The sequence below is a fragment of the Scardinius erythrophthalmus genome (genome assembly GCF_964197995.2).
Source record: "Scardinius erythrophthalmus genome assembly, chromosome: 15".
Lineage (NCBI taxonomy): Eukaryota > Metazoa > Chordata > Actinopteri > Cypriniformes > Leuciscidae > Scardinius > Scardinius erythrophthalmus.
In genome coordinates this window covers 35,649,222-35,870,527 of record NC_138235.1, presented here as the reverse complement: position 1 = coordinate 35,870,527, position 221,306 = coordinate 35,649,222, and the positions used below count along the sequence as shown (strand labels likewise).

Genomic DNA, 221,306 nt, shown 5'->3' with positions numbered 1-221,306 from the left:
GGCAGTTGCTAGGGTTTTTTGGGTGGTTGCTATGGTGTTGCTAGGGTATTCTGGATGGTTGCTAGGGTGTTGCTAGGGTGGTTGCTATGGTGTTGCTAGGCAGTTGCTAAGGTGTTCTGGGTGGTTGCTAGGCGGTTGCTAGGGTATTCTTGGTGGTTGCTAGGGCATTACTAGGTGGTTGCTAGGGTGTTGTGGGTGGTTGCTATGGTGTTGCTAGGTGGTTGCTAGGGTGTTCTGGGTGGTTGCTATGCAGTTGCTATGGTATTCTTGGTGGTTGCTAGGGAGTTGTAGGCGGTTGCTAGGGTATTCTGGGTGGTTGCTAGGGCATTGCTAGTCAGTTGCTAGGGTGTTCTGGGTGGTTACTATGGTGTTAGGCGGTTGCTAGGGTATTCTGGGTGGTTGCTAAGGTGTTGCTAGGCGGTTGCTAGGGTGTTCTGGGTGGTTGCTAAGGTGTTGCTAGGCGGTTGCTAGGGTATTTTTGGGTGGTTACTATGGTGTTGCTAGGTGGTTGCTAGGGTATTCTGGATGGTTGCTAGGATGGTTGCTATGGTGTTGCTAGGCAGTTGCTAAGGTGTTCTGGGTGGTTGCTAGGCAGTTGCTAGGTGGTTGCTAGGGTGTTCTGGGTGGTTGCTATGGTGTTGCTAGGCAGTTGCTATGGTATTCTGGGTGGATGCTAGGGCGTTGCTAGGCAGTTGCTAGGGTGTTCTGGGTGGTTGCTAGGCAGTTGCTAGGTGTTCTGGGTGGTTGCTAGGCAGTTGCTAGGTGTTCTGGGTGGTTGCTAGGGTGTTCTGGGTGGTTGCTAGGCAGTTGCTAGGTGTTCTGGGTGGTTGCTAGGGTGTTCTGGGTGGTTGCTAGAGTTTTTTGGTGGTTACTAGAGCATTTCTAGACGTTGCTAGGGTGTTCAGGGTGGTTGCTAAGGTATTTTTGGTAGTTGCTATGGTGTTACTAGGTGGTTGGTAGTTGTCAAATATGGTTACTATGGAGTTTTTATAGAGTTCTTAAAATCTTTAATAACGAGTGCCTTCAGTACGGCACTCGGCCTGCGGCCTCGTGCCTATGGCCGAATAGGCACAAGCATGGAGCGATATCGCAAGGCCACGAGAGTAAAATTGCTTTAAAAAATAAAAATAAATAAAATAAATGTTTTTTTTGGTTTAGGGTGGTTGCTATGGAGCTCTAGTGGTTGCTAGGGTGCTGTAACTGGTTGCTAGGGTGTGGCTATGAAGATTTTAGGCCATTACTTATTGGTTGCTTGATAATATAAATCCTCTGCGGAGAGAGAGAGAGAGAGAGAGAGAGAGAGAGAGAGAGAGAGAGAGAGAGAGAGAGAGAGAGAGGAGAGGAGAGAGAGAGAGAGAGAGAGAGAGAGAGAGAGAGAGGAGAGAGAGAAGAGTGTTTCAAACAGCGCTTGAACACCGAATTGATTCCTCTTTCACGTTTCTTGCGCTAGAACGGCCACTACTCACACAATTATATCAAAATACCAGTCTAGACAAGTATTCTCTCGGTTATGTCATTAGTGAACAGTTGAGAAAGAAATGTGAGAGAAATGTGAAGAGATGTGTCAGTATATCGGTCTGTGCATTTGGCAGTCTAATATTCTCTGTTGTCTGTCATCATTAATGTTAATAAAATAAAAAACACATCAGCATCATCATCTACCATGTTGGAGAGAGAAGAAGATAGTGAGGAGAGCAGCCAGGAGCAAAGTGATGACGACCGCTTGTAGATAAGTGCTGTCTGTGTGAAGTGTATGAGAGCTCAATCCCATAAAAGCACAGATGGGAGTGTAAAGTTCTGCGTGTGATCTACTGACAACGCCCAAATTAAAGAACAGATGCAGCCGGATCATTTCCATATGACTGACGTAATCTATCAAGAGCTGCGCAAGTTAGCATCTGGTTAACACATGCTTTTTTTGGGCGATAAATAATGGCGGAAACACCAGAAAATTGACTAGCGCAAACCTTAGTAAATCACCTTACACCGTGTCCTACAGCGACGCGCGCTAAAGCGCGTCTTTTCCATGTTAATCAGAGTTTTTGTCCTAACCAGCCGCGACGGCGACACGCGATGATACTATTTTAGAAACGGTTTCTATTTTTCTGCGACGTCACACTGGAACAACAAACACAAAGTGTGGCAATGATAATCTCAGGTACTGTTTATGTGCTTTATTTAATGTTAAAAGCGTGTAATGTGACTTTGAATATCATTTAATGCTCCAGCTTTGGAGCTGTAAAAGCAACAATGGATAATTCACCTCAGATCTTGAAATTAAACAAATGGAAACAAGAACGTTCAAACTGTTAACAAAGTGTATTCTTTGACAAAGATTGCTTTAGTAACTCAGTAGCCTATGTATTTGAATGTTTGAAAGATGTAATATTTGTGAATTTGATTATATAGGTACTTATACATTTTCTTGCGATTGCCGTCAAGATTACTCTCTGGTGCTGTGCGTGCACTCGCCGCGAGACTCCGCCCACACGCTGTTCTGATTGGCTGTGGGTTTTGATTGATTTTGGTGCATCTAGTGTGGACAGACAAATTATTTGTCTCTGGAATCTCATCACATCGCGTCTGGTTAGGACACGGTTTCACATGACCGATTTAAATACTATCCTCCCATAAACTTTGCATTTAAAAGGGAAACTCCTACATATGCATATGCAATAAAGTCAGCCGCAAAAATAACCTTGTCCACGCCTTTTCAGCGCTAATTTTTCACTGCGTGTCTTTAGTAAATCCTGACAGTAGTTTTTAACACCAAAAGAGGGTTTGAGTGTTTTTTACAGTGAACAAATTACTTCAATGTCACATCTTACATTGACTTATTAATTTGCAAAGGGTTTTAGGTTGTTCTTCTCTCTAAAAAAATAAAATAAAATAATTACCTGATAGATTAAAAAAAACAACGAACCAAAACAGTTTAATGATTAAAAAAAGCAAGCTCTGATTGGAAAAGTGTTAAATATCTGAAAAAACGGCATGCTTTTAGATCAATTATCAGCTGAAAGATATTCCAGCTTGCATAACAGTCTGTAAACACTCGCTCGCCTCCCTACAATCCTGGAAAACAACCCCCACTTTTCCCAAAGGAGTCTGACTCTGAATCGCACACAAAAATGGTAAGTTTTAAATGTTGCGAAATCTGATGGTGTGTTATAATGGATTTCTCACATTTAGCCTAGTTCTGTTGTCCCGTTAGTTTTCGCATAAACACTGACTTTCTGCTCAGCTCCGTGACTGTATGTTGATCAACACAACATGGGTGTCGGTGAACAGAGACAGAGAACACACTGTACCATATATTACAGCTGCTCTGCACTCAATGACCCGCTTATATAATGACCATAATCACAGAGACGACACGACCACAATCACCCTAACATGATAATACGCTCTTACATCTGCAAAAGATCTGAGCACAGAGAGAGTTGTGCCTGAGAACATCAGTCAAAATAGTAGTAGGCTATAAGTAATTATATTTATAAAAGGTAACAAATACAACTTGCAAACTGGCCTAAGACAACAGACTTGATAAAATGCTTTACTATTTTTACAATACTGACTACCATTCAACGATTTACTTGTATGTATTTGTACGCTTTTCTCAGCAAATATTGATTAATAGACAATTAATTTGGAATAATCATATTAATTGGCACTAGCAGTGATTATTCAATTGGTCAATTGGGTCAAACTAACCCATAATAATAATAATAATAAAACAAATAGTATTAATTAATACAATTTAAATATAAATGAATGCAAATATTAAAAACAAAAAGCATTACAAATAAATAAATTATTGATTTATTTTTGAAATTATTGAATATTATTATTGATATGAGTGAATATAATTTACATATTGGTACACATTACATGTACTGTGGTGTGAATTTTGCTATTAAATAGTAGGCTATTTAAAAAAAGAATAAAATTTTAAATAAATAAATAAATAATAATAAAAGATAAATATAAAAAAAGTATTAGACATAACAAAATATACAATAAATAAACAGTAATGTTAAAATAATAAATGTGTTGAAATAATACAATAAATAATAAACATCATTGATATGAATGAATATAATTTACATACTGTTACACATCACATGTTCATTACATTTTTGTGATGTGAATTACTGAAAGTGTGAATGTCTTGAATTAAAAAAGAGGAGCAATATCACCATTGCTATATTTCATTTGAGAATAATAATGTACCTGACAGTGACAGTGTATACACAGTAGCAATGGAGACTCACACAGGCTGGCAGGCAAAGAACAAAATGTTCTGAACGCGAGAGCGAGACCATAGACCCCCTCAGTGTCTCAGGGCCTGAAATGTGCGTGTGTGCTTCGGGACGGGAGGGTGGAGGGCTTGAAGAGCACGTCTGAAGGCGCTCCGGGTGTAAATACGCAAAAGTACCCCCTCTTACCCCACTAAGACACACAGGCCGACTCCCAGGCCTGCTTGTTTTGACGGATGGCTGCATCCATTCAGGCCATCGGGGAGAGGAGGAGTGTTGCATAACTGCTCTATATGCTCACTGAGGCCATAAACCCCTGACGCACGAGTCACGTACACGTTCACATCCTCGCAAACACAGGCCCTCCGATTTTACATCAAACAAGCCGCCATCTTCATTGCATTTCACTTTTCTCCTGGTTAAATAAAGGTTATACAGATGCGTGCTAGTCTGAATGAAGTCATTGTTTTAGAACAAACCGGCTGTCGTATGTTCTAGCCTCCGGACAACAATGAAGCCAGTTTTGATTAAATCGTGCTATAAAATGGCTTCAAAATGCATTTAATTTCCGCTGGCCTTTTCAGTTGAACCTCATCCAATGCAAAATCCATAAAAGAATGCAATAAACTCTGCGGGAACGACATTCCGGTGTTACTGATGTTGTATAACAATTGGTTCCAGCCCAAAACACTGAAGCACCTGGTTGGGAGTATACAGCAGACTTAAAGTGTGAATTTTAAGTTAGTAAAATACTTTACTGACTTTAATTACAATATGTTGACTTGTAATGACATGTGACAATGGAATATATTTAAATGATAATTTTCTTTCAAAAATATGAATATATAAACAATTAATTAGATTATTCAGCATTTTATTTTATTTGATTAAAATATATATATTTTTTATTGACAGCCCTATATATTATAAAATGGAAGTTAGAGGAAAAACATAATAGATATAGCCTAATTATTACTGAAATATTATTATTACTGTTTCAGCAAATTTGTAATCTTCCAACATTAACAGCAAACTCAAAAATAAATAAATAAATAACTTTAGATCAAATTACATATAAATAATTAATTAAATATAAATGAATAAGTTATTAATAATTAACAATAATAAACATTATAATATAAACATACATTGATATTAAATATTATTGATACATTTTATTAATATTATTGCCGTGAATAACTGAAAGTGTGAATATTTGTATTAATCAGATTATTCAGCATATTATTTCATTTAATTAAAATGACAGCCCTAGATTTTAATAAAAAGGAAATTAGAGGAAAAACATGATAGCTATAATTATTATTGATTCAGCAAATTTAATAATCTTCCAAAATGAACAACAAACCAATAAATAAATACATTTAGATCAAATTAAATAAATAACATTAATAATTGTTATTAATAATAAGTTAATGAAACATTATTAATAAAAGTAATACACATTAAGAAAACATTGATAATAAACTTTAGTGATTTTAATGAATAAAATTCACGCTGTTATTCACTGAATTTCTGAAAGTGTAAATATTTTTAATTTAAAAAAGCAGCAATAGTATAATTCCTCAAATTAAAAAGCCTAAATATAGCTACAGTAAAAAAATAAAAAATAAAAAAATGCTATAGAGTGACTTGCATTCAGGAAATGCATTCAATTTCCTCTGGCCTTTTCAGCTGAACCTCATCCAATGCAAAATCCATAAAAAAAAAGTGCAATAAACTCTGCGGGAACGACATTTCGGTATTACTGACGTTGTATAATAATTGGACCCTACCCAAAAACAGAACGCACCTGGTTGGGTGTATGCCGTGTATCACACAGTCACGCTATCGCCCCTGGCCAAATGCATTCTGCTGTTAAAAAGGTGTCAGATCTTGTTAGTTAAAATGTTGGTAGGAACTCGGGGCGTGGCGTCGGTAAAACCAAACAGGCCTGCGAGACGTGCGAAGGGTAGAGCGTAGCAGCCTCGCAGGGTACATGTTACCCCTGAGGCCATTTACTGTACGTGGGTTTGATTAGAGAAACACAAAGCAGCTGGAAGGACGAGAAATTCTAGAATAGGCAAAGAACTCAGGGAAGCAAACTCAAGATCGGCCTAGCTTCGTTTATAATCAATTTGGCACCTGAGAGCACTTTAACACGTAGATAAATGTATGTATTTACATCATAGACTGTAAAAAAGGACAACGCACCATCACTCTCTTCCATTGGTCCTAATATGCTGATTTGGGACCTGATTCTGCCCAGTAGTGAACGTGAAGAAGAGCCGTGATATCAAGGTCCCGGCCTCACTCACTTTACTCATTATGTCGGTGTTGAAGCTCCAATCTCCTCCCGAAAATCCCCAAAAAAGTCTGTTGGTGCCCCAGTGACTACTTCGTTTAGAGAAGCTGTCAATCACAGCTGTCAATCATGACGTCACATTCCCATTTTTATAGCATCAAATAACCAACTAAGACCAACTAAAAACTACCTAAAATTAAATAAAACATCTTTGGAAACAATGTATTTGAAGTGTAATTTGATTGTTTAGTTTCCATTGCGTCCTATTAGACTACATGGGGAGGCGGGGTTTATGACCTATACTGGGACCAGCCCACTTGGGGGGGCGATCGAGGCGCTTAGGCTTCACTTTTCAGGACTTGTGCGGCACGCTTGATTTACATATTGGTAAATTTAGAACAACCTAAGAGGCTTGTTTTCGTGCATTATGGGATTTTTAAACTGGTCTGAGGTAAACAAAAATGGTGAATACAACATTTCTGTCAGGACCACTATCGTCAAATACGATTGGCAATTCGCATACAGCTTGGATTGGCGGTATGGTTCTGTTCTGGGTGAAAACTCCCTGCGCATCCATGCAGCCTAGCATGAATAGGAGCAGCAATAACCCCCCTTAGGGTAACAGACCAGAACCAACATGAATGTATGCAGATATCATTAATTAATAAAGATTTTAATGTACAACATAATTGAGAATTTAGTCTGATTCAAAGGGAATCAGAATGTCAAATCCTGAAGGAGCTTATATATGTATATAGTGATAGGCGTTGTATTCCTATAGGTAGACGTGGATCAGCTGATGCGAGCTTGACTAGCGTAACCTGCCAGAACTGACGCTACGCTTGATGTTTAGAAATTGCAACTCACCTGAAAGAGCAAGCATGCTCGTTTTGGCCAATCAGGTCGGCTTATCCCGCACACGTGACCTGGTCCATTCTAACTTCCAGCTGAAATGCGTCGGGCCGGTCCTGCGGGTTGACCGCCAACATGTCCTGCAGAAGCCTCTTGACGCCCTCCGACATGATACTGCGTGTCCTTTGCGGGATATGCAGGATCATCTTCGGGTTCTCCAGCAAGGCCTCGCCCACCGGGACGATCTCAGTTCCCTGACGAATGTACGTGCCGAGGAGCTCTCGCTTGGATTCGGCGTCGATAAACGTGATGCGCTCTACCATGGCCCAAATGATGATGCCGAGCGCGAAAATGTCCGCCTTGGCGGTGTAATGGCCCTCCCACACCTCCGGTGCCATGTAGAAGTCAGAACCGCATGCTGACGACAGCCAGAACTTATTAATGTTCACCATGTTCTTGTTAACATGGTTGTCGCCGTCGTTCTCAATGTAGCTGAGTCCCGCGCACACCTTGCTGAGGCCGAAGTCGGCGACCTTGATCACGGGACCATCCGATTTCTGTGAGATGAGAATGTTGTCTGGTTTGAGGTCCCGGTGGACAATGTTGTTCTTATGTAGGAAGGCCACAGCGCTGGTCAGCTGCTTCATGAAACTGCGGTTGGTCCGCGGATCAGGTCGTCGGGAGAGGATGTACTGGTTGAGGTCGCCGCCATCGCAGAACTCCATTACAAACCAAAGATAACACGGTTCCTCTGGGTGACCCAAGATACGCTCACCTGGAATGATAGTAGAATGTGGGAATTACGTGATGAAAATGCACAGGTGGACATTCAGTGCTGAAATTTGCAGGTAATTGTTGTGCATAACTACAGTAGTCAACATTTGAAGTGGATCAAAACAGTTCATGAACTGTTGAACAAAGTTAACTTGTGTATGACTTTGATGAAAGGTTTTGATCCACTTCAAATGTTGACTACTGTAGTTAAGAAGCAGGACCCGCTGTTTAAGGCCCTGAAACACCATGCCGACAGTCGGCCGGCCCAGTTTTAGTGTGTTCTGCACCGTTGACACTAGTTGGACCCTGTAAGGGGCCTTTTTACCAATTCAAGTCAAGTCATCTTCATTTATATAGCGCTTTTAACAATGTAGATTGTTCCAAAGCGGCTTTACAGAGATACAAGGATAGTTTAAAGTAACAGAGATTGTTTTGGCTTCATAGCAGTTCTTGAATAAAGTTATTTTCCAGCTAAAGTTAATTTGATTGATTCACTTCCGTCGCAACGATCATTAGTTATTCAGCATGTTGAATTCTAAATATTAAAAAGAAAATGTTTCTTTAAAATAAGGTGCACTGATTAAACATTCACAGTAAGACCAGAAATGTTTATTAAAGGGATAGTTCACCCAAAAATGACAAATGAAGATCTTTTTAATTTAATCTGAGAGCTTTCTGTCCCTCTGTTGACAGTTACGCAACTACCACTTTGACGCTTCAAAAAGTTTATAAAGAGATTGTAAAACTAATCATGAGTTGGGCAGTTTAGTCCACATTTTCTGATGAGACTCGATCTCTTTATATGATGAACAGATTTAATTTCGGCTTTCATTCACATATAACTTTGTTCAGCGAATATAAATCGAAGCTCAACTGAACCTGCTTGACACGCGAGAATGAACCTCATTGGTTTCTTCGCACATCAAGCAAACATGCTTGAGATTCTGTTTACCACAACTGATGTGTGATGAATGCTTATATGTAAATAAAAGCCAAAATTAAATCTATTTAATGTATAAAGCGATTTTGTCTCTTCAGAAAATTTGGACTAAACCACTCAACTCATTTGGATTAGTTTAAGATCTCTTCATGAACTTTTTGAAGCGTCAATTTGTAGTTGCGTAGGCTGTCAATGGAGGGACAGAAATCTCTCAGATTTCATCAAAAAGATCTTCATTTGTGTTCCGAAGAAGAACGAAAGTCTTACGGGTTTGGAACGACACGAGTGTGAGTAAGTAATGACAGAATTTTTGGGTGAACTAACCCTTTTAAGAAAGTAAACGGGGTCAATTTTAATTTCATGTTGCGAAACTAACAATTTCTTTTGCCTTTTTAGTAGCTCCTTGCTTTCAAAGCATAAAGTCCCAATTTAAAGATTCAAAGAAAACAACGGTGGACAACAACGTGCTCCAAGTGGCCTCCTTTTTAGGTCAGAACTGGCCTTTATTGTAAACCACTTCAGGATGATGGCAAATCAAACCCACTCCAGTCCATAATCTACTTATGTGCCTCAATAGAGCTGTTTCTGCTGAGTTAGGCCAAACATCTCTTCATTGAACGTTTCTGGTCTCTAACTGACACTGATAAGCCGCTGTGTCAGACTCATTAGCAAACAGAGACGGTTGTGTTTGATTAAACCGAGTTCTGTTCAAACTACAGCGGCTTTACTGTCCGAAGAACCAAAGCCTTCAACAAAGAGTGTTACGCCAGCCAGAACTAAAGTGCTGCTTTAGCTAATGCTGATAGACTAGCAAAACACCAATCAGACTTTAGCTGAGCACAGATTTCCTCTGAGCGACACGTTTGGAGCCCTTCCAAAGAGACTGTATGAGGCTAAGCATTGATAATCTGTCTGCGTTCTGTAATAACTAACATAGCTTTACTTCAGGAAACAAGGGTTGGGAAATGCATGGAAAACAGGTGGACTGTGACCTGTGGAAGTATATAGCAACTTATAAACACTTAGGGAAAGGAAACACTTGGGAACACGTTTCTCCTATAATCCTAAAAAACAAATGTTAGGTCTCATGAAGCAGGATTTCCCAAACTGGGGTTATCAAACTTTAATAAACAGCAAAAGATCTACCAAAATACTTAATTTTTTACTTATTTTGTTTGCTTACCTGCATTTCAAGTAACAATTAAAGTGCCCCATTATGCTTTTTTTATATATATATATTATCTTTGTTTCATGCCGTGTGTAATACAGCTGTTTGTGAAGGTAAAATGTCTGCAAAGTTGTAAAAATTTAAGTGCACGACAAATAAAGTTATTGTCTCCTATAAAAGAATCGATTCTGAAGAGCCGAAACAAGAGACTGAATCTTCGAACAAACCGTTTTCAGACTCTTTGAGAAATTAAGTGATGATGTGCAATATATATTATTATGAAATATAATAATGAAAGTGTTTTTGACCTTTGATGCATGTAAACCTATTGTAGGAGAAAATCAGGAACCTTTAAAATATCACAATGGGGCACTTGTACTGACATCAGAGAAGCATGAGCACGCAAATGTGTTGTTAAATTATTGAAATATTAACTTCAAATAACTGAGGGTATTTACTTTGGGTTAAAAAAGGAGAAAGAAAAGTTTGGGAATCTCTGATATAAAGTATCTATAAATGTGTTCACTTTGACCGAACTGACTGATTACAGGCCACAAACACAATATTCTGGCCTAGTCGATACAGACATGATGGACACATATGACGTATTTGTCAAAAAGCATTACATAACCCAAAAATCCATCAGAAAAAACATTTATATCAGGATCATTTCTAAAGAAGGCTGTAACATCAGGATTAGTTTTTCCGCTGTAGACGAGGCCACTAAATGGTGGCACTTGCATAACAACACCAGTCAGCACAAAATAGATCCTGCCACTGCTGAGCACAACCACAAATATAGCACTCACACGCAACTCAGTCACCTCCACACGCCACACGCCACACAAACACCAACCTCACATTCATATTGTGCCATTTTGAAAATGTATCAAATAATTCACAAAATCCCCTTTAAAATTGTTTTAAACCAATGGGACGTGTAAAATATTTCAAAATTTCAACTAGCCTATATGATCAACTATAATCAGGGTTCCTATAATCATGGAAATATCAGGGCATTAAAAATATATATATATTCCCAAGCCCCAAAAAGTCAAATAAAATCATAAAATTTTATAAATGCATGAAAAAAAAATGGAAATTTCAATAGCCAATTTATATTTTTCATGTTATGAACCACTCTAAAACATATAAGGAGCTAGAAATTGTTGTCTGTGATTGCAATGGCTTAAAAATATATTTTTTTTTCCTGTAAATGTTTTTAAAAGTACTTGCACTCTGCACCTTGACAGCAGAGTTTAATCTGATTTTGGTCATACAAATGACATGAAAATAACAATATTATTAAATAACTCGAGTTTTGAAAATTGCATACAATGACCAGAGGTGTACATATATATGGCCTGTATGGGAGTGAAGGGGTTAATGCATTGAGTGCTGGAACATGATGTTCCCTCACGCACAGATGAGCTTCTCTTCCTACTTTTTGCATTCATGATATGCATTTCAGATGCACAATAAAATCATAAAGGGTTTTAATGCTAATGCATGCATATTATTAAAAGTGCAGTTGCTTTTATGCAACTTTCATTTGTATTACAAAGCAAAAACCTACTTGTGTTGACAAGATAAATAAATAAATCAGATATCAAGCATTTAGTCCACCTTATGTACAGTGCAAATGCTTTCAAGAAGCTCCAGCTACAGTACAGTACTGGTCTGTGAAACTTTATTTACCTTTCAGTGAAGTTTCCACTAATCTCAAATACTGCTTGTTTCGCTTGTTCCCGTGGCTCATTTTCTGTGCCATCCCGTTTCTTTGCAACACACACTCCTCCAGCTGCACCACATTCTCGTGCTTCTTCTCCAGGCTCGCCAGGGCCCAGAACTCAGCCAGTGCAAGCTCCACTTTCTCTGGCGCGTCGCAGCGGAGCTTCTTCACGGCCACCCGGGCTCCGGTCCTGCGGGCGACCGCTTCATACACCACGCCGTAGCTCCCCCGACCCACCTCCCGAATCAGACTGTACCGGGGCGCCGAGAACAGCGTCGCGAGCTCCCGGTTGGCACTCTTAAGGAAGCCCGTGGAGAAGCAGTCCTCTTCTTCCATGGGCTCATCATCATCGTTGGTCTCCACGGGAAGCGGGCGCAAAACTTTACTGACATCCCGCCTCATGTTCGCGATGGGCGGCTCGACTCTCTTGCAGCCCCGCCGGAGGCTCGTTACTCTCCCCTGTGTGCCGTTGCGCAGCTCCATGAGTTTATTACCCCCTGTGTTGACATATGTTTCGGGGCAATAATCCTACTTGTCATAACGTCCCTATCTAGCTGACTGTGCTCGTTTTTGGGGGGGAAACTCGACAGGTTTGTGTGTAGATTTTTGTTTTGTTTTTGTCACTTCTTCTATCAAACGTCCAACTGACATAAACAATAACAACATTAACAGGAGAGCGCAAAGGGGGCGTGGCCTCGGCGGACTGTTCCATTTCATTCAAAAGACGGGTGGGGTTTGATTTAAATGCACAGAATAAAAAATAATAATAAACATTTAAGGGTGTTTTTATTAATATATTGAAAAGAAGTAAAATTCTTTAAGAATTTAATCATTCCATTAAAGATTGTATACTTACAAACAGTGTTGGGAAAGTTACTCTAAAAAGTAGTTAATTATACATCCTCAACAGTGTATTTAGATAACTGTACTAATTGCTCGCTCTCTTTAAAAAGTATTGGATTACTTACTAATTACTTTCTATCGCATATCAACCTCGAGTAGTAGATCAACACAAGGATAGACATGAAACTGCTCTTTTAATTCTTTCCAAAAAAAAAATATATATATATATATATCATATAAAATAGCAAACATTATACTTGAACTGACCTAAGTGTGTAAAGGGTGAAGGTTACATTAAAAACATACATTTTAACATTGGATTTTGATGTTAAATCCACTATTGTTTTATATAATTGTTTATAGTCTGTACAGTATTTAATGCAATTACATCAGACGTAACTGTAATTAAATTAGACTACATAAAAAATTAAAAGTAATCCCTTTTTTTGAACAAAAATGTGAACTTGATATCATATATCAGTTTTTATTAATAGAATTGTACAGCATTTTTGTAAGTGATTGTAAGTGGACTACCTGGAGACAAAATAATAAAATGAAATTAAATATTGTGTCCACTAAAATCTACAATATATATAAAATATGTAATAGAAAGAGATAGAATAAGAAAAGTTACTTATTTTGTCAATGTGTTAAGAATAATCCCAGTAATGTAACATGGTAAAAGTAATTTTTAATTAAGAATTATTTCACATTATATTCACATTCATAATGGGACACAAAAGGCAAAAGGATATTCACAAATTTTTCATAGATCTGTGTTATTATATTCACATATACATTCATGTGGTTAAACAGCGTCCTTCTTTAATATGCAAAGTAGGTTGATCCCACTTCTCCATGATAGGGGGAGGAATTGACGGAGCATAATTGCGCTGAATTTGAAATTGATGACACTGAAATTCATCAAACATCAACTTATAAAACAAAACCAAGATGTTGCCCTTATGAAATGACAGGGTAGTGTATCGGCGTGAGTTGATGATGTGCGGTGGCACGTGAGGGGGGAGGGGAGGGGCACGTGCGGTACAGCATGTTCCCTCAGACACGCACAGCCTGTCCCTGACGTCATCGAAGACATGTGTTCATATATACCTATGTGTCAGAAGCGTTTCATTGTGCCTGCATGTCGCTTTGTTTTTTTTTTTTTTGTTTTTTTTCTCCTTTGTTTTAATGATACACGTTTCTCTTAACCAATGATGTGCAGATTAATATTCACATCTGTCCATGTATGTAATCATTGATTTATTCAGCTATACTCTGGCTTATTTTTCCTTTTCATCCTAGGCCTATATGGATATTAAATAATTGCATATTTTGCATGCAAGGCATCAAGTGACTGCACCTTGTAAAGTGATGAATTATTTTCCTTTTTATTTCACTGCATATTCCCCCAGGAGATCAACAATGAACTACTATAAATACAAAAATATTTTTATTTAAAAAAGTAAATAAAAATGTTTCACTTTCTCACAATATTTTGGATTTTTTTTTTAATAAAGCACAAGCTTTTTAATGTTTTTGTAAATGAAATGTTAATTCATTGCTTCATAATTAATAACATTCACAGACATATATAGCAATTGTCTTTTGCAACAGGAGAAAAGTCTTTACATATCAGTCAAATAATCATTATAAGTCTAAGTCAGTCTTAAGCCATTATATAAACACAGTGTTCCTACATCAGATGCACATAATATTTAAAAAAAAATATTTTAAGTGGATTTTTTTATATTTTTTTTTCCAAAGCGCTAAAAAAGCTACAACAGCATTATCTTGTCTCAAATGTAAATCGCACCAATTTCATGATGTTTTCCTATCATATATATAATATACATAGGCTACACACATATATTAAATAGCCTAAACACAAACTTTTATGTTAGATGTGATTAAATCGTGATTAATCGATTTTTTTTCTTTCTTTCTTTATTTGCTTTTTCTTTCTTCTTTGTTGTTATGCTTTGTACCAAGAGGCTACACTGTAAAAAATTATTCTGTGGCTTAGTAAATATTACAGAAATTTTTAACTTTATTAACTTAATAAAATCTCTGTATATCGTTTACTTGATTGTTTGAGTTAAACATACCAAAATAATTGAGTAAAAATCCAACAGTTAATTTTATCTAAAATTTACAGATATATTTAAGTTTTTTTCAATAAAATAATTTAGTATTTGACTAACCAATTATTTCTTTATAATATACTTAATATATATGTGAAATTTCTATCAAAATATTTGAGAATGTTTAATTAAACTGATCTGTTTCAAGAAACAAAAAAATTACTTAATTCAAATCAATATTATTAATATATTTAACACGCTCTTAAAATTGAGTAAGTTTACTCAATTAAAACAATGCCCCCCCTCCCCCACCCTCTGACGTGACGAAAACTCGACGGTTGGAGTGAGCGTGGCTGTTTGAACTCTCCAGTCTCCAGAACAACAGCTCTCTTCTCAGCGTCGCAGATTTGGTGCATTTTCACTGTGAAATTCAGGTTGGTGTATGTTTTATTTTATCTATAAAATCATTACTGTGCTTTAAATCATATTTAATGCAAAACAACATAGCCTACAGAGGCGTAATTCGACACCTAAACGAGACGAGAGCCGCGTTTGTCTTTTTGCGTGATTGAAACGCTTTGCATAAACACATGACTGACTTTCATAATGATAATGAATATAATTATTATCATTTGGATGATAAAATGTCCTCAGAACTATCACTTTTTGTTTATTGGCAGGTTATGTCAGTCGCTCGCAGTATCTTTCGGCTGTGCCTCAGACAGTGACTGTGAGTGAAACGCAGGACGGCGGTATGAAGTTCAAAGTTCACCCGCAGAGCGCGAGTCTGTCTCCGGCACGAGGACCAGCGCAGATTCGGTGGATATTGGATAACAGAGTGGTTGATTACACTTGAATTTGGCTACCTGAATGTTTAAATATTTCATTTTTACTTGTTAAATAAGTTTAAATGCAGGCAATATTGTATACATGAAAAAACAGTCTAAAATGTGCTGTATTGCTGTACTCATTGAAAATAAAGGCCAATGTAATGTATAATGGTGGTTGTCTGGAGTACTATTTTTACAAAGGTTTAGAGAAAATAAAAAAGTTAATATTACTCATTAATAAAAACAGTTAATATTACTCATAAATATTGTTTTTTTAATGTTTAAATGTTAAATTATTTCTACTCAATTTTATTTGTTAATGTACCAGATGCAGTTACTCAGATTTACTTAATTTTTTTACTTGCATTTACTCAATTCATACAGTATATTTCATTGATTTCACAGCTTTAAAATTTACTCAATTTTTTTGAGTGTAAAAATGTTTCACCAATAAAATTGAGTAAATAATAGTTAAACTTTTTACAGTGTAGTCTCAGCCACACACACATATCAACAGCTGTCCTTGATGATCCACTATTTGTGTGTGTGTGTGTGTGTGTGTGTGTGTGTGTGTGTGTGTGTCTGTTTTTCTATCCCGGTGGGGACTTCAACCTTAATGCACACGACTCATGGGGACTCGTGTCACAGTGGGGACCTAAATTGAGGTCCCCATGGGTACACAAGCTTATAAATCATGCAGAATTGTTTTTTTTTGGAAATGTAAAAATGCAGAATGTCTCCTGTGATGGGTAGGTTTAGGGGTAGGGTTAGTGTAAGGAGATAGAATATACAGTTTGTACAGTATAAAAACCATTACGTCTATGGAGTGTCCCCACAAAGATAGTAAACCAGACTTGTGTGTGTGTGTGTGTGTGTGTGTGTGTGTGTGTGTGTGTGTGTGTGTGTGTGTGTGTGTGTGTGTGTGTGTGTGTGTGTGTGATTAATGATGCCAAATGGGTGTCTCAACAAATGAGAAAGACTGAAATATGATTTTAGGTTCCCTTCTCTCTGTAATTTGGTGTGAAATGTCAAATCGCACCATTATTTAGGTGATCATGTCATGACTGTAACCCTTTTGCATCAGTTCCATTGATTTCCCCATTACTCCACTAGACACGAACGCTACAGAAAGAATATAATGCCTTTCACAACTATATAAATGACTAGAGAAGAGCCCGGGGGCCGAGCTCAGGATGAGCTCACAGCTCAAAGTGATAGAAGGAGCTCGCTGAAGATCAGATCTGGCTGATTCTCATCATTACATCTCCTCACGTTCAGAAATCTCACTGGTGTAACTCTCCTCTGTTTCTCTTCAGGCACTTCAGTGGTTTGATAACATTTCTCTGGCGATATACTGTATGTGTGACTCACCAATAACCATGAAGCCTCTCAAAAGAGATGAGTTGATGCAGGTTTTTTTCTTTTTAGGTCATTTCCAATGCAATATTCATATAATTCTCTCACCCTTCCATATCATTCATTAAATGTAACCATAGGCAGATTTTGTTGCTCAAGTTTCAAGGTCACAGTATGACTCACATATGCCTCTCTCTTTCTCTTCTTCTTCTTTGTCTGTCACTCTCTTACTTTTACACCCTGCATCATGTCACTTGCGTTGCCACAGCAACTTGAAGGCCAGCATTTTTTTTTTCAACAAAGATAAATGAAAAAGCATGTAAACAGCTTCACAATAACATGCTTGTGTTTATCATCTGCGGAGAGGAATAAAAAACAGGATGTGATATTAATTAGTGGAGACTCGACCTTATGCGGCAGGGAAACAAGGGCGGAGCCATCTTTAGAATATTGTCTTTGTACTTCCGTTTTTGCGGTCGCTCTGTATATTTCTATGGCATTGCTGTCCAGGAGTAATTAGCTTTTGAAGTGGATTTACTTAATGTAAAGTTAACGAAAGTTATCATGAGGAGGATTGTAATGTTTAAAGCAGATGTCTTAACAAATGTCAGTCGACCGGGAAGATTTTAAAACGAGCCGTTCATTCATAAATAGAAGATCGCTGTGAAAATACAAACCGGAAGTCAAAAGACAACGAGCGCGGCGCTGAGAAGGGGCGGGGCTACATACGGTCTATAAGGCAAACAAAGATATTTACACTTAAAAATTGTATTAAAAATCTGAAATCACTTTGAAACGTGCATGAATAGAAACACTTTTTAGATGCCTGTAATTAAAAAAGGTAATTTAAAACTAACATGTTTTTGTTGTTTGCTCAGCTAAACATATTTAAGTATGTAAATCACAACAATGAATGACATTTAAATTCACGGTGCAGGTGAGAGAAAAGGAGAAGAGGATCTAAACTTTATATACAAAAACAAAGGTGTCAGTCCAGAAGACATGAATCAACATTACCGCTTTACCAATGTAAAGACAATACAGGACAACGAGAAGAACCAAACAGAGGGGCTGTTTACAGCATTTGAGTAAAAGTACAGATACCTTACAACGAAAATTACTTCACTATAAGTTCTCCAATTCCAACAGGACTTGAGTAAAAGTATCTGATTTTAACAGTGCTCACATACTTTACTCGTATACTAAATGTAGGCTCAAATATGCACTATTTCTCAACACCTGAGAGACGTGCAAGTGAAGAACAAGAAAAAGTCAAAGCTTATACTTGCGCTGTTCTGGTTTCGACTGCAGTCATGTCCTCATCTCATATATGAAACACCTGCGATTCACAACTATAATGAACTCACATTCGCTTACAGTAGCCATTCTGACAAGTTTGGGAGAATAAGAGCAAAACACACAAGATAAAGTACCTTCAGTGTCCTGTACAGTAGATGGTGATATCGCTTCTTTTTTAGCAGAAATAAACTGCTGCAGAAAAAGTTAGGTGCCATGCAAAATGTAAAGATTAAGTGCATTACTCATCATTACAAATGTATTCAAGTACATATACTTCAAAAATTTGGTCAAGTAGAGAGTAAAAGTTGCTAATATCTTTGATACTTTAGTAAAACTACAAAGTAAAAAAGATGCTTAAAGTCCCCCTGTAGTCAATCATTTTATCTCTCAAAACTCACCTTTGATCAACAAAATTACACATGTAAACAATTTTTATTTTCTCATTTAGTTTATGTGGTTCTATGAATATGCAAATTAGCCCCGCCTCCACTCACTCACACCATCGCAGAGATCCACTCACTCAACTTTACTCAAGTTACTATAGTAAACACTGCACAAAGGTATCGCTATTTACCATGTCGGACACATTACAGTAATTAGCCTTTGGCTTGACTAGATTATAAAAACAGCTATTAATGTGTTGCTAATGTTACACAAACCATGTTCCTGTTTGCATCTCAGTCTACCTTCTGACAGTCATCAGAACGCCTGTGGAGTGGACAAAGGCATACAGTTCATCGTAATATCCATCATATACATAATTCACCCGGTATATTGCTAAATGTACCAGATTTATCATATCAACAGAAAAATATACTGGGATAATCTGGCTTCTCTTGAGACTCCAATGCTTCAGAGAAAAGCCTGCCCACACGTTGATCTGATTGGTTACAAGGCAGTTTGTGACATCAGAAACACCAGCGATTTCAAACTGTGTTTATGAGACTGTCTTTGGTTCACTGCAGTTTTAAGGAGAAAATACTCAGCAATGGTGCTGACTCATGAATTTGCACATGGTTTGTCTTTGTATTTAAAACACCACATAGACATATGAACAACATTAACTTGATTCCTATTTTTTTCAACTCAAATATTTTACACCACTGGTTTACACAACAATGAAAATGGGAATGAAAATGGGGTTCAAAGTGCAATTTTTTTAAAACAATGTTCTCATCTCCATGTAAACCACAAAAACAGTGGCGTTATGTGTATTACGTTTACAGTCTATAGTGTTTCTTTACACAGTGACATCGCCATCTACTGGCCTGGCAGCAGAATACAGCGCTTTAAGTCATTTTCAGGGATCCGTGGGTGCGAAAAATGCCAAAGATAAACATTTCCATTTTCAGTACATCGTTGTCGTGTAAAAGTACCCTGAGGGCTTAAAAACATGGCTAAGTGAGGAATCAAACAAGACACAGGTGCACATAATCAATTAATCAATGAGTAGCCATAGAAACAAACAGCAACATGGACAATAGGAACAGGAACACTGGAAACAACATAAGAGTCCACAAACCGAACATAACCCTTACAAACTAGTAGTGAGCAAAATGAGGTAGATATACATTTATAGATTAAAGATTAAAGATTTACATCCCCCTCAGCTGGAGCTGGTCAGGCTCATGAATGTGTGACGTAACATAAATGTTGTTTGAGCAGAGCCTCTTGTAAGGAAGTGTGTGAGAGTGTTGAAGGACTAAGTACAGATGGAAAACCCTTGAGATGAGGCTCGAGGAGAGCAAAGAGCAGAGACCTTCAAATGAACACTAATAAAGAGGCAGCTCTTCTTCTTCAAGCTCTAGCTCACTGGATTCAAAAGAGAGAAGAGGACAAATCTCCCAAAATCTTTCTCCTTTTTTAAACACCAAATCACTCTCTCAGTATCCATACACACTCTGAAATACATTAAGATCATTAATATAATATAACCGCTTGCTCAAATCATGCTTTCACAACCAGTCACTCATTTCTTTTTCACAAGTGACTCACATTCTGAAGGTTTTTTAAGACTCCAAGGGCACATTTATGTCAACGATTTACTAAAAATGGATACGTTTTTCTTTTGTGTTTTTCAAGTAACGTTGTCAAATTGATCCCCGTTCACAAGGATCCGCAAAAACGACTAAAATCGCTGTATTCTGCTGCCAAGCCAGTAGGTGGCGATGTGACATTGTAAAGAAACACTATAGACTGAACACGTAATACACATACGCATGACGGCACCGTTTTCACAAATTTGTGTTTTTGTAGTTTACACAGAGACGATAATGCTATCGTTTTCAAAAATGTTGCACTTTGAAAACCATTTTCAAAGGTTTGCATTTTCAGGGCCGCAAAACGCTGATGAATGGCCAAAGCGAATAAAAAAGTTTCTGTTTTTAGTTGAAAATGGTGTCGTGTAAACGGCCCCTATAAGTAACCTGTAACCTGCTACCACTAATAAACCCAAATCCCATCAGTTACCCAATTAATGGGTTCTTATACAGTATGCTAATTTAGTAATTGTTTTGTATTATGAGAGTATTTGCACTCTTTTATTTTGTACTACTTTGAGGACCTTGTTCTGAACAGCAGAAGTGGATGAAAAGAGAAAGAGATAAATAAATGTGCATTTGTAGTTTTGCACGAAATGTATTTATTTATATTTTAGAGTAACCATTTTTATTTAAAAAGCTATTAGAATTTGTTTTTTAAATTAGGAGTGTCTATTTGCACCACTTTATTTGTATAGGTCTCTTTGTTCTGAACAGCACTAAGTGAATGAAGAGAAAGAAGAAGTGGAAAGTGTCATTAAATACAAAAATACAAATTAGTCAGGGATGTAACTCCTGTATGTAAATTATGTTTTATTCTTATTAAAATGCAAAAAAAAAAAAAATAATACAGTCAGGACCGCCCACACAGCCGGATAATCATATCAAATATGTCAATTAACTTAGAATTTAATCTGGAATTGTATTATTAGTTACAGCCTGTTAGTTTTGTAATTGCTTTTATTAATGTAGGCCTACAGATTTTTGTTTACAATTACAGATTAAATTCCAAGTTAATTTACATATTTGATATGATTATACGACTGTGTGGGCGGTCCTGACTGTTTAGTTTCTGTTTTGTTTTTTGATTGCATTTTAACAAGAATAAAACATAATTTACATACATGAGTACATATAACCATACTGTATGTGTCCTGACTATAGTTTTGGGAGGCAGAACACCTGTCGGCCTGTGAGTGACAGTGACTGGTTTCTGGCGCCCCCTTCTGTCTGAACTAAGATCAACAACAGCTTCCACATGCGATGATGTGCAGCCCGTGTGGAAAGACAAATCTATAGAAAAGCGCTGACGTCAAATCTTTATTTTTTCACACAGTGTCTGTGTCCAGAGCTTCTCTTTCTAGTTGAAAAAGAAAAACAACTAGAGTAGGCTATGTGTTCAAGGTTGCACTGCACAACTGTTTTTTAAGACTCTGCAAGACTTGTTTTTTTCAGCTCTGATGTTTAATAGGCCTATAAGATGCGTGTTCACGCAGGATCTTTTAATAAAGTGTCCATAATGCCTGACAGATAGATAGGACACAGTTTAAAATCCCGCTGTTTTTACAAAACAATCCTGGCAGCTGTGGTTGATATTCTGTAAAAAAAAAAAAAAAATGCAGTAAACATATTTAAAAAACAACCTTTTACATTTACAGTATAAAACTGTAATTTACAACCATGAAAACTGCTATTTAAACCGGTAAAACCAACAACTCACTGCTACTAAAATGTATTTTGTACCTTTAACATTTACTGACAACCACCATAATAATGCAGATGGTAAAAGAGGAAGCCACATGAAGAATCATTAGGAAGTTCATCTAGCCTTCCCATAAGCTGAATTATAGAACAAGTCATTCACGCAAACAGTGAATAATGCAAACACACATGAAAATAATGCACTAAACATTCATTTAATAAGATGTTACTTAAACTCAAATATGCATAATTGATAACAAAATCTATTAAGAAACATAATTAGCCTATTTAAACAAAACACTTTCAAATGTGAACTATCACAAGGGAATTCTGGGAATGTCCGTTTTTTAAGTGTATAAAATTGAACAGTCCTATCTGTAAACAACAAAAATGAATCCGAAAAGCAATCCACACTTTATTAGCCAATCAGAAACGCTTTTCGACAGTCAGTCGTTGAGTGCCATGCCTTTTGAAGAGGCGGTCAAATCTAAAATAAAACATTTATAACATAATTGATCATTTATCAAACGTTTGTGATATGAACAACAATGGCATCATAAAATAGGCTATAGGCTTATTTTTGCAGGTCAAAATTGATCCAGATTTGTAAAAGCCTTGGCAGACAAACATTCTCTAATGTTTCACACACACACAAAGTTTTTTTCATGAACTATTCCTCTAATTGCTGCAGTAATTTACAGCTTTTCTTTGCATTTATGGGTTTTTCTCACCATTAATCATCAGATTAAAAGCAATATGATAAGGACACAATCATACACTCTTAAAAATAAAGGTTATTTATTGAGATCGATGGTTCCATGAAGAACCTTTAACATTCATGGAACCTTTCCATTCCACAAAAGGTTCTTTAGTGAAACAAATCAAAAATAATTCTTTAGATTTTTAGAAAGTTCATCACACAAAGGAAAAAATGGTTCATTGAATAACTGTTGACTGAAATGTTCTTTGAGGAACCAAAAAAAAAAAAAGGTTATTCTATGGCATTTGATGTTAAAACACCCATTTGGAACCTTTATTTTTAGCAGATTCAATCAGCGATATCGATACAATCAGGCCCAATAACTGAGTTCGTGTTTCAAAGCCTCACGGGACTGGATTTACACCTGGGTAATTTCATTTCCAATTCTCAGAAATATAAACCAACAGATGTGTGCTAGTCATTGTCCCCTGTCCTGTTCTCCTTGAACCGCGGCGCGAACACACACACACACACACACACACACACACACACACACACACACACACACACACACACAGTCCTGCTGTGTCTGAGCGGAAGGCTTTTGTCCAGCATCCGGAAACGCCGGAAAGCTTTCATCCTCCGCGCGCGTACAAGAGCTTCACGCTGCTCACGAGACACACGGTGCTCTGCCCGTTATAAACCCTGTTCTGAGATCACAACCGCTGTGTGTAGCATGTCAATGAGCATCTCAGAAACTGATCTCAGATCAGAACTGCAGGAAGAGAAGAAGTGGACTCTGATCTGAATTATTAATCAGCAATCAAACAAACAGAAAGGAAAGAGCTGCTGTTTCGATGTAAAGTCGCTATGAAACCAACATTGACAACTCTTGTTTTTTATGGCATATTTCAGTATTTACTATAAATTATTTATCCGTGCACATCATTAATATATATATATATTTAAAAAAAAAAATCATGTGCCTTTGTTATCTTTAAAACGTGACTGAACGCCCAAAGGAGAGAAGACATGGGCTACAAAACGGAACTATTATTTGCATGACATTAAAAAGGATTTAGCCAAATCACAAAGATTGAGCACCTGGAATTAATTAATGCATCCTTTATCAAGGACGGCTTGAACAACAATGGTAAAAACACATAATGCACAAAAAATAAAAGATTCACAGATGATTCATCCCCATTTTACCTTAAAATTCTGCTGTTTATCAATGTTTCTACGCATAGGCTACATGCACATCTTTTACATGTGTTGTGATAAAATGTTCAACAACTGAGTTTCTTAATTAAGTAGCCTAGGCTATTGAATAAGAAGCCATTTTCCCATATTTTCTCCTGTGCTGAATGATACAGTATAGCAAGCAGATCAGAAGCAGAGGCTTTGAATCTGTTTAAACTTCTGATTAGATGACTCGGAAGTCAATCCGTCTTAGTCACCAACACGCTTATTTTTTTTTTCTGCCGTATCTTTGGAGACCAAGGTCATTTCATATTAATTCCAAGTGTGAAAATAAGAGCTATTCAGACTCGCGCTCACAGAAACACGTCATACAACTGCATGGACACGCTCACTGATAAAGGACAAGCCGATAAAGCTGTCAGCACGTTTGTCAGGAGCTGAAGTGTGCCTTTTGCTTCTTTTACCTCATTACACACCCAAAGCTTTCTATTAATGTATTGGAATCAGCTGTGATAATGTCTGCATGTTTTATTTTGCAAATATCAGCCCCTTGTTTCCAGCATCTCTATTGTGCTGCCTGCAAGAGAGGAATGAAATGAAAGTTGTGATAGTCTTTTCTGTTGTGACGTACATCCGAGTGAAACGGCTTCCCGAACAAGATCAAAAGTAGGGCGGGGCTTGATTTTATTCATAGGGAATTGATTGGATGGTTGTGGTTTGCTATTGGTGGATCTCACGTGAGTGACAGGTTGCCCTGCCCTCACGCCAGTAAACACATCATCACAGAAGAGAAGAGATGTCACTGCAAGAGACATCTGTATATGTTTCAAATTAATCTGATTCACTGACTCATTTGAACTCAGAAGCCTTTTCTCCCTTGGTCGAACATTATTAAAGTTAGAGCTTATGTAGAGATATCAGCCGAATGACTTAGTGCAGGCGCTAATGGATCCAATGATGTATCTCGTACATTACCCCACTAATAATGCCCAGAATGGACCAAACTTCTACAGTAGTACAAATAGGTTCTGTACTCATAAAACGAGGCATTGGAAAGTTTGTAAGTATCAGGAGTTTATTTAAATAACACTTGCCTGATGGCTTGCCCGCATGTCGAGGTCACTTCAGTAATTTGGGAAAAGCCTGTAAAAGTCCTGGCAGAAAGTGATGCTTAAGGATGTAGTGTAACGACGCCCAGTTCCAGGAATACACTAATATTTTGTTGGTAGTACCAGTTTATCACAATTATTAGTTAACACTAAGTTGTCAACACTTCGGAAAAAATAATAATTGGTTGTTACACTACATCCTTATGCATCGCTTTCTGCCAGGACTTTTACCGGCTTTTCCCAAACCACGGAAGTGAAGTCGACGTGCGGGTTAGCGGTAGCATTAGCCATCAGGCTAGTGTTATTTAAATAAACTCCTGATGTACTTACAAACTTTCCAATGCCTCGTTTTATGAGTACAGAACCTATTTGTACTACTGTAGAAGTTTGGTCCATTCTGGGCATTATTAGTGGGGTAATGTACGAGATACATCATTGGATCCATTAGCGCCTGCACTAAGCCATTCGGGCTGATATCTCTAAATAAGCTCTAACTTTAATAATGTTTGACCAAGGGAGAAAAGGCTTCAAGGGGGGTGTTTGGCTCGAGGTCATGGTGCAAAGGACCCTATAGGTTGATTTTACTCCGAACCATCCCTTTAAGCTATTTACAGTAAATAATAGTTACACTCTATTTTAAAATGTCCGTGTTACAGTGTACTTTTAAGTACTGAATATTCACTAACTACATGTACTTAGGGCTTGGTTTTAGGGGTGAAGTATGAAATAGGACTAAAATAGCTCCATTTATCTGCACATCCAAAAGCAGAGCACAACTGTTGTTTGAAGCAGCTGTTATGTTTCAAGTCCTTATCTGAGATGTATTTTTATCAAAATGAATCATTGCAAACATTGTCATCACATCTCTGAGCTCGTGAAAAACACTGATTGCACCTAATGCAGTACGTCACACAATGCCATCTTTCCATTGACCAAGCTGTGAAGTGCGTCTTCTCATTTCACCTGTTACCGCTTCTCCAGGCCTGTCGATTTGGGCGTTATGGGATGTAATGAGAAGTTAAAAGTTGCAACTCCCACAGTAATTATTTATGGCAACAACACAATTGTCTCTGCTGCTATGGTTACGTTCACACCACACGCAGCTGCAATTCAATTTAAATGAGATAAAGGTTTCTCCCTCACTGTCTTTACGTCATCCACTTGCTGCTTTTCAAAACTCATTACAGACTCACTGCCTGATCGGCTGAGGAGTTTGCATGCAGTCACAATAACCACATGTGGAATCATGTTTTATTAGTTGTATTCAGTGAAAATTCATGTTTAAAAAGTTCAGTGCTTTTACCTTAAATGTTTTTGTGACAAATAAATCATAGTTATACATTTAGAAACATATTAGGTCAACTTTATTTTACAGTGTCCTTGTTACACATCACATGCAACTAACCCTAAACCAAGCCCTAAGTACATATAGTTAGTATTACTCAGTACTTCAATGTATAATTACACTGTAACACTGACACATTAAAATAGTGTAACCATTATTAACTGTAAATAGCTTAAGTATAATGTTTCAAATGATCTAACTTTAAAGAACTGACTTCAAATGAGTCAGTGAATCCGATTCATTCATTCAGATTGAGTTGAATGGGATTCAAATAAATTCAAATGAATCATGTACGTCAAACCGATTTACTAATATGAATCATGGATTCATGAATTCATTTGAAGCCTTTTGAGGCAGTTTGTGCACTCTAATGGAGATCTTCATTTTCTTGTGATTTGATCTAATAAATATATATATTTTTTAAATCTCGAGTAGCTTTAATGTACTTAGCTCTACCTTGCTTAAGTAGCTTATTTGCAAAAGTATAGTTTTAAAATTGACTTGTTTTAAAATTGCAATTGAACTGTAATTTAATCACTTTCAATGACAAGATGCATCTGCCAAATTAAATGCAATAATTGTTACGAAATCTTGTGAGCTGCTCTGTTGTCTGCTGTCTAACAGGGAATGTTCTTAAAACGTTATGGCAAGGTTCTCTCAAAGTTATGAACAATCATTCTTCCAGTAACGTTAATAGGATGTTAATTAAAAGTTATCTGGTCTTTAATAATGTTTCACAAAGTTAGCACAAAAACATTATTTATACATTGTTTTTTTTTCTAATGTTTTCTAATTTGTCTAATGTTTTTTTTTAATGTTTAACTGGTTTCAGAATGTTTACAGAACACGCTATTCCATATGATGAAACAAATGGAATGTTCCTTCAACTTTTGCACTACCGGGACAAAGCTTTTAAAAGAACTGGACATTTTGAATGTTCAGGCAACATTCAGAAATAACATATTCATAACTCAATGGAAACATTAGCAAAACATTTTTAGGAAGATAGCTTCCTGAACATCGGCGAACCCTGGATTTGAAACAGGCCCATTAACATACTGTTTTTAAAATGTATTTCACATTGAGGCTAATTTGTGACCACTGTTCAAATCTCAAATACACAACGTTTAAAAGCATTTCCATAAGTCAGATTTAGCCGTGAAAGAGGATGTTTCCGTTTGTAATGACTCAGGATTGACATGCTTTTGTATCCAGGTTACTGGGAAGGATAAACACTGACAGTAGAACAGTAGAGTATATAAAAACTGTGTTCGCTGATGGGCCCACATGGATAATTGAGTATTGTGTTTGAACAGGACCCAGCATTAGATTAATGATTTATTCAGGACTTACAACAGAGCTGGTGCACGACACACTTCTGTCCGGACCGCTTCCTCCAGGATTGTGTGGAAGAATGTTCCAGCTTTCAGTCTCAGGAATCACTTGTTAAAATAAGTGCAATATATAAATAAAAGAAACAGCAGGTTTCCAGTGTGACAACCATAGGGGCATGTTGTCACACTGTCTTTGTAAACTGCATCTTTTCTTCAGTGCTTTCATCATGTTACACCTCCAGTTCCACAAGTCACTGTTTTTATTATTATTATTATTATTATTAAAACCTCATGTGTAGTGTTTGTGAAGACATATGGATTTCATTTCTTTTGGCTCATACACGCCACTGATCTTCTCCTGGGAGGAAAGAAGATCAATCTGTGCGTCCTCCGTGACAACCTAAATTATTTTTTTTCCCCTTTGGTTCTTTGGCAACAAGCAGGAAGATCAACATGTCCAAACGAGCTCAGGAGACTAACACACATTATACTGTTAGGTGAGGTTGCTTAGAAACTGCCATTTACTTATTGAGCATCACTGACAACAGTGTCTCTCACTGTACTACGACACATCACATCACATAGCTCTAGTTCTTACAGAGGTCTAAAGATCTGGGCTGGCAACTGAGCGTTTGAACGCAAGATTAATTAAGATTTACACATTGCATACATTTAGTTTTTATTTTTAGCCTTAGGTGTGTCAACTTTTTTTTGTGCCACGGATGCTAAAGCTGCTAGAGGGTGTCAATGGAGGAGAGGCTTCACTACGCTGAATAAACTGCTTTTGTGGGAAAACGGCTTATGGTTTAATGAAACGACAGCCCGTCGGCTAATCTTCAGTACGTTTCATTCATTTCTATGGTATCCGCAAAATCACGGGCACAATTTGAGGGGACAGCCATTTGTAGTGGTGTCTGAAACCATAGACCCCTTTTGCGCCGACGTCACAGTTACGTCACGGCGCTAGCTGGAGGCAAAACAAAGGGAAAACTGGAGGCGGCCAATACAAACCAGCACAGATTCGGCTACATAATAAGGAGCTTAAATTATTATTTTTATTATTAAATGTCATCTTGTTGTGTTGTTGGGTGCAAGAATCGATGAAAAATGAGTATGCTGTATCTGGAATTTTTATTTCTAGAAAATATTCATATCATTAAAATTGCACTGTAATGTCACTCTTTACATTGCCGTCTTCTTGGCGCTGGCTAGGCAGAACTGCGGATCGTAGGCTACCACACAAGTCTTTACATGACCATTCAGCACATAGTTATAGGCATCTAAATATATTTATATGTCCTCAGGACATTATCCAGTGCACTCATTTAATCCCATAATGCACCACAAAAACAAGTGTACTGCTAGAGAATACCCATAATGCATTGCGAGAGTCGCGCCAAATGAATTCAAGCTTCTGAGCTGAAGATGGCGCCCGCATCTTAAATGTATGATGGCGTAATATCATACATTAATTTTTAATTGATTATTAACTTCATAGATGCTATAGCGTCCATGACAATGTTCAACATAAATCTTTTCATTACTAGGCCTACTGGAGCTGCCAGTTTGCTAAGTGTCAAATGATTATTAAACAGCAAACATAAAGCGGCAGCCCTTCCAGCGCACTCAGTGTCTGAATTCGTTCACTGGTTTTCACTCACTCTTTAGTTAATTATTAATAGACTAATGTAGGGAATAGTGAATGAGGGTATAGGTGGTGATTTTGGACACAGCCAGTAATTTTTGAATAGAGATTGGTCTTTTCTTTTCTTTTTTATGCAAACACCAAAACCTGCTTAAAACTTTAACACAATAATTGTACTTTTACTATCATTTATTTGTTCGCAAACACAACCACAAACGTTATCTTACAATAATTTACCACACAGACGGCTTACTCATGAGCGGGACGAGGTAACGAACAGTAGGCTGATATTGATATTACAAAAATAATCGTTTTAGTAATTTGTTTGAAAAGTCTGTAAGATAACTAGCGTTGGCAAGCGGCAATGTTTGTTGCGCGGGAACCTCCGCAGATTGTGTCCAGATCCCCCTAAAAGTCTTAATTTCTCGCTAGCACTTGTAGAAACTTGATGTTTCTTTCGGGAAACATCAACTAATTAGTCAGAGCGTGTTTTTTCACCTGTTTTTCAATAGGTGGTTTGCAGTCACGTGATTGTGATGACGCGCGAAATTCAGATGGAGGGCAGGAAGTGAAGAGCGGAATGGAGGAAAGTCCACACTGTACTACTTTAGACGCTATTACAAAAGAAAGATATAACAAAAAAATCGAAATATATGTTGGACGCGATCTTTACGTTATGAAGAGGAGCGATTTTTCAACTGAATTGAAAGATTTGCCTGTAACGTTACGTTTGTCTTCAGGTACAAACTTACTAGAAAAGAAGAAACAATTAGGCTACTTTGACTTTACAAAGTTCAGAAACTGGTACGTTACACAAACATACTAGCCACATAAGTTGTATTAACTCACCTTGACGAAGTGATCACTGCACACACGGGCATTTTCCGATTCGGCTCCACCCATACCGCAGACCTAGGTTTGCAAGCAGAGTAGGCGGCCAGCCGATTTTGCCGGGGCTTATTCAGTCCCGAATGTATGTTGAAATTTTGACTGACAAATATGAAACCGGACAATAGCCTATTCTAAACCTCCGAAATCATAAGTTGCCTTATTTCATTGTGCTATGGCTTTGCTGCTGTTTTTGACTGGTGATCTGTCTCACACAGAGACGCACCACGTGTTTCAGCCTATTCTAGATTTCTCCAGGATTTGCGCGCAAAAGCAAAAAATCTCACAGCAATTATTTTTTTTATAAATAACGCAGTCAGCAGCACCGCACAGTCCTCTGTCAGATGAGATGTTGTCACGGTATATTTCAGAATATAAAACTCAGAAACACGAACTTTCCTGTTGTGTCAGCCGTGCGCTCGAGGCGCACACTCTTCAATATAACGCACTAATGCAATCAATACATCTATAGCCTAATCGTTCATGACATTCTTTTAACTATAAAGCAACCCAATTTGTCTAGATGTTATTTCCTTTGTATAATGAGCTTGTCTTTGTTTAAATTATATTGTATTTTTATTGTGAGTGCATGTGAACTGCTGCACAGTCGTGTGATTTAGTCTGGTTGATTAACATTATTACAATGTATTCCTATTTAACACAAATGCTTTTTGCTAATTATAGAAATTATAAGCAAAATTGAAAAGCTTGATAAACGACGCAAAACATAGGCATTTTGAGTTTGTTATAGTGCTTCCTAAATGTAGCACAACACTTCCTGCCCCCCATCTGCATTTCGCGCCATGGCAACGCAGTGACGTGACGTCATATGCAAACAAGCTATAGACGATATATAGACCTTATGAGCCAGAGAAACAAGCACGCAGCCATCTGTAAAATTTTGTGTTTGAACTTCTGTTTTTGTTGCTGAGTAATTAGCTAGTGAACGTGGATTTACTTATTGTAGAGTTAACGAACGTTACTATGAGTGTTGTAATGTTTGAAGCGGATCATAACAAAGGTCAATAGACTGGGAAGAATTTAAAAGCAGCGCTTCATTCATAAATCCCTAAGATTTTACCGTCATGCTGTGAAAATACAAACCGGAAGACACAACGAGCGGCGCTGAAAAGGGGCGGAGCTACATAAGCTCGCAACAGGCCATACAGCAAAAACATTAATGCATGCCATTATTTATCAAGATATTATAGACTTGCATATCACAAGCGTATTAAAAAAACGTTAGTGTTTTAGAAGGTTTGACACTATCGCGATGCAGATTCATTAGAAATGAGTCATAGCCTATAGGCTACAAGATTTCATTGAATCGCACAATTTTGAAGTTCCAGAAACTGAGAGTGGTTTATAGCATCGTTAAGTAGGAATGACGTCAGGTTAATAGAGGACAAATGCTGATATCTGGGCCTTGATCTTGTGATATTATATAGCCAAGCCAAAAGTGTGTTTCTGGCACTAAATGTTTAGCAAAGGACTTGCAAGGACATTCAAATGAGGAGCTGCAGTCTTTGAGAAGAGAACACAAGCCTGCAGCCTTGAGCTAACACAACTCAACAAGTTACCCGTGGCACATCCTTCTCCTCAAAGTGGGTGTTTATAATTCTATGAAAGACTATGTATTTTGCCCTTAAAATACTGTGAAGTGAATAGCCTAATTAAAAACCATTAGGAATATCCATTATGTTAAATAACAGTTTTGCATTTCATAGTAATTTCATTATCAGAGCCTAATATTTTTATTAGCCAAGCTATTGCTGATGCGACCTCATCACTGTGTGGGTGGGACCTGTCAATCAACTGGCCCGTTGTTCCCATTGGTCAGATAGACGTTCATTCGGAGGGGTGTGTGGGCTGCGTGAATAAAAGTATGGAGGCTGGGTTGAGTCCAAATAAGAGCCGTGGATGGATAAAGAGTGACTATTGAAGGACAGAACAAAGAAGTTTCAACCAGCTTCACCAAGTGATCGCCTTGACGCTTGGACAACAAGAAGCTCTGTAGGCATTCAAGGTAACGGGAGTAGATTTAGTGTTGGCACACGTGCCTGTATACAAAAGGTTTTGGATATGAAACTGGTAATAAAAAGACAACATAGACTAAATAACCTCAAACATCAGTGAATTATCCCTGAAGAGAAGATAAAGTGGATCCTGTGAGGAAGATAGTGTCACTTGTTTTATGTTTTCTTCTCTCGCACCACAGGAATCCCAGTGAATGATGGAGTGGTATGTTTTGGTGTTGATGCTGAGCTTGCCAACCTTGAGTCAGGCAGATTGTTCAGCGCAATGCCTGAGATGCGCGCAACAGATCTCCGACCTGGACACTGTAGTGAACCGCTTGGTAAGATCACCCTCAGTTCTCCTCATTTTAAACCACTTATGACCAGATATAGTTTGCATGCGCTTAATTTTGTTATAAATGTGATGCACGATCAGGAGCAAAACCGACTGAAATGGATTAAACTTTGTCGTTATTTGCTCTGTACTTGTACTGTACAGAAAAATAAAGTTAGCATCTAATCAGAAGTGCAAATAGTATGTAGCATTAAATAAATTTTGGTCGAGTAGCAAATGAAGCAAAAATGGCAGTATTATGGTAAAACGAATGAAAAATTAGATGCAATGAGTTTTAAACAAAATCAAATAAATAATAAGCATTTGTAAATTAACAAATAGAAATGTCTATCTGTAATGGAAAAAATTCAAAACTGAAAATGGATTTCTTTTGTCATTTTTTGCAATTAAACTCTCTCTGGGGCGCGCGCATTCAGCACCATGGAGAGCGCGACGTACGCGCGCTCCTTTAGATATAACGATCTTGGGAAAACCTTCTTCATATACTGAGGAAAAAATGATAGATTTTGCAAGTACATAAAGGATAGTTTGCATATAGTTTCGGTGAAAAAAAGATATAGCCTAAATCCCTTACGAAAATGAACCATGGTTTTTACTCAAATAAACCCCAAAAAAACATGGTCATTGTATTTAAACCATGGTAACCACAAATTAAAAATGGGTTTGCTACACTAACCATAGTTTAACCATTGTATTTGTAGTAGGTTATACAAATTGTAATCAATCCGCAAAAAAACGTGGTAAATAAATAAAATGTTCTTCATACTTGAAAAGTTTCCGAATCAAACCCAAATTGTTTCTAATCTGATATGGTTCTGTTTCTGTAAGGTTCTTTTTGAGATTAAAAAACACGTTAAATATATGGTCCTACAGACCGTGTAGCCTATTAGTTTCTGAGTTATGTGATGTTTTTAAAGAAAAGAAAAGAAATAAAACGTTCTTTTTGGAACTTTAGGCATCCGACTGTAAAACCCTTTAGGTTCTATAACGGAACTTTTATTTTCAAGAGTGCACAGAGTCAAGTTTGTCCCACTTTTCTTTTTGCAGACTTGTACTTTAGAATGTGAAGGAGCAGTCCCATCTTCTGGTACACTAGACAGATGTGAGAAAGCGTTACAGGAGCTTTCAGATGAATTAGCGGACCTCGACCCAGACGACGACGGCGACCGAAGCGCGCTAAACGCAGAGGATCTCCAAGACAAGCCATACAACCTGGTCAAACGATACGGGGGATTCATCAAGAGGATCGATAAGAATAAAAAGAAATTTTTCGCCTCACCCTGGAAGGAGAACGCCATTCTAAAAGGATTGTTCGCGAAGAAATACGGAGAATCCCTCTCGAAACTGAGCGAGCGAGACGTCCCGTCGTTCACGGAAGACGACGAGGGCGACGATATTACGGCGGAAAACGAAACGGGACTTTACAACAACGAAGTTCCTTTGAATGAAGTCAAACGTTACGGTGGTTTTCTTCGCAAATTCGGTCCTAAAAGAAGCGACTTGGTGGACAACACCAGCCGGCAGGTGTTACAGAAGCGATACGGTGGTTTTATGCGAAGAATTCGCCCGAAGTTGAGATGGGACAACCAAAAGCGATATGGCGGTTTTTTACGGCGCCATTTTAAAATCTCCGTGCGCTCTGACGAAGAGCCCTCATCGCACGAGGACTATGCTTTATAGGCTGTTGTATCATAACTCAATCAGAACTCATTTTGCCTACGCATTGCCCGCCCACCCACCCCCCCAAAATGGCAAACCGAAATTGCTGCTGACCTCTGGACGCTATCAATCATCCACTATCAACTTGTCAATCATGCCCTCAGGACGTTTCAGTGACCGACCACTTGTTGTTTCCAGTGAACTTTACCCCATGTAAGCAATCAATACATAGCTACTGCAAATAATGCTTGTTTAAGATGACCAATAAAGGGCAAGACCATTAGGTTACCTGCTAACATTGTTCGGGTAATGTTTTGTGTGACTTTTTTCCCCTCCACTTTAATTATTTTTTCGAGCACATTACAATTTCTAATAAATTAAACATGAAATTGCATTGCTATGTTACTATACGATTTACTAAGGTTAAACCCCTTTTTAGTCTAATCCAAAAAAGATTCCTTATCTTTCAGGAATTGTCCATCTTAAAGGGATAGTTCACTCATAAATGAAAATTATGTCATTTACTCACCCTCAGGTTGTTTAAAACTGATACGAGTTTCTTTCTTCTGTTGAACACAAAAGAAGATATTTTGAAGAATGTTGATAACCAGACAGTTGATGGACCCCATTGACTTCCATAGTATTTTCTTTCCTATGGAAGTCAATGGATGCCATAAACTGTTTAGTTACCAACATTCTACAAAATTTGTTCTTTTGTGTTCAACAGAAGAAAGAAACTCATACAGGGTTGGAACATTTTAGGGTAAGTAATGAGAAAATTTTCATTTTTGGATGAACTATCCCTTTAAAGTCAAATCTCACGTGCAGAATGTTTAGATAAACAGCACCACCTGTTGGTCAAAATTACAAGTTAAATACAACACTTGAAGAACTGTGATGAAGAAACACTCAGTGATACACAAAAATGCACCAGAGAGCTTATGACTCTACACATTGTTTTACTATGGTAAGTGGTTAAAAGACTGCAAAACAGTCCATTTCGAGGAAGATTCAGCCTATTTTATATTGACTGCCTGTGCAGAATTGGACACCCCCCCCCCCAATCCCTGATATCACGTTGTTGATTTTGAGGTCAATTTGCTGTATTGTACAATCAATGTATATTTATTTTGAAAGACAGGATGGTTAATCAATTTTAAATAATCAATGACGAGTCAGGAACAGATTCCACTGTAATGAAGTACTCAGAAATACTAATATGAAACATCAGTATGGAAAAAATAATGTGCACAGGATAAATATCAAAGTGAGCGTTACATCAAAAACACATAACTACAAATTATACACACTGGTCAAACAGAATTTTAAGGATTAGCATTTAAAATATCCTTAAACAGTTTATCCTGTATTTCACCACATTGTAATCAGTTTACAATAAAATCAAAATGAATTGCAAACAAAAGACTTTCATTAGCAAACCATGGCTGTTTTTGCAAAAAAAAAGTTGCAAATTCCTCATTAAAAAGCAAAAAAGTTCATCCTCCCTATACAAAATTTGTGATACATTGACGTTACGCAAAAAAAAACAAAAAAAAACACGCAACTTTTTCCTGGCTTTCAGGAGATTTTCACTCCTTCTGGTCATCTCTCTGTTCTGTCGCAGCGTCTGCTTGCGGCCCGACGGTCTCAACGACGGCAGTGTTTATGCTACTGACAGTACTAACGGGCACAGCGACTACAGTGTTGCCTGCAGCGCCCCCTACTGGTGCTCCCAGGTTCTGCAGCGTGGCTCCTCCTGCCATTGTGGGCAAGGTGACCAGCTGAAACGGACTGACCACTTTCACAAACGTGTGTCCCGCGGAGCCCTGTGGGACGCCGGCAGCGCTCAGCACGGTCAGATTGGAGCCGTCGGGATGCAGTTCGCCCCCCCCGGGTGACGTCAGCACCGTGTATCCGCCAATCAGCGGAGACTGAGTCTGAGCCGACAGAGGGATACCGGTGAGCTGGGTGATGGGCAGGGTGAAGTGCGTGGACTGGGCGGGGGTCGGGGCCACGGTGGCGGGGCCCGAAACGGCACGGGTCAGACGGGGGCGTTTGGCAGTGGGAGGCGAGGTCACGGGGGTCAAGGTCATCAGGACATTGTTGAGGTGCTGAGATTTGCTCTTCAGCTCTTTGGCGCGTTTGCGATGCTCGTCACACTGTTGCTCTAGGGCTAGAAATGCAAAGAGTTAAAAAAAGTCACTTCTTAAAAACTTGTTGATTTTTGTGATGAAAATTGCGGAAAAAAATAATAATTTGCTGCACTTGTTTATAAGGCTCCACACAAAATGTGTTGTTTTGTGTAGCTATTTAATAATAATAATCATTATTTTAATTATTATTACTAAATAAAACTAAATAAGAAATATTACCATAGTGGTGTAACTTTTCACTATAAAAAAAAAATCAAGCATTTAAGAAAATAATATAATAATTTTATTTTACATTACAACTGTAAAATTACAATAAAAATACTTATGGCTGTCAATTTTTTTTACTTTTAAATAAATTAACTTTTATTTTGACAACACCTTAGGGAGCACTTGAAGCTTCTCATTACTAGTTTAGGAAAATTCACAAAACACAGTGCATGCATTTATTTAATTTATAATGACTGCCCTGATGAAGACCATTTTGTTGGTCGAAACATGTTGGTGCATATATATATATTTTTAAAATGACTTAAGCCACATTCATTAAAGGCTTTTTAACCTGATCCTTCTTCTGTTATTTTGACTGAGTGCCTGGGACCTGCTTTTGTTTTCCTTTGGATTTTTTTTCCCTACCCCAAGAGCACCTATCTTAAACTCCTCTGACTCTACCTGAGCGCCTGGTTGAACCTCTCACAGTTTATTTAATTTATATTTATGTTTTTTTAAGTTCCCTTTTCTCAAATGGGTTGAGTATTATGTTGAGTATACATTTCCTTTTTCTACTCGTTTGTATATTTTATTTGTTTCTTTCTTTTAACAGTTCGAAATAAATATTTTCATTCATTCATTCATTAATTCATTCATTCAATTAAGTTGCAGCTGTCACGATTTGATAATCATATTCGATTCGATTTCATATCATTCATGCAGCCCTAGTGCTTAGTTTTCCTCTTTAAAAACCTGATGCAGCCACAACAATGCTAGTATGCACAAAATCAACCCAAAATGTGTGGTTGGATATGGAGAAACACACACATGCACGCACACACACACGTACTGACCCACTAAGCTGCGTGTGTACTGCTCCCTACAGCGGTCCATCTGGCTTTTGTGACTGGAAAGAACTTTCTTCACCAGGTCCAACATCCCAAAGTTCTGGACTATATTGTTGAGCAGAGCGGCATCTATTGACAGATTCATATAATGAACAATATATCGAATCAGTCTGAAGTTTAATAGAACATTTGTGTCCATTTGCAGCATACTGAATCACAAAAAAACAGACATGGAATATATTTACATAAATGTCTTGCTTCAGTTAAAGCATTATATTAAAATATATATTCATATATGTAATTGTTTTTTTTTTTTTTACCTACTACAAACAGAACATTAAACAACAAGAATATAATATATATATATATATATATATATATATATATATATATATATATATATATATATATATATATATATAAAATTCTACATAATCTATATGAATATAAATATAAATATACAATGTTATAAATGACTAAAAATATTAAAGTTAACGATAATAACCCTGGCATATATACATATATATATATAAACATTTATATTTATATTACACTTATCTTATTTCAGCTAGTTTCTCATTTTAAATAATAAACTAAAACTTAATAAAAGCTATTTAGACATTAAAAAAATATTAAAAATTACAAAAACGCACAACAAAATGCCAAAATACTAGAATTAAAATGCAAACAGAAAATAATAAAAATCAAATCAAATCTAAAATAGCATTTCAATTATATAAACTCATTTACCACAAATTGAACATTAAACAACAAGACTACAATCTGATGCAATATATTCTGAAATATTGAGAATACATACAAATATTATATTAAAATAGTTCTATATTTTATTACACTAATAATAATTATTATATAGATTATTTAATTTTAACATCATATAATTATTAATGTGACATATTTCATATTATTATTATTGTAATTAATTATATGTATGTATGAATATATATATATATATATATATATATATACAGTATATGCATCTATAATAAAAGTGTTATAATTTTTTAAAAATGTAATAATTTATGTAAGCAGGCTCAAACTGATTGCAGCATCAGATTGTGTAGTATGAACAGGTTTTGTGGCATAACTCTGACCTTTGACCTGCAGTGGCGGGTCTTGGATTCGCTCCTCGAGGCCCTTGAGAATCTCCTGGATCTGTCTCTCCAGATCCTCCATGACTTCCTCCAACAGCCCAGCATCCCTCAGTCCTCTCCAGAAGGTCATGGTGTCCTCTGACATGGAAAAGAATGTCCGGTGAAAGAGTTAAACCAATTAACTACACAGATCGTTTAAAATGTCAGAGACATTAGCAGCGCCTCTCACCTCCTATAGCCGTGACCCATTCAGTGCTGTCGTCCCCATCTGTGGAAAACGAAGCTGAACATCCATTCACTGAAACAGCAATAGAAACTAGGACTGTCAAGCAATTAACATTATTAATCTAATTAATCACATGATGATATGCCAATTTATTATTTAAATCAATCACAAATTAATCACACCTCAATTTTTGCGAGAAATTACCCCAAAAGTTAATTTAGTGTTTGATGAGAAATACATTGAATAGACATTACAAAAAGTAGTGTTAGAAAGAAATATTTTGATTCAGCATAGAATTTATTACACATAAACGTTTAAGGCTACCATGTGGCTATAGCATTTTTTTTTTCAGAAGCAGCATCTGAAGTGGCATTTAGGTATATTTATACAGACTGTTTAATGTAGCTCGGCATGAATATGAAGGAAAAATGAAATGATACTCTAAATATTAAACAAAAACCGCCAGTATGTGGCAACAAGTCACTAATTGAGTGAGTCATTGAGTCGTTCACTCAACCGATTCATTCTAACGGCTGATTCGTTCGGGAACAAAGCAAGTGAACATCTTTCTGAATGAGTCACTGAATCATTGGCTCTCTTGTTTTGTTAAAAACCACAGATTCATTCAGTAATGAAACACCGCTGTGTGTTGCACGGAGAAGCACAACACTTCTGCTCTGGCTTTCATTAGAACTGTTTTCATTGCCAAAATTGGGCAAAAACAGATAATGTTGACATTATTGTGTCTAACATGTAACACGATATTACCATATTGGTATTGGCCGATATATGTTCATTTTTAATGTTATCGGCCCGATATTTGGCCAATATATTAAAGCCGATAAATAATGTATTATTTCCTTCAGTTGAGACACTTCAGATGCGCACTGTTCAACATGATGGTTTTGAATTGCTTGAAATATGACTGGAATCACTTCAAAAAAGGAAGATACAGTAAAGTGCAACATGTGCAGCACAAGTCTGTCATATGGGCTACATCAAATTATAATGAGAACATCATAACTGTGTGCTTGGGACATGGATTTTAATGGTGAGACTTTTGTTTTTGTAATCAGGCTCTAAAAAAATATATAAAAATTTGGATTTATCAACCAATATATCGGTTATCGGCAATTATCGGTATCAGCCATAATGTTCATAACTAAACTGCATGCAGTGTAAGATGAAGTACAGGTCTGAGCTGGGCGCGTTAAAAGCATTAATCATTTTAACGGGTTATTTTTTTCTATAAATAATCATACCAAATTAACGTGTTAAACATTAGCCCTGTTCAAACAATTAATGGCACTACCATGACAATCATTCTGAAGTGCAAACATATGTGAAAGTCTACACATAAACTACTGAAATTGACTGTGTGTCGGTACCGTCCACTGAGGCGGGGGTCGCAGGAGCCGTTTCTGTGGACTGCTGGCTGCTGAGAGACACTCGGGACCCCACCAGGTCAATCTTGGTACTGCGGCAGGTGTTTGAACACAGTCTGGAGTGCTGATAAAAGTCCAGCTCTCCTGAATCCATGATCTTCCTGTAGGAAGAACCAGGGCCCGGTTTTTCAAAAGGTTTAATCCAGATAAAATTGATCCGGATTTAATAATCCTTTTTTTTGCGATCCGTGATCACGTAATCCAGCTTACTTTTGAGCCAGTTTTTCAAAGCAACATCGGATTGGATCAATCTGATCTGGATAGGAACTTTTCAGGATCACCAAATCCTGTTTACTAGAGCCTTAAAAGGAACCAACAGTGTCGCCTACTGGCTTAGCAAAGAACAACAGTTGGCAAAATACCGGTGGCCACAAATAACATTTGTTTATTTTAATTTTAAGACACAGAAACACTGTAATAAACAGAAACATTTTACTTTCCTTATTTTTTTATAATGTTAAATTGTAGATTTTGTTGTTTTACCATATCTCATTAGATGTGACATGCTTCATATATGCTTCAAATATGAAGAAATGTATATATCATCAGTAAACATTGATTTTGTGATCATTCACTTTAAAAAAAAACCTCTCTGGTTTTATTTGGTTCGAAAAATCACAACTGAATCCACCCTTCTGATGGGATCAGGATAATCCTGTTTTTTTGGATCAAATAGATCCCAAACCGAGTTCAAAGTTCTGAAAAACCCAAAGGGCAGGTTTGATCCAGATCAAATTTAAGATCAGATAACATGATCTGATCTTAGTTCAGAATCCCTCTTTTGCTTTTGAAAAACCCATTTCCAAGATTTGATCCAATCCGTGATCCGAAATCCCACTGGATTACTTTTGAAAAACTGGGCCCAGGAGCTACAGCTGAACAATAGTTCCTTCATCTTCAACAATATAAGGAGGACTGGAACTTAAAGGACAAATCCAGTGAAAAATGAACCTAGGGGTAATTAACACATGGGTACCGAGTCGATCGTTCTCTGGGATGCGTTTTCATGATAATCGAATGTAAAGAGTTTTATCGCTAAAAACAGATTAGCTTATAACGTTAGTATATGGGGCACAGAATAAGTAAAAGTAAATCGCTAGTTAATACCACTAACAAGGCTCAAAATAGGCCTATATCACGAAAAAATTGAAGACCGGAAGTACGTCTGTTAGTAGGGATACGGCTCTTCCGGTTAGCTTTTTACAATGGCGGAGTCCGATAGAGACCGCTGGACCAAATCTCTCCGCAACCTGCCTGAAGTCACATATGACGATGTGGTTCGGATGGTAAATAAAAACTCTCAAGTGGAAAAGCGTGAAAGCTGAGTTATGGCTGTCTACGTCCTGACGCAGAGCAACCCGGTACACTACAACAACAGCGGCGGGCCGTTCGCCAGTTAGGTAAACGTTTCTATGGTAACAGCGAGTTGGACCAATCAGCAGACGTTGCTGCTACGCTTAGGATTGTGGGTAGTGTAGTTTTTTTTCATAAGATCGCGGATAAAACATGTTTTTCTTAAAACAGGGTTGATTTCATACGAACTTATAGCTTCTACAGGAGCAAAAACCTTTGTTTCACAACATCATAGCTCCTGGTCAGTCTACCTCGGATGGTTTAGACATTATGGCTGATAATCTAAATCCTTATGGAGAAATACTGTTGACCGGAAGTTCTGAATCCCTACCCCGCGTTCCGGAAGCAGGAAGTGTGACAAAGGCCTATAGCCTCATACTAACACGGTAGCATAATGAGGGTCCCTACATGCAAACCGAAGCATTGAGAACTTTGTAAGTGTACAGACAGTTTAATAAGAAGATACTTTATAAAGACAGTACATTACGCGTATACAGGCAGGAGCCATCTTGGAAAACAGTCTCGACTAGTCGAGTCACGAACGCCGTGCTAAGTGAGCTGGTCGATAGGAATTACGTTTTTTTAAATTATTTTTATTTATTTATTTTCTCTGTTGCGTCCAGTGCTTTCTTCCGGAAACAACGGACCATATGAGATTCCAAGTCACAGTTCATCTCACTTAGCACGGCGTTCGTGGCTCGACTAGTCGAGACTGTTTTCCAAGATGGCTCCTGCCTGTATACGCGTAATGTACTGTCTTATAAAGTATCTTCTTATTAAACTGTCTGTACACTTACAAAGTTCTCAATGCTTCGGTTTGCATGTAGGGACCCTCATTATGCTACCGTGTTAGTGTGAGGCTATTTTGAGCCTTGTTAGTGGTATTAACTAGATTGTACTAGATTAAGTGGATTTACTTTTACTTACTCTGTGCCCCATATACTACTGCTATGAGCTAATCTGTTTTTAGAGATAAAACTCTTTACATTCGATTATCATGAAAACGCATCCCAGGGAACGATCGACTCGGTAACCATGTGTTAATTACCCCTAGGTTCATTTTTCACCGGAATTGTCCTTTAAAGTCAACATAAAAACACAATGTCTCCATTTACTGCTTTAATAAGCATACCTGATCTTATTGTGAACAATTCCTCAATGCACAGTATTCCAAAGAAAAAATAGCCATCTTTTATTAATTTCACTTTTGTAGGAGTTGAATGATTTGAATTTATGGTATACACACCATGCTCAAAAGTTTGGGGTCTTAAGATTTGTTAAAGTCCCCCTGTGCTGAAAATCAAGCTTTTAATGTTGTTTATATGTCTATGTGGTGTTTTTAATGTGCTTTAAGACAAACATGTGTAAAATCTCCTTAAAACTGCATTGAAACAAAGACAGTCTCAAAAACACGGTTTGAAATCGCTGGTGTTTCTGACGTCACAAACTACCTTGTAACCAATCAGATCAACATGTGATCATCAACGAGTGGATCTCTGAGTGAGTGAGTGGAGGTGGGGCTCATTTGCATATTTATAGAACTGTGTATACTAAATGAGGCAAGGGTGTAGAGTTACATTCAAGCTATTTTAAGGAACGAAGAGCTTTTTTACTAAGGAAAAAAACGTTTATCTATGTAATTTTGGTGATCAAAGATGAGTTTAAAGGGATACAATTATTGACTACAGGGGGGCTTGTTTTTGAAAGTAGTCTCTTCTGTTAATCAAGGCTGCATTTATTTAATCAAAAATACAGTAAAATATAGTTAAACATTACTACAATTTAAAATAACAGTTTTCTATTTGAATATATAGTAAAATGTAATGTATTCCTGTGATCAAAGCTGAATTTTCAGCATCATTACTCTAGTCTTCAGAGTCACATGATCCTCCAGAAATCATGCGCTGATTTGCTGTTCAAGAAACATTTCTGATTATTAACAATGTTGAGAACAGGTGTGTTTAAAATTTGAGGAGATGAAAAGAACATTAAAAAGAGCATTTATTTGAAACAAGTAACAATGTAAAAAGTCTTTACTGTCACTTTTGATTAATTTAACACATCCTTACGGCAGAAAAGATTAGCGAGACAAGTGTTTGTGCTTTATATTCCACCATATACTAATATAAAAACGTCCAGAGCTGGGATGTATTTCTAGTTGATATTCTTTTTCTGCCCAGTGCCACAAACCTTAACATGGTCCCATTGAGGCGAATGGCTCTCTTCCAGTCCTTCAGCGTGGATTTTCCCGCTATATACACGAACTCCTTCGGACTGATGAGATGCTCGTTCAGCTGGAACACAGCAAGCCGTCCAGCACAGACAGTTATATATCAAATCAAGCGCATGTGAAATGGTCTATGTGGCGAGGATATTCCTGTCAGGACAGTCCATTACTCAAAATTTTTTATGATGATTATTTTCTTAATTTGTATTGCAAGATGAAGTTTCTATACGATCATAAAACATTATCATTCACATCTGCTCCTTCTTTAATAATGCTGCTTTCCCACATTCTATAATAATAGGAAAGCCATCAAATCTAGGAAAGAACACTAATGAAAGTGTGGGAATTATGCAGTGACTACAACTAAATCTTATTAAGACATTAAAATATTATCTAATCAAGACATTAAGATGTTCATGCAGTTTGATAAATAGAAAATCTGTTGTTCTTATGCGAGATGGTTAATCAGCAATCATGATAATTGACCTTAATACATTTTTTTTAAGTTTTTTTTTTTTTTGCATATTCATGTGTTTTGATGCAGTTTGAATTAATATGTTGTTTAATGTGAGATGAGTAATTTGCACCAGTGTTTTTATTAATATTTTGAATCAGTTTATATTTTCCCATTTCATTTTAATTTTAGTTAAAGTTTTAGCAATTTTTGTTGTGTGTTTTTGACTTTCTTATTATTTAAAATATGTCTATATAGTTCTTAGTCATTTTTATTTCAGTTTTAGTTTTAGTTGTTTTAGTACATGAAGATAAGCGAAATGAAAATAAGAAATCTTGCCTTGGCAACTAGATGAAATAAAATACGTTTTTGTATATTTTATTTTATTTCAACTATGATAGCCCTGACTAGCACTGCAAACATAATAATAATAATACTTTAAACATAATAAAAGCATTATTTTCTTTTCTTGTTTTATTATTTCTGAAGGAAATGAATGCATTGGCTAAAAACAGAAAAATATATATGACTAATTGCGATAATTATCTAAATCAATAGACATCCCTAGTTAAGTACAACCTCTTAAACAAAAAAGATCATGAGAAATGTAAGTTTGAAGTGTTTTAAAATAGACTGCATCATGTATTTACCTGCACACATTTGATGTTGATCCCGGGACACACAAACTTCTTCCACACGAGGTTGGCTTTGCTGTCGCCACAGGTTATGGGGTAGAGAATATCACCCTCAACATCCGTATCGTCGGATATTTTCACTGTGTAAACATGAACATGGCATGTCTCTTGTTAAAATCGGAATTATGATATATTATGCAGGGTTATTTTATTGTTAACTAAAACTAAAACCATTCAAAAAAAATGTATTACTTGAAAAAAAATTTACATGAACTGACAAAATAAAACTAGCTAGTTGCAGCTAGGAAACATTTCTCATTTTCGTTTTAAGTTAAAACAAAATCTTAAAGGGCCCCTGTTATGCTTTTTCAGATTTTACCTTTCATGCAGTGTGTAATATAGCTGTTTGTGAATGTAAAAGTTTTACAAAATAAAATTGTCTCCTAAAAGACATAATCCATTCTGAACTGCTGAAACGAGTCGTCAGTAATTCCAGTCTCACTTCCTGTTACAAACCTACATAACAATGTAACAAATTTCCATAATGCCAACATATGGTCTTCATTGGCTGCCGGCGAAAAATGTCTACTTTGACCCTCAAACACTAGTTGTAGCGGAGAATTGAAGAGTTTGTTTCCGACATGCACTTTAAGCGGTCGACCAATCACAACAGACTGAGCCATCTGACCAATCAGAGCAGAGAAGACCAATCACAACAGACTGAACCATCTGACAATCAGAGCAGAGTAGATCAATCACAACAGACTGGGCCATCTGACCAATCAGAGCAGAGAAGACCAATCACAACAGACTGGGCCATCTGACCAATCAGAGCAGAGAAGACCAATCACAACAGACTGGGCCATCTGACTAATCAGAGCAGAGAAGACCCATCACAACAGACTGAACCATCTGACCAATCAGAGCAGAGTAGATCAATCACAACAGACTGGGCCATCTGACCAATCAGAGCAGAGAAGACCCATCACAACAGACTGAACCATCTGACCAATCAGAGCAGAGAAGACCCATCACAACAGACTGAACCATCTGACCAATCAGAGCAGAGTAGATCAATCACAACAGACTGGGCCATCTGACCAATCAGAGCAGAGAAGACCAATCACAACAGACTGAACCATCTGACCAATCAGAACAGAGTAGACCAATCACAACAGACTGGGCCATCTGACCAATCAGAGCAGAGAAGACCCATCACAACAGACTGAACCATCTGACCAATCAGAGCAGAGTAGATCAATCACAACAGACTGGGCCATCTGACCAATCAGAGCAGAGTAGACCAATCACAACAGACTGAACCATCTGACCAATCAGAACAGAGTAGACCAATCACAACAGACTGAACCATCTGACCAATCAGAGCAGAGTAGACCAATCACAACAGACTGAACCATCTGACCAATCAGAGCAGAGTAGACCAATCACAACAGACTGAACCATCTGACCAATCAGAGCAGAGTAGACCAATCACAACAGACTGAACCATCTGACCAATCAGAACAGAGTAGACCAATCACAACAGACTGAACCATCTGACCAATCAGAGCAGAGTAGACCAATCACAACAGACTGAACCATCTGACCAATCAGAACAGAGTAGACCAATCACAACAGACTGAACCATCTGACCAATCAGAGCAGAGAAGACCCATCACAACAGACTGAACCATCTGACCAATCAGAGCAGAGAAGACCAATCACAACAGACTGGGCTGTCGGACCAATCAGAGCAGAGTAGTCTTGTGGAAAGGCGGGGTTTAGAGAGACTAAATCTTCGAACAAACTGTTCAGACTCTTTGAGAAATGAGACGATGCGCAATGTATATTATGAGAAGTATTTTTGACCTTTGATACATGCAAACCTGTTGTAGGAGAAAATTAGGAACCTTTAAAATAGCATAATAGGGGCACTTCAATAAAAACTACATTTAAAAATAAAACTAATTTCATACCCAGCACAGTGTCCTTGGGCAGAGAGAGAGTGGTGCTAGACTCGGCCTCGGACTCCATGGATTGCTCCATAATGTTTTCCCTGCGCAGGAAAAGACAAAACCTGCTGTGAGAGTCTGAAAGAGGTGCATGATGGGAGTCACAACAGAATGAAATGCTCACTCAGACTGTTCCAGGTCAGAAGCCACCAGTATATTCTTCTCCTCATCACCGGATGAAGTCTGACCCGCGGTGTCAGGGGTCGTAACCACCACCACCTCCTCCATGTGGACGTTCACCTCAGAGGACGAGGCCATGAGGTCATCAGCATCTGACAGCTGTCAATCAGCATCTGAAGGGTGTGGAAAGGAAAATGCCCATTTTAATTAGTATTGTGGAGAAATTATGGTTTAACCATAGTACTTTAATACATAGCATATAACAACTCATTTGAATACCAAGGTATAGTAATGTAGTAATCATTCAGTAATGATTTCTACATTACTATACCTTTGTATTCAAATGAGTAGTAAAAACACCATGGTAAATGGTAATACCATGGTATAGTTTGTTAGTGTCATCAGTAATTACATTTATTAACAATGATTAATTATAATAACCATGTTCATAAGCTTGAACTAACAGATTAAATATGTTTTGAGGTTTACCGCTCAATGTTTACGCTTCGCCCAAATTGACCTAATTAAATACGAAAAAAAAGAGCGATAAATACGTGTGTAGGTAGAGAAAAATGCCCAATTCAAATAATACTGTATAAATCGAAACGTTACCCGCAAGAGTTTGAATCCGTTCGTGTTTAGGAAGCGCCGGACAGACAGACTCTACTGCGCATGCGCTCTGATGACGTCACGGGGCGTGGAAAACAATAGAAATCAAAGTGGGTAGATGGAAGTTTGAGTGAAACCGGAGTGATAAAATGGGCGGGGTTAGTTTAAACACAATTCCTTTAGTTAAAATAGCTACTTTGTATTTAATCTAATAGCTATTAAACCCTATCAGTATCATTATTCGCTTTTAATTCATTGTCCAGCGCCAAAGAAGCACAGTTAGTTTCTGAGGATTCGTCTTTATGGGCCTCCATGCGCCGCCTTGTGGAAAGTTCATAGTAAGCTGGTCTCATAGTAAACAAGTATCTGTAAGGAACATTTGAAAAAAATAAAAGATAACAAAAGCTGAATTCTAATTTGCATACAACTCTAGCTGTTTTACTGACTTCAGCTTTATTTATTTTACTTTTTCCATTTACATTTATGCATTTCACAGATGCTTTTATCCAAAGCGACTTACATTGCATTCATTTTCATCACTATAAAATGCTCTCCCTGCTGGGAATCGAGCCCATGTCCTTTGTGTTGGATGGGCTAAAGGAATGCTTTTTCACCTTTTTGCTCCTTTAAATATGGATTATTTTATGCATGACTGAATGCTTTGTGTATCCGATAGCTAAGCTGGTTGTGCATCCATAGAACAGTTAGCTGTATATTTTTTGCATATATGTTCTGGGTCACAGAGAACATAAATCAACATGGTTTATTATCATTTATTTCTGAATAAATATATATCTATATAATACTGGTAATGAAACTTGTTCAAACATGTTTGAATTAAAAGAACAGACAATCCAGTTGAGTATTAGACAGACTGAATGCTCTTCAATCATCACTGATTATTGGGAGGCAACATAAATGGGCCAAAATATTATATTTATTTGTTGAGTAGCATTGGGCAGTTTCAGGATTTGTCACATGCAGTGTTGGAAATTTGATAAGGATTGTAGGTGCTGCATGTCAGTGGATAATAGGAGAAAATACATGATGTTTCTTCTCTGCTTTCTGTAAGCTGCATTTGTAATGGGCATAGTAAGAGCTGTGTGTGTAAACCTCACTCCCATCCGGGTCACGGCACCACATGCAACCGGTCATACTCAGCATGAAGAGACAAAAAATCATTAATAAGCATAAGAAAACATTTCTTAATATTTTTTAAAAGGCAAAACCATATAACCACTTTAAATGGATTAATACAGTGCAAAACTAGCTTATCTGACTGTGTCATGTACTGGCGGTGTCGATGTTTTTAATGATTTTATTGCATGTTATTAATATGACATGTAAGACATACAGTACAGTTTGACCTTTAAACACTTCATAAATTGCAAATTACACTAATGGCTCACTCTATTCCTAAAGGTGTAGATTAAGGCCAGATAAAGGCCATTTCTTTACCTTTTTATCTCCACATGTGGACACTTAACCAATGAAATAACAACTAATTCTGAGGATTAATCTGGATTCTCACACTGAAGAAGAGATGGATAACAAATTAACGGATAAATAAGTTATTTATAAATTAATAATTTCTAAATGATAATAATAACAACAACAACAACAACACACACACACACACACACACACACACACACACACACACACACACACACACAAAAACATCCCGCAATCAGTGTTGGGTGAATTAATTAATTAATTATAGCTATTTACATCTTCAGCAGTGTACCGATTACTCTCTCCAAAAAGTATTGGATTACTTATTACTTTCTAATCCCATATCAACCTCGCTCGGTTGATCAATACAAGGATAGACACAAAACTGCTCTTTTAATTCTTTCAAATAAACAATATACAATTGCATAAATTATTCTTGAACTGACCAAAGGGAACAGTAAAAACAAACATTGAATTTTTATGTTAAATCTACAATTATTTTATACAGAATAGTTCTAGAAGTTGGCTATTTAATACAATTGCATCAGAAGTAACTGTTATTAAATTACAGAAAAATTAAGTATGAGTAAGTTAAGAGTAATCCCTTATTACTTTACTATTTTCAAGGCAAATGTAATTAAATTACAGTAATTAGATTACTTAGTAATTAATTTGGCACTACAACACTGCCAGTAATGCCAACATAGGGTAACTAGGCCTATTTATTGTGCATATAAACAAATAACTAAATAACAATGGATATAAATGAAATGCAGTAGAGTAGTTTATTCGGCGTGTTGGACGCATATTGCCTGGAAATTACTGAAATCACTGAATTAGACATTTTAACTATCGATTTAAAACGCCAAACAACACCGAAAACGGACGTCACGTGTGCGTAAATAACGGTTCCTCTGAGGCGCAGAGGAGTTTAGGCCTGCAGGGGGCGCGTGATGGCTCAAAATCATAACCCGCCATTAAAACGTATTTATTTAATACAATATTTATTTTCGTATTTATTTATTAAATATAATTTCGTTTTTGTTCTGTTGGAACAAATACTTATGGAGTGTAATCGAAATTATTAAATACGTGCAAAGGGATGATATCTGACCAATTATCGGCCTCTTCCAAACAAACGGTGAGAAAACCATCACGTGACAGGTCGCTGTGCCCGTTTTAAATTATTTACATTTATACTCTGCTATTCTAACGTCTTATTCAACTTTTATTGTAAACGCAGGACTCAGGAGGTAGAAGTAACATCGATATTATTACCATAATATGATATTCATTTCCGGTTTGTTCACAATTTTAATTTTTATTTTCATATTAAAATTCGAATAAAATAACAATCCTGAAAATCGACCCTCATGTTCAAGACCAGTAGCTATTCGTTTTTCCACTGTCATGTGAAGTTTGACGAGGAAATTAATTCTACATTTAATTTAAATATCATATAGGCCTAGCATTAATTCAGCATTTAATTTTATAACATAGAAACCATGAACGCGAGTCACGTAATTGTACGCACAGAAAGGCATTCTCGTGGAAAAGCAAGTGTTTATGATTTAATCACATATATTGAGAAGGAAAACACAACTGCCCGGCAGAAGGCAGCAAAGGCCATCTTCTGTTTCCCGCAGACTGAGGGAGAATTCCAATCTGAACTGAGCATCCCTGTGCCCTACTCTCTCTCTCTCTCTGTGTGTGCGTGTGTGTGTGTGTGTGTGTGTGTGTGTGAGAGAGAGAGAGAGATAGAGAGAGAGAGGTGTGTTTCTCTCTTTCTGTGTGTGTGTGTGTGTGTGTGAGAGAGAGAGAGAGAGAGAGAGAGAGAGAGAGAGGTGTGTGTGTGTGTGTGTGTGTGTGTGTGTGTGTGTGTGTGTGTGTGTGTGTGTGTGTGTGAGTGAGTTGCATTCACTTTCCGCTGTTTATAAAACTAAATAAACCCTGCCTTCTCTTCTTTGAACCTTAAAGGTCGTCACATTTACCGTATCACCTAAAGCCAATACCCACAAAACTTATTTTAACTTCATATGAAATACATGACGAAAATGTGTGCAATAAACCGAATAACAACCAAACAAAACAAAACAACATGATTTATTCTGTTAAATCAAACTCTCCAGCCAGCTGGCTTTAAAATAAGATCAATTTCTATAATCTGGAATATGCTACACTCTTTTTGTGAGGATTTAAAATGATGAATTATGCCCTTTTATACTTTTGAGTTAATTTATCATTATTATCATTGAAATACTTATTTTTCAGGTATAAATGCTAATCATGATACAGAACATTTTCTAAATTTCATTGCTTTGCATCATAAATCTTTACTTCATAAGAACTAATTTCTTGCTCAGATTTGAAGTCTCTCTAATTAAAATTATAAATATTCTAAAACCCCTTCTAAAAAAATATTCTAAAAAAGGAAATTGTGATCTTGTTTTTCTCTCTAATTGATGTTTTTTTTTTACAGTAAATGTTCTTTCTTTGTGAATTATGCAAATAAATAATAATAAAATAGTAATAAATAAATAAAATAAAAGGTATGCTGCTAAACGAACATGCCATCCCAAATCCAGCCGATCGGTGTCTGTCTCTTCTGTGAGAGACACTGCGTATGCTACAGAGTTAAAGGGTGACATTTCACTCTGTCCATTAGTCTAATGAGATCTTGATGCTAGAATAGAGGATGAAACACTGTAATGTGTGCAGTTTATTGCTGCACATCTGTAACTATACAGATCTTGGAGATTATAGGGGAGCGTTCTATTACTTAGGCCTATATTTATTTATAATGATTTGTAAAGCTTTTTTTGTCATGCGTTTTGACTTTTTCAAAACCAGAGAGCTTAAAGGCACGTCTTTTTCTCCTTGTATGCATACTTTGCTTCAGTGAATGAATAATATTGCCAGACCTGAATAATCAGTGTTTGATTATTCAGGTCTGGCTCGTGGCCACAGAACACGGAAGTAGCGTTCAGAAATACAAATGTATCGCCGATTGTTGGATTGTCAGCGGCCTTCTGATCACCTGTCTGTCTGCTGTTCATATTCACCAACAACAATGCGTGTCTCACAGGTGTCAAGGTGAGGATGATGATGATCTAACCTATGTTTATAGTGTGCTTATAATCACAGTATGTGTGTGTATGATGATGATTCTGCAGAGCTGATAGAGTGTGACAGCATCCTATGGAGGTCATTTACTTCTCTCTCTGTGTGTGTGGATTTGATTCGCTAATATGAAACATTAAGGTTTTATATGATGACAGTGGATTTATCCAATGGTTGAAAGGGATTCCTGGTTTATTAGAGCTCAAATTTGTTTAAATTCCTAGGAATGAGACATATTCAAGCACTTAAAATACCAAATGCATTGTAATTGTGCAAAGGTATTATGTATATAATGTGTTCATTTACATTATTTTCATTTAAAATAGATTTGTGTGTGTGTGTGTGTGTGTGTGTGTGTGTGTGTGTGTGTGTGTGTTTCACCCATGAGAAAACAATGGTTGTGCAATTGTTCTTGAAATGTTCTTGATAAAAAAAAAAGTGTGTATCTTGTTTTTATCTTGCTGTCCCAGCATGTTTATGTGAGGAAAGTCTGAGTAACTCCACATGTGTGTTGTGTGATCAGTTCGTCCAGAGATCTGTGTCTGGATGTCTTCCTGTGTTTAAATATTTGTACTGAACTTAATACAGCAGCCACATTATTCTTTTTTTCAGATTGAATATATGAAGTTTTAATATGTTTATGACAGGATGAGGAGAGAGAGAGAGAGAGAGAGAGAGAGAGAGAGAGAGAGAGAGAGAAAAGTATTGTGAAGAGATCAGGATGCTTGTAAGCCATGTTACTTCTTAAAGGGATAGTTATAGTTTACCCAAATATCACTTAGCCTACTAGGGATGCACCGACATGAAACTTTTGTCCGATACCGATAATTCTTTATATTTGAAAGCCTATAAATGATATATTGGTCAAAAAATATTGCTTTTGAGAGCCTGATTACAAAAAACAAAAGTATCATCATTAATATGTCCCAAGCACACAATTATGATGTTCTCATTATAATTTTACGTAGCATATATGACAGACTTGTGCTGCGCATGTTGCACTTTACTGTATCTTCCTTTTTTGAAGTGATTCCAGTCATAGTTCAAGCAATTCAAAAGCATCATGTTGAACAGTGAAGCGTCTCAGCTGAAGGAAATAATCCATTATTTATTGGTTTTAATATATCGGCCAAGTTTTCTTATTGGGCCGATAAAGATAACATTAAAAATGAACATATATCGGCCGATACCGATATGGTGGCCGATATATGGTGCATCTCTAGGGCTGAACGATATTCTGTTTTAATATCGACATCGCGTTGTGTGAATGAGCGATAGTCACATCGCCGGAAAATGCGATGTGAAGGGTAGTAGCACCCACAGTGTATTAAGAGAACGGTAGCACACAGTAAACACGAGTCAAAATCAGTCAGCTATTTGGGACTATTTCGTCTACAAAAAGGAGGATGTTGACCAAAAAGAGGTACTTTTCTGGAGTGTTATAAAGTTGTGGATGGTTCTCTTTTTTAAAAAGTCTTTTGTTTTTCGTGTTTGCATTTATGAGGAAATAAATGCGACCCTCATGAAAGCGGCACAGACTGCTTTAAAACTTTCACATAGACCTCAAACAGAAAGCACAAAGCCTTTCTTTAAAGCAAATTTTGTTTTGTATTAATTGTATCTTAATTTTAATCAGTGTTTCATTATCCAATTTCCTGGAACTACAATATTGCAGGACCAGCACGCGCTATAGTGCGAGAGAGAGAGAGATTTTGGAATTCTAATTTTGGAATAAAATATTAAGTGGCCTTTTTGTCACTTGTAATGAAGCTTGCTTATTAGTGAAATTATTAATATCATGGAATGGTAATTATTGACTTTAGCCTGGATTGATGGCTCGCAAATTAATATCGCAATATATATCGTTGGGGAAAAAATATCGCAATGTAATTTTTTTTCCAATATCGTGCAGCCCTAATCTCTATCATTTACTTATCCTCATGTTAGTTCCATATCTGTCCAGCTTTCCTTTTTCTGTGGATCACACAGAAGAACTCTTTGAATTGTTCCTTGAGCCATATGTTGAGTATGTATCTCTTTCATTCCCAGCTCTCCACAGATCCGGGCGCTGTTGACCAGTGCATCCTCAGGTCTAGAAGGCTTCAAAGCTCACGCTGTCTTCCAGGAGATCAATAAAAAGTTGCTTGAGGTACGGGAAAGCCTGCTTGGGTTAATTCATCTGAATTGGTTGGCTGTCGAAGGTAAAGCCTCATTACACCTCGGCGTCTCTGCCCGAGGCTGCATCAAGATGGATCTGAATTGGAGTTATTACCCAGCTTTAATCATGTCAGCAGTGATCCGCTGTCAGGCCTGCTTTTCCCTCGCTGGCTGATGGCAAAGCTTTTTATCCAGACTACAAAGTTATTGGGTGCTGAAAGGATCGTCATTTCATTAAACCCAAATCCCTTGGTTTTATCTAGACGATCCTTTTCATGTCATTTCATGTGCAACACATACTTTGATGAATCTGCAACATATGTGTCCATCCCCTCCACAAACTGCTGTTTCAAGACCTGCTTTATACCTCAAATCGAGGCCTTTACCCGCTCAGCCTCGTCACCTGGGTTTACTATGTATTGTTTCGAAATCAGACAAAAGGAGATTTTTGTAGAATGTCCAAGCCAAGCCCAAGTTGTATATATGTGACCCTGGATCACAATATCAGTCACAAGTCGCACAGATAGATTTGTGGCAATAGCCAACAATACGTTGTACGGGTCAAAATTATCGATTTTTCTTTTATGCCAAAAATCATTAGGATATTAAGTAAAGATCATGTTCCATGAAGATATTTTGTACATTTCCTACCGTAAATATATAAAACATTTATTTTTGTGATTGAATGCAGCACAATCGCCAACGTAAATGGACAACTTTAAAGGCGATTTTCTCAATGTTTTGATTTTTTTTGCACCCTCAGATTCTATATGTTCAAATAGTTGTATACTGGCCAAATATTGCCCCATCCTAACAAACCATACATCAATGGAAAGCTTATTTATTCATGATAAATTCAGATGATGTATACATCTCATTTTCAAAATTGTGGTTGTTTTGTGGTCCAGGGTCACATATGCTGAAGGTATATATATATATATATAAATTAATATAAATAAGTAAATCTAAATTATTATTAAAACAAGCAAAATTATCTGCCAATGGGGTAAGAAAAATAATCTTAATTCAAACGGAAACAAGATTATTTTTCTTACCCATTTTGCAGATCATTTTGCTTGCTTTAAGCGAAAACTCGCTTAATTTTGGCTTTTTTTTTCAGGAAACAAGATATATCTTATGTAATTTTATTACTTTAGTAAATGCATCATATTTAAATATTTGCACTGGAAACAAGACAATAATACTGAGTAAGAAAAGCAGTTTTTGCAGTGTGTAATCAATAAATAAACCTAGGTATTTATACAAAGTAACTTGTCTAATGGGGTTATTGTTGATCCGTGACCCTCTCACCCTCTTGAGAGGCGAGACACTGATAATCTCTTATTATCAGCCACGCTTCAGCTTCTTCCAACAAAAAAAAGTTTACTCAAATAACGGCCTGTTACACAACAGAAGTAAAACCGCTGCATTTTCCGATCAGTTTTGCTCCATTACTCTCTTCAATGCAGTGTGTAATTTCACGAGTAAATTAAATGTCTCAGGCTGGAAGGTTTATGTTAGGAGCGCCACATTTCGCTGTTGTTTTTCAGCTATTTATGACTCATAAGCAAGCAAGTGTAAAAAATAGGATGGAAATTTTGTTTATATGCAAAGCAAGTGTTTGGTAGCTTTTCATTACCTCTTTTTAAGTTTAAAATCAAGTATTTCAACCTATTTTTATTTTTCTCGATCCTGCTGCCCCTTTTTGATGATCTTTTTGTGTTATATTCTAAATATAACGGTTAACACTTAAGTTAAAGGGATATTTCACCGCTGGAAAGATGAATGTGTATTTAAATTGGGTCATTTATGTAGTAGAAATGTGAAATTATTTTAGAAGTTGGTGCCTTCTAGACTGAGAAAAGCCAGAAAATGTATTTTTGGCTCATTTGGATGAAAGACAACGACTCCCAGAATGCATTTGCTTTGCTGCCCTACAAGGCCACGCCCAAGCCACGGCGTTGCAATTTTTGCAGCCCTTCATAAGTTAATGGATTAACTAACATAAACAATGAGCAATATATTTTTACAGCATTATTATCGTTTGCCAATGTTAGTTAAATGTGTTCATGTAACATGTTCATGTTAGTTCACAGTGCATTAACTAATGTCAACAGATAGAGCTGGGTCTTAAAAATGTAGTAGTAAATGTTGAGATTAACCAGAGAATGTCTGGATTAACTAAGATTAATAAATGCTGTAGAAGTTTTGTTCTTATTTGGTACATGCTAAATAATGTAGTTAAACGAAACCTTATATTGTAAAGTGTTACCATATAACGTATGCAGCTTAAAATAAAACTTACACATTCGTTTCTGTTTGAGGGAAAAGTTATCTCTTCATCGTTTAAGTTTAGCTGTGGTTCACACAGTTTATGGCGGGTGTGCAACTGACGGGCTCTCTGGTGTGTGTGTGTGTGTGTAGGACGGAGAGCAGTTTGTGAAGAAGATTGGAGGTGTGTTTGCCTTCAAGGTGAAGGACGGGCCGGACGGAAAGGAAGCCATCTGGATCGTTGATGTTAAGAATGGAAAAGGCTCTGTTCACAATGATGCCGGTGAGTGTGTTCTGTTATTAACTCTGGGTGAGGATGCAGGTGCTACGAACATCTGTGAACAGCTGACCTTTCCTAGTCCATCAATGTCACGGGCTAGACGCACCTGGATCAGGTGGAGTTATTTTACATGGAAATAGCTGGAGGTTGAAGGAGAGGTTTGATATTTTCCCCAGTAGAAGTTTGACATTTTCATGTGTTTTTCTGAAAACCATGATTATCAGAACACACACACCAAAACCCACTTAAAATGAATAAATAAAACTTAAAGGTGCACTGTGTAATTTTTAGCGGCATCTAGTGGTGAGGTTGCGAATTGCACCCAACAGAAGTTACGGTGGCCGACAGGAAGTGATGTCGTCGTCTGAGTCAGCAGAGAGTAGCCAGAAGGAGGTTTCTTTACAAAGATAAATTAAGAAATAAGGTTTACTTAATTATTCAATAAAACAATATGCTATTGCGAATATTATTGTTACGTGTTCATCATTGTGTCAGTGTTTTATTCTCTGACTTTAGTTATCTTCTTTGCACGAAGAACAACATAGTGAAGAAACGCGTTTGTCCATTCAAGGCCACTGTAGAAACATGTCGGCGCATTTCAATGTAAGAGACCCGCGGTGTGTGTAGATAGAAATGGCTCATTCTAAGGTAATAAAAACATAACGGTTCATTATGTAAGGTCTTTATACTCTGAAAACATAGTAATACAAATGATATTGCATTTCTGTCTACAGATCCTCCTAAATATTACACAATGCACCTTTTAAATAAAAAAACTTAATTGAACACAAACACACACAATGTAATTTTAATAAATTATGAATTATTTTATAAATTTATTTGATATTTGAAAATGACGTCACAGTATGCGGAGTCACTGCGAGTTACTCCCATTGAGTGGCAACATTGGTGTTCAGTTCAAATGCTATAATGCTATAAAGCAGGGTTTCTCAAACTCTGTCCTGGAGAGCCACTGTCCTGCACAGTTTAGCTCCAACCCTGATCAAACACACCTGAGCAAGCTAATCAATGTCTTCAGGATCACTAGAGGTGTGTTTGATCAGGGTTGGAGCTAAACTGTGCAGTGCCCCTTTCACACAGCGCTTTGAACCCGGGAAATTGCCGGCAAATTGCCAGAGTGCCTTCTGTGTGAACGCAAACACGACCCGGGATTGATGCCGTGATCGATTCCGTGTTGTGGACCTAGTAACATTGCCGTGTTCAGTCCTGGAACGTTCAGCGCTGTGTGAACAAAAGCCGTAATAATGCCGTGTCGTAGTGATGACGCTGAAGTCGGTATCGTTAGCCAGCTGTGAAACGGTACTTAATGCACTAGTTTATGATCGAATCAGAGAAAAAAATGCACAAGCGTGGTTTCTCGATAGGGAAATCACAGCTCATAAGCAAATTTAAGACGCTGCTGAGACATTACAAGTCACATCGATGTCACGTGTCTTTACGGGATTTTTACGGGTTGTGTGTGAACGCACTCTCTGATTCCGGAAAATCACTGGCAGTGTGAATGAGCCAAAATCAAACGAACCCGTGTCAAATCCCGTGTCACTTTGTCCGTGTATTTTCCGAAATCTCTGTGTGAAAGGGGCTCAGGACAGTTAGCCCTCCAGGACCGAGTTTGAGAAACCCTGCTATAAAGGGTTAGTTCACCCAAAAATGAAAATACTGTCAGTGTTGTTCCAACCCCGTAAAACTTTCGTACATCTTCAGATATTTTTGATGAAATCTGAGTTTTAGGCTTCTCTCAGTTCTTGTGCATGCGTCGTGTCTCTCGTGAACTCAGACCCACACAGAAGAAAATCAATAGTTGAATAAAGTCGTTATTTTAGTTTTTTTTTGCGCACAAAAAGTATTCTCGTCACTTGATAAACTTAAGGTTGAGCCACTGTAGTCACTTGGACTATTTTAACGATGTCTTTACTAACTTTTCTGGGCCGGCAGAATGAAATTACCTAGAAGCCTGGAGTGAGACAGCTCTCAGATTTAATAAAAAATATCTTAATGGTATTCTTGGGTCTTACGGAGTTGGAACAACACGAGGGCGAGTAATTACTGATAGAACTTTCATTTTTGGGTGAACTAACCCTTTAATGCTTTAACAAGTTTTAGGGCTGGTGGATATGGGGAGATATGACGAATGATATAAGTGATCATCCAGATTTATATCTACCTATATTGTATTTATAGTGTTGTCTAGCACAGTGCTTCTCAAACCTGTCCTGGCGACTCCATATCACTGCACATTTTGTATGTCTCATTTAACACACCGTATTCAACTCATCAGCTCATTAGTACAGACTGCAGGACTTGAATTGTGTGTGTGTGTGTGTGTGTGTGTGTGTGTGTGTGTGTGTGTGTGTGTGTGTCTGATGAGGGAGACACCCAAAATGTGCAATGGTGGAGAAGCACAGGTCTTCACACAGCGTCAAAATCACACATATAAATGTCAGGAAACCCGATTACTGGCCATATGGACTGCTGGTTATTTGGTGAGTATTAAGGATCCCTGTCAAGTTCAACTGCCTTTAATTTAAGAAGATAATCTTCTTTTTTACTTGCAGTATTCTATTAAATCCTGTCATGTTGCAGGATGTTTTGCCACTCAGTTCGGCTGAGCATACTGAGCATCGGGCTGACGTCAATGCATACCCTATATTCACAGATGTGTGTGTCTGTCCACAGCCACGAGATTGGTGTGAAGGCTGAGAGGAAATGAAAGCAAGTGAGAGTGTGTGTTTGGTCTAATGACCAGGATCAAACCAGCTCACACATGCCAGATTCTGATTCGTAGTGTGTCAAGAGCTAAAGACAGCGAAACAGCAAGTGCTGAGCTGTATTTTTCACTGCTCACTCCGGCTAGTTTCACCCCATAAATGCCCCAAAATGCTCATAGCGACGATCTTTTTTTTTTTTTTTTTACTTCACTGGGGTAAAAAGATTAGAAAAAGTTATACTGTTAGCAAACATCCCAATGCTGTCGGGAGCGAAATGTAAATATGTGCTGCGCGTTTTCCTCTCAATAACAAAATAAACACACAACAGCGGTTAAGAAAGCATCTGATCGCTGATGTGGATATTTTTGCACCAGCTCTGCAATTCGACACTCCTGTCAAATCACGTCAGGTTTATTTATATAGCATTTTATACAGTAGATTGTTTAAAATCAAGCAGCTTTACAGTATTGAACTTCAAAAAGCTTTCATTCAGAATCACAGCTCTCCAGTGGGTTCATGTTTTTACTCGTGGACATCTGACCTCGACGGACTGAACAGAAGAAATAAAACAGAGTAGGTTTCCACGTCAAAGAAGGCGGAGCCTCAGAGCCACACCCATTTATCACATAATGGTATTCAAAGGTGCTTACATCAATCAAAACTAACTTTAGCTGGACAACAACTTTATTCTAGAGCTGCTGTAAAGCCAAAACAATCTCTGTTACTGTAATTTCCTATTATCAATGTAAAGCTGCTTTGAAACGATCTATATTGTTAAAAACGCTACATAAATGAAGGTGACTTTACCAGCCGGAGCCAACTTTCAACTTCTTTTTGGCCTGATTTTGAAATAACTTCACTCCAGTTTGTTCTTCGATCTCATTTTAAGTATATTGTGATCTTCAATAATGTTCTCTTGTGTTTCTCAGAAAAGAAAGCAGACTGCACTATTGCCATGTCCGACTCCGACCTGCTGGACCTCATGACTGGAAGGATGAATCCACAGACCGTAAGTAGTGATGAAGCAGACAGACAAATCACTAAAACAACCCTCTGTCTGTCTGTCTGTTTCAAATAAAATTAACCATCTATCCTACTTTTCAGTTGCAAACTGGACTAAAAAAACTGTATTTATCCCCCCATTAAAAATACATTAAATCTACACAACACGCTAAATTTATTTGAGGAACTGGCTCTCATTTTAAGCAAAAATCTTTTGAGTATCAGTTTACCTTTTTATTGATGCGTTTCAATCAGAGAGTTCCTAGATAATACAGTATTTGTTTCAACATAATAACCAAGAAATTAAACCAAAGCATTCCTTACTCTCTGTGTCAAATCTTTCGAGTATTGAGCAAGAATTCAATATATATTCTCTTAAAACTATCCTTCATATGTTGTGCAGTTTTGCTAATCTAGTAAATTTGTCTTGTTTATGAATGTTTCGATATTTTTAATGAAAACAAGACGCGATTCACAGTTTTTCATTAATTTTAAGGGTTTTTTTTTCTCTCAAAAGTCAAAAGTTTGGTTTATTAAAATAAATGAATTCCTCTATTCTGTAAGGATGCATTAAATTGATCAAAGGCAACAGTTAAGACATTTATAATGTTACAAAAAATATGTTTCAAATAATTTCTTCTCTTTTTAACTTTCTATTCATCAAAGAATCCTGTTTTTTTTTATCGCAGTTTCCACAAAAATATGAAGTAGCACAACTGTTTTTCTACATTGATGATAATAATAGTAATGTTCCTTGAGCATCAAATCATCATAGTAGAATGATTTCTGAAGGATCATGTGACACTGAAGCTGAATGCTGAAAATTCATTTTACACTACATTCACATAGAAAAGTTATTTTAAATGGTAATAATATTACTGTTTCTGTAATCTGACTGACCCCACATTATTGAATGCTAGTGCATGTCAAATAATGCAAGTTAAATAGTTTGCGAATGTCATTGTATCCTAACTTTTAAGCATACGTTGCATAACATATCCTGGAAAATAATGTTTTGGAAAGAGTGGGAAGCCTAGAATGGCTGCAAAGGCAGATCTCTGGCATTTCCAATTGATTTGTATGGTTATAATTATGATTTTGGCTGAACTCGGTCTCAGTTTTCCCATTTGGATTTACCACAGAGACTCATCCCACATAAGCCCGATGTTTTTCTTTCTTTGACTCTGTCTTGCGTAGGTCTGCATAAGTGCATGTGCCGATGAATTCAAAGCAGTATTGTCTTTTAGCTACACGTGTGCTGTTGTTATGTTTTTTTCTTCTTTTTCTGTTTCTTTTTTTCAAACTGCAATTCACAAATGAATGAAAGAAATGTGGAGATATTTTGTTTTCAAGGCCTCTCCTTTCAGGGACATCAATTTTGAGCATTTAAAAGCATGGTCTGTGTAGCCTCCCACCCTCCTTTTGTGCATTGTCTCAAACCCGCCAACTTTTTTCCACGAACAATTTCTCCACACACGCTTTCCTTTTCTAATACTAATGGCCTATGTTGAGAGAGATATTGTGCGGCCTCCCGTCTGGATCAGAATGAGTTTCTTTCAATGCCTCCAAGTTTCCACGCTTCCTCTAATCGAAGCTCTTCGCCCTTCGTGGAAAAGCCACAGATGGAGCGAAAGACATTTTTGACCCAATACAAATCAACAAGCTCAAGTGACACCATTTAACCTGCCGATGCTCAACTGGTTCAGTATCCAAGTTCACTGTTTTTTTTTTTTTTTTTAGCAGGAGACACATTTTAAATGTTCAATATTTGGATCTTTTTTAATATATATATTTTATAATTTATAGATATTTATATTTGTGATTTTTAAATATTGTAGTATTTTAAATCACTGCATTCGTGATTATCAACCTGCTACCTATAGGCTATTGTAAGAGAAAAAAATAAAAATCTCTACTTTTTGGGAAATATAGGTCAACAACTATACACAATGAAAAGTAAACTATGAAAAGTGCCATTATTCTCATATTCAAGTCTCAGCCTTTATTCTTCTTCAGTTTTTCATTTAAATTTGAAAGTTTCCCGCAGAATTCCATTGATAGAATGTTCAGCATTCAAACTCTAACAGACAGTGATGACATTATTGTAATGTTTGTATGATTTATTTTGAAGGCTGAATAGTAACTTGTCTTTTTTCTTGCATTTGTCTGCATAATGTTTTTTTTATGCAATTGAAAAACCAAAATCAGGGCCTTTATTGTAAAAGAAAATCACATTCTGCTTTGAAAGCTTACTGACATTTTTCTGAGATGGTTTTACAAGTAGCAATTTGAATAGCAACAGATCCAAATGTTAATTTCACTGTTCACTGTTAATTTCAATGTTTTTCTATAAACAACCTCCCATTTTGTATCTCTAAAAAAAAAACCTGGATGTTGTTTTTAAGAGACAAAACTTTTGTATGTAAAGTCACAGGAAAATACTTTTTTTTTTACAAAAAAAAAGGTCCTCTACAGGACCACAAATGAATTGCTGTGTCTCAGGAGGTTAAGATCTTCAAAATCAATGTTAATCACGGTTTCATGTCCTCTCGTTCATGCAGGCGTTCTTTCAGGGCAAACTGAAGATCACTGGAAACATGGGAATGGCCATGAAGCTTCAAACCCTGCAGTTGCAGCCAGGCAAAGCCAAGCTGTAGGAGGCGGAGCCAAGCGTGGAGAGGGCGGGGCATTGAGTTGCTCCTCCCACAGAGTTCACTCTATTAGAGTAGCAGCACAGGAGTCCGAGACCAGATGTGTTTCTGTGCTGTAGTGATCAGTCTCTTTCTAACCAGGGAAAGCGATAGTTCACCCAGAAGTGAAATGGTCATCGTTTACTTGCCGTCGCTTTCCAGAACTTTCCCATAAAAGTAGTTCATAATACTCGTGCACTATATTCTCACGTTGCAAAAAATGATTTTCTTCTTCAGTATTTTTTTGTTTTGTTTTTCCAGTACAAATATCTAAACATTTTAAAATCAGGAAACATTTACTTGAAAAGCATTATTACTTCTAGTCTAAAGTCTAAAACAAGACTTTAAAATAATGGGGTCAGAAAAAGTAACTGAATTTAAAGTAAAAAAAGATCTAAGATAAAATCACTTAGTTTTGATAAGTTTTTCAGAAAATAAAACATATAATTTGGCTTCTCAAGTTATTGTATCTTTGTTAGCTATTTGTACTGGAAAACAAGACTAAAAAAGGAAAAAAAAATGCTGTGTAGTCTTCTGGAGACAAGTGAAAGATGTTATGAACTTTATACAGTCATATGGGTTTGGAACAACATAAAGGTGAGTGAATGATGCCAGAAATCTTATTTTTGGGTGAATTATTTAATGATGAATCACTGATAGATACTGATAAGTACTATGGAATTAATACTGTTCTTAATAAGATCGATTTGATAACTTTGATAAGGTTTTCCTTTGATTGGCACCCATAACTGTTTCAATTATATGTGTGTGTGGATCGATTTCCCCAATGCCTATCTGTGGTGTTAAATATGGTGTGTTTATGGATTTTAATGGAAGTGAGGCCTGGTAAAGTGTGTGTGTGTGTGTGTGTGTGTGTGTGTGTGTGTGTGTGTGTGTGTGTGTGTGTGTGTGTGTTTGTGTGAGAACTATCAACACACTCTGCATGGTGTTGGGCTTTGATGGATGGATGTCTTGTCAAAATGTACGACAACATTGAAATTCATTCTCTTTCATCCTTATAGTTATCCTAGGTTTATTCTATTTCACTGCTTTGATAAAACAGACCAATTATAAACATGTCCATCAAATCAGTGAAATGGATATATTTTATTGTATCCTTCAGCTATTATTGGAGCATCATTTCATGTGTCTCTCTCATGCACATCAATGAATTCTGCCCATCAGATGCTAAAATACTTTTGTACTAAATAAACTTAATCTTTCTCATGAAAATGGGAAGTGTCTGTTTTCACTCTCTCTGTAGATGAATGATGTTCTGTATGATGATAAGAGGAGAAAAACCTTCAGTTTGTGAAATATTCATCATCACTGCAGCTCTCTATATTACTTGTGTCAGTGAGAACCTCAATAACCAGGTTATTGCAAGAGGATTTAGTCTGTAATATGTAATTTGAGTCACTTTGCATACAGGTGTAACAAGGTTGATAAGGGAAGGGGGAGGAGGGAACCGGCCAATGTTAAATGTAACTGTAATAATAAAATTAACATAAACAACAAAACGAAAGTAAAGTGGCAGCCCCTCACGGACGACTGCCGCACATAAACATAAAATAACAACAACATGAAGTCCAGTCCTGGTCCTCTCTCATCCTTCACTGTCGTCACTCCTCCTTTTATCCTTCAGGAGTTCCTCCGTGGGACTCGGGACTGGTGTGGATCGTTAACACATTTGCTCCGTTCCCACAGCTCTCGGCCCCCGTCCTGCTTGCCACAACAGGTCTGCTAAACCAGTTCCTTCCCTCGGGTCATTTACAAAACACATCGAGTGGATTCGAGGAGTTTTGTGGTTGAAATTTAAAAAGGTAACAAATTCTTCCCTCATGGGTCAATATGAATGGAATGTGAGGAGTGCTTCAGTACACAAAGAAAAACCTAAAAATGCTCAAAAGTCAATCTGAAAATGATTAATTATTTTATAATGTCTTCATGTTTATCTGAATGCCTACTGAAGAGAAATGACTTTAGGACCCAGCGGAACAGCTCATTTCCTGGTTAGAGTCATCAGTTATGTTTTTTTTTTTTTTTTTTTTTCACAAGAGGTCGGCAAAGACACCCAATGTAAGATATTTTACATTATACATTTGGCAGACACTTTTATCCAAAGTGACATTTACATTCTTATCAGTTCTTGCTTCCCCTGTTAATCAAACCCATGACCTTGGTGTTGCACGCACCAATGCTCTACTGTTAGAGCTACAGGAAAGCTTTTGAGCTGAATTAAAAGGTTTAGGTGTGGAATTGTGAGTACATTTGAATTTAAGTTGAAAGAATTTGAGGATTGTGCTTAAATTGCTAAATTACTATTTATTATTTATTGGTTAAATCTGCTTCAGAATGCCCACTTGATTTAGCAAGAAAAAAACTCAAACATAAACCACCGCTTTTTCTTTTTGTTATGTGCTCTGATCATGTTGAAGCTTGTTGCCTGTATATCATTCTCTTACTGTTCTTGTGAGATGATCCAGTGTAAGTGTGTGTTCCAGCTCTCAGAAGTTTCCACTGGCCGGTGTCCAGTCTGCCACGCTTTTGTTTTTCCTTTGAAAACTTCAGCTGAAACACTAAATCCCTGAAACTGTTAATGAGCTCTGACCTACATTCCACAGCTGAGACCTTCTCTCTTTCCTTCGTTCCAAACCTTTATACAGATCACATGCATTACTAGTATAGTGTACTGTATTTTGAAATTAAATTTGAATTGTAGCTGAAAGGACCCTTTTCACACTTCCAGGGTTCCCAGAAGCGGAAGTCATCATGGTTGGGTAAACTTCTATAGCGGTGAATGGAAACGACAGCTAATAAACGGCAATAGCAAAAGAAAAAGAATCCCTGATAGAATCTCCACAACTTTCAAAAGAGGAAAAAAAATCTAGAGAAATTGATGACGTTGGTCAGAAGAGACGGAAAGATGTCACATTTGCTGTCACTCCCTCAGCTGTTGATTTAGCTGCGTTAATTTGTGTTTTTGTAAATGTGTATAAAATGTTTTAAAAAAATGAAACCTTTAATTTGCAATGTTGATAAATGTGGAAACACGTCGTCACAGTCCGTGAAAGGGTCCATTGTGTGTTTCTGTGCCACTAGTGTTCCAAGTGAATTTGCATTTTGCAGAAATTCAAACAAGTTTCCTGAATATTTCCCCCTGTGCTATTGATCAGGCAAACAATGGACAAAACAAAGCTGATGCTGTCAATCATAAACATATGCACAACAGGCACAGAACGTTCACCTAATGTTAGAGTTTGATTGTATTTTTGTGATCTAATTCCTGATGTTTTAGGAACATTCTTTTTTATTATTTTGTTATATTATTATTGTTTTATATATATATATATATATATTTATATATATATATATTTATATATATATATTTATATATATATATTTATATATATATATATATATATTTATATATATATATTTATATATATATATTTATATATATATATATATATATATATATATATATATATATATATATATATATATATATATATATATATATATATATATATATATATATATATATAATATTATTATTATTATTATTATTATTATTATTATAACCATAAACTATTATTCCCAGAATGTTCCAAGAACCAAAGATTGTCTGGGACTGCTTACTGGTAAGCTAATGAAATATTTTACTCTGCAGATTTTGTATTATTATTTGCAGAGAAATTAATACATTTATTTATTATTAATAATATAGTATTAATTTTATTGTTAATTTATTATTGTTAGTATAATAATTCATTATTAGTGGTAATAATTTAATAATAAGTATTATTATTTTAATGTTAGTATTGTTATTTTAACATTATTAACATTATTATTTTGTTATTAATAATACTTTTATTTAGGCCTATTATTATTAATAATAATATTTTGATAATACATGCCATTATAAATGCTGAATATTAACATTTATGTCATTTATTATAATTTTCTGCTGTTTAAATGCTCTAAGACCCTGAAGGTGATTTTTTTTTAAGTGTTTTTTTTCTCTTTATTTTTACCGCTTTTAAGTAGGTTTTGGTGGGAAAAATCACTGTGAAACACAACCTCATTGTCTCATTACTTTAAAGGCATACAATGCAGTTTTCGTTTTTGTCAAACAGTGAATCCTAGAGTCGCTGTAGAGTAGGCTACTTGTATTTAACATTACTGTCGTAAATACCATTCACGCAGAGCCATCTTTGCACTCTTCTGAGTCTGACCACGCTTTCTTCGTTTTCTTCGTCGACTCTGCCATGATTCACGTCTGAAATGCGTGCTAGTATCTTCCATAGAGCTGGTAAGTCCCGCCCATCCGTAAAACCCCAAGTGGACCTCCTGGTTGAAAAATCGTCAATGCAAGTGAATGGGAGAAAATAATTATTTTCTGGTCCCGTTTGAATTGTGCCATGAATGTGAACATATGTTGTCTGTGAATTTTTTATGTAACTTTTCGTGTTACGAGTTTGACAGTATATGGTATGATTCTTCGTCTAGCAGTTGTGGAAAAGACATAACGAGAAAGACTACATGTCGCCTATGTGACGTCACCCCATAAAGTTGACTTACCCGTGGTTTTCGCCAACCTCAACGATTTTGTCCTCTCCCTGAAAGAAGGCGGTGAAGTGCACCAAAGACACAGCCATGTTTAGCGGGATCCGTGAGCTAGTGTCAGTGTGCTAGTGGTGTTGACGTTTCAAACGCGTCGAAAGCAGCGAAGAGTTGTAGTCCACAAAGTGCTCTCACACAAAGTCTAACCGTATCAAACTTCTACCCACTAAATTCTAGCATTCTTTACACGAAAAATTATATAAAAAATTCACAGGCAACATATGTTCACATTCATGGCACAATTCAAACAAATAATTATTTTCTCCCATTCACTTGCATTGACGATTTTTCAACCTAGATGTCCAGTGGGGATTAGCAGAAGGGGCGGGACTTACTTACCAGCTCTACAGAGGCTGCTTCATATGTTGTTGATGTATGTGACGTGGTGCCGTAAAGCAAGTCGTGATTCTCGCAACATTTGTCAGGGCGCCACCTCTCAAACTTGATTTGCTTGTTTTGCCAGCGGCGGGATGCTGTCTGGATGATTCGCCCTACTACAAGTTGGTTTACCATCGAAATGACTTCGAAGCTGTTATATTAAGGTACAAATCTTGCATAGTGTCTATACTCTAAAATCTGATTAGATGAGCTGCTAGAAATAGGCAATATATGCACACCTGTTATTGCACATATCAAGATGCCAGGTATTACTGTATAGAGACAGAGCGCAACGCGTCATAATCTGAAGGCCACGCCCACCGGGGGGGAAAACAGTCCAACGGTCTCCATTGACTTTGCATTGCGAGAGGCTGCCTCCTTGTCATTTCTTGCTTCTAACAAAAGACAGAATAATGCCTAAAAGCTGATGTGTGACAAGGTGTACAGCAAACAAGCTAAGAAACCCAGAAATAAGTTTTTATTAGCTCTCTACCCCAAAAAACGAGCGTCTGAGGACATAAAAGTGGATACAGGCTGGAACGAATGGGTAAATTGTGGGATCCTGACACTCAGTATGCACTAAAAAGTGTGCAGTAAGTTAAACATTTGGTCACTGGTGAGTCAAATATCCAAATGTCAGTTTTATATATTATATTTCTGTAAGATAAACTATCCTGTGTTGCCGATTACCGTCTCCTCCAGCGGGCGTACGTTAGTTCTCAGAGTAATGAGACACGTGACGCTCTGTCTCAACTGCCTGTATCCACTTTTATGTCCTAAACACTCGTTTTTTGTGATCGAGAGCTAATAAAAACGTATTTCTGTTTTTTTTAGCTTGTTTGCTGTACACCTTGTCACACAGCAGCTTTTAGGCATTCTTCTGTCTTTTGTTAGAAGCAATAAATGACAAGGAGGCAGCCTTTTGCAATGCAAAGTCAATGGAGATGGTTGGATTGTTTTCCCCCCGGGAGTGGGCGTGGCCTAAATACGCTCTGTCTCTATGCTAAAGAGGAAGGATTGATTATAGGGATTTTTATTAGTTCAATTATTTTTTGAAAGTATTCCAGTTGCATTTTATCAGGTCACCATTTATACAATAGCCTACAGATTGTTTCAAGCCACTTTATCGTAATAAACACAGGAAAATAATGATTCAATGATGCAGACAGAGTTTAATTCTACTGTAAAGCAGCGACAGTGTCATTGTTCAGCTCGAGTCAGTTCAGTGTTGATCCAGTTCCGTTCAATAACTGTGTAAAGATCATCAAATATGAAATTAGTTATATATTCATCTTTAAAGCAGCTCTGTAGAAAACCGTGATTTTTATAAAAGCAAAACATGACTTGAGGCTCCACTACACTGATTTTCATGGTTAAGAGTGTTTCCTCTTTGCTTCATGCTTAACACTGCTTACCATGGTAAAATCACTGTAACACAGTTTATATAATTTGTTGCTCATAAGTGCTCTTGCATTGATTTAACTCCAAGTCATTGACATTAGGTTCACTGGAGTGGAGTGAGTTTAAAACACATTAAGTAGTGAACGGGTGAAACTTTGAAACTTCTTAAGCCTGCATACATGAAAACACGCGTGGAATGTAGAGCTTCAGAATTGATTGAGATTCTTTCATTTACAGATAGATGTTGTTTTTCTCTGGTTTTAAAGAAACACTGAGAAAGCAATGCATTGTTGATGCTTTTACTCACAAAGTGTCTTGGAGCTTTCGCCGTGAATTGCCTGTTGAGAGCCCTGCGTTTCTCTGTAGGCGGTTTTTATATCCCACGTTTCTCAGCGTCCTTCACTGTATAATTGTTTCCTCTTTTTTTTTATTTTCCTGAGAGCTGAACTCAAAGCATCAAATGCACATTTGAAGAACTCAACGCATATACTGGTGCTTAAATAATCTAAAGAAAAGAGCTAAAAAGAAGTGAAATCGCGCTTCCGTTTGTGTTATTAATGTGTGCTGTAGGTCTGACCTCAGGGAGTGTTTCCCGGTCAGGCTGACTTCTCCAGGAAGAGTTTTTTCAGGAATTACATTTCTAGGCCTTCAGTTTTATTGTCTGTTTCCGTAGATCAGCCACCAGACACAGAGGAGTAAAAAGAGGATTTTATTAAACTGCGAAACTGACCAGATGTTTGGCCACACAAAACGCTTAAAGCATTTTCTCTCTGTGTTTAAATACTTTCTTCTATCTTAGTTTCATATACAGAGACTATAAGTGAGTCATACTGAAATTCTGAGGCATTATTTATGCAATTTCGTTTTTATAGCCTTGCGGCACAGAATCATTGACTATGATGAGATTTTTACACATTAAGCTAATTTATTTTCTGCATTGTAGAGAAACTTTCAGATAGATGACGTTTTTTTTTTGTTTTTTTTTGTAAACCAACCCGTAAGTTACCATCACTCTGTTTCCGTCAACAAAAACCCAGTGATTCTTACATGTTTTGTGCATCATGATAATAATTTTCACAAATGAACAACATTTATGAATTTTGAAGCCTAAACACAAGTAGTATAAAGCTAAACAAATGAACTACTCTACAGTCACATGACTTCAATGTCACCACCAATACGCTTCAACAACTCTTTCAGTCTTTATTTTAAAACATTTTCCCTTAACGTTTGAGTTATAATTATTTGCAAGTGTGCGATTATAAACATAAAGAGTCTGTGAAAGTGAGTAGATGATGTTTAGTCCCGTTTAGAAACTTGTTATTGCTGATGTATTTTATGTCGTAGAATAAGACATGAAAATATCTTGCGGTGAACTTTGGGTGAACTGTCACTTTAACAAACAACAGGCTTCGGGTTTTGTATTTATGCGTCATATCTGACTATAAATCTTTTAAATAGTGTCATATTTCATGTTTATAGTCAAAATCTTTAGATTGTAAATTCATCTTTAATGTGTGAGTGATCTGCAGGATGAATAAAACTGTGTTCATTCCAGTTTATTTGGCTGAAAGACAAATGTGTCTAAACTGGATGGAGAGGGTTAAGCGAGTATGTTTGCAGGTTTCATCATTGAATTCATAAGAGATTTCATGTGTTCAGGGTGTTGAAGGTCAGGCTGACTCACTTTAACAGGCACTGATGAATGTGTCAATTATTTGGAAATGCAATGTGATGAATTAATGATGTCTGGATTGCAATACCTGTGTAATGTGTGAGGAAGCTTATTCCAATTCTTCTCATGCGACTCTCAGACATTCACAAAACAGGAAATCATAACGAGGTTATCATATTTTCATCAATGCAATTTTTTTGTTGGTGTATGTTAGAAAAAGGGTGTATTTGCATCAGGTATATTCATTATTGGTACTAGCATATGATGTGACTGAAAATTAACCATCCCAGAAATAAAGGAATATGGTTATGTATTTCCAAACCGAATCATGCAAGTTGACCCAGAAGTGTCTTGAAGGCTCGTTACTTATTTGACTTGTTTGTGCCAAAACATGTTTGGAGAATTAGTGTTAATGAGATGATTCATTCATTTGTCTGTTGTGAATTTGATATTTGGCGACTAGAAAAGAATCCTAAGTTTATTTGTCAAAAGCTGAGCCAAGAAATAATGTAATACAAAATAAATGAGGAACATGAGAAATTCAATATTTATACAATGCCAGTTGTTTTACTTATAAAAGTTAGAGCAGAGGTGAGATGTGGAAGTGTGTTTAGTTTTTTGTCTCTGTGTAAGTGCCTTAGTTTTTCCGGTTGTGGTTAAGTGCTTGTAGAAGATATTTTTGCCTTCTCATCCAGCAAAAATCAGAACATTAGACTTAAAGAAAGCAGTGGCCCTACTGACCCTAATCCCCATTGTCTAGTTTTATAGCAATTAAGAAATGTCAGTGCATTCTAGGGCTGTCAAAACTGCTCAAAAATGACGTTCGAATATTCCCTCTAAAAAACACACGAATATTCGAACTATTCGAACATCTGGTTGTGCATTTTGTCAATGAAGCGCGTTACGTCAATAACAGGACAAATTAATACAAAGAGACATAACTACTTGTATAGGTAGTTTATTTAAGTTTAAACATATTTGATAACGTATTACCTACACAAAAACAAGTAAATCACCTAATGGCCAAGACCGCAGACCTCACTCTCGCTCGCTCGCTCATTCGGACTCTCTCTCTCTCTCTCGCCCTCACGCTCATGCTGCGTTCACACCAAACGGAGCGTCAAATAGAGCGTCTGGCGCGAGTGATTTCAATGTTAAGTCAATGTAAAGACGCGTTTACGCGCGTCTGGGGGTCTTGCGGCGCGAATGAGGCGTCACGCTCTCCGCGCGTCAATTTCGCTTCAAACTTTTGCTTTTGACGCGCGAATGGATTCAAAATGTTCAAGAGTCCAACTAGACGCTGTAGACGCGAATCCGACATTGAACGCTCCGAGCGAGCTGTGTTGTGGTAAACATATAACATTTCCTTGACATGAAACGGTAAATAATCAAACCAGTGGAAGCCTGCAGTGCATGAAACTGCTGTATCTAACCTACCTTATTCATGCAGTATCTGTTCATTCAGTACAGTAGCCTACACTTTAGTAATGTTTCTGTTTAACGTTAACGCCTTATTCCTGTGACCTGTCCCCACTCGCAAAGCAGACAGCCGCACCTCTGCTACTCCGGGCGTTTTTCCACATTATTCGAATATTAATTTTCACATTCGAAATTCGTTTTTTTAAAACTATTCGAATATATATTCGAATTTAGAATATTCGTTGACAGCCCTAGTGCATTCAAAAGGTCTGCAAGCGCTTCAGTCTTTGAGTTAATGACTGTGAAATGTGTTGACCTCGTTTTTTTATCATCGGAGTTTGTCCTTGGTGTGCTTGTGGATTCTGCATCCGCTCACTTTGTCCCTGCGTTTCTGCCTAAAAACAAGTCCAGTTTTCCAAGGATGAAAAAGTGCTTTCTTCCTGTTAAAAACTTGCAGAATTCTAATGCCTGCATCTGCATATGATGCCGCTTTTGTACATTAATTCATTGGATGCATGGTACACTTAGGTCAACGTGAAATTAAAATGAGCCCTGTAAAAAAAAAAAAAAATGTACACCTATTTCAGCTTAAAAAAGTTCAGTTGCTGCCTTAATTTTTAAAATATAATCAAATTGGCTGTACTGTCCTTCTTCCAAAATGTGTTTTTGTCTTGCTCTGATTCACTATGGTAAAGCATATTATAAGTGTTTACATTTGAGTCCTGTCGGGATTGTTTTCGTGGTAAATGGCGTACATACGTCACTCTCCCGTGTGTGTCTCGTCAGATCCGTAAAAACAGAGAAAAATCGCTCAGGCTGCTTTGCTATGTGTCCGGTGTGTACATGTGTGTGGCTAAGGTTAGTGAAAGGTTGATCTCAGTTAAATCTCCAACCTCCGGAGAATCCCCCGTTTTAAACAAACACCGAACAGAGGAGAGTCTGCTGGCAGAAAGAGAACGAGACAGACCTCGTAATAAAACAAGAATCAACATCGGCTCAGCTTTTCAATGATGACGAGAACTGAGGGATTTGAAATGTTGTAAAAGCGTCGCGGAGATGATGGTGTTTTTATTACTCAACATGTGAGGAAGGTGTTTTATTGAACAGATAAATTGTCAGCTCTTTACAGGGCCGCGGGAAGTAATTTTGAACAGGGGGTGCTGTGATTTTTTTTTTTTTTTTTTTTTTTTTGACAAAAAACCTATGAGCCTATAGGCCTATTTAAAATACATTTTAAAAATAAATACATTGAGATTTACTACTTTATTGTCATATACACTTCAGTGCACACAGCCAGGGTCTGAAACAAACAGACATCAGTTCTCAGATGAATTTATGCGCTATTAATCTGAAGCAGAAGCAGAAGCAGAAATAATACTTTAATAATCGAAAGAAATAATCAAAATAATCGAAAGAAAACGAAATAATTACTTTCGTTACAACTCCAGATAGCCTATACATACATGGCATGCAACATATTTAGATACAACAAATAATATTACAACAACATATAATATTAATCAAACTTCACAATAACGCTATAACAATGCAATCGATTTGGTCAGCTGGCGTTGCACGTTTATTTCACACGCAACTCTATTAACTCCAAAATCCTTTTACGCACACCACAAGGAAATAATCTCTGACTATTTAAGCAATTTATTTATTGAACAGTTCTCCACATCCATTACGCAATATAAAGCTTTCTGTCACCATCTCCGACCTTTTTACACAAACCACAAGGAAATAATCTCCGACTCAGACTATTTAAACGTTATTTAACAGTTCTCCACTACCATTACGCAAAGAACACACGATCGAAATAATACTCTCCATCTCCATCCCCACCACCTTACAAAAATACTATAGTGTACTACTTGTTGCCAAAAAAATAAATGTTATAAGCGCGGCGGCACCATGTCTTACCTGAGCTACAGGCCCTGGTTACAGGTGTCCAAATGTCGAGGTGCGCTCTGGGGTCGTGGAGATAAAGTCTCTCATGAGGGGACGAATGTCCAGGGAGTTCAGAATGTCTGTGTTGGTATGCATCAGCGAAAGGTGTGTGAGTCTTTTCTGGGTCATGGTGCTGCGTACCCATGTCTTCAAAAGACGCAAGGCGGAGAAAGTGCGTTCGGATGAGGCCACGGAGATGGGTAGGCACAGACATAACTCGATCAGATTTTCTATCTCTGAAAACATGGCTCTTGTTTGTGGCTGGAGCTTTATCAAACATGATGCTACATCTTGGACTGTGACACACTTAAACCCTCTGTCTTTTGTGACATCGGCAAGCTGCTTGGCGATGCTTGGCCTAAGCATTTTGAGCTGGAGTTCAAGGCGGTCTGTATCAAGCTCCTCCGGGAGCTGAAGGGCCTCCAGATTGACGCTTCTTCCCTCTGCTGCTTTGATAACAGCCCTCTCTCGCTTTGCGGCAAGCTTCATACTGGACTGATCAAATCTTCTGTCCAGCTCCGCCGATATCACATCAATAGCCTCGAAAAAGCTACGTCGCCAATCCACTGTTTGTGCGCCATGTGCGACTGCCTCCGGCTCTCTAGTTTGGCGAAGGCGAGCTGGGGTTTTGCTCACTCTAGGGGTGGTGGTGTCTGGCATTTTCAGGGAGGTTTGTGATGCGCAGGTTTCAACCTTGCGGATCAGCTCGTCCACAACTGCATCATCCCGGAGTGTGGCTATTTGTTCTCTCAGCACACCTGTGCATTCCAGTGCACCTTGCGCACTTGCTGTGGCACTCTGTAGGCTTGTGGCAACTGCTTCACAGGGTTCGAACAGGGCATGGCAGCATAAAAGACCAAAATATGTTCTCCCTTTTAAAGCCTGTTTGTAGAGTCCCCCGATCTTTGCTCTGCTGTCCCCCCTGACACTCTTGTCATCCTTCAGCTCGTGCAGTGTAGTCAGGAGAGCGGGGTAAGCTGCAGTGACGCGGTTAATGGACATGTCACGGATACACCACCTTGTCGGGCAAAGGCCTAAGATGTTGACAGAAACCTCATCACAGCCAAAAAACGACTGGTAGAGCTGTTTTCGCTTTGATGACTCTCTAATCACAGATGAGACACCCTGAACAAAGTTTAAAGTATCGGCTACAAGACTCACTTCACGCGCAGCTTCTTGAAGAATCAAATCCAGTGAGTGGTTGCTGCAATGCACATAAAGTGAGTGCGGGTTTAACTCTTTAAGCCGAGCCTGCACGCCTGAAAAACACCCTGACATATTAGCTGCTCCATCAAAACAAAATCCTGCGATGCGTTCAATGGGGATGTTTAGTCTTAAAAAAATATCCTTGATGCAACTGAAAAGAGTTTCTCCAGTGCTGTCCCGGGCGTTATAAAATCCTAAAAAAACAGTGTGAGGCTCCAAGCTGCTGTCAACATATTTCAGACAGCAGGAGAACTGCTCAGTGGTGCTAATGTCAGTTGTACCGTCAGCTGTGAGGCCATAAAATCGGCAGTGCGATGAGCGGGCAACAATTTCCCTCTGGATTGCATGAGCAAACTTTTCAATTATTTCATTTTGTATAGTGTCCGACATCCAGTTGTCTCTTCCTTCTATCCACTTTCTTTCTTCAGGGAGATCATAGATGCGCTCCAGCATCAATTCATACAGTATTCCTTCGCGTGCGGTGTCGCCCCTGAAGGCAATTCCCTTACTGCCAAGGAATCGGATGGTCCTGAAGAGAAGCTCCAAACAGTGTCGGGCAGTAGCCTGCTTTCTGGCATGAGCGCTGGATAAGCGAGCATCGATGGGGACGTCATCCAAAGCGGCCAACTTTTGTATTGACTCGCTGTGCAACTCTGATCTCTCATGCTCGTTAAATTTTTCAGTGGTTTTACGCCAATTTGAAAAGCCGGCATTCACGAAGGGGTTGTCTTTCTTAAATTTGTCTCTAGGTATGACTTTTTTTTCGACTGCTTTCAGGCAAACAAAACACAAAATATGATCAGTCTCTTCCACATAATGCAGCCACTGCCATCTAGCAAACCAAGCCGGTGCCACAGAACGTGAGAACGTTTCATTACCACAACGCCGTGCGGGAAATTTGAAACTGGATGTTGGCTGGAAGGGCTTGTCTAATCCAATCACGCTAGGTTGGGTTGCGGGTGCTGGGGCTGGGCCTGCCGGTTCAACTGCAGGCAGAGGCGGGCGGACAGACTCCGTTGTCATGGTTGCGGTATTAGATTTCTTCACTGGTGGTTTTCCAAAAAAATCCAAAATCCGTTTCTGTGCCATATTTCCTTCTCGTTTCTGTCATTAAACTATGTAAATTTACTAGTCAGCTGCTGCCAAAGATGGATGTATTCTGCATGGAACGAGCGCGAAACCTCTTTACTCGGCGACCAATAACCTGCCTGCCTGTGACGTTGACAACGTAACTTCCGAACCTGTGTTGATTAGGCCTCAAAATAATGAAATTAAAATCCAAAATATACGTAATAGCCTACGTGTCAAAATCATTTCCTAAAATATTCATAAGGAATTTATAAATTGTGCAAAATATTTTTAATAGGCCTACATTTTAAAAAAATCTCCCTCTCGCCACTAGGGGGTGCTGCAGCACCCCCAGCACCCCCACTTCCCGCGGCCCTGGCTCTTTAACAGTGTTCATTGTAAAGCATTATCTATTGTGAAGATCAGTTGTTGTAGCGCTGTGCTGGAATTTATTGTCTGTTATTGGGTAAAGCTGCAGTAATGTTTTCAGCTAGTCACCTTGAAATCCTTTCCATCTAAACTGGTCATATCTGTTATGAATGTTTTATGAGCAGTAGGAGAATCTCTCTCTCTTCAGCGCTTTTTACAATACAGATTAATATTACGCTTTCTCAAGAAATCACGGCAAGATGAGCGAGACGGAGAAAAAGAGCCTACTTCACCTTTCCTCGAGGAGACAGAGACTTGAGGCTTCTTATTTCCAGGACTGGAAAGTGAGACACAAATCGTCTCAATGCCAAATGATTTCTTCTCATAATAGCAGAAACAACTTAAAATACTCCATCATTTATGGTCATACAGATAAGAGTGAGACATCATTTGATACTCCCAATAAAAACAAAACATTGTGCTTTTGTGAAATAAAGAAAAGGACAGGATGCCGCTTTCTGCCGCTCCAGTTTCCTTTCCGGGAAGTTTGTGGAGCACGTCACAATATATTAAAACTCAGCGTATAGGCTAGCAAGCTCTTGCATGCTATCTGAACGCTTGTTTTGGGTTGGTTCGTAGATCGTCTCTTCTTCTTCTGCTCTTTTTCCTGTTGTGGTGGTTAGCAAACAGTGTTGCATTACCGCGTGCACCTCTACTGGATTGGAGTGTGGATCGACTGTGACTGACTATTCATCGTCTGACTGTCGGTTCGGGACGAATGCATGTACTGTTACACCACTAGTATGTGAAAAACAAACTGAAATTTAATGTATTAATAAAAAGAAAACCCTGACCTTAGCCGCTGGTCTTCTGTGGAGAGTCTTACGAATTGGCAGCCATTAAGTACCTTTTAGAAAAAACCCTCCTTTTGTGGGAAAGAAGGGCATATGGTATAAGAACAACACCAGGGTGAGTAAATAATAACTTAATTTTCACTTTAGAGTGAACTATCCCTTTAAGAGGTGGGACTTTCTCATTCACACAAGCATTTGATTGGACAAAAATCTACGAAGTGCAACATGACTCATCAATTTTTTACTTATTTTCCAGAATAGATTTTTTTAAAAATGCATACATCTGCTGAAAGTGAATGTTCACAGATGAAATTTTAAACTTTAAAGCTACACTGTGTAGGATTTACTCCCATCTAGCGGTGAAATTGTATATGACTACACTGATAAAAGATTTTCATTCATCCAATTAAAAAAATTTAGGGTAATGGTTCACATCTATATTTTATAACTTGAGCCAATGAAAAATAAATAACTTGCCCTTACCAATATTTTCTATGTCAATGAAAACTATTTTATAACACTTGGCACAAAGCATATTTTTCTTGTTGAAAAAAATCAATTAATTTAAATTCTATTTTTGATCTAAACAAAAATATACAGATTTAATCAAAACAAAAATTCTCATTTAATAAATATGTATTAGAAATTATTTGTTTTCTCCAATTAAATAGATATTGATTTAATAATACAATTATTTCTCATTTTTAAAAATACAAGTTAATAGAAATTATTTATTTTAAACAAACAAAAAGATATGGATCCAATAAACATATTTCCCATTAAGGAACATTAATTAATCTTGTCCAAAATCAAATAAAAAAGACACATAATTTTCATTAAATTGATATTTATTGAATTATTATACACATTACTTCCACACATCCACAATTTCGTGTCAGATTTTCAACATTTGCGACAGACGGCAAGTCCCTCAGAATCTCTTGACCCTCACGTATGATTCCAATGTTTGTGGGTATACGCTTGTGCATCTCTGATGACAAAGATTTCCATGGTTTCTGCTGAAGAGTTTTTTCAGCCTCTTCCTTCTCCAACACCTGGAAAAGAATTTAGGAAGGAGAAAAGAAAAAGAAAAAAAGAATAAGGAATCAATACAGCTTGGGTTTCCCCCCAAATTAGTTTACATAATACTAATACTTAACTAATTATAAAATTTACTCCAATTTGTTGTTGACATAAATGTAAGTTGCACAAACTTTCCAGCACATGGGACTCTGATTTTAGCTGAAAGTAATTGTTTCTATATTTGAAATTAGCCAGACTGTTTTCAGACATATATCTGAACATAGTCTGATGGCTAATTTTGAAGTGGACAGCCATATCTAGCCTTTTTTACATCTCTAAAGTAATCTGGCCTTACCAGGAAATCTTTGATGAGGTCCTCCACTGTTTCTCCCATGTAAAGGATGAGATATTTAAGTGCTCTTTGTAGTGGTGTCAGTATCCTGCAACAAGATAGTACAAATTTGGCATGAGGGTACATTATGGTCAACAAACTTTAGCACAATATACGTTGTCAGTTGATATAATAATCATTACAATACATGATTCAATAGTGTGTCAATCCTATTACTAACGCCACGAAAAAATGCCTGCCCCCCCAGTGTCCTCTGGCTAGTACTACACTTTTTTGAAAACCAACTGACATCAACCGATTGGCGCCAATGGAGCAATACTTCCATAAAAAAAAAGCATATATAATCCATAAATAAATGACCATTGTGAGTGTCGACAGTCATAAGTGTTAGTTAACATTACCATTAATCACAAGTGAACGGCAGTCCTTTTACATGTAAGTTAACGTTAGCTCCTTAGCTGCTAGTTGTTGATCAGGTTTCTAACGTTACGGTTTTAACCAGAGAACGTCATTCTTATGACGCTGCATCGAGATAACGTCATGTTCAATGATTAAACGTTCACTTTAATTACCATTGTAAAATCAAAATAAGCCAGGGGTAAACCGTAAACGTATTATGTTCCCTTTTGCAATCGGTCAGGAATTAACGTCGACACATTAACGTTAACTTGCCTAGTGTAAACTAAGCTAGCTAACACATTTTTAAACTAATTTAAGTTACATAACGATATCTAACTTACCAGATAAATTCGGCAGAGCAACATGTCTTGTACAGGCTACTAAATATACAGCAGCACATTTAAATGGTTGTTTGTTTCACTTACTTCAGTTTATCCGCGATGAAATCTGATTCTCTCTGGAGCAGCAAAGTGATCCACGAAACGTAGAAGAGCGGTTACATCGGTCTGCTGACTGGTCGTGGTCGTCGAGAAGATTTGTGTTTAATGCCCATGCGCAATCCTGTGTGTAACCTTGAAATTGTACATTCGTCGAAACAAATATTTCTTATTTGAGCTCTTAATGAAAAATATTTATATTTAACTATGTTTTGAACGAAAAAAATATTATTTGAAAAATAAAACAAATAATGGTAAACTGAATTGAAAGACAAATTATTAATTGGATGAAATACTGCTTGAAAACCTTTTTACAGTGTACCAACTGAATATTACTTTCTAGCCCCTCCCATTCCAAGCACGTTTTAACTCCTACGGTGGCCGTATTATTTCAAATCTGCCGGCAGTCGCAAGTAATCTCCCCCTCGCATTCGTCACGGTGCCACTGAGTGTAAAAACGCGAAAGGCGAAGCTTGAATTTCCAGGTATGTCCCTCTTTGGCTAATGTATTTTCAAGATGGATGCGCAACATGGCTGCCGCCATTCGAGTGACTTGCTCGTATGTATTCTAAATGGCTGATTATTCACTTACGAGAATACTTAATTAGTTGGTTGAAGTGATTACACATTAATGAGAGCGTATAATTTTGAAAGAACAAAGTGTTTTTTGCTAAAAATCAACTTAAAATATTACACAGTGTAGCTTTAAGACTGCATACAAATAGACATGGACGAAATGGCACACAAGTTTAGTTTTGTTCAATGCACATATTACAGTGAATAAACAGTCAGAAGTGAATTAAAACATGCAATTGGATTTACCGAGATCTGCATGTGCATAAATGATGCAGTTTAAACCCAAGAGACAAATAAAAAACACATGTTCTTCTGGGCTGACCTATTTGTCTCCTAACGGTTCAGGAACTTTCATGATGTGAATGACAAACTTATAATACTGTTTGTATCTTAAAGTGAGAACATTTCTACTCACTGTATGCGCAAATATGTTTCCAAGAAGATGAAATCCACACCAGCCTCATATATCAACTACAATCACGGAAGAGTTGTTTTCAAGAGGAACAGAAGACGTTAATTTTTGGCAACACCACTTATTCCTCTTTCCTCTTTAGCGTTCTCTCCCTTTCTGGCTCTTCACACATCTGGAAGGTACAACGGGTGACCGCGTCTCTCCAGTGCTGCTGATCTTATGTGTTTGGGCTGTGTTAGGAAGCTTTGACACGCTGGACTTTTGCTTTAACTTTGTTTGGAGACTTTCAGGGAACTGAGGTATGAATCTATACTTTCTGAATATGCATATATGCTTGCTTTTTCTCCCGATCCATTGAGTTTTCCCAGAGCATGTGAACTGGTTCCAGCTGTTTTTGATGTCGAACAGGTGTTATCTTGGTGTCATGTGTTTTTCATAATACTGTGTGCTAAATAGTATCTCACCCGTGAGTTACAGTTAGTGTTACGTAACAGTGAACTTTATGGAAAGTGTGAACAGAATGTCTGTTTTTCTTTCTGCATTAATATGAGGCTTTTTATTGTTTGAGAAAGGAGTTGAGCATTGAGGTCAAAAAGTTTAAGAATGCTTCCTTTTTGCCTTCTTTTTTAATTTAATACAAGCTTTTCTTTAAGTACATTATCAGCATATTTGAGTGAATTTGAGAACGTTTTAGTATTTGGTGTCTCTTTGGCTTTATTAACAGAAAACCTGATGGTCATGTTCTCCACACTCTTGGAAAAAAAGGATCAATGGGATTCCAAATAGAATCCGATTTTTAATTCAATTTTAAAGAACCCTTTATGCCATAAATGTTCTATATAAGGAGAAATGTTTTAAATACTGTCATGTTTTAATAACAACATTTAGATTTTTTGCTGTTTAAGTCATACAATTTAATTTAAAACGAAATAAATGAAAACTAAATCCAAAAAATGGATGGGAACCTGTCGTTCTGTTTACAAGACAACGATGTACTAAACACAGAAAAGCTTTTCCTGTGCGTTTTTTGTGTACAGACGACAACGTTGTTAAAACGATCCCTGTTCACACATTAGAAAGCGCCTAAAAACGCTGTATTCTGCTGCCAGGCCAGTAGGTGGCGATGTCACATGGTAAAGAAACACTGTATAGACTGAACACGTAATACGTATGGGCTCATCACGTTTTCACAAATTTGCATTTTTGTGGTTTACACGGAAACAAAAACGTGCACTTTGAAACCAATCTTCAAAAATTTGCGTTTTCAGGCCCCCAAAACGCTTATGTCGTGTAAATGAACGGGCACAAAAAGCTTTCCGTTTTTAGTTGAAACGATCTGATGTGATCCAGAGCCCGTCTACGGAGAGCCTTGGCACTTCCTATTAGCCCCATTGTATCGATCTTGGTTGCAGTTCCACCAGAGTTCCACTGGAGGTGATCGCGGGCGAGTGCAGAATGAATGGGAGTCTATGGAGCTAGACGGCTAAATTTGTCTCTTTCACCCGATTGCCGTTGAGAAATCTCAGATTTTATTGTAGGTTTTGCAAGTTCAACATGGGTTATAGGGCGAAAGTTGAATGAACGAGTACTTATGTCCTTTCGATTTCTTACAAGTTGAGTTGTTGTTGCCCATAACACGCTAGCATTCTGCTAATGAACGGCGATTGGTCAGTGAAGGACTGATTACGACCAGAGATACCGCTTGATGGCATCGTGGCATCCGAAGCGGGACCAGAAACAAACAAAACAAAAACTCTTCTAGCACGTGTATTTACGTGTGTTAGTTGTGTTGTCGATGCCTCGAGAGAAAAGAAAGTACAGAGCGTGAAAGCACCAGAGTGACTGAAGGATTGCCGTAAAGCAGTATCTCTGGTCGTACGATGTGTATGACCTCATTGACACTTTAAAAGACTTTTTAAAGCAAATAAGTGACTCTAAAAAATCTAACACCCAGCAATGTGTCATTTCTTTGCATCTCCTTTTGAATACAACATTCAAATTACTAGAAAAAAAATTATATCCCGAGAAAAGTTGATTTTGTGGCGTATAGCGCCATAGACCTCCATTCATTCTGCACTCGCGAGCGCCCCCGCATGGACAGAGACGTGCTACTGCAGCCAGTCCAGAAACCGGAAGTAACAAGAGAGTGCCAATTCTCTTCCTATTAGACATTCTCTGGCTGCGTTCGAAACCGCATACTTCCCTACTATTTAGTATGGGAAAAAGAGTAGGCGAGCGAAAAAGTATGTACGAATCCAAAAGAGTAGGCGAGAATTACCTGGGTGACGTACTAATTATCGCGAGATTCGGACTTAAGTGCGTTCGAATATGCCTACTTTCCTACTATATAGTAGGCGAAAACAGTACGTGAAGGAAGCAGTACGTTCGAAACATCAGTATTCATAAAAGAGTAGGCGAGAAGTTCCCGGATGGCTTACTGCTTCCAGCCAGATTTTTGAGTGCTCGACCGATGGATACTCTTCTATCCCAGGAGGCCACGCGAGAGGATACGTCACAAAAAAGAAGAAGAAGGATAGGTCATACTCGAACGTGACGGAAAGGATGACGGACGAGACTCAAATGTGAGTATTACAAATCAAATGATCGCATGTGTTGAACTACTGTACAGTAAACTGTTGAATTGTTTAAGGTGTAAAGACGGCTATTTGTGATTTTGCTGTAAATCACATTTTATTATGTATAGCTAACAGAGAAGCTCCAGTAAGGACACATACGTCTCCAAAGTGGATTTGCATACATTTTAAACCGTATACATCTTAAATACAATTACTAAATGTCTATTTAATATCTGGCAAGAAACTCTTCTATAAGAATTGCAGATTACTATATGAAATAGGCATCTGAGTGATGTATGTGTGCTATTATGTAGAACAAATCTATAAAGTAACTAAACATAAGTTATCTATTTTATTTGTCCATTAGTTGATAAATTGAGGAACATTTATATTGGATAAAAACTAAAAGTTAAAACAACCTCAACATGTAAATGTAGTGTTGAGCTCATAAATCACAGAGGTAACGTGAGTCTGGTCTGGATGTTAGAGTGGCTCATGAAGCTGAATGCTGCCATCAAAGACTTTGTGACATTACAGAAATGGATAACAACAACTATTTAAATATTAAGTTGTAGTTTATTTTAATTATTGTAATTTCAAACAGAGCTATTACAGCACTTTTCTGATTCTTGATTTCTGTGCATTTGCTGCACAGCTTTTGTGGTGGAGCAGGACCTGCAAAGAAAGATGATGGCGGCATTTGTGGAAAAAAGCATTTTTGTCATCTAAATAATACTGAAATCAAATGACATTGTGATGTTAAAATTACTGCTTTTGTGTTATGTTTGTGCATTTTGTAGGATCTGAAATGTCAGCAGACTGGTGTGAGCACTGAGGATGAGGAGCACAGAGCTGAATCCTGGAGATGGTGCCATGGATGAGACCCTCCATCACTCCACCTGCCCTCATGAGACCCACCATCACTCCACCTGCCTTTATTGCCTCAGATTGTGAAGCACAACACATCACGCAACAACCTCAGGCACGAGGGAACGGCTCACCTCTGGCGGTCAGCTGATTCATCAGAATAAATCTGCAGAATGGGCACCGCTGTGTTGAGATGGCAGAAGGATGTGGGGTTCAGCGCCTGTAGCCTACATACATGATTGTAATAAAGCTTTGTTTCATGTGTTGACTTGTATATGCATTTGTTTATTGTGTGATGGTGACTTTGATTCATTCTTTTACTAATTTATTAATATTTCTCATTGTTGTCAGTAAATAAAATACAATTAATTAATGCTTTATTTATTGTTTGAAGGAAAATGTAGATGTTCACTATATACACATCTAGAGTGTATTCATGCATAGCTATGTCATATGATATACATTACATTTTGTTTGTTTTATTGAATTATATAATTTACAGTAAAAAGTAATATAATTAATTGATCAGCATTTATCGTTATTGTATGTTTTGGGCTGGGAGCAATGCAATTCATTCTGGGGTAATATTAATTTTTAATAATGATACTTATATTTTTCGAGTATAAAATCAACAGTTTTCTCCAAAGGTGAATCTCCCTTTGTGCAGACATTACAAACGCTGAGGAAAACCGTTCTAGGTAGGGCTGTCGAGTAAATGTGAGGTAAATGTATGTATGTATATGTATGTATGTATTTATACATGCATATATATATATAATATAATATATATATATATATATATATATATATCATGGGTTTGCAAACATATTATGAGATTTTATACACAGGAAAAAACCTATAAGGTTGAATATCAATATATATTTTCTTAAATAATTATATAATACATTTAAAAAAATGCATTTTCTGTTATTTATAGGCCTGAGGGATGAAACGATAGTTAAATTTAACAAGAAAAAGAGGAAAACAAAGCAGTAAGCCACTTTTGCTTATGGATGAAAATGTTTGGATATAAAATAAAGAAATTAACAACATATTCAAGAGATGACAATTTTGGGATTTCGTAATAAAAATAAATATCGTTAAGGATAAAACGGTGGGTCACATTAGTAGGGTTAAATATAAGAACTTAAATCAACCCTAAATGTACTCACAAAATAAATGGGCAGCAGTTTCTTCAAAAAGACCACAAAATGAGCAAGTTTAATCAATATCATGATATTTACAGATAGATGAATTAAACGTGTCGTTCAAATCTTTTAAGTTGTTGCGCGTGTGATAACGCGTCGTAGGTCACATGATATCGTCAACATGGCAGATGTCCGGTTCTCATTCATACTCAACGAGATCTGGCTATAAAGTACCTACTCTTTTAGCGCTCATTAAGTAAGTACTCATTGAAATTAAGTACCTACTCATTGAGTATGCGGTTTCGAACGCAGCCTCTGTGTGATCTAAAGAGTGTCAATGGAAGTAGGAAGTCATGTGATCAATGTCAGTGCTGAATGAGAAGTATTTGTTAGTCTTTGGTTTAGATTATTATGGTCTCGAACTTTTGGACCTCACTGTGTGTAAATTAGCCGATGAAAAGGATATTTGAAATTGGGATGCTGAGATTTTACCAAGTAGGACATGTTCCTGGATCAACGTCCTTGTTGATACTGGAGTAAGATTCCTGTCAGATTATAAATTCATGGGTAGGGCTTGACCAATGTTCATTTCCCTTGATTTTAGTTAATGTTGCGGTTGGGGTTACAACTATGTTTGTTTGACTGGGATGTTGTAAACACAATATGACCTACTTAGCAAACTGAGATTCATGATGGGTTTAGAGCAGTGTTATTGCTGACTAAAACATCAAAATCATTTTCATTAATTTAAATAAAGCTGAAATAAAATATAAATATTGCACAAAAAACTCAGAACTTACAAGAAAATAGTATAGTATAAAAGAAAATACAAGAAAATACAATTTCAGTCTTTATACTTTAAAATTGACTTGCCGCTACTTTGTAGCCTATTTAATTGGGAAATTTACAAGCAATATCTGAGTGAAAATGGTATCAAAGTAAATCCTACACCAGTTTTTTTTTTTGTGCAAAATAAAATAAGTTAAAGTTGAAGAACGAAAATTATTAAGACTAAAATCTTAAAAAAGCTAAATAGAAATATATAAAAAAATTCAATAGCACATAAAACTTAAATTAAAATGAGTGAAAACTGAATATATAAAAATAAAAGCTAAATGCAAATATTATAAATCATTTATTTATAGTTTTTATTCATATTTTGAATTAGTTTGCATTTTTATATTTAAAATGTTAGTGTTTGTTATTCTTATCATTTGTCTCTCACAAATATGTCTATATTTTCTTTATTAATTTTTATTTCAGTTTTAGTTATTTTACATTAAGTTAAACTAAATGAAAATGAAAAGTTTATTATATTTCAAGTAACTAATTTTTATGTTTTCAATTTTAGTCAACTATCCTTGTAATAAATGCTACAGTAAAAGATAACACAGTTTCTCAGTGCACTGGATATTAGACTGAAATTTCTCTAGAAAGTCTTCCCTCCAGCTCCTCCAACTCTCACAGCGATGTGAACCGTGTTTATGTTAGACACCTGTTTGAGATTGTTGGAACTCATTCCAGAATTTTTTTCCCAGTGCACTTTCCTTCCAGTTCTTTAAACGAGACTTCAGATGTGGAATGTCGGCGTTTGTATGAACACGTTGGAGGAAACTGCTCTCAGATCAGGGCTTTGGTTGTGTTTTCACACGGTCAATGAATCCAGACCTGTATTTATTGTGGCAAAATAAACCACATTATCATTTGAGGTGCCACAATAATTGCTGTTGTATCTGGCTGTTTGCTATAATCAAAATACTTAATATAGAATAAATATATGAATAATAAATAGAAATCATAAATCACATAATAACTAAATACTATCAAAACTGTAGATATACAAATAAATATGGTTCTCTGAGAACTGAAATAAAGATTTAATAGGATTAACAAGGAAAAAAATAACAAAAAAATCATGCTATACTATTTTGCTACAAATTCTTCACTTACAAAAAGAGTATAATCGCTAATTTATGCTATACCAGCATTCAATTTATATTTGGTCTTGGATGAATTTGCTGTGAAATGTTTGACTTTTGATCATAGACGTTGGTTTCTTGGCAAACCCTGAATGCAGTTTGAGACATTGATTACATTTGAAACTTCAATAGCTTTTTCTCAGCATGAAACATCTGAAATGCAGGAGACTTCAGCAAAAGTCCATTCATCTGTGAGAAATGACAAAAGATCTTATTTGTGATTTTTTTCCTTTCTTTTGAGAACTTTTTTTATTTTATATATTTTATTTATGTGATTCTTTTATAATTTTTATTCGGAAAATATCATTTCACTGCTAGTGTGTGACAAATTCAATTGGAAATATAAACGCAAGGGTTCGGTTCAAAATATTGATTTCTTAATGTTAATTGATTCTTATTTTGAAGTTAAGAAAAACTCCCTTTTCCCATCGCATATCAGATTGCAAAGGCTTTTATTTTCAACAAACATGAAGAAAATATGTGAAAAGTGGTATTCAAGTGCCTTTCAGTTATTTAAAAATAAAGTTATTTAATAATAAAGTTTTTATCTGGTAGGGTTAGGGGGGCTTTCAGTGTCCCAATAAGGCAGCATTTATTTAATAAATATAATCATTCACACTCAATATGTTATTATTGCATCCTGTTTTTATAATGTACTAAAATACTGAGATGCAAATAGTATCTAACTACTATTTACACTTATTGCAAAGAAAATAGGCACTTTTTGTAACACTTAGGTCCTGTTTACACCCGGTATTAAGATGTGATTTGGTTGATCGGATCACAAGTGGACGATGTTATATACAGGTGTAAACGGGGTCTAAAATGTTTTGAGCTTGTCCACTTTTCGACCACTTCCAGAGGTAGTTTAAAACGCATTCGACCGGATTGCTTTCATAGTGTAAACGCTCGTGTGGTCGAATGTGTTCAAACAGCCACAAAACACCATCTGCTCTCCGTCTGAACTAATCTTATGGGAAGCGCACTAGCCAGACGGGATTCAAACTTTGACTGGAAACTGGAGTTTGGTTTGAAGACGAAAAATGTACCAAGCTCAATGTTCTCTCACCATTCCTGATTTCTAACACACACACAGCGTTCGGCGTGATCTTACGGCTGTCAGAGCAGAAACTAAAGCTGTTACTCTCCGTGTGTTTCTCCACCGTCTCTGGGCTCGTTCACATGTAAATTGCGTGAGCTTATTTCGTCCATTAGATCGAAAGATCTGGAAAAAAAAAACATACATTTACATAGACCCTCCCCTTGAATAAATCAGGACAGAAGTGGTTGAAAGGGGACAAAAGAGACGATTAAAACACCAGGTGTAAACGGGAATGTGTCTCCCTCGTTTACTTGTGATCCGATCGACCAAAACACAAGGTGTAAACAGGGGCTTTGTGTAAATAGCATATCACTAGAAAATAATGCTTTCACTTAGTAAAACTAGCCGGTACCTATTTTTTCCTTGAGAAAATTTCCCATGTTCTGCACTGACTGATGGATACACTAATTAATCGAAATCTAGAGATGCACCGATATGAATATTTTGGAAGATACCGATAGCCGATAAATCTTTATATTTGTAAGCCGATAAGCGATATATTGGCCGATAAATCTAAATCCAAATTATTGTATTTTTGAGAGCCTGATTAAAACAACAAAAGTCTCACCATTAAAAGCCATGTCTCAAGCACAACAATATATTATATCTCATTATAATTTCATGTAGCCTGTATGATAGCATGTTGCACTTTACTGTATTTTCCTTTTTTGAAGTGATTCCAATGATATTTCAAGCTATTCAAAACCATAATGTTGAACAGTGCGCATCTGAAGTGTCTCAGCTGAAGGAAATAATTCATTATTTATCAGCTTTAATATAAAGGCCAAATTTGATTATCAGGCCGATAACGTTAACGTTAACATTAAAAATGAATGTCGATATATCGTGCATCCGCATCCCTAATGGAATCGAGTGGAATCTGAATCGAATCACAAGCTGGTGAATCGGAATCGAATCGTGACATTCGTGTCAAAGTTCAGCCCTAATAAACACTCTAACGAGAAGGAAATCTCCCTACTAAAAGCCATCAATCCTCTTCAATCTCAGGTTTCTTTTGATGCCCCGAGGTCCAGATCTGGTTTGGTTCTGGCTGGATCGGTAAACAGCGTTCAGAGTCGGGTTCAGCGAGGGTCCAGGTGTTGTGAGGCCCGGCAGTGATGGATCAGCGGCGCGGGCTGCTGGAGCTGCTGTGTTTGGTTCTGCTGGGCTGGACTCTTCTTCGAGCTCAGGTGGAACCAGAAGGAGACCCGGACAACGCCCACGGAACAGTGGAGAATGTGAAGCAAAAGATGTCCTGTCCGGAGAACTGCAGCTGCACCGAGGAGGGGGCGGTGGACTGCAGCGGAGCGAGTCTTAATGAATTCCCACTCGAGTTATTATCCGAACAGACCCGCCAGCTCTCGTTGCAGGTGCGTGGGTCTGTTTACTGATCGTTTCCCCAGCACACTTTCCCTGAGTAGGCCTATTGTGTTTCTTGTTCGTTTGCTGATAAAATTAGGCTGAAATAATCCAATTTAAGCATCTGAAATGTTAAAGGGATAGTTCACTCAAAAATGAAAATCAGCCCATGATTTACTCACCCTGAAGCCATCCTAGGTGTATATGACTTTCTTCTTTCAGACTTTTAGTTATTTTAGTCGATAAAGTATTAAATATGGATATTTTTCTTACACGAGCGCATTGCTTCACTTCAGAAGGCCTTTATTAACCCCTGGAGAGCCGCGTGGAGCACTTTTATGATGGATAGATGCGCTTTGATGGACTTCCAAAAAAATACAGCCGTTCACTCTCATTATCAATACACCTAGGATGGCTTCAGGGTGAGTAAATCATGGGCTAATTTTCATTTTTGGGTGACCTATCCCTTTAAGTAGGCTATAGAAGTTTTAGTGGGGGGTCTAGTGTTCTCAAGTGGACTCATTTATTCATAAATCAAAATAATTAAGTTTTTTTTTTTGAAAGAAGTCTCTTTTTTTGTTCACCAAGGCTGCATTTATTTGATCAAAATAACAGTAATATTGTGAAATATTATTCAAAATAACAGTAACATTGTGAAATATTATTCAAATTCAACATAACTGTTTTCTATGTGAATATATAGTAAAGTGTAATTTATTCCAGTGATCAAAGCTGAATTTTCAGCATCATTACTCCAGTCTTCAGTGTCACATGATCCTTCAGAAATCATTGCTGATTTGCTGCTCAAGAAACATTTCTATATTATCAGTGTTGAAAATCAGTTGAAAATGATCAGTTGTGCTGCTTCATATTTCTTTGTGGAAACGGTGATATTTTGGGGTTTTCGGGATTCTTTGATAGAATAGAATGTTCAAAAGAACCACATTTATTTAACTTTTGTAGCATAACATAACAACATAAATGTCTTTACTGTAACTTTTGACAAATTTCATGCATCCTTGCTGAATAAATGTATCATTCTCAAATCAATTCACATTTATTTGTTTAGCGCTTTTCACAAAACACATGGTTTCAAAGCAGCTTTACAGAAAATGCATGTTCTACATTACAATTTAGAGTGATCTGTTGTCAGAGAGTGTCCAAGTTATGTATCACAATTATTATGCATCACATTATCACAGCAAAATGACGAGTCACGACCTGAAGGGGGATGTTTTTTTAGTTAAAAGTAAAAAGTATCAGTCAGATCATAGAAGGCATGTAGAAGCAAAGTTTTGATTCAGAGGTTAAATGCCATTTATTTTTCTGCTCTGTCCCAGAATAACCAAATCACTGAGGTCACGCTGGAGCATCTGTCTCGACTTCAGCTGTTGGAGACACTAAACTTACAGAACAACCGGCTCACGACTCAAGGTACAGGGGGATGAGGGGGTCAGCGGAGGACAGCAGCTGAAAACAGCACACAGTAATCTATAACAGAGAGAGAGAGAGCAGGATGGAGGGATGAAGGAGGGAAGGGTGGTGCCGTGTTTGGAGTCCTGCATGTGGGGTCAACATGACTGTTTGAAGTGGAACATGTTTTTATTTAAATAAATCAGCAGAAACATCAGATTACTTTGTTTAAAGGAATAGTTTGGCCAAAATCATGCTATTATTTAGGCCTATTTGTCTTCAAGTCGTTCAAACACACACATGCTGTTTCATACAAGCATACGAGCTAAAAAAGGACAAAAAACACCACAGACGTTGCCAACATGACTTAAATTCACTGTATTTTGAAGCCATACTGCTCTGTGTGAATAACAGACTGAACTTGTTCAAGGTGTCGTTGATGTCAAACACCATTTTTCATAGTTCTGAATTTCTCACAGGTTTGGAACGACTAATACCGTAATGTCACAAATGTTTTCTATTTTTAGTAAATGCTATACTTTTGAACTTTCTGTTCATCAAATGATCTTGAAAGAAAGGATGAATCATGGTTTTCACAAAAAATATGAAACTGTTTTCAACATCGATTATTGTAAGAATTGTTTCTTTAGCATCAAATCAGTATATTAGAAAGATTTCTGAAGGATCATGTGACACTGAAGACTGGAGTAATGATGCTGAAAATTCAGCTTTGATCACAGGAATAAATTACATTTGACTATATACAGTATGCACAAAGAAAACATATTTTAAATTGTAATCATATTTCACAATATTGCTGATTGTACTGTGTTTTTGATCAAATAAATGCAGCCTTGGTGAGCAGAAAAGACTTTTAAAAATCTTAATATTAAAAACATTAAACATTTAACTTAACATACGATAGATTGTGTGTGTGCGTGTGTGTGTGTGTACACTCACCTAAAGGATTATTAGGAACACCTGTTCAATTTCTCATTAATGCAATTATCTAATCAACCAATCACATGGCAGTTGCTTCAATGCATTTAGGGTTGTGGTCCTGGTCAAGACAATCTCCTGAACTCCAAACTGAATGTCAGAATGGGAAAGAAAGGTGATTTAAGCAATTTTGAGCGTCGTATGGTTGTTGGTGCCAAACGGGCCGGTCTGAGTATTTCACAATCTGCTCAGTTACTGGGATATTCACGCACAACCATTTCTAGGGTAAACAAAGAATGGTGTGAAAAGGGAAAAACATCCAGTATGCGGCAGTCCTGTGGGCGAAAATGCCTTGTTGATGTTAGAGGTCAGAGGAGAATGGGCCGACTGATTCAAGCTGATAGAAGAGCAACTTCGACTGAAATAACCACTCGTTACAACCGAGGTATGCAGCAAAGCATTTGTGAAGCCACAACACGCACAACCTTGAGGCGGATGGGCTACAACAGCAGAAGACCCCACCGGGTACCACTCATCTCCACTACAAATAGGAAAAAGAGGCTACAATTTACACGAGCTCACCAAAATTGGACAGTTGAAGACTGGAAAAATGTTGCCTGGTTTGATGAGTCTCGATTGCTGTTGAGACATTCAGATGGTAGAGTCAGAATTTGGCGTAAACAGAATGAGAACATGGATCCATCATGCCTTGTTACCACTGTGCAGCCTGGTGGTGGTGGTGTAATGGTGTGGGGGATGTTTTCTTGGCACACTTTAGGCCCCTTAGTGCCAATTGGGCATCGTTTAAATGCCACGGCCTACCTGAGCATTGTTTCTGACCATGTCCATCCCTTTATGACCACCATGTACCCATCCTCTGATGGCTACTTCCAGCAGGATAATGCACCATGTCACAAAGCTCGAATCATTTCAAAATAGTTTCTTGAACATGACAATGAGTTCACTGTACTAAAATGGCCCCCACAGTCACCAGATCTCAACCCAATAGAGCATCTTTGGGATGTGGTGGAACGGGAGCTTCGTGCCCTGGATGTGCATCCCACAAATCTCCATCAACTGCAAGATGCTATCCTATCAATATGGGCCAACATTTCTAAAGAATGCTTTCAGCACCTTGTTGAATCAATGCCACGTAGAATTAAGGCAGTTCTGAAGGCGAAAGGGGGTCAAACACAGTATTAGTATGGTGTTCCTAATAATCCTTTAGGTGAGTGTGTATATATATATATATATTCATACAAACATAATTAAAGAAATTAAATATGAAATGAAGGTCAAGAATAACGTGTGTGTGTGTGTGTGTGTGTGTGTGTGTGTGTGTGTGTGTGTGTGTGTGTGTGTGTGTGTGTGTGTGTGTGTGTGTGTGCAGGCCTTGACGATGAAGGTTTTCATACTCTGGAAAAGCTGAGATATTTATACTTGGCAAATAATAAGGTGAGTCATCAATGTTCATTCTCAATCTCTCTCTCTCTCTCTCTCTCTCTCTCTCTCTCTCTCTCTCTCTCTCTCTCTCTCTCTCTCTCTCTCTCTCTCTCTCTCTCTCTCTCTCTCTCTCTCTCTCTCTCTCTCTCTCTCTCTCTCTCTCTCTCTCTCTCTCTCTCTCTCTCTCTCTCTCTCTCTCGCAGTGAGTGAGTGAGTGAGGAAAGGGCATAAAAAGTTACTTAAAGGAATAGTTCACCAAAAATAAAATTGTTGTCATCATTTACTCACCATCATGTTGTTCCAAGGTCACCATGATTTTGCCAAGTAAGACATGTTCCTGGATCAACATATTTTGTTGATCCTGGAATAACATTCCTGTCCCAAAATGTAGTCCTTACCCTATCCCCACCCCTAAACCTAACCCTACCCATAACTTTTCCCGAAAATCAGAGGGAAATGATAGGTGAATAACACTGATGTTGAAGCACCTCACCCTGGGTCTAAGCCTAAACTTGACATAAACTGTAAACTTGTCCCTCAAATCTGATTGGTTGATTGGAAAGTTGTTCCAGGATCAACAAAGATGTTGATCCAGGAACATGTGGTACTTGGTGAAATCACGTTCACCGTTGTTCCAAACCTGTATGAGTTTCTTTCTTCTGTTGAACACAAAAGAAGATATTTTGAAGAATGTCAGTAACCACACAGTTGACGCTATAGCCATTGACTTCCATAGTATTTCTTGAAGTCAATGGATGCCGTAAACCGTTTGATTAACAACATTCTTTAAAATATCTTCTTCTGTGTTCAAGAGAAGAAAGAAAATCATACACCAAAAAATATATATATTGTAAAAAAAAAGAAAAAAAAAAGAGGTGTGGCTGCACCTCTTTTATGGTCCAGCAGGTGAAAATTGTGCGTCTGGTCATTTATGATTTGAGGTCTCACATCTGGAGCACATTTGCAAGTCAAGTTACGCCTTAATTCTCAAGGTTTTAGCATGTTGTGCTGAAAACCAAACCTGTGTTTCTGTTTTGCACTGTTTATCATGTACTCAGATTTGCTGTGGCGTGATTTTAATTGCAACATTTTTGTTGGCAAGTGCACATGCTCTTCATAACAATCTCCAGTTAGTCATGTTTCGACATATAAAACCAGACCGAGTTTCGTTTAAAGGCCAGGGTTTTCAGCCACGGCCCCTGAGAGTGACTCACTTTTGAGTTTTAACGTTTGTTTTCCAACACTGAAGCCTTTCCCAGGTCTGTTTAACGCTGGCTGGTGGGAACTGGAGTTTGATGTTTATGTTGGTCATGAGACAGTCCGTTGTCGTGTTATCGGGAGCCAGTTTGGTCACTGCTGTTTAGCTCCCACAATCCCTCGCTCCGTCAGTGGATTGTTCTTCTGCCAGCTGGTAACAGCATGGTCTCTGGACGTCCCGTGCCAGCTTTCCCTGTTAATCACCCAGCTGTGGGAGCTAAAGCGGTCCTGACGACCTCCAGAGCGGGTGCTGGACAGATTTGTAGCTGATGGACTTAAAAAAGGATAACAGGAAGAGAAAGAGATCCTACTGAGATTTTAGTGTAATCTCACCGTCGCGCTCGAAAAGTAAGACAAAGACGCACCAATGAAAGCCAAAGCAAATGCTAGAAACATACGGCATTGTGAATGTTTGCCGTTGATCCCATCGGATCTGTTACATGCATTCTTGCGGCACTGAGTCAGTGTTTTGAGTGATTGTGAAGAACAGATAATCAGTGAGTTTGGCAGAGCTTTGTGGCTTAAAAACAGGGATTTTCAAACTGGGGTCCGGGGACCTCCGGGGGGCCGCGAGGGACTGCCAAATAAATCAATGCAATAATATTAAAGTAAATAGATTTAAAATAAATGAATAAAAATCCGATTAAAATATATCAGATCTATTAAATAGATTAAATTAGGTTAAAATAAGTTAAAAAATAAATAATTCATATACATAAACATTGTATTAAAATTAAACAGATAAATAAATAGTACAGAACAGTACATATAGTGAGTAGAAAAATATATAATAGTGTAATTTAACAACTGATTTTAGATTTATAATATACATTTTTTCTATGTATAAACTGAATGTTTATAAAAATGTTTATAAATTTTAGGGTGGAGGTCCCTCACATGAGGATGATCATATTTGAGGATTCGTGGCATCTAATATATTGAAAACCCATGGCTTAAAATATATGCATTATGCCAGATATTCAGTCTTTTGTTGGAGACGTTAGGCAAACTAGTGTGTTTGCTATGCATGAAATAATCAGCACTTTTTACTTGTATGTATACACAGATTCTGACTATGATGTCCTCACATATTTTAACCAGTTTCTTTGTTGGTTTTTGCACAACCATTCACGGAAATTGCCACCTCGGTCTATTAATGTGCAGCCGTTTTTTTTTTTTTTTTTTGCAAATGCATTGAGGCAACACTAGAGGTCCAGCATGATCTTTACTTGCATTGCATATATTGCATATTTTTCCTAGCTAGAGGTGTCATTCACACACTTGCGTAGAGTCAGTTTTGGACCTCAGATATCTGAAAAGTCTGTGAAGTCGAAGTACTGTGCGCATAATTTAAATCTGGATATAAAAATAATGAAACACATCATTAAAGCTCATTGCCTATTTTTAATGCCAATATATGGCAAATAACACCAAGAATGGTGTGACCTTTGCAGTCTCTGAAGCTCGTGAAGTTGGTCGTATGTCTTCTGTCAGCTCTCAGCTCATATCATCACTCTTTTCGTGTGTTGGCTTCACGCTGTTGCGCTCAGAAGGATCTCTGGATGCCATCTCTCTCTCAGTCCTTTTCAATCTCCGGTCACATGCTGGAGGCCTTGATCGCAATGCTTAGACACTTCAGCTCTTTTAGCGGCTCATGGTCCGTGACCTTAGCACACATAACTGTCCTTGTTCATTGAACCTAAAGTATTTCTCCTTGAGCATGTTAGATTTGAATCGCAGCTGGCGTGACCAAATGACAATGGAGATGTATTGTTGTGTGTGCTTTTGCTTTGCGATGCACGATTCTGGTTACTGGAGGATGAGGATGGGAAATGTGTATTTCAGCGTATTGCAATATTTAACCTCACCATGCTGTATTGACATCCTTAGAATTAATATTTTTTTGTGATATGATTTTAATATTTTTGGGGAAGAAATACCAATGAAGATGAAGTTTTGCATTAAAATCACTATATTATGACCTAGATATTGATATAATATATGAACAGGCTTTCTTTCTTTCTTTAACATGTACATTATATATATATATATATATATATATATATATATATATATATATATATATATATATATATATATATATATATATATATATATATGGCATACTGGAAGACTTTAATTGAATGTGATTGGTCAACATCAGCATTCTGCAGTCAGATATTTTTATATATTGATTGCTCTTTGTGTAATTTACATATTGCCTCAGGCAAACAATTACCAACATACACTACTGTTCAAAAGTTTTGGATCAATATGATTTTTTTTTTAAATAATTTAATTAAGCGAGGATGCATTATATTGATCAAATTCGACCGTAAAGACATTTAAAATGTTATTTTAAATAAATGCTGTCTTTTTAAAACTTTTTTATTCATGATAGAATCATGAAAAAAAAATCATGTCACATGGTTTCCACAAAAATATATAGCAGCACAACTGTTTTTAATATTGGGAATAATCAGAAATGTTTCTTAAGCATCAGATCATCATATTAGAATGATTTCTGCAGGATCATGTGACACTGAAGACTGGAGTAATGATGCTGAACATTCAGCTTTGATCACAGGAATAAATGACATTTTAACATACAGGTGCTGGTCATAAAATTAGAATATCATCAAAAAGTTGATTTATTTCAAGAATTCACAGGTGAACAGGTAACAGGTAACACCTTAACAGGTGAAACTAATATATTATATAGACTCATTACATGCAAAGTGAGATATTTCAAGCCTTTATTTGTTATAATTTTGATGATTATGGCTTACAGCTTATGAAACCCACGAAATCAAAATCCCAGAAAATTTGAATATTACATGAAATCACACAGTAATTACACAGTGATACCATGGTCATTGAACTGGGTTTTGGTTATTTTGGTAGAGTGGGCAGGTGCAAATCCTGCTGGGAAATGAAGTCATCATCTCCATAAAGCTTGTCTGCTGAAGGAAGCATGAAGTGCTCTGGAAATGTCCTGGTAGACGGCTGCGTTGAGTGGACAGCACAGTGGACCAACACCAGCCGATGGCATGGCTCCCCAAACCAACACAGACTGTGGAAACTTCACACTGGACTTCAAGCATCTTGGATTGTGTGCCTCTCCATTCTTCCTCCAGACTCTGGGACCTTGGTTTCCAAATGAGATGCAAAATTTGCTCTCATCAGAAAAGAGGACTTTGGTCCACTGTGCTTTATTAAATCCAGAGTCAACGCAGCCGTCTACCAGGACATTTTCAGAGCACTTCATGCTTCCTTCATTTCCCAGCAGGATTTGCACCTGCCCACACTGCCAAAATAACCAAAACCTGCTTCAATGACCATGGTATTACTGTATAATTACTGTGTGATTTCATGTAATATTCTAATTTTCTGATTTTGTGGGTTTCATAAGCTGTAATCATCAAAATTATAACAAATAAAGGCTTGAAATATCTCACTTTGCATGTAATGAGTCTATATAATATATTAGTTTCACATGTTAAGTTGAATTCTTGAAATAAATCAACTTTTTCATGATATTCTAATTTTATGACCAGCACCTGTATAGTAACATAGAAAACGGTTATTTCAAATTGTAATAATATTTCACAATTTGACTGTTTTTACTGTATTTTTGATCAAATAAATGCATCATTGAACGTTAATGTACTGCAGAGTGTTACTTTAATGTCTTTGGTATCACTTTCTGCTCTTTCTTCTGACATAATAAAAAAAAATCCATTTATTGTTTACTTATTTGCTAACTTGCCCCTTCTGCTTCATGACTGTGTCTGTCAGTGTTCATTTTGCCGTAAGGACCGACTTGTCTTGACATGATGCTTTTAAACGTGTTCACAGCTCACAGCAGCTCCCAGACACCTCCCTGCCTCTTTGGTCAGCGCTGACTTCGCTGCAAACCAGCTCACTAAAATCTACCCCAACACATTTGGCCAGAAGCCTGCTCTGAAGTAAGCCCAAAATGCTCTTTTCACTTGCTTTACGTGTTGCTTTTTGATTGTTAACGGTCTGTGTGCTGTGCTTCAGGTCAGTGTATCTCCATAACAACAAGCTAACGGATGCCGGCCTGCCAGAGAGCATGTTTAATGGATCAGACAACCTCGAGATCCTCATTATGTCCAGTAATTTCCTTCGTTATGTCCCTAAAAGTCTGCCTACCGCCCTCTACCGCCTACACCTGAAGGTAAGACCCGTGCGTAGCTCATTAAATGAAGAGATTACACAAAAACAAGTGCTCAGCAATCGTTTACACGCACTCAGGTTGTTCTGAACCACTTGGCATAATTGGCACAATGGCATAATTGCCCCAGTACACATCTCTGAATCAAAAACAATGATTGTTTATATAATTGTTTGTCTATTTTTATGCAGAACAACAAGCTGGAGAAGATTCCCGCTGGTGCATTCGATAATTTGTCTCATCTTCGAGAACTTTACCTGCAAAACAACTTCTTGAGTAATGATGGCGTGGACAACGAGACCTTCAGGTCAGCATGACTGAATAAACCAAGAAAAACCCTAATTTACCTCCCACTCTTTCTTCTGCACGGCTCTCTTCTTCTTCATCTTGTAAAAACTCTACCCTGAGCTGTAACTGATGGAAAATATCCTGCCTTCTCTCATCAGTCACTTGAACAGTATGGAATATCTGGATTTGTCCAATAACAACTTGACCATGGTTCCTCTCGGGCTGCCCCGCAATATCGTCCTGCTTCACCTGGAGAAGAATTACATCCAGAGCATCGCAGTCAACGCTCTGACGCCCATCCGAAACTTGGAGTACCTGCTCCTCCACAACAACCACCTCCGCTCTCGCTCCATCCATCCGGCCGCCTTCCAGGGCCTCAAACGTCTCCACACCGTCCACATGTACAACAACCTCCTAGAGCGAGTTCCCCGCGGCCTTCCTCGCCGCGCGAAAACCCTCATGCTTCTCCACAACCACATCAGCGAGATCGGACGCAACGATCTGATCACGCTTTACACCCTCACCGAGCTCAACCTCAGTTACAACCGCCTCACCAGTGCCAAGCTCCACAGAGAGGCCTTCAGGAAGCTCAGGATCCTGGAGACGTTGGATCTGTCGGGAAACAAGCTCCAGGCGCTGCCGTTGGGCCTTCCCAAGAGCCTCCAGATTCTGAAGGTGAAGGACAACCAGATGACTGAGGTACCAGAAGGAGCTCTGCTGGGAATGAACTCGCTGAGGGAGCTCTACCTGGCCAACAACCAACTGAAGCTCAACTCCATCTACCAGGGAGCGTGGCAGGAGCTGAGCGCACTCACGGTGAGAGATAGTGTGGAAGAAATGTAATATGTTGTGTATCCATATGTTTGATTTTCCTTTATAAATGGAATTGCTTAGGAAGGCAGTAATTTGAATATAATTTGCATGAGGACTGATCTGATAGAAACAAAGACCAGTTATTGATCTTATGAATGTATATGACCATTTTATAAAACGGTTTGTTCCGATCCTTGATTCTGATTGGTCAATAGCTGTGTTTTATTCACGATAAAATTAAAATTAGGTAGGTAAAGTCTTATCAAGTTATCAGCTAGATTACAACGGTTTTGTGCAAGTAATTAAGGTCCTTGCACACCGAGTCCGAAATTTTCAAATGCGTTTTTTCGTATCCGTCATTTGGTGGCTCTTAATTGTCAAAACACCATTTACGGATGTGAAAAACGCAGAAAATCTTTTTTTTTTATGACGGACGAAAGTTTCGGAGGCAGTGTGTAAGCGTGATTGACATAACGTGAGGTCGTATTTATTTTTTTAACGTGCGAAAATTTCGGACGCGAATTTCGGACTCAGTTTGCAAGGGCCTTAACTTATAACTGATGTTATAGGTTGACCTCAGGAAATGCATTTTATTAGTTATTTATTTTATTTCGGAACTATACGGTTATCCGGACCACAGCTATTTGGGTAGGGTTAGGGTTAGGGTTAGGTTAACCGTATAGTACATTTACGTGTGGTCACGTGTGGTCCGGATAACCGTATAGTACCTTTATTTCATTTTACTTTACATCCTGTTTTTTTATTTATTTTTTATTCCTGTGGAGAAGCAATCTCAGAGAGAGCTTGTTTTTCTCCCTTCAGCTGGATAAGAAAAGCAGACTCTTACATAAAAGACAAGATATAAAAGGATGAAATATCTGTCATTGCATGCTCTCATAAGTGCTGTTTGTAGCCAAGGAAAGATTCTTCTGATCTGTTTCCTGATCCATAAAGTCCAATTTCACATTTCAAGGTTTGGGGTTTGTCCATCTCCCTTTATTGGGTGATATATGGAGAAAGAGGATGCTTGAGCATGTTTTATGTGTGTTTCAGACGCTGGATCTCTCCGGTAACATGTTGTCTCACATTCCTTCTGACCTGCCCGAGTCTCTGGAGTTCCTTCACCTGCAGAACAACAGGATCAGCTCGGTTTCCGCCACTGCCTTCCTCAACACACCCAACATTAAAGGCATCTTCCTCAGGTGACTCCTGCTCTTTCTCTCTTTCACTCATGATTATGAGTAGTGTTTGTACTTTCACTCGTCTTGAGGCCTGCGTCCCACTAGAAGATCGTTCAGTCGAAAGCATATTTTGAAAGAAATCTTTTTACATTAACCAAGGCTGCATTTAATTGATCAAAACACAGTGAAATTTGGAAATATTATTGCAAATTAAAATAACTGGTTTCTATTTGAATATACTTTAAAATGTAATTTATTCCTGTGATCAAAGCTGAATTTTCAGCATCATTGCTCCAGTCTTCAGTGTCACATGATCCTTCAGAAATTATTCTAATATGATGGTTTGCTGCTCAAGAAACATTTATGATTAAAATCAATGTTGAAATCTGAAACTGTGATACAATTTTTTTCAGGACTCTGTCTCTTTGATGAATAGAGAGTCCAAAAGAACATTTATTATGCATTTATTTTAAATAGAAATATTTGTAATATATCCTTGCTGGATAAACTTTCTGCACTTTCTAATCATTATGGAATAGATGTCTCCTATAAGTATAAATGAGCAGTTAATAAAACAAAAACATGTCATATAAAGGTCTTAAATGGGGTTGTTTAATCAGTCAAAAGTCATAAACTGTTTTAGCAAAACTGATCGGCACAGGGATTTTTGTTCATTATCCTGACTTTGCATGTAAACACATTTTACCGCCGTTCTGATGGCTTATTAATTGTCTGCAGGGGTTTTTGCATGTCTTTTTATGTTTTGGTATCAAAACCAGATAAAACCCAGATGACTTCAAAATCTCATGTAAACGTGGCTTGTTTGCATTGTTGGCTTTTATACTGAGCTAATGTGTTTTGTTTATACATGCAAACACATTTGGATCAGATCATTCTTTTTCTGAAACTCTGCGATTCATTTGTGTGGTCTGTTGGATCTGCTCTGCTATAATGAACTTATTTCAGAGCTCTCACAGCTGTACTAACTCCCACATAACGCGAGGCGAGAACATTTCCCATAAAATCATACAGTATCATAACAAGCGTTCAGAGTGTAATCTGAGTCGGGGAGCATGTGGAGTGAATGACATGGTGCATTTTAAGAACATTTCTCAAAATAGTTTTCCCATCTTGATCTGGTTATTGGTTTCAGAAATATGAGAAGCACTGGGATTTGGACTAGTTTAGGTGCTGGTGTGATGATGATGATGATGATGATGATGATGATGATGATGGTGCAACATGAAAATACGCTGACTCAGGTTTAATGATGGTGTTTATACAAAAGAAGAAGAGATGTTCCTTCTGCAGTGAGATTACTTTGTTTTGTTGTTATTCCATCCGGTGTTTTTGTTTTTTTTGTTTGAGTAGATGAGGAGATTTTGTTTTTGTAGAATCCTATATCTATAGAATTTTAACATTCTAAACAACTTTTTATGTCACACATTTAACAATTTTTTTTAACAAATATGCCACTCACTGAACAATCTTTTTTATCTAACACAGATATTTAAAAAATATGTGTATTTCAGACCCCAGTTTGTTGTGCACTGCACTGCTAAACTGATTTTCTTCCTCAGTACTTTTATCTTGTTTTTCAGTACAAATATCAAAATATTTTTAAATCAGGATACATTTATTTGAGAAGCAAAATTATTACAGATAAGTATTGTGTCACGTTCAGTTTTGTTTTGTTCATGGACTTTGAGTGCGTTTTCATCTGTCACATGCTTCTTTGTTCAGTTTCCCGCTACTCATCCGTCTCCTTGGTTACTGTCATTATTAGTTCATGTGCGTCAGCTGTGTTGAGTAATTATGTTCACTACTTAAGTTGTTCCTTCTCCTGCACTCCTTGTCCGGGCACCGTAATACCTACGTCATGGTACATGATTCTTGAGAGTTGCTATTAAAGTGTTTGGATTTTATCTTCAGCCTGTTTCTCACTACACCACACCATTACATATGACCGGACCTCCAAAATGGATATAAGAGCTCAGTTTATTTCAGTGCACTTACCCGCCCGCTCGACGACGAGACCCTAAAGACCCTGTTCTGGATCAGGGCGAACTTCCACAACCCCATCTGGAAGGTTCCAGAGCATACAGCCCCAATCCAGAACCCAGCCAGACCCAGAGCCCAGCCCGTCACCGCCCCGATCGACTGGAGACTTCCGGCTACAGCGACGATTGAGCCCGTGCCCGAGAATGGGAGGGCAGAGCACACCATCGGCCCGGAGTTGAAGTACCACGGAGAGTCTGACCAGGGGTGGGAGCCAGCGAACACGCCCATCGCCGTGGGAATCCTCATCAAGTTCGAAGGGATGGAAGCGAGCCACGCCCACCCTCCCGGCACTGAGAGCGAGCACCGGCTGGACTTGTTGGACAGTTTAAGTGTGGAGAGTCTAATTCCCTGTGTCCCTTGAACTCATCTGAATCTGAATTTTCTTCATCAGTCCTGTTATCCTCACCCAGCCTCCCTCTCTTACCACCTCTACATACTGCCATCAGGAATGCTCTATTTTTTTTGTCGGTTTTTGTGAAACTCTCCATTTTCAGTCCTCAGCCAAGCCTGCCACCCAGTCATCAGTCCCTCTGTGTCTCCCCATCCTCCTCTCAGTGGCGTGGTTACACCGTGGACCTGCTGGGAGCCTACTCGTCCTGGGTGTGATGAGCCCGTGGCTCCGCCTCTGTCCCACCTCGACCCGTCGACCCGGCTCCTACGCCTGCGCTCCTTCCCTCCTCGACTCCAGCGTTGACCATCAGCCATTCACCCTCACCGGGTTCCCTTGGACCCTCAGCTCCACCTGGGTCGGACATCGCCACACCTCCGCTGTGGACTTGCGGGCCGTCCGCTGCTCTCTGGCACTCCACCCCTTCGACTTCGGCAAGCTCTGCCCTACCTCGGGCTCCACCTCCGCCCTCGGTCACACCAGCTTGTCCTTAGCCTTCCGGATCCCCACTTCCATCTCTGGGGGTCGTCGCGGAGGCTCCGTCACAGCCGTCTAGATCATCGGCGTCCCATCACTTCTTCGGACTCCCGTCTGCGTGGTGGGCTCCACCTGCCAAGGCTCCTTCGCCACCGGTCGTTCCCCAGATGTCATCACCATCATGGCTCCTCCCGCCGTCGACTCCGCCTTGGGCTCCGGCATGGCTGCACTCTTGGTCGCATCCACCTGGCCACTCCTCCCGTCTTCACCACGGATGCTACCTCCTGCTCCTCCCTGGTCGTCGCCATCTGTCTGTCTGCCTGCTCCTTTCACCAGCCCTTCGCCACGTCCTAAACCTCCGCCATCTCTCCATCTGTCAACAATCTTCTACGGCGAGGACGTGCCTTGCCGGGAGGGGCGTTATGTCATGTTCAGTTTCGTTTTGTTCATGGACTTTGAGTTTGTTTTCATCTGTCACATGCTTCTTTGTTCAGTTTCCCGCTACTCATCCGTCTCCTTGTTTACCGTCATTATTAGTTCATGTGCGTCAGCTGTGTTTAGTAATTACCTCGTTATGTTCACTACTTAAGTTGTTCCTTCTCCTGCACTCCTTGTCCGGTCACCGTAATACCTACATTCTGTTAATGTGAGTTTCACTGTCTGTTACACGATTCTTGAGTGTTGCTATTAAAGCGTTTGGAGTGTCTTCAGCCTGTTCCTGACTACACCACACCGTTACATCTTGTTTTTTCTAAAAAATCTAAATTGTATTAAAATGCTTAAAGCAAGAAATTTGCCAGTGGAGTCAGAAAAATAAACTTAATTCAAAGAGAAAACAAGTTTATTTTTCTGAACCCACTTTAAGCTTGAAGTAGCTTTATTGATTAGTCATCATTGTCATTTTCCTTCTCGGGTAATTTTTCTTGATTTAAGAATATTTAGATATTTGTACTGTGGAAAACAAGACAAATATACTGAGAAAGTGTAAAAATGATAATGAAAAGCAAATTTTAAATTTGTACCTTAGTGAAACTAAATATTTATTATGAAGTATTGTTATTAAGAAAAAAAAATCATAATTTATACTGGGAAGCACTTTGATCAAATGTAATAAACGCTCATCTTTTGAAATTACCCATGTTGCACTTTACAATGTTGACTACTATATTCACTCTTAGAAATAAAGGTTCAACAGGGTTCTATATAAAACACAAGCGTTCTTATTAATGCTTATTAACAAATAATTTTAATGAACGCTTTTTGCCAAAAAGTTTCTATATAAGGAAAAATGTCTTAAATCAGTTTTCAAAGTGTGAGGCGAACCAGAGCATGTCAATGGTAAAAAAATGAATGAACAAATTAATATTTTTTTGCAATCAATACATTATAGTGGTAACAATACTTTAAAAAGCAAAAAGAAGCATGGTTTTGGACGATGTAATGTTTCTGCTCCTCTGTTTTGGTGGAATCAAATAAAAAGACCTTTATGTCACTAGACCTACATTGCTGTTATTTTCTGTAAAATTTCACCAAAAATGAAAATGGTCATTCACGTTGGCAGAAGAACAGAAGCATTCAAGAAGCGAACTGAAGTGGAAATGAAAATTGTTCAGTATACATATATATTGAGTTGATTCCCCAAACCCGATGCTCATGTTGGAGAGGCAGATTCCAGGTCTCTTGTACATAATTTCCTGTCCGCTCTCTGCAGTATCTATTAATAAAAACACGAAAGAAAATGAAAATGATGGATTCATGTGCATCAATAAAGCACTCAGTCTCAAGTGCGTAGGTGAACAACATCATGGACTTGATGGAAGTTGACATGCCTGAGCCATTACAAGCCATGCCAGTGTAATGTTTTTGCAATTTAGCTGGTCTATTAAAAAAAATATGGGCTGGAGCGCTGAATTCCTGCTTTGATTTGAGAACATCCAACAGTCCAGGATTGAACGACTCATCTTTTCTGAGAATTCACTCACCATCTGGAATGAGATGGCATGTTCGAAAATCAACTAGTGAAAAAAAAACTCTTTCTTAAAGCAACATATCAACTTGACCTAAATGGTTCCTAGGGAGTTATACTCTATCAGTGTCAGTGTTTCTGAATTCCCCGAAACGCCTCCATTGTAGTTTTGAGTTTTCTTCCAGGAACGAACACGTCACAATATTCCTCATTTTAATAATTCATATGCAGAATAAAGGGGCGGGGCCTGGTTGAGTTAGTTAGTAGTGTGTTGAAACCATAGACTGTAAAAAATATGGACAAAGCGTCTGTGACGTCACTCATAGACTTTCTGAAGAACGGGTTTGAAGCCGTTTATGGGGGGTATGGGCGGCGCCATCTTGGAAAATCTCGGGAAATCCTAACCCCGCCCACCTTCTGGCCAATCCATATATGGGTAAAAGGGCGGGCTTTGTGTGAGACTGGAACGATGTCATTTCGCGTGAAGAAAGCAACATAAACAACAATGGATGACATACGGCAGATCTTGTTCTTGCTTCTCGGCGTGTTTGTCACAAGAAGCCAAGCGCCGACATTAGACGTTTCTCGATAGCAAGTACGGAAAGTTCGGACTTAATTGCATGTCCGACTCAGGAGAATGACTCCCGAGGACGCGAGTCCGGTTATTCTGCGTCACTCCGCTCGCTCTGCTACTTAGGTTATCTCTGTATGTATCAGGGTGGTAATCGAGCGCTCGATTTCCGTACCACCCCCGGGAGCCGCCATTGGCTAACAAGCCTTCACCTGCTGTTAGCATCCCATTGACTCCCATTCATTTTGGCGTCACTTTGACAGCAAATAACTTTACATCTGAGGCGTTTAAAGACTCCATTTGTCCATTGTTTATTTCTAAAGAAACACGACAATGTATAAAAGGCTCCATTACCTTGTATCTTACGTTATGGCCCCATAGAAGCAGTTTTTGTAAAAGTAGGCTAACGATTGCGTCATAACCACGCGACTCTCTGGAAATTACCGTAGAGACAGGAAGAGAGGCAATCAGGGGGACGTGGAGGCATAAAGTCCGATAAAGTCAAGGGAGAAGCCCATAAAGAGTCATGACGTTGCTCCTGCTCCTAGCTCATGGACAGCTCCTACTCACACTCTCTGTTTCTGCGAGATTCGGAAGGGAATGGTTCAGATTTCGCTTGGCACAGCTACTAGAAAACTTACAACTGTCAGGCAGGCTGCTCACGTCACATCCACGTCGTCAAGCTCAGTTTGAGTCTGCGCAGTACACTCAGCCAACAGGAAGTTAGGGCTTCTAGTTTGCTTCACTTCTCTCCGTTGAAACCTATGGGGTCGCTGTGTCCTGTTTATATACTGTCTATGGTATGTATATTTTAGGCAACAATAAAACAAAATATGTTATAAAACACCACACTGCCTCTTTTCGTTTTAATTTAAAGAAATCCTAAACATTATAGCCACACAAATGTGGTTCAGAAAACGCATATTGATTATATTCACTGCATATAAATTAGCCTATTTATAACAAAACGAAATATAAAACACAACCCTGCCTCTTTTCGATTTATATAATATAAAAATATTAAACATTTTAATATGGTCCAGGCAATTGTACTAAACAACAGATGTTGCAGTAAACAACATTACAGATCATCTTCGTTGTATTAAAATTTAAAATGACAAAACTCAACCCAGTCTCTTTTTGTTAAATTTCAGTTTTATCAATATTAGCCATTATAAAAGTATAATAAGTAAAAGGTACAAGACGCTATACAAATAAAGCAAACAATTCAGTCAAACATACAAAGTCAGCGCTCGATCTAGTCTAACCATACAACGGTAAAGTTAAATAGCTTATAAAGTTACGAAACTTCACTTAGCCCTCAGCCAAAACGATTGGCCAGGGAACAAATTATAGATTCACAAGACCAAAAATCGCCCGTTAGATCTACACAAGACGAATTATATCTCATGTTTAACCACTACAGAGACGCCAGAGTCAGCGGCAAACCTCAGACCAACTAGCCGAGGAAAGGCTGTTCCAGGCGGGGTACATGAGCGCTGAGCGCCCGGTGATCGCCTGCACCTCACAAACTGGATAAACTTTTCATAAATCTTTATAAATAAACCACAGATTTGAGCTTTAAACAACTACATTCTCGCCTGAAAAACTCTTAAAACTACATTTCATGATACAAAAACAGTAGTATTATATTTCAACTGTAAATTAAAAAATGACGCTTCTTATGTTGTCATTCTCCTTGGCGCAGCCTATGCTCGTTATTAGCTGTCAATCAAGCTGTCAATCAAAGTTAACCACGCCCTTATTTGTCATACATTTTATATCCAAATACGATCTAAACTAACGAGTTAGAAAAAAATTCACCCCCTCACAGTTGTCAGGCACTCGGAACCTATCGAAAAATACAATAAAAGTCCATGGGACCAACCTGTAAAAACATGAATTTATGCTGTGAAAACCGACAATTTAACATGGGGTCTTTGGAGATTTGCTCCCTTTTGGGACCTCCCTCTAGCGGATTTTCAATGTATTGCAGTTTTTCGCACTTCCGGGTAGGCTTCATTTGTCAGATTAGAATGTTGCCCCTTGGTTGAAACTCTTGACCAATCACAACACACCGGTCCAGCCGACCAATCAGAGCACAGTGTGCTTTTCAGAAGGAGGGGCTTCATAGAGACAGGACCTAAACAGAGCGTTACTGACAGACTGGGAAGAGACGAGCTGCAACAATGGAGAATATGAGAAAAATAATGTGTTTTGAACAGTCAAGAATGAGGCCAAAAACAAAATCAAGACTTTGTAAAGGGGCATAATGGGTCCTCTTTAAGATATTAAAAATATGTATCAGAAAGAAGTCTTATAAAATACTTCTTTTTTAAAAACAAGAAAATAGGCCTTCCAGTGGGGTCAGAAAAATAAAGTAGTTTTACCCTAGAATAAAGTTTATTTTGTATTCTGAGCCCATTGGAAGGCCTACTTACTTGTTTTAAGGTTAAACACTTCTTTTTGATAGATTTTTCAGAAACAAGATTTAACATTTTAAGTCATTTTGCTTCTCAAGTAAATGTATCCTGATTTAAGAATGTTTAGATATTTGTACTGGAAAACTAGACAACAATACTGAGGAAGAATTTTTTTTTCTTTTAAATTCAGAGCATTAACTATTTCTCTGTCTCTCTCATTCTCTTTCTCCCTCAGATTTAATCGTCTCTCAGTTCATTCGGTATCCGAAGAGTCTTTTTCTCACCTGTCCAAGCTTCAGGTGTTGGACATTGGCCACGGTAACATCTCGCCCAACCGAGGCCGAGGAGGAGGAGAAGAGGAGGAAGAGGAGGAGGAGGACTTACCATTTGATGAAGAGGAGGAGAAACATTCATGAGTCAGGAAGGAATGGAAAACAGTAAAATTCATGCCCTGAACTTTCCCTTACTCAAAAATAAATAAAAATGACAACCAATTAGTTTGAAATTATACATGCATTTTGGCTGCTGACAGAGTGTGATTTCATTTCTAAATTACATCCGAGTGCATGGGAAGATATTATAGACATGAAAAAGGCTTTATTTTAATTTGGCTTTATGTTGTAATCAGATGCAATAGTAAGAAAATAAGTGTCTCATAAACAGTATGTAAATATCTGGTGCAGGATACCGGAAAGTTTTATTGGTTGTCTTTTATTTTTTTGTTTTTGTGGTGTTTGCTAATTCATGACTCATTGCTCACTGTGTTTACATGTATTAATACATTTTGTGCTATGAAATTATAATTTCTTTCTCAAGAGAAAAGGCTCATCTGAATATTTCTTTTTTTCTGTAAAGGAAGACTGACTGAAAAAGTGTATACCAGGTTTCTGAAGTCATGTGGAAACTGACTGAATTTAAGTAGAAATCTCATTTAGATTCAAAAGTGGTGCGTCAGTGTGCAACACTAAATTTTATATCATTGATAGTTTGATGTTTAGACAGTTTTCCCAAGAACAACTTAAATTTTGGGGTGCTAATCACACAAATCTATTGATTTAAAAAAAGATTTGATGATTTTGAAAGATTTGTAACATAACGTAACGTAACGGGATATATTTATTTGTTTGTTTGTTTGGTGTGCACCATTCAGAATCAGTTAAGAATGTTTTTTTTTAAACTCCCATCAATTCCTGAATTTGAATTGAATTGGAACTCAGGAAGCACAATGGAACCGGAATTGAATTAAAATTTTAATAAGGAAGCAGAATTTAAAGGGATGGTTCGGAGTAAAATCAACCTAGGCTCCTTTGCACCATGACCTCGAGCCAAACACCCCCAGAAGCCTTTTCTCCCTTGGTCGAACATTATTAAAGTTAGAGCTTATTTAGAGATATCAGCCGGATTGCTTAGTGCAGGTGCTAATGGATCCAAGGTTGTATCTCATAAATTACCCCACTAATAATGCCCAGAATGGACCAAACTTCTACAGTAGTACAAATAGGTTCTGTACTCATAAAACGAGGCATTGGAAAGTTTGTAAGTACATCAGGAGTTTATTTAAATAACACTTGCCTGATGGATAATGCTACCGCTAACCCGGGCGTCGACGTCACTTCAGTGGTTTGGGAAAAGCACGTAAAAGTCCTGGCAGAAAGCGATGCATAAGGATGTATAGTGTAACGACGCCCAGTTCCAGGAATGCACTAATATTTTGTTGGTAGTACCAGTTTATAACAATTATTAGTTAACACTAAGTTGTCAACACTTCGGAAAAAAATGTATAAAAAATGTTGGATATACTGGCTTTGTGCCAGGACTTTTACATGCTTTTCTCTAATCACTGAAGTGACCTCGACGTGCGGGTTAGCGGTAGTGATCTATTAGCGCACTTAGCCAAACGGCTGATATCTCTAAATAAGCTCTAACTTTAATAATGTTCGACCAAGAGAGAAAAGGCTTCTGGGGGGGGGGGGGTGTTTGGCTCGAGGTCATGGTGCAAAGGACCCTAGGTTGGCTTAAAGGTGCAGTAAGTAATATTGAGAGCTTTGAAATGGATACTGCAGTCCAAAATCAAAATATTGGAGAGAGTTGCTTCCCCTGCCTCCTCCTCTTCAGACTGGACGCTCACGCGGGTTGCCAGATTGAGGACACGCAACAGGACCGAGCGCAACTGACAACGGAAGGCAACGAGTCTTACACTGTAAGTTTATTCATCCACATTTTAATATTCCTCTAGATTTTTAGATAGATGCCGATACTTTTTTTTTGTTGGGAATCTGCGATCTCTGACCTAGATTGTTTGCTGTGTTATCCCCCAACTGGCAACCCGGGTTGTCAAAATACGATTGGTTAAATCGGCAGTGGGCGGGATCACACAGATCAAAACAAAAACAGACATTCCGACACTGAACTCACATTTTAAAGTAAGAATAACTGGCTTATTGAATATGAATACATTCTTGAATATGAACTTAGCATGTTTTCTAAATATCTGCAAACATATGGTGTTTAGATGCTTTAGTACAGTCAAAAAAAGAATAAAAAAAAACATACAGCAACATTAAAGTTTGAAGGTTTTATAGGCCTTACAGATAGATTTACAAACATGAACACTTAATTTCCCAAGAATGCACCCAAAATTCCAATTTCCTGTTAAATTTATTTTGAATTTACAATTAGAATTCCAAATCCATAAATTCCATATCATTTCAAGTCATATTAATTCAACTTCCTGTCAGTTTAGACCAATTCTATTCAAACTGAACACTCATGAATTAAAAGAGAGTTTTGAATTTTGCAAATTTCTGCTTGGCAGATGTGGGCCCTCGACCTGCATGAAGATTCTTTAAAAAATTCTCATTTTCAGAAGACAGGTTTGGAAGGATACAAGGGTGAGTAAATTATGACAGAATTCTCAGTTTACTTATCATGACAGCCTTTTGAGTCTTTTATGTACAGAAAGTTTTGATAACTATATGTACTTTTTGTGCAGACAGATTTGTGTTATGCTTTAGAGTTCATCTTTCATCATGCAGAATGTGGTGATTTTCTGGGAAAATCGCTTTCAGAGTTTAATGATCGGAAAGGTCTTCTGTAGAAGATAGGGTGTTTAAACTGCCATACAGTTCCTAGAAGAAAAAAATAATGTTTATTACCTGTCTAACTAATGAATGTGTTGCGACGGGTATCTGCACAACATGCAACACAAATATGAAGATGTTTGTTCTAATTCTCCAACTAAAAGCTCGAGATAGTCAGCTTGTCATCTTCGCAGGTCATTACATTTAACATTTTGAACATTCTCTTTGACAGCATACATTTTGCACTCGCACAGAATGCAATTGCAGTTTTTTTTTTTCATTCCATTGAGCTACTTTTCCATTATTTTTCAAGGTAAATGCGCGCTAGACGAACGCCCTTTGCACTCTCATGAAACAACAATAATAGGCATTAAAAAGCAAACGTGAAACCTATTATAGTTGATTGGACAAAAGCAAAAAGGTCCTTAACCCTTGTGCTGTGGTGAAAATCCCTGACCTGTCTTTTTATTTAAAGAAATAAAATAATTAAAGGATTAAATGGGATTTAAGGGAGTAAAGAAGAAGAACGGTAAAATAAGTTCTAGGTCATAGCCTAGTTGTGAAGTAATCCATTTAAACTCTGCAAATAATATTTTATTTTATAATATGCACACATTCACTCTTGTCAGTATGTCTAATATGTTTTTTTGTCTCGTTTCTTGTCTCGTCACATTCAGTTATGAATGAGTTTAAAGGAACACTCCGACTTTTTGGGACTTTAGCTTATTCACAGTATCCCCCAGAGTTAGATAAGTCCATACATACCTTTTTCATTTCTGTGCGTTCTGTAAGTGTTATTTGACGCACCCACCGCTAGCCTAGCTTAGCACAAAGACTGGATGTAAATGGATAAGGTAGCATACTAATCCCAATAAGTGACAAAATAATGCAAACATTTTCCTATTTACATGTTGTGATCTGTATAGTCACAGCGTGTACAAATAACAAGGCTATATGAGACAGAGACCATTTTTAATCGTATAAATACTGGGAACTATATTCTCACTTGGCGTAGGAGCACAGCTACTTGGGCGGAGTGGCTACTTGTGACGAGACGCCCTGTGGTGAGGAGCAGAGAGTTCGCTCAGAGTTGGAGTAATAGAGTGTGAATGAATTTTAATTAATCAACTAACATTTGTTTTTCTTGCAGGAATGACATTCATATGCTTTTAATGTGTCCAAACTCTTTGGGGAAAAACTTGTGACTTTGAGTATGTGTCTATGGGTAAAAATAACAGTTTTGGGAAGTTAAACTAGACAGTCTGTTAGAACAAATGAAGTCATCATTAAAACCTTGTGATAAGTAATCACAAGATCAGAGTTTGCTCTACCTAGTAACAGAGGGGTTTGCATATGAAGAACCAATCAAATAGTGGGGGAAATTATGTAATGCAGCCTGAAATTTATGCCATACCTCTATACTATAAAAACTGTGGTATATGTCTTTTACGGTGGGATTCTCAATGGAATTTGTCTGAGATCCTCCGGCCTTGCTTCTTGGCAGAGATTCCTCAAAGTCAGCCATGATCACGAGTCACGTTCGCTACTAGCTAGTTAGTCACGTTTGTTTTGTTTACCGAACCATCAACAAGGCGTCTCGTGTGCTGCGCTTATCACTCTGCCCAAGTAGCCACTCCGCCCAAGTAGCTGTGCTCCTACGCCTAGTGAGAATATAGTTCCCAGTATTTATACGATTAAAAATGGTCTCTGTCTCATATAGCCTTGTTATTTGTACACGCTGTGACTATACAGATCACAACATGTAAAAAGGAAAATGTTTGCATTATTTTGTCACTTATTGGGATTAGTATGCTACCATTATCCATTTACATCCAGTCTTTGTGCTAAGCTAGGCTAGCGGTGGGAGCGTCAAAGAACACTTACAGAACGCACAGAAATGAAAAAGGTATGTATGGACTTATCTAACTCTGGGGGATACTGTGAATAAGCTAAAGTCCCAAAAAGTCGGAGTGTTCCTTTAAAGTGCATATTTTCAATTGAAAATGGCGAAATTACTTTAAAAGGTTGTATAGTTAGCATCACTGTATGTAACTGTGGGTCTTAAACATATCCATTGTAAAACAGTTGTCAAATGTTAAATGTTTAGTTCTCTTGCGCTGTTAAAGGTGGTTGTGAGGTTTTCGCCTGCAGCCGCCAGGCAGCCGTGCACGAGCGCAAAACCTACAACACCCACCCCTGTCGGTGATTGGTTGGAACACTATTTATTTTGGTTTTGAGTGATGTTGATACCAACTGTTTTTGTGTGCAGATCTCAGAGCCTAGGCTGCCTAGAGAGACGCTTTTTTTTGACAGCATGCTTATGGGGCGGGCAGTTAGCGGATCGTTATTGAAATATTAGATGAATGTGATCATTTATGTTTGGGCCTGAAATCGCTGATACCACCTTTAAAACTAAAAGCGCTGCCTTAGAATTCACACTCGTCTTCGGCGAACATTAAGCCCCGCCTTCTTTGATCTGATTGGCCATCATCTTGACATTGATGAGCGCTGTTGGACCGCTGAAGCAAAATTTGTTAAAAAGTTATTTTTGATCGGGAACACCCCACACGTGTAACACAAATTATCAAAACGTTTTTTGGGAATTTGTTATGACCTGTGTGAGTAAATTCAGTGTGTTTTAGTCCAATGCGATAACATTAACTAGCAAATCCTCTCAGGGTCAAAGTGACTGGAACACAACATGGTTAAAATCACAAGCTAAAATATAGCCTATTAGGCTAATTGGTTTCCAAATTTCATCCTCTCTGCTAATAATTCACCACACAAAATATTTATCCTTTCCCCGAGCAAACCTTTATTTAATGTAGCCTATCTATCATTTTCTTTTACGTCGTGTGCTTTTTGAGGAAAAGAGCATGTCATACACATAGCATCTGTCTAATTTCGCTAGCTGTAAACAAGTGACAGATAAATGTGTGAAAAATGCCCTCAGGTTTTGATATTACTCTCACAACCTTGGACACGACCAACAAAGTAAAGTGAACCCTTGATATTTATTTTTCAACTGTGCACGATTGTGTTTGGTTGCATTTTTATACTCGTATTTAGAATAGCAACCCTGCTATTTTTCCTTTTGTTGGTAACAGTGTTTGTTTAATTCTTGTTCATTTAGCGCAAATGGTTTGTGTACGAGTCCTGTGCTTTCCAGATTGTGCAAACACACTTGTAATCTCATCATGTTGTGTTAAGTGAGGTTTGGGTGTTGAAGCATATTTATCAGTGATGCTTATTAAACAAGGATAAATTATTTGAAAGGAAATAACTCTTGATTGTATAAATGCTTTATTGATGCATTCCCCCCCACAGTATTAACAAAATATTGGCCCATGAATTCTATCATTAATTATCTTCAGAACAGACGTAATCTGAGGAAGTGGGGATCACAGATGTTCATCAATGTGTCTTGCGTCACGGTCCAAATAATAACACTCGCTAATCAGCAGAATGAGAGTAAAATGGGATTAGGTGAGTAAATTATAAATGCATTTCCTTCCTTTTGTAGAAACTGCAACTCAACATAATGCAATGCAACACGAGTGTGAAATGTCCACAACAATTTAAAAGGAAAACGGCTATTCATTTGACAACAATATTTCAAGCAAATGAGAGGAAAATAAAGCAAGATACAGTTTGATAGCTGGTTGAAATATTAATGGGCAGTCAATCTTTTATAATTAGCTAAGTTAATTTTTGGTAATTCCTGTGAGAAAGTCAATTATAAGTGCAAATGTGACATGTTTTTACTCTTTTAAAAAAAGGAGTTCACCTTAGAATACTGAAATGAGATCTCTCCTATTGAACAGAATAGCTAAAATGTCATGCATTATTGTTTTGTCTTGCTTTGTCAAGGTCACTATTAAACTTGATTTAAACTTTATTTCCTTATGAAAAAGTTGAGATTACAAGAAAACAAGTGGCATTGCAATGAAGCTGCTGTCATTCAAATATCCGCACGTCTTCTCTCCACATAGGTGGAGCAGAACCTAACGCATTTCTCCTGGAAATCCCGTCCGCGTTTATCCACGGAGAACAGATTCTGTGCATCAATGTCAAAGGCTGAGAGAGGAATTTCATCCTAATTCAGTTAATCACAAAGACCACATGGAACACTCTATAAATTTCAATGAGAAAAGCTGAGCGCTTTAATCAGCTCTGAGAGACGACAGCAGCCGGCCATGAACCGGCCCGCGTGCCACGGCTTTACTGGCCTTCGTAATCAGCGCAAATGAGTTTCATCAGAGATTAGAGACTGCGACATACACGTTTGACTGCAGAGTGAGACCTGAAATATACTCTACGCAAGTTACGAAACGTGCAATACAGTTGGATACTCAGTATTGCCGTAAGAGGTGATATAGCTGGTATTGGCACAAACTGTCTTCAGGTCAACTACTGTCAGATTCTCAGTGTTGCTTCAAAACTCTTACAAATATTGGTTTCGAAAGAGGGTTTTCACAGCAATGTAATAGAAGAATCATTTTAGGTTCCCTGAAGAACCTTTTAGGGTGTGTTCACACTTGTAGTTTGGTTAGTTTGGTCCTGACCCCAAAAAACAAAACATTTAGTCCTGGACCGCTTAGCGTTCACATTGGCTTTAGGGATATATTCATAACCTGATTGGTCTGCTTTTATTACATTTATCTTGTGACGGAACTTACTGAACATCAAAAACAATGCTGTGTTCTGGGTTAAATGCGCTCGTTGTATGTGTGATTGTGCGTAGCTACATATGATGGTATTTTGACCAGCTGAACTCGTGAAGAGCTTATAAAATGAGCAAAGGAGTCAAAACAGCGTCAGGAATCCCTCCGTCACACACACAAATGAAGATCTGCTGCGAGGAGACCCGGTTCTGACTCCTGTACCAAACTGTGATGGGCAACATCACGACTATGACGAGAAAAAAACGTTTTGTCGTTTTTAGGGTCGCATCTTGTGACATCACGTCCTGTTTTTGGTTCGTTTAGATGTCTTCGTTCCCTTCATATTTCATTCGAACCGCACCAGAGTTTGTTTGGAAGTGGACCGAGACGTATCTTTTCAGCGGTGTCGGTCCGCTTGTTTGGTGGCACCAGGGTTCAGATGGCAGCGTTCACACTTATTCAAATGAACCGCACTAACAGAGCAATCGCACCAGAGTTCGATTTAATCGAACCAATCATGCCAAGTGTGAACACAGCCTAAAAAGTTTAAAAATAACTTAAAACTTAAAAATAAAGTTTTTTTGTTGGCATCAATGGTTCATGAAGAACCTTTAAATCCATGGAAACATTCTATTTTACAAAAGGTTCTTTATAGTGGAAAAAGATTAGATTTGGAAAAGGGTTCTTTAGAACACACTGTGTACATTATGTTCTTCACACTCAGAAAAGAATGGTTCTCTTAAAGGGGTCATATAATGGTACATGCACTTTTACAAGTTGATTGCACTGAAATGTCTGTTGGCAGTGCCTGTACACAACCATCCTATCATGATAAAAATCCATCCAGTGGTTTTGTTTTAATCTCCTTATATGTTTGACCCTCTCTGAAATCAAGCCGTTCGATATTGTGACGTCATAAGATCGTACGCCCCTCCCGCTATTGTGATTGACAGCTGTGTTGCAACACAAGACCCGCCCTGAGTGAGCTGTGACAGCCGTCATAGTAGTCCGCCATTGTGGATATGCTGGAGCAGAATGGCGTCTAAGCGATTGTGGTGTTCTGTTCTTAGATGAAATAAGGAACACAGCAGTAATTTGGATGTTCCTAAATCCGAGCCGTTGAAGAGTTTTGTTTTTGAAGCGATATGCCCAAAGGATTGACGCGGGGATTCCCTCACGGGGATTCCCCACGATCGTCCATGCTTTCATGTTTGCGCGAATCATTTCACACCAGACAGCTTTACAAACGAGAAAAAAACGGATCGGTACCAACGTGTTCCTGCTGAACCTCCAGAAAATGTGAGTGTAATGTTTTATTAACCTATTAGTATTTATAATAATCTATGCGAAATTTGCAAACCTTGCTGCAGGCTTCACAATGAATGCATCTAAGGTTTACACTCAGGGTACATTACGGCATGTTTTCTATGTACGACCTTCTCAATATAATTCATAATCCCACGTTTATAATGAACAACGCGTGGTTATTGTGTTAGAAACGGTGTACGCACAGAACAGAGGGGCGGGGTGAGCAAAGCTCATTATCATTTAAAGACATATGCACTGAAACGGCGTGCTGAAAACAGAGCTGTTTTTGACCAGGTAAAATTAGTGTTTTCTTACAATACTAATGAGAATTTTTAATTAAAGTATATTACAAACTTTTAATTTAGACCCTAAAGAATCATATTAGCTTGTACAAAAATGGCATTATATGACCCCTTTAAAAACGGTTCATTGAAAGGTTCTTTGGGGAACAAAAAACGGTTCTTCTTATGGCATCACTCCTTTTGGAACATTTCTTTTAAAGAGTGTAGTCTACTGTAAATAACATTTTTCATTATAAAGAATCTTGTGCAATGCAAAGATTCCACACTCTTAAAAAAATAAAGGTCCTTTAGTGGGCATTGATGGTTCCATTAAGAACCTTTAACACCCATGGAACCTTTCCATTCTACAAAAGGTTATTTATAATGGAAAAGGTTCTTTGGGGAACCAAAAATGGTTCTTCTATGGCATCACTGTGAAAACCCCCTTTTGGAACCTTTATTTTTTAAGGGAAAGAACATTTAATAACCTAAAGATTCTTTAACCATTATAAAGAATCCACACTCTTAAAAAGAAAGGTTCTACATTGGTATCAATGGTTCCATGAACATCCTTTAACATGTTCTTCACACTGAGGAAAAAAATTGGTTCTTTTAAAAAACTGTTCACTGAAAGTCTTTTTTTCAATGATATTGCAGCGAAAAACATTCTTTTGGAACCTTTATTTTTGGATATTAAAGGTTCTTCACGGAACCGCAGATGCCAATAAGGAGCACTCTATAACCATTAGCATAAAATATCTAGAAGAATAGAAGAAAAGTGTCTGGCTCAGTAAATGAGTTTTGATAAGCTGCCAATAGTTATTTTTCAGGTAGCTGGCTATAAACATTCAGTTTATTGGCACAGACATATGAAGGTAACTTGAGTAGGTTTGTAACCAGTGCACATGAACACAAACATGCATGATTTTACACATTGCTTTTTGAAATGTGACACAAACTATTCATAATGCAGTGCAACTATTCTCAGTATTGCTTACATATGAGAACTTTGAAAAAAAAATATGAACATTTATTGTGCATTTGGGCCAGACTGATGCCATCTGTTGTTGTTGTTTTAAAGAAAAATAACATGACTCGTCATGTTTGTTCAGATTCAAAACATCACCAAGATTTAAAGCACTCAGATTGAGTTAACCATTTTTATAAAAATGATATGAAATCGTTCAAAAATTACGGAAAAGCTTATAAAGGTTAATGTACAGACAGTTTCATGTAAGATCAGTAAGATAATATTCCTCACAAAGGATTCTCTGGGTTTTCATACTTACGTAAAGTGTATCTGGACTAATTTAGCACACTTTCTGAGATGTGCATGGCATATTACATACCAATATTTATTTTTGAATAATCATACAGCAATTTCACAGCTCATATATGACTGGGATCACACTTTTATTTATTAGCACTGCTTACCTAAAGTGGCTTCCTCAGTGCTTTTTGAATTAGTCGTTGCAATAATTCGCTGAACGCTTAACAGTAGGACCGACCCAGATGTGTTTCGCACAAGAACGGGAGAGGAGAATGTCCAATGAAAAACTGATTTTCTTCCTCTTGTTTTCCATTACAAATATTGAAACATTCTTAAATCAAGATACATTTACTTGAGAAGCAAAATACTTATTACAAGTCTTGTTTTCTTAAAAAATAATCAAAATTAAGTAATAAAAAAAAAAAAAAAAACGGCTTTCTGCTTTTTAATTGAAAGGCAAAACAAGTTTATTTTTCTGACCCCACTGGCAGATATTTGTTCTTTTCAGAAAACAAGTCTAATTATCTTATGCCGTTTTGCTTCTCAAGTAAATGTATCCTGATTTAAGAATGTTTGGATATTGTACTTGGAAAACAAGACAAAAATACTGAGCAAGAAAATTATTTTTCACAGTGCATCCGATAACATAAAACATTCAACATCACAGTCAATGTCGATTTTCACACGCAACTGCGATCTTTACAATATTTTACAAGGCTTGCTTGAAGAGACGAAAATCAAATATAAGATATAAAATTATATATAAACTCGAGAAATAAAAAAACAACACCGCATAGAGTACATAGCTATGTTGTATTTACAATTCACTCGTGCTTTTTTGACAGTCTTGAATCACGTTTCTGTTGAACTACAGGAAAAGTTTTGCTCTGAACCCAAAAAAACAGGCTGGCTTGGTGACCTGGTTTCTCTTTCCATCCTGGCATTATCTAATGCTCTGAATGGGTCAACTGGGATGTGCTGCCAACAGTGGCATTACTGCGGCATTGGCCCATATGTGCTGGATCATACCATGTGTTGCCTCATGACTGTCAGAGAAAAACGGAAAGGAAATAATACATGTCGTCCGTTCCCGTGTACGTGGATTCTTTTTCAGTCTGCGCCCTGAAAGGTTTCGATGGTCGCTATACGTTAGTCTCGAGACCGTTCATATCGATGGCACAATGTTCCTTGTCTCTGTGTTTCAGGTGGCGCGGCGGTATGGGTGGTTTTTTCCGATCTGGAGGCGGAGGACGAACCCCTTCCTCCAGCTGCATGAGACGGGCCACATCTGGAGGAATGTGCTCAGGTTTGCCCTCGGGTGGCGGGGGCTGGAAACTACCATTGTTCTGCTGACAGTTTGGCAAACCCGGGTTAGTCACGGGCTTTGTTTCGCAGATGAGAGGGACCTATGGAGAAACAGGGAAAGGCAAATGAAACAATTCTTTTATTTGCTTTGCTCGAATGAAATCTATGTAACAGTTTACAATAAGGTCTTACATTGGTTAAAAGCTATGTTTCTATCCAAAGTTGTGAATTTAAAGGGTTACTTCAGCCAAAAATGCCATAATCCCATAATCCTCAAGTGTATATGACTTTCTTCTTTCCACCGAACACAATCTGAGTTATAAATTAAAAAAATACCCCGGCTCTTCCAAGCGTTACAATGGGTGTAAATGGTAACTGAGTTTTTGAAGCCCTAAAAGTGCATCCATCCATCATAAAAGTAATCCATACGACTCCAGGGGGTTAATAAACGCCTTCTGAAGCAAAGCCACGCATTTCTGTAAGCAAAATATCCATATTTATAACTTTATAAAGTATAATTACTGGCGCACGCTTGTCGAGTTCCAGCGGAAGAGTTGACCTCTGACCCGATGTATGACGTATTGACGAATGCGGAGGCACAGACGATAGAGCAAAACAAAACACGGTCATGAATTAGAAGTCTAAAACGAGAATATTTAAAGAGAAATGTCAGAGGAGCTTGAGTTTGTTGCCCATTAGCCCTATTAGTTTGAACCGCGAGAGGCGTCGACTCTCACCTAAGCTTACGCTACTCTTACATCCTACGTTATTCGTCGGGTCAGAGGTCACTCTTCTGCTGGAACTCGCCATTACCGGTGATTATAGTTTATAAAGTTATAATTATAGACATTTTTCTTAGAAAAGCACATCGCTTCTTTTCAGAAGGCCTTTATTAACCTCCTGGAGTCTTACTTTTATGATGGATGGATGCGCTTTTTTGGGCTTCAAAAAACAAGGTACCATTCACATCCATTATAAAGCTGGGAACTCTGATTGTGATTGGCTGAAAGAAGAAAGTCATATACACCTAGGATGGCTTGAGAGTGAGTAAATCATGGGCTAATTTTCAGATAAAACATTCGCAAATAAAGCAGCGTTTCAATCCCATGTGTTCAACAGAACAAAATTGTCACTTCCTGGGAAATTGGCACAAATGATCTGTGATAAAAATGGATGTTGCTGCAACTGGTGAAACCAGTCACTTTTTTTTCTTGCATCATAAACTCTGTCATGTTCTCTTGTGTAGCATCTGGACGAAATCACGATGACTTATTCATTCTAAGCTTCAGAAAGCTTTTAACCTAATGGACTCATTCATGTAAATCACAGGCCTAGCGCCAATGAGTCTGCATCAAATTGCCCCATTGTCACTTTAGTGGCATGGCAGAGGTTAAACAGAAACACTTATAAACTCCGTCATGAGCTTACAAAGATCTTTATCAACTCAACTGGCATGGATAGACATCTGAGAGAAGCACCAATATACATACACAAACATTCTTTCCATTTAACTCATAATATAAGTAATTCCAAAATGTATATGATATATTCCTGTGTGTATGTATGTTTCCCACCTCATATTACCCTAGTTATGACTTTCTAGTTGTGTTAGTTGAACTCTAAACGCTTATATTCAAGTGTAAGAATGTATCTCTACTTTTTTAACTTCCAGACATATCTTTCTTGGTACCGAATTAAACCTCTCGGTTTGCCTTAGCTATATATATATATATAGTAGGTTACGATAAAAATGTATTATACTATGTGTACCATCCTTTGGATAAGGATGATGGCTCATCGCTATCTTAATTCTTACATCTTACGTCCTACATTTTAGTCTTTCTTCCGTGCTCATTAATTTCTATCTCCGGGTGAAATGGACTTAACCTGAATTTCCGGCAACTTTTCTTTCAAGTAAACCCTTTAAACTTCCCACGAATGACATGCTCTCTGGAAGAACTGAAAGAACGCTTCAAACTCAGGACCCAGCAAGGATCATCACACACACACACGCATTCTTGCTCAGCACCAAAGATCCATGCAAGTATTATTTCTATCGAGATTTAGATTCTGATTCTGTCCTAGCTCTCAAAGGTTAACTGTTTGTGATATGTGCCATTCTGTGATCTGCTTTCTCTTTCTTTCTTTACTTTTCGTTATTCTGTTTATATGTATTCTTTGTTTAAGTATAGTCGTATGTATTTGTAGTTTCATTTATTAAAACCCATTATACGCCTGATTGTCTCTGTCTCCTGCTCACCTAACAAAGTCTTTTAAATGTGAAATCTTAATTTTCACCGTCGTTTCGGTGGACAAACAGATTATTCGATGTGAAATAAATTCTGTGACAGAATTTAATAACATTAATTCAATAACAGTGCATAAATCAGACCTTTCAGGCTATAGCCTAATGCTAATAAGCCTTATGCCAAAATTATTATTACAACTAAATTGTCGGTCATTAAATAAGAAAACTAAATAATTGTGTAGATGATTTGCTTTGTGTAACCCGACATCAGACATTAGGCTGAAGTATTTTTTTGCACACAGTGCCGCGACCAATCAATCACTCCTTTATGATTGGCTGCACGTTTACGGTCCTCGCGGCTGCAGCAACTTGCGCTCGCTTATCAATGCATATAAATTCACGCCTGGTATCTTTGAGGAACTTAAAAAAAAGAAAAAAGATGCTGCAGCCAATGAGCAGCCGGCGGGGGCTGGCTGCAGGACGACTCAACCACCACGGACAGTTTTTAATGTTTTATCAGACAATAACTACTCAAGATTTTGCTTTAGTATAATTTTCGGGACAATTAGGGCCGGATTCGGGATTCGGGACAACAGCTTATATTTTTTCGGGACTTCTGGTCACCCTAATACAAATACATGGGCTATGTATTCCATTTTTGGGGCGATTTCAAATATGTAGGTAATAATTGATCGTAACCAGTATGATTATATAATTATAATTAATTATTAATTATATATTACCTTTTTCGTGCTAATTCGCTATACTTGCGTTCGGATGCTAATGTTCAGGAACACAATCGTGTGAGACGCTTCTGGGGGGGAATTAAACCAAATCATTCTGATGATAGACTCTCAGGCATTTTAGAACGACAAAATCAACATTTGAGATGCTGTGATGTGATTGGTCCGCTCGTTAGTCCAGCTATCCAATCACAGCCTCTGTTGAGGCAAAGTCACATGAGCTTTTTGTTGCGCATCAAGGGATTTATTCGGCAAATTGTGTTTCCATCGTAGTTTATTGCGCATTTCCATTCAGTGTTTTTTATGCGATATCCCAAAATGCACATCAATTAAGGTGGATGGAAACATGGCTAATGAACAATATATATTTCAATGCATTTAATGCATATTTGCTTTTATAAGAATATATTAATTTCTCAAAGTGAACATTTACTCAAGTTTTTAAGCAATATTTTATGAACACATGCTGTTTAGCGAATATCAGCATGGCTATGATTCGGGGCTGTGTGTTTCACATCAGTTATAGATGCAAGTTTTGATTTGACTACAATGGTTTTTTTGTCATGAAATCCTAGCAAATACCATGTAGTGAGGGCACTTTTTGGTGGTGTGGCATATGCTATCATCATTTTGCTCTTGAACTAATCAGTTAAATAGTCCTTGAACTACAAGTGGCTCTTGGATAAAAGCGTCTGCTAAATCACTTCCTAATTACTAAGAGTGGAAAAATGAGATCATCACGGTCACAGAAGCACTCAAATGTCCTGAAGGATAATTAGAAACGGCCCCCAACACACGGTGTACATATGCCGTCAGTCAGGTTTTAGCAAAAAATAAAGACGAATGGTATTTTTCTCTAACCATTTGCAATAAAAACTACTAAAACATATGTGTTGCATTCCCATTGGCTCCAATAGCAAAAGAAAAAATCCACGATAGGGTTCTATGAAAAAATATTGAGAGATTGATTACAGTGGTCAGAAGAAAGAAAGATGTCAAATTTGCCTTTAAAGGCCCACTGAAGTGCCTTGAAACACACAGCATTATTCAATGTGTTGATGTAATTTCCACTGAAACAGGAAGACAGGGTGGGGCATATCGAACAGCTCCTCTCCTTTTTTATAAATAGCCAATAGTGTTTAGTTTATTTCACAACTCGGCCAGAGCCGTTGAGCTTGATAAAGCTGCAGTTTTCTCCTAATCTCTAACTGTTTCTCCTCCTAATCTCCTCCATATCGCTTTAAAATACAGCATTCTGTGCAGAATTCAAATGGTCCGATACCTATTCTGGTCTGCGAGACTTGATCATATGATCCGCTCTGTGCTGTCATGTCTCTGGACCGGATCTGCGGCTGATCAAGTGACACTAACGTGAAACCAGACTTCATTCACCCCAATGGAAAGCATATTTACACTCTCTGAATCGTTCCCTATCTCCTTTATAGTGCACTATGTGCCATTCACCATGTAGAAAATAGTAAAGGTGTGATCAAGTGACTGATTTCAGCCACAGCTTCAGATTCTCACCTCAACCTTGTAAACCACCTTTTTCACTGATGCCTGGACTCTACCCTTAATCATGCACCTGAATGATGAGCTACACTAACCACTCAGTTGGAGTTAAAAGAATTTAAACCCTTTTTGACTGCCAAGGTAGCCTGGGAAAACCCAGACAACTTCCGGCAAATTTAGATTTGCTCTGCAAGTAGTCTGGCAAAGAGCTCATTCAAGCCCATTGCTAATCCATCGAAATCGCGGCACCAATCAGAAGCGTTGGGGCGGGCTTTACACGATGACGATGGTTCTGATTGGTTTTAGGTCTATCCAATTGCGCCCATTGAGCGACGTCCGTTGGTGAAGCGCAGCAACTTTTTCAAATGCATTATTATATTCAAATTGCAAACACATGAGGACAGTCTCCATGAAAGACCCACTGGCAGATGAACGTGCTACAACATTTCTCTCCGAAACGGTAGGAAATTAAATTAGATTGAATGGAGGATTTTAACTGTGACAAGATGATTGACAGGGCAGTTTACGTGACAGGATGCACAGATCCGTCCGATAAAGATGATGAAGTAGTATGTCCCAAAGCTTGCCTACTTTTTTGCTACACATTCAAAATTAAATACCTTTTCTTCACTAAAATAGTACATACTTTTATGGCGTAGTGTAACTTAGGCGAATGGACGCAGCATTATGGCTTTACACGATGACGATCGCTCTGATTGCTTTTAGGTCTATCCAATTGCGCCCAGAGGCATTTGAGCGACGTCCGTTGGTGACGCCCCTTTGGAAATGAGTTATTAATGAAGCTTTGCCAGACCATAACTCAGTTACTACTGAGAATGGTCTGGTTTTAACCAGGCTACTGCCAAGGGTGCCTTCACTAAAGAAGGACGTGATCGTAAATAAATTCACAGTTTTCACCATTGTTATTGGACCTGGACGAGCGGAGCGCTTGGACCCGGAAGAGGATAAACGTCAGACTTAACAAACCGGATTTATAATGTAGGGGGCGGAGCCTGGGATTCTACTGAGCATTTGATTGGACAGAAAATCTGAGGAGAAGCTGATGTCATCAAAATCATTTATCATATTGGCGGAAATGATAGACTTCTTTTTTAAATGCTTATATTTAGAAGAATGCATGAAGCTAGATTTTGTGTTTGTGTGTTTAACAAAATATTCTAGGGTCCATGAAAGTTTTGTGAAAATCATAGTGGTATCATGTCATATTTACATAGTTCCTATGAAACCCTGTTTTTCTATCTTGTCGTGACTATCTACACATGCAATTATCATGAACTCTCCTCACACTACTTAGTTTGTTCTGATTTTCAATACAGTATCCTTGAGATGTGTTTGTGATTATGGCACGCATCCTTAGAATTATGAATCAGGTGATCTTTCCTATTGTCAAGGAAATAACTTTGAAACCCTGTGTTCCTGTGTCATTGAGAACCATGTTCATCAGTTACAAAACATGCTTATTTTCTATTCACATCTCCCTCACTATCGTTATCACGTTGTGGCTGTAAAATTAAGATTATATTATATCTGTCTTCATGAAACACTGACAAAGACATGAACTTGTGTAAAATATCATTCAGTGAGGACTGTGTCCATGCAACTTGTAATTTTGAGAAATTGTTGAAAGAAAGTGCTTTTTACAATTTATATTCTTTCCAAAGAAGCTCAACCTTGGGAGGATCAAACTCAGTCTTTGTGTTTGTGTAAATATATTTATATATGTTGTATTGAGTAGTTCGATCCTCCCAAGGTTTTTTTTTCTTCGATTGTGTAAGAATGGTTGAGGAGAATGAAGAATCATTTTCACACATGAATTTACTCATCTGAGCCCAGAGCTTAAATTCATTGAAAGTCTTTGGGATGTCCTGGAGGAAACTTTACAGAGTGCTGGACTCTTGCATTGGCAATACAAGATCTTGTGTGTGATTTATCTTGATTTGGATGGAATTTAAAAAATGTCATTGCTATTTGTCAACTACAGATATTATATGATGTTTTTAGGGAACTCACCCCATCTCCCTCTTTGATGAAATCCTTTCTGCAGATATGGGCCATGATTCCTGTGGCCAGAGCGTCTCCCATCACATTGACCATGGTGCGAAATCTGTCTCTGGAGAGGTGAGGACAAACAGACATGATGTTAAAATTCACTTAAATCTTTCTTTAGTGTGTAATGTTGCAGTTTGAGCACAAAAAAGTCCCTCCAGCATTAGTTATTCTCTAAATCAGTAACACTATTTCTGAACTCCCTGAAACGCCTCCGTTGTAGTTTTGAGTTTTCTTCCGGGAACAAACACGTCACAATATTCCTCATTTAAATAATTAATACGCAGAATAAAGGGGCGGGGCCTGGTTTACTTAGTTAGTTAGTCGTGTGTTGAAACTGGCGGTTATGGTAAGGGGCGGGACATTTCCCAAAAACACACTCGTGCTCGACCAATCACAACACATCGGTCCAGCTGACCAATCAGAGCACAGTGTGGGGCTTATAGAGACAGGAACTAAACAAGGCTGTGTTTCCCGTGCAATGACAACTCAATGCTTAACCACCATAGTACAATGCATTGTTGGAGAAACTCACTAGCTAGCCACGGCTGTTTCCCGAAAACTTACTAACTGTCGCACATCTGTCATTCGAACCACGTTGGATCAACAGTAGTTAATGATGTCACACAGGTGGTAGAGTAATTACATCAATTAATTAATCAGATTATTGCTGTAAATAATGAACATGGCATCTGAAGACTACTTTGCTATTTTGTTCTCCATGTTTTTGCTTCATTTCCAGATGTTTCATTAAAATCGCAAGTTCCCTCTTACGTCACTTCGGGGTTCGCAGAGTGTACTAGAGCAGGTACGCACAACAGTCAAATACACACAAAATAATGGCAAAATGGCAAGTATTCACATAAACACAATCAGTTATGTTTTAAGTGAATGTAAACAGTTGAGTAAGAAACACATGTGTAACAGTATAATGGATCAGTGCGTCAGGTCTTAAAGTGACAGCAGCCTAATATACCTGCTGCCAAATTATGAGATAATATAAAAAATATCTATATGTCAGTTTTTCTCATAGTATCGATGTCAAAATTGTGGCCAGTGAAAATGCTGAGTTGCTAGTAACTTTGGAAAACCATTAGCCACAGTGGCTGGGGAGAAAAAAAGTTGAAAGTTGAAAAATGTCAAGCCCTCCTGGTAAAGATGGAACTTGCGACCATAGTTGGCTAACAATGCTCTCTGGAAACGTACCCGATACGGGGAAGAGACAAGGTCATATATGAGAAAATTTGTTTTTTTGAACATTAAAGCATAAAAACATATTCTAGTACAGCCCAAAAACAAAATCAAGACTTTGGAAAACGACATAATAGGTCCCCTTTATGAATGAATTTTACAAACACTGATGGATAAAACAAATAGATAGACACAAATGATGGATAAAAATAGAGCATGATGAGAAAATTACAACCAAGTGCTCAAATATGTTTGCCTAGCTAGCACATGTTTATGTAGAAAAAGAATGGAAAAGCAGCGCAGTAGAATGCTAAAACATCTGTGAACTGCCTAACAGTGCTCTGATAAAAAAAAGTGGTTTCTACGTGAAAGCCTAAAAATATACAGCACATGTCGATACTTACAAGGCCCAATCAACAGCGATAATGAGAGTGATGTCATCGGTGGGCAGTCCTACGGATGTCAACACTATTACCATGGTGACCAGGCCGGCCTGTGGGATCCCGGCTGCACCGATGCTCGCTGCTGTCGCTGTAATACTGAAAAACATGGTAAACAAATCATTACACAACAAAAAAGAGACCATTGAGAGTAAATGCATGAGGTCCTTTTCAATTTGGAGAGAACTATCTCGTTATATTAGCAACAACTGCTTGCAACTGTTTTGAATGACAGATAACCAGCCTTCATTTATTACAGGATGAAAGCAAACAAAACATACACATAAAATCAAACACAGAATGCAAGCATATACAACTCTTCCCTCGCAGGCTTAGAAGAACGTTAGTCAACTCGAGTGACACACACTCAAGGTTTAACACGTTTTTCAACACCCAGTGATATAATGTGCATTGCTTCATTGAGGAATAACATATATCAATGTCACACTTCGATCTACACACTATTTTTTAATGCAACAGGATGAATAATAAACGCTCTGGCCTTTTCTTGTGAAGTAATGAGGTTCTGATGAGTCCCGGCTTGAGGTACCTGTCATTACCTAAAATGACCTCTTACCTAAAATGACCATTTTTGTCATGTAATTTGGAATCAGTAATGGACTACAATTTGTAAGTAATAGAAGTTATAGTATAGAATGAGTTCTGTCACTTGCTAATATGTGGACTGCAGTAAGTATACGCTGCTATTGCCTTAATTACAGTGTGAAGGCTTTAACCTGATAATATAAAAGCTGCATTACATGCATGCTGCTATTGCACTGTATACGTGTGCAGAGTGAATTCTGTAACCTGGTAATATAGGCATCAAAATAAATGCATTGTGCTATTGCCCTACATATGCGTGCAGAGAGAATTCGATAACATGTTATTATGGGCACCGCAATAAATGTTTGTCATTGTTGCACTGCTTATGTGTACAGAGAAAATATACACATATAGGCACTTTAGTACATAGTATGTGCTATTGCACTGCTTACACTTGGAAAATGAATGCAGTAACCTGTTAATACAGGGGCCACAATAAATGCATAGTGGTACTGCACTGCTTACGTTTGCTGAGTAAATGCAGTAACCTGTTAATATGGCCACCACTTTAAATATGCCACTATTGTGCTGCTTACAGAGTAAATGTGACCTGTTAATATGGGCATTTCAAAACATATATGCAACTATTGCGCTGCTTACACATGCAAAATGAAAGCAGTAACCTGTTAATACAGGCACTGCAATAATGTTTGCTGCTGTTGCATTGCTTATGTGTGTAGAATGAGTGCTGTCACTTGTTTAAATTGTATGTGCGCCACTAAATATACACTGCTATTGCACTGATTACAGTGTGAAATGGTGTAACCTGTTTATGCAATGTAGAGTGAATTCTGTGACCTGTAAACATAGGCATCGCAAGAAATGAATTGTGCTATTGCCCTGCTTATGCATGAAACAGGCTCGCTCAACCCCCAACACTGGCAACAGAGCATTTGAAAGCAAGGGATGAGAGAGAGAGAGAGAGAGAGAGAGAGAGAGAGAGAGAGAGAGAGAGAGAGAGAGAGAGAGAGAGAGAGAGAGAAAGAGAGAGAGACAGTTGATGGATTTTGGGAAGGGTGGGGGGGGGGGAACAATTGAAAACTGCACAATAATCCTGTGGTAAGACAACCATGTGACAGCGGAGTTTATCCCTGTAACAGCGCAGCCCAAAATGCTCTCTGGCTCTCTATCCCTATATCTCCTCACCCTCCACTTCATCATCTGACCTCACGTTCGCAAGATTGTGACGTGTGTTCTCCATGTCACTCTATGATGTAGTGTACTCTGAAGTATGCACTTCGATTTATGTGCTTGGTGTTCCTTTTAGTCCAGACTGGATGATGGAGGGATAATGCTGCATGCCAAAAGATCTAACCAATGGTGGTTTTATCAAGCACGCCTGTGAAGCTAACAGAGTAAATTATGTGCAAAACATTTGAATGCCAAGTGAAAATTTCAGAATGTTCCAGAACCTAATTCTATTCTATTATATTTCCACCATTTACATGATATTTCTTGGTCAGGTTTAGTAAATGCATATTTGAGCCTGTGTAACTCCTCCAGCCCTCCTCGCTCCGAGTGGGATTCAAACCAGCGTTTCTGGCATGCGAGGCGGGCGCACTTTTACTGATTTCAGCAAAAATAGTCACTGAAACTGCTATGCATTTGTAACCTGTTTATTTGGGCACCAAAATAAATACACTGCATGCAACTACTCTACGTAGTTCAAACTGAGCACAGCATGAAACTGGTATGGTGATATTGGGGAATATTTATATATTATAGGTATATATATTATATATATATATATATATATATATATATATATATATATATATATATATATATATATATATTATATTATATTTGTATAATTTCATTCCTATTGAGACAGAAATGCAACTTGAAATTGCATTTAAATTCTTTAAACTGAAGCACTTCAAACTTCTATGAATTCGTTTAACTGGTATAAATTGAAGGGCCACTTCAACATGTGGAAAGAGCTTTGAAATGGCAAAATCTTTGCATTGTTATTCTATTACTCCTCTAAAATTGTATTTTGTGCATAAATAATGGACTGCTCTTACATAACGCTCTTTTGTGCATCACGCAGCTGGATTAAAGTGTCTCTTCGGCTTCATTCAGTCTCTGGATCATGAAGATCTGCATGTGCGAAATACTGTAAATCCAGAGCTAGCCAGTTAGCTAGATTGGTGAACAGATTAATGGGTGGATGGGTCAAATAGTGATACATTTCTCATCTATCTATCTATCTATCTATCTATCTATCTATCTATCTATCTATCTATCTATCTATCTATCTATCTATCTATCTATCTATCTATCTATCTATCTATCTATCTATCTATCTATCTATCTATCTATCTATCTATCTATCGTAATAATGTATGATTTGCAAAAATGAAAACTGCTGCTTCTGTGTAGATGAGAGAATCAAAGTGTATGCGCGTTGTGCACACGCTACATTGATTATGGCCAAGCATGCGCCCTTAAAATAGCATATGAATAACAAGCGCAACGCGCCACTGACTTTAAACTATTTTTTCCTGGTTAGTGGCGCAATTGTTTTCTAAACCTGCAAAATAGCATGAAGGAACGTTTGCGCCGGAACACGCCTCCTTTTTTGCGCTGAACCGCCCAGGGAGCGCAAGTTCATTCCCTAGTTTACCGACGTGCTTCTGTGGAAGGAAAAGCGCGCTTTGCGTGGGTGCAAAATAGGAATGATACATGCGTCGGTGTACAAAGTCAATTGCGCTGGGTGCAAGATATGGCCCTCAGAGTCTTTGTCATGGTAATGGATGTGACAATATTGATATGTTTGGTCTTGGTGGAATATATCTGCTACACTGCTTCTACTTCTGTTATTTCTGCTACTATTGCTGTTGGTTATTACTGTTGCTGTAGAAAAAGTACGGGACTTGCTACTGTTAATACACACACGACACACTGCTGTGAGCAAGTAAGGCATGCTGCAGCTGTACAATATAGCATACATGAATTACCCATAGCAGATCTGTACAGGTGGAGCTGGGGAAGGAGGAGGCTTTCTGAAAGCGCACTGCAACTGCTACAGCAAATGCTGACCAGTATTTGAGGGCTGAGCTGCGAGCTCATTGGCTACTAATACAGCAGGAACCAATCAGCTGTGCCCTATAGAGAATGATGTGATTGCAAGCAGATTGAGTTAAAGACCAATCAGCCGCCGCCATCTAGAGTTTCATTACAGAACTTTATAAAACCCTTTTATGAGGGGAAAAATCAAAGAGAAAAATGTTTTTACAAACTTAAATTTGCAAACAAACCTGATAGTGATGATTTGGCCAAAGTCTAGTTCGTAGTTGTTGACTTGGGCGATAAAAATGGCTGCCACCGCCTCATACAGCGCAGTGCCGTCCATGTTGATGGTGGCTCCCACGGGAAGCACGAAGCGAATGATCCGCCGGTCTATATGATTGTTCTCCAGCAGGCACTTGAAGGTGATAGGCAGAGTGGCAGAACTGCAAATAAAAAAGGATCTCATGTTAAAACTCATGTCTCATTCAGGGTTACTATTGTTAACTAAAACTAAAACATTTCTGGTAATAAAAATACACCTGGTATAAAATAATGTAAAATATTAGTTGAAAAACTTAAACTAAATGAAAATCAGATGTATTGCCTTGGCAATAAATTGAAATTTGAAGCACTAAAAATATTACCAGGAAATAAATAAAAATCTAAATTTAACTAAAACTACAAATTCAAATAAATTAAGCCCAAAAAGCTATATATATATATATATATATATATATATAACAGTAAACTAATAAAATGACAAAAGCACAGAATGAAATGACTCAATATTAAACTAAAATCTTCATGAAATCTAAAACTAAAACTAAAAGCTAATTTAAAATATCAATAAAACTAAAATAACACTCCATCCAGAAGAGATTTCAACAACTTAGTTTTTACCAAAATACCAAAGTCTGCAATCAAAAGATCTCAATATGAACTCAAACATATTCCTATAATTCAACACTTCAAGATTTGTTCTAACACTTGCATGTTTGTTTATTAGATTTATAGTTTTAGTATTGTGGCTAATCTATTCATATATACAGCTACCATCAGAAACATAATTTGCCATTCTGAGAAAATCCACATATTTATCTCCATAATCCAGGTAGAAAATGCTAATAAAGATGTTGTGCAAATTCCGTGTGACCCAAAATATTTCACCACCTGTTGCAACAGATTCTCTTCATATTGTATAACCGGTTGACCTCACACAAAAATATATTCATGTGCAAACACTCAAATGATGCAACTACTGCTAGAAAGACTGAGGTTATGAATAAATTACAGATGAGTGTTGAGTGATGGAGCTATGTTTTTAAGTGTATAATATTTCACAACAGAGCGAAAAATCACAACCATTATACTTATTTTTTATTAATTTTTATTTTGGACACAACATGTGAACTACAGCCACTGGCAAAGTGTGTTGACAAAAGGCTACATTTATTGATGAAATATCTCATGTGTATGAGTGCTTGTGCAATATTTAAAATGTTTTCTCTCTCTCTATCCTGGACGCAGGGTCACAACCTCCTCCTGATGGTGTGTAGGTTGAAATTACAGCTTTAGGCCTGTGCTGAAATCTGTAAGCACTCCAAACACACACAAAACCTCTCAAGATACACACACTTTCCTGGGACACAAACTGTAGAATGGCAGAAACATGTTGTTCATTGAGTGGAAAATTAATGGGATCGTTACTGTAACTTTTAAAATGAATATGTTTGTAATTTATGGGTATATTGCAATGAAATTGTACTCCAGACTTTCAGAAACATGCTCTTGTTTCTGGTGCTCTTCGGTAATTTTTGAGGGAAAAATTACAGTTTTTTTTATTTTTTACTTAATCGGAATGGTATGAAACTGGGTAAAGGTTTTGACACACACAGACAACACACACACACACACACACACACACACACACACACACACACACACGATTTGAAAAGGTTAAATGGTCCTAAAAAAAACAACTGTACTGCTGGCGGTCAAAAATGGGAATGAATGGGAAGCGAATTTCATCTAGAGCAGGGGTAGGCAACCTAAGGCACGCGTGCCAACACTGGCACGCGGAGGGTTAATCGCTGGCACGCGCGCAAATGCGAGAGAAGTGTATGTATTTCATTCAGATAAAGTAGTCTACCTGCACACATATCTACATTTTGATGTAATAATTCCTCATAGTAAAAAAACACGGAACGCACATGTCGGAAACCTCGTGAATTACGGCCGTTTCACGCATATTTTTTTCGGCGTGCATGTTAATCAATGAGTGCATTCACGTGTGAGCAGCAGTGAAGCGCGGGTTTCGCCGCCGAGTCTATTTTGTCTGCGCTGCTCATTCTCAATGAAAGTGAAAGCCCACTTTTGATGGACAAAATAAATATGATTTCAAACAAAAGTGCCCAAAATGCACAGAATGTGCATGTCTAGTGTGTTTTAACATGAACTGTATTAGGTTATGTCAGAAAAGAAAATGAAGACTCAAAAATATTTATAAAAAATGTACCCATTTAAACTTGTTTTTATTATTCAGTTTGGGTAAAAGGATATGGTATTTTATTTTTAAAAAAGATATATATATATATATATAGAAAATAAATATTTGTGTGTGCTGTAAAGTGTAAAATGAAATAGGAATCGGCTGAAATTGGTATCGGCAGGTCAAACTCAATGGGAAATCGGAATCGGCCTAGAAAATTGTAATCGGTGCATCTCTAGTTAGGAGTTATAAATACTATAATTTGTCTATCTAAATCTAAAACAAATTTCAAGAGAATATTTAAATTTTTTGTACTATTTCTGTGTTAGCTATGAAAATGTAAAATGTGTGTGTGTATATATATATATATATATATATATATATATGTATGTATGTATATATATATATAGGCTAAATGTGTGTTGTGGCACAGCGATGAACTTGGAAATTTAAAAATGGCACTTTATGACAAAAAGGTTGCCAACCCCTGATCTAGAGGAAAAGTTTGGTACTGAGCCCAAACAAAATCTTACAAAAAAATAATTTTTGGAGATATCAACCTTAAATTTGGAACACAACTTGTTTAGATTTATGCCTTTGATTATCTCAGTTTTAGAGTAAAACATGTTTTTGGAAAATATATATTTCATGTAAATTTAAAAATAGAATTATGCCTTTTTCATGATAATAAACTTAAACTTCTCTATTTTTTTTTTAGTGTCACTTTTTTAACTTTTTTTTTCACTTCAGCAATAATTTGCCAAGTGTCTTCTTAAAAAATAAGTCTGTGCTCCAAGGCATTCTAGATTTATGACAGTTAAGTTGGAAATTTCATTTTCAGGTCTATACTCAAAAGATGATTAACAGGTAATAAATGGATCATAACTATTCCATAAATATAATTTAGTACCATGAAATCCCCAAATCTAATTCTAATACATTTTTCTTGAGCATCAAATCAGTGACACTGAAGACTGGAGTAATGATGCTGAAAATTCAGCTTTGATCACAGGAATTAATTATATTAAAATAGAAAACAGTTATTTTAAATATATAAAAATATTTCACAGTATTACTGTTTTTACTGGTGAACATTAGATACTTCCTTCATAAACAATACAAATTTTTACTGACACCACATTTTGAACAGTATGTCTCCTAAAATGTTGTATTATCCATTAAAGCAGCTAATACCACAAAACATCACAGAATTCATCAAATGTGTTGCTAATACTGACATTTGCGCTGTTTTACGGCCAAAAATGGTCACTTCTTGGAGCATGGTGTCATTAAGGAACTGGCTTTTGTTAATTAAAGGGATTTTGCCAAAGAAGACTAACAGGATGAATGTGATGTTTGTTTTTGTCCTTCGCTGGTGTCAGTGTGTGTTGTACCTGGAGGACGTGGCCAGTGAGATGAGCAGCGCCTGCAGGATTCCTCGGATGTAGACGATGGGGCTCTTCTTGGTGATGAAGAAGTACATGCTGGGCAGGATGAAGAGGCCGTGCAGAATGAGGCCCATCACCACAGTTATAGCGTAAAAGCCAAGCTTCTTCCCCATCGCTGACGGGTCGCTCATCTCCAGAATCTTACCGGCCACCAGAAACACGATGCCAAAAGGGAAGTACCTGCACAGAAACAGTATGTTCAAAATTTATCCTCTTACACTTTATTGCTTAACCATATAAAGCCTACTGTATCATATTTGAAACAAAAGTTTATAAAGCCTCTGAATAATGATATGATCAATATGATCATATATATGATCATATCACAATATGATCAAAACCTGTTGCACATGAATGATCAACAAATGCCTTGTTTTTGCTTTGCATTCTTTACAGATTTTTATAAAGTAAACTTAATTTTTATATTGTTAGAGACATTTCAAGATGAACACTTACTGGACTGAAACAACTTAGTTTTATTTGATTATTCATACATTTTCTTTTTAAAACATTCAAATGTATCAAATATGATCCATCAGGCTTTTGAGGAAGGTTTATTTTTTAATCTTTCAATAATTATTGTATTGCATTGCATTATATGTTTTAAAACTACAGAGCTTTGCTCATAAAATTGCATATTTTTGCTCAGTTTGTTTTGCTGTTATTCATCCTCGAGTTTGAGCTCCATATTCTCACTATATCATACTCTATGAGCCATAAGAGCCTAAAAACATAAAAACTCTTTCCTAATTTGTCTAAATGTTCAATAAACTAGACTATCACTTCATATGTTAGGCTTTACAAGTTTAAGTAGGTAATGTTTTAACATTCTTAACATTAAAATCAAAACAAAATAAATAAATAAATTCATTTATATATTTATAAAAAAAAAAAAAAAAAATCTTACCAGATGACAATCGCAACAATTTTCAGCACCGCTTCATTTAGACTTTGGCAAAAGTTAACCAGTGCACTGCCGTTTGGACCCATTCTGCCCAACATTATGCCTGCGCAAAAATGACCAGCGATATGCAAATGTGAGATATATTATTAATTAGAAATATTAACACATATGTCATTTGTTGCAGTATTCTCACCCATGGTGGCAGAGAAAATGACAATCCCCAAGACGTTCATGCCGTCACTGGTGCCAGGAAGCGTTCGCATCACCACGTCAGGAGGCGGGGTCAGATCCAGCTGAAAGTTCTGGATGTCCGTCCCGTTGTCGTCCTGAATCCCGTAGATGAGCGTGCGGCGAGTGGTGCTCTCCATCGGACTGGTGGCCACTGTCGTCTTGGGCGTCTTCATTATGGGCACACTGTTGGTACGATACTAAAGAGAATTTTTTTTTTAATGAATCTCTTTTTATTTTATTTCAGTTTGTCAAGCACTTTGTTAACAAAGCAAAATTTGTTGTCCTCAAATGCAAATGCAAAAATCTTTCCATTACGTTTTTTTTGTGTACAGACTACAACGTTGTCAAATCGTTCCCCGTTCACACTGATCTGCGTAAACGACTAAACACGCTGTATTCTGCTGCCAGGCCAGTAGGTGGCGATGTGACATTGTCAAGAAACACTATAGACTAAACACGTAATATGCATGACGGCACCGCTTTCGCAAATTGACATTTTTGTAGTTTACACAGAGACGATAACGCTGTCCTTTTCAAAAATGTGCACTTTGAAACCTGTTTTCAAACGTTTGCATGTTCAGGCCTTCAAAATGCCATTGTCGTGTAATCGAATGGCTAAAACGCATACAACGATTTCTGTTTTTAGTTGAAAACACCGTCATGTAAACGGCCCCTTAGTCAGCAATCCTAATTGCAGAGCATCTAACCTGCTTCCTCAGTATTTTTGTCTTGTTTTCCACTACAAATGTTTAAACATTCCTAAATCAAAACGCATTTACTTGAGAAGCAAAATGCACAAGATAAGTGTCTATACACTCAAGACATGAGAAAAATGTTTTCTCTTTAAATTAAGTTTATTTTTTTATATAGTAAAGTTTAAATCACTTAATTTTGATCAAAATTATATTATGTCTTAAGTCATTTTGGTTTTCCAGTAAGTGTATCTTGAATGTTTAGATATTTGTATTGGAAAACAAGACAAAAATACCGAAAAAGAAAATCACTGTTGCAGTGCATGATTATTCACATCTAGGTGCTCATGAGAGTGTTAACAAAAGCAGTGGCTGCATCTGAATCGCAGATTCTCAAGTGTGCATTCATAATTTGCATGTATTAATTTGACGGTTCATTGTCATATTTTCCCTATACATTATATGGAGAGTGACTAATAATTAATGGCTAACTGTGGATTCTTACCTGTTGAAATGTGGCTTGAACGAGGTTGGCTGGAAACATGTTTCTGTTCAGGGACATACAATGTATTACAGTTAGATGAGTACTTGAGTTTCTTTGAACTATTGAATGCTTTTAAGACATTTCTAAAAAGCATAACATGCACACATTATCCTTCATAGAAATTGTGAACGAAAACACAAAGCACAATGAATGAAGGCCAACTTCATAGTCACAAAAAAAAAATTCTGCTGTTGACAGATGTTGACATTTTTAGAGATAGAAAAATATTTTTACATTATCCATTATGGGGTGAATTCATGAATTCAAGAATTTATGTTCTCATTTTGGAATTTTATATATAAAATGTTAATACTCAGATTCCATTTAGGGATAGTTCACCCAAAAATGAAAATTCTGTCATTACTTACTCTCCGTCATTTAATTCCAAACCCGTAAGACTTTCATTCATCTTCAGAACACAAATGAAGATATTTTTAATGAAATCTGAGAGATTTCTGTCCCTCCATTGACAGCCTACGCAACTACCACTTTGACGCTTCAAAATGTTTATAAAGAGATCGTAAAACTAATCCATATAAATTGAGTGGTTAAGTCCAAATTTTATGAAGAGAATCGATCGCTTTACATGATGAACAGATTGAATTTAAGCTTTTATTCACATATAAACATTGATCAACAAACATAAACAGAAGCTCAACCGAACCTGCTTGACGCGTGAGAACAAATATCTTGCTGAAGCTCAAACGTTCTGCGTAACATGAGAATGAACCTCATTGGTTCTTGCAGAAGCTCAAACGTGCTGCGTAACATGAGAATAAACCTCATTGGTTCTTGCTGAAGCTCAAACGTGCTGCGTAACATGAGAATGGACCTCATTGGTTCTTGCAGAAGCTCAAACGTGCTGCGTAACACACGAGAATGAACCTCATTGGTTCTCGCAGAAGCTCAAACGTGATGCGTAACATGAGAATGAACCTCATTGGTTCTTGCAGAAGCTCAAACGTGATGCGTAACATGAGAATGAACCTCATTGGTTCTTGCTTAAGCTCAAACGTGATGCGTAACATGAGAATGAACCTCATTGGTTCTTGCTGAAGCTCAAACGTTCTGCGTAACATGAGAATGAACCTCATTGGTTCTTGCAGAAGCTCAAACGTGATGCGTAACATGAGAATGAACCTCATTGGTTCTTGCAGAAGCTCAAACGTGATGCGTAACATGAGAATGAACCTCATTGGTTCTTGCTGAAGCTCAAACGTGATGCGTAACATGAGAATGAACCTCATTGGTTCTAGCTGAAGCTCAAACGTTCTGCGTAACATGAGAATGAACCTCATTGGTTCTTGCAGAAGCTCAAACGTGCTGCGTAACATGAGAATGAACCTCATTGGTTCTTGCAGAAGCTCAAACGTGATGCGTAACATGAGAATGAACCTCATTGGTTCTTGCAGAAGCTCAAACGTGATGCGTAACATGAGAATGAACCTCATTGGTTCTTGCTGAAGCTCAAACGTGATGCGTAACATGAGAATGAACCTCATTGGTTCTTGCTGAAGCTCAAACGTTCTGCGTAACATGAGAATGAACCTCATTGGTTCTTGCAGAAGCTCAAACGTGATGCGTAACACGAGAATGAACCTCATTGGTTCTTGCTGAAGCTCAAACGTGATGCGTAACATGAGAATGAACCTCATTGGTTCTTGCAGAAGCTCAAACGTTCTGCGTAACATGAGAATGAACCTCATTGGTTCTTGCAGAAGCTCAAACGTGATGCGTAACACGAGAATGAACCTCATTGGTTCTTGCGGAAGCTCAAACGTGATGCGTAACATGAGAATGAACCTCATTGGTTCTTGCAGAAGCTCAAACGTGATGCGTAACACGAGAATGAACCTCATTGGTTCTTGCTGAAGCTCAAACGTTCTGCGTAACATGAGAATGAACCTCATTGGTTCTTGCTGAAGCTCAAACGTTCTGCGTAACATGAGAATGAACCTCATTGGTTCTTGCAGAAGCTCAAACGTGATGCGTAACATGAGAATGAACCTCATTGGTTCTTGCTGAAGCTCAAACGTGATGCGTAACATGAGAATGAACCTCATTGGTTCTTGCAGAAGCTCAAACGTTCTGCGTAACATGAGAATGAACCTCATTGGTTCTTGCAGAAGCTCAAACGTGATGCGTAACACGAGAATGAACCTCATTGGTTCTTGCGGAAGCTCAAACGTGATGCGTAACATGAGAATGAACCTCATTGGTTCTTGCAGAAGCTCAAACGTGATGCGTAACACGAGAATGAACCTCATTGGTTCTTGCAGAAGCTCAAACGTGCTGCGTAACATGAGAATGAACCTCATTGGTTCTTGCAGAAGCTCAAACGTGATGCGTAACATGAGAATGAACCTCATTGGTTCTAAAATTCTAAAAACAGAACCTAGAATGTTCACTTTTTCAGTGAAAAATAACCGAACAGCTCCAGAGTGTTAAGTGACAATTCTTTTGGGAAATTATTCTTATGTGGGCAGGAATGAACTATGACATTGCAAACCATTTTTATCTGTCATTTTAATTAAATAAATGATTAAACCAAATAATCCTGCCAGCAGTCCATGTGAAGGTTCTGAATGTATTGAGAGCCTTTTAAATGGCTTTGTCTACATAAACAGCTGTTTTACAGTATGTTTCTAATAAAATGACCTTCAGCTGATGAAGTGTGTGTAACGATGGAGTGTAATTTATTTTAGTTACGTGGATTCCTGGAGGCAGAAACAATGGCAGCATTTGCTTCAAGCAGGGTCAGTAATTCACTTTCTGTGTACAGCTTGTCTATATATAAATACTGTATATATATATATATTAGTTTATTTGAGCTACAAACACAGGCATTAGTATAAATGACACAAATATTGAAAAGTTGGTTGATGCTGAGCTCATACAAACAGCGGCACAAAGATGCATTTGGACACTTTAAATCATTGAATTAGATAACAAAATATGAAACCAAGGGTCATTTATCATAAGCACACTTTTCAAGTAAAAACACACAAACCTAAAACAATAGATCTAGTGTTGAAGACAGTCAAAATTGTGTGACTTTGTGTTTTGTGTTTGTTTATAGTTCATTTTATTATCTAATGCATTTATTTGCAATGTGTCTTAAGTGTCCAAGTACGTTTAAGGGTCACTGTGCATTTATAAAAACACTCAAATCTACAATAGTTTCCCAATCCTTCTAGACGTGTGTTTGTGACTCATTTAGACACTCGAGTGCTCTCAAACAGGTCATGCGAGATTAGGACAGCTACACATTCAATCGAAACACAATCAGGTTGCTGGAGATTGTATCTGTGATTGCAGTTCATTGTAAAATATTACTGACCAAGTTGCTAGTAATTCATAAATCAAATTGACCGTTTGCAAAAGCCACGCCCCCTTGTTATTGTTACTACGCCCGTCAAACAATTGAGAACCAGACACATGGCTGGGTTGAGCTCCATACCGGTATAAGTGATTGGTTTTGGAGTAATGCAGCAGACACGATCAGCCGTAAAAAAAGCAAGAAGAAGAATGCAGCAAGACATATCCTCCAGGGCACGACAGAAAGGGCTGCAATATGCAGTGGAGGGATAATGTTCAAAATGTTAAAATAAGCAAAGGGAATATTACAACAATCGAGGCCAGTGCTTGAAGTGGGGGAAAAAGGTGCCGGTAGGCTAACTGTTACTCTCTTGCATTGGCAAATCATGACATTTGAGATTAATACAGTGAAAAACACAACTTGAAGATATTGCTGGTACAACAACAATTTATTGTTATTTATTAACAATATAAATGTATTTAAACAAGTCGTGTGTGTGTGCCTGTGTGTGTGCTTGTGTGCAAACGGAACTCCTCCAAGTCTGCAAGTCCAAAAATACATTTAGGCTATGGTGAGTTTACTACATTTTATTTTATTAAATGCATTTTTGGTGAGATTATTATATTTTCATGTCAATCTGTGTTCATTTTGACCAAGAACCATGCGCTGTCACTTTAATTCAGCGCGTGCAGCACAGCAAAAATAGACTCGGTGCAGAAACGATTGCAGCATCCGCGTGCAGTGTGAAAGCTTTACCTGTTAACATGGGTGCGGGAAAAGAAAATACGTACTGCAAACGCACTGTAAACGGACTACGGAGTATATGTGAAACGGGCGTGACTGACGCTTATATAGGCCTATGTTATATACGCTGACATATGTATGCTTATTAATCTTCGAGGCATTTAGCTGTGAGTGAGGTCTCCCACACTGCTTAATCCATTGTCGGCATCTTTTCGTTTGGGTCTTGGGTTTTGGAAAGGCGAAAAAAAAAAGACCCCTCCCTCTAAACTTTTGGGGTACCTAGTGTAAGACTTGCAGGTGCCATAGGCGCATCGTTTCACCATGTTGCTGAAATCGCAATGTTTGACGGAGGTCCTTCTCCTTAGTTACAGTTGCTGAGCTAGGATTGGACGAGGACCGTTCGAGGGCGGGGTTTTGCGAACGGTCAATTGTGTTTTTATTTGCCAGGTATTGTTGATAACGAAAATGGCAATTTCCCAGCTATCAAAAATAAAAACTTTTGCTAACGTTTCAATTAAGTTATCCATTTTTTTTATATTTTAAAAATGTGTTTTTCTTAGTAATTAGAATGTTAAGGGATCATTCCGTTATAATTTTTCAAATATTATGGGAATGTTACTTTTAAATGTTCTCTGAACATTATGAAACAAGTAGAAACATTTAACAAATGTAAGATGAACATCCAAATAAAATGTTCCATGAACGATCTAGTAATATTTTTGTGCTAACATTTTGAGAACGTTATTAAAGACCAGATAACTTTGAATAAACATTCTATTAATGTTACTAGAAGAATGTTTCTCATAACTTTGAGAGAACCTTGCCAGAACGTTCTGAGAACATTCCCTGTTAGCTGGGTTAATATCATGAGTCATGTTTCTGGATCAAAGACTTTCTTTTCTTTTGTGTTCCATAGAACATGTGTTCCATGGAATGATATGAGGGAGAAACATGAGGGCTTTCTCACCTTATGAGATCCAGGAGAGCATCAGCGGAGCTCATGATGGGTTTCCCGCTGTCCTCTGAATCTTCTTTCTGTGCCATTCCACCTGGATGGATGATCAACACCATGACGATTCCCACCACCACAGCGAGGAAGGTGGTCCACAGGTAGTAGGAGACCGTGATGAGGCCCAGCCGACTGGAGCACTTCGCATCCAACGCCGCCAGACCGGACATCAAACTGACGGAGAGCAGACAGAGATATATTTAACAGACGTGAGCTGGATAATGACACCCTTGTATTCCGTAGAGCTGCTTTATTGCTGATTTGACTTTTTCATAATTGACTAATTTTGCTACATTGGCACTGCAATTGAACTGAATTTAATCAACATTGAACCTGACTCAAAGTGAATGAATAATGGCACTATTGCCTTCTGTAGAGCTGCAGCTGAAATTAACTCTGTTATTAAACAATCTGCATTAAAGGCAGGGTAGGCGATTTGTTCCAGATTTTTTTTTTTTTTTTGCTATGCTGGTTGAAAGTCTCTTCTCAGTTTGTTTACATGTATATATCTCATATGTGGAAGGCGTACCATGAAATGTTCGTCCAATCATTGCATTCGGTCCTATCTGCCTATCAACACGTTCATGCAATGAGTTAGACAGACGTCAGTCAACGAGCAGCACAAACGAAACAGCAGCTGCCTTTTACAGTTCCTCCTGAACCAAGACAATGAACTTATGCTGCCATCACCATAACTAATGTAATTTGGATGAGATGAAAACACATGACGATATCGGAGAGGTTCGTGACTCGAATTTATACATTACAGTGTCAACACTATCAATGGCGAAATGAATCTGCAGAAGTAAGGTGGTACAGGTCAGTACTCTTTAAGTTATGTTCATTATTATTGTAATGTTATGTGTTTTGAGACATGAGGTAGTTTAACGCCGTCTCTCGTCTCGTGATGCTTTGCAGAGTGCTGTGTTTGTTCATGTGTTTTGAAGGAGCCGTGGGTTTGGAGACTTACTGAAGGGATGACGGAAGCTTATGATTTCAAAGCTAGCTTACTATTGCGAGCCTCTGCGAAAATTGCCTACCCTACCTTTAAAGTCCTATAGAAATAAAGGTGACTTGATGTATATAACTCTACCGTTCAAAAGTTTGCAGTCAGATAGATTTTTTTTATGTTTTTAAAAAACACATTTAATTGATCAAACCTATTAAAACAGTAATTTTGGGAAATATTAAAGGTGGTATCAGTGATTTCAGGCCCAAAAATATTTTTATCACATTCATCTAATCTTTCCTAACGATCTGCTAGCTGCCCGCCCCATAAGCATGCCGTCAAAAAACCGCGTCTCTGTAGGCAGCCTAGGCTCTGAGATCTGCACACAAAAACAAATGGTTTAGCCAAACACTCAAAACCAAAACAAATAGTGTTCCAACCAATCACAGACAGGAGGAGGGTGTTGTGAGGTTTTGTGCTTGTGCACGGCTGCACGCGAAGTCAGAGCTGAAGAAAAAGCTGGCTCAAAACCTCACAACACCTTCCCCCTGTCGGTGATTGGTTGGAACACTATTTGTTTTGGTTTTGAGTGTTTGGCTAAACCATTTGTTTTTGTGTGCAGATCTCAGAGCCTAGGCTGCCTACAGAGACGCGTTTTTTTGACAGCATGCTTGTGGGGCGGGCAGCTAGCGGATCGTTAGGAAAGATTAGAAGAATGTGATAAAAATATTTTTGGGCCTGAAATCACTGTTACCACCTTTAATACAAATGAAAGGGGTCATGACATGATATTTTGACATATAGGCTAAGTGGTCTTTTAAATAATCTTGTAATTTTCATAGCTTAAAACATCCTCATAAACAAAGCATTTATTTTATCAAGCTCCAAAAATGGCTACTTTGGATATTATTGTTCCAGACACATAGGCTCCGCCCACTGGTGTTCAGTTAACGGTTGACACCTGTCTGCACCAGAGGCGAGTGTTGCGTCAAAAGCAAACAGAAGCCATTATAGGCCCCGTTTACACGTACATGGTTATTTTGAAAAAAAAAAAAAACAAAGACATTTCCCTTCGTTTGTGTCCTTCGTTTACACGCAAACGGAGAATTCGCCTCTGAAAATGATTCGTTCTAAAAACTCCGGCCAGAGTGGAGATTTTGGAAAACTCCATTTGCATGTAAACTGAGAAAAACAGTTTTAGGCAACCAACGTCACAGTATTCATTGCTGTTGTTGCTATTTTCGGGATTCTGGTTGGCTAACGTGGGCTTGAGCTTCTCGTTACACTGCCACCTACAGGTTTGGCATGCTCTTGACGGCATATATACACGGGTTCGTGTAAACGAATACTTTTCTAAAAACTGACAGGTGTGCACAATGTTATTTTTAAAAACGGAGAGGGTGAAATGTCAATTTATGAAAATAGCCAGCCACGTGTAAACGTAACCACAATCACTGACAATGTCTACACTGGATATACAGATGCTTGAGGAAGTGTGAAAGAACGTTCGCTTTGAGTCCATATAAACAGCTCATTTGTGTCTCTACAGACTTCAGAAGTATCCCAGCATCAGGAACAAGTGGATGGTTTATTTTTAATTGCGTCTGAGGATTATATGTTTGTTCGGAGCATTTCACTTTTGCTTTGAATTTTAATCGAGGCAAAGTGTAACAGAGAGTTCGTAAAGAAACTTTAGTTGAAAGATGAAGCAGCCGAATGTATTGGATCTGACAGCACCTGCATCACAAACGGTGAGTAAACTATTTCATTAATCTTTGGTTTTATATGGATAATATTTTCAAAACACTAAGGTGCAATAGTGAGGGGACGTTGATACTTTTGCTGTTAAGGAACTGCCCGTTAAAATCATTTCAGACAGATGTCAGAATGAGGGTCGAAATGTGCCTCCGAGACTCTTCTTTATGTGTACAGATGTGGCGTAATGACGCAAAGACATGCTCAAATTTCCCGCAGAAATCCACCAGTACCACTGGAATTAAAAACATTACTACAAGCTTACAGTTTAGAATTGAGCTGAGGCAAGCAGCGAGTTTTGAACACTGGCTGGTTATGTGCTTGCTCAAAAATTTATTTTGGATCATTTTTAAACCAAAAAAGCAGCTTTCATAGAAAGTTCAAAAGAACATCATTCATTTGAAATAGAAATCTTTTGTAATATTATAAATGTCTTAACTGTCACTTATGGTCAGGGAAAAAAATGTGTCATAGGTGTAGAATATGGCCTTGAATTGTTTTATTCTGCAGCACATCTTGTCGCATCCTGATGGAATTTTAGCAGACCACATTTTGACCTTTCAAGGCCTTTTAACAGGATTTTTTTTAGGTGCCTATAAAAAGCACATCATTGTCATCATGTCCACACGCGCTCATCCCTCTGGGAATACAGCTAAATCTCACTACAACGCGAGCAGTCAGTCATCCACACAAAAGCTGCGAGATTATCGCTGGAGAAGGTGCCCTCTAAACAGCCTCTGTTGTGCAGATGAACAGCTGGCTCCATCAGCCAGAGATTACATATTAATGACCGCAGGGCATCGTGCAATGAGAGGTTCAAGCTAAAATATTGCTTTTTCACATTCACATCGTTTCCTTTTCCTGCATAGGATGGATTCAGATTTTTTTTTCAAATCAGAGATGATTTCAAGCACAGTACGGTTATGATATACAGTCAAAGATGTAGGCGAACAAGAAAATGCAATTGATATTTAGGTTCCTCCTTGAAAATATATTTTATTGTTTCAGAGACTTAAGGGTGAACTGTTTAGACTCTAGCAACTGCTTATTAATATGCTCAAAAGCACTCAGAACATCTTGCATTTTGCATGGCCAATGGCCAGAGGATTTTTTTTCCCCTCTTTCATAGCTTAGGAAACTTCATTTAGTTCATCCCAGTTATGTTTCATCTAAGTATGAAGTTTATCTTGGATTTCTTTCAAATGCTAAAAATATGCCTAGTCACGCACGATTCAATAGAGTGCATTAGTGCTCGCCCACTTTTTCAGCAGCGCTGGTTCCAGAAGTTTTTTTCCCTATTCATTCCTTTAAAAAGTATTTAAAAAAAGTTAATTTAAGTGTTAAAAGCTTCTTTTTTTTTTTTTTTTAAATTGGACAAAAATACTAAAGATATAAGGTATTTAATGGCTTTAGTGAGGTAAAGAACTACAATCCCATGAAGCATTGCAAACAGCATAATCAAATTAAAATGGAGAAATATAAAACTACTAATTGAAAAATGTTGATTATTGTAACAAACTTAAAATATATTGTTTTATATAAAGTATAAATATACAGTATGTACATATACACAAATATTTTGAGAGGCTAACTTGAGATTTGCAGTGCTTCATGGGAGTGGGTGACTCTGACTGGTGGAATTTTCTGTACAGCATCATGGGTAATGTAGTTTTTCCACTTCGAATTCGGCTGTTAAACACGATTATTTTAAAACTAGGCTGATGGAAGCAAATATCATCAATTAACAACCTAAGTTATTAGCCGCGTTTCCATTACCCTTCAAATTGCGCAAATTGAAATTGCGAATTGAAAATATGCCCAATGAAAACACGTCAATTTCGCAAAAACTCCCATTTATCGCAAACAAGTTTTTACGCTTGAGGTGGTTTTTCAGGCAATTCGAAAAAGAAATATTTCGCAAAACTGCAATGGAAACAGTTTTTGCGCATTTACAGTCACCTGATGTTTGGACAGAATACGAAACAGAGTTCTTCATTAAATTCATAAAAGACAAAAGAATTACAGGAATACTGGATTCTTAACCTCAAACAAATGCCACAATCAAGAGCTTGAAGCAGATATGAGGGAGAAACACCCAGAAACACCTCATATGTGCCGCTCTCAAGTATAGGCTAAGGGTCTTTCCTTGCCATTAATGATTGGATAACACACGTTTCCTTTGATTAATAATAATGGCCAGTGCAGTGGCTGAGATATACATAAACCTACCAACGTCCATTGCTATGATTTTTGGAATGACTTATCGGCAGAGGAAAAAATGAAGTTTTAGAAACGCAGTCATTTTGCAATAGTTTTTTTGTTGGCATTTAGAAAAAAAATCACTAGAGTTTTGCGCAAATCTGTAATGGAAACGTGCCTACTGTTAAAAATAAATTTTCTATGGAGAAAATTTTGGTTTTTACTTCCAGAACGTGACTGTTGCACTCCATAGTCATACAGTAATAGCATGAAAAGGTATAAATGAATGTGGACAGAAGCTCAGATCATTTAATCTCAGAAGAATTTGATAAGAAATGTTTGGGTTCATTTTGAGATCTGCACGCTCTCATTTGTCATGACCGTCACAGTGCATTATGGGTATTCTCTAGCCATTGAGTGTACACCGGTTGCACATTCGTCGTTGTGGTGCATTATGGGATTGAATGAGTGCACTCGATAACATCCACTGTGGTTTTGGACACCACTACAAATGTCTGTCCCCTCAATAGTGCCCTATTGAAGAGTATAGGGGGCGATTTCAGACACAGCCCATGAGCTTCTCATTCTGATGCTATGATGGCACAGCTGGTGTCGGGTCAGTGTAAATGGCCATATTTGTATGCATCGCTTCCTCTCTTTCAACGCTGTGACCCCTGGTGAGCATTGTGGGTAATCCGTATCCAGTCGCAGTGACGTTTCAATCTGGGCTTGCGTGCTGATGGATTTATTAAGGAAATGTCAAATCTATTTCTCTCTACTTTATCCCCTCCCGTTAACAGTGCGTTTTCACCCTCGCTGATCTTTCTCAGTGGAGAGGAAACAATCATCATTAGAAACTCATAACAGAAATATGAAGCATATGTCCAGTTTATTCTTATCATTGAAAAGAGCATCATAATCTCCTTGTATACACAAAAAACTGTTGTGCAAACAATATGATTTGGGCACTTAAGTCACAATTCAAAATCTCTGAATGTAAGAGATGTAGATGATAACGTATCAAAATGAGTGACATTTATTTTAATGGAACATTGCACAAGCAAGACACTTCTCAAAAAATACATTTGTTGGCATTTAAATAAATAAAACAAGAGATGACCTGTATAAAATACAATACAATGACATTTGCAATATGGAGAATGTCATGCATATTGCTGTTTACATTTCTGAACTAAACAATGTCTGAATTAAAGCTTGCAAAGCTAAAAAGGTTTGTGCACTTTTATAGTGTTGTATAAATTCCACTTTATATCTCAATCAGAAATAAGGAGAAAGAAGTATTGAGGTGAGAAATTTACGAGAACACTGGCCTTTAAATAAAACAATAGATTTTCTGTACAAAATCAATGCAGTGTTTCTTCAAATGATTGCTGCGCCATTACATTAGCAGGAGGTGAACCTTGCAGCGATGTGGAGAATGTCACGCAAATTGGCGTGTACATTTCTGATCAAAACAAGCTACAATTAAAGCTTGCATAACAACGTTTAATAGAATACAACATGCCGCTTTCAACGCCTACAGAAAATAAAGTTATAAGCCAATTAAATTGTGTTGGGTTCAAATGCTGTACTTCCTTGCACAGGTCTAGTGTTTGCAAACACCTTGCATCTTTGCATGGCGTAAATTACATAATTTCTTATATCATCATTCTGATGGATAAAAGGTTCTAAGGGAAGATAAAGGACATTATATAAGTGAGCCGACGTGGCGGGAAACAGCCACACGCACAGGAGAGCTGCCTTTATAACCTCTCTACAACAAGTGTTATGAACCATGATCAAGCTATTCCACTATTTTTGGCCAAAATTATAAAGTTTACTGGACATTTCTCGGTTCAAATAACCCTCAATATAATTTTTCTCATTATACCCACTATTTATATAAAATAAATACAATTAAATTCTAAAATTATACATACACAATTAAATAAAATAATGAAAAAAAAAGATCAAATTCATTTGGTGATTTAACACATTAAAGCATGTCTCAATTAAAAAATATTATTAGTATTAAGTTATTAAACTCATTGGAGCTATTGAGGTGATAACATTAACAAAAACATTGACCTCAAACTGATTTTGTGTGGAAATAGTTTAACCACATAATAAATGAAACACTGCTCTATAACATGTTGTGTATAACATGTTTCTCATTAAGACATTTATATTTGGAGTCTGCCATGAAGAAAAAAAAAGCTGTTTTATAAGAGAAGTTTTTATATTTTTTATTACTTAAAGTCCCCATGAAATCAAAATTGACCCTATTTACTTTGTTAGCGCATATTACTAGTCTTGTGGTGAACAATTAATCCGTGCAAGAAAATATTTAAAAAAAAAATTTTTTACCATGGTAATCTTTAATCAAAATCTGAAAATGCCCCTCCCCTCTGCATTGGAGGACCTTCTCCGATGACGTAGGTTTGAGGAATTGGTTTGGGCAACGCGTAACCACTCCCCTCAAACCGTTAGTCTGCTATGAGCAGAGATGGAGAGGAGGAGCGCTAGAGTAAAACCCTGCCCTCTGTTCAATATTCCGTTTCACTGGGAAATACGTCATAACACTGGAGAAAAGTCGTTTGCAACTTCCGGTTCACGGGGACTTTAAGTAACCAGAGTGAACTATTCCTTTAAATCCGTCTAAAATGAGCACAACTGATGGCCACTCGTGCATTTTCAATAACATGTCCCTGTAAAAGCTAAAACAGCTTTTTTTTCTTTTTTTTTAAAACAATATTTTTTTCACATGGTGATATTTCAAAGTAACACCACAGGACTGTCTATTGATGAATGATTTCAAAATAATCATAAAAGGTAAGCTGTTGAAATGCTGTCAAATGTAAAACCATTAGAAAGAACTCAAAGACATTTTCTCAGCTGGTTTGCAACTGTTATTAGTAGAATCAACTGTGTGTGTGTGTGTGTGTGTGTGTGTGTGTGTGTGTGTGTGTGTGTGTGTGTGTGTGTGTGTGTGTGTGTGTGCGTGTGTGTGTGTGCGTGTGTGTCTGTTTGTGTTTTGAGAGGAGAGTGATTGACGAGGTGATTTTTTAAATTTGATTATGAGGATTTTTCCTGAAGGATCTCTTGAGGAAATCATGGTGAAATGACATGATAAATGTACCTTCACAACAGTGCTAGAAAAACACATACAATTATTGAGAGAGCTGCTCTCCATTTCAATTGGCTCTTGTTTATATATATACTGTATATAGGCCTATGTTTCATTATTATCATAAATATTCAATATTGTCCAGTCCTATGCATAAGCACAGCCATGGTTTCAAATGGATGAAACTTTGAACCATATATTCATGCTAACACACTTAATTTTGAGCTTATACATCTTAAGTTGGACAATAATAAATGAATATTCCACATAAGGCCACTACTTTAATGAATTTGTAAAGGATAAAAAAAAAATTATAATATTTTAAAATATAAAATTTTATAAAATTTTAAAATATTTCCCGAGGTTTTGCGCAGTCCGCCGGATCCAGGCCGTATCCAGATCTGATGAAGGACCTGCGCCTGAACATGACGACAACGCAGTCCTGAAGTGTCAACTAGTCTCTCCCCTGTGAAGGCCTCCCTCCCTTTACCTCTGTAAAAAGCGTTGTCAGGATAATTCCGGTTCGCATGGCTACGCGGAAGCGCTACAAATTCTGTATTATAAATTTTAAGGCCAGACAAGTGGTTTGTTGAGGGTTGGTTTGTAGGGAAGGACTACACACCTGCGCACATATATTAGAATGTGCATACCTATAGACTAAACTCGTAATACGCATGTGCACAACATCAGCGTTCTCACAGGTTCGTGTTTTTGAAGTTTGCGCTGAAAGAACTTAAGAGTTTTCTGTTAAAACGGTGTCGTGTTAGCGGCCCCTAAGTTAATAACTAATGATCGCTGCGACGGAAGTGAATCTATCAAAACTAACTTTAGCTGGACAATAACTTTATTGTAGAGCTGCTGTAAAGCCAAAACAATCTCTGTTACTTTATTTTCCTACTATCAATGTAAAGCCGCCTTGGAACAATCTACATTGTTAAAAGCGCTATATAAAAGAAGATGACTTGACTAAACGTCCATGCAACATTTGCATGTCTAGTGTTATTTATATTGTCACATATGAGAGTTTTGTCTGAAGAACTCACCAAAATTGACATCTTTACATTCATCCTGCTCTCCTTGGCTACGTTATTAGAGTTCAAGAGAGAATCAGCCGATTCATGAATGAGTCATTCTTTTGAGTCGGATGTTTTCAATGAATCCATTGGTGCAGTTACATCGAGTTCATCTCACTGACTCAACAACCAATTATTTTAATTGAATAATGACATCAATTTCAGTCTGTTTCTCACACAAAGCCATCATATGACATAAGTTTGGTTGTGTGAATCACAATTATGATGCTTTTATGGTGCTTCCGGGTCTTTTTTGAAGCTCGAAAGCGTCAGTCCCCATTACTTGTAATTGCATGGGAAAAATTGCATGGAAAAAAATTAACCAACATGGTCTTCAGAATTTTTGTGTGTGTGTGTGTGTGTGTGTGTGTGTGTGTGTGTGTGTGTGTGTGTGTGTGTTGCACAGATGAAAGAAGGTTTGGATCGACATGGGGATGAAAAACATTTATAGATTTAATTTTTTGTGTGAAATGACACCAACCGAAAAGCTCTTTACCTGCAGCCTGTGTTATTTTATATTTTACAATTGTAGTATGAAATGGCCAGTGCAAACGGGGGGTTTCGTCACACTTTCACTACAATTAAACCAATTAACCTCAGGACATTTATAAGGTTAATCATATCTGCTTCTATCATATGGCTTTGTGCATTTAATGGTTGACATCAGGGGACAAAGAAAAATTTGAAATATTGAAAGAAATATCGATTTGACAGCTCTGACTTGAACTGAATTAATCTGGATAGTGACACTATTGTCTTCAAATTTGTTTCATAAATGATGAACTTTGCATCATCAACACTATTATTGAGCTAAATTGAATCAACATAAAACTAAAATGAGCTTATTAATGAGAATATTGTCTTTATAGAGCTGCTTAACAGAAATCAAAGTCGTTCCGGTACTGATGAATTTGACAACATTAAAAATATTAATTTCCTGTTTATTTCTGTGAAGCTGCCTGACAGAAATCTTTGTTTTATAAAGCACTATATAAGTAAATGTGTCTTTTTTCTACATTAGATGGATACAAATGCTTAATCATAGACAACTGCATAGACAATTTTTTATTTGCATTACAATAATCATAATCTAAAACGCCATAATTGTAAGCATGAAACAACTGATTGCACTAGCATCTGAAATCTACTGAATGGAGTCAGATTGCCTGTTAAACAGTTCCCAAGGCCATAAGCTACTAGATTATGGAAATGCGTCATATCTGCATGTTTTGATTAAACGTGCTTAACTGCCAAGAACTTGAAATCAGATTTACTGACATCAGTTACTGGCTCTCACAATGTTCTGGGAGATATTCATCAACACCAGGGGCCGTATTCACGAAACATTTTATCTCACTAAGAGTTCTCAGAAACAGATACATTTCTAGTTTCAACTTCAGACATTCCTCTTTAAAAGAAAAATGATCAGCTGCATGCAAAGTTAACCACATTTGGTTTTCGACCATTGAAAATGTGTACAATTGAACAATTTATACTTGGAGCCATATTGAGATCCCCAATACTGTGGTATTAAACCAGATAGGGTTTGTTACGAACCAAAGTATGAAAGGAAATTAAGATATCTTTAATACTTCTTGAGTTACAGGTATGCAAACTTAATGCAACAATGATTGCTAAAGTCAACGGATTTTACTAATAGACCTACCAATCTCTGTGTAACAACATCAATTCAGTGAGAAACATCAAGATATCATCTTGTTAATCATGGTTGTTTAAAATCTAATTTTGTGTAACAATGTCTTACCTTTTGACACTATTACCAAATAATAAGTCAAGGTGATTCAAAACCATGACTGACATTATTTCTGGTTCACCAATGGCCTTGGAAAGTGCATAGCATTATAAAAAAACATGATTGAACTCTGCCTGTGTCTTTTTGCTCTTTCCAGTTTTCTTAGTATGCACTGCTTCCCTTCACATTTATTTATATAGTGCTTTACCCAATAGATCGTTTAAAAGCAGCTTCACATCAATAGACAAGCAAATAACGATGTTAATGTGGCAAAATTCATTATGAAACTAATTCAGTTCCAACTGTAAAGCAGCTCTACAGTGCTATTATTCAGCTCAATTTAGCTTCAATTCAGTTCTCATCCGATAGTTTCAATGCAGTTAAATCAATAATATTACTGAATATTAATTGTCTTTAAAAACCCCAAGAAAGAACCATGACTTGCACACAGAAATAAACTGCAATCTGAAGGCTTGTAATGCATCTCATCAATGAAAACCCTCTCTATTTCCCACTCATTAATCTCAATGCAATTAAAGCCCTCAGAGCATTCAGTATTCCTTTCAGATTACAGCTGCAGTCAAGACCTTGCCTCGTCGCTGAGGTCAGATTGCTGGTAAATGGCCTATTTTAGCCAAACGATCCATCCTCGGTTGTCAATTAGTCGCCAAATCCAAAGCTGAAAGTTCATCATGCAGCCATGCACAGATTATAACCGAAGGCAATTATGCTCTACAAGACATGTTTTTACACAAATTATGGCCATTTCAGTCCTAAGAGATCAAGTGAGCATGTGGACTATTAAGAAGACTTGCAACATATCAGAAGTTCACAATGTAAGAGAACATTTCAGCCATTTGTGCAAGAGGGTCATTTAAGAAGCAGTAACCCCTCCAAACTGCATCAAGCTACCTGTAATTTTCGAGTCTTCACATCGATTTTATAATTCATCTGACAACACTCAAATGGACATAACCTAGTGGTTTATCCCTCAAGAAGTAATCAAACTAGACAAAAATCATGGGATATGCAAACTGATGCAAGATTAACGTGAACACAGATGCTAATGGAAGCCTCGCTACCATTTAAATCACTGCATATTTTAGGGTCATTAAATTGTGAATTCTGTGACTATGATAGAAAAACAAGCAGCTCAAACACAGGGTTACCAGTGTACTAAAATAACTTAACTAACTAAATAAAAAAATGAATAAAAATTATATAGACGTTTAAAAAAAGTACAACTTTTATTATTAAATTACTAAAAGTTTAACTAAAATGAAAATGGAAAATAAAATAATCCAAAATATGAATAAAAACTATAGTAGTATATAGGCCACGTGTCCACCAAAGCGTTTTTATTTTCTAAGTCCAGCGTATTTTTTCAGTTGTGTGCAATGGGAGCGGTGTGTGTTAAAAAAAAACGGCGCTGAGCGTCTATTTCACGCAGAGTGATTGCCTTTTTCTTCCAGATGCCGAGAGTTGAAAAATGTTCAACTTTGGGTAAAACGCAGCACTCATCACTGTCACTTTTTAACCAGCCGTCCAATCACAGTGGAGGAGGGGCGGGGCAAATGGTGCATTCAAATCCTCTTGGGAGGTCTGGTGTGTTTACGAGGTCTGGTGTGTTTACGAGGTCTGGTGTGTTCAAGTCACTTCGTTGGAGCAAGATGGCGGTGCACATTCTCTTAATTAACCTCACAAAAATACAGCAAGGTTTTTAAACTCTACTTCTAGAAAATGCATAACAGTGAATGTGCAGCAGGTGTGTTTTGTTCTTTTATTTTTTTAAATTAGTTTATGAAGCCACTGTAAACTTTGTAACATATTATTTTGTTAGATTACAATGCTTTCATATTTTGTGCAGGCAATTATCTTATTTTGTTGTAACAACCTATGATGGAGTGTCAAAGGTCAAAGTGTTCTCACGTTTGGTTGCACCTTACTAATTTTGGAAGTCTGATTCAATTTGGTGGATCTGGACAAATCACGTTATACAATCAATATAGTGATGCCTTGAGGTATCTTTAGCGTCTTAAGTGACTCCCATTAGAACCTTGGGAGTGAGAACAGGTTGCATTAAAAGTCGTCAAGTCACCTTTATTTATATAGCGCTTTATACAATACAGATTGTTTCAAAGCAGCTTTATATTGATAACAGGAAAAGGGCTGTTGTTCAGCTGTTGTTCAATTATTAAATGAGTTAATTTCATCTAATAAAGCAGTTCTGAAAATAGTCAGAGTCGCCGCAGTATAACGAGCACACTTGGGCCCTCAAGAAAGCAGCCCAAAAAATGGAGCGCAGCTTAAAAAAAAAAACTTCGCATTTCGCATCGATATTTCGCATTTCGTGGAAGGAACGTATTATTGCATACAGAAAGGCCTTAAAAACTACTAGATCTGCTTACATTTCGACTCTCTTAGAAGACAACAAACACATCCTTAGATATTTATTTGATACAGTGGCTAAATTAACAAGAAATAAAACATGAAAAAAATCTGACAGAATACTTGTTATTTTGTAATAAATTGAAAATAAATAAATAAATAAATAAAACAATAGATGTACTGTACAAAATGCAATGCAGTAACATTCTTAAGTCTCAGAGAGAGCTCTCGCATATAAGCAAGACACTCAAAGGAAATAGGCATATATCAAGGGTTCTGCGCTTCCAGGAACTGAATGGGGTTTTCTCAGAAATCAGCTCCTGTTTTCCATTGATGACGGACACTCCTAACCCACTTTCAACTTGCTGCTGAGCAATTCACAATCCTCTCTGCATCAAATGGACCCTTTAAGTTCCTGGCTGTGCTAAAATCATATGACATTCTCAACCTTTCCTTTTACATCTTTTTTTCCCAAAGATTATTTGCATTCAGAGCTTCCTAAAATGGTTAGCCGTATTGCATCAGCATTGACTGAAACCATTTATGAAAACCAGGGCTGATATTTTGGATTCTGGTGGTCGCTTATTTTGTGCTAGTTTTGCCAGATCAGGTTGCTTCTTTATAATTGCACTGCGTTTATGAGCATGATGCATATGGATAAATCAAGAATGGCTCTTAATTTAGTACAGCTGGGCTGATTTGTTAATAATTAAGAAAATAGGTTTATTAAAACGAGCTGATGATAGGCATGTGAGATGGAAGCCAGGATTGCTGGGTTTAATATTCATAATGATGAAAGCTGCAGTCTATAACTTCTGAAAATCCAGCTAAAACTAGCTTAAGAAAATGAACGTTTGGAACATGGTTTCTAGCTAGGTGGTTGAACTCGGCACCAGCGGCAATGTCTTAAACCACCAATTAACTACCAAATTTGAAGAAAAAAAAAAAAACCCAGCTTGACCATATTAAAGTGTCTCTATTATGGTTTTTCGAATTTTCCCTTTCACGCAGCTGTTTGTGAATGTAAGCGTTCTGCAAAGTTGTAAAGTCGAAAGTGCACAATACATAAAGTTATTGTCTCCCACAAGAAAGAATTGACTCTGAACCGCCTTAACGAGTCGTTTGTTATTCCAATCCCACTGTGTGATGGTTCTAGGTCACTAGAAAATACATTTGCATAATGCCTGCGTATGTTGTACGTTGTCCACCCGTGAACAACTTTACCAGCCCTCAAACGTCATTTTACGTTACATTTTACGAGTTCAATGGGAAATTCGCAAAACGCTTGCTCTTGAAAGATGGGTCGGTACCCAGTTTATTTGGACCAGCTTACTCCTAAGAATCACAACCTGTAAATATGAATAATTATTGATGTATATATTTTCTACCAGGTACGTTGTCAAAATACGTTGTTTTTTGTTTTATATTATGTAAGTTTCCCACTAACCGGCTAACTCACGTTATTACTGTCTTACTGAAATACTTCTGCTAATCAGCTGTGGCTCACCGTTACCTAAAACTGTGTCTATTAATGTAGATTGTCTGTTGTTCTTACTACTTTGAGTAAAGATAAAGGATGGAGCAAGATTTGTTTTACAAACGTTTATGTTACATCAATCATTCGCGAACATATGCACCTTTATTGATATAGTTCCCACATCTAACGCGCAATAAATTCGAAATATACACATTGGATTGTTGATAGACATACTCTTGTTAATGCTGATGGGGAGGAATTACAGTTGCAACATCTCATAATGTACCTCAAACTGAGTAGCGTATCTCTGAGAAACGTTCTGTTCAAGTCGTCCTTGCGATGGAGGTTCGGGTTGAATAACTAGTTCTTCCAATGTTTCATCATCAGACTCGTACTCGGATTGATATGGTAAAATCGACGCAATCATTACTGTCATTGTACAGTGTGTACAATCACTGAGATTAAGGAAGCGCAGTGACATAATGTTAAGGAAACTAAACAGCCGAGAGATGTCTACTACCTCAGATTTAACGTTTGATCTGTACGTTAGCATCATGGAATAACGCTATAATCTTGTTCACGGTAGAGAATGCTGCTTACATGTACAAAAGTAACCGTGAAGACTTAAAAGTAAACACAGCTTTTGTGTCTTTATCAGTTTTTCCATATATTGCAACTACTGGCCCTGATAATCATCACAAATACTGATCGCTTGCTCCATTTCTGTAAATCAGTTTCTATGAATGAATGCAACGTTGCTATAGTCTTCGTGAACAGCCGCTTGCACCCCCTGCAGGTGAGATCGACTAACAGCAGATGGAGATTATTAAATTGGTAATCTACTACTATTCCTGCAGTTCCAAGATGTCAGATGTATTCCTGCAGTTCCAAGATGACAGAATTTGCTGTCGAATTTGAATCACTGAATTTGTGGAAACGAATTGTAAAGTGAAATGAAATGGACTGAAAATTTTACTGTCGAATATTATAGGTTGTATTTTTAAACAGAATGAACATTTTGGAAGTGAAATCTGAAAGGTGACTATGGGTTATTGAATTTTTAATAATGAAAATGTGTGTGAAATCAATGTGAATTTGTGAAATCAATGTGAATTTGTGAATTCAATGTGAATTTGTGAATTTCAAAAACATTTGTCACTATTTTACTTCCATAGTTTAGCTTCCGAAATACGTTATAAGAGGTAGACCAACAGACTGGGCCATCTGGCCAATCAGAGCAGAGTAGCTCTTGGAAAGGAGGGATTTACAGAGACTGATTAATCTGATGAGAATCATTTAAAAATATGGTGATGTACAATGTATATTATGAGAAAATTAAGCTGTTTTTTTATTATTATTTTTTACCTTTGATGCATGTAAACCTGTTGTAGGAGACTCCAAAACAAAATTGGGAACCTTTAAAATGGCATTATAGGGCCAGCAGATGAACCCACCTAAGCCAGCTTGGACAGTAAAGACTTTTATAGCATCACAAAAAAATTATATTTAAAATTAATGCTGTTCTTTCGAACTTTTGAACTTGTTTCTATAAAATATGAAACTGTTTTCAGAAATGTTTCTTGAACTGCAAATCAGCATATTAGAATGATTTCTGAAGGATCATGTGAGACTGAACCCTGGAGTAATGATGCTTGAAAATTCAGCTTTGCATCACAGGAATAAATGACATTTTAAAATATATTCAGATAGCAAACCAATATTAGAAATTCTAATAATATTTCAGAATATTAGTGTTTTTACAGTATTTTTGATCAAATAAATGCAGCCTTGGTGAGCAGAAGAGAATTTTTACAAAAACATAAAAAAATAATACCAAACCCAAACTTTTGAACAGTTTGAACCCGATCTCACGGCAGTTCATACGAATTTTACAAGGTGGCTATTTCGTACAAATTCATATGACCTCACTCGTATGAATTCATACGAATTGGTCGTGAGATAGCGTTTGATTAAAACACATTAAGATGGTTTTTAAAACGGGAACTGGAGCTCTACAGACATAAAATCAGCTTGTTATCCATAGTGATCATTATGAAGTCTTACCTGGACACGACCAGAGGCAAAATCAACATCTTCAACATCCTCATCAGCAGCTCTCCAGGGAACTGGAAGTATTTCACTTCCTGGAGGAGAAAAATTAAAACAAAACAAAAAACAGACCTGTTACAACCAGTTCAAAAAGGCAGAAAACGCTGAGAATCAACATGTGAGAGAATTATTGATATGCTATGGTGGAATTGGCCTTTGTGCTTTTTTCCCAGTGTTCAGCTTTAAAGTTGCATGCAAGTGCTGTTCAGTGATCAGGGCTTGTTTCAAGATTATCAGGTTTTGCTTTCATACTGTAGGAATGAAATGGCCATCAGACATCATGTTTAAGTTTTGACATTTAATATTTCCAAAAAAACCTCCAAAGACAATGAGGTTCTGACCCACAATTATGCCTCTATTGTTTAACTTCAGGCAGAAAACAGCTGGAATCAGCAGATCTTACTGAGTTGCCTAAACGCTTCTCTTTATTGGCACTCGGCAGTGACCGCAGTCCAAAACTGAAGAAACTGCCCAGTGATAATGCCCAAATCTCTCTCTCGCTCTCTCTTTGGTTGGATGTTTGGCCTGTGGTCAGGGCTCTGAGAAAGCCTCTTTGCTGTAAGCTATGTCTGTTTTGTGGTCTGCTATGAGAGCAGAGGACTGCCAGAGCGGAGAAATTAATCCATCTTAAAACGGCAGAGCGGCTCTCTGCTCACAAACACACAAATATGAAAGTAAGATAGCTATACTGTTCAAAAGTTTGGGGTTGGTAAGGTTTTTGTTTTGCTTTTGAAAGAAGTCTCTTCTGCTCAGCAAGGCTGCTTTATTTGATCAAAAATACAGAAAAACAGTAATATTGTAAAAATGTAAAATAACAATTTGAAAATATTTTAAAGTGTAATTGTGGCGAGGGGGGCATGGTTCAGCGAGGTCTGCGATGGGAGAGAGAGTTGGGAGATGAGCGGTAAGTAAGAAGGTCAAGTGCAAATGACAAACACCTGTGTCTTGTTGCAGCAATTGGCATGGAGAGACCGGATATAAGCTGCTGGGAAACAGTGAGCAAGGAGAGAGCTCGTGCTGTGACCGCCAATGAGAGCTGGAAAGCAACAACTATTGATGACTATCACTGAGCACTTCTATTTACAGTGGACGGGAGTTTGGTTGTGTTCCTTTTCGTTTCAAATAAACAGCACAAGTCTTAGTCTCCTTCCTTCCTTCCTTCCTTCCTCTGAACATTGTTACACTGGTGCCGAAACCAAGGACACACAACCATCTGGTCCTCTGCCAGTTTAATACTAGTTGGATGGCCAGGTCCAGCTACTGAGCCATCACGGTCCCCCTCCCCAATGTCTAGTAACCTGAAGCGCTGCTGCTCTGGCCTGAGGCCGACGCGCTGAAGAATGGCTCGTTTTAGGTCTTCGTAGACCAGGAGGTTCTGGACCGGTAGTTGCTGTGCTGCTATTTGCGCCTCCCCCGACAGCAGGGGATGAAGCGTACCGGCCAGTGGGTTTACTTTGGGGCCACTCACATGCCCCTGCAGCAGTCCTCTCGAAGAGGTCCAGAAACGCCAACGGGTCGTCCTGGGGACCAATCTTCATGAGGCGTAGAGGGATTAACTGCAGTGCGTCTGGACAAGGGCCTGGAAATGGCGTGCCTGATCCTCCCTCATGTCCACCAGCGCCTGCTGTTGCTCTTGATAGAGTCTCGCAAGCGAACGGATGACATACGTAAATGGCAAACCTGACGGGGTTTGCATGACAGTGGCGACGTTCTTCTTCCTTCCCGGCTTTCGGCACCAATGTAACAATGTTCAGAGGAAAAAAGGAAGAAGACAGGGTCGGCTTACTGAGACTCGTAGGGCCCTTTCATACACCCGGCGCAAGCGCGACGCAAGTGTCTTTTGCTCATTTCAACCCAACGCAGTTATTATTTGCATGTCCTGCGCCACGTTGTTTAAATAGCAAATGCATTTGCATCCATTTGTGCGCCCATGGTCGTGCTGGTCTGAAAACGAGGTGTGTTCAGGCGTATTGTTGGACCAATGCTATTTTGAGGCAACTGAAATGCACCATTGACCAACTGAAACCTGGTCTAAAGTCAATGGCGCAATACATATTTTTTTGTTATTTAAAGAGCACATTAGTAATGTGCACCTATAGGCGGGTCCACAACGCGCATACACTCTGCTGCAGCAACACACAAATATTAAAAGTAAAAGGATTACAATATAAAAGATTATTATTGTGTACATAAAGATATGGTGGAATCCGGCTTGTCCCGTAGATGGTCTGCTTGCTCGCTTTAAATTGCAGAAGTGAATTCGGACAAGCCCTAAATGCACTTGTGCCCTGCGTTTCAAATAGAGCCCACGCTTTTAATTTTAAACTGAAAGCAACACAACCAAACTCGCGATCTCTGCGCTCTCAACAGAAGTTCTCATTGACAGTCATTAAATAGTTCATGCTTTCCAGCTCTCATCAGCGGTCACAGCACAAGCTCTCAGATTGGTCTCTCTCCCCGCTCACCGTTTCCCAGCAGCTTATATCCGGTCTCTCCACACCAATTATTAAAACAAGACACAGGTGTTTGTCATTTTCACTTGACCTTCTTACTCGCTCGTCTCCCAACTCTCTCTCCCGTTGCAGACCTCGCTGAACCACGCCCCAGTAATTTATTCCTGTGATCAAAGCTGAATTTTAGCATCATCACTCTAGTCTTCAGTCACATGATCATTCAGAAATCATTCTTATATGCTGATTTGCTGCTAAAGAAACATTTGTTTATTATCAATGTTGAAAACAGTTGTGCTGCTTAATATCTTTGTGGGAACAGTGATAAAGAGCAGCATTTATTTGAAATAGACATCTTTATTCTGACTTTTGATCACAAACAAAAAGTGTGCTTTAGTGTTGTTTAAAATAAATGTATTGCTCTGACATTTTGATCTAATGCAATTACATTCAAATACTTTACGTTTTTCAATTTAAAAAAAAGATGTTCTCTTTCTACCTGCATGGATTGGATCACTTTAATTATAGTGGGAGCCACTTCCATCCGCAAGTCTTGATGAAGGACGAGGATGAACATGTATTTTCTCCTCATATCGCAAGATACACAGATCCATAATTTACAATGGAGCAATGATTGCCAATCCATTATTTCTTTAAGAACATCCAATGCTTTGTTTTTGAATGCTCAGTTTTTGTGGCGGAATTATAGCATGCCTTTGTTCCTACACTCTGAGAGGAACTCCAAAGCAGTTTTTTTTAAATTACCCATTGATTTGTGCATAAGTGGCTCATCTGTGTACGATTGCAGAGGCCATATGGCACGCTTGTTCTCCTAAAGCGTGACAAGGTACATCATGCATCTTTTTAATGGTTAAACAATGAAGGGGCGATATACAACAGTACAAAAGATTTTAAAATTGTGTTTAAATGGTACAAACTGCCTTGAGTTATTTACACATTGGAGAGACTGAAAACAAGAAAACAAGAACATTGAATTATATATTGAAAATGCAGAGTGGGATATTTTCCAAACAAGTCAAGATGAGGAGTTAGTTACAGTCCCCGGAAACTCTTTACAAAAAGGTTTCATTTGTTAACTTTAGATAACTAACAGTGAAAAGCACTTCTAACGCATTTATTATTCTTAGTTAAAGGTGCAGTGGGCGAATTCTGAGAAATGCTGTTGAAAATTGATCAGACCGAGCACCAGAACACACTTGTAGCCAATCAGCAGTAAGGGGTGTGTCCACTCATGAGGGGGGAGGTGCCTGCGTTGCATGGTGTATTGGTTAATTTGGGGGTGGGGCTATGAAGATTGGGATGTGATCTTTTTGGGTAGGGGCGTGTTTGTTTTGGCGATATCAACAGATATCAACAATATTTCTCAGAAATTGCTTTAATGTTAATCTCGATTATTAGAATCAAAAGTTGTATCTGTTAATATTATTTAATGAACCTGAGCTATGAGCTAACAAATGAGCAGTTACATTTTTAATTTACATTAATAAATGCTAAATAAAATACCATTTCTTTACAACATTTAAAATTGATTACATTAAAAGATTAATAGTAAATACTGTAACAAATGTATTGCTCATTGTTACTTAGTATTAGTTAATGCATAAAAGTTTATTTGGACAGTTTTCACTTTAGAAATGAAAGGTAATAACAAAGAGTTCCCATTAACCTTATTGTTATTACCTTTCATTTCTAAAATGAAAAAAGTCCAAATAAACTTTTAGGAGTAATTCAAAACATAACAAGAATAGTATTTACATCATCTTGCACTTACATGCAGATGTTTGTCCAATCAAATGCTCTCTGGAAAGATTATGCTTCTCCACCTAATGCTGTTAAGCAAACTAAAAGATTATGACTATTTTAAAAAGAGGGACAAGTACTTAAAGATATTATCTGGTTTCAAAATAAGAATAAAAAATGCACTGATTTTATTTGTTATTATGGATATTCTTATCGTTTGGCTTCTCCATCTAGAACGGGATGTTTACAAGCAAAACAAGAACAAGTCCTTCTAGCAGTCTGCTGTGCTCTAAAAGCCACTCCATAGTATTAGAGTACAAGGTTTCTTTGTTTGACTCTAAAAAGCAATTTAAGTGCTTTAGTGACCTTGCTGAGCGGAACATATTAGTATATTAGTTTTTTAAGAGCAAAAACTCAAGAGGCTGTACACTGAACACCTAAACCCTCACTGAAGAGCTTTCCGAGATCTCAGAATAAGAACCCTTTGGGGCACTTTGTATATTTTTAATGAAACTGTTTATATATTGTTGTATATATAACTGATATGTTAAATATTTTTAATGTGTTAATCTATACTGTTTTCTGAGTTAAAGACAAATTTCCCTACCTGGGACTATAAAGTATAACCTAATCTAACCTAACTAACCTTGTGAGATAGCCTTCACAATGTCCAATTTATGGAAAGTAATGTGTTACGTTACGTTTGTGTAACTTTTTCTTATCTGGGCTGGGCTTGCTTGTTTGTTTTTCAATAACAAAAAAGCTATTCAAATGTAAAGGCCCTTTTACACCATAAGTGAAATGAATAAGCCTCAGGCTGAAGGAAAGGCAAATTCACATCTGTACAGTAGAGGCAATTCACATCTGTACAACTCAGACAAGAAAGTTCAGCGCTCTTCAACAATAAAAACAAAAAATAAAACACGAATGGGATATTTATCTACAGTCATTTTTGCTTATTAGTGTGGTCGAATTGGATCATCGAAGGTCAGCAGCAAAGAGATTGCTTACTAAAGTGAGATTAAATGCATACATTTTATTTGTGCTATTTAGCATATTTAATTTGAGCAGGTTTGTGTAATATTCTGAGTTTGCATTTCACTGTTTTTATTTATTTTGAGGAATACTGAATCTGTTTTTGTGCAAGTGAGATGAGTAAATGCATGCTCACATTTAGTCTAGAACTAAGTAACTTGCATTGCTTATTTGAAAAATGCGTTACTTTATTAGTTACTAGGGAAAAAAGCATTTTTACTTGTAATGTGTTACCCCCAATACTGACTCCCAGTAGGGAATCATAAAGTAGGCCTGTTTCACTGTTCTGGTTCCTGCACCTCTTAACAATTCTGGTGCATCAATGAAACAAATGTATTAAATAAAATTAATTAGACTTTTTTAGAAGTCATAAATGCAATCCAATAATTAGCCTTATAGCTATATATTATTAACAACGACATGTGCAAACTGATTCTATTCATTTATTTTTATTGAAAAAAAAAATACTTACGAAACTCATTATGTGCATCTTTAGCTACACATTGTGATACAAACAAACAGTGATCAACTACACTGATTTAAGTGTCACAGTTTGACTCATTTAAAGAACTGCAGTTGCTGCGCGCTGTAAGCTCTGTGATCCATTAACCTGCTCGTAAGAGTCGTACTACACTCATCACAAGAAGAGGCATTCGTTTTGGAATCGCACACTGGTCACGCTGTGTAGATTCAGTGGCAGTTTTGCGACACTGCATCATTTGGAGAATGCACATACATTATGAGAAGAGAATTGATGTCAAACGAACTTGTCAACACCAAAAGCTCTGGTATGAAAGCATCCAATTACAACAAAATTCTTTGTAACATCTGACACTGTCATTTATTGCAGTATTCGAAGCATTTCATTAACTCAAAACATTTTGTCAGGCAAATCAAATTCCATCCATTTATCCATCCATCTATCCATCCATCCATCCATCCATCCATCCATCCGGTATTTCAAATCCATCCCCTGTGTCTATCTATCCATCCCTCCATCCAGCATTTCAAATCCATCCATTCACTGTATCCTTCCACTCCATCCATCCATCCATCCATCCATCCATCCATCCATCCATCCATCCATCCATCCATCCATCCATCCATCCATCCATCCAATCCATCCAACCAGCATTTCAAATCCATCCATCTAATCTATCTATCTATCTATCTATCTATCTATCTATCTATCTATCTATCTATCTATCTATCTATCTATCTATCTATCTATCTATCTATCTATCTATCTATCTATCTATCTATCTATCTATCTATCTGTCCGTCCGTCCGTCCGTCCGTCCATCCATCCATCCATCCATCCATCCATCCATCCATCCACCAAGCATTTCAAATCCATCCATCCACTGTATCCATCCATTCACTGTATCCTTCCACTATATCCATCCATCCACTGCATCCATCCATCCATCCATCCATCCATCCATCCATCCATCCATCCAGCCAGCCAGCCAGCCAGCATTTCAAATTCATCCATCCACTGCATCCATCCATCATCCATCCATCCATCCAGGGCTGCAAGATTAATCATGATGACAATCTGCTTCTTTCAATTAATTGAAAATAATCGTCTCGATATTGTCTCACTGGTTATTTGCCGGGACCGGGCAGCAGTTCTCTTGCCAAGAAAAGTCTTTATTCTTATATGTCAGGAGAGAAACTAGAAAAGGTGTTGTATTCATGCCAGGCTTCTGTTTCCGTGTTTCTCTGAGTCAGTACAGTAACATTGAGCTTATATACATCACCGAATGACTTTCAACTTCCTTGTAAGGTAGAAAAACATGTTGCTTAGGCTTTAAAAATGGAATGTATATGTCATGCAAACACATGGCACAGTCTTCTTTCTATATTAATAATCTATCCTTGGTGTATACATTCATGGGACATTTGCATTTTGCATCAGTGGAAACATCTCTGCTCAGTGAACATGTTACACACACCTCTAAGCAAAATATAGCTTTCCCCCTGTCTGACATGTGATCCTCACATGGATTCATGCTATCTATAGTATGCACATGCATTCAAATACATGCGTTTAAAACTCCATAAGATATTACAACTGATTATGAATATTAATGCAGAATAATAATACAGATACATATATTATATTAAAAGATGAAATTTTAGTCTTCAATGACAATATAACCGGAGATGGTTTTGGTCTTCGTTACATTGTCATTTTCTGCTCAACATTTGTGGCACTTTGCAACAACACAAGCTTGTGTCTGCAGCAACTTTCTGCATGTTTCCTATAACAACGTCTGACGTTTACGTTTTACTTGAGAGAGGAAGTCCACATGAAATCCTATCCGATCAGAGCAGCCAGACTTTTTGAATAGGTTTTCAAACCACATAAGAATGTAGCTCGAAACTAATTAGTAAAAATCACATTTCATCAGATATACACAAAAATTGTATTTGGACTGACAGTCTGAATGTAGCCATGTGATTTGTAATAAGCCCAAATATGAATTTCGACTGTACTGTTTTTTTTTGTTGTTGAAAAGGGAGAGTGTACATTAATCAACATTCGTGAATTATGTACCCAAATTAGCCCGAAGGCTAGTTTTCATCCGTAGTCCCTTTGCCAGATGTTATTAGGCCTAAAACTAGAGAAAAGGGTCAAACATTACAACAATAATAGAACTAGAACTTGTAAACAACTCTGTAAAATATGATTAAACATATTATTCAAAATATACACAATAAAAAAGAAAGATAAAAAAAGACATTGTTATGAGTTAAATATTAGTAATTATAATGAAATGTGTGATCATGGATGGTAAATAAATGCCCTTATGCAACAGAAAGTAATTTTGAATGATTGGAATTAAGTACAGAACTAAGAACTATCGTGCAGCCTGATTCATCTATTGGGGGATTTGGATGCCAAAAAGTTTTAGTCAATAAAAAAGTACATTATATAGTCAACATATCACTCTATAAAAAATACTAACATCTTGGTGAACACTCTAATTTCAGAAGTACAAACATCACAAAGTTTTCCGATCAAGTTCTTCCTCAAGACCCCGGGTCACCTGCTTGAATCCTGCCATCTAGTGGAACAAACCCACTGATTTCTCATGAGATGAGAAGAGCAGCTGTTAATCAGGTAATATTGTTCCTGAAGCAAAGAATGGATTTCTTCACATAAAGAACCTTGAAGTGGACTAGTTCTCACACAATTGATCTCCATCTGATTGCACACAATAGCACTGCATGAAGAACAGACTGAATTCTAAATTGAAGACTTAAATAGTCTGTTTTTCACACAAAATTATGGTATGACTTTGGATAAATAAGATCATTTTTGGAGCTTGATGGACATGGTCACTATCTGTCACTATGGAAATGAGCAGTATGCATTCTGTGCTATGTAGTACAACCTTCTATACCTGTGTGCATGTACAGCATACTCACATTAATGTTCTACAGCAAATCTCGCTTGTGTGATTGGTTCTATCTTCCAAAAATGTCCAGCTCTAATCTGCTAAATGGCACGAAGATATTAAAAGGCATGAACTAAACTAAAAGGCATGAAGATATTAAGATATTACAAACAACATCATGATTTTCTGTAATGCGGCTTTAAATAAATTTGATTTGACTTAATGTGGCCAATAAAGTCGGCTCAAGAAAATGAAACCCCTCAGATTTGTTTAAAAAGGAGATATATGAGTATTCAAATATCCTGCAGCCTTGTGGAGGTGTGATGATGTCCATACTTTATCTAAGGTGATGCCCTCAGGATAAGCAATAAATCACCCATAATCAAACTTCTGTCATCATTTACTGACCTCAAACCCATATAACTTTCTTTCTTTCTTTACAATACAGTGAAAATAGACACCATTACCGTTTGTCCAGCTCCAAAAGCCACTATAAATGAGTTCATAAGACTTGTGGGATATCTTTCAAGCTTTCTAAGGCCATACAATAGCTTTACGTGAGGAACACCCCAAAATGTAATTTGCTATTGACTGAAATCTTACCTTCCACCATTGCTCTCAGTCTCAATTCTCCCTGACATTTAGACCTGACACAATGTCTTAAATGTCTCACTCAAGGGCACAAATGAATCACAGCATCATCTCTTTTGGGAACAGTTTGTTTGACACTTAGAACCTTCCAAACCTCTTGCTGGCTTAACTGAATGTGTGAGATACTCCCGAACTCCCGATATACTGACTTCATGAACCGGAGCATCATGGATTCTGAATCCATGATCCATCTGCTAAAGGATTCATTTTATACCAGCATGCTTTAAAAAAAACACAACAAAAGCCTAATGAGCTTCAGTGTGAGCTTGTATTTCTACTCACGTCCAGCTGGTTTGACACTGAGATACGAGTCCGGCCCCAGAAAGCATACAGTAGGTCATAAAAAAGAAGTGTGCTTAGTTGAATTTAGTGTGGGCTTGTAGAGTACTGCAAATCTTAAAAGTATATATTTATATATATTAAAACTGTACTTGCAGACAATATAATATTCATGAAATTAAAGGACACTTAAGTGTACTTAAAGTGAGTCCACTTTCATGACTAACCCTCTTACACTTTTAAAAAGGGCACTTCTAATAATGTCACATTTTTACTTTAAGTGTATTTTAAATAATTGTTTTAATAATCTGTTGTGCATTAAAAATACACATTTTGATGTTGACTAACCTACTAAAGCACATAAGATTTAGTTTATAGATTATAATTTGAACTGTAATGTGTTATTCTAAATTACATTTAAAGCTAATATATTTTAAATGTACTAAATTGCAATTTCATCATTACAAATGTGTATTTACAAATATATTAAAAAGCATGACACAAGTTTCAGTAGAACACATTAACCATTACAAAAACAATACATGTAATTTTATTACATATAAAGATGTTCTACTTAAGTGGGTTAAAACACTCTTAAGTTCAAATAACTGCATTTGAAATAAATGTAACTATAGTTCATGTAATTACAAACAACATGCAATTAAGTGTCAAAAACATTACATTCATTTCATGCTTAAGTATATTCTTTTAAAGCAATTGTTTTCATAAGTACTATTTTTAAACTTCTACTTTTTTATAGAGGAATACAAATGGGGATAATTTACTTGAACTGTTTATTCAACTTAAAATTTTCCTTGGTTTTAGCCAGCTTTTGCAGAATGATGAAGTCTATATATACTGTATATGCACATTTTCTGTGATCATCTGTGACTATATCAATCTCAAAGCATTCAGACTTTCTCAATGCCACTATTCAGCATGTGCATGCTGTGTCTTCTTGTCTCTTGTTCACTGCTGCTATAATCACACACGGCACGGCAAACACAGGAGTTGTCTCGCATCCGAAAGAAAATGAACAAATGCTGCTGTTCAAATTACACGAACTGCATGCACTATAAAGGTTCTTTGGATTTTTTTGGGGGGATGAAAAAGCCTCTTCTTTAAAGTGTCTGTAAGTGTTTCGTCTCCCATTTGCTTTGCCAAAAACACGATAAACACAGCCTTTCAAACTAATGTGAAGCATGACTGACGGCCACCTCTTCACGGCCCACAGCACCTTTTCCGTGCCAGCGCTGAGATTATGTGGAGGCATTACATTGCTATCACTAAGCTTTACACACAAACACAGAGCACCACTCAGACCAGCGCTCTCCACAATGCAAACAACAAAAGAGATTCTGAATTGTGAGAAAGCTTTCTGAAATCAGCTTGGAAATCTTTCTAGGAGAAGCACTTTGACAGCAGGGTTTTACATTGATCAAAAAGCATGTCAAAGTTGGTTGTGCATAAAAATTGTATTGGGGAAAAAAACACGTCCAACAATGGCTATGAGAAGGAAAAAAAGTCGAACATCAAAATAGTTTTTATTATCCCGCAGGAAAAAATTGTTTGATCGCTTTACAAGATGATTTAAAAATACATCATATATAAATACATGGGCATATAAACTGATAAATTCTTACATATTTTCATGATAACAAGCACACACTCCATATTGCAAATTTTAAAAGTATGTGAGTGTATTTGCTTAGCTACACTTTAAAGTCACCATGAAATCAAAATTGACAATTCTTATTTTTTATGCTATATTTTAGTATTTATTATAAGTGACTTATCTGTGCACATTATTATTATTTTTAATTCATGTGCCTCTTAAATTAAAATAACTTCCCCTCCCTTTGCAGCGACATCTCTTCTCTGAAGATGAGGGCGGGGCAACCTGTCACTCACATGAGGTCCACCAATAGCAAACCACAACCATCCAATCAATTCCACAAGCCCCGCCCTAAATTTGTTCTTGTTCGAGAAGCTGTTTCACTCGGATATACAGTTGTAATCGAAACCCTATTGCGAATATGGTTTATTGGCAAAATCTTCCGACTTTCAGCTGTTTGCAATGAACAAATCAAACAAAAGTAATTAAAATAGCTCAACACAACAAATGTTTCGAGTGGTTTCCCCAAATTCAACAGAAAATGCAACTTTTAATGACTTCTGCAGTCTCAAAATTATTTAACCCCTTCATGGCAGGCACCTTTAGTAGTTAGTAGAACACCCGTTTGCAGTTATGACCTACTGCAAACGAGATAAATAGCCAGACACCAGCTTCTGACAGCGTTTCTGACGAATCTTCATGAGCAATGTCCTCCAGTTCAGTAATATTCTTAGGTTTGCGTGCTGCAACCGCCGCCTTCAAATCTCACTAGAGATTTTCTATGGGGTTCAAGTCAGGTGACTGTGATGACCAAAGTAGAATCTTCCAGGACTACTTCTGCAACCAAGCCTTGGTGGAATCTGAGGTATATGCTTGGGATCATTGTCCTGTTGGAAGGTCAAATGACGCCCAAGCTTCAGCTTCCTCACTGACGGCATGATGTTTTCTTCTAGGATTTCCTGATACTTCAATAAATCCATGTGCCAGAGGATGCAAAGCAGCCCCAGAACATCACTGAGCCACACCATGCTGAACTGTAGACAGTGTTATTTTCAGCATATGCTTCATTCTTCTTCCTCCAGATATGCCGCTGATCCAGAGGGCCGAAAAGTTCCAGATTTGTTTCATTGCTCCACAGACCAGAATCCCAAAACATCTGTGGCTGTGTTCTCTTTTGGTGTTCTAGCATGGAAACCACATGCGTTTAGTACACGCCTTACTGTGCAGCTGAAACATCAGTGCCTGTTGCCATCAAGTCTTGTTGCAGATCTTTTGCAGTCACTCGAGGGTTTTTCTGAACCTGCCTTCTCAGAAATCTGGTTGCAGCCGTTGATAGCTTCCTTTTTCTTCCCCATGCAGGTAGTGTAACCACTGTTCCTTTAACTTTGTACTTGCAAACTATGCATCCAACGGTGTCTCTAGGAACATTTAGTGTCTTCTCTATCTTTTTGTATCCTGTTCCTTGTTTGTGAAGGGCGATGATATCGTCACTTAATTTTTTTGCACCATTATTTGGACCGTAGCCACATTTCTAACATGCAGTCAAACGTGACACTCAACAAACCTAGCCAGTTCAGATATTTAATGTGTTCTATCTCAAGCACATCTGGTGAAACTAATGAAGCCCTTGATTAGTTGCATCATGTGTTTGACACAACACTTGTTTTGCAGATTTGTGCTGTTGTGAGGGATTCTGTTCAGGACATTGAATAATTTTGAGACGGCAGAAGTCCTTAAAAGTTGCATTTTCAGTTGAATTTGGGGAAACCACTTGAAACATTTGTTGTGTTGAGCTATTTCAATTACTTTAGTTTGATTTGTTCATTGCAAACATCTGAAAGTCTGTAAATTTTGCCAATAAATCTGAACCTTTGAAATCGAGGTTCAATAATATCGATTACAACTGTATGTCACAATAGAGAAGAAAAGACTATCACAACTGCTGACTTGATAGTTTTAAAAAGTTAACAAAATCTGACATCCTTTAAAATTAAATTTAAAAAAGTAAATAAAGCTTTTTGGTGATGTTTATTAATTTGTCCTATAAATTCTCTTTTATGATCTGCAGTTGTAGCTTAGTTTAAACACAATAATATAAAAATTTCTGTTGTAAAATGGCTTGCTAAATGTGTGCGTGTCTGTCTGTCTGTGTGTGTGTGTGTGTGTGTGTGTGTGTGTGTGTGTGACTGGTGCTTTTGGGTTAGTTAAGTCTCTTCTATATCCTCTTATGACTCTCATACATAATTCATGCAAAACCTCCACACATCATAGGCTCTTAACCTGTTTTCTGTTTGCTTTTGCATAGAATTAAATCAATAGAGAGATATAGTTGTACTTAGTGTAGTATTATGTACAATAGTGTATTGTACATACATATCCCATTATATGTTTGAAATAGTGTATTATACTCTATTCATATAAACAGTGCATGAGAGATACTTGTAGAAGCTATTCTCTTCCCATTCCTAAGGGTCTCCTCAAAGGACTGTGTGTGAGAGACAGAGAGATAATAGAGCGGTGTATGAAGTGAGGCAAATATTTGTAGCTGGACTGGAAATGGCCAATAGGAACATATTTTGAGATTTTGGTGCAATGTGATTCTCATGCGTCACAGATTGTGAGAACATGCATTGCATTAATTCACACTACCAGTCAAATGTTTGGAATAATTAACATTTTAATTAAGATTTTTAATGTTTTTGTAAGAACTTTACAAAAACATTAAAACTTACTGCATTTATTTAATTGAAAATACAGTAAAAAACTGTAATATTGGGAAATATTATTATAATTTGAAGAACTGTTTTCTATTTGAAAGCATTTTAAAATGTAATTTAGTACTGTGATGGCAAATATTCTGATTTGGTGCTCAGTTAGTAATTGAAAAGCATGAAAGTTATGCTCATTGTTTCCTGCCATTTTCCAATTTCCATCAAATTGGTCTTGGAGACTCTAAGTAAAGCGAGGAATCTTTTGAAACTAGTTTTTTATTTTATTGTTTTGTTCAGAGTACAGTTAAATCATTCTTTTTTTTCACCTCAGAAATATATCAAGATTGCGTCCAATGATACATTTCTAAATCCACACTAAACAAACTGCAATATGTGCAAAACTCGGCCGCCAGGATATTGACATATGATATTTGATATTGGTCCAGGATATGCGATCATATCACTCCAGTTTTGGAATTCTTACACTGGCTCCCAGTCAGATTCCGAGTTGATTTTAAAATTATGATGTTGACGTATAAAGCATTGCATGGCTTGGCTCCACATTATTTATCTGAATTGTTAAAGTCCTATACCCCAAATCATAGATTGCGATATTCACAATCCAACTTGTTGGCTGTTCCTCATACACGCTTAAGATCTATGAGTGACAGGGCTTTCTCTTCATATGCTCCTGCCCTTTGGAATTCTCTACCTTTTAAACGTCGGGAAGCTGAGAGCTATGACATTTTTAAAGGTTGACTTAAGACATATTTTTTTAAATAAGCATTTGTTTGTTGATGTTACTTTTATTTCTTGAGCTATTTATTGCTTATTTTGTGTATAGTACTTTGAGAAGCTGCTTTTAAAGACGCTTTATAAAATAAAGTTTATTATTATTATAGATGTTGAAAACAGTTTTTAATGAATATTTTGATGCAAACAAATCAGGATTCTTTGATGAATAGAACGTTCAAAAGAACGCCATTTATTTGAAATCGTTTGTAACATTATAAATGTCTTTACTGTCCCTTTAATGATGGGATTTAATGCTTCAATTTAATTTAATTAATTCTTGTCAATTTAATGCATCCTTGCTGAATGAAAAAAATTATTTCTTTCTTTTTTTCTTTTCTTGGTTTCAACAAAAATATTGAGCAGCACAATGTTTTCAATATTGATAATAATCAGAAATGTTTCTTGAGCAGCAAATCATCATATTAGAATGATTTCTGAAGGATCATGTGACATTTTACAATATATTAAAATAGAAAACAGCTATTTTAAAATGGTAATAATATTTCCCAGTATTACTGTTTGCACTGTACTCTCTTAGAACCATTAAAAAAATGTAATTATTCCAAACTTTTGACCAGTAGTGTACATGAATTAGATTGCCATGTTCCTGTAGCTCAACTTATCAAGCTTAACACTAGCAACACCAAGATCATGGGTTCAGTTTTCAGTGAATGCATGTACTGACAAAACATTGCTCTGGATAAAAGCATTTGCCAAATACATAAATGCATGTAACATTTTCTTTCTTTCTTTTATAGGTTCAAACTGGGTTTCTCTTGCAAAATAAGCCTTTTTTTTTTAAAGAGCCCATTCCAATTTAGCTGAAACAGCCGATAGCATCACCGACCTGCTTTAAACGCTGCGAGGTTAAGCAGTATTTGCTTAATGTACAATTACTAAGAGCATTTGTATGATTGGACAGTAATCCCCGGCCGTCACAGCAAATGGCCTCTGGAGGTTTTATTTTTAGGCGTATTTGAGAATCATAACGGAGGTTTTAGTCAAAGCGACCAACGTGAAATGGAGGGAAAAAATGCCACGTTTTGTTTGCTGTTCATTCAGTCACTGTAGTTTTAATCTAGTGAAAAACTATGACTTTCCTCAGTATTTTATTTTATTTTCCATTACAAACATCTAAACATTCTTAAATCAAGATAAATTTACTTGGGGAGCAAAATTACTTCAGATATGAAGTCTTACATTCTGAAAAAAATTATAAAAATGAAGCAAATTTATGCTTAAGACAAAATATATCTGCCAGTCAGATAAGCAAAAATAATCTTGCTTCCTTTTGAAGTTAATTTTTTTCTGCCACCTGTTAGCAGATTTTGCTTCTTGTTTTAAGCATGAACTAATTTTTTCAAGTAAATGTGTCTTGATTTAATAATGTTTAGATATTTGTATTGTACAACAAGAAATATATATATTTTTTTGCCTTTATCCTAATATGACTTGAGATTTCAACCAGTTCAATCGATAAATGAGATGTGAACGTAACCAAATTATTCAAGACTGGGGTGGACCAAAAGCAATAGTTTAATAGTAAAACCCATACTGATCAAACAATAACCATTAAAAAAAACCTGATTTTAGCCTTCTACTGGAAAGTCATCTAAAAAAAGGAAACCCACAGGTCATCTGGACCAAATGAGACCAAGTTTGTGACCATACTGACACTATAGACAGGGTTGGAAAGGGTTTTGTGGGAGGTTTTTGGGGAGAATTTTACAGTGCTTTGTTAACAGAATGACTAACCTGCTCCGAGAGGTTCTTGGAGCGCAGGAAGAAGCCGAGAAGACATCCGATAACCACGGCCAACACTGAGAGAATCAGCAGGCCGTTCTGCTTACAAACCCCTTTCACTCGCACCCACACTGCATCCAGTGCCACGGCCATCGTGTGTCCCACGTCCACAAAACACCAGCCACACTAGCAGATCTCCATATATCCACCACCCAGATCCAGATGGGAGAACGACCCGCGGAGATGCACCTTGGACAGAGCGTGAACGAGAAAGATAATTGCAGTTTTGCTCAGAACATGGGTAAAACTCTCATACTCTTTCTTTCTCGTCTCTCGTTCTTCCCTATGCAGCGATTGACTAAGAAGACCATCACACTTTTCAAGCCTCCACTATTTCCAGCCCATTCGGGACGGATCAGCTCCGCCCACCTTCCAGCTCAGCCAATAGGAAGAGAGCAACAGTTGGTGTTGTGCACAGTGCGGGCACCATCAATCCTATTAGCAAAAGCACGCTGTGTAAAGGGGTCTGTGGCCTGGATTACAAACACAAAGCATCAAATGAAGATGAAACTGGCTGGATCTATTTATAAATGACACTGAATGAAGAGAAATGGTCTCATTTATGGGCGTGTGGATGTTTACAGATGCATATCTTTGTGCATTCTTCAGGGGAGAATGGGAGTTTGAGGTTAAAGTGCAACAGTTTTTGAACTGATTCGTAATGACTTCACTTTTATTAGTAGCATAACCATTTAAAGAGCTGAACATGCTATTTGTAACATTGGATATGTAGTTCCAATTCTACAGAAATGTGCATAGCATATTTAAGAAATAGATGTATGATATATGTATGAAATATTGAGTAAATAATCTTGGTAAAGGTCATTGTTAGACATGATGCATGTAAAAAAAAATAAAAATTTGAGTAAAAAGAAATGGTAACACCTTAGTTAAAGGGTCCAATTCTCACTATTGACTAGTTGCTTATTAGAATGCATATTACTAGGATATTGACTATTTATTCTAAGCACATATTTATGCCTTATTCCTACATCCCTTAATCCTACCCAATACCCAAACCTAACAACTACCGTACTAACTATTAATAGGCAATAACTATGAGTTTATTGAGGCAAAAGTCGTAGTTAATAGTTAATAGTGAGAATTGGACCCTAATCTAAAATGTGACCAAAGTTAGGATGCATTAAAGTAATCAAAAGTAACAGTAAAGCCATTTATAATGTTACAAGATTTCTATTTCAAATAAATGCTTTTCTTTTTATTCTATTCTATTCATCAAAGAATCCTGAAAAATCTGCATCTTGGTTTCTTGAGCATCAAATCATCATATTAGCATGATTTCCGAAGGATCATGTGACACTGAAGACTGGAGTAATGATGTTGAAAATTCAGCTTTGATCACAGGAATAAATTACATTTTACAATATATTCAAATAAAAAAAAGTTATTTTAAATTGTAATAATATTTCACAATATTACTATTTTTGCAATTCAGCATTAGTGAGCATAAAATCTTACCAACCCTAAGCTTTTTACTAGTACGTGAATATAAGAAGCAGCAAAATGCCAAACTAAAATAATATATTGTATGAAAAGTGGTGTACACAATCTGCACAGTCAGTGATTTTTTGCACAGGAGATCAGAGAATCACAGGAGCGTTAGATGACATAATCCTGGCACACCACACACATCTCCGCTCCTCATTCACAATTAATCCAGAGCACCGAAGGCTAAGCATTGCACTCCAGCTGTCTTATTCATCAATGATTCTCGAAAGGGGCATAAGCGCTGGGTCAGTCGCTACACAGAACGAACAAATGAAGAGCTTTTAGTGGTAGAATGTGTTTGATAATGTGCCTTTCAGATTCTTCATTTAAACCCGCTGAACCCCTGTGAGTGACAACTCGTATATGAACTAGCCTCTCAATACTCATGATGATGGTACTAATGTGACAGCTAAAGGCGTGCTGTACCTTTGAACTCTATTGCAATGATTCATTGCTAGAAATACATTGTACATACTGTACATTCTGCTTCAAGTCAGACATAATTTGACTTACTCATTTTTTTCCTCTTTGCATTAATGCATTAACTATAGAGCTGGTAAGTCCCGCCTCTTCCGCTAACCCCACTGGACCTCTAGGTTGAAAAATCGTCAATGCAAGTAAATGGGAGAAAATAATTATTTTCTGGTCCCGTTTGAATTGTGCCATGAATGTGAACATATGTTGTCTGTGAATTTTTAATATAATTTTTCGTGTAAAGAATGCTACAATTTAGCGGGTAGAAGTTTGATACGGTTAGACTTTGAGTGAGAGCACTTTGTGGACTACAACTCTTCGCTGCTTTCGACGCGTTTGAAACGTCAACACCACTCGCACACGGACACTAGCTCACGGATCCCGCTAAACATGGCTGTGTCTTTGGTGCACTTCACCACCTTCTTTCAGGGAGAGGACAAAATCGTTGAGGTTGGCGAAAACCACGGGTAAGTCAACTTTATGGGGTGACGTCACATAGGCGACATGTAGTCTTTCTCGTTATGTCTTTTCCACAACTGCTAGCCGAAGAAATACCATATACTGTCAAACTCGTAACATGAAAAATTCTATAAAAAATTCACAGACAACATATGTTCACATTCATGGCACAATTCAAACGGGACCAGAAAATAATTATTTTCTCCCATTCACTTGAATTGACGATTTTTCAACCTAGAGGTCCACTTGGGGTTTTACGGATGGGCGGGACTTACCAGCTCTATAGCATTTTCATAATAAAGGTTTAGTTCACGCAAAAATTTAAATTCCGTCAGTAATTACTCACCCTCATGTTGTTCCAACCCCGTAAGAATTTCGTTCTTCTTCGAAACACAAATGGAAGCTCTTTTTACTAAAATCTGAGAGATTTCTGTACCTCCGTTGACAGCTAACACACTGACGTTTCAAAAGTTCATGAAGATTTCATAAAACTAATCCAACTCAAACATCAGTTATGGTAAACGGAGGCTCAAGCATGTTCACTTGCGAGAACCAATGAAATTCATTCTCGTGTTACGCAGCACGTTTGAGCTTCAGAAAGAACCAGTGAAGTTTGTTCTCACGAGTCGAGCAGGTTCAGTTAAGCTTCTGTTTATGTACGTTGATCAATGTTTATATGTGAATAAAAGTCTAAATTAAATCTGTTCATCATATAATGATGCATCAACCAGCAGTAATATCACCCTGGACACTATACTGTAACAAGCACCGTCCTTTGGAGGAGACATTAAACTGAGGTCATGACTCTCTGTGGTTATTAAAAATCAAACGAAGTCTTTAGATAAAAAAAAAAAAAAAGAGTAGGGTTTAACTCTGGCATCCTGGCCAAATCTGCCCATTGGCCTCCTAATCATCCCGATATACTCATTGGTCTCCTCTCCACCAATATATTATAAAGTGATCGAGTCTCTTCAGAAAAATTTTGACTAAACCACTCAATTCATATGGGTTCGTTTTACAATCTCTTTATGAACTTTTTGAAGCGTCAAATGGCGCTTTTCCACTGCATGGTTCGGCTCACTTAAATTGTACCACCTCGGTTGAGGTTCAGAGCGAGCCGTATCAATACTAAAATGTGACGTGTAAACACCGCAGATCACTGACTGGTCAGAGAGAATCGTCACTACCAGCATCATTGGATTTGCGACACGAGACACCAAACCGAACAAACGTCTTCGTCTTGCAGTGAAAAACATCCACATGCCGAGAATCAAGAACACCATTCCATCGATATGCTCCATTGCTCCTGTGTTATGGATTTGTTTGTGTCGCATTTACGATTAAGTCACAGCAGTACAACGGTGCAACTATACACCGTACAACTATACAACAGGCGGTGCAACTATAACGATCAGTTTATAATCCCACCCACTTTGAAGTGGTACTAAACTGCAATAGAAGAGCAAACCGAGCCAAGCCGAGATGCACCATTCAATGGAAAAGCGCCAAAAGTTGTAGTTGCGTAGGTGTACGCAATATAATATATATATATATATATATATATATATATATATATATATATATATATATATATATATATATATATATTATATTGTTACTTTATATGGCTCAATGCTTAAAAAATGCATGAATTCTTTTTATTTTCAGTTGTTTATTAACAGGAACTTTATTCAATTCAAAACTCTGTCAATATTTACTCACCCGCATTTCAAACCTGCATGACTTTCTTTCATCGGTCGAACACAAAAGGGGTTGTTTGGCAGGATATTCACATTCCTCTTTCCATTCAATGAAAACAGCCATGCTCCACAATATGACATTCTGAAAATGCAAAAAGCTTTTTGGGTTATTGTGTAGTCAATATGATTAGCTTTAAACAAATGGTATGATATTATTAGCTTATTAAGTTCCTCCTTTGTTCTGATCCATAACAAAGGACAGAAAGAGGCAGAAATAAATGCTTAATTAGGTAAATGCTTTGACTGTGTTAACAAATAACAGTGATACACACATATTGAATTAATTTCAGCTCTAATGAATTCTAAAACAAAAACTAAAACAAAAACAAAAAACACGATTTTAACGTGACAAAATTGCTAAATATTGTGTTGATAAAACAGCAAGTCAAACTCCAGCACTATTCTGAATCGTCTGCATTTTTTTCTCAAAAAGTTTCCCAGCATTATGTATTCAATACAAACAGACTGTTGTCTGAAATCTGCATAATGTGGAAGAGGCTGATGTTCTCATTTGACGTAAGGCACAGAGGGAGAGATTTTTAGGTCATTGAGAAAACTCCGATATGAGACTTGTGCGTCATACATTTCAGTCAGAACAGCCGTCAGCGGATGTTTACCAGTAGAGTAATCCGACTCAGTTTGGCCGTCCCACATGCACACACTGAGAGATAGACCTCTTTTTACCTCTACGTGTACCATCCCATGACACCATTACGGACACCTCTTTAATGGCATCTGGGTTTTAGGGCACTCATTGCAATCAGAAAAACATGCAAACAATGCCAGTGTAAATGTGCGTGTGCAAGGTTGCATGTTTGCACATTTGTACAATTGTGTGTTTGGTTTGTCTCGTCATCCCTCACGTCACATGTTTGCCCAGACTCCATGCTCAGTAATCCCACTCTTTTGCCAATATTTCTGCTCAATCTGGTTTCATCAGGTCAGGATTAGCAGAGATTAGTCAAATGCCCAGCCGCTGCCATGCACATTCACTCATTCATTAATAATATTAATGTCTCTGTCATCAGAAGGCAGCACATGACATTTCTCTTGCTGTCTTTTTCAAAAAACCCAACCCTATATTAAACTTTGGTGTTACACTTGTGCACCTGCCATGAATGACATGTATGCTTGTTATGTGAAGGTGTTGTTTTGTAGACTTACATTGAAAGATGGACTCATGTCATATCTAGAGGCTAGAATTGACTTGCAATTGGGCAGTTTCCAGCCTTTTTCCGGAAAACAAATGCCTGGAACACTCTGGCAATTAACTTTTTTTGTCCATAATTTTAAAATTGTGTTGATGACTTGTGTCCAGCTTTTAGTAAATAATATCCATGACAGCAGAACTATCATCTGTCATTCTAGCAGAGAATTTTGAATGATGGACAATGACTCAGAATAAACTGAGCATGCGAGGAGGTTGTTGATCATCAAAGCTAATACTCCAGCTAAGAGGCTTAGTGTGGCCAGAGTGGCGAGTAGGAAACCAATTCTCAAAATTACCTAATTTTTCTCTGGTTCATTTTAACACTATGATAATAACATGTCTAAGGACAACAGAGAGTGACAGGAAACTTGTGATTGTTACATTTCTTTGAATTGCAAAAATCTCCCTTCCAATTCAACATCCTATGGGCGTGGCCAATTCAATGCATTTAGAAATTTGCCCAACCTTGTTGAGCACTACAGCTCAATAGATCAGGAATATATGTATTAACCACTAAGTGTTCTTGTTTTCTTCAGGGAGACTCTTTTTAAGTCATCTGAAAACTGCTTCAACAGTCATCAGGAAAAAATGGCACTGATGTCAATAACAAGGTAGTTTCATCATACACAATCGACAATCCTACCACTTACCTATTGGACATTCACATAGTATAAGCGTATAAAAGATTTCATAAGTTTGAGACTACTTATAGTCCAGGCGATATGTGAAAATGATGTTCACTTTTTCATAAAAGCATGAAACTTGGTACACTTGTACAGTTCGCAGCCATGAACATTTTCAGAAATCGATCCATCGCAAAAACGCCTCGTGGCGGCCATTTTGCTTCCCGCCATAACCAAATTATGTATTTTGTATTATATCTCCTGGACCAAACATGATAACAGAAAATGTGATGTCTACCCCTATGTTTTGATTACATTTGCTTGTCAAATCTCGCGGGAGTTCAACGCGGGATTTGCAAAACGCTTGCTCTTGAAATATGAGTTGGTTTGAATCATGTTTGGTTCAGGAGATATGATACATATGGTATCATTTTTTTTTTTTTTTTTTCATGATACAAAAAAAAAAAAAAAACCTTTTTGGATAGTTTATTTTTAATAATAATTTTTAATTGAGCGAGGGGAGCGTGGGGCACAGCCTAACGCAGGGTTAAATGTAACACGGACCTTTTACATAGTTAGTCAGGGCCAAGCAGGTTGTGTTTCCGCTCTTTTGTAAGTATGATTTTGAACCCTTTAAAATGTGATTCTGAGCTCGTTGTTATTATTACTGTTATTATTAATAATACTAATTTTGCATGCAGCAGCCACAAATATATAATTCAATAGCAATTACAATATTTGATGATTTTATGTATTTATTTATTGCAAAAATGTGCAGCCCTTTCATATATCTCTATCCATGACATTGATTGATCTATAATAGAAGGATGATTGGATGAGGGATGGATGTATGGATATCCACTGTACATCTGATGGATGTTTGTACTGTACATCTATACAGATGTACAGTACAAACAATATCAAACTATACAGATAAAATTGTTCTGAATTATGTGTGTTACCATGAACCCCTCTGTCTGTTACAATTAACCCCGCACTTCTGTCACTTTCAGTGCAACTGTACGAAACTGGTAGGTCCTAGAAGAAAACTTTAGGTGTTCATTTATAGCAGAGATGTATATGTTGCTTTCTGTATAAAAAAAGATTAATCTAACTTAATGATTGTTTTAATAATTGAGCCAAAACCAAAATGTGTTAGATTGTACCCCGCTCTCCCCTACCTTGAATTTTCCAAACGGGATGTGTGGTTCAACATTCCTAGCAACTATTATATATTAGGATTAGGTTTAGGAAACACTACACAAATAAAAAAGACTTGACTACAGTCATTGCATTAACAGTTTTTAAAGGTCATTTAAAGGTCCAACAGTGAGATCTTTGGAGGGTCGGAGAGCACAGGGCTAAAAGATAATGGTAATTTGGATGTTCAGCATGGCTGCCAATATTGTGCCATCAAAATGTCCTTTCAAACACAATGAATGAGGCAGAAAGCTGAAATGTTTTTCCCTTTCTCCAGCTGAGTCTATCAAACACAGTTCTTCAGATGAGATAAAAATGCACTTTCTATTTTTGAGGCAAGGCAAGAGCTTGTACAGGCATGAATCGGTACAAACAGAGGTTGACCACCAGGTCAAATCATCAACTTCAATCACTCCACTTATTGGCTCTTCCCTGTTGTTTTGTCTTCCCCTCTTTCTCTACCAAACTTTTAATGATTTTCTCTTGCTTTTTGCTTAGCTTACCTCTCCTAGACTTTGTGTGCCTTCGCTGACCCGCATATATGCCTTTTCTTACTCCACATTCTTCAGATCAGATACAACCAACAGCACAGCCGACTCATTAGATGGAGTACAACCAATAGAGCTCAGGCAGGTCCATGGGTAAAATATCTAGTCAGCCAGCATGCATTAATGACACAAATCAGTATGTTATATTTCAGATAGACGTTAACTTGCTGGCACATGCAGAGAAGATAGACCCCAAGTGGTCCTCAAGCACCTACCCGTTTGGTCTCTGACTAGATAAGTGCCCTTTTCTAAGTCATAAGTGCATTTTTAGTTTATTTTAAATTTAAATTTGGCCCATTGCATCAATTCTCAATTAAGTATGTGCCTACATCCCTCGTCATGGCCACTTGTTTGTCACTGCTTTCAAATTAAACATAGAGCCAACCTAACCGGCAATAGCCCTATAGGGCTAATTATGATTATACATTATACAATAATTATGTTTAATGTATACATTAAGCTCAACAACAAAAAAGTCGAAAATGCCACCAAAATTAATAAAAATGTCTGCAAAATTCAAGATATGAATTTTCCCTGCATGAGATTTTTTTTATTTTTTATGTTTATATATCATGTGATATAATTGAGCAATATCACACAAGCAAAAGTGCTGTTTTCCCCAATATCAGCACTAGTGCAATGTAATTTTAATATTTTCATTTTAATACAAAAGTTCAGTAAACAATAAATAAGTTATCAATTTAACATTTTAAACACACTAATGTCAATTTTTACTGTTTTTGCTCTATTTCACAGCAAAAATAGTTCTGAAGAGAGCAAAACTGCATCACAGAGTGGTGTTTCGTTCATGAATGAAGCAGCTGGTTTGAACAAATCAGTGAATGAATGATTCTTTGACTGACTAATTAAGACTTGCCGCCACCTACTGGCGGTTTCAGTTTCATATAAAAAAATTAACATTATTCCTGCAAATGTAATTGCAGTGCCATGTATCTAAATATCCATAATAAATAGTAATTTCTGTCAGTAATGCACAACATTACTTTTGCTCATTTACCAATTCCAGCATTATGTCAACAACAGACATATTTATGTAAATAAATAATATGAAAGTAATTTAAAGTTGTTTTATAGTGTGTAACTAACTTATTTGTGTGTTTTCTATAGTGATTATGAGAGGGTTACCCTTTTTTTCCTCACCTGAGCACTTGCTATGTTTGCTTGCATCGCTGATAATGGGTATTATTGCTGACTTGAACCTGGGCTCATTTGCCTGTGGACCGAAGTGTTGAAGCTGAACTCTGAGGCATGTTGTGTTACTGTGGCAACACTGCATCAGCTTCAGCAATCTGGATGATTTAAAGCTGGTCTTATTCATAGACAGAGCACACATATTTCTGTTGTGGAAAACAGTGCAGCATTAATATTCCTTGATATACAAAAAAAAATAAAAAAACATACTCCACCATTTCAGCACAAAATCCTTTGTCTTCATTCGCAAACCACCCGAAATCCAACATATCCAGGTGGTACTTGCGCTGGTAAGTGAGGCTGTGAGTATTTAAAGGTGCACTATGGGTTAAGATAACAAAATATATAAGAAAATTAATTTATTGAGCAAATAGATAAAAAAACTGAATTATTGAAAACTGCACTAAAACTACTGACATGTAGGATACAAAATGTGAAAACTCACATGCATTTCTTCTTTGAAAAGTTCACAACGCATCAACGGTAGAGCGCTAGCCTGGTAATACCAAACTCTGCTACTTTGCTTTGCTTCGTAGACAGAGTCTGGAATGGCATAATAGAGAAGTGTTTTCTTTCTCGCGGGGGTCGCTTGTCTGAAGTTTAAAATCATTGGTTACCCGTAAGCCAATCACATAACGTTTGGTTATGGCGTGTGTTATGCGCATGCTCAGCCCTTCCACTGTAAACACATGTATGATGCGAAAACAAAACCATCGAGCGAAATACCGGAGTGAACATGGCTGTGCGTGACTTTTGCAGATTATGTGAAGTAAAAATCTACGCATCCACGGTACAATCAGCGTCTACGTCACGGCTCTCAGCCCGCCCTCTGTTCGTTGATTGGCCCGGCTGTTTTCAGGCCGGTGGAAAACGGAAAGCTATTACGCTGTATCAGACTGACTACAGAAGCGAAATGAAATTGAGCGGAAGTAAGAAGTCTGACGTAGTCAGGCTAGTAGAGCGCCACCAAACATCCAAACAATTTGGAAATATTCTTCTCTTTATCAGGATATAATTAAATGTGGTTCTGCGAGCATGCAGCAGATCATGAGGAAATTAGTTGTGTAATATTATGAGAGAAAAGTGTGGTGTGTACGGAAACTTCAAGGACGTTCATTCTTGTGCTGATGAGTTTCTCTAGAGCAGCTCAAACTGTGTCTTTGTTGGAAAATATTTAGATCAGAATTATACTATAAAATATGTTAATATGTAAATATTTCATAATAATAACAACATAATAACATGTTCTTAATTCACATCTATTTGTATCTATCTGCCTATCTATCAATCTATCTATCTACCTATAATTTACATCTATTTATATCTATCGATCAATCTGTTCATCTAGTGTGTAGTCATGACAACATAACTTAAGATATAACGGATAAGAGAATATGATAGACAGAAAGTGAGAGTGAATAGAAGAGAGAGACAAGGTGATTGATTGATTGTGTGTGAGAGAGAGAGAGAGAGAGAAAGAAAGAAAGAAAGAAAGAAAGAAAGAAAGAAAGAAAGAAAGAAAGAAAGAAAGAAAGAAAGAAAGAAAGAAAGAAAGAAAGAAAGAAAGAAAAAAAGAGAGAGAGAGAGGGAGAGAGAGAGAGAGAGAGAGAGAGAGAGAGGGAGGGAGGGAGAGAGAGAGAGATCATAAAGAAAGCTTTCAGCATCTCACGTTCAGATGTTCGCGCGTCTTTGACTGTCGTCACATCTCTGTTTATAATCTGACTGGAGTAACTCCCAGACGACTAATCAAAATCCAGAGGATGTGATTAGAGGTTTCAGGCTTTAACAAGTGGCCGGTTGAGGGTTCGAGTCGCAGGCAGCATGAACGCGGATTGCGCGGGATATTACAACGCGGAGAACGTGTTTGTCAGCGGCTTCACATGCCCCAAACCCGACAGCGACGCGCGCGCGATATTCTGCTGCGGGTTCAATGACGTCAAATACTGCTGCGACGATCCCAACAGCTTTTTCCCATATGAATATGGATACATGTGGTGGCTTAGGTAAGACGACATTTTGTGAAACTACTATTTGTTATGGGTGCCTAATTTTAAATTATGTAGCCATATGTAGGCTACGGTTGGCTAACTTGACAATGACAAGTTTGTAGTCACCACTATCATAAAAAAGTAAACGAGAGAAATGACAAAGTTTGATGGAGTAACTGTGATATTGTGTGAAATTATTGATATTATCGTATCTAAAACAACACTCTCTTATCTTGTCTTTACCAAAACAACAACTTAATGGGAATTTTCACTCAAAATGTAGGCTATTAATTGTCCAAAATTGAAATTTACTCATGATGACCTTCAGAACCTTTCATTATTTTGTTGAACACATGCTTTTCCATTCTACAAAAGTGGTTATACTGTTACGCAAAAAAATAAAATAAAAAATGAAATAAAAATAATAAAAAAGACGAATGAATGTAAAAAAAAAAACTTTTATAATATCTCCAATAACTTGTAAATCTCATTTGTATGTTTCGTCATCATCCACAGCATGCCATGCCTGTTTCCCAAGTGTCAAACGGCTATAAGATTGAAGAAAATTGAAGAAGAAAATTGACTGAATAATGAGTGTTGTTCTGTTCATTGTAAATGGCTATCATGGCTTCAGAAGCCATCGAATATAGTACATGATTCATGTTGACATTAAAGTGATTTCTTGTGTTTTTGTTTAGATATCGATATTCTGCTAAACATTTTGTGTTACACAAAAGGAAGAAAATCATACATGTTGAAAGACAGTGTTCTTTATTTTTTGAGTGAATGTACCCTTTAAATCAAACAGTATCAAGGACAAACTAGTTTATTGTTATATCTCTCCAATATTGAATGTGTTGTTTTCAGGAGCCATGATGCAGACAAAAAACAGATTTTCAAAAGACAAACATTGTTTTAAATGCAAAAGTTTCTAAATGAACACTGAGCAGCAAAACAGATGAAAGTTTAACTGAGAAACATACTAAGACTTGTTTTCATTGAATGCATCTTGAATATAAGAGTGCTTGTCATTTTTCCAAAATAATTTGTATTCTGCTTCTCAGGAAAATTTATTTTGATTTAAGGATGTTTACATAATTTTTCAACTGGAAAACAAGACAAAGCCTACTCATTAAGAACAGGATTGTCAGGCAATCTGTTAACATAATTGGACATTAACATTTTTGTTAATCAATGTTTAATGAGTCCATTGATTGATCAGAAGGAGGGTTGAAGAAATTAAATCGTTTCCAGGAGCTGCAACCAAAAATCAAAGACAAACTCTCTAAAAAAAAATAGATGTTGACATGTTTACAAAAGAAAAAAGAAATGGCAAGTGATCTAATCACACTCTCAAGTCTTAATTAAGTCTTGATTTGAAGAACACTTTCTGCACAGTCACTTAATAAGGACCTTACAAGACTTGAAGTGAGAACAGACACTGTCATGGAAAATGCTATATTTATGGTATTAATACCTGAGCTTTGATTGACCGATTAAGCTGTAGCCTAATTAAATGACTAATTAATTAATGCAAATTGTTGCACTTTTCGGTGCCATCATATGTAATTAGAATAAAACACCACCAATTCAAGATGCAAGAACTGCATCACTTGTGTAGCCTACATTGTTCATAGATCCATTATTATGTAAATTGTTGCAATAACTTAAAAGCTGCAATCAAGAATGGTGAAAATGTATGCATGTTTTTAAATCTTCTCATTAATTTGATGATAAGTACTACCTTTGCATTAATCATCAATATTCATCATGACTGAAGTTTAGTTAAATGCTTACTTGGGGATTCATGCAAATCACAACACCTGGTTTTATAGGAGGCTGAACACATTCAGGTGTTAATTAGAACTATTGTATTTTTACTGGATGCTCACGGAGGAAAGTTTATTTTTGCTCAAAGGTTGCTTTTTCATAGCTCTCGAGAGTTAATGGAGTAATCACTTATGTTTCAAGTGTAAATTTAATCTCTGGTGTGTCTCTCAAAGTTCCTTGATAGAAATAAAAGTACACTGAAAAAAAACAATAAGTAAAATTTACTTAATTTTTCTTTGGCAAGTTTTTTGCACGCATATTTTTTAAGTAAATTTCACATATGGAATTAAGTAAACTCTACTTAAGTGAAAGTAACAAAGAAAATAAGTCATTTGAACTATAATTAGGTTGAGTAATATCTATTTAGTTGACGTTTCCTTTGCAATATATTTCATTCAAACAATATGAATTAAACCACACTGTTGAAGTATATGCTTTACTTAGACATATCTTAGTAATTAATACAATAAATATTGTGTGAGACACCATATCCACATCTGAGAAGTTATGACATGTGAATGCAGAGACCTCAATACTTGGTAGACAATACACAATGGCGGTAACATTTGATGGATCGTTTTTGTGTTTGAATGTGTCATTCTGAGTAGAAAATTAACTCCAAATGTCACAAAATGGCAAGTTACTAATCCGAACATCAAAAGCACTGATAAAACAGTGTAAATACAGCTGGAAAACAGTGAAATCAACCGCATTAATTATTCAAGGCCCAGTGCATGATGGGAACACCAGTATCAGAAAAGCTGAGTAGTCAGAACGTTGATATTTACGCTTTAATTTCTACACGCTTGAATTAAGTACTAATATAGAATTTACTTGAGAATTTACTGAACTAACTTTTTCATGTAAATGACATTGTTTTTTTCTGTAGTATTTACTTGACCAGAAAATCATTTTTATCAGAAAAATGGGACAATTCTTGACACACACAGAAAGAGAATAGAACTATAAATTAATCTGAATAGCAGATCATTTGGTCTTGGTGGAATTCGATGAGAAATATTGAAGTTCATGCTGAGATATCTGATTGCATATCTGAGAATGGTTGAGATTTCTTCTGAAACTCAAGAGGAGACGTGCCAGATAAGTGTTTTTTGCAGGAAAATATCTGAGAAGCAGATGTATGCATTTGCTCTCCATTTAAAGCAACACTCCACCGTTTTTTGAAATAGGGCTTATTCACTTTCTTTCCTACATTTAGATAGGTGGGCAAATGCATTTTTGTCTCAGTGCATGCATTGTTTTAGTTTGACAGGGCCGGCGCTAGCTTAGCTTAGCATAATGAATGGAATCCTTTGTTGCCAGCTAGCATGTCCTGAGTAAAAGTGATATAACATTTTTTAAAAACCCACCTAATTACTTCTTGTGGCTTGCGTATTTACAACAAGTACAATTAGTGATGCAGATTAACACTAGGCGATTTCCTAGGCAGATATTGACTTATATATTAAAGGGTTACTTCAGGATTTAGCATTAAGCTTTGTATTAGTAGAAAACCTGTAGTATTTTCGAATTACCATGCTTTCCCCCCTCATATCCCCCTGAGAGGAGAGATTTATGTATTTTTTGTCTGGAAAAAAATCCTCCGATGACGCAAAAATCGTCATTTTGCGTCATCGGAGGATTTTCTGTCCAGAGGCTAAAGACTACAGCCAGTAGATGGCGTTGTTCCGCATGTTTTCAACCCGCCCATAGAGGGTGGGATCTCACTCACAGAATGTACACAGTATCAGCCGTCTTTCTTTGGAAGCTAAGCTAGCATGCTCTTGTTCTGTGGAGAAAGCTGAATAATAGGAGAAAGCTGAGTAAGTAGGGGTTACCATCTTTTTCCCGGACTTGTCCGGCGGGCGAGATCGTTAAAAATGTCCGGGATTCGGCTTTTGCGTTCTGCGGTCGCCATTCATTGTTTACATGCACACCTCTCGTTTCAATCTAGCTGAATTAATTCCGATCGGTGAATCTGACTGTAGTGTTTACATGAACGCTAAACAAGGTTAGGATAGGTTGATGTGCGTTTTAACATTGCTAAGAAAATTCCCGCTCCTCCGTGAGAGATGCGAGACCCGGCGCGTCTCAGTAATGAAGCCACCGGCCTCGCGCCGTTCTCCCGCGGCCGTCAGCCTCGTCCTGCTCGCCACAGTAAACATGATGAATGGCGACTGTAGAACGCAAAAGCCGAATCCCGGACATTTTGGGTCTCTAAATCCCTGGCAAACTCATCACTTACTTAGGCTAGCCTTGTTGTTTTCAACTGTGCTCTCTAACCGGTAGGCGTGGCCTCCTAAGGCAGCGAAGCAAGTGCATTCTGGGAGTTGTTGTCTTTCATCCACATAAGCCAAAAATACATTTTCTGGCTTTTCTCAGTCTAGAAAGCTCCAAATTCAAAAATTTCTCCACATTTCTTCTACTTAAATGACCTATTTTAAATACACATTCATCTTCCCAGAGGTGAAGTATCCCTTTAAGGACTATATTAGGGGGAAGCACAGGCGAAGCACTGCTACTTCTGCGCCCAAGTAGCAGTGCTTCGCCTGTGCTTCCCCCTAATATAGTCCCAAGTCAATATCTGCCTAGGAAATCACCTAGTGTTAATCTGCATCGCTATTTGTACTTGTTGTGAATACGCAGGCCACAAGAAGTAATTAGGTGGGTTTTTTTAAATTTTTATATCACTTTTACTCAGGACATGCTAGCTGGCAACAAAGGATTCCATTCATTATGCTAAGCTAAGCTAGTGCCGACCCTGTCAAACTAAAACAATGTATGCACTGAGACAAAAATGCATTTGCCCACCTATCTAAATGTAGGAAAGAAGGTGAATAAGCCCTATTTCAAAAAACGGTGGAGTGTTCCTTTAACTTCATTGCTGTCTAGAAGAAACATCAGCGATAGTATAAAGAATGTCTCGGTTACTGATGTAACCCTCGTTCCCTGAAGGAGGGAACGAAGACGTTACGTCCCTCCTTCCACAACCCTGAACCACCTCTGAACGGCTGTCTCGGCTCGCAGAAAAACCTGAAAGAGAGAGTTGCTAGCTGGCTTACTAGCTAGCTGCTAGCCGTTTGTCGGGTAGGAATGGCTCGGCATGCAAATCTCACTGGGCAATATCCATTGGCTCATTTTGTTACCCCTCGAAGGTGATTGGGCTCCCAAGTGAGACCCCAATATGTCAGTATTGACGTAACATTGATTGTGACTGACTGAATAGAAACTTCATGACTTTAATGCAAAATTGTCCCATTCTCCAATTGTCATGCATTTTCTTTTTGCAGAACATCAGCCTAATTTTTTTTCTTTTTCTTCTTTTGATTGTGTGGTGAAAGGATATAGGTGATACAAATCCAAATGTTCCACTTTCTGTCACTCAGGGTCAATTAAAAGCTTCCCTAGTGCCTACTGTAATGTACTTTGGCTGCTATAATCTTCAGGTTATTAGATCAAGCCATCTTGGATCACTCTCACGAGGAACTCAGTTATGACTTTGTTCTTCAGTTATGTTTTTATCACAAGTCACCATGACATGACATTTTACATCATGACATTTCAGCGAAGTCAGTGGACAAGCAGTAATAATGGTGACTCACGCACAGGGGCTGTTCATGCTGACCCCTTGGAGCTTTATAGAGTTTTAAAAGAGTGTGATAAGAATCTTGAGATCTGTTCCATAACCTACACTCTTAAAAATAAAGGTTCCAAAAAAGAACCTTTCAGCGAACAGTTCTAAAAGAGCCATTTTTTACTTAGTGTGAAGAACATTTTGTGCAATGGAAAATTGCATAGATTCTTCATGGAACCATAGATGCCAATAAAGATCCTTTATTTTTATATATGCACCTGCCTTCAATGAGGTGGGCTCTATTGATTTGGTCACCTAGCAACCACCCAACAATGACAAGTTTTCCATGTTTTCCCGAATGTAGCAATGCACTGCTAGTTTGACCTTTTTTACTGGTTAAGTAGTCTAAATGACCCACTGTGGCTCTTTAAGTGCAGTTTCTCCACAGGTGATGCTCTGCAGCTTTTAGTGTCTCTACAACCTCTTCCACGCTAAACAATTAATGCCAAACAATCCATTAACATTAACTGATTTATGTAAGAACTCGTTTGCTCTTTTCAAAGCTGGTTATAATTTGTTCTCAGGCATGCAGATGTGCGTCGGCACGCTTTAATAATCTAAAACAAGTCATTATCCTTTCATCATGGTCTTGTGGGGGAGAAGGATATTTGAAAGGAGTTGTTTGAAAGTGGAAAAACATCTAACCAAGTAATGGAATAATTGAAAGTGATATTTTTTTGGTGGAAAAACGTCTGTGGTTTTGCTATATATCTCTGCTCTCCCGCATCGATGGCCTACATCATAACTCAAACCTATTTCTGTGACTAATAATATTGCATCTCTCTCATGTTTTCATGTTACCTCACTCATTCCTTTGTGCATTTGATAGTGCATTTGATAATTCTGTTTCTCTCTTATATTGATGGCATCAAACATGGCACAGTGCATCCATGTGCTATTGTGCACTGAGTATTTGATGTCATTATGGTCTACACGTAAACAATTGAATCTCTCTCTCTCTCTCTCTCTCTGTCCTTCAGTTTGGGAGCTCTGGTTGGTTTGTCTATAGCTGCTGTGGTGCTGCTAGCCTTCATCATCACTCTTTGTGTGCTTTGCTACCTGTTCATCGCCACTAAACCTCGAGGGTTGGACAACGGACTGCCTCTAAGAGCACCAGGTATGAATACAGCTTCAAGAATTTCTACTTATGAAAACATCTTGAGAGGAAAGTCCTTGAGATCCAAGAGAGGAGCTAAGGACTTTAATCTCATTCATAGTGTATTTTTACACAAACTTGTTTTGAGTTTGGGTTTATATTATGTGGTTGATGTGAAAAATAAATTATTTTTACGACTGGTAAGCCTCCTATTAACTTAGATTAATTCTGTCATACTACAGTAGTCAGCATTTGAAGTGGATCAAAACCTTTCATCAAAGTTATACATGAATTTTGAACAAAACCTGTTCTTGTCTTAAAACAACGTTGATGAACTTTTCTGATCCACTTCAAATGTTGACTACTGTATTATTTATTTGTTCAGTGTATAAATAGAAAATATTTATACACATTGATTGTGAATGAATCGATTACATTCAGGTGCATAAATGAATCAGCACAGTCATGAAAAAAATACTCTCAAGCAGACAAACAATCTTTTACACATCCATTTGATGACATCTGTCACTTTTACTTTAAGTAAATACAATGAGTAAATGCACTGAAAAAAATTTGGAGTAGGATTTACTTGAAAAAAGCTAGGAAACTTTTTTCACTCAGAAAATGCTAGTAAATTTACAAAGTTTGCCAAGTAAAAACCTAAACATATTTATCAGTAGCTTTAATTAAAAATCTTTAAGTTAAATTTACTTGGAATATGGAATTAAGTAAACTTTACTTAACCTAGTTAAGTGAAAGTAACAAAGAAAATAAGTAATTTTAACTTGGCTAGTAAAAGGTTGATTAATATCGATTTAGTTGAAATTTCCTTTGCATTACATTTCACTCTAACAATAATATTGAATTATACCAGTCATTTATAGTATGCATTTTACTTAGATTATCTAAGCAATTTATACTGCATCATGTCAGATGTTAAGCGATATGTGAATGCAAAGACCTCAATACTTGGTAGACAATACACAATGACGGTAACATTTGATGGATCATTTTTGAGTTTAAATGTGTCATTTTGAGCAAAAATTTACTCGAAATGTCACAAAATGACAAGTTACTAATCCTGACAACAAAAGCAATGATAAAACAGTGTAAATACAGCTGGAAACCAGTGAAAAATGAACCTCATTAATTATTCAAGGCCCAGTGCATGATGGGAACCCCAGTATCAGAAAAGTTGAGTAATTTTTACTTAATTTTATTGAGTTGATATTTACGCTTTCTTTTCTACTCGCTTGAATTAAGTACTGATATGGAATTTACTTAGTTTTTTTTTATTCTTGCCTGAACTAACTTTTTCATGTAAATTACATTGTTGTTGTTTTTTCAGTAGTATTTACTTCACCAAAAAATATTTTTTTACAGTGTGGATGAATATGTAAAGGGGTAATGTGCATTATCCTTCTTTTTGTACATCTACTTGGGAAATAAATAAACAAACTATTAAAGTCCCCCTGTGGTGAAAATCAAGCTTTTAATGTTGTTTATATGTCTATGTGGTGTTTTTAATGTGCTTTAAGACAAATTCATAAGTCGACAGCATTGCTGAGTATTTTCTCCTTAAAACTGCAGTGAACCAAAGACAGTCTCAAAAACACAGTTTGCAATCGCTGGTGTTTCTGACGTCACAAACTACCTTGTAACCAATCAGATCAACATGTGATCGTCAACAAGGGGATCTCTGATCTGGTGTGAGTGAGTGGAGGCGGGGCTCATTAGTAGAGTTACATTCAAGCTATTTTAAGGCATGAAGAATTTTTTTTCAAGGAAAAGAATCAAAGATGAGTTTTAAGGGACTATACAGGAGGACTTTAAGGAGGAAGTTATTTTGTAATGTGAGATGTAAAAGAGTGTGGAGTGATTCCTGGGAGAACAGTCATAATACAAAACTATATGACCCCAGAATGCTACAATTGACCAATCAGAATCAGTAATTCTAGAGATCTGTTTAATAAGTTCAACTTTTGCCTGATGTTCGCATTTATAGAGCATTTTGTGGCAGAAAGTGACAGTTCTGCTGTAGCAGTTTGGAAACTTGTTTCTGTCACAGAATTAAAAAATAATAATAATTGCGTTTATATCTTGAAATACTGACTTTTTTCTCAGAATTGTGAGATGTAAACTCGCAGTTGTGAGTTATAAAATCATAAACGCAACCATGCGTCATGTGTTTAGCTTGAAAGGCTGTCTTCGATGACGGTATTCTATAAAAATGAAGACATCTAAAGGCACAAGAAGAAAATTTCTCACCCGTTTTTCTCCATTTGTAACCCTTTTGCCACCATAGTGCATTGAGGTAACCGTGACGTCTATTCCCAAATGGTCTATTGATTATAATCTGTAAACTATTTTTAGCCAGTTTTTAGGCTCTTTCGCATCTGCTTTGATTGCGTGATCTGAAGATACCCCCCCACCCCTGGCTATTTCCACATCACATTTTTGCGTCATCAGTTTTAGTAACACCATGAGTTCTAGCAGTAGCTAGGTAACAACTCAAGAGAAGTTGCCAAAAATGGAAAACGAGGTTCCTTTCTTGCTCTTGTTTGGTTGCACTTCCAAAAGTATAAAACGCACTGAACTGCACTTGCATGTTTCTGTCTCGGATGCGCTGCGAAAGGAATTGAGTTAATCATTGAACACAGTTTCTATAGAGACAAGGGGTGATGATTATGCATCTCTCATCATCGATTGTGGTTCATTTATGCAAAATTAGGATGGATTGTTTTAAGTCTTTATTGCAAAGGCCACCATTTTCAAACGTTAGTCTCAAATGTGGTTCTTTTGTTGATCTTTTTTTATGTTTTTACAAGGCTTGAGCAACATATCAAACATACTGAAGCTTATCTGGCGACGCTTTCAGCATTAACAGTTCAAAAGCTTGTTTTGTGTGAGAAAAGGTTTCATACATCTCACACCTGTCGGCTCAGGAAGGAAACGAATCAAAGAAAAGCTATAGATTTTCAAGGCTCGAGAGCTCATGTAGGATGTGCTGCATCTTGAACTCTCTGTCAGTGACAGGTGAATAGATGACTTTCTGTAAGTCCTAAGAGCTGCAGAACCAAGTGATACTCATGCAATCACATTAAATATTGACAAAGCTAGTATTTGCATAATCAAGTAGCTTTCTCAAGTATAACATTGAAGTGGTTGAAAAGAACTGCTGGAGGGGGTTTTCAGACCAGACCTTAACATCCCTTTTCTCTGACAGCATGAGACTTGCAGTTTATTTGCAATGCATTTCTGCCTTGGTTGCATCAGCAGAAAATGATATGGATTTTTGCTATAGTGCCTCGCACACATGAAACTCAAACTTCGCAAATATAGATACATACAGTAGTGGACAGGACTGATGTCCAGCCTAAGAAAATTGACAATATTTATTCAAATATTATTAAAAAAGTGTTTTTGTAAGCAGATTGTGTAGTTGTTCTTGGAGTCGATTGTTTTATTTGTGATGACGCAATGAAACATGCCAAATTGTGCAGGCATTTTGGCCAGGCTGCCATACAAAGAAATTACGAACAGAAATGCAAAAACAAGAGGGAACCGATTAAAAATGAAAAAAATATATATAATTAAAATAAAACACACACACACACACACACACACACACATATATATGTATATATTATTAATTATAATTATTTATTTTTTTGCAATAGCATACACCGATGCTACTTGTCCAGGTCATATTTCACCCCAAAAATAAATATTGTTTTTTGCATAAAAAAATTTGCGTTCTGATTTATATTCATGACAATTAAAGGGATGGTTCGGAGTAAAATCAACCTAGGGTCCTTTGCACCATGACCTCGAGCCAAACACCCCCAGAAGCCTTTTCTCCCTTGGTCGAACATTATTAAAGTTAGAGCTTATTTAGAGATATCAGCCGGATGGATTAGTGCAGGCGCTAATGGATCCAATGATGTATCTCGTACATTACCCCACTAATAATGCCCAGAATGGACCAAACTTCTATAGTAGCACAAATAGGTTCTGTACTCATAAAACGAGGCATTGGAAAGTTTGTAAGTACATCAGGAGTTTATTTAAATAACACTAGCCTGATGGCTAATGCTACCGCTAACCCGCACGTCGACGTCACTTCCGTGATTTGGGAAAAGCACGTAAAAGTCCTGGCAGAAAGCAACGCATAAGGATGTAGTGTAACGACGCCCAGTTCCAGGAATGCACTAATATTTTGTTGGTAGTTCCACTTTGCAAGAATTATAGTTAACACTAAGTATGTCAACACTTTGGAAAAAAAATTATAAAAAATGCTGGATATACTGGCTTCCTGTCAGGACTTTTACGGGCTTTTCCCTAATTACTGAAGTGACCTCGACATGCGGGTTAGCGGTAGCATTAGCCATCAGGCTAGTGTTATTTAAATAAACTCCTGATGTACTTACAAACTTTCCAATGCCTCGTTTTATGAGTACAGAACCTATTTGTACTACTGTAGAGGTTTGGTACCATTCTGGCCATTATTAGTGGGGTAATTTACGAGATTCATCATAGGATCCATTAGTGCCTGCACTAAGCCATCCGGCTGATATCTCTAAATAAGCTCTAACTTTAATAATGTTCGACCAAGGGAGAAAAAGCTTCTGGGGGGGGGGTTTGGCTCGAGGTCATGGTGCAAAGGAGCCTAGGTTGATTTTACATCGAAACCATCCCTTTAAGAACATTAACCCAAATTAGCATCCAGTTTGAGTTAATGAAATTCCATCCAGTTTCAATCCAACTGGAGGACCTACGGCTGTGAAGTATCATTTTACGGTAACACTTCATCATAACTTTTATTAAGAACTGTGCACGTAATGCAGGTCTAAACAATATCCACTAGAAGGCTTAATGAGCAGGAGGGTTGAGATCTTCAGAGAAGAGAGGTTTAATGAGACAATCTGAACACATTCAGCTCCATGTGTAGAGCGGTAATGTTCTCTAAAGACCTGAAGGGTTATAATTACTCCTGTTAACTCATTATAAGAACACATGTTTCTCTAAGTGTCTACTCATAATAACTACACAAATTATGAGAGCTAAAAATGAAGAGAGTCCAATAATACAACACAACAACGTTGTGAAGCAGGGTCATGATACACTGGCATTAAAAAGTTTGGGGTAGTAAAGATTTTAAAAAAGAAGAAAAAAATTAATTAATACTTTTATTTAACTAAGGCACATTAAATCAATCAAAAAAAAGATACAGTAAATACATTTATGAAATTAACAAATATTACTAATATATATATATATATATATATATATAGAGAGAGAGAGAGAGAGAGAGAGAGAGAGAGAGAGAGAGAGAGAGAGAGAGAGAGAGAGAGAGAGAGAGAGAGAGAATAGCCTAAAATGTATAATAAATGCTGTTCTTTTTAACTTTCTATTCATCAAAGAATCCTGAAAAAAAAAATCCTGGAAAACCTTTTTTTTTTTTATCAGTTTCCATAAAAATATTGAGCAGCACAACTGTGTTTAACATTAATAAGAATAATAAGAAATTACACTTAAGACTGGAGTAATGATGCTGAAAATTCTGCTTGGCATCACAGGAATAAATTACATTTTACAATATATTACAATAGAAAATGGTTGTTTTACATTTTAGTAGGCTAATATTTTTACAATATTACTGTTTTTAATGTATTTTTATTAAATAAATGCAGCATTGGGGAGATTGAGAGACTACTTTCAAAAACCTTAAAAACCTTAATGTTTTCAAGCTTGTGTAAGGGGAAGTGCACAATTAATCATGTTTCCCCCCCAAATTAGCTGTAATGGTATGGTTACCATGGTTACTGTAATGTTAAAAATAATTATGTCTTAAAGCGTTAAATACATCATTGTAGTATTTCTTGAATTTAATTGTATTACTTAAAATCAATTATATACTTAAAACAAGATTCAAATGATAATCATTATCTGCAATAATGAGATTTTAAAAAGTTAAAAATAAACATCTGGAGGCATTACAGTAATGAAAATGTGCTTAAATGTAATGAAAATAATGCAAAGCATCTAAATGATGCATGAAATGCCAAACACCACTAATGCCAAATAGGACAAGCTGGAGGTAGTGTTAAACTTCACTACCAAAAATTGGACCCCGTTGAAGTCCACTATATGGAAAAACATCCTGGAATGTTTTCCTCAAACCTTAATTTCTTTTCAACTGAAGAAAGAAAGACATACACATCTTGGATGACGTTGGGGTGAGTAAAACTGAGTGAACTGATAATTGAATTGATGTAAAATATTAATTCAATAATTAAGAGCCTGCAATATAATGCAATATTCAAATTTAACAAATTTGCAATATATTCAAAAATACATATTATTGTTTGTTTCTGTCCTTTATTCATTAATACATTTATTAATTCTAATTTTAAAGGACTTACCCCAGCAAAACATTAATAGGGAAATGTGTGGCTGGATGGCCTTGCATCCTTTGGGTTTGCTATAGCCCCAGGCTTGTAATAACATGAAAGTTTTATTTATGCATGTTCTTGTATGGAGGCATTATTGTTAATGCAAGCAGTGTATGACATTGGATATTCTTACCAAATAGGTCCTATGACAGTATTTCAGCGTATAAATACTGAAAGGCAATTCCACCCTCTACATTCAACATTTATTAAATTCTCCTAAACCCACGAGAGCTGAGCATAGACATCCTCAAAGCTCTTGCAAATGCATCATAATGCTCAGATAAATATTAATATTTTAAATAAATAGTAGTCCAAGGCACTCAAACCAGAGAAATATCCCATAGAAATCTACTAAAAACGACAAAAAGCATATTATACATTACGAAAACTTGAATTTAGAATGAAAATGTAAAAATATAAACATGTAAAGTATTAAAGGGATAGTTCACTTTGAAATTAAATTTTGTTATGTTTTAGCTTACCTCAAGGGCATCCAAGTTGTAGGTGTCTTTTTTTCCGCAGTAGTTTCAATTTTGATATTTTTAGGTCAAACCGTTCTTGTCTGTCAGTCATATAATGCAGGTCTATGGTCACGGTCTCAAAGAGCATGCACAAATTAGAACAATTCCCCATCGTCCAAATTAAACAATTCCCCATAGTAAGTACACATTGGCCTAAGACACGAAACGAGCAGTTTGTGTGAGAAAACGAACAGTATTTATATCGTTTATACCTCTTGTAACACAGCCACGTCCAAGTGATCTGAGGGCGCGCGCGCTTCCTGCTGTGTGACGTGTACGCAGACTGGTGCATAGATATATATACACTAGATTTCGCATTAAAGACATTCGATCCAATGAACTGCCATAGACAAGGCGAAATCTAGTATATATATATCTGTGCACCAGTCTGCGTACACGTCACACACCAGGATGCGCTCACGCCCTCAGATTACTTGGACGTGGCTGTGTTACAAGAGGTAAAAACGATATAAATACTGTTCGTTTTCTCACACAAACCGCTCGTTTCGTGTCTTAGGCCATCAATGTGTACTTACGATGGGGAATTGTTTAATTTGGACGATGGGGAATTGTTTTAATTTGGACTCTGTGCATGCTCTTTGAGGGGGTGACCATAGACCTGCATGATATGACTGTCAGACAAGAACGGTTTGACCTAAAAATATCAAAATTTGAACTACTGCGGAAAAAAAGACACCTACATCTTGGATGCCCTTGAGGTAAGCTAAAACATACCAAAATTTAATTTCAAAGTGAACTATCCCTTTAACACATTATATAATAGTGTGTACATATAAATAATACTAAATATCCCTCAGAGCAACAGATAGTAAATTGATTTTAAGTACAATCAACTTGGATGTTTAAGTTATTTCAACTTATTTTACATTAAACTGACTTAACGGACTAATTTTGGGATATTTTGGGGATATTTTATTTTATTTTATCAATCAATAAATTCCACTAGAAACATATTATTTTAATTTAATACTGTGAAGCTGCTTTGATACAATCTGTATTGTGAAAAGCGCTATACAAATATACTTAACTTGACTTGACTAAAAATTAGTTGAATCTTATGTAAGTTTTTTTTTGTTTTTTGTTGACAAGTTGACAATTGCTTAACTTAAATTCAAATTAAAGTTATGTAAAAACATGGTGTCATAACTTATTGATCATACAATTTTTTACAGTGATTTTGAATGTGTCCTTGTGGACGAGCGTCACTGTTGATTTTGCTCATACTTGCCTGCGGGTTTTGCTCAGTTAAGCACGACTCACGTTTTCTCCTCACGTGTTGTGTTTCTCAGGATCTGGGGCCAGTCCTCAGGAGGGTCCGAGCCAAGCCAGCGCGCCGTCGGGACCACAAGGTTTCCGCAAGCATTTCCTAAGAGGCAAACTAGACTGTGACAACCAGCCGCCGGATCCGGACCGGCTGTTCCAGCGCTGCTTCATGGCTACGGTCACCACCATCAATGTAGAGGGACCTTCATAAAGCCCTGGAGCTGAACAACATCACCCAGGAGTCCTTTCAGCGGCTTTAGCCAATCATCATGCGACCGATGGAACATTTTCAACGCTTCTGGTTTGAGGTTTTGGATTCTGTAGCACAAACTGAATAAAATCGATTGCCTCAAGCCTCTTAGTAAAAAATGTACTATCATTTAATTTACCCTCAAACCGTATGCTTTTCATCTGCTCGGTAGAGCTGCACACAGGCTCGTTGGATTTGTTTTTGAGGCAAGAAACTAATTAAACCATTAACATTAATCAAGACTTCAGTATCGGTATTCAGAACGGTAATTACTGCTTTAAAGAAATAATAATGCTTTTGGTGAAGCAGTTTTAGTGTCCGCAGCTGAACCAAAGACGGAATTGAACTCAAAGAGTTTGTTGTTCCCGAATCCTGAGAATCCCAATAAACCGTCTATCTCTCAAACAGGGTTTTCAGAGCGTATACACCAGCACGTTCCTCCTCGGCCTCCGTCCTAATGGTGTCTTTAAAACAGCTTTAAGTGCCGTTTGAACAATCTAGGGTTCATATCCTGCAAGAGTCAGTCATTTGCCTGTTTGAGACACACTATGTGCGTTCAAAGACACTTTTCAGAAAGATGAAGCTTTCAAAACCAGCAAGTTAGTGCTGTCAAATCGAATAATCGCGATGAATGAATTCTAACATAAAAGTTTATGTTTATATAATACATGTTAGGGTTAGGGGTTTTGTATATATGTATAAATAGCCTACATATATGTGTGTGTGTGTATATATATATATATATATATATATATATATATATATATATATATATATATATATATATATATATATATATATATATATATATATATATATATATATATATATACACACATATATATACATATATTATATAAGCACAAACTTTTATTTTAGAATCAATTAATTGAGATTAATCCATTTGACAACACTACAGCAAGTACAAATCTTACTTAATCTCATTAAATATCAAATACAATGTTATCTAACGTAAAATTAACTGGGGCTGAAAGTAGCTAGTATTAAACACTCCCTAAAATGGTGAATTTGGCCTGTCCCACATGCATTGACATTTTCAAACCAATTAAGACTATGCAAAAGGGACATCACTTGTATACACAGCTGATCTGTTGAATTGGTATTGAAATTAATTGTAAAGTCTTAATTAGTAATTCATTTTAATAACCGGTAGCCGTGCATTGCATGCACATCCCTGTTGCTGCTGATTTTGCTAAAGATTCCTTAAAATTGTGGCATCCAGGAAGTGACATCATTGGGACTATTTTTTACAGCATGACTAAAAGATTAGTTAATTTAATTCCATTGTCCCCTTTTTGTTGTTGTTGAGCTCAACAATTTAACCTTGTTACCAAAGTTATAAAAAAAACGATCAAACAACAACTTTTGTTTTTTAAAATATTTTTTTTTTTTTTCTTTGTTCATTAACTAAAAACAGAATTAGGTGGTCCAAACTAGCTGTTCCATGCCAAGTAATGTTTACATTTTTATTTATTGTTTAATGTTATACATTTTATACTATATTCATTATTATATATTTTTTTATTATTATTATATATTTTATTATTATATTTATCATTTTTTACTTTTTTACTTTTTCATTATTGATTTATTCTATTTAATTTTACTGTTTAGTGTCTGTATATATATATATATATATATATATATATATATATATATATATAGCCTATATATACGGTTAAGCCTTGTTTTTGACCTTAGTGCAAAGTTTTGTACCCTTAAGATGTCTACAAAAAACATTGTTCATATTTATTTTTTATGGCCAGGAAAAAAGGGTTTCTTTTCCTTTTGTTTTCATGGGTGAATGTGTTGTCTAATGTGTCACGCTGAGGGCCAAAGCTGCACTGAATTGTACTTTGTGAGCCAGTGATCTATTATTTAGTTAAACACTTCATGCTGCCTTGACTTGTATTGATTTGATTTGATTTCAACATGCTGTGATAAAAATTGCCTATTGATGTACCGTTAAAGATTATTGCGTTTCAAGACGATTCGTCAGTGAAGTTTGTCCCCAAGTGGCTTTATCTTTGTTTTGAGCTGCTGTCTTCTGTAAGGTTTCATGATGCTGCTTTTGCTGTACTGTCTCTGCCTCATCAGTTCCAACATTAAAAATGATTTGCCAGTCAGCACGGCTAATGAAGAAATGTGCCGTACAAAATACTGCATCTGTCATGCCGTACAATTTTTTTTATCTCTAAACTGCACCTTTGGAAAAATCACATGAACTTTTCTTCTGTGCTTTATTTAATCAAAGACTGATCAGCGTCCGAGTTCAACACCAGGTAATGCATCCTGAAAAATCATTACAAAAACCATTAAAGGTACTTTTGTCCTCATCTAGTTTGGATTTCGTGGTAATATCAAGCCAGTGTATCACGCTCAAGTTGTTCTTCTTCGCATATAATGTGCTCAAAGTGCACTCAAAAGACTAATATCACACTTTTGAAGCATGTTAAATAATTCCCCTGAAGTCCAATTACAGTATAATGCTAGTGAAGTTTTCTTGCCTCAGATACAGTGATAATTTAGTTTCACACTGCAGTTTTACACCTCTTTCTGATCTTTACAGCTAATCAGGCTGTTTTTTTTAGAGTGTGCCTTTAAGACTTCATGCAAATGACCTCTGCTTTGATTGGCTAACCTTTTCATGTGAAACAAACAGCATGTTGCAGATTACCAGTTTTAGAATTTGCACATAAATGCACTGTAAAAACTTTTAGAAGATTTTTGGAGTAAAGAAAATACTATTTCTGTTTTTACTTCTCAATTACACTTTTAATTAAATGTGTTCCTCGCTGCTGCTTTGTAATTATTTGGCTTTCACTTTATTTTGATAGTTCACTTTAGACTTTCTACTGCAACTACATGTCAACTAACTCTCATTAGAGTATTAATAGACTGTTCGGTTGTGATTAGGGTTCAGGTTAGTAGAATAAATTGACGTAGTCGCAAAGCTACTTATAGTCCGTAGAATGTGTTGGGAAGCATCAAAATAAAGTGTTAGCAGATATTAAGCAGACAGCCTACTAATACTCTAATGAGAGTTAGTTGATATATAATTGCAAAGTTACTTGAAGTTAGTAATGCTCTTATGGGTGGTTGCCCTGCACGCTTAATAAACAAACTACAGCTGGTCCAAAACACAGCAGCTCGAGTTCTTACCAGAACCAGGGGGGTATTGCACAAAAGCAAGATAAGGGATTAAGCTGGTATTTTCCAGTTATCCTGGCTGAATTTAGCCCTGACTCGGTTGCATGAAGGGAGGCTAAATTAATCTACATTAAGTTACTATGGAGATTTACACTTTGCAGCTAGCCTGCTCCGGAGCAGGCTAACAACCAGGCTAAGATTAATCCTTGTGATTTATCGGCTAGTTCCTCCCTAAATCCTACTAGATATTAATGTGTTTTATTCACTTCATGGTCCTGCATTAAAATACTAGATATACTGTCATTCATCCAAGTATGCGTACTGTTATTTTAGTTATTATTGAAAACTGCTGTTCATTTCAATGTCAGAGGTTTGATGAATATTATTCGAGATTTAAAGCATTTATTGTCATACACCCAGTGAGGAAAGCAGATTTTCCTGAGCAAGTATTACTTTACTGTCCACAATGAATGCCAACACAGTGCAAAATAACTATACAATACAATATGAGAAATAGAATGTATATCTATATATGAAAGTATAGAGTAGAAATGTACTGTTGAATGAGAAAAAATATCAATATATTATATTTCATTGCAGTTGATGAGATACAGTGCTATGCATAAGTTTAGACACCCATGCTAAAGTTGACTAAAAAGAAGAATAAAAAAATCATCTTTTGGAAATTGAACTTAATTTAAAAAATGAGGAACAATCCAACCTTTAAGGACACCAATTTTCTTTGTGAATGAATAATGTATCGTAAATAAATAAATGTTCTTCCTTAAAATACAGGGTGCATAAGTTTGGACACCCCTATATTAAATTCCCATAGAGGCAGGCAGATTTTTATTTTTAAAGGCCAGTTACTTCATGGAGCCAGGATACTATGCATCCTGATAAAGTTCCCTTGGCCTTTGGAATTAAAATAGCCCCACATCATCACATAGCCTTCACCATACCTAGAGATTGGCATGGTTTTATTTCAGTTAGCCTAATGATTTGCATTGAGAGATGATCTTATGGAAATAACTCCATGCCAATCTCTAGGTATGGTGAAGGCTATGTGATGATGTGGGGCTATTAGATGGATAAAAATAGAGCAAATGATCTGATTATAGATTACATCAAATCAATTAGAAACAAAACCTACATACAAATTGATAAGAGTAAAAAGATTATTGACATAAACTAAACTAAATAGATCAAATAGATGCACATAGTGGGTAGGTGTTTGCAATTATACTACATGTTAAATGCATGTCCACTGGTCACATTTAAGGCAAAGTATACAATTATTTTTGAAAATAAAAAGTAGGGCCTAACTTCTTGAATTGTAATTATGAGGGTTTCAGTGGAGCACTGGTTATTTGGACTACTTATGCATTCAATCGGTCCGCTATTGTTTGCCAAGCATTCTCTCTTTGCTTTATTACAGCAGCTGTATTGCCTTTTTTACATGTTTCTTATTAGCCTAATATGTTTCACTTCTTCATACGTTTCCATAAGAAGCTGTTGCTCATTAGGTGAAAAGTAGCCTATGCCGCACGGGTTTTGTCCATTTTTGCATCGGTGATTCTGTGATCGATTTCGTGATCTTTTTAAGAATGCCGTGAACGCGCATTATCCAAACTATATACACCCGGCTTGACATATCCGCGCGTTCTCATCCTGGCTCAGCAAACGTGCAACGGATTAAGCCAGGATGCACTGATTAAACTAGGTCAAGCCGACTGTTCTTTTATCCTGGCTTTCTTAATTCTACTTTTGTGCAATACCCCTCAGGAAGTATGACCATATTAGCCCAGTTCTGTCAACACTGCACTGGCACTAAACATTGTATACATTTTAAAATATTGCTGATTACTTACAAAGCGCTAAATGGTTTAGCTCCCCAGTACTTGAGCGAGCTCTTAACGCATTATAGTCCTTCACGTCTATTGCGATCTCAAAATTACAGCCAGTTAATAATGCCTAGAATATCAAAATCGACTGCTGGCGGTAGATCCTTCTCCTATTTAGCACCAAAACTCTGGAACAGCCTTCCTACCATTGTCCGGGAAGCAGACACACTCTGTCAGTTCAAAGCTAGACTAAAAACACATCTCTTTGACCTAGCATACACATAACACATTATAGACTTCTAATTCAGTGTTAGGCTGCATAGATTAGGTCAGCCGGAACCGGGAACACTTCCCATAAATCCTGATGTACTTGTTACATCATAAGAAGAATGGCATCTACGCTAATATTAGTCTCTCTGTTTATCCCGAGGTTTACCGCAGTCCGCTGGATCCAGGCCGTATCCAGATCTGATGAAGGACCTGCGCCTGGACATGACGACAACGCAGTCCTGAAGTGTCACCCAGTCTCTCCCCTGTGAAGGCCTCCTTCCCTTTACCTCTGTACAGATAAAACGTTGTTGGGATAATACCGGTTCACGTGGCTTCGTGAAAGCGATAAATTAAGTATTATACATTTTTAAGGCCAGACAAGTAGTTTGTTGAGGGTTGGTTTGTAAAGAAAGACTACACGCCTGTGCACATATATATTCAAACGCGCATACCTATAGACTAAACGTTATACGCATGCACGCCGTCAGCGTTCTCACAGGTTTGCGTTTTTTGAAGTTTGCGCAGAGATTTTTCAAGGCTTGTACCTTTGAACCTATTTCAAGATTTGCGTTCTCGAAACCCAGGCACTGTTGTGCGAGTGAGTGGTCCGGAGCGCGTTGAGGGGTTTCAGTTAGAACGGTGTTGTGTAAGCGGCCCCTAAGTTAATAACTAATGATCGTTGCGATGGAAATGAATCAATCAAAACTAACTTTAGCTGGACAATAACTTTATTCTAGAGCTGCTGCAAAGCCAAAACAATCTCTGTTACTTTAATTTCCTATTATCAATGTAAAGCTGTTTTGAAACAATCTATATTGTTAAAAGCGCTATATAAATGAAGGTGACTTGACTTGACTAGTAGAATGTCTAAAGTGTGTGTCCAATTTTCAGTCAATATCTGGATCAGCCCTGTTCTTATGTGCTTTAACATCACAAATGCAATGATTTAAATAACCATTTTGTTTGCCATTTTGTTTCAGTAAATGGTCTTGGTGGACTGGAGATGGAGCTTTTTCAGTCTTTTCATTTCCACGAATAGCCAGTTTGACAGAACTGTACACTTCAAAGAAAGTTTCACAAGATTAAGACGTGTGTCACGAATGTAAAAACAATGTTGATTAGTGAATTCAAAAGTCCTTGAATCAGCAGATACTCGAACACATCTCATAAATGCATGAATTTCTAATAGTTGTAGTTGTCTTGTATCAATGAGTCCTACTCAGTTCTTCCTTTCATATACACCTGCAAGACTAAGCATTGTTTTTAATATGCCAAGCATGTCGTTCAGAGAAACTGTGAAGTGTTTGAGAGGAGGTCTGATGGCAGAAAGGATATTATCATATCAGACCAGCTGTGATCGTCTGGATTTTTTCTCTCAGGGTTCAGTGAATTCTGACTGGCTCTGAAAAGTTGTGCTGAAAGGTTTTTGGGATTAGAAATACTTGAAATAAATGGTTGGCTTAGCTTTTCTCTTATATGTTTGTGCTATAAGAAGATTTAAACTTTCTTGTATAGCACATCTGAAACTTTTACTACTTGCATTTCTTGTGTTTAATGCCTCTTTAGGATCAATCGCTTGTATTTCTCATTTGTAAATCGCTTGGATAAAAGCATATGCTAAATAAATAAATGTAAAAGTAAGATGGTCTGGATGGTATAGTTTAGTTTGTTAGCCTAATAATAATTATTTTGGTGCAGATCATAAAATAATTTATAATCTGTAGAGAAACCAGACACTTTAATGTTTGGTTAATTCATTATCATTTGGTTATGTTTTTGGTTAAAAAAAAAATCATCCAAACTGGATGTTTACAATTTTATTTATCATTTTTATTTGTTTTGGTTTATTTAATTTGTTACTTTTTTATTTTTATTTTTTAAATTGATTTAAAATTATTTTCAGTCATTTCAAACTGATCAAATGAAGTGGATAAAACATTTTTCTAAGGATAACCACTTATTTTGTCAAAAAGAGCAGCAATTTGAAGTGCCAGAACTAAATTTAGTACCAATTAAGATTAAAATACAATCTTTTATTTCGAAAGAGCAAGGTTATTTAAAGGAATAATTCAGACCAAAAGTAAAATCATTTTACTTTCAATCATTAATCCTCATTTGAAAACAATTTGATTTTCTTTCTTCGACAGAAGACAAAAGGAAAAACGCCAAAACGTCAACAGTGTATGCTCCAAAAATGACAAATTATCATCATAAAAGTATCATAAGAGTATTCTCCATATGACTTGTGCACAATATTTCAAGTCTTGTGAGAAACTAAGAAGCTTGAAAGAGACTGAAGCATCACGACATTCAATAAAAAAACAACAATATGTTGATGTCAAACTTGCTGCTCATCCAGGTCTGAATTGGGTGAATAGAATATTTAAATTCTGTGTGACTGAATTTTCATTTTTGGATAAAAGAGTGCTGTACCTTTTGACAAATTTGAAGAAATGCATTGGTACGTCCTTATTTTTAGTGAGAGAAAGATTTTAAGCTCTGTGGTTTTTCAAGAGTCCAAGCTAAAAGACAATTTATTGCACACTATAGTGACAGTGGAAACTGTGATATGACTGATATATGGTAGATTTGGATGCTTTGTCCCAGGAGAAATTAATTATGGGAATGAAATGCAGGAGAAGATGTTGTGAACACGTTCTCAGCCTCAGAACACACTCTCACTCAGAATATTTGTATAACTCTTGCAGAGATGTAAATGTTATACGAAAATATTGAGTCTTGCGCTTGAATGGACCAATTCACACAAAAATTGTCAACATGCCCGTCTTGGTGAGTATCCTATCACATAGTCGGTTATGTCTTAAGTGAATGCAAACAGTCGAGAAAGAAAATGCATGTGTATCAGTATCAGTGTATTGAATCAGTGTGTTATGTCTTTAAGTGACAGCAGCCTAATATTCCTGCTGTCTGTGTTTTTAATGTTAATCAAACAACAAAAGACAAGGAAATCACTCACTGCTCTTGACAGAATAGCTTTTGTAACTTCAATAATGAGTTTTAGATTTTTTTTTTTTTTCAGTGCATTTGCTTTACAGTAAACTTAAACTTCTTTAACTTTTTTTTCACTTTCGCTTTTTGATCAGAAATGACACCGGTGGTCACTGATGGATGGCAATTCACTACAATAAACTGTTGAAATGTGAATAGAAGTTGAAGAGGTAAACTAGTACTTTTTTTATGACTCATTTATAGAAGAGTCTGTTTAGAGGTGCTTGATCTGTTTGGCAGGTGGTAAAGCTTTTGCTTTGAAGGTGTGGAAATGAAAGTGGTTTCACAATCCTCTGACAGTCTTAATCTGGTTATGGGTTTGTGGAGTCACACTGTTTGCTTTGATATGACAGAAAACCCATCAAACCTTCCTCAGCCGCTGCGAGACCCGCATTGACATCACAACACTCTAAAAAAAAGATGGTTATTTTAAGGTTATTTACACGTATAAAGTTATATTTAGAACCGTATCATCCTGAAGAACCCTTTATATGTTGAAATGGAAAAGTCAGATAAAGTGAAGTAGGTCTATATCACAGTATTTGTTAAACTCCTCACTCTTAAGAAAAATGGTTCTAAACAGTACCAAATTTGGGTTCTTCGGCTTGTAACAATAGCAGAACTCTTTTTGGTGCTAAATAGAACCTTTTTATAAGGTTCCATAAAGAACCATGCTTTGAAAGTGCTATGGATAATGAGTAAAAGCGTGCAGCACATGCTTACATATTCATCTTACCATCTCTCTCAGTGTGGATGGCGTCTGGATGTTCGTTAACAGTAAATGATAGTAATGACAGTAAAAAGTTAACAGTAAAGGTATTTACATCTTATTTTTACTTCTAAGCAAAGAACAAAAAAGAGTGAATATATCAGGGCATTGAATCAGGTTCAGTCTCTGGTGTGTAACGAGAGCGAGCAGTAAGTTGCTGGCTGCAGTTCACTTAACGGCCACCGGTGTCACTAATAACAAGGGCTTATGAATTCTGTGTAAAAACCTCTTTAAAGGTGCTCTAAGCGATGTTGGATGACGTCACTTCTTGTTGACGTTCGAAGTATTGTCAAACAAAACGGAGACTAGCTCCACCCTCCCTCCTCCTCATCCCGTCCCCTCCCCCTCCCTTCCGTGCTTCCTGAAACAGTCATGAACCATTTAGAAAATGGCCCGCCTGTCCAGCAAAAACAGAGCCATCTGAATGTCGAATTGGAAGCCCTTCTGCCGGCGGAGTTCTCGCCACCTTTTGAACACTTTTCCGATGTAAATTCGGGACTTCGCGTTCCTTCTCCATTTGCCTATTGGGTAACACTTTATGGTAAGGGTACATGAATTATCATGAATTCATGTATAAATTCATGCATGAAATATGCATTCATTCATGCATTAATATCTCATGAATCATTAGGAACTAACACGAGTTCAACGTTTTTCATTCATGACTTCATGGATGAACAACACCTTAATTAAAACATTAACTAAGGTGAGTACATCATCATGAATTATGATTTATTACGCATGATCATGATGTTTTCTTTGTTCACACAAAAAATTGGTCTTTACCACCCATTGTGGATAAAGCTATGGTTATGGTACATGAATCATCATGAATTCATGCATAAAAAAGTATTAATTCATGCATGCAAGACTACTCTTCGAATTATTAAAGGAATGTACAAAAATCCACATTATCTAATGCATGCATACAGGCTAGAACAGTATATCAATTAATGTGTTCATGTCTTCTTCATAGCCTGCAGGTAAATGGACAGACCCCAAAATTGGCCAATCACAGCACATAACATACGAATTCTGTTGGCGTTCAAATACTAGTCATCATTAACTAAGCATTATTTATCAATGATTTCATCATGTGTGTGGCCCCTCAACTAAAGTGGTGACTTGGTGCTTTGAAACACTGATGAACAATGTGTTTTCATTATGATCTGAGTTATCCAGCATGTTCATGTCTTCTTTAGGCTATAGCCTGCAGGTAAATGGACAGACCCCCAAAATTGGCCAATCACAGCACATAACATACAAATTCTTTTGGCATTCAAATACAGTAGTCATCATTAACTAAGCATTATTTATCTATGACTTCATCATGTGTGTGGCCCCTCAACTAAAGTGGTGACTTGGTGCTTTGAAACACTGATGAACAATGTGTTTTCATTATGATCTGAGTTATCCAGCATGTTCATGTCTTCTTCATAGCCTGCAGGTAAATGGACAGACCCCCAAAATTGGCCAATCACAGCACATAACATACGAATTCTTTTGGCATTCAAATACAGTAGTCATCATTAACTAAGCATTATTTATCTATGACTTCATCATGTGTGTGGCCCCTCAACTAAAGTGGTGACTTGGTGCTTTGAAACACTGATGAACAATGTGGCATAACTGTGAAATGACATGAATATGATCATAAAAGTTCAAGCCTTTGCAAACAATGTACTGTGGACACAAATGGACTTTGATCTTAACTGTACTGCTTTATTCTTAAACGGTATAAACCAGTTAAAAACCATAAAGCTGTTTAAAAAAAAGTTTCACAAACAGCTTGATCTCTATTTTGGTAAAGAGTCACCTTTTAACGTATAAAGCTACAGATGTGACTCGATCCTCCATATCTTAAAATTGTAAAACAGCTTTATGGTTTTGTAAAGAGTTTTCAGATATACAGGCACTTAAAATAAAGTTCATGGTGTATGTACTGAATTCCTTAGCTTTTTCCAGCTGTTGATTTAACTGGTTTATACCGTTTGGTTTCAGAATAAAGCAGTAAAGTTACATAACATTATTACGATTTTACAGCTAAAAAACGTACGTTAAACTATTTACGAATATTTCATATCATAAAGATATCTGTATAATTTCCCTTTTACCATTTAATAGATTATAAACGTAAGATCCCTTAACCCTAACTCCACACCTAAACATACCCATTTTATAGACAATATTAAAAGGATAAAACGTAACGGACAGATACCCTATGTGTAGGGAAAATATGTGTAGCGTTAAAAGATAGTTTGAGCCACTAATCCTACCCCTACCACTAAACCTAACCATTTCTTAAAACTACGTAACTACAATTATAAATTAAAACAACAGACAGACACGTATAATCACAATCATTTATTTATTGAGAAAATGTCAAAACCGGTACCAAAAGTCGTTCACATGACGATGTGTCGCAGTCCTCTCTGGCAGTAACGTTATATAATAGTTATGTATGAGGTAACGTTACAGAGCAGAATTTAAATTATTAATCCATGAAAATGTTAATCCGGTTTCGGTTTGCTGTTCGTTCTGTGAAGGCGCGCGCGCGCTTCTCCATTTCAAATGTAGTACACAACTTAAACACAGCATGTCGCAATCTGTGACGAAGCATGCGAGAGCCAATGAGCGTTTGATATCACTGCCGTAAAACATGTCGTAACGCTTCGGGCGCAATTTTTGAATTTGAATTCACCACGAGCGCGGGATTTGACGTTGACGGTCTCTGCTGAGAAATGGACATGAAGATCACTGGATAAAGGGTTGCATTTGGATCTGTTTCTTGCAAACAACGTATGGATTCTAAAGATTTGGATCACATTAAGCTAATAAAATGTATTGCTTTTGTGAATTTATGTTGTGTTTTAATGTATTATGTGTCAAAACATTAATGCCACGATTTTAATATGCATAAGTTAAATAGGAATACGCCCAAATTTGTACGTCGTTGTTTGTAAGTTGTTTATAAGTAAATAAATTACGTTTTTGTGCTGTCAACTGTCAGTATTATACGTTTCTGTGTGTATAAAACATAAATGTACGTATGGTAGAACTACACTTCAGGTAAAAACACACACATATTCTCATGAGATCACGTTGCAAGTTAAGATCAAAGTCCATTTGTGTCCACAGTACATTGTTTGCAAAGGCTTGAACTTTCATGTTCATATTCATGTCATTTCACAGTTATGCCACATTGTTCATCAGTGTTTCAAAGCACCAAGTCACCACTTTAGTTGAGGGGCCACACACATGATGAAGTCATTGATAAATAATGCTTAGTTAATGATGACTACTGTATTTGAATGCCAAAAGAATTCGTATTTTATGTGCTGTGATTGGCCAATTTTGGGGTCTGTCCATTTACCTGCAGGCTATAAAGAAGACATGAACATGCTGGATAACTCAGATCATAATGAAAACACATTGTTCATCAGTGTTTCAAAGCACCAAGTCACCACTTTAGTTGAGGGGCCACACACATGATGAAATCATTGATAAATAATGCTTAGTTAATGATGACTAGTATTTGAACGCCAACAGAATTCGTATGTTATGTGCTGTGATTGGCCAATTTTGGGGTCTGTCCATTTACCTGCAGGCTATGAAGAAGACATGAACACATTAATTGATATACTGTTCTAGCCTGTATGCATGCATTAGATAATGTGGATTTTTGTACATTCCTTTAATAATTCGAAGAGTAGTCTTGCATGCATGAAATAATACTTTTTTCTAATGCATGAATTCATGATTTATGTACCATAACCATAGCTTTATCCACAATGGGTGGTAAAGACCAATTTTTTGTGTGAACAAAGAAAACATCATGATCATGCGTAATAAATCATAATTCATGATGATGTACTCATCTTAGTTAATGTTTTAATTAAGGTGTTGTTCATCCATGAAGTCATGAATGAAAAACGTTGAACTCGTGTTAGTTCCTGATGATTCATGAGATATTAATGCATGAATGAATGCATATTTCATGCATGAATTTATACATGAATTCATGATAATTCATGTACCCTTAACGTAAAGTGTTACCCCCTATTCTTTGTTATTTGGTCATCGGAACGTCGTCTCTTTGGTCGTGTGTGGGCCATATCAAAATTCTCAAGAATATACAATTTTAACGTTAGTCGTTGTTAGGACATCTCTCCTCTAGCTAACTTGCTAAGCTACTTGATATTCTGATAGTAACGTTGGTAAATCAGAAAGGTCTTGAATTGTGACTGTGCATAACAAGACAGCAGCCACGTCATGTTTGCTGATCAGGGAAATTAAAATTCCTGCTTCATAGATACTGAAGTGTTGTTTAGCCTTTAAAAGCATTGGTTAATCAGACTGATATCTCATCAGATATTCCATCCTCATCCTCTTCTGCTCCACTGTTCAGAAACCTTCTGGCTGGTGCATTTAATTCAAAAGACAGCGAGTTTCCAGAGGCCTTCTCCCTGCTGTCTCCCTGTTGGTTTCGTGTGCAATGTGCTTCATGAATGATTGTGTTGGACCCATTTTTATGCCATCTCCTGCATAACTTACAGTGCAATTGCAGGGGTGTTGTGGGTGCTTATATATAGGGGTGACTTCAGGTTGATGGGGACACTTTTTCCAAGTCATTTCAATGGCAAAATTCAATTCACCCTGAATTCACCCTTAATTTTTAATAATTAGGGTTAGGAGCTTGTCATTTCATCATTTTGCTCATATTTCATTATTTTGGTGGTTTTAAGTGGTCTTTTGTTGTTTGTTAACAGAAGTGGTCTTTTATTATATTTTAAATCATGAATACTTAGCATGCACCACTAAATTTGGATTCACATCAACAATATATTCACACAAAATTCCTTTCTGTAACATTACATTTCCACATTAAGGACAGATAGTTGAGGTTGAGGCCATGACCTGATGATTAAGATTTGACCTTGAGACCTTGTTTTAGGTCATTTCAAATTAATTTACTTCAGGCGGTCACATAATAGCGCAAAGGTCATGTACATCTTTTTTGAAGTTTTGGAAGGAAGAAAATCATTCAGCGTAAGTAGATTAAAGTCTTAAGGTGCAGATTTCTTTATCCGGGCCTGAAGAAATTAATAAAATCATTAGAGATGAACTTTGGTGTGGGCGGCAAGAAAAAGTTCAAATGACAAGTCACGTCATCTGAGGAGAAACTTCTTTACAAAATTGTCTGTATTACAGGCATCACATAATGAGAAATCCTTTTTCCTTGATCTTTTGAAATAACAAAATCTGAAGAAAACATGGACTCTGACTCATGAAACCTGCATGTTTTCTTTGGTGGAACACAAAAGATGTTGAGCAGAATCAGGCTTGAAAAAGCACAAGCATTCATTAAATAAACCTTGACAAACGTTGTCAGTGGGACCCAGAAAAAAATAAAATGGTAAAACACTGTCGGCAAATCATTTCCCATATCAAACTCCACTCAAATAAATGCAAAAAATAAACCTTGATTTCCCCAAAGGTTTCATCTTGCTTTGAGCAAAAATCAAGCATCAATATTACCATTGCTTTTTGGGAGTTAAACTAATGTAATGCATGAATCATACCTCAAATAATGCAGCTTGTTTTGGAGTAAATCAATTACTCCAAAGAGAGGTGAAATAAAAGCTAGTAGTAGCTGGCAACTTATTGTGGTTAACATACATTTTTAAAACGTGATTTACTGTGTTAACTTACTGTGATTGAATTTGACTGGGTTTAAAAGCGTTTAGCCATTCAACTTCCAGTCTAAAGAGGGCACATCGTACACCAGGACCTTGAGTTTATATCTTGTACATTCCATAAAACCTTTAATATTAATTTGAATGAAATACAAATCTCACCTTGAGTTTTCCAATACACACTTTAGCACATTTTTACTAATAAAATGTTTGAAACTGGCTGCAAAGTAACCCTGAGCACTTACTTAAAGGTGCTCTAAGCGATGTTGTGCATTTTTTAGGCTGGAACATTTTTTGTCACACACAGCAAACATCTCCTCACTATCCGCTAGCTGCCTGTCCCCTGAACACACTGTAAAGAAACGCGGTCTCTGTAGACAGCCCAGGCTCCACAAACGGCAACAAAAACAAACTGGCCCAGCCTGGACCACGAAACATTACAAATAGTGTTCCAGCCAATAACCGACAAGAATGATTGTGTGGAGTGGACGAGAGAGAAGCATGAAGAGGGAAGTTAGCTAGAGAAGAGATGTCCTAGACAACGACAACGACTAGCGTTAGAATTATATAATTGAATTTTGATATGGCCGACATACGACCAAAGAGACGACGTTCAGATGAACAAATAGCAAAGAAGCGGGAAAAGGAACGTGCGAAGTCCCGAATTTACATCGGAAAAGTCTGTTTCAGGAAGCATGGAAGGGAGGGGGAGGGGATGAGGAGGAGGGAGGGTCGAGCTAGCCTCCGTTTAGTTTGACAATACTTCGAACGTCAACAAGAAGTGACGTAACCCAACATCACTTAGAGAGCAACTTTAAAGGTGGTATCAGTGATTTCAGGCCCAAAAATATTTTTATCACATTCTTCTAATCTTTCCTAACGATCCGCTAGCTGCCCGCCCCATAAGCATGCCGTCAAAAAAACGCGTCTCTGTAGGCAGCCTAGGCTCTGAGATCTGCACACAAAAACAAATGGTTTAGCCAAACACTCAAAACCAAAACAAATAGTGTTCCAACCAATCACCGACAGGGGGAGGGTGTTGTGAGGTTTTGAGCCAGCTTTTTCTTCAGCTCTGACTTCGCGTGCAGCCGTGCACAAGCACAAAACCTCACAACACCCTCCCCCTGTCGGTGATTGGTTGAAAACGCCATGAATGTGTACATGGGAATTGTAAAGATGTTCTGTTCTCTAAACCACTGCACAAAAATAATTTATGGACATGTCTTGTCATAATATTTTGCTTTTGAATGTTCCTTCACGTGTTTAAGTTTGCAGCCTTTTTGGACAAATTATGGAAAAGAATATTATTACGGTTCACGAAATTGAAATGTGTATTTATTTATTCTACATTTTCCTTCACTGATCTGATCAAAATGCTTGGAGAGCACAGGCCAAGTCTGACATCATGGTGGTTAATTTTACATGGTCAAGCACCACCACACACATATTTTCTTTAGAAAATATTAAAATATAATATTTATCATAATTCATTTTTAATTTTTAAAGTGTTAGGCAGGGTAATGGATATGAAAATGTTGATATGTTTATAATAGATAGATCTGCTGCTGCTGCTGTTAATGCTGTTGCTGCAGAGCAAGTGCGAGACTTGTTACTGCTGTACAATATAGCATACATGAATTACCTGTAACAGATCTATACAGGTGGAGCTGGGGAAGGAGGAGGGTTTCTGAAAGCGCACTGCAACTGCTACAGCAAATGCTGACCAAGTATTTAAAGGTTGAGCAGCGAGTTCATTGGCTACTGATACAGCAGGAACCAATCAGCTGTGCCCTATAGAGAACGATGTGATTGCAAGCAGAGTTAAGGACCAATCAGTCTGCGAGTTTCATGACAGAACTTTGTATACATTTTTTATAATTTATTTTTATTTTGTACGGGCAAGCACCTCCACTC

General features: G+C 37.2%; 8 protein-coding genes and 1 long non-coding RNA gene across 11 annotated transcripts in view; 5 read left to right on the top strand and 4 right to left on the bottom strand.

The window, feature by feature from the left end:
* stk35 (serine/threonine kinase 35) overlaps positions 1-12,670 on the bottom strand; it is a 17,057-nt gene extending 4,387 nt beyond the window's left edge. Inside the window, exons 1-2 of the mRNA XM_081387492.1 lie at positions 11,991-12,670; positions 7,426-8,185 (exon numbers count right to left, since the gene is read on the bottom strand). Coding sequence (XP_081243618.1) covers positions 7,467-8,185; positions 11,991-12,507 — 1,236 coding nt within the window. The 5' untranslated portion in view covers positions 12,508-12,670 and the 3' untranslated portion in view covers positions 7,426-7,466. The remainder of the gene's footprint in view (positions 1-7,425; positions 8,186-11,990) is intronic.
* A 19,572-nt stretch (positions 12,671-32,242) lies between these two features.
* Positions 32,243-34,729, top strand: pdyn (prodynorphin). The gene is made up of 3 exons (XM_081386366.1): positions 32,243-32,426; positions 32,619-32,756; positions 33,818-34,729. The coding sequence occupies exons 2-3, from the start codon at positions 32,631-32,633 to the stop codon at positions 34,448-34,450; spliced, it is 759 nt and encodes a 252-aa protein (XP_081242492.1). The 5' UTR covers positions 32,243-32,426; positions 32,619-32,630; the 3' UTR covers positions 34,451-34,729.
* Positions 34,730-35,356: 627 nt separating this feature from the next.
* Positions 35,357-81,843, bottom strand: gmeb2 (glucocorticoid modulatory element binding protein 2). 3 transcript variants are annotated; one of them, XM_081386053.1, is made up of 11 exons: positions 81,689-81,843; positions 78,487-78,557; positions 47,229-47,397; positions 47,069-47,148; positions 45,108-45,232; positions 43,967-44,070; positions 40,367-40,524; positions 38,982-39,050; positions 38,753-38,890; positions 37,644-37,766; positions 35,373-36,602 (listed from the first exon to the last, which is right to left on the bottom strand). In XM_081386053.1, the coding sequence occupies exons 3-11, from the start codon at positions 47,360-47,362 to the stop codon at positions 36,019-36,021; spliced, it is 1,515 nt and encodes a 504-aa protein (XP_081242179.1). In that variant the 5' UTR covers positions 47,363-47,397; positions 78,487-78,557; positions 81,689-81,843; the 3' UTR covers positions 35,373-36,018. The 3 variants fall into 3 exon arrangements, with proteins under 3 accessions (XP_081242177.1, XP_081242179.1, XP_081242178.1); XM_081386051.1 differs by lacking the exons at positions 78,487-78,557; positions 81,689-81,843 and adding an exon at positions 47,837-47,905 and having other exon boundaries at positions 35,357-36,602; XM_081386052.1 differs by lacking the exons at positions 78,487-78,557; positions 81,689-81,843 and adding an exon at positions 47,714-47,900.
* Positions 51,895-64,766, top strand: scp2b (sterol carrier protein 2b). The gene is made up of 5 exons (XM_081386054.1): positions 51,895-52,381; positions 54,458-54,557; positions 56,990-57,119; positions 60,775-60,854; positions 63,409-64,766. Exons 1-5 carry the CDS (start codon positions 52,284-52,286, stop codon positions 63,502-63,504), a joined length of 504 nt encoding a protein of 167 aa, XP_081242180.1. The 5' UTR covers positions 51,895-52,283; the 3' UTR covers positions 63,505-64,766.
* On the top strand, positions 81,831-110,959 carry podn (podocan). The gene is made up of 10 exons (XM_081386050.1): positions 81,831-81,984; positions 90,366-90,727; positions 92,057-92,150; positions 94,459-94,523; positions 99,627-99,736; positions 99,813-99,969; positions 100,158-100,273; positions 100,413-101,070; positions 102,121-102,269; positions 110,370-110,959. The coding sequence occupies exons 2-10, from the start codon at positions 90,476-90,478 to the stop codon at positions 110,548-110,550; spliced, it is 1,782 nt and encodes a 593-aa protein (XP_081242176.1). The 5' UTR covers positions 81,831-81,984; positions 90,366-90,475; the 3' UTR covers positions 110,551-110,959.
* A 9,231-nt stretch (positions 110,960-120,190) lies between these two features.
* Positions 120,191-178,889, bottom strand: slc1a7b (solute carrier family 1 member 7b). The gene is made up of 11 exons (XM_081386787.1): positions 178,533-178,889; positions 162,029-162,108; positions 145,202-145,417; positions 140,133-140,175; positions 138,898-139,132; positions 138,708-138,807; positions 137,747-137,980; positions 134,113-134,307; positions 130,208-130,342; positions 128,577-128,676; positions 120,191-122,143 (listed from the first exon to the last, which is right to left on the bottom strand). Exons 1-11 carry the CDS (start codon positions 178,671-178,673, stop codon positions 121,880-121,882), a joined length of 1,743 nt encoding a protein of 580 aa, XP_081242913.1. The 5' UTR covers positions 178,674-178,889; the 3' UTR covers positions 120,191-121,879.
* Positions 129,354-138,984, top strand: LOC308703358. The gene is made up of 4 exons (XR_014031705.1): positions 129,354-129,420; positions 135,392-135,455; positions 137,735-137,993; positions 138,889-138,984. It is a non-coding gene; the product is annotated as an uncharacterized lncRNA (long non-coding RNA).
* A 10,507-nt stretch (positions 178,890-189,396) lies between the features above and the next one.
* On the top strand, positions 189,397-204,594 carry LOC308703814 (protein shisa-like-2A; the record flags this gene model as incomplete). The annotated part of the gene is made up of 3 exons (XM_081387747.1): positions 189,397-189,578; positions 196,008-196,144; positions 204,410-204,594. The coding sequence occupies 3 exons, from the start codon at positions 189,397-189,399 to the stop codon at positions 204,592-204,594; spliced, it is 504 nt and encodes a 167-aa protein (XP_081243873.1).
* A 16,690-nt stretch (positions 204,595-221,284) lies between these two features.
* The window catches only part of gpx7 (glutathione peroxidase 7), an 8,733-nt gene continuing 8,711 nt past the window's right edge, over positions 221,285-221,306 (bottom strand). The window contains exon 3 of the mRNA XM_081386126.1: positions 221,285-221,306. This exon is cut by the window's right edge and continues 1,060 nt beyond it. The gene's annotated coding sequence lies outside the window, so the exon portion shown is untranslated.

Coding starts and splice junctions, on each gene's coding strand:
- pdyn (XM_081386366.1), top strand. CDS start 32,631: ATGATGGAGTGGTATGTTTTGGTGTTGATGCTGAGCTTGCCAACCTTG. Junction 32,757..33,817: donor ACACTGTAGTGAACCGCTTG/GTAAGATCACCC, acceptor TTCTTTTTGCAG/ACTTGTACTTTAGAATGTGA.
- gmeb2 (XM_081386053.1), bottom strand. CDS start 47,362: ATGGCCTCGTCCTCTGAGGTGAACGTCCACATGGAGGAGGTGGTGGTG. Junction 45,233..47,068: donor GCCCAAGGACACTGTGCTGG/GTATGAAATTAG, acceptor ATGTTTACACAG/TGAAAATATCCGACGATACG. Junction 39,051..40,366: donor GACCCCCGCCTCAGTGGACG/GTACCGACACAC, acceptor TTGCTGTTTCAG/TGAATGGATGTTCAGCTTCG.
- scp2b (XM_081386054.1), top strand. CDS start 52,284: ATGTATCGCCGATTGTTGGATTGTCAGCGGCCTTCTGATCACCTGTCT. Junction 54,558..56,989: donor TCAATAAAAAGTTGCTTGAG/GTACGGGAAAGC, acceptor GTGTGTGTGTAG/GACGGAGAGCAGTTTGTGAA. Junction 57,120..60,774: donor CTCTGTTCACAATGATGCCG/GTGAGTGTGTTC, acceptor TGTGTTTCTCAG/AAAAGAAAGCAGACTGCACT.
- podn (XM_081386050.1), top strand. CDS start 90,476: ATGGATCAGCGGCGCGGGCTGCTGGAGCTGCTGTGTTTGGTTCTGCTG. Junction 100,274..100,412: donor GTGGACAACGAGACCTTCAG/GTCAGCATGACT, acceptor TTCTCTCATCAG/TCACTTGAACAGTATGGAAT. Junction 102,270..110,369: donor ATTAAAGGCATCTTCCTCAG/GTGACTCCTGCT, acceptor TTTCTCCCTCAG/ATTTAATCGTCTCTCAGTTC.
- slc1a7b (XM_081386787.1), bottom strand. CDS start 178,673: ATGGCCGTGGCACTGGATGCAGTGTGGGTGCGAGTGAAAGGGGTTTGT. Junction 162,109..178,532: donor CCAAGAACCTCTCGGAGCAG/GTTAGTCATTCT, acceptor TTTCTCCTCCAG/GAAGTGAAATACTTCCAGTT. Junction 122,144..128,576: donor TCATCAAAGAGGGAGATGGG/GTGAGTTCCCTA, acceptor GTTTCTCCATAG/GTCCCTCTCATCTGCGAAAC.